This window comes from Thamnophis sirtalis, unplaced genomic scaffold (genome assembly GCF_051295495.1).
Source record: "Thamnophis sirtalis isolate CommonGarterSnake01/CBP01778 unplaced genomic scaffold, rThaSir2_p1.2 scaffold_5, whole genome shotgun sequence".
Lineage (NCBI taxonomy): Eukaryota > Metazoa > Chordata > Lepidosauria > Squamata > Natricidae > Thamnophis > Thamnophis sirtalis.
Window position 1 is genome coordinate 10416994 of NW_028261385.1, and position 216544 is coordinate 10633537.

Sequence of the window (216544 nt, forward strand, 5' to 3'; positions counted from 1 at the left end):
TTTGCGACTTTCTGACAAGCAAAAGTCAATGGGGAAGCCGGATTCACTTAACAACCGTGTTACTAACTTAGCAACTGCAGTGACTCACTTAACCGTGACAAGAAAGGTCGTAAAATGGGCCAAACTCACTTAACACAGGTCTGGCTTCCCCAGAGAAATGGTCGGCTCAATTGTGGTCACGAATCGAGGACTACCATATTTTCAAGCAAGAAAATCAGCTCGGCTTGAAGGAGATTTTGCTTTTTACCCGATTATATGATATTATATGATATGTATATGATGTCTGGGGCAAACCAAGTGAGTCTCCTGAATGCATCTGTTTAGCCAAGTTTGGCGAGGGGGGAGGGGTGCAGGGAGAGGAGATCATGGGAGGAGATCATGGGAGGAGGACCCCTGTTTCAGGGGTGTGTGAGCTGTCTTTGGACCCCTGGATTACACTGTTAAAATCTGTAAAATCACATACTATATGCAGTACAGTAATATGATTTTTCCAACTTTTTGTTTGCATTAAAAAAATAATAATAAAGGAAATAGCTCATTTAAGCGTCTATGGAGATTCTCAGTCATCCAGGTCATGGTTGTCCCGAAGCTGCTTTTTTTCAAGAGACAACTGGACTTTCTGTTTTTTCTTTGAAGACATTTCGTTTCTCATCCAGGAAGCATCTTCAGATCCATCCATCCATCCATCCACCCATCCATCCATCCATCCATCCATCCACCCACCCACCATCTATCTGTTCTATTTATCATCTGTCATGTTTATCTATCTATCCATTCATCTATCATCTATCTGTTCTATTTATCATCTCTCTATGATATATTTATCTCTATCCATCCATCCATCCATCCATCCATCCATCCATCCATCCATCCATTATCTATCTGTTCTATTTATCATCTGTCATGTTTATCTATCTATCTATCTATCTATCTATCTATCTATCTATCTATCTATCTATCTATCCATCCATCCATCCATCCATCCATCCATCCATCCATCCATCCATCCTTCCATTCCATTTATCTATCCATTCATCTATCATCTATCTGTTCTATTTATCATCTGTCATGTTTATCTATCTACCTACCTACCTATCTCTCTCTCTCTCTCTCTATCCATCCATCCATCCATCCATCCATCCATCCATCCATCCATCCATCCATCCATCCATCCATCTATCCATTCATCTATCATCTATCTGTTCTATTTATCATCTGTCATGTTTATCTATCTATCTATCTATCTATCTATCTATCTATCTATCTATCTATCTATCTATCTATCTATCTATCTATCTATCTATCTATCTATCTACCTACCTACCTACCTACCTACCTACCTACCTACCTACCTACCCACCCACCCACCCACCCACCCACCCACCCACCCACCCATCCATCCATCCATCCATCTATCTATCCATTCATCTATCATCTATCTGTTCTATTTATCATCTCTCTATGTCATGTTTATCTCCATCCATCCATCTATCCAGTCCAACCCACTGCTCAGGCAGGAAAGTCTACACAGGAAGTCCTTGACTTACGACTGCCATGGAGCCCAAAATTTCAGTTGCTAAGTGAGACATTTGTTAAGTGAGTTTTGCCCCATTTTATTACCATTCTTGCTACCGAAGTTGTGGGAACTTCATCACTGGAAGCATTCAAGAAGAGACTGCCATCTGCCAGAAATGGTGTAAGGTCTCCTGCTTGAGCAGGGGGTTGCACTAGATGACCTACAAGGCCCCATCCAACTGTTATTCTGTTATCTATCTATCTATCTATCTATCTATCTATCTATCTATCTATCTATCTATCTATCTATCTATCTATCATCTATCACCATTTCTCCACTAGTGACTTACCGCATCTCCATAAGATCATCCAGCCATCATTATGGAAGTGATAAACAGCCTCTTTTATTACCATTCTCTTAGTGGAATGATCCTTGGATGTCTCTGAATGACACCCTAAGTCCCTAATGTGGAAATGAACTGTTTTTCTATCTGCCCACGGAAACCCACCTTTATCCATCTATTCATCTATTGTGTTATATTTACTTATTGGGGAAAAATAATGCACGCGGCAACAACATTCCCATAAACCATTACAGTGAATAATTTCAGAGGCTGATTCCTTTTTGAGCCCTCCTTAAAGCCACAGGATTTAAAGGCCTTCCTTTTCCCCGTAAATCCATCCCAAAGCATTTTGGTTTGACATTAGAGTGTTAATATGACGTGACCCCAGCTGCCCCTTATTCCAGATTATAAATGAGGTGTGGAATTACAGCGGTTGTGTCTCCGATAACACACCTTTAATAAATATGTTAATCAACCGTCTGTGACATCTTCCTGGGTGTCAGAGAGTCAATGCTTTGTGTTATGTATGGGTCCCTTTGAATTCTTTTCTCTTTGAAGCAACATCTTCAAGTCAGAAGGGATTCATGAAGGGGTGGGTTCCTGACAGTTCGAACCTCTTCTATAGAAGAGGTTCCACAAATCTCCAGTGCTGTTTAGAACCGGTTCCAGCTCCCTCCCCCACCCTTCCGCACATCATCAAGATGAAGAGCGAGAGGAGGAATTCTGGGAGTTGAAGTCCACAAGTCTTAAAGCTGCCAAGTTTGAACACCTCTGGCTTTTTTTTCTAAAGGGTTAGGGGTGCAAGGGCCTTGTAACTTGACAGCTTTAAGACTTGCACATTTCAATGCCAGAGTTCCTGAGCCAACATGACTGGAGGAGGAATTCTGGGAGTTGAAGTCCACAAGTCTTAAAGCTATCAAGTTTAAACACCCCTGTTTTTTTTCTAAAGGGTTAGGGGTGCAAAGGTCTTGTAACTTGACAGCTTTAAGACTTGCGTACTTCAAATGCCAGAGTTTCTGAGCCAACATTTTGGTTGCTAAGCAAGAGCATTGTTAAGTGAGCTTCACCACATTTTACAAGTTGGCTACCCAGTCACGTGGCTGGCAAGCCACTCCCATCCAGTCACATGGCCGGCAAGCCACTCCCAAAAAGCAAGCAACACCTACTGAAGAGGTTCTAAAAAAATTTGTAACCCACCACTGGATTCATGGGAGATCAGAGAGAATCCATTAGCCATGAGTTGCTTACACAAAGAAGCAGGAACTTGGATGAAAAGCAGAAAGAAGATTCCACTGAGCTTTGGATTAAAATAACAGAATAACAGAGTTGGAAGGAATCTTGGAGGTCTTCTAGTCCAGTGTTTTTCAACCTTTTTTGTGCAAAGGCACACTTTTTTCATGAAAAAAATCACGAGGCACACCACCATTAGAAAATGTTAAAAAAATTTAACTTTGTGCCTATATTGACTATAGGCAGGTGTTTTTCCCACGGCACACCTTACACTATGTCACGGCACACTAGTGTGCCGCAGCACAGTGGTTGAAAAACACTGTTCTAGTCTACTCCCTGCTCAAGCACGAAGCCCTGTACTCATGATGGTGAACCTATGGCACATGTACCAGAGGTGGCACGCAACACCCTTTCTGGTGGCGTGTGAGCTATCAACCCAGTTCAGCTCCGCTGCACATGTGTGTGCACCTCCTGCTGGCTAGCTGGTCTCTGCCGCACCTGTGTGTGTGTGTGTGCGGGGGCTGCATGGGGAGAGTCTCGCATGCCTGACTGGAATGGTGGGCCGTGCGAAGGGGTCACACGGGGATGTGTGTGGCGGCAAGTGTAGAGGTATGCATGGATACTTGGGGGCAGGGGGGACATGTGGGGAGGTCATACAGGGGGCATGGTGAATGTGTGGGGGTGTGTATATTGGGGGTTTAGAGGTGCACGTGCACCCTTTGGGCATTCTGACCGAAAAAATTTAGCCATCACTGCCCTGCACCACTTCAGACAAATGGTTATCTAAACTCTTCTTGAAAACCTCCATAACTCTGGAGGCAAGTTGTTCCACTGATGAATTGCTCTCACTGTCAGGAAATTTCTCCTCAGTTCTAAGTTGCTTCTCTCCTTGATTAGTTTCCATCCATTGCTTCTTGTCCTGCCCTCAGGTGCTTTGGAGAATAGCTTGACTCCCTCTTCTTTGTGGCACCCCCTGAGATATTGGAAGACTGCTATCATGTCTCCCCTAGTCCTTCTTTTCATTAAACTAGACATACCCAGTTCCTGCAACCGTTCCTCATATGTTTTAGCCTCCAGTCCCCTAATCATCCTTGTTGGTCTTCTCTGAACTCTTTCTAGAGTCTCCACATCTTTTCTACATCATGGTGACCAAAACTGGATGCCGTCTTCCAAGTGTGGACTTAACAAGGCAATTATAAAGTGGTACCAATACTTTACATGATCTTGATTCTATCCCTCTGTTTATAGAACCAATGATTGTATTAGCTTTTTTGGCTGCTGCTGCTGCACACGGCTGGCTCATATTCAGGTGGTCGTCCACTAGGACTCCAAAATCCCTTTCACCGTTATTACTGTTGAGCCAAGTACCCCCTATTCTATATTTTATAATCACCCTAATTCATTACTTAATTTCTCAAGAAGTCTTGAGCATGTAGCCTTTCAAGTTGGTCTACGGGTAGTTGTTAGGGATGTAATCCTAGTCTTGGCTTGGCTATATATCTCTATCTCTATCTCTATCTCTATCTCTATCTCTATCTCTATCTCTATCTCTATCTCTATCTCTATCTCTATCTCTATCTCTATCTCTATCTCTATCTCTATCTCTATCTCTATCTCTATCTCTATCTCTATCTCTATCTCTATCTCTATCTCTATCTCTATCTCTATCTCTATCTCTATCTCTATCTCTATCTATCTATCTATCTATCTATCTATCTATCTATCTATCTATCTACCTATCTATCTATCTATCTATCTATATTTGTTTTCTCTATCTCTATCTCTATCTCTATCTCTATCTCTATCTCTATCTCTATCGCTATCGCTATCTCTATCTCTATCTCTATCTCTATCTCTATCTCTATCTCTATCTCTATCTCTATCTCTATCTCTATCTCTATCTCTATCTCTATCTCTATCTCTATCTCTATCTCTATCATCTCTATCTCTATCTATCTATCTATCTATCTATCTATCTATCTATCTATCTATCTATCTATCTATCTATCTATCATGTATCATCTATCTATCTATCTATCATCTATCTATCTATCTATCTATCTATCATCTATCTATCTATCTATCTATCATCTATCTATCTATCTATCTATCTATCTATCATCTATCTATCTATCTATCTATCTATCTATCTATCTATCTATCTATCTATCTATCTATCTAGAGATAGATAGATGATAGATAGATGATAGATAGATGATAGATAGATATAGGGCTCAATTGTGACTGTAACTCAAGGACTACCTATGGTGCATTCTCAAATATTTGAATTTAGTCTGTCGGGCCAAGTAAGTCTTGTCAACTGAACTGGACAGATTTGAGTCTCAAGAGGCAGTTTTGGAGAACGTTCATAGTTCCAGTGAAACAAAGGAGATTTAGCATTCTTTCAAAGGTTACCACCAAATTTTTTAATGTGCCAAAGGAGTGTGATTATTAAGTACCTGAGAGAAGCATCTTGTTAATTGCACTTAATTAATTTGATTTGATGTTAATTAAATCAAACTTTATCAGAGTTTGTTGCAGCAATCAAATCCAGAAAGCACATACCAGTAACTGATTCAATAGGATGATTCATTAGCTTCTCTTTAGATACATAATAACCAGAGGTGGCATTCAGCAGGTTCTGACCAGTTCTGGAGAACCGGTAGCAGAAATTTTGAGTAGTTCAGAGAACCGGTAAATACCACCTCTGGCTGGCCACGCCCCCATCTATTCTCTGCCTCCCGAGTCCCAGCTGATCGGGAGGAAATGGAGATTTTGCAGTAACTTCCCCTGGAGTGGTGATGGAATGGAGATTTTACAGTATGCTTCCACTGCCATGCCCACCAAGCCACGCCCACAGAACCGGTAGTAAAAAAAAACTGAATCCCACCACTGATAATAACGCATGAAGTAATGTATACAATACCAAGAGTGGGTCTTCCAATGTGGTAGAGAGAAGAGATTGGTTTCAGTTTCAGCAGCAGTAGACTAGTTTCAGTTTTAGTTCTCAGAGCTTAGCACAGCTAAGCCATGCCCAGGCTCCTTACCGTCTCAGCTCCCATTGGCTGATCTTGTTAGTAAGCCCTATTCATTGGTTGACTTTGTTATCATGTCTCTGCCAGTCATGAATTCTCTGACAAACTTACCACACTTGATTTTTGCAATAACTTGGCTCATTTTTTCGTCAGAGAGCCAGAGAGCAGCAATTTTGAGACTTAAGAAATATACCTGAAAACATTGTAATACCCTTGATTTCAACAGAACTGGAGGAAATGCAGATTCACCTTGAACATAGCTTGCTAAGGCTGTACCTTGAGGAAACTATTAGAATTAGATGGTTTTCCATTAAATCAGGATGCGTCCTGTATTGACTGTTACTTCACATTCCCAAATTGTGTTAAGTATTCTCTCCTTAGCTATCTCAAAGGTGCTTTTCAAAAGACAAACAGACTTCTGTGGATTTTGTTTTGCTTTGAAAATGTTTTGCTTCTCATCCAAGAAGCTTCTTCAGTTCTGAAGAAGTGAGAGAACTGAAGAAGCTTCTTGGATGAGAAGCGAAATGTCTTTAAGGGGAAAAGGAAGAAACTCCAGTTGCCTTTTGAAAAGCACCTTTGGGGCAGCCATGCCCTGGATGATTGCGTATCTTCATATACATTTCTTCTTCTTGAATGTTTAGGAAAAGAGAGACAGAGAGAGACAGAGAGAGCGACAGAGAGGCAGAAAGACAGACAGAGTGAGAGACAGAGAGAGAGAGACAGAGAGAGACAGAGAGACTGAGAGAGGTAGAGAAAGAGAGAGAGAGAAAGAGAGGGAGGGAAGGAGACACACAGAGAGAGAGAGCAACAGAGAGAGAGACAGAGAAAGAGACAGGGAGACTGAGAGAGACAGAAAGAAGAGGGACAGACTGAGAAAGAGAGGTAGAGAGGGAGAGAAAGAGAGGGAGGGAAGGAGACTGTTGAACTGTTGCAAGTCCAGAACTACCTGTAATTCCGTGGCCCGACAAAACCGCGCTCGTCAAAATAGCAGCGACAAATAAGCGCCAAGTACGCGTCATCATTAGCGCACCCACATTACCGCGTCGATATCAGCACGACGATGAAAGCGCGAAGGAAGAAAGGTTTTTGTATTTTGAATGTTTTGAAACAGTGAAATGTAAATAAAAGTTAGGGTTAGGTTTAGGGTTAGGTTTAGGGGTTAGGGTTAGGGTTAGGGGTTAGGGTTAGGGGTTAGGGTTAGGGTTAGGGTTAGGGTTAGGGGTTAGGGTTAGGGTTAGGTTTAGGGTTAGGTTTAGGGGTTAGGGTTAGGGTTAGGGTTAGGGTTAGGGTTAGGGTTAGGGGTTAGGGTTAGGTTTAGGTTTAGGTTTAGGGTTAGGGTTAGGGGTTTGTTTTAGGGTTAGGTTTAGGGTTGCATTTTGCTAATCGCTTGGGAAGGCGCAGATTAGCCCTTCGCGCTTATGTCGGCGTGGATAAGGGCTTCGCAGTATTGTCGGTGAACCATGTAATCCAGTTCAAAAGCCATCCAGTTAACTGAATTACCAAGATTGGGGCAGAATTAATTTCCCATATTTCTAACGTATTCAGTATTGTAACCAACAGAATCCCCCCCCCCCTGCCCCACCGCCGTTGTGATGCACAGGAAAATAAGAAGCTCATCGAACAAGGCAGGAACTGAAGTGCGAGAAAGGACAAGCCGCCACCTCCTTTAGTTTTCAGTTTTTATTATAGACTTTGTTTTAATCCACACGAATGTTAAAGAAACTACAACAGAGTTAAATACCTTTGTTTGGTTTTTGTTTTTGTTTTTTTAAGTCTGAGTGGTTATAATTTTTTTTTTTTAAATTACACTCAATTGTACATTGTAAAATATTTCGCGGAAGGATTATCATCTTCGTTTGTACAGCAAGCAAAGTATCAGGGGAGAACTTGGAAAAAAGAAAGAGCAACTTGTGTGATGCGGTCTCCCTTCAGAAAGAGCCGGATATGGCTAATGCAATTTCCATCAATACGTCCAGGGATGACTCTCTTCCCCCCCCCACCAACCAAGTGTCCGTTTAGACCTCATTCCGTAGACGTTCTGCCGAAGGAGAAGAGCTAACATCCCAAATGTGTTTCACAGCCTTGGGATTGGAAGCACCGTGAGATCCTATGCCCAGGGGGTCAGTCTGGATGTCCGCAGTCTTTGTTTCCACATTTTCTATGCCATTCTGGAGTCATCCTAAAAAAATCACCGAACCAACCTTTGGTACCATCAAAAAAATAATAATATCCAAGATGTGTTTCCAGGTTTTTTTTTTTAAATCCCTTTTGGTTCTTAAATCAATAAATGGCTGCTGTTTTTAATGTCTATGGTGGTCCATAAAGCTTTGAGGCCACGTCATTAGAAGAGCCGTTTTTATTTCTTCCTTATTGTTTTTTTCCTGAAATGCCCAGAGTCCTTCCGTTTTCAGGCTTTGGATACATCCAAACTCAGAGTGATGAGTAGTATCTTACACGAGGGTCTTTGTGGTCCGGCTAGAAAGACAGAGAAAAGGAAACGTCAGAAAAGTTTGAGGCCACTGAATGGATCTCTGAGCCGAGGTGGCGCAGTGGTTAGGGTGCAGCACTGCAGGCTACTTCAGCTGACTGCAGTTCTGCAGTTCGGCTGTTCAAATCTCACCGGCTCAGGGTTGACTCAGCCTTCCATCCTTCCGAGGTGGGTAAAATGAGGACCCGGATTGTTGTTGGGGGCGATATGCTGACTCTGTAAACCGCTTAGAGAGGGCTGAAAGCCCTATGAAGCGGTATATAAGTCTAACTGCTATTAGTATTGCTATTGCTATCTCACTATACAGCTAAAGTCCAGCTGGGGTAGGCAACCTTCATTGGTCTTCAAAACTGAATACAGAATAACAGAGTTGGAAGAGACCTCACGGGCCTTCTGGGTTTATCCCATGCTCAAGAAGGAGACTCTATGCCATTCTGGACAAATAGCTGCCCAACACCTGGTCGAACACCTGCAGTGTTGGATCGTCTACAACCTCTGGAGCAAGATGTTCCATTAATTACTGTATTTTTCAGAGTATAAGATGCACCTTTTTCCTTCAAGAAAGAGGCTGAAAATCTAGGTGCGTCTTATACACTGAATACAGCAATTTTTTGCCTACCGAAATCCCGCTCCCTTCACCAAAATGGCCACGCATAGCCTTTAGGACACTTATAGAGTGCTCCTAGGGGCTGGGGAGGACAGAAATGAGTGAAAAATGGTCATTTTTTTGCTGAATTTTGCCCCCCCCCAACCCCCTGGAACACTTTATAAGCCTTCTAAAGGCATTTTTGTGAAAAACAGGCCATTTTTAAACTCATTTTGCCCCCCCCCTCCCCGGAGCACTCTATCAGCCTCCTAAAGGCTATTCATGCCCCTTTTTGGAAAAAAAAATGAACTCATTTTTCCGAAAAATGGGACATTTTCGGGAGGTCTGCAGAGTGCAAATTTTTTTAAAAAAAATTATCTCTTCAAAATCTTGGTGCGTCTTATACTCCAGTGCGTCTTATACTCCAAAAAATATGGTAATGGTTCTCACTGTCAGGAAATGTATCTTTACTTCTAGCTTGATTCTCTCCTTGATTAGTTTCCATCCATGGCTTCTTGTTCTGCCTTTAGGTGCTATGAAGAACAGGATGACCCCTCTTCTTTGTGACAGCCCCTCATAGATTGGAAGACTGCTATCATGTCACCCCTAGTCAATGGAATGCGGTACTGCAGTCTGCTGACTGACTGCAGTTCGACAGTTCGATTCTCACCAGCTCAAGGTTGATTCGGCCTTCCATCCTTCCAAGGTCAGTAAAATGAAGACCCAGATTGATGGTGGTAAGAAGATGACTCTGTAAACCACTTAGAGAGGGCTGTAAAGCACTGGGAAGCGGTATATAAAGCTAGATGCTATTACTATTCTCACTGTTAGACTAGGAACACTTCCTCCAATGTTCTTCATATGTTTTAGCCTCCAGTCCCCTAATCATCTTTGTTGCTATTCTCTGCACTTTTCCTAGAGTCTCAAACAGAGGTGGGTTCCTACCGGTTCGCACCTGTTCGATAGAACCGGTTCGTCAAATCTACTGAACCAGTTAGAAGAGGTTCCACCAGTGGACCCGGAAAGCAGGCCACACCCACAGAGTAGGTTTGAATAATTTTTGAAACCCACCACTGGTCCTTGGATATGATTATTCTACACTATCATGCTCATATCTATAAAACTCAGTGCCTCTGTGAAAGGTAAGGATGACTACTGCGTTTGTGGTGCAATCAGAACGTTGCCTGTGTTGAAGTTGTTTTAACGCAAACCAAAGATGCTTTTTGAAAAACAAGTTTGCATCATATTCTTATGCATGCCAGTGCTGTGTGTGAGGTAATTTAAGGTGGTTCTGACAAGTGTCGTTGGCATCTTCATATCCGGTCACATGGGCGGCAAGCCACTCCCATCCAGTCACATGGGCGGCAAGCCACTCCCACAAAGGAGGCCACACCCACAGAGTAGGTTCGAATAATTTTTGAAACCCACCACTGGTCCTTGGATATGATTATTCTACACTATCATGCTCCTATTTATAAAACTCAGTGCCTCTGTGAAAGGTAAGGATGACTACTGCGTTTGTGGTGCAATCAGAACATTGCGTGTGTTGAAGTTGTTTTAACGCAAACCAAAGATGCCTTTTAAAAAACAAGTTTACATCCTATTCTTATGCATGCCAGTGCTGTGTGGGAGGTAATTTAAGGTGGTTCTGACAAGTGTCGTCGGCATCTTCATATCCGGTCACATGGGCGGCAAGCCACTCCCATCCGGTCACATGGGCGGCAAGCCACTCCCACAAAGGAGGCCACACCCACAGAGTAGGTTCGAATAATTTTTGAAACCCACCACTGGTCCTTGGATATGATTATTCTACACTATCATGCTCCTATTTATAAAACTCAGTGCCTCTGTGAAAGGTAAGGATGACTACTGCGTTTGTGGTGCAATCAGAACATTGCGTGCGTTGAAGTTGTTTTAACGCAAACCAAAGATGGCTTTTAAAAAACAAGTTTACATCCTATTCTTATGCATGCCAGTGCTGTGTGTGAGGTAATTTAAGGTGGCATCTTCATATCCAGTCACATGGGCGGCAAGCCACTCCCATCCGGTCACATGGGCGGCAAGCCACTCCCACAAAGGAGGCCACACCCACAGAGTAGGTTCGAACAATTTTTGAAACCCACCACTGGTCTCAAACATGTTTTTTGTATCACGGTGATAAAAACTGGATGCAGTATTCCAAGTGGGATTGTACACTAAGTGGGATTATATCAAGATAGTACTTAGGCATGAAGCCACTAGATCAGTGTTTCTCAACCTTGGCAACTTGAAGATGTCTGGACTTCAACTCCCAGAATTCCCCAGCCAGCGAATGCTGGCTGGGGAATTCTGGGAGTTGGAGTCCTGACATCTTCAAGTTGCCAAGGTTGAGAAACACTGCACTAGATGATCCTGAGGATATAGATTAGGGGGGGGAGGAGGTTGAGTAAAACTTGAGAAGGTGGCCATGGCAACCTAAATTCCATATTATAGCAATGAAAGATTCATGGATCTGTCCAAGGTACATCATCAAGAGTCAAGTCTGACTTGACCTTGTTTGGTGGAGCTAGCGAAGGGCTTCTTAAAAACAAAAATCAAGAAACCCTCCAGAGACAGGACAGTGAGTGAATGGCATCCTTTGCTATTTGTTCTCAGCATTTCTGAGTCAGCGAAAGAAAAAGTGACTGCAGGTCAAATTCAAATGTTCCCGGAGAGATTGAGGGTTGAAAATCTCAACATTGTGACAGTGCCTTTAATTTCAGCTTCCCGGGGCAGAAGAGCGATGGACTTCATCATGATGGTTCAGCAGTGCCGCTCAAAAAAGGTGAATTTATTCACCTAATTCCTCACTTGTCCTAAACTGCAGGCGGTAAGAGGGAAATACAGCCGTGTCAACGTTTGAAGCAACTTTTTTTTTCTTGACTCTGCTTAAAACGGTTCCACCACAAAACCACGGTAGACAAAAGCGTGGTCGACGAAAGCGCGTATGTGACGTCATCACAGCGCTTTCTTTTTCGTCGCGCTGTGATGATGTCACATACGCGCTTTCGTCGACCGCGCTTTTGTGGAACGCGGTTTTGACGGGTCACGCTTAAAACAAATGTTGCAGTATGGCAATGAAAGACCAGTACTTTAGCATTCAGGCCAAAAGTACTTAAGAAGGTAAAATCAAAGTTTATTAATCTGAGACTTTTCATCACTCATCCAAGTTACCTTCATCGGTCAAAATAAAATAAAAATTAGGCAGAGAGTCAAAAATAAAAAATAAAAAAATAGTTAGGCAGAGAGTCATTGGAATGCACTAACTCTTGCCACACCAACCTCAGGGACCGAGCCGAGGTGGCGCAGTGGTTAAATGCAGCACTGCAGGCTACTTCAGCTGACTGCAGTTCTGCAGTTCGGCTGTTCAAATCTCACCGGCTCAGGGTTGACTCAGCCTTCCATCCTTCCGAGGTGGGTAAAATGAGGACCCGGATTGTTGTTGGGGGCAATATGCTGACTCTGTAAACCGCTTAGAGAGGGCTGAAAGCCCTAGGAAGCGGTATATAAGTCTAACTGCTATTGCTATTGCTATTCTCCCCGAGATATATTTCAGTTTTACAGCCACAATTGAGCCCCAAAGATGCCACAAGTATGAACATTGATCATAAGTCACTTTTTTCAGTGATGTTGTAACTTAAGTCACTAAATGAACTGTTGTAAGTCGAGGATTACCTGTGCTTATGCTTCTTGACATTTTGAGTATAAGTTTTATTATGGTGTAGCAGGATTGCGAAATTCACACCCTCAGAGAGGGGCACATAGCAAAAATTTAATAGTCCCACTGGCAAAAAATATTTGGGGCCCGTCCCCTATTCGTGTGAGCTTTACCTTTTAGCTTTTGCTGAGATGTGTGCCAAGTTTTTCTTTCCTAATCAAGCTTGCTGCATAGGGAATCTGAAAGAAAACAGAGAAATGCCTCACTCAACAGCAATGGGTTAGTGAAGAAAGAAAGAAGAGATATCAAAGAAGGCACCTCAAGACCCCCAAATCTAAAATCCCTGTAGGAAGGCAATCGTATCCATTATGCAGGCCACAAGAGGGATGTAGATAAGAATAATGTGCACATATTTCATTTGAAATGTGTAAACGTATAATTGAAGGGATGCTCCTGTAGAAAATGATCCTGTATTAAAGTAAAAACTGCAGGGGACAAAACGCCGTTGAATGCCTGGGTTGCTATATGGTACTACAGGGTGGGCAGCTTTACGCCCTGTGGACTTTAACACTGAGAATTCCTGAACCAGTCATGTTGAGTACCATGGTGTCTCAGGGATTCTGGGAGTTAAAGTCCACTGGACGTAAAGGGGCCGTAAATACTCACCCCTGTAGTATAATATAATACTTCAATCTAGTTTTAATTTTTAGATGATTTTGGAGAGTATCAAGAACCTTTTCACACCAACGTGTTTTGTCTCCCCACGCCTCACAAATCAGGTTAAAGATGACTTATGCTTCTCTTCTCTTCTGCCAATCTCAAAGTTCAGATAACACACTATACCAGTTTCTCCACCTCAGCGAGTTTGAGGAGAGTGGACTTAAGCTCCCAGAATTCCCCAGCCGGCCGCTGAAGTTCATATCTGAGAGTTGAAGTCCACGTCATAAAAACTACAAATACTATCTCACTCCACACTTCTTCTTCTTCCTCTTGTGCAGTGGTGGGTTCCTACCAGTTCAGATCAGTTCAGCTGAACCGATACTAGCTTGATGGCCTGGGTTGCTGGAACCGGCAGTGACCCAGGCCTGCCACGCCCCTGAACCAGTTCTCCATTTTTTGCTTCTGCACATGTGTCAAGTTACAAGACCCTTGCACCCCTAACCCTTTAGAATAAAAACCCCAGGGGTGTTCAAACTTGACAGCTTTAAGACTTGTGGACTTCAACTCCCAGAATTCCTCCTCTCGCTCTTCATCTTGATGATGTGCGGACGGGCGGCGGGAGGAAGCTGGAACTGGTTCTAAATGGCATGGTAGATTTGTGGAACCTCTTCTATAGAAGAGGTTAGAACTGGCAGGAACCCACCCCTGCATATCCGTCATTAGATGTTGGCGATCATATTTGGCGATCCTTTTTTTATCAACAACCGCACACACAAGAAGTGCTGTTGAGTTTTGTCCAAACCCGTCCCTTAGATTCTGAAGCCACAATGTTCTTCTTCTGCCTGGACCTCATTTGCCTTCAATCTTTCCCTGGAGAATTAAGTGAAGGATGCCATGTTTTTCTGGATGACGCCTCACATGTCTGAGATATTCTAACTTTTGCTTTTTAATGGTTTTGATGATTTCCCTTGGCTTTCCCAGGCGGTTTATCACCTCCTCATTTCTAATTTTGTCAACCCATTTTATATGTAACCCAGTTTATAGGTAACCCGCTCCACACACACCACAGCAGTTAAATCTAGGCTGCAAGGCTCTGTATAGCCACTAGATGGCAGCAACGCGTCTGAGTTACAGCAATAGCAGTTAGACTTATATACCGCTTCATAGGGCTTTCAGCCCTCTCTAAGCGGTTTACAGAGTCAGCATTATTGCCCCCACAATCTGGGTCCTCATTTTACCCACCTCGGAAGGATGGAAGGCTGAGTCAACCCTGAGCCGGTGAGATTTGAACCGCTGAACTGCAGATAGCAGTCAGCTGAAGTGGCCTGCAGTGCTGCACTCTACCCACTGTGCCACCTTGGCTCTTGCCAATTATTGTTGCCCTCTCCTGTAATGTTTGGATTTCGGAGTCCCAATTGTGACACTTTCCGCTAGATCCGAGAGGAAATAAATTGCAATCACTCTTTCAGCTTTTTACCACCAATTGACTTTGTCCCCACAATCTGCCCAACTAGTTTAATGAAGGGGTTAATGTGCTGGGAGAACCCTGATAGGACCAGCTGGCTCAATCAATTAATTCTCCGGATGATGTTGCACTCAGCCCCAAACAGGATCAGTCATGCACGGGGGTTAAGTTGACTTAACCGGTGGGAATGTTACAGAGATGGCCAGGTTCTGTGCCTAGCTCTCTTCATTGAAAAAGCAAATATATATGCACAATGACTACAAAGGGTCATTGCACAAAGCATCGCTTCAACACGGCAACCCTTTGTTGGGAGGATAAAAACACGACAAGCCCCATCTGTGCTAGCTTGAACTCCTAGGGACACTGCAGCCTACGCAGGCAGGAATAACACATCATGCTCTCAGTGGAGATGGGGAAAGGATCAGGTACAGCAGTGAGCAAGAAGACTTTCTTTTGACCCGCTTTCTCACAACCTGTGCTCACTTCATTCTTTGCAGCCCCAGTGTCAGCCTCTGCTTTGCTGTTGCTTCGGCTGCCATGAAACGGGGAGGGAGGGCATGGTATTTGGGAGGGGTTACTCATTGTGCTGGAGGAAGGTTCTGGAGTTCACCGGCTGATCGGACTATGCATGCGTGGGAGATTCCCGCCAGGACTAACGGCACCGACATTCCATCTTCGTGATGCCTTTTGAAGTTATCTCGCACCTGACACTTGGGAGAATTATGATTGGACTGTAACTGTGATGCCAAGGGGAGGGGAATGGGCTATTCTATATATCAATCGCTTTCGCGCCTAAATATTCAGACTTCGCTTCGCTATGCCTTTAATCATTTATAATTAGTAAAAGTACACTTGATTTCCACGCATGGAGTCTCGTGGTCTTTCTTTCCTAATTATCTAAATGGAGAGGTGCTGACACCCAGCTCATAGATGCTGGCTCTCTGTTGCCAAGGGGAGAGCAGTCAAGGAGTATGGCCCTGTGACCAGTGGTGGGATTCAAATGATTTAACAACCGGTTCTCCAGGAGTGGTGCGAACTGGATGAATCCTACCAGTCCTGTGACCCATTCCCATTGATCTACAGAAGGTCAGTGTTTTGGGATATCAATGAGAGCCAGTTTGGTCTAGTAATTAGTGCACCAAGCTAGAAACTAGAAGACTGGGAGTTCTAGTCCCATCTTGGCAGGAAAACAGGCTGGGTGACTTTGGGCCAATCACCAGGAGACCATGAGTTCTAGTCCCGCCTTAGGCATGAAAGTTGGCAAGGTGACTTTGGGCCAATGACTGGGAGACTGTGAGTTCTAGTCCCGCCTTAGGCATAAACATCAACTGGGTGACTTTGGTCCACTCACCAGCAGATGGTGAGTTGTAGTCCTGCCTTAGGCATGAAAGTTGACAAGATGACTTTGGGCCAATCACCAGGAGACTGTGAGTTCTAGTCCCGCCTTAGGCATGAAAGTTGGAAAGGTGACGCTGGGCCAATTACCAGGAAACTGTGAGTTCTAGTCCGGCCTTAGGCATGAAAGTTGGAAAGGTGACTTTGGGCCAATCACCAGGAGACTGTGAGTTCTAGTCCGGCCTTAGGCATGAAAGTTGGAAAGGTGACTTTGGGCCAATTACCAGGAGACTGTGAATTCTAGGCCTTAGGCATGAAAGTTGGAAAGGTGATGCTGGGCCAATTACCAGGAGACCGTGAGTTCTAGTCCCACCTTAGGCATGAAAGTTGGAAAGGTGACTTTGGGCCAATCACCAGGAGACTGTGAGCTCTAGTCCTGCCTTAGGAATAAACATCAACTGGGTGACTTTGGGCCAGTCACTCTCTCAGCCCAACCCACCTAACAGGGGTGTTGTTGCTGTGGGGAAAACAGAAGGAGGAAAAAGTAGCATGCATGTTTGCTGCCTTGAGTTGTTTATAAAATAATAAAGGCGGGATAAAAATCAAACCACGGAGGTCAATCCACCAGACAACGACGACAAGGTTCTTTAGAAACCCACCAAGGGAGAAAAACTGAAAAGGACCCCTCCTGATTGAGGTGTATTGCAATTGCAGGTACTAATGGCTTTCCCCGCTGAGCTCCTGGGAAGTGCAATAACAAAAGAAAGCAGCAGAGGGCGCTGGGAGACTGGGTTGCCTTAAAAAGCCTATTCTAGCTTGAAACCTTCCCATCACCTTGGCAAGAAAAGGGACGTGTGGGTGTGCAATCCAGCTCCTCTTAAAGGCAATTATGTCTCGTTAGGTTTTTGTGGGCACTCACAGAACTTCACAGAAGCTGGAAGAAAGTGGGTGGGGCAGGAGGCATCTCCCATAATTGGCCAAACAGATCTACCGCTTATATGTCTGATGCAGTGGTGGGATTCAGTCGGTTCGCACCTATTTGGGAGAACCGGTTGTTAACTTTCTAAGCAGTTTCGGAGAACCGGTTGTTGGAAGAAATCTTATTTTGTTTTTTCCCCCCACTTTACAAAGCTAATCCTGTAAGGAAGGCAGGAAGGAAACATTCTGGTGTTGTTTCTAGCCTCATCTCTATTACAGAAACTGCCCCTCCATTAACCCTTATTACATTGTAACAGCTAAGGCAAAGCAGCGCCCATCGGTGTGAGTGACGTTGAGTTGGCCACACCCACACGGTCACATGACCACCGAGTCCCGCCTACGCAGCTGGTCATTAGGGCAGAGAACCGGTTGTTAAATTATTTGAATCCCACCACTGGTTTGATGACTAAGGGAAAGCCCAGCTGCTTTTTGGGATCTTTTGACAGTAAGTTGGCCAAACCATCAGTTGAAACTCTTGGGAGTAACATTTATTTATCTTGGATTTTTTTTTGTATCCTACCGTGATTAATTTTATAGGTAACTCACGGTGGAGAACATGCCTAAGACTCTTTCCTTCTCCTATTTTGTCCACAACAACAACCCTGTGAGGGAGAAGGACTGGCCCAAAGTCGCCCAGCCAGTTGTATTGTATTGTATTTGTATTTTATTATTTGTATGCCGCCCTTCTCCGGGAGGACTCAGGGCGGCGAACAATTCAAGGGGGAAAAAGGGGAACATAAAAAGACAAAATACAAATAATAAAAGTAAACAACAGTCGCACAACCATACATGTCGAGAGGGGAAGGAACTCATCACCCCCAGGCCTGCCGACAAAGCCAGGTTTTGACGGCTTTTCGGAAGGCTTGGAGAGAAGTGAGGGTCCGAATCCCTGCGGGGAGTTCATTCCAGAGGGCCGGAGCTGCCACCGAGAAGGCCCTCCCCCGGGTAATAGCCAGGTGGCATTGGCTGGTAGATGGCACCCGGAGGAGGCCAGCCCTGTGAGATCTAATGGGTCTGTGGGAGGTAATTGGCAGCAGGCGGTCTCTCAAGTTTTCATGACTAAGGTTGGACTACAACTCACAGTCTCCTGGTGATTGGCCCAAAGTCACTCAGGTGCTTTTCATGGGACTAGAACTCACAGTCTCCGGGTTTTTAGCCTGCTGCTTTAATCGCTAGTCCAATCTAGTTCTGCCTTGATTCACGAAAGGAAGAGTGATGGAATGTTTTACCAAGATTTGGGGGCAGTTTCTGCACACACACACAAAAATATCAATCTCCATAGGAATGAAATGGACTCGCTTTGTGACTGCCAGGTTCGCTTTACAACGGCCTCGTTTCCTTAATGACCACCACAAAAAAAAAGGGTCATACAATTGGATCGGTTAAGTGAGTCACCATGACATACGATGGAAATTGTGGACCGCATGAAGGTCATACGTTGAGGGATAAATATTGTGGTTACAGCACCAGGTTAGAAATTGGGAGACAGTGAGTTCTAGTCCCACTTTATGCATGAAGCCAGCTGGATGACCTTAGCTCAGGGATGCTAACCATTTTTGTCGTCAGGGGCCAAAACCACAAGCGCACACAGCAGCGCATGTGCCCACCCACCCCAATAATGTAATGCACATGTTCCCCTGTGTGTGCCCCGCCCCCATGCATGTGTGCCCCCCACCCATGTGTTTCCCCCCTGTGTATGTGCGCACCCCCTGTGCATTTGCGTCCCCCCCAGCATCCCATTTTGGGCGTGGAATGCCTCCTGCACGAACCTGGAAGCCAAAATGGAGCACAGGGTGCTGCGCGAGGCCCCACAATGCAATGCGCGTATCCCCCTGCATGTCCCCTGCCCCCGTGCATACACGCATGCATCCCCTGCATGCACCCTGCCGCCTGCACATGTATGGCAGAGACCCAAATACCACCTGGCCAGTGAGAGGTGCGCGCGCATGTACGGTGGGACTGGGCTGGTGCGACGGCTGGTGTGCTCGCAGAGAGGGCTCTGCGTGCCACAGGTTAGCCATCACAGCCTTAGGCCAATCCTCCTTTTTCAGCCCTAAAAGGCAGGCAATGGCAAACTACTTCTGACAAGGCGGCCAAGGAAAAATTGCAGGCAGTTGCCAAGAGTCAAGACTGTCTCAAAGGCAGAAAATAATGACAGAAGTTCTAATGCTCTGCATGAAAAGACCATCCGAATTTCCTTTGTTCCAACCAGGGCAAACACACTCATAGACATCTGTGCTAAGCTATCAGACGAGTACATTTTTAATCCAAAGCCCCTCAGCAGAGGAGAATCTTACAATTTGTAATTGTTGAACCATTTCTTCTCTGTAGGCCAATTCCCGCTTCATCTGATCTTGAAAGTTATCTGTGCAAAAAGAAAAAAGGACAAAAAAAGAGGGAAAAAGTACATGAATAATTTTCTTGTTAGACACTGCCAATTCAATCCCCCCCCTCTCTCCCCAAATATCCGCAGTTTGTTACTCTCTGGGAATTTTGTACTGAAATAAGAGCCGAGGTGGCGTAGTGGTTAGGGTGCAGTACTGCAGGCCACTTCAGCTGACTGTTATCTGCAGTTCAGCGGTTCTAATCTCACCGGCTCAAGGTTGACTCAGCCTTCCATCCTTCCGAGGTGGGTGAAATGAGGACACAGACTGTGGGGGCAATATGCTGACTCTGTAAACCGCTTAGAGAGGGCTGAAAGCCCTATGAAGCGGTATATAAGTCTAACTGCTATTGCTATTTCTAAAAAAAAAATGGTTACTGAAAAAAGAGCAGATCTGGTGTTAGATCATAGGAAGTCTGTTATCTTAAATGAAATGAAATATTGAAGCAATTATCCTCAGTCTGTATACAGGTGGTCCTCAGTTAATGACGGGTAATTGGGAGTGGAATTCCTATCACTAAGCAATATGGCCATAAAGCGTGATGTCACATGACTGCATTACTTAGCAGTGGCAATCTAAGCTCTCCCCATTGCCGTCATTAAGCGAGAATCATAGTTTCTTAAACAAAGGCCCTCCTTGCAACTTTCTGCCAGCTTTTAACAAGCAAAGTCACTGGGGAAGCCGGCAGGAAGTTGGAAGTCCCAGCTACTAAATTTAAAAATCAATGGAAAGAAAGGTTTAAACCAAAATCTGAAAATGTAAATATTACACACAAACACACACACACACACAGACACACACAGACACAGACACACCCACCCACACACCCACAGTAGGGTAAAGTAGGCAAAATATATTGAAAATGTATTTGGCAGTACCTGTACTATAAAGAGAAAGTTAAAGAACATGACGTACCAGTTTAAAGAAAAACTCCCTGTGTTAAAAAGAATGTTTATAAAAGAAAAAAAATATATTATTCTATAAGGATAGGTTGGAGGCAGGGATCTAGACATAAAGCTGAAGAAGCGTTAAGAAGTCAAAGAAAAAGATGTATTAGAACGTTTTCATTTAGAGACTTGGAGCTATATATAAAGAAATATATTTTACATCAAACAACAATAATCAGGCCAACATCAGGAGCATCATGAGGTAAATCTCGGAGCCCACAGAGGACGTAGAAGAAAAAGGCGGGAAAAAAGGGAACCTCCCCCTCCACACCCATAGCAACCAATCACAGTGTAGATTGCCTCACGCAGGAGCCAGCCCTCTCCAGTCAATCAACTATAACTGTGTCAGTGGTGGGATACGACTGGTACACTCTGGTACGGATGTACCGGTGCCTGCTGGGAGCACCAGGTACCGTTCCGGTACGGTGCTCCGGAGGGCACACCCACCTGCCCATCCTTACCGGTATTTGAGCCGATCGGGGATTCTGTGCACGTGCATGGAGCGTATGGCGCCTGCGCGACGCTCCGCCAAGCAGCTGGAGCATCGGGGCAATAAGTACGCATGTGAGCGCTACGTGCGTGCTGCACACATGCATGTGGTGGACACCCAGCCCCGTTGCACCATACCAGTTGCACCAGGATCCGGAACCCACCACTGAACTGTGTGTTCTGGATCATTGTACAACTCCACAGCTCCAACGGTGGAACTGTACAATTTTCAAATTTAGATTTAAAAATCTTAACAATTTACAATGGTTACAGCATCCCAGGGTTTTGGGATTGTCATTTGCAACCTTCCTAGGGAGCTTCTGACAAGCCAAGTCAATAGGGAGAAACCAGATTCGCTTAACGGCTGTATGATTCACTTAACAACTGCAGTGATTCACTTAACAACCCTGGCGGGGAAAAAAGAGTTGTAAAATGAGGCCCACCCCATGTAATAACCTCCGTGCTTAGCAAAGGAAGTTCTTTTTTTATATATACAGTGTAAATGTATTGTTCTACCATAGAGAATAAAATACAGAACAGTAAAACAAACAAACAAAATGAAGCAAAATAAAAAAAACCATACATTCATCCCTAACAATGACAACAAATAGTGTGCAAAAAAGGAGGAAAAAGTGGTAAATTTAACATCTAACATGTAGGATCCACCCTGGCTGAGTGCTGAAAGAAGAGAAAAAGCAATTAATTCTCTTCCTCTTTTGTGCGTGTGTGTGTGTGTGTGTCTGTGTGTGTGTGTGTGTCTGTGTGTCTCTGTGTGTGTATAAATCAGTGGTGCGTTGCGAATCGTACTGGTTGGAACAGGGCCGGCGGAGTCCTCATGGACGCGTGCAGCATGCGCGCATGCATCCTAGCACCTCTGCGATGCTCCAGCTGCTCTGCGGAGCATCGCGCAGGCGCTGTACGCACCAAGCACCTGTGCGGAAGCGCAGAAGCCTTTAAACACCGGTAAGGAGCTCGGGCGGGCAGGTGGGCGCTCCGGATCACCGTCCCGGAACGGTATCCAGTGCACCGGTCTGGCTCCGGTACGCCCGTACCAGGGAGTACCGCCTGCAACCCACCACTGGTATAAATACATATATATGTGTACACACACATATAAAAGAAAAAAGAAGAAAAAGCGATCAACAAATTGAGCAAAGAAAGTTCTGATTGAATTGTGGTTGTAACTCAAGGAATATTCTGGTCTTAAGAAGTGTGTGTGGTAATACAAGAAGAAGCAGGACCAAGGATGGATGAGTTCAGCGTGAATGTGGACTGAATATGAAAGTGAATTCCTGGGATGAAATCAACAGGCTGATGTATTTTGGTTATATAGAGTAAGGGTCTCCAACCTTGGCAACTTTAAGACTTGTGGACTACAACTCCCAGAGTTCCTCAGCCAGCTTTGCTGGCTGAGGAACTCTGGGTGTTGAAGTCCACAAGTCTTAAAGTTGCCAAGGTTGGAGACCCCTGATATAGAGAGAATGAGGATTGAATTGAAGATTAAAGGACCAAAAGCAATGCATGAAGTGATAGATCAGAGCGTCCAACTCTTAAAACCTTGTGGACTTCAACTCCCAGAATTCTCCAGCCAGCCATGTTGACTAAGGAATTCTGGGAGTTGAAGTTCACACGTCTTCAAGTTGCCAAGGCTGGACACCACTATGGTAGATGGATCTAGAACTAGGATGGTTTGCAAGAATAGAAAACTATGGAGACATGCAATGAAATCCTCTCGTCTGGCGGGTGAAAAAAAAGTTTTATTTTCTTTTTCATATCTTAGCTTTCTTTGACTTTCTCTTCTTTTCTGCACGCTGCATCCCATTCCATTCCCTAGAAGGAGACCGTATGACGGGCATGTATGTGTACACAACCCTCTCTATAAAGTTCTGATGCACTGTGGTCAAAGTGGTTAATATGCATTACTCGTCCTAACCTTTTGTGGGAAGTTATCATCCAGCCCTCTCCCAGAAAAATGAAATATCCTAGGAAATATTGAAAAGGCAGAATATTTCTCTGGATGTGAAAAGAAACATGTTTTAAAAGACAGAACAGTTGCCGATAGCTTTCTGCCCATCCCCAGCTAATGGGTCATTAAGATGGCCGGGCTAGCCCACTTTACATAATAAAGACTTCTCCACTGCAGCTGTAGGGGGATGGGATATTACTCAACTCTCCACATGGCATCTGAGAACTCATCTATACCTGGATTCAAAACACAGCCCAGAGAGTAACCCCCTGCATGGCCCCATGGGAGTCTGACAACCAGTCAGAATACATTTCTTACACAGGAACAGGAAACAGAGAGGTGGGACTAAACAGGGTATAAAAAGCCTAGCAAGCCCCTCCTTCAGCCCTTCTCTTCTTCTCCACCAACATTGAAGCATGTGATCACCTTTTCTGTACAGGGCTCAAGCCATGTGGCCCCGTCCAACAATAAACCATCTTTCCAAGCAGCCTCCATGTCTCCAGTGTCTTCTTCCCCACTTGGAGCTGAACCCAAAAGGACATTTCTTTCAACACTTTACAACAACCTTGTGTATCTTGCCTTTAAAAAAAAAAATGTCTCTTTGGGTTGACCTGTGTGGTGCACTGTCTCTTTAAGGCTCTTGACTCAGCAAATGGGAGCCTATAAATTAGTGCCTTGGCTTTTTTTCAGATGATCCATTGTCCTCTGCTTTCTTTGCGTCCTTGGGTTTCTGATAATAAATGTTTCCTCCCTCGACAACAATGAAAAAGCTTTGGGTGTGTGTGTGTGTTTTGTATCTGCTTAGCTCTTCCAGATTAACCAGTGGGAGATCTTGGTTGGATTTCTCTTACCTGGGGAGAGATTGAGTACCTTGACTTTTACGACAGTGTAGTGGGGAATAAAAGTTTCTGTTGTGCTTCACTTAAGTTAGGGGCAGAGGTGGATTCCTACCAGTTCGCACCAGTTCGGTAGAACCGGTTCGTCAAATCTACTGAACTGGTTAGAAGAGGTTCCACCAGAAAGCAGGCCACACCTACAGAAAAGGTTCCAAAAATTTTTGAAACCCACCACTGACAGACAGACAGACAGACAGACAGACACACACACACACACACACACACATACACACACACAAACACACTCACACAGGAAGAGAAAGAGAAAGAAAGGAGGAAAGAAATAAAGAAAAAAAGAAAAAAGAAAGAAAAAGTGAGAGAGAGATGAAAGAAAAAAGGAAAAAGGGACAGAGAGACAAAAGGAAGGAAAGAGAGAGAAAGAGAGAAAGAGAGAGAGAGAGAACACATGGCTGGCAAGCCACTCCCACCAGGTCACATGGCCGGCAAGCCACTCCCACAAAGGAGGCCACACCCACAGAGTAGGTTCGAAATTTTTTTGAAACCCACCACTGACACACACACACACACACACACACACACACAGACAGACAGAGAGACAGACAGACTTACACAGGAAGAAAAAGAAAAAGAAAGGAAGAAAGAAATAAAGAAAAAAAGAAAAAAGAAAGAAAAAGTGAGAGAGAGATGAAAGGAAGGAAAGAGAGAGAGAGAGAGAGAACACATGGCTGGCAAGCCACTCCCACCAGGTCACATGGCCGGCAAGCCACTCCCACAAATGAGGCCACACCCACAGAGTAGGTTCGAAACGTTTTTGAAACCCACCACTGGCTAGGGGGAAGATGCTTCTAATCAACAACAAAACAAGAATATGGAAAAGAAACTCTTCCCAAAAGAGGTTGAGACTCTGGAAAGAGCGCAGAGAAGAGCAACCAAGATGATTAGGGGACTGGAGGCTAAAACATATGAAGAACAGTGTGGCAGGAATTGAATATGTCTAGTTGAATGAAAAGAAGAATAGGGGTGACATAATAGCAGTCTTCCAATAGCTAAGAGGCTGCCCCAAAGAAGAGGGAGTCAAGCTATTCTCCAAAGCACCTGAGAGTAGGACAAGAAGCAATGGATGGAAACTATTCAAGGAGAGAAGCAACCTGGAATTAAGGAGAAATTTCCTGACGGTGAGAACAATTAATCAGTGGAATAGCTTGCCTTCAGAAGTTGTGGTCCTCACTGTAGGTTTTAAGAAGAGATTGGACAACCATTTGTCTGAAATGGTATAGGACCTCCTGTTTTAGCAGGGGGTTGGACTAGAAGCAGTGATGGGATTCAGCTGGTTCGCACCTATTTAGGAGAACCAGTTATTAACTTTCTAAGCAGATCGGAGAACCAGTTGTTGGAAGAAATCTTATTTTGTTTTTTTCCCACTTTACTGGGCTAATCGTGTAAGGGAGGCAGGAAGGAAACATTCTGGTGGTGTTTCTAGCCTAATCTTTATTGCCCTGCTTACAGAAACTGCCTCTCTGGTTAACCCTCATTACATTGTAATAGCTAAGACGAAGCACCCATCGATGTGAGTGACATTGAGTTGGCCACACCCACCCAGTCACATGGATTAATGATCATAGCTATGATCTATATGAGCTATCACTTTATTGTTTGTGTGTACATTAAGAGCTTGTGCGCCAGAGACAAATTGTGTCTCCAATTATTCTTGGCCAATAAAGAATTCTATTCTATTCTATTCTATTCTATTCTATTCTATTCTATTCTATTCTATTCTATTCTATTCTACTCTACTCTACTCTACTCTACTCTACTCTATGCTATTCTATGCCAAGCCATGCCATGCCATGCCATTCTTATTGATTTGCACCATCCACTAGGCTTCATTTGATCAAGTAAAGTGTTTATACCATAGTAATCCACCCAGTCACATGACCACTGAGCCATGCCTACCCACCTGGTCATTAGGGCAGAGAACCGGTTGTTAAATTATTTGAATCCCACCACTGACTAGAACAGTGTTTCTCAACCTTGGCAACTTGAAGATGTCCGGACTTCAACTCCCAGAATTCCCCAGCCAGCGAATGCTGGCTGGGGAATTCTGGGAGTTGAAATCCGGACATCTTCAAGTTGCCAAGGTTGAGAAACACTGGACTAGAAGACCTCTAAGGTCCCTTCCACCTCTGTTATTCTTGGCTGGAGGTTCCAGTGATCTCAAACAGGATGTTTTAATACTCTGGACAACTATGTTTTCCTAAGGGATTATGGTTTGTCACACAGTCAGCTAGATGTTTAGACTGGATTTGGCATTTTTATCTACCTATGGAGTCCTTCCCAAGGATCTGGGACAGGGAGATATGTATCTTTGATGGAATTAAAGGTATTGTTGGAGGTTCCAAGTAAAATTGCCTTTTTAAATTGACCAATGATGATTTTTCTCAATGCCAATGTTGTTCAAGTGGTGGTCCGGGTATTTTGGGATGGCACCCGGGGCACCTATCGCCATAGATACTACCTTTGCTTTCTTTTGCCACATTTGTTCTACTTCTATTTTCAGATCTTTGTATTTTGATTTTCTCCAGTTCACACTCAACTCTCATATTACCCCCATTATTATAGGGAGAGTGTGTTTGAGTAAATCCCTTTTTGAAATAAATACACACATTTTTAAAATTCAATTCATTCAGAATAGAGCTGGAAGGGACCTTGGATGTCTTCTAGTCCAACCCCTTGCTCAAGCAGGAGACCCTATATGATTTCAGACAAGTGGCTATTCAGTCTCATCTCTTTTTTCCCCCCCACATAATATTTTTATTTCCATTTCATTCTATACAATCACATGTTTACTGTGCATAACCGGAGCATGTAACATTGAGTAATAAACACAGCCTTCACTTATATAGAAAATGCCCCCTACAATACAAACCCAATATACCACCTTGGCCCACCATACACCCTCTTTCAACCCCCTCCAACTTTCATTCTTCCTTCTTACATACCCCTCTACTACCTACTTCCCCTCCCCCTCTATCACTCCCTCTCTTCATCCATTCCCTCCCTTCCTTCTCCTCCTCCTCTCTCTCACCCTCTCCACCCTCCTTCTTCTTTCGCTCAACTCCTCCCTTCGGTTTACTTCTATTACCTTCCAATATATTCAGCTTGTTCTATTTTAACACTAACATTAAAAAGCCACAGTATACAAGTGCAATCATGTACTTTAGAATTTAACATATTATATTTCCCCCCTCCACCCTCCCCCTAGAACCCCACCTCCCTTCCCTCCACCCGACTTCCCAGAGCCCATACACGGTATAACTTTTTAACAATCACAGTCTAAAATGTCTCTACATTGAGCTCAGCTTCTTACTATTCAGTCTCATCTTAAAAACCTCCTGTGATGAAGCACCTACAATTTCTGAAGACAAGGTGTTCCACTGATTAATTATTCTCATTGTTAGGAAGTTTCTCCGTACTTCCAGGCTGTTTCTCTCCTTGATTAGTTTCCATCCATTGTTTCTTGGTTTGCCCTTTGGTACTTTAGAAAACAAATTGACCCCTTCTTTTTCGTGGCAACCCCTCAAATACTGGAATACTGCTATCATGTCACCCCTAGTCCTTCTTTTCTTTGGACTAGCCAAACCCAATTCCTGCAACTGTTCTTCCTATATTTTAGCCTCCAGGCCTTTAATCCTTTCCGTTGCTCTTCTTTGCACTTTTTCCAAAGTCTCAATAAAGCAGACGTAAAGTGAGATTTGGACATTAAGTGTGAAACCTACTGGGTCAGGCTGGACAGCCTCTTAGAGCCCCTTTACTTCTATATTAAAGCCACATAGGCAGAGCTGCAGCTTGCAAAAGAACAGGAAGCCAGTGCCTAACCACAAGATGTCCCTATGTCAAAAACTACGTCAAAAGTCCAAGCTTCAATTAAAGTTCGTTAATGACACGTACTCCATAAACAAAAGGAGAAGTCAGACCCCATCTCCTTATAAGGTTTTCTCCTCAAGGTAACCACTAAGAAATGTGTTAAGTATTTCCGTGCTGCAATGCTTTTGAGAATGTATAAGAATGCGTGCTTCGGTAATGAAGGTTGTTCAGAACTTGCAATGCTAAGCCATGGGCTAGCTTTCTGAACCTGGCTGCCAAATAAACTTTTCCTGTATCTTGAGAAGTCTAAAGACTGTCATTTTCTATAACATCAGCATCTTTTTTGTAATGTGGTGACCAAAACTGAATGTAGTAGTCCAGGTGTGGCCTTACTAAGTTTTTATAAAGCAGTACTAGTGTTTCACGCGATTTCACACAATTTGTGCCAATGCTTCTAGGAATGGGACCTGCAGTGCTCAAAATAGTTAATTTAGATCTATGTAAAATGATATAATAGCAATAGCAATAGCAGTTAGACTTATATACCACTTCATAGGGCTTTCAGCCCTCTCTAAGCGGTTTACAGAGTCAGCACATCGCCCCCACAGTCTGGGTCCTCATTTCACCCACCTCGGAAGGATGGAAGGCTGAGTCAACCTTGAGCCGGTGAGATTAGAACCGCTGAACTGCAGATAACAGTCAGCTGAAGTGGCCTGCAGTACTGCACCCTAACCACTGCGCCACCTCGGCTCTTATATAAGACCTATGTCTTATCACCCCTTTATTGGTCTCATTGACTGGGGCTTTGGGGTCTTGCAGTTCAGTGCATTATCTCAAGTTAAGACTGCTAGATCAGCAGTTCAGCGGTTCAAATCTCACCGGCTCAGGGTTGACTCAGCCTTCCATCCTTCCGAGGTGGGTAAAATGAGGACCCAGATTGTTGGGGGCAATATGCTGACTCTCTGTAAACCGCTTAGAGAGGGCTGAAAGCCCTATGAAGCGGTATATAAGTCTACTGCTATTGCTATTGCTATTAAGCGAATTTAAAAAGACAAAACCTTACTGAAAACTGGGAATGAGGTGGTTCCTTTGAGCACTTGGAATTCCTGTTCAAGCCTCCTGCGCCAATCGATCTGTTCGAACAACACCTTCTGAAGCTCTTCTAGACCAAAGAGGAAAAAGAAAAAGAGGTGGGGAAAGTATTTTGTCAGCACACCAACTCTTAAGACCTAACGCCCCAGAATTACAAATGGTAAAATATTTTTGGCAGCTTAAGGGTGGCTTGCAAGCATGCCTTGAGCAGCTTCGGATAGATTTTATGCAGAAATCCATGAATACAAATCAATGCAATATATTATTTTTAAAGTATTATAGCCCAGTGTCGTGTATTGATTGATACATATGCATTAATCTCAATTATAGCCACACAAAAGGTCCATATATTATTCATATGTTGCTTGTCAAGCTTAAAATATGGTTGGGAGTAAAAAACATATATTACCCTTAATTGTCTTGATATCCCGCTAAAACAAAAAGTCAGCCTCGCTAAGAGATTTGCATCTATTTATCTTTATAAAAAAATCCCCCCTCTTTTTTTTTTACCTTTCCCCATGTTTTCCATGTCCTTTTTCAGAGAGTGGGGTACGCTGGATTCCTGGATGGGGTCACCTGAATGAAAAGAGAATTATTACTATAAAGGAAATATTGAGTTTGTAATTTGTGCTTCTATAATTGTTCGGTTTGGCACAGCAACCATACAGGACGGACGCAGATTTTAATGGAGCGTTAGAACTGCAGAAAAAAACAATTGCAACCAGCCTGCCTTCCATTGAGGATCTGTACATGGCACGAACCAGAAAAAGGGCTGAGAAAATATCTACAGACCCCTCATATCCTGGACATAAATTGTTTCAACTTCTCCCCTCAGGATGCTATTGTAGGGCATTCTATGCCATAACAACTAGACCCAAAGATAATTCCCCCCCCATGCCATCGTTCTGTTGAACACCTATGGTAATCCCCATAGCACTGTCTTAGGCCTAAAGATATTTACCCATGTAGTATTGTAGGAAGTTATCACCCAGCCCTCTCCCAGAAAAATGAAATATCCTAGGAAATATTGAAAAGGCAGAATATTTCTCTGGATGTGAAAAGAAAGAAACATGCTTTAAAAGACAGAATAGCTGCCTGTAGCTTCCTGCCCATCCCCACTTTGTCAATGGGCCATTAAGAAGGCCAAGCTAGTCCACTTTACATAATAAAGACTTCTCCACTTCAGATACAGGGGGATGGGATTAAAGCATGATAATATTGGCCCCAACTGACCACATGGCATCTGAGAACTCAAGCAAACCTGGATTCAAAACGCAGCCTAGAGAGTAGCCCCCTGCATGGTCCCATGGGAGTCTGACAACCAATCAGAATACATTTCTTACATAGGAACAGGAAACAGAGAGGTGGGACTGAACAGGTTATAAAAAGCCTAGCAAGCCCCTCCCTCAGCCCTTCTCTTCTTCTCCACCAACACTGAAGCATGTGATCACCTTTTCTGTTCAGGGCTCAAGCCATGTGGTCCTGTCCACCAATAAACCATCTTTCCAAGCAGCCTCCATGTCTCCAGTGTCTTTTTCCCCACTTGGAGCTGAACCCAAAAGGACATTTCTTTCATCAGGAGGCTCTATTGCTATTATCCTTCTCATCTTCTCATCTTTCCTGCTACCTTCTCCTACTGGTATCTTATGATTTATCACTTGTTGTACCTTATGATTAATGATCATAGCTATGATCTATATGAGCTATCACTTTATTGTTTGTGTGTACATTAAGAGCTTGTGTGCCAGAGACAAATTGTGTCTCCAATTACTCTTGGCCAATAAAGAATTCTATTCTATTCTATTCTATTCTATTCTATTCTATTCTATTCTATTCTACTCTACTCTACTCTACTCTACTCTACTCTACTCTATGCTATTCTATGCCAAGCCATGCCATGCCATGCCATGCCATGCCATGCCATGCCATTCTTATTGATTTGCACCATCCACTAGGCTTCATTTGATCAAGTAAAGTGTTTATACCATAGTAATCTCCTTGGAAAGAGTGTAAAACAATTAAGACAGTGGCTAAATTTTGATCATATAATTCTGATGATCGACTTAAATTTTCTGACATTTTTCTCCCAATATATCATATTGCATTCTTGCAAAATAGCAAAACATGCTGAGAAACGTTTCGGTTTACGCCAATTCTGTAGGACTCCAGAGGGCAACATGCCAATCATGCATTTTTTTGCGGAATCCTCCTTAAGTGGCAAAGATATCTACAGGGGGATTTCAAAATGACCACGATGGCAGCCAGGAAAGGCAAATGATTTATTTTGGTTTCCAAAGAGAAACCAAAATATTCTTAGATGAAATCTCAGGGGAAAAAAATCAACAAGAAAAATAACAGTTTAATGAAAACTATTCTTGTAGCAGCAAAAATAAACTTTGCTCAACATCAGAAGAAAGATTCTATTAATACCGTATCTGACTGGGAGCCTAAACTTAAAGATCAGACAACAATGCAAAAACTAACAGTATAACTGCACAATAAATTTTTTAACTTAAAATGTAGACAAGAATAATTACTCACCATACAATAATATCACACAGCAGGGCAAATACAATCCCAAGCCTAATCTAATAGTTGAGGCTTCAATGTTTAAAATAGGGCAAATTATTAGTTGTGCAAATTATGTTAGAAACCAAATAATTCCTTTTCTTTTTTTCCTTTGTAGCTATTTTGGATATTTTAATGTTTGCTAAATATAATTTGTTTAGCTATTCTCCCCATTTTATTAAGAGATTATAGATAGCTTGAGATAGATAGATAGATAGATAGATAGATAGATAGATAGATAGATAGATAGATAAATAGATAGACACAGACAGACAGACAGACAGATTGACAGACAGACAGACAGACAGATCAGGCAGATTATCTATCTATCTATCTATCTATCTATCTATCTATCTATCTATCTATCTATCTATCTATCTATCTATCTATCTATCATCTATCTAACTATCATATCTATCTATCTATCTATCTATCTATCTATCTATCTATCTATCTATCTATCTATCTATCTATCTATCTATCTATCTATCTATCTATCTATCTATGTCTACCTCTATTATCTATCATCTTTCTCCTATCATCCAGCCATCCGTCCAGCCATCTGTCTTTCTGTCTATTATGCAATAGAGACTTCTTTCTAAACAATCAGCTCAAGACTGAAACCTGGTTTGATATAATCTACAGCAGTTTCTTCTTTCTAATATTATAATATTGTACCCTATTGGGTATACGACAGATAGTCCTTAATTTATGACCAGAATTGCAACCCGAATTTCTGTTGCTAAGAAAAATGGTTGTAAAGTGAGATTCAGCCAATTTAACATCTTTTTGCCATGGTTCTTAAGCAAATCCCTGCAGTTATTAAGTGAATAATGTGGTCGTTAAGCGTATCTGGCTATTGACTTTGCTTATGGGATGTTGGCTGGGAAGGTCAGAAATTGCAATCATTTACCCTGGTTTGCTGTAACCATTGTAAATACTTGCCAGTTGCCAAGCAGCCAAATTTTGAGGGATGCTGGGATAGTCATAAGGATGAGGACTGGTTCTAAGCCCTCTTTTCAGTGCTGTTGTAACTTTGAATTATCACTGAATGAATGGTTGTAAGTCAAGGACCTCTGGTAAATGTAAGCAGACTGTTTAATACCATACTATGTCAAGTTTCCTAAAAATGCCCTAAGTGATTCATGAGTCTCGAGCCAAGTTTCAAAGCAAAACTAATCATTTATTAGGAGCACCATTAGGCAAGGCCTTTTTGCAGTCAGATCTGAGCTTTGTTTAAATTATAGCTGAACTTTACCCCTCTTCCTTCCCTCCACTCAGTCTGTGTCATAAATCACATTCCCCAATGAGGTGCACCCCTGCCAAGCCTGCTGCAGTAATCTGAGATCCGACTTTATCCGAAAGTATGCGTGGAATGTGCTCCTCCCCCTTTCCTCACCAAGGCAACTTTAGGAGTTGACAACCATATGCTACTATTCATGATAGAGGTTTTTTTTAATTAATTATATTAGTGGATTAATCCATTAGAGTCTGAATAACTGAGGAAAGCCAATGTTGGTTACTGTTGTTGTGAATCATATTTTGGCTCATTACGAGAAGCTATCTCTAATGTGTTACTATTATAAAGAAAAGGAAATGATCAACAATTACTCTGGATTGTTCTTTTTTCTTTAAGAAGGCATGCCTGTTTTGTTTATTAAATTCTAAAATTATCTTACACTTCCATCACTTCATGGTACGAAATGGCATTCCTCTTGAAGTTTGGTAATATATATATTTAAATATAATCGATGGAGTAATTAAAAAGGAGATGCTTAATCAACTGGAAGTTTTTAATGGGTTGGCAGCTGATATTTCAATGAATACGAAAGATATGAAATTTCCTTCCTGTCTCCCAGAGCCTCAATTAACATCTTCGTTCTTTCAGGTGGAAAAGATTCACAAGGGGTTAGAAGAGCCACACGCCAAAGGATAACGGTGGAGAAAAATACGACTATCTAATTTTTGAAGCAGCAAGGAACTGTCGATCACACCAAACAATAATTGGTCTGAGGTAACTTCTCCAAAAAATTTTTCCCTTTGGTTGAATGTAAAGTTACTTCAAGGGATGTGGTGGCTCAGTGGCTAAGATGCTGAGCTTGTCGATCAGAAAGGTCGGCAGTTCGGCGGTTCGAATCCCTAGTGCCATGTAACAGAGTAAGCTCCCGTTACTTGTCTCAGCTTCTGCCAACAAGTAGAAGAATAGGAACCACCTTTGATGGGAAGGGAACAGCGTTCCGTGTGCCTTCAGCATCTAGTTATGCTGGCCACATGACCACGGAGACGTCTTCGGACAGCGCTGGCTCTTCGGCTTTGAAATAGGGATGAGCACCATCCCCTAGAGTCGGGAACGAGTAGCACATATCCGAGTGCAAGGGGAACCTTTCCCTCAACATGCAAACATTGGTTCAGTGACCGTTAAAAGTTATAATGGCACCATAAAAAGGGTCTTATGACCATTTCTCACATGAGCGTTGCAGCATCCCCATGGTCATGTGATAAAAATGCAGGCGCTCGGCAAGTGGTTCATATACATGATGGTTGCAGGGTCCCACGGTTATGTGTTCACCTTCTGTGACCTTCTGACAAGTCAATGGGAAAGCCATTCACTTACCAACCGTGTTACTATCTTAAAACTGCAATGATTCACTTAACAATGGTGCCGAGAAAGGTCATAAAACAGGGCAAAACTAACTTATCAACTGTCTTGCTCAGCAACATAAATTTTGGGCTCAATTGTGGTTATAAGTCAAGGACATATACCTGTATTGCAGTCTAATAGAAAAACTGTGTTGTTATGGCTGCTAATAGACAAGGGTGGGTTGCTCCCAGCATTAATGCCGGTTCGCCGCACAAAATCTTTTACATGTGCGATCTTGATTCACTCGCGCTCAGGCCAAGAGGAAAAAAAATTACCTTTCTGCAGTGAAAATTGTCCTGCGCAGAACCGAAAATCAAGATGGCACCGCCGTAGGATAACTGGTTTGGGGGCATGGCAGGTCTGGGTCGCTGCCGGTTCCAGTGACCCAGGCCGCCAAGCAGTGGTGGGTTGCAGGCGGTTCGCCCCGGTACAGGCGGACTGGAGCCTGCCTGGAGCACCGGCTATCGTCCTGGTATGGTGCTCTGGAGGGCCCACCTGGCATCGCAGGCAGCAGTGGTGGGTTTCACATTTTTTTCGAACCTCTTCTGTAGGTGTGGCCTGCTTTGTGGGAGTGGCTTGCCGGCCATGTGACCAGGTGGGAGTGGCTTGCTGGCCATGTGACTGGGTGAGCGTGGCCATCTTGTAAAATGTGGTGAAACTCACTTAACAATGCTCTTGCTTAGCAACCAAAACGTTGGCTCAGAAACTCTGGCATTTGAAGCACGCAAGTCTCAAAGCTGTCAAGTTACAAGACCCTTGCACCCCTAACCCTTTAGAAAAAAAACCACAGGGGTGTTCAAACTTGACAGCTTTAAGACTTGTGGACTTCAACTCCCAGAATTCCTCCTCTCGCTCTTCATCCTGATGATGTGTGGACGGGCAGGGGGAGGGAGTTGGTTCTAAACGGCACTGTTGATTTGTGGAACCTCTTCTATAGAAGAGATTAGAACTGGCAGGAACCCACCCCTGGCAGGCAGGTACGATGCATGCACACGCCATGCGCATCCATGTGTGTGAATGGGATCCGGAATCCACCACTGCTGCCAAGTTACTACTGGTTCGGCCAAACAGGGCCGAACCGGTAGGAACCCACCTCTGTATTAGACGTTCTCAAACAGGTCCTACCAGCCCAGGGACCAGTATCTCTCAATCTTGGCAAGTTTAAGACTTATGGACTTCAACTCCCAGAATTCCTCAGCCAGCCATGGAATTCTGGGAGTTAAAGTCCACTTGTCTAAAAGTTGCCAAAGTTAAGAAGGACTGCATGGGACTGATTCCAAATTCCAATTATCTTTTGGTGATGATAGCTAGGAATTCTGGGAACTGCAGCCCCAAGAAATCCAGTGCTTGCTCCTAGGAATAGAAAAATTGTTTTCATGGTGAAAAGATGTAGGGAATGTCATAAAGAAATAAATTTCCTTAGTGTTATTTAAGTTATGTAGGAGGAGGACCACAGCTATGGTGCTTACTATAATTTTGCAAAGGGCTGAAGAATTAAGCGTCCCTTCCTAAGTCATAAAGTGCATAATATTTTTTCCACTCCATTAATGTGGAATCTATTGTTATGTGAGCTCATAATGTACTGGTATTAGATACGTAAAGCAACATTTACTAATATGTAAGAAGATGCTGATTTCTGCCAAATCAGATTTATTGGTCACACAATTCCTAATGTTGCATACTCCACATTTCTTCAATCTTATAGTCTCTGGAAATGTTGGGACTGCCAGATTTCCAAACCAACATGACTGAAAACTAGGGATAGTAATAGCAATAGCCCTTAGACTTATATACCGCTTCACAGTGCTCTACAGCCTTCTCTAAGCGGTTTCCAGAGTCAGTCTCTTGCCCCCAACAATCTGGGTCCTTCTTTTATCCAGCTTGGAACGATGGAAGGCTGAGTCAACCTTGAGCCTGGTGGGATTTGAACTTGCCAAATTGCAGGCAGTCGGCAGTCAGCAGAAGTAGCCTGCAGTACTGCGCCACCGAGACTCCAATAAAGATTTAAGATCTGAGCCGCAAAAAGATACACAACCACTAGGTGGCAGCAAATAATTACAGTAAGGGTCTTCTGTATTTGCGCTGCCATCTAGCAGCCAAAAGATACTTGCAGCCCAGATCTGATAACACCTGTAGTGATCAGGGCTCTAATGTTGAGGTGATACAGATAATTGAGTCCAATGTTTCTGTTGCTAAGCAAGATGGTTGTTAAGTGAGTTTTGCCCCATTTTACAACCTTTCTTGCCCCAATAGCTAAGTGAATAACTGTTGTTAAGTTACCAACATGGTTATTAAGTGAATCGGGCTTCCCCATCGAATTTGTTTGTCAGAAGGCCACAAAAGGGGTTCACCGAACTGCCATAAATATGAGTCAGTTGCAGGAGTGGGTTCCTGTCAGTTCTACCCTCTTCTATAGAAGAGGTTCCACAAATCTACTGTGCCATTTAGAACCAGTTCCAGCTCCCTCCCCCCCCCCGCCCATCCGCCCATCATCAAGATGAAGAGCGAGAGGAGGAATTCTGGGAGTTGAAGTCCACAAGTCTTAAAGCTGCCAAGTTTGAACACCCCTGTGGTTTTTTTTCTAAAGGGTTAGGGGTGCAAGGGTCTGGTAACTTGACAGCTTTAAGACTTGCACACTTCAATGCCAGAGTTCCTGAGCCAACATGACTGAGGAGGAATTCTGGGTTTGAAGTCCACAAGTCTTAAAGCTGCCAAGTTTGAACACCACTGGGGTTTTTTTTCTAAAGGATTAGGGGTGCAAGGGTCTGGTAACTTGACAGCTTTAAGACTTGCGTACTTCAAACGCCAGCGCTGTCCGAAGATGTCTCTGTGGTCATGTGGCTGGCATGACTAGACGCCGAAGGCGCACGGAACGCTGTTCCCTTGCCACCAAAGGTGGTTCCTATTTGTCTACTTGCATTTTTATATGCTGTTGAACTGCTAGATTGGCAGAAGCTGGGACAAGTTACGGGAGTTCACTCCGTTGCGTGGCGCTAGGGATTCGAACTGCTGACCTTTCTGATCGACAAGCTCAGCGTCTGAGCCATTGAGCCCCCACATCCCTTTTCAATCTGTGGTTGCACAAATAGGATTTGGGATGTCTGTGGAAATTCTCAGTCACCCAGGTCATCGTTATCTCAAACGTACTTTTCTTCTTCAAAAGGCAACTGGCCCAATTTTTTTTTCTTTGAAGAGGAAGAAGAAAATGTTTAGCAGATGAACTGATGAAGCTTCTTGGATGAGAAGCGAAATGTTTTCTTCTTCTTCTGCCTCAAAGGGCGGGGGGGACAGAAGAAGAAAAAAGCACCTTTGAAATAAAATGGGATGATGATTAGACAAACAGAAAAAAAGAGAGGGGGGGAATATGACCCCCTAAGCTTTTGAAAGCATCAGTTATGTCTCCTGCTGTAGTCCCTGGTCCTTAAAAGCTTACTACTATCTAAGTGGAATTAAAGATTTTGCAAACTCTCAGATATATTTCTTTATGACTCGATGTAACCAATCTCAGATCAACAGGGCAGACAGATAGTTGATAAATATCCAGAATGGTATTTCTGATTTCAATAAAGGAGAATAGCAGTGTTCCAATATCTCAGGGGTTGCCACAAAGAAGAGGGAGCCAAGCTATTCTCCAAAGCACCTGAGGGCAGGAAAAGAAGCAATGGGTGGAAACTAATCAAGGAGAGAAACAACTTAGAACTGAGGAGAAATTTCCTGACAGTGAGAACAAATAACCAGTGGAACAGAATTTGCCTCCAGAACTTGTGAATGCCCCAACACTGGAAGTCTTTAAGAAGATGTTGGATAACCGTTTGTCTGAAATGGTATGGGGTTTCCTGCCTAGGCAGGGGGTTGGACTAGAAGACCTCCAAGGTCCCACCCAACTCTGTTATTCTATTCTATTCTATTCTATTCTATTCTATTCTATTCTAGTCTAGTCTAGTCTAGTCTAGTCTAGTCTAGTCTAGTCTATTCTATTGTTCATAGCTCAGGATTGAACTATGAGGTCCTTGGTGCTCTCTGAGCTTGTTTTTTCCCCCTTGCAGACGTTTCATCACCCAAACTAGGTAACGTCATCAATGCTAGACCTAGTTTGGCCAATGAAATGTCTCCAAGAAAAAACAGCCAAGCTCAGAAATCACTAAGGACCCCTTGTTTCCGATTTTTTATTCAGTCTTTTAGCTTATCATAACATGCCACACAAGAAATTAAGCAACCCCTCCAATCACCTTATTAATCCCCTCCATAATATTTTTGATATTTGTGTATTTGTATGTAATATTTTTACACATAACATTTTTGCATCTTCTGATTTATCACTTTGTTGCTTGTATTGTACACTGAGAGCTTCTATACTGGAAACAAATTCCTTGTGGGTCCAATCACACTTGGCCACTAAAGAATTCTGTTCTGTTTTATTCTATTCTATTTCTATTCTAATTCCATTCTATTCTATTCTATTATTTCTATTCTATTTCTATTTCTATTTCTATTTCTATTTCTATTTCTATTTCTATTTCTATTTCTATTTCTATTTCTATTTCTATTTCTATTTCTATTTCTATTTCTATTTCTATTTCTATTTCTATTTCTATTTCTATTTCTATTCTAGTTCCATTCCATTCCATTCCATTCCATTCCATTCTATTCTATTCTATTCTATTCTATTCTATTCTATTCTATTCTAATTCCATTCCATTCATTTCTATTTCTATTATTTCTATTCTAATTCCATTCCATTCCATCCCATTCTATTTCTATTCTAATTCCATTCCATTCCATTCCATTCCATTCCATTCCATTCCATTCTATTCTATTCTATTCTATTCTATTTCTATTCTAATTCTATTCTATTCTATTTCTATTCTAATTCCATTCCATTCCATTCTATTCTATTCTATTTCTATTTCTATTCTAATTCTATTCTATTCTATTTCTATTCTAATTCCATTCCATTCCATTCTATTCTATTCTATTCTATTCTATTCTATTCTATTTCTATTCTAATTCTATTCTATTCTATTTCTATTCTAATTCCATTCCATTCATTTCTATTTCTATTATTTCTATTCTAGTTCCATTCCATTCCATCCCATTCTATTTCTATTCTAGTTCCATTCCATTCCATTCCATTCCATTCCATTCCATTCTATTCTATTCTATTTCTATTCTAATTCCATTCCATTCATTTCTATTTCTATTATTTCTATTCTATTCTATTCCATTCCATTCCATTCCATTCTATTCCTATTCCTATTTCTATTCCTATTCCTATTCCTATTCCTATTCCTATTCCTATTCCTATTTCTATTTCTATTTCTATTATTTCTATTTCTATTATTTCTATTTCTATTCTAATTCCATTCCATTCTATTCTATTTCTATTCTAATTCCATTCCATTCCATTCCATTCTATTCTATTCTATTCCTATTCTAATTCCATTCCATTCTCCCTCACCCCATTCTAATGTCCATTTCAATTTATTTAAAAGAAACTATTGTTTCCTCTTTCCCTTTCTTCTTTCAGACTTTTTTTTTTTAAAAAAAAATTAAAAGCATCAGAAGAAATCTTTCCTACAATGAACTCCTTGGCCAGCCAAACCCAGGTCTCTACAGGCTGGAGGAAGGTTTGTTTGGTGTTTTTAATTCGGAGTTTTGCAAATGTTTCCCTCCTGCTTTTATGCACAAGATTTGAGACCCAATTTTTGCAACTGCTTTCCATTCTATCCCATCTCTCTCTCTCCCTCTCTCATTCTCTCCCTCCCTCTCCCTCTCCCTCTCTCTCTCTCCCTGGCTTGCTTTCTCTGTCTCATTTGACAGGCAAATTTGCAGACGTAGCCCCGGGATAACAACCTCGTTTGACAGTCAATTAACCGTGAATAGTCAAAGCCGAGACAGTTTGCATTACATAAATGGAAAATTACATTCCCCCCTTCCCCCCTCCCATCTTTTCTGTCTCCCCTGAAACAAAACCTCTCTTTCCTTACAACCCTCCCTGGCAATACCCAACTTAGTATCAAAACTTCTAATCACGTTTTTTTTCCCTCTCTCTCTCCCTCCCCTCCCCAAAACCCTTGGAGACATTTAGCAATCAGTAAAAGGTGGTTCCATTTAATTTGTATAATGTAATTTTTGTCAATGTATTATACATTTTGTGTAGAGATCATTATCACGGAGATAATATAAATGTTGCCTTAGATCTCATAAAACACCTTTAATGTCTCTCTGACAGATATTAAAAGCAATAAGCTGTGATCCTTTTTAATGGAAGGTTTCAAAGAGAACATTTCAATTATTGTCATTTTATGCCGGTTTCCCCCCACCTCCCACCCCCTTCCCCAGCCTGCTCCATTGTGTAACCTGATATATTTCCGAAATTCCTTGCTAAAATATGACCCGCAATTAATATTCTTATTGCTATTAACACGGTGGCACCTCTGCTTATTTGTATTTTGCTCTTAGTTATTCCATCTATTAAGAATTGTTCTATTTTTATTTTTTGGGGGGAGGAAGGGAGGGGGAAATCCTACGAAATATTCAGTCGTTTGATTAAGAATTTTCAAGAGGAGATTCTTTGCATGCCAAGTAGGGAACAGACCCAGTGGAAATCAGTAGGCTTACTTTCAAGTAAACACGTCGAGGGGAGTTCTGGGTTTGATTCCTGCTCCTTTCAACACCCACCTGCTATGTTTCTCCAAAAGTCCCCGGGATGGTCGGCCTCTGTGATGAAAAAACTGTGTTCCTTGTTCTTATCTAAACACAAAGGAAACAAGGAACAAAACGTAAATGCGGGAAGTCCTTGATTTACAACAGTTCACTTCGTGACAGCTCAAAGTTACAACGACGCTGGGAAAAAAATGCAAACATTTTTCACACTTCTGACCATTGCAGCATCCAGTAACGTGATTTAAATTCGGATGCTTGACAACTGACTCATATTTATGACAGTTTGCAGTGTCCCGGGGTCCCGGGATCCCCTTTTGCGACTTTTTGACAAGCCGAGTCAATGGGGGGAAACCAGATTCACTTAACAACCGTGTTACTAATTTAACAACGCAGTGATTCACTTAACAACCTCGGCAAGAAAAGCCGTAACACAGGGCAAAATTCACTTAACCAATTTCTCACTTAGCATCATGAATTCTCGGCTCAATAGTGGTCATAACTTGAGGATTGCTTGCATTGCCCAAAACGGAGAAACCTCCTTAACACTTCTGTTGAAACGGAAGAGGCACTCAGAATGAGTGAGGTGTTATACAGGTAGTCCTTGACTTACAGCAGTCCATTTAGTGACCATTCAAAGTTACAGCGGCGCTGAAAAGAGTGACTTATGACTGTTTTTTACACTTACGACTGTGGCAGCCTCTCCGTGGACACGTAATCAAAATCCAGATGCTTGGCAACTGGCTGGTGCTTATGACGGTTGCAGTGTCCAAGGGGTCGCATGTTTCCCTTTGGCGATTTTCTGACAAGCAAAGTCAGAATAGGGAAGCCAAATTCATTTAAGAACAGTGTTGGTAGCGTAACCACGGCAGTGATTCGCTTAAAAATTGTGACAGCCAATGTCGTTAAATGAGGCAAAACTCGCTTGAAAACCGTCTTGCTCAGCAATGGAAATTGTTGGCCTTGATTGTGGTCGTAAATCAAAAACTACCTGTATTCCATTGCTGGTGTCTTATTCTTCACATACTAACCACGTTCATACGACACCCTTATACTCACATCAGTTAGAAATCGAGGGGTTATATTGACCCAGCAAGGATGAACAGGGTTATCCACAAGGGCAGAGTCAAGAAAGTGAAGATGGCAGCTGTGACGGTACAATCAAAGCACCGCTAGAATCATCATCTTTGGTCCGGGCGTTGAGGGCGTGCCATCCCTGAAGGAGCACCCACAACACGCCAGTGGTCAGTTACAGGCGGTACGCCCCGGTATGGGCGTACCGTGCCTACCCAGAGCACGGGATACCGTTCGGTTACGGTGCTCCGGAGGGCCCACCTGCCCGCCAGAGCTCCTTACCTGTATTTGAGCTCTTTGGCACTTCCGCGCACGGAGCGGATGGTGCCTGCGCGACGCTCCGACGAGCAGCTGGAGCGTCGTGGAGGCTTGCGGAGTCATCACAAGAGGTCAGGATGCATGCGCACGCTGCATGTAGTGGACGCCGAGCCCCATTGCAACCATAATGGCTGCAGTGGGATACGGAACCCACCACTGCAACAAGCTCTCACTGGAGGAGCACCCACAAGAAGCCAGTGGTGGGTTGTAGGCAGTACGCCCCGGTACGGGCGTACCGGTACCTGCCCGGAGCACCAGGTACCGTTCCGGTACGGTGCTCCGGAGGGTCCACCCACCTGCCCGAGTTCTTTACCTGTATTTGAGCTCTTTGGCACTTCCGCGCACGGAGCGGATGGTGCCTGCGCGATGCTCCGCCGAGCAGCAGGAGCATCGCGGAGGCGTCGCAAGAGGTAAGGACGCATGTGTGCGCTGCACGCATTTATGTAGTGGACACTGGGCCCCATTACAACCATACCAGTTGCAATGGGATCCGGAACCCGCCACGGCAACAAGCTCTCACCAACCCAGGCTCAGGAAGAAATTGGACAACCAAGATTTTGGTGTCTTAGCTCGTTCTAATGCTCCATTCTAATTTCTTATAATATGTTTAATTATTTCTGTACTTCTGTATCAGTCTTCTCTCTCTCCACTGGATTCTCCCCTCTCTCTATCGCTGTCCTCTCCAAGGTCCGTCTTTGCTGCTGACAGCCTCCGGGCACGAAAAATCAGACCGGGAGAACGGAGACTCGTTTCCCCGTAACTGCTCTAATGTGACGTCACCCCGGAGGTTGTGTTTTTCCTTCTGTTTTTAAAGATTAAAATGTTCAATAAAAACTATTAAAAAAAAGAAACTGGATAATCATTTGTTCAGAACGTTATAGGGCGGGGATGGCAAACCTTTTCGGCACCAAGTGGCCAATAAAGGGGGCACTTCGCGGGCGCTCGTCTTGGCCATGGCGAGGAAAAGGAGCTGCCCAGAGGGCACGTGCGTGCTGGAAAATGAACTTCTGGTTTCCGGCGCACGCATGCGCACTGTCCAGGAAGTCTTCTGGTTACTGCCGCGCATTCAAACGCGCCGATCAGCTGGCTGGTGCACACGCTCACGCGGGAAAACGGAAGAGCAGCTCTTCCAGTTTCCTGCACAAAGCTGATCGTCGTGTGAGTATGCGTGCCAGAAACCCGGAAGAGGAATGGGTGATGGCACAGACGCCAGGCAACGTGGCTCCACATGTCACTTCGGGCACCACAGCTATAGGGTCTATTGCTTGATGAGCAAGTTAAGACTAGAGCCGAGGTGGCGCAGTGGTTAAATGCAGCACTGCAGGCTGCTTCAGCTGATTGCAGTTCTGCAGTTCGGCTGTTCAAATCCCACCGGCTCAGGGTTGACTCAGCCTTCCATCCTTCCGAGGTGGGTAAAATGAGGACCCGGATTGTTGTTGGGGGCGATATGCTGATTCTGTAAACCGCTTAGAGAGGGCTGAAAGCCCTATGAAGCGGTATATAAGTCTAACTGCTATTGCTATTGCTATTACTAGAAGACCTCAGAGGTTCCCTTCCATCTCTGCTCTTTCCTGCATTTTGTATCTTGACTTTATTTGACCGTGCCTTGTGGATAGCCCTGCTAAGTGTGGCGAGGGTTAATCTTGCAAACATACGCTACACAGGTAGTCCTCGACTTATAGCAGTTCATTTAGTGACCGTTCCAAGTTATGGCACCCCAAAAAAGGGACTTGTGACCGTTTTCCACGCTTACGACCCTTGCAGCATCCCCATGGCCACATGATCAAAATTCAGATGCTTGGCCACTGGTTCACATTTATGACGGTCGCAGTGTCCCCGGGGTCACGTGATCCCCTTTTGCGACCTTCGGACATGCAAAGTCAGTGGGGAAGGCAGATTCACTTAACGACCATGTGACTAACTTTAAGAAATTGCAACGATTCACTTAACAGCTGTGGGAAGAAAGGGTGTAAAATGGGGCAGAAATCATTTAAGAAATATTTCACTTAGCAACATACATTTTGGGGCTCAGCTGTGGTCGTAACTCGAGGACTACTGGTATACGACAGAATGTGCCACGAATGAAGGTCGTTTGGTCAGCGAGTGGCTCATATCGCACGAAGCCAGAAAATGGGTTAATTCAGTGATCGGGTTAGGCATCTTGCGAAGGCAACTTATGCTACTGAATTTCTCTTCCTCCTCTTTCACATTTTCTCATTAAATATAAATTAGATCAAGACAGAACAGCTCTATTTATCCATAAAAGAGATAAAGAGAGAAGCTAGCTATCAATAAAAAAAAAGAGATGGAGAGAACACATTTATCTAGCTGTAAGAAATAAATGTTAAAATGGATACAAATGGAGAGATATGTCTCTCCTGTCAATATCCATCATCCCCCATCCCACACACACACACATATACACAAACACAAAGGCACACAAACACGTGTTGTTTAAGGTTCAGAATCTTGAGACTGAGGCTTTTCAGGAACTACACGGCAGGAGAGAAACAGTTTGGGGTCTGTTTTAGGGGATGCAAGTTCCCGTTTGGCTCCCTCCAGGGCGGAAACACAATAGGAATCCGTTGCGTTGCCTTGCCTGAGAAATTATCTTCCTTGGAAGAAGAGAGGCTGACAGGGAGGGCTTCCTTGTTCTTCGGAATCTGCCAGCATGGAAAGAAATAAACAACAAGCAAAAATTAGAAAAGAAAAAAAGAAGGAAGGAAGGAAACTCCCACCCCCAATTCAGTTGATCAATTAGTAACAGTGAAAGAACATTAGTGGTGGGTGAGAGAGAGAGAGAGAAAGAGAGAGGGAGGGAGGGAGGGAGGGAAGGAGAATAACACATCCAGGCTAAATCTCGGATCAAGAATTGTGGTTGCTTTCATTGGGAGATAGGCAGTGGTGGGAACTTGAGAGACCGCCTGCTGCCAATCACCTCCTCTAGACCGATTAGATCCCACAGATTAGGCCTCCTCCGAATTCCATCCGCCGGCCAGTGTCAACTGGCGACTACCCGGAGGAGAGCCTTCTCTGTGGCTGCTCCGACCCTCTGGAACGAACTCCCCGTGGAGATTCGAACCCTCACCACCCTCCAGGCCTTCCGCAAAGCCCTTAAAACCTGGCTGTTCCGACAGGCCTGGGGCTAAAGAGCTGTTGCCCGCGTCTCGAATGGTATGACTGTTGTGTGTTTTTAAATTATGCATTGTTATGTTTCGTTTTTTTATTTTTTGTCTGTACCCCCCTTCCCTGATTTGAATTGTGAGCTGCCCTGAGTCCCCTTCGGGGGAAAAGAGCGGCATATAAATATAATAAAATCAAAATCAATCAAAATCAATTCACCCAGTTCGCACCACTTCGGAAGAACCAGTTGTTAAGTTTCTGAAACGCTTGGCCTTATTTTTGGGGAGGTCTTATTATTTTTGAGGTGCAGAAGGCAGTGAGCGTGGTCACCTCATGGCTGCTGCTGTGTTGCAATATTTCTGGGGAGGGCTTATTTTTGGGGGGGAAGACTCATTTTAGCACATGCGCTCAAAAGCCCGATTGGGCTTATTATCCGGGGAGGTCTTATTCTCAGAGAAACAGGGTACCGTATTACTTAGTTACTTGTTTACTTAAGAAAATTGATAATGTTACAAGTCAACATATTGTCAGGTCTGTAATTATATTCCTTTTAGAATTTTGGCCTGCCACACTTTCTCTTATTTCATTATGCTGTTTCAATAGTATAGTTGATGGGAGGAGGGAATAGACAGGAGTAGGATTGTGGAATGTATTGTTGTCATTCTTTACTAGAAGCCAAGGTCATCTTTTGTCTCCGCACTTTTACACCTGACCGGAAGCAGCTGGGTGTGGATGCCAGCGTGGAAGAAGAAGATTGGACCATGAGATGGATTGTGGGTGTGGGGACAAGATCATGAACTTTTAACTGGGTGGGATTCTGAAGTAATTTCCAGAATTGGGATTTACACATATACTCAATTTGTAACCTAGCTTACAAATCAACGGCTATGAAGGGTGACAATGGATTGGATCCCAATTGTGGTTTTGAGCTGAATATATAAATCTCTGTGGCATGACAAAACCACGAAGCCCTTATCCGCGGAGACATAAGCGCGTCGCTAAAGCTGCGACGTCATCATCGCGTGTCATCACCGCCGCGACAACAGCGCGGCAACAGAAGGGCGCTTTAAAACGGCGCTGCGGCAGAAAGCCGATTTCCATTAAGGTAAGGGTTAGGATTAGGTTTAGGGGTTTGTTTTAGGGTTAGGTTTAGGGTTAGGTTTAGGGTTAGGTTTAGGGTTAGGTTTAGGGTTAGGTTTAGGGTTAGGTTTAGGGTTAGGTTTAGGGTTAGGTTTAGGGTTAGGTTTAGGGTTAGGTTTAGGGTACTGAGTGCTTGGGAATGCGCGGATTTGCCCTCCGCGATTATGTCATCGCGGTAGGGTCGCGTTTTTCCTTAGCGCTTTGAACGGTGCGAATTAGTCTTCGTGCTTATGTCTCCGCGGATAAGGGCTTCGCGGATTTGTGGTGGAACCATAAATCTCACTAATGTGGGGGCCTTTTCTTGAACTGAAAAAGATCCACTTCCGAGATTCACCACCACCACCAATGTACTTAGGTTTTGTGTTGTAATGGGGTGTGAGAATGACCTTGGGAAATTGTGTATGGAGATTCTCAGCCATCCAGGTTGTCCCAAAGGACCAAAGGTAACTGGACTTCCTAGTTTTTTCTTTGAAGACATTTGGCTTCTCATTCAAGAAGCTCTGAAGCTTCAAGAGCTGAAAATAAAAGTTGCCTCTTGAAAAAAGCACCTCTGGGACTTGGAAAATTGTGTAGGATGGGAAGGTACCGGGATAATCAGATAAGAGGAGACGAAGCCCACAACTGCATAACAGGCAGAGAAAGAGATTCAGAAAGAATTCTCCCTCTAACTTATCAGTCTGCAAAGGAAATGGCAGGAGATTTCTACCTTCACCCTTACAAGATTCCTTTAAGGTAGCTTTACAATACGATAGAATTATTAGTCCACCTGGTCACCGTTCTGCCTAGTCTATCTACCTGGTGATCTTTAGGGTGACCGGAATGTGGTCCACCAATCTCCAGATCACCACCAGATGGCAGCAAAGAGATGGCCGTTGTTTGCCTTTGCTGGCATCGAGAGGTTGTGTGGATGTCTGCAGAGCCAAGTCTGGTAAGCCGACATAACTATTGGCTCTGTTGAATTCAGAGACGCTGAGAACAAAAGAGGGGAAGGCAGGGGTGAAATCCTGCAGGTTCTGACAAGTTCTGGAGAAGACGGTAGCGGAAATTTTGAGTAGTGCGGAGAAGCTTCACTTAAAATATCGCTTCTGGCTGGCCCCAGCGTGGGGTGGGAATGGAGATTTTGCAGTATCCTTCCCCTCCCCTGGAGTGGGAGGGAATGGGAATTTTGCAGTATCTTTCCCCCTGGAGTGGGGAGGGAATGGAGATTTTGCAGTATCTTTCCCCTTGCAGTGGGAGGGAATGGGGATTTTGCAGTATCTTTCCCCTGAAGTGAGAGGGAATGGGGACTTTCTAGTATCCTTACCCTGGAGTGGGAGGGAATGGAAATTTTGCAGTATCCTTCTCCTGGCGTGGGATGGGAATGGAGATTTTATACTATCCTTTCCCTGGAGTGGGAGGGAATGGGGATTTTGCTGTATCCTTCCCCTGGAGTGGGAGGGAATGGAGAATTTGCAGTATCCTTCCCCTGCAGTGGGAGGGAATGCGGACTTTCTAGTATCCTTGCCCTGGAGAGGGAGGGAATGGAGATTTTGCAGCATCTTTCCCCTGGAGTGGGGAGGGAATAGGGATTTTGCAGTATCCTTTCCCCGGCATGGGGAGGGAATGGGGATTTTGCAGTATCCTTCTCCTGCAGTGGGAGGGAATGGAGATTTTGCAGTATCCTTGCCCTGGAGTGGGAGGGAATGGAGATTTTGCAGGATCCTTCCCCTGGAGTGTGGTGGGAATGGGGATTTTGCAGTATCCTTTCCCTGCCATGCCCATCAAGCCATGCCCACAGAACCGGTAGTAATTTTTTTTGCATTTCATCACTGGGGGAAGGTTATTGCATTTTAGAAGACTGACCACAATAGGGGAAATCTGAGGTTCCTTAGAAATTGCTCAAGTCCAACTTCTGCTGTGGCCAGATTTGATGGAGGGGTATCACTTCCATTTGGAGAAAGTTGCAAATTGTCTTGGATTTGAGGGTCCTGGTTAATCAACCATTGCCAAGGGATCATTTGTAGGATTTGGGTACCAGCTTTTGGGGGATGAATTGCAGTAGAGTTTATATGTCAAACCTATGTTTTCATGATATCGATCAGTGGTGGGTTCCTACCGGTTCGGACTGGTTCAGCTGAACCGGTAGTTTGGCGGCCTTGGTTGCTGGAACTGGCAGTGACCCAGGCCTGCCATGCCCCTTTACCGGTTCTCCAGTCGCCACCGTTGGTGCCGCCATTTTGTTTTTCAGTTCTGCGCATGCGCAGAACAATTTTAATTGCACTGCACTTGCAACGAAGCACGCACAGAAGCAAACCAGCAGTAGTGCAGGTTGGAACCCATCTTTGATATCAATGCACTTACGGGAATTTTTCTAACAACTGTATAGAAATAGCCTTTATTTCTTCCTTCCAAGTTACAGCTGGTCTTTGTTTAGTGACTCTAATGGTGACTGGCAACTCGGTTATTAAGCAAAGCATTCGCTAAACGAAACGGCCACTGTGCTTCTGATCTTCCTTTGGCTTTCCTTTGCTTTGCAGATGTGTGAAAACCGTAAAGGTAAGAATTGGTTGTTGAAGTTACTTTTTCATCACCACCACGACTGCAAATATTCACCAAGCGAGGACTAACTATATTTTTTTCAACTTCTCCATCTAAGTTTTCCTCCCTGAGCTGCCCTGGCGCGCTTCCATCTAAGTCCAATCCATATCTCATGCTACTTAGCTTTTTCGAAATCAGCCAATCCAGATGTGGACACCTTCTGTCGATTATAAGGTTATTTTGGGGGATCTAGAAGTAGACAGTTGGCTCCAGACATAACTAAAGGAGACCCACCAAAATCAATGGATTTAAGGCTCTACTTAAAATGATGGCTGAGATCCAGTCCGACATTGGCATGTGATGGTAATTTGATTGATTCACCAGACATTAAATGTTCTTGGAGAACATAACCTGCCCATTGGTGGGTTTCAATTTTTTTTTTACTATCAGTTCTGTGGACGTGGCTTGGTGGGCGTGGCAGGGAAAGGATACTGTAAAATCCCCATTCCCTCCCCACCCCACTAACCTGCTTTCCAGATCCGTTCTCCTGTCCAGGGCAACAAAAGAAGATCAGCTGGGAGGCTGAGGCAGCAGGGGCGCGGCCAGCCTATTTGCCGGTGAATAGGTGGTGGTGGGACCAGTCAAAGGTGGTATTTACCAGTTCTCCAAACTACTCAAAATTTCTGCTACTTGTTCTCCAGAACTGAATAAAATAGAATAGAATAAGAGAGCTGGAAGGGATCTTGGAGATCTTCTAGTCCAACCTCCTGCCTAGTCAGGAAACATTATATCGTTTCAGACAAATGGCTATCCAACATCTTCTGAAAAGCTTCCAGTGTTGGAGCATTCACGACTTCTGGAGGGAGGTTGTTGGTCAGAACCTGCTGAATACCACCTCTGATTGTGGGTATATGTTTACTTCTGTCATGTTCTCATCACACGCTAAACAAATAAACAATAACCGATTTGGCTTTTAAGGAAATAAAGACTTTTTAAAAATATATAACCTCCTCTATTTACTTTTCTGGTTTTATTTTACTGGTTAGAACCTGCTGAATACCACCTCTGACTTGTTCCCCTAAGCCAGGGATGTCCAAACTTGGGAACTTTTAAGAATTACGGACTTCAACTCCCAAAATTCCCCAGCCAGCATGGCTGGCTGAAGAATTCAGGGAATTGAAGTTCACAGATCTTAAAGTTGACAAGCGTGGACACTTCCACCCTAGGCTTATTTGAATAAAAACAATGGAATGCAAAGTATCTCCTTCTAACATCCCATTTATTTGCAGAAATGACTCTGGGTCAGTGGTGGGATCCTACCAGTTCGGACTGGTTCAGCTGAACCAGTAGTGGTTTGGCGGCCTGGGGCGCTCGAACCGGCAGCGACCCAGGCCTGCCACGCCCCTGGACCGGTTCTCTTGTTTTTTGCTTCTTTATTGCACTGTGCATGCACATGCATGCACAGCGTGCATCAAGTGCATGCATGCCCACGAAGCGCCAACGAGGGAACTGGCAATAATGACTGCTGGAACCCACTCCTGCTGTGGGTGTCTCCCAAGTGTCCAGACTTAGCACAACAGGCATATTGTGAGGAGGCATGTCTTTCGCAGCAGCCATTTTGTGAATGTGCCCACTACATCTTACACAAATTGCCAGTGTACCGATTCAAAAGGGGGGTGGGGTGGGCTTATGTCCTGTAGCTGAAGCTTATTGGGAAGATAAGTAGGATTTAACTATGGGGAATCAAGTCAGGATTAAGTCAATGTTTCTCAATCTTGGTCACTTCAGGATATGTGGACTTCATCCCCCAGAATTCCTCAGGTCCACATATCTTAAAATGACCAAGGTGGAGAAACACCTTGGTATTAAGTGAACAATCAGATCCATAACTAAAAGGCACAGATCCTAGAAAGGGGATCTAGTTTCTTTCCCTGCTTTATCTGCAGGAACGTTTATCTGGTGTCCTCTCTATGTTTCAGCCTAGGCCGGGGGTCGGCAACCTTAAACACTCAAAGAGCCACAAAGGTCCTAACCGGAAGCCCCCCATTCAACCCTGGAGCCAATCGGAACTCCAGTCCCCCCACCATAGAGTCTCCTCCTAGCACGGTATCCTTTTTTCTCTGCCAACTGGAAGTCTGGTTCCCCCACCATAGAGTCTCCTTTTTTGGAGCATCCTTTTTTGTCTACCTGTCCTAATTGAAAGCCCTATCAATTGTGGAGCTGATCGGAAAACCTGCCCCTTGAAATAGAGTCTCCTCCTGGAGTGCTGTGCTTTCCCCCCTCCCAACAGGAAGCTCCTCTCAAAATTGTGGCACCGACCGGCAACAGGGAGCCACAGCAGAGGGATGAAAGAGCCACGTGCGGCTCCAGAGCCACAGGTTGCCGACCCCTGGCCTAGGACTTTGATAGCCCTTCCCTTGGATACTGTTATTTCTTGAGGATTATGGGAGTTGTAGTCCAGAACATGAGGAAGGTACCAGTGGTACCATCTGTGTGGTACCCCTGATGGAAAATAGGCGGTGTTTTTAATAGTAAAAGATCTACTGCAGAAAACATCTTAGAAGAGCTTCATTCAAAACTTGTCCATCTCAATACACTGAACCAGAAGAGCCCAAATGAGTCTTTTTAGAACAATAGGGTTTGAAGGGGTCTTGGAGAGCTTCTAGTCCAATCCCCTTACTCTAGAAAGAGACCTGGTTCCATTCTGGACAAAGGGCTTTTTCAAAAGATGTCCCTCTTGAGTTCAGTGGGAACAGCACTGAAGATCCAATTTTGTAGCCCTCCTTTGGGAATGGCTAAGGGGGATAACTTAGGGACATCACCCTGCAATCAAAAGTGCCTATAGTCAAGGCTACGGTTTCCCCAGTTGCAATGGATGGCTGTGAAGGTTGGACCGTAAGGAAGGCTGAGCGCTAAAGAATCAAGGCCTTTGAACTCTGGTGCTGGAGAAGACTCCTGCGAGTCCCTTGGATTGCAAGGCGATCCAACTGGTCAGTCCTAGAGGAGATCAACCCTGACTGCTCTTTGGAAGGCCAGATGCTGAAGATGAAACTCAAATACTTTGGCCACCTAATGAGAAGGAAGGACTCCCTGGAGAAGAGCCTCATGCTGGGAAAGATGGAGAGCAAAAGAAGAAGGGGATGACAGCAATCAAAAGTGCCTATAGTCAAGGCTATGGTTTTCCCAGTTGCAATGGATAGCTGTGAAGGTTCGATTATAAGAAAGACTGAGCGCCAAAGAATGGAGGCCTTTGAATTTTGGTGCTGGAGAAGACTCCTGCGAGTCCCTTGGACTGCAAAGCGATCCAACCGGTCAGTCCTAGAGGAGATCAACCCTGACTGCTCTTTGGAAGGCCAGATCCTGAAGAGGAAACTCAAAGACTTTGGCCACCTAATGAGAAGGAAGGACTCACTGGAGAAGAGCCTCATGCTGGGAAAGATGGAGAGCAAAAGAAGAAGGGGATGACAGCAATCATAGTCAAGGCTATGGTTTTCCCAGTTGCAATGGATAGCTGTGAAGGTTCGATTATAAGAAAGACTGAGCGCCAAAGAATGGAGGCATTTGAATTCTGGTGCTGGAGAAGACTCCTGCATTGAGTCCCTTGGACTGCAAAGTGATCCAACCGGTCAGTCCTAGAGGACATCAACCCTGACTGCTCTTTAGAAGGCCAGATCCTGAAGAGGAAACTCAAAGACTTTGGCCACCTAATGAGAAGGAAGGACTCCCTGGAGAAGAGCCTCATGCTGGGAAAGATGGAGGGGAAAAGAAGAAGGGGACGATGGAGAATGAGGTGGCTGGATGGAGTCACCAAAGCAGTCGGCATGAGCTTAAATGGACTCCAGAGGATGGTAGAGGAGAGGAAGGCCTGGAGGAACGTTGTCCATGGGTCGGACCTGATTTCACAACTAACAACAATAACAACTAGAGAGATAAGACCCTACCTAGCAAGTAATGCCCCCTTAGAAATCCCTACAACTTCCATTGTAGTACAACAGTCACAAATTGGGTGGCCTCTGTGTCATTGCTTTCCAAAGGCAAAGTGAATGTTCTCTGGTTTAACAGAGAAAAACGTGACCCGTTAAAACCGCGGTCTACTAAAGCACGCTCGACGAAAGCGCGTACCTGACATCATCATCAGCGTGACGAAAAAAATTAAAAATAAATTAAATTGAAATTAAAATAAAATTAAAGCAAGCCGATTCACATAAAGGTACGGGTTAGGTTTAGGGTTAGGGTTAGGTTAAGGGTTAGGGTTAGGTTTAGGGTTACGTTAAGCGTTAGGGTTAGGTTTAGCGTTAGGTTAAGGGTTAGCGTTAGGTTAAGGGTTAGGTTAAGGGTTAGGTTAAGGGTTAGGTTTAGGGTTAGGTTTAGGGTTAGGTTAAGGGTTAGGTTTAGGGTTAGGGTTAGGTTTAGGGTTAGGTTAAGGGTTAGGTTTAGGGTTAGGTTTAGGGTTAGGTTTAGGGTTAGGTTTAGCGTTAAGTTAAGGGTTAGGTTTAGGGTTAGGTTTAGGGTTAGGTTTGGGGGGGTTAGGGTAAGGTTTTCGCTTTAATTTTAAATTTACCGCTCACAGCGTGATGTTTTCGTCGTGCTGTGATGACGTCACGTACGCGCTTTCGTCGAACGTGCTTTTGTCTACCGCGGTTTTGTGGTGGAACCGAGAAAAATTGGACCAATCAAAGACATTCAGAAGTGGAAAGAAAACCACTCGCATCTGAATCTTATAGACCTTTTCATTAATATTAACATTAACAATCCTCCTGCTATTACAGCCCTTCTTCCTCATACAGAATGCTACATCATGGAGCAGGCAGTCCCAAGGGCCAATTTGTCAAGGTGGCTCTCCCCCCCCCCCCCCCCCGACTTCTTAAACCTTCCATTTAGCATCCTTGGAAGACTTGAAATCTTAATGTTTATTTTTATATTTATTAATATTAAGAGGGAGGAAAAATGTATTTCTTGACAATGTACATGGATTGTAAAGATTTGTGGGGGTTCTGATCAATACCTCTCTTCAAATCAGAATTGTCATCTTTATAAGGCAGCTGTTCCAATCTTCTAAATGTGATACTTCCCTGCCCCCCCCATCTGTTCTAGCACCCCAACGCCCTTTCCTGATCCTCTGATGGGATCTTTCTGATTCTAATATGTATATCTAGTTCAATGAAAAGAAGGACTAGGGGAGACATGATAGCAGTCCTCCGATATCTCAGGAGCTGCCACAAAGAAGAGGGAGTCAAGCTATTCTCCAAAGCACCTGAGGGCAGGACAAGAAGCAATGGGTGGAAACTAATCAAGGAGAGAAGCAACCTAGAACTAAGGAGAAATTTCCTGACAGTGAGAATAGTTAATCATGGGAACAACTTGCCTCCAGAAGGTGTGAATACTCCAACACTGGAAGTTTTTAAGAAGATGTTGGATAACCATTTGTTTGAAGTGGTTTCCTGCCTAAGCAGGGAGTTGGACTAGAAGACTTCCAAGGTCCCTTCCAATTCTGTTATTCTATTCTATTCTATTCTATTCTATTCTATTCTACTCTACTCTACTCTACTCTACTCTACTCTACTCTACTCTACTCTACTCTACTCTACTCTACTCTACTCTAATGCAGGGATCTCCAAACTTGGCAACTTTAAAACTTTAAGAACATCTCCCAGAATTCCGCAGCCAGGAATTATGGGAGTTGAAGTCCACAAGTCTTAAAGTTGACGAAGTTTGGATTGCCCCGTTCTCATGCAATCAAATTCTTGTGGTTGTTAGTTCACAAAAAAGGAAGATAATTGTAGCCTCAAGGAAGTTTGCCCCGCAGATGAATTAGGACTACAACACTCACATATTTGGGGAAGTCTGGGACTTCATCCTTAACAAACCTGGAGAGGAAACCATAATTGTTTTGGTTTTTCTTCCATATTGTTGAAATTATAATCTTTGTGATTATTAACCCTGCAAGCCAGAAACGGTGCACTCTGTGTCTAAACCTTAATGGGAATGATTGCCAACTAAGCTAAAGAGAAAAGAATATATTTGCAGAACTATTTACACTCATTTTTAGATTGTGCTGGCTTTGAGTATCGTTCTGGTTTGATGCAATTTTTCAGCAATGGGATTCATACGTCTTGACTTTAGGATATCGGCAGAAAAGCTACCATAAATTCCCTCTATTACCTCCAGGGTTTATCTTACTTTCTATAGTAGTCTAGGGAGATGAAAACTCCACATTTCTAAATATGCTTATTCGCAGGATGTGACTGCCAACAACTTGAATCTTTTTATCATATTCTGCAGACATCCGCACCTGACTTGTGATCACAAGTCAGGCTTGGGAAAATAGTTACAGACCCCTCGCATCCTGGACACAAATGGTTTCAACTCCTACTAGAGTACTCTACACCAAGACAACTAGACATAAGAACAGTTTTTCCCCTGAACGACATCACTCTGCTAAACAAATAATTCCCTCACCACTGTCAAACTATTCACCAAGGCTGCATTACTGCTACTATTAGTTTACTATTAGTTCCTATCACCCATTTCCTCCCACTTATGACTGCGGGGCTGTAACTTAGTTGTTGTATCCTTAGGATTTATATTGATAAATTGTTTCCTGATTGCTTATTTGTACCCTAGGACTACCATTAAGTGCTATACTGTTGCAGCAGATCCCTGGCATTGGCTATATAAGGTTATCCAACCTCTCCCCATCTGGGATATCCATATATCACATAAATCCATATATTGGATTTGTGGCACACTGGCCTATGAAATCCTTCCTGCAGATTGGGCGGGCTCCTGTGTTCTTGGATGGATAAAACCTTCATTCTTTTTGTTGCCCATCCAATCACGACAGGTGCTAGGAGTCCCAGTGTATGACTCAGTGGGCCCCATCCGTCAGAAGAGGGAGGTGGACACAGCCTTCTCTAACTTTCCTTGTAAGGAACTGACTGAATATGAGAAATCAGACACGTGAAGCTCAGAGAGAATTGTATGCACCTATGGGAGGGCCACTTGGGCTGAGGATGGGTCTTGGGGTTACCGCACCCCAATCTACATGATCAACTGGATCATGCGCTTGCAGGCAGTATTGGAGTTGGCTGGGGAGAGGATTTGATAATCACTTCCCTATTGTAACTTGGAATTTTATGAGAATCATGTATTTGTAATTTCCCCCAAAATGTCTTTTTACTGATCTCAGCAGAGTGATGACCTTAAAATGTATCCGCCTATTGTAACGCCTCCTGATTTGTAATGTTCAATTAAAAAGTATAAAATCTCTGCCAGGGGATAGCCCCGGCAGTTCAGTCTTGGTGCCAATCCTACTGAACTCTGGATGCGTCCAAAATAAAACCTGTCTTCTCTTGGAACCTCGTGGTCTTGGCTCCTTGTCTTTCGTAAGTAGATTGCAAACCTCAAATCTGCTGCAACAATACCTTCTTGACGAATGTATCTTGTCTTTTTATGTACACTGAGAGCTTACGCACCTAAGACAAATTCCTGGTGTGTTCAGTCACGCTTGGCCAATCAAGAATTCTATTCTATCACTTTCAAGAGGGGGCACAATTGTGTAGATTCTAGCTCTGCTTGGAGCGCAGAACAGGATTGAGCCTGATTAGGAACTGGATGGGAAACTATCAAGGCATCGCTGGATGGACTAAATTGCGAAGAATGTAATTGTGAAACCACTTCTAAGTTGCTTATGAGGTCCTTGATGCTGTCTTACTTGGTGGTTTTCTTGTAGACATTTCATTACCCAATTAGGTAACATCGTCAGTGCTATTGAGTGTGGGATTTGCTCAGGATTGGCAGAGTAAACTACCTCAACGTATAACAGTTCATTTAGTGACCGTTTCAAAGTTACAACGGCACTGAAACAAGTGACCTATGACCATTTTTCGGACTTACGAGCGTTGCAGAATCCCCATAGTCATGTGATTTACATATGGATGATTGACAACTGATTCATATTCAGGCATATATATATATATATATATTTATTGCAGTATCCCGTGGTCATTATACCCTTTTAAGGTGATCTTTTTTTGCAAACAAAATCAATGGGAAAGCGAGATTCACTTAACAGCGGGTGTGGCTGACTAAACAACTGCAGTGATTCTTGCCACAAATGTGGCAAGAAAACTCACAAAACGGGGCAAAACTCCCTTAACAAATTTCTCACTTAGCAAACATCAATTTTGGACTCCGCTGTGGTCGTAAGTCGAGGACTACCTGTACTGCAAGGACAAGCTATCTGCATCAACGAGCAAACCCACACTCACTAGCACTGATGATGTTACTCAGTTAGGTAAGGAAACATCTGCAAGAAATAGCCAAACTCTGCACTATGGACTCCAGTTCAACCCTGAGCTACAAATATTCTTGTCTATTTTCCTTCCCCCCAAAAAACAACATCAATACATCCAGGGGGACTTTGGGAGTTGGACTTCATTCCTAATCAGCTTTACTACTTAAATCAGGGGTGTCCAAACTTGGGAACTTTAAGACTTGTGGACTTCAACTCCCAGAATTCCCCAGCCGACTGGCTGGGGAATTCTGGGAGTTGAAGTCCACAAGTCTTAAAGTTCCCAAGTTTGGACGCCCCTGACTTAAATGTATTTTGGACTGAAGGCTAATACTCAAATGGCTATTCGTTGTGTCAGTTTGGAAGGCCAGGGAAATTAAAACAAGAAGTTTCCACTGGTAACCCGTGTTAAGTTCCTTTTTTGTGGATTACACACTTGGCTTGGATTTTTGTCCCAAATTTAGTCTTGTAAGTTTGACGGGGATGGGGTGGGGGGTGGGGGAAACAGCTTTTCAGTGACTTTGGTGGGGGGGAATGATATGATTTGGAAAGGAAGGTAGCATTTTGCAGGCAGCAGAAATAAAATGATAGCAATAGCAGTTAGACTTATATACCGCTTCATAGGGCTTTCAGCCCTCTCTAAGCGGTTTACAGAGTCAGCATATTGCCCCCAAGAACAATCCGGGTCCTCATTTTACCCACCTCGGAAGGATGGAAGGCTGAGTCAACCTTGAGCCGGTGAGATTTGAACCACCGAACTGCAGCTTAGCAGTCAGCTGAAGTGGCTGCAGTACTGCACTCTAACCACTGCGCCACCTCGGCTCTTTTCGAGGTGATTATAGGTGGTCCTCAACTTACAATTTGTTGAGTGACTGTTCAACGTTACAAGGGAACTGGGTTAAAATGACTGTCTTTGGAGCAGCATTCCTGTGGTCGCATGATCATATTTGGGGTGCCCGGCAATGGGCATGTGTTCATAATGGCTGCAGTCAGAATTGGGTTGAAAATAGCAATAGCAGTAGACTTATATACCGCTTCATAGGGCTTTCAGCCCTCTCTAAGCGGTTTACAGAGAGTCAGCATATTGCCCCCAACAACAATCCGGGTCCTCATTTTACCCACCTCGGAAGGATGGAAGGCTGAGTCAACCCTGAGCCGGTGAGATTTGAACCGCTGAACTGCTGATCTAGCAGTAGCCTGCAGTGCTGCATTTAACCACTGCGCCACCTTGGCTCTCAGTGCTACTGGTGTAATCCCAGTGCTACTGGTTTGCTCGTGCTTGCGTGCGCGCGACGCTTTTGCGCATGTGCAGAAGCGTCCGGGGTGGGTGGGCGGAGCCTCCCACTGCTGCCACTACCAGTTCACCCGATCCAAGCCGAACTGGGAGCAACCCACCCCTGGTTGCAGTATCCCAGGGTTTTGTGATCTTCTGGCAAGCAAAGTCAACGGGGAAGCCAGGTGTGATGAACTTAACCAACTGCAGTGAGCCGAGGTGGCGCAGTGGTTAAATGCAGCACTGCAGGCTACTTCAGCTGACTGCAGTTCTGCAGTTCGGCTGTTCAAATCTCACCGGCTCAAGGTTGACTCAACCTTCCATCCTTCCGAGGTGGGTAAAATGAGGACCCGGATTGTGGGGGCAATATGCTGACTCTGTAAACCGCTTAGAGAGCGCTGAAAGCCCTATGAAGCGGTATATAAGTCTAACTGCTATTGCTATTCCCTTCACAATAGCAGCCAGAAAGGTTCATAAAAACGGGGCAAAACTCACTTAGCAACTGTTTCACTTAGCAGCAGGAATTTGGGGCTCAAGAGCGGTTGTAAGCGTAGGGCTATGTGTATTAGGAGGCAAAACAAAACCCCAATAATTTAAGAATTATCGATTTAAATGAGAAACGTTCTGCCTGATTGGGTTCATATCATGCCACAAATGAAGCGAATGCCCGCGCGAAGCGACCCTCGGCTTCTGAACCTGCATCTCCCCAAGGAATAAACTAGACTGTTTCTCCTGAAGATGTGGTTTACACCAGTGTTTTTCAACCACTGTGCCGCGGCACACTAGTGTGCCGTGACATAGTGTAAGGTGTGCCGTGGGAAAAATACTTTATATATAGTCAATATAGGCAGAGAGTTAATTTTTTTTAACATTTTCTAATGGTGGTGTGCCTCGTGATTTTTTTCATGAAAAAAAGTGTGCCTTTGCACAAAAAAGGTTGAAAAACACTGGTTTACACAACTGGCTTCCACAGCTCCTACCTCACTGGGATTAAGAGCCGAGATGGCGCAGTGGTTAAATGCAGCACTGCAGGCTACTTCAGCTGACCCTTACTGCCTGCAACCCACCACTGTCCTTCTGCAGCCTTCCGACAAGCAAAGTCAGTGGGGAATCCAGATTACCTTAACAAGCAGGTGACTAATTTATCAACTGTAGGGGGTCACTTAACAACGGTGGCAAGCAAGGTTGTAAAATGGGGCAAAACTCACGCAACGAATGTCTCATTTGGGCTCAGTTGTGGTCCTAAACCGAGGACTGACTACCTGTGCTTGGAAACCACTTCTGGACTTTGTGCTCGAGATGGGGGGGGGGGGGAAATGAAACTTTGATTTTGGGTTTTGCTGATTGCTGTTATAGAAATGGCTAGTTTATATGAGTACACAAACATAAAAAGTGGAGGTTTGATGTTATTATCTTACTCAACTTATTCTACTGCGCTAAAAGGAGTGGGAAGTCGATGCTTTTTTCCCCCTTTCTTTTTCCCTCTGGCTCTACACCAGTGTTTCCCAACCTTGGCAACTGGAAGAGGTCTGGACTTCAACTCCCAGAATTCCCCAGCCAGCATTCGCTGGCTGGGGAATTCTGGGAGTTGAAGTCCAGACCTCTTCCAGTTGCAAAAGGTTAGGAAACACGGTTCCACCACAAAACCACGGACGACAAAATCGCGCTCGACGAAAGCGCACATTTGACGTCATCACAGCGCGACGAAAACATCGCGCTGTGATCGATAAATGTAAAAATAAAGCGAAAACCTTACCCTAACCCCCCCAAACCTAACCCTAAACCTAACCCTAACCCTTAACCTAACTGCTTTAATTTTATTTTTATTTCAAAAATAATTTTTTTCGTCGCGCTGTGATGACGTCAAATGCGCGCTTTCGTCGAGTGCGATTTTGTCATCCGCGGTTTTGACGGGTCACGAGGAAACACTACTCTATACTTTTCTTTTCCTATTGTTTTCTTTTTTTTCTTTTGTTTTTATATTATACTTTGATAAACCCATAAAAATTTTGAACACACACACAAAATACTCAGCAAGGAAATCCCAGCTCACAGCAAACCTCCCCCCCAACCCCCCCCATAGGAATACTTGTAGATTTCAGAGTGTGTGAATATTTACATCTTTATAGGGTGTTGTTGGGATCTCTTGGGCTGTGTGGACGGTGGGGCTGCCGGGAGGAGCAGACGGGGGCAGCGGTGGCGGCAGCTGTTCGGCCTCCGGGATAGCTGGGCTCTCCTGGCCAGCGAAAGGCCCCGTCGGGGCACCGCTGGAAGAGTTCGATCTCTCCCGGCAGCCCCCTTTGTCCGTCAGTCCCCGGCCTTGCTGGAAGTGGCCCACGGGATCCGCCGACCGGGACTCCCTTTCTTCTCCTTCCTCCTCCTCCTCCTCCCTCCGCTCTTCCTCCTCCTCCTCTTCCTCCTCCCCGGGCTGCCGATGGCTCTCCACGTCCACCTCCGGCTCTTCCTCCTCCTCCTCCTCTTCCTCTTCTTCTTCCTCCTCGCTGCTGTCTTCGCTGGGGAAGCTGCAACTGGTCCCTCCGGGGGAGAGAAGGCGGGGCCCGGCCGGCTGCAGGACAGGTTCGCGATCGGCCGGCAGGAGCAAGAGCGGCGGCGGCGAGGAAGGCCGGCCCGACGGCTGATGGTGCTGATGGAGCTTGGCTAGACTCTCCGAATCGTCCTTGCCGCCCACCGGACGGAAAGCGCTGGAGTGGTGGTAGGCAGAACCCCCCTTGGGCCTCGCTTGGCCGTCCAGCAGGTGGGCAGCGGGCACCGCGCCCTCGGAAGCGGGGGAACCGCCGCCCTCACCGCCGCCCCCTTCGAAAGCGCGCGGCTCCCGGCTGCTGCCCCCGCCCGCAGCGCCGCCAGCCTGCGGGGCGGCGGCGGGAGGCGCCCCCAACCCGGCAGCGGTCCCTTCGCCGCTGGGTTCGGCGGCCAGGTCTAGGAAAGCTTGGCGGAGCAGGCTGGAGCTCTCCCCGCCTAGGGCCGAGCAGCCCGGCGGTTGCGGCGGGGGCGGCGGCGGGGGCTGCAGGTAGGTGGGCAGCCCCGGAAGCCCCCCGGGAGCGCGGGGCGGCCAAAACATGCAGAAAGGCGGGTAGAAAGCGGCGGCGGCGGCCGCAGCCGCGTCTTTACGAGTCCCGGGCCAAAAGAGACCGGAGAGGCCGGTTCCAGCCGACGGGGCCCCCGAAGCCGCTTTGGGAGCCCCCGATCCTCCTTGACCCGCGACGCCCAGCCCGTCGCCTTCCTCCTTCTTGTGGCAGAGACTGAAGGCGGCGGCGGCGGCGGCCGGGAAGCCGTAAGGGTGCGGGAAGAGACCCCCGCAGGCGGGGAACTTCTGCAGGACGCCCCCGAAGGAGGCTCCCTTGCTGGGCACCGGGATGACCGGGTAGTTCCGCGGGGCTTTGCCGTGCGCCATCGCCGCGGCCGCCGCCGCCGCCGCCGCCACCGCTTCTTGGAGCTCGCTCTCGTCGTCGAAGCGGGGCCGCTTCTGGCTCAGGTCCGGCGGCGGGGGTGGCGGCGGGGGTCCGGCGAGAAGGTGCGGGCTCAGCAGGCCGCCTCCGCCGCTGCCCCCGCCGCCGGCTAGCCCCACTCCGCCGGTCCTGACCGAAGCCAGAGGGTGGCAAGGCGGCGGCGGCTGCGGGGGCCGCGGGTGGTTGGACGGGGCGGCCGAGGAGGGCAAGGCTCGCTTGCGGCTGCCGCCGTTGAACATGGCTTTGACGTCCTCCCAGGCGAAGACCAGCTCGTCCTGCGGGGTTTTGTCGGTCAGCTTGAGGTGGCGGCGCCAGGAGTTGAAGTTGGCGGCGTCGGGCTGCAGGTACTTGGCGTCGGGGGTGCGGTGCGAGTGGAAGATGAACTTGTTGGGCGAGAAGTAGAGGCTGCAGTAACTGCACTTGATGCATTTGGCCCGGGAGCTGTTGTAACGGGCCGGGATGAAGCTGCCCCGGCAGCCCCAGGCGCACTCGTGCGACACGTCGAAGGCGAAGTTATCGGGGAGCTTCGGCGGCCGGTTCTCGCCCAGGAAGGACTTGCAAAGGCGCTCGGCCTCCCGCTTGGTGATCATGCCGCAGCGGCGCGAGGAGATGGGCATAGCCCCGGCCCGGCGCAGGATCTCCAGCTGGACGGGCGTGCACTGCACGCAGGTGATGCCCAGCGCCACGCGACGGTTGTGGATCTCGTTGTAGCTGAAGTTCTTGAGCAGCGTGTTGGAGATCTGAGCCAGGCACAGGCGCTCCTGCCCGTCGATCACCAGCGAGACGATGGGGATGCCGTACAGGATGACTTGGCCCACCTGGTTCGGCTTCATGGCGCCAGCCGAGGAGACCGAGGAGCCCCGGGAGGCCGGAGGGGGCTGGGTCAGCGGTTCTGGCGGGAATGCGTTGGGCGGGGCGGTCAGGAGCAGTTCGGTGGGGGCCGGCAAAGGACTGCTGGCCATGGTCGTGGCCCCTTTGGGGTTCCTGGCTGAGTCCTGGGGAGAGAGAAAGAGAGTGCTGCATGAGGACTAGCGCCATTGAAAGGCTGAGTTCCTTCATTAGCGGCTCCCTAAATCTGCCTTTGCTGAGCAATTTGTATCCTATGACTATCATTAAGTGCTGTATCTTATGATTCTTGACGAATGTATCTTGTCTTTTTATGTACACTGAGAGCATCTGCACCAAAGGCAGTCACACTTGGCTAATAAAGAATTCTATTCTATTCTATTCTTATTCCTATTCCTATTCTATTTCTATTCCTATTCCTATTCCATTCTATTCCCATTCCATTTCTATTTCTATTTCTATTTCTATTTCTATTTCTATTCCTATTCCTATTCTATTCTTATTCCTATTCCTATTCCTATTCCTATTCTATTCCTATTCCTATTCCTATTCCTATTCCTATTCCTATTCCTATTCCTATTCTATTCCTATTCCTATTCCTATTCCTATTCCTATTCTATTCCTATTCCTATTCCTATTCCTATTCCTATTCCTATTCCTATTCCTATTCCTATTCCTATTCTATTCTTATTCCTATTCCTATTCCTATTCCTATTCCTATTCCTATTCTATTCCTATTCCTATTCCTATTCCTATTCCTATTCCTATTCCTATTCCTATTCCTATTCTATTCTATTCTTATTCCTATTCCTATTCTATTCCTATTCCTATTCCTATTCCTATTCCTATTCCTATTCCTATTCCTATTCCTATTCCTATTCCTATTCCTATTCCTATTCCTATTCTATTCTATTCTTATTCCTATTCCTATTCCTATCCTATTCCTATTCCTATTCCTATTCCTATTCCTATTCCTATTCCTATTCCTATTCCTATTCCTATTCCTATTCCTATTCCCATTCCCATTCCCATTCCCATTCCCATTCCCATTCCCATTCTATTCTCATTCCCATTTCCATTCCCATTCCCATTTCCATTCCTTATTCTATTCTATTCTATTCTATTCTTTCCTATTCCTATTCTATTCTACTCTAACAGCCCAGTCATGTGTATCAGTTAACTTAACTTGCTGGACCCTGGATTAAGACCAAAGATCCCGGATCCTTTTATCGATTACCATGGATCCCTTTTGGTCTCTCTGTCACAGCCTCTGCAACTTTGTCATTACAAAGACAAAATTGGAGACTGAATGCCTTCCTTGGAGTTCTGGAAGAGAGGCTGGAGAGACAACTAAAAGAAACTATTTTGCAAAAAACAACAAACTCAACAAACATCGATAGACTGTTCTATTAACTAGGAGACAAAATTTTTATTCACGGGTGGCTACCAGCCTCAAACACCTTCCAACCTGCTCTTTTCTATTTAAAAACGGATCTTACTGCATTAAAACTGGACTGTTTATTTAGAAGTGACTACTTGGGTAAAATCTAAGTGGAGTTATTCGCTTGGATATGTTGTACATCTGTAGAGACACACATTTGTTCATATTATTGCTTTTTACAGGTGGTCCTCAATTTACGACCACAATTTGGGACCAGAATTTCCATTGCGATTCCCGAGTGAGTTACACCTGATTTTACCACCTCCCCCTCCCCATTTGCAAAGAGACTCATTGCAAATTCATTAGATGAATTCGTGGTTGTTTAGAGAATCCAGGGTCCCCCATTGTCAGAAACTGTCTGGGAGGGTCACCAAAGACAATTATGAGCCCCTGGGATGCTGCAATGAAGAGCTGAGGTGGCTGAATGGTTAGAGCGCAGTACTGCAGGCTACTTCTGCAGACTGCCGGCTGCCTGCAATTTGCCAGTTCAAATCTCACCGGCGGAAGGTTGACTCAGCCTTCCATCCTTCCGAGGTGGATAAAATGAGGACCCAGATTGTTAGGGGTGAGAGGCTGACTCTGTAAACTGCTTAGAGAGGGCTGTAAAGCACTGTGAAGCCGTCTATAAGTATTATTGGGAAGGGAGGGAGGGGAGGGGAGGAAGGAAGGAAGGAGCCAGAGTGACACAATGGTCAGAATGCAGTACTGCAAAGCTAACTCACTGTTCACTACCAGCAGTTCGATTCTGACCGTCTCAAGGTTAACTCAGCCTTCCATCCTTCCGAGGTGGGTCAAATGAGGACCCAGATTGTTGGGGGCAATAAACCGCTTAGAGAGGGCTGTAAAAGCACTATGAAGCAGTATATAAGTCTAAGTCAGTGTTTCTCAACCTTGGCCACTTGAAGATGTCTGGACTTCAACTCCCAGAATTCCCCAGCCAATCAAATGCTGGCTGGGGAATTCTGGGAATTGAAGTCCAAATATCTTCAAGTGGCCAAGGTTGAGAAACATTGGTCTAAGTGCTACTGCTATAAGTGCGTGCAGCTTTGCTAAGGGCTTGAATTTTGATCCCATGACCACAGCTTGCTGCGATGGGTTGTTAAGTGGAGGACCAAACTTATAAGTCACTCTCTTCAGGGCCATTGTAAGTTTGAATGGTCTCTAAATGAAGGATGGAAGAGCAGATGTAATCAAGACTGGACTGGAAATGGAGTTCTGGCAAGTCGAGTTACTTTCTTGTTGGTTTGAGATGTTTCACTGCCCAGATATGCAACTTCTTCAGTCTTTCTGCAGGCAGCAGAAAATCTCAAACCAAGCCCCTTTCCCCAAATAAGCCCAGTTGGCAGGACTTGAATTCCAGACATATCCCCTCCTTAAGAGAAAAATGAATGTCATCCACCAAATGTGTTAACCCTCCTACACCAAACTGGCGCTCTCACATTATTTTAGACTTTAAAAAAAAAATCCCTTCTCTATTCTAAACTCACCAATTTGCTTAGAGAAGGGTGGGGGCAGCGGTGAAATCTAATTTTGTTTGCAACTGGTTCTGTGGGTGTGGCTTGGTAGTGGTGGGTCATGTGACTGGGTGGGCGTGGCCAACTTTTTTTTCACTTTTTAAAGCATTTTTTCCCTGCCGGTTCTGGCAAATAGGTAGGAAAAAATGCTTTAAAAAGTGGGGGAAAAAGAGGTTTCGATAATCACATGGATCATCTGTGAGCCACACAATCGTCAACTGTGAGAAGGATCTTGGAGTCCTAGTGGACAACCATTTAAATATGAGCCAGCCGTGTGCAGCAGCTGCCAAAAAAGCCAACACAGTTCTAGGCTGCATAAACAGAGGGATAGAATCAAGATCACGTGAAGTGTTAATACCACTTTATAAGGCCTTGGTAAGGCCACACTTGGAATGCTGCATCCAGTTTTGGTCACCATGATGTAGAAAAGATGTGGAGAATCTAGAAAGAGTGCAGAGAAGAGCAACAAAGAGGATTAGGAGACTAGAGACTAAAACATATGCAGAATGGTTGCAGGAACTGGACAGGGCTAGTTTAATGAAAAGAAGGACTAGGGGAGACATGATAGCAGTCTTCCAATATCTCAGGGGTTGTCATAAAGAAGAGGGAGTCAAGCTGTTCTCCAAGGCACCTGAGGTTAGAAAAAGAAGCAATGGGTGGAAACTAATCAAGGAGAGAAGCAACCTAAAACTGAGGAGAAATTTCCTGACAGTTAGAACAATTAATCAGTGGAACAGCTTGCCTCCAGAAGTTGTGAATGCTCCAACACTGGAAATTACCTCCCTTAGACCGATCAGATCTCACAGGTTAGGTCTCTTCCGGATTCCATCCGCCAGCCAATGTCGGCTGGCAACCCCCCGGGGGAGAGCCTTCTCTGTTGCAGCTCCAGCCCTCTGGAATGATCTCCCTGTCGAGATCCGGACTCTTACTACTCTCCCGGCCTTCTGCAAAGCCACCAAGTCCTGGCTGCTCCAGCAGGCCGGGGGCCTGTGAAACATCCAGCCCCGCGGAAATTGTGAATGTTGCGGTTTTGTTTTGTTTTTGTGAGGTGACCACACTCGCCGCCTCCTGCACCTCAAAAATAATTGTGGCATGACAAAACCGCGCTCGTCAAAATAGTGGTGATAAAATCGTGTCGTTAAAGCTGCGACGTCATCACCGTGCATCATCACCGCCGCGACAACAGCGCGGCAACAGAAGGGCGCTTTAGGGTTAGGTTTAGGTTTAGGGTTAGGGTTAGGGTTAGGGTTAGGTTTAGGTTTAGGTTTAGGTTTAGGGTTAGGGTTAGGGTTAGGGTTAGGGTTAGGGTTAGGGTTAGGGTTAGGGTTAGGGTTAGGGTTAGGGTTAGGGTTAGGGTTAGGGTACTGAGTGCTTCGGAAGGCGCGGATTTGCCCTCCGCGATTATGTAATCGCGGTAGGGTCGCGTTTTTCCTTAGCGCTTCGAACGGCGCGGATTAGCCCTTCGCGTTTATGTCTCCGCGGATAAGGGCTTCACGGTATCGTGGTGGAACCAAAAATAATAACACCTCCCTGAAAACATGGGACATGCATAAAAATATCTCTCTTTTTGAAAATTAGCAACAGGAATTTAACTGAAAATGAATTGGCAACAGGACTCACCCCCATGCCACCCCGTCCCAAAATCAGTGGGCATTCTACCACTATCTCAGTTCTCCGTGAACTTGTGAAGGACTTTCTTAGCAGCTTAGTGATTAAGATTCAGTGCAGCCACGAGTCTAGAGAATGTCAGTTTGATGGGAAGGGCAGATTGAAATCCAAGCTAGTCATTCTTGATTGGAAGCTGGGAAAGTGTCTTCTACTTTAATTAAGTACTGTCAAATGTGACAGCTGCTGGTTCCCCAATTCTTTGAAGTTTTCTAATCAAGTATCTTTTTTTTTTCTTCGCTGAAGACCGCGGAATTAAAGTTAGCCTAGCAGGCTGTTCCCAGTTGGGGAAATATTCCCCTTGCTTTGAATGCTGCCAATAAGGAAATCTCCCATAATCATTGCTGACCAATGCAGATAATCCTCGACTTACGACCACAGTTGAGCCCAAAATTTATATTGCTAAGCGAGACAGTCGTTAAAAGAGTTTTTGCCCCCTGTTTTCAACCTTTCTTGACACTGTTGTTAAGTGAATCACTATAGTTATTAAGTTAGTAACACAGAAGTTTAGGATTTTAGGATTTTAGGATTTTATTTATGATTTATAGGCCGCCCTTTTCCCTGAGGGGACTCAGGGCGGCTTACAATACATGGGAAGGGGGGTGCAACACAAAAAACATAAGACAGTGCATAAATAAAAATAAAACAATAAAACGCAACTTTCATTCAACATTTGGGTGGGGCGAATCAGAACCTTATCCCCAGGCCTGACGGGATAGCCAGATCCTAAGGGCTGTGCGGAAGGTCTGGACGGTGGTGAGGGTGCGAATCTCCACGGGGAGGTCGTTAAGTTAAGTGAATCTGCCTTCCTTCATCCACTTGTCTTCTCAGAAGGCGGCAAAAGGTGATCACGTGATCACGGGACACTGCAGCCGTCATAAATATGAGCCAGTTCCGATGAGCCAAATTTGGATCACGTGACCATGGAGATGCTGCACTGGCTGTAAGTGTGTAAAACTGGTCATAAGACCCCACAATTCAACTCTGACCTACAAATATTCTCTTTCATCCGATTTCAATTTTGAGCAACCAGGAAATCTTTGAGGCTCAAGGAAGTTGCTTTGCTGACTCTTTACGCTTGGAAACCTCCCCCCCCCAAAAAAAATTCTGTACCTTAACAAGGGATGGAAGGGAAGCGTGCAACAGTTCTTTGGGGATATAAAAGAAGAAGGATGTAGAAGAGGACCAAAGTTAACTTAGAGAAAGTCTCTACATTTTGGTGCAATAGAGATTCTCTCTTCTGGTGTGCTCTGTCCAAGGTCCTGAATACAGCATCCATCTACCACCTTTGCTAGTTGGTTATTAAAGATGGTGACTAGTTCAAATTCAACTCAAATTCGTGGTCAAATAAGGATTTATACATTGGACTCACCATATTTTTTGGAGTATAAGAAGCACCTTTTTCCCTCAAAAAAGAGAGCGAAAATCTGGGTGTGTCTTATACACTGAATACAGCATTTTTTCCTCCCGAAACCTCACCCCCCCTTCACCAAAATAGCCGTTCATAGCCTTAGGAGGCTTCCAGAGTGCTCCTGGGGGGCTGGGGAGGGCAAAAATGATTGAAAAACGGGCCATTTTTTTTGCTTGTTTTTGGTCCCCCCATCCCTCAGGAGCACTCGATAAGCCTCCTAAAGGCTATGCATGCCCTTTTTTTTTGACAAAAAACAGGGCCATTTTCACAAAAAAACAGGCCATTTTTGGGAGGTTTGCAGAGTGCAAAAACTTTTTTTTAATTTGCCTCTTCAAAATCTTGATGCATCTTATACTCCAGTGCATCTTATACTCCTAAAAATACGGTAAGCTTAATGCACTTATTGCTACCCGTGTTTTCCCGAAATAAGCACTTGGTCTTATTTTGGGGGAGGTCTTATTATTTCTGAGGTGCAGGAGGCGGTGAGCATGGTCACCTCATGGCTGCCGCTGTGTTGCAATATTTTCAGGGAGGACCTATTTTTTTGGGGGGGAGGGCTTATTTTAGTGCATGCGTTCAAAAATTGGGGAAGTCTTATTTTCAGGGAAACCGGGTACACCTGACTGGCTTGATATGTCTGATAGGAGATATTAGATATTCAATCAAACTTGTTCATAAATGTATTTATTTTATTCAGATTAGATTTTTGTCCTGCCTTTATTACTTTATAAATAATGTTGAACCTACCCAAATGCATCTTCCTCCTCCTATTTTCCCAAGAACAGCAAACCTGTGAGGTGGCTTGGATTGAGGGATAGAAGGGGACTGGCCCAAAGTCACCCAGCTGGTTTTTGTATCTACGGCGGGACTACAACTCATCATTTCCTGGTGATTGGCCCAAAGTCACTTAGCCAACTTTTGTGCCTAAGGTAGGACTAGAACTCACAGTCTCCTAGTGATTGGCCCAAAGCCACCAGTCTGGATTTATGCCTAAGGTAGGACTAGAACTCACAATCTCCTAGTAATTGGCCCAAAGCCACCAGTCTGGAATTATGCCTAAGGTGGGACTAGAACTCACAGACTCCTAGTGATTGACCCAAAGCCACCAGTCTGGCTTTATGCCTAAAGTGGGACTAGAACTCACAGTCTCCTAGTGATTGGCCCAAAGCCACCAGTCTGGATTTATGCTTAAAGTGGGATTAGAACTCACAGTCTCCTAGTGATTGGCCCAAAGCCACCAATCTGGCTTTATGCCTAAACTGGGACTAGAACTCACAGTCTCCTAGTGATTGGCCCAAAGCCACCAGTCTGGCTTTATGCCTAAGGTAGGACTAGAACTCACAGTCTCCTAGTGATTGGCCCAAAGCCACCAGTCTGGCTTTATGCCTAAACTGGGACTAGAACTCACAGTCTCCTAGTGATTGGCCCAAAGCCACCAGTCTGGCTTTATGCCTAAGGTGGGAGTAGAACTCACAGTCTCCTAGTGATAGGCCCAAAGCCACCAGTCTGGCTTTATGCCTAAAGTGGGACTAGAACTCACAGTCTCCTGGGTTTTAGGCTAGAACCTTAACCACTATACCAAACTGGCTGTTAATTTTCAGGAAACTGAGCGTTGATATTTTGAATGTCACCAGCCAATCTCCCTCATCAAAATTCATATCTGTGCAGATATAACACCATCCACATCCTAAAGAGCTTCTGATTCTGTTCTATAGAGGGATTGTTGAGTCTGTCTTCTGCACCTCTATAACTGTCTGGTTTGACTCTGCAACCAAACAAGAAAGACACAGACTTCAACGCATAGTTAGGACTGCAGAAAAAGCAGTTGCTACCAGCCTGCCTTCCATCGAAGACCTGTATACCCCACGAGTGAAAAAGAGGGCTGTGAAAATAACTACAGAGCCCTCACATCCTGTACATAAATTGTTTTAACTTCTACCCTCAAAATGACGCTGTAGGGCACTGCACACCAGAGCAACTAGACACAAGGACAGTCCCCCCCCCCAAAATGCTAAACGTTAATGCTAAATCACTCTGCTAAACAACTAATTTCTACCACCTTGTCATATTACCTACTAAGACCGTATTACTACTATTATTCTTTTCCTTCCTAGTAACGATCTCTTCCCACTTAGGTCTATAATATGTTGCTTGTATCTTTACAATTTATATGGTTTCATTTGTTCCCTAGTATAATTTGATTGCTTATTAGTAACTTATGACTATCAATAAGTGTTGTATCTTATGATTCTTGATGAATGTATTCTATTTTATTTTTCTTTATGTACATTGAGAGTATATGCACCAAAGACAAATTCCTTGGATGTCCAATCACACTTGGCGAATAAAGAATTCTGTTCTGTTCCATTCTGTTCTGTTCCGTTCCATTCCATTCCATTACATTCTATTCCATTCCATTCCACTCCACTCCTCTCCACTCCACTCCACTCCACTCCACTCTATCCTACTCTACTCTACTCTACTCTATCCTACTCTACTCTACTCTACTTTATCCTACTCCACTCTACTCCACTCTACTCTACTCTATCCTACTCCACTCTATTCTATCCTACTCTACTCTATCCTACTCTACTCTACTCTACTTTATCCTACTCCACTCTACTCCACTCTACTCTACTCTATCCTACTCCACTCTATTCTATCCTACTCTACTCTACTCTACTCTACCCTACCCTACTCTACTCTACCCTATTCTACTCTACTCTACTCTATCCTACTCTACTCTACTCTACTCTATCCTACTATACTATACTCTATCGTACTCCCAAATTCAGCAGTTCCAAGGCATAAATTGTTAAGTCAACAGCATTAAGAAATATACTTGATGCTGATTCAATAGTGAACTCCCCGCTCAGTACTGGAACCAAAGTCATGATTACACATGACATGTCAAGTGCTGGGATTTACTAGCATTTATGTTAACTGGGAACTCAGCTGTCTGGGTTCTTATGTAGCCAAAAAACTCTGTTCAGTCAGAGAAAACTATACACCAAAACATGGGAAAAAATTAAGGAAAGGTTCTTGAAGCAACCATGAGGATTCATGTGCTTCTGCCTGCCACTGGTTAAAAAGAAGAAGAAAAAGAATGAAATGGGATACCGATAATTATTGACTTACAACAGTTCATCCAGTAAGTCAGGGTTTCTCAACCTTGGCAACTTGAAGATGTCCGGACTTCAACTCCCAGAATTCCCCAGCCAGCGAATGCTGGCTGGGGAATTCTGGGAGTTGAAGTCCGGACATCTTCAAGTTGCCAAGGTTGAGAAACACTGCAGTAAGTGCTTGAAGTTACAGTGGCAAAAAAGAAGAAGAAGACTTATGGCCGTTTTTCATACTTATGACCGTGACAGCATTCCCATGGTCATGTGATCCAAATTTAGTTTGGATCACAACTATTTAGTTTGTTAGCCGCCCTGAGTCCCCTCGGGGAATAGGGCGGCATACAAGTTTAATAAAACTAAACTAAACTAAATTCAGACTCATGGCAACTGACTCACATTTATGACAGTTGCAGTGTCCTGGGTTCATGCGATCCCTTTTTGTGACCTCCTGATAAGCAAAATCAATGTGGAAACCAGATTCACTGAACGACTGCATTACTAACTTAACAACTGCAGTGATTCACTTATCAACTGCGGCAAGAAGGAAAGAAACGGAGCAAAATTCACTTAATAACTGTCTTGCTTAGCAACAGAAATTTTGGGCTCAATTGTGGTCGTAACTCAAGGGCTACCTGCATACATAAAAGAACATAGCTTCTCTAGCTTACACTGTATTAGCTTTCATCCAACGCCAGCTATTCGTAGCCAGTATCCTCCATCAGAGCACCAATTCAACATTTATGTCTCAAAATGTTAAGTCAAACACCTTTTCACCCAAAGAAACCCCCTATTTCCCCCTGTGATCCTTTCACTTAAAAAGCACAAGTGTTTCTTAACAAATACAAGGCTAGGAATCATGTGAAGTGTTAATACCACTTTATAACGCCTTGGTAAGGCCACACGTGGAATACAGCATCCGGTTTTGGTCGCCACGATGTAAAAAAGATGTGGAGACTCTAGAAAGAGGGCAGAGAAGAGCAATGAAGATGATTAGGGGACTGGAGACTAAAACATATGAAGAATGGTTGCAGGAATTGGGTATGTCTAATTTAATGAAAAGAAGGACTAGGGGAGACATGATAGCAGTCTTCCAATATCTCCGGAGCTGCCACAAAGAAGAGGGAGTCAAGCTATTCTCCAAGGCACCTGAGGGTAGAACAAGAAGTAATAGGTAGAAACTAATCAAGGTGAGAAGCAACCTAGAACTAAGGAGAAACTTCCTGACAGTTAGAACAATTAATCAGTGGGACAACTTGTCTCCAGAAGTTGTGAATGTTCCAACACTGGAAGTTTTTAAGAAGATGTTGGATAGCCATTTGTCTGAAACGGTATAGGGTTTCCTGCCTAAACAGGGAGGACTAGAAGACCTCCAAGGTCCCTTCCAACTCTGTTCTATTCTATTTGGGGTATAACCGGAACATTTCTATTTCCCCAAATATTCATGGTGAAATCACACCAGAAAAAAAAATTCTTTCTGTTCTTCTGTCTTTGCAATTCTTCTGAGAATCCTTCATTCCTCCTTTATGTGAAAGTAAGAAAAGCATGTATTTCTCCAGAAATATATCCCCCAATTAGAGTCCTGTATGTCCACAGTTGCAATCAACAAACAAACAAGTCACATTTATTGTCATGTTCCTGAATTCTACACAGCAGGAATACCTGCTTCCAATGTCACACACACACCCACCCAAATATTTAATCCCTAAGATGCAGTAGGATGTTAGAAAGTGAAATAAAGGGGAAAGCCACTCTGGTGTAGTGGTTAAGGTGCCCACCTAGAAACCAGGGGACAGTGAGTTCTAGTCCCACTTTAGGCCATGAAACCCAGCTGGGTGATTTTGGGCCCATCACCTGAGGATGGTGAGTTCTAGTTCCACCTTAGGTATGAAAGTTGACTGGGTGACTTTGGACCAGTCCTTCTCTCTCAGTTGGATCCACCTCATACAGAGGTGGGTTCCTACCAGTTCGCACCTATTCGGTAGAACCGGTTCGTCAAATCTACCGAACTGGTTTGAAGAGGTTCCACCAGTGGACCCAGAAAGCAGGCCACACCTACAGAAGAGGTTCCAAAACTTTTTGAAACCCACCACTGGTCCTTGGATATGATTATTCTACACTATCATGCTCATATTTATAAAACTCAGTGCCTCTGTGAAAGGGAAGGATGACTACTGCGTTTGTGGTGCAATCAGAACATTGCCTGTGTTGAAGTTGTTTTAATGCAAACCAAAGATGCCTTTTAAAAAACAAGTTTACATCATATTCTTATGCATGCCAGTGCTGTGTGTGAGGTAATTTAAGGGGGTTCTGACAAGTGTCATCGGCATCTTCATATCCGGTCACATGGGTGGCAAGCCACTCCCATCTGGTCACATGGGTGACAAGCCACTCCCACAAAGGAGGCCACACCCACAGAGTAGGTTCGAACAATTTTTGAAACCCACCACTGACCTCATAGGACTGTTGTTGTGGGGGATATAGGAGGAGGAAGGAGTTATTAGGTATGTTTGCCACCTTGAGATAAAATCATAAACAAATGAATTGTCAAAGTCATGTTAAATTGTGTTAAAAGAGCCAGTTTTTGTTATGGGGGATATACAATGCTTGGGTCGAGGACCACCATTTAAAATCTTAGGTATTTGTGGAAACAAAAGCACTTCGCTTGTTGAAATCTCAGGAGATAAGGAAAATCAAAGAAACTGTATGGCCTAGTAGTTAAAAGCACTGGGCTAAAAACCAGGAGGACATGGGTTCTAATTCTGCCTTAGGCACAACGTCAGTTGGGTAGCCAGTCTCCCTCTCTCAGGCCTTCAAAGAAGGCTAGGATCAGTGGTGAAATTCAAATTTGTTTACTACCGGTTCTGTGGGCGTGGCTTGGGGTGTGTGTGATGTGGCTTGTGGGGTGTGGCAGGGAAAGGATACTGCAAAATCCCCATTCCCTCTCCACTCCAGGGGAAGGATACTGTAAAATCCCCATTCTCTCCCCACTCCAGGGGAAGGATACTGTAACATCTCCATTCTCTCCCCACTCCAGGAGAAGGATACTGTAAAATCTCCATTCTCAACCCACTCCAGGGCAAGGATACTGCAAAATCTCCATTCCCTCCCCACTCCAGGGCAAGGATACTGCAAAATCTCCATTCCCTCCCCACTCCAGGGGAAGGATACTGCAAAATCTCCATTCCCTCCCCACTCCAGGGGAAGGATACTGCAAAATTCCCATTCCCTCTCCACTCCAGGGGAAGGATATTGCAAAATCTCCATTCCCTCCCCACTCCAGGGGAAGGATACTGGAAAATCTCCATTCCCTCCCCACTCCAGGGGAAGGATACTGCAAAATCCCCATTCCCTCTCCACTCCAGGGGAAGGATATTGCAAAACCTCCATTCCCTCCCCACTCCAGGGGAAGGATACTGGAAAATCTCCATTCTCTCCCCACTCCAGGGGAAGGATACTGCAAAATCTCCATTCCCTCCCCACTCCAGGGGAAGGATACTGCAAAATTCCCATTCCCTCCCCACTCCAGGGGAAGGATACTGCAAAATCTCCATTCCCTCCCCACTCCAGGGGAAGGATACTGCAAAATCCCCATTCCCTCTCCACTCCAGGGGAAGGATATTGCAAAACCTCCATTCCCTCCCCACTCCAGGGGAAGGATACTGCAAAATCTCCATTCCCTCCCCACTCCAGGGGAAGGATACTGCAAAATTCCCATTCCCTCTCCACTCCAGGGGAAGGATATTGCAAAATCTCCATTCCCTCCCCACTCCAGGGGAAGGATACTGGAAAATCTCCATTCCCTCCCCACTCCAGGGGAAGGATACTGCAAAATCCCCATTCCCTCTCCACTCCAGGGGAAGGATATTGCAAAACCTCCATTCCCTCCCCACTCCAGGGGAAGGATACTGGAAAATCTCCATTCCCTCCCCACTCCAGGGGAAGGATACTGCAAAATTCCCATTCCCTCCCCACTCCAGGGGAAGGATACTGCAAAATCTCCATTCCCTCCCCACTCCAGGGGAAGGATACTGCAAAATCCCCATTCCCTCTCCACTCCAGGGGAAGGATATTGCAAAACCTCCATTCCCTCCCCACTCCAGGGGAAGGATACTGGAAAATCTCCATTCTCTCCCCACTCCAGGGGAAGGATACTGTAACATCTCCATTCTGTCCCCACTCCAGGAGAAGGATACTGTAAAATCTCCATTCTCAACCCACTCCAGGGCAAGGATACTGTAAAATCCCCATTCTCTCCCCACTCCAGGAGAAGGATACTGCAAAATCTACCCCTTTCTGGGGCCAGCCAGAAGTGGCATTTGCCAGTTCTTTGAAACTACTTAAAATTTCTGCTACCGGTTCTCCAAAACCTGTCAGAATCTGCTGGATTTCACCCCTGGCTAGGATGAACCTCTTCCAAAAAGGTTGCCAAGAAAAATGCATGGATCTAATCCAGGCAGTCAGCAGGAGTTAAAACTAGCTCAAAGGAAAATAAAATAAAAGGAAAATAAGGGGAAACCAAAGGACAGAGAGATGGAACTCTGTTCTACCCTCCCTTTCCCCCCCTCCCACGGCAAACTGAAACAACCAATCACAGCCCATTATGCTCATTAGTGCAGTTAATATGGCCCACTGACGCTACCTCCCAGCCCAACAGTCAGCCTTAAAGAATATACTTTTCCACGGCTTCCTGCATGTGAAATGATAGCATGGATCATAATATTTTAATTTAGTGTTTCTTAAAATTGGCAACTTGAAGATAAGAAGAAAGAAGGAAGGAAGGAAGGAAGGAAGGAAGGAGAGGAAGGAGAAAGGAAAGGAAAGGAAAAAGAGAGAGAGAGGGAAAGAAAGATAGAAAGAAAGAAGAAGGAGGGAGTAAATTCAGAAAGAGAGAGAAGAAAAAGAAGAGAGAAAGAAAGAAAAAGAAAGGAAGGAAGGAGTGAGTAAAGGAAGGAAGGCAGAAAGAGGAAAGGAAGAGAAGAAAGAGAAAAAGGAAAGAAAGAGAAAGAAAGAAGAAGGAGTAAAGAAGGAAGGGAGAAAGAAAGAAGAGAAAAAAGAGGAAAGGAAAAAAGATAGAGAAAAAAAGAAAGAAAGAAAGAAGAAAGAGGAAAGAAAGAAAGATCCTTAATTCAAGCATATTAGACAGAAAGATTAACATTGTGGGAATTTCAATAGAATTGCAAAGAGAGAACATTTTCAGAATTAAATCAAACCACAGTTCAGTATCTCGCAAAATCTGATATATCAGCTTGAAGCAAAAAAAACTATTTTCTCTCTCTAATAAATCAGTGAACAAATACAGCCGGACCAAAGAAGCATTTCAAGGCCTACTGCATTTTCTTATGCTGTTGTTGTTTTGTCAAGATCCCAGTCCAGAAATGAACAGAACTAGAACGATGGAGATAAGAAGAAGTTGGGGGGGGGGGGGAACCCTCTGCAAATTCAATTAAACATCTCGACTCACTGCTCCGGTGGCTGAGAAAATTGAAATAGGGAAGTTAACCTGTCATTCATTGGGAATAGAAATTATGTAAGATCAATTGAACGGCTACATTTTTAATATATCAAAAAAAGGAAGGGACACAGGTTGGAAGGAAGGAAGGAAGGAGGAAGGAAGGAAGGAAGGAGCAAGCAAAGGAGGAAAAGAAAAGGCAAAGAAAAAAACATTTTTCAAATAGAATGCATTGTATCAGGATATCTATTCACAGCTGGCCAAATAAAGTATTCAATTCAATTCAAAAAGTTGTCTTTGTGGAAGAAAAGAAAACCCCTTCGTTTCTTGGCCTAGATTAGACTGTGCCTATTCAAATACTTTATATTTATATTTTATATTTCCTGCAATACTCCTCCTGACACCAGCTCCCTTTATCCACAAACATTCAGCTCCTGTTAGCTTACCTGCAAAAATTCTCGGAGAAATTCTATTTTATCTTAGATTCTCACAGAAAAAAAGGAGAATAAGCTATCTCTGTCTTCTAGGCCCCTATTTAAGCAGGATTTCATAGATTTCATAGAATAGATTCAGGAGCCAGTTTTAGCTCCTGAATCTATTCTTCCACAAAGCACAAATATCTCTCTCTCTCTCCTCTCCCTCTCCCTCTCCCTCTCCCTCCCTCTCTCTCTCTCCTCTCCCTCTCCCCCCTCTCCTCTTCCTCTCTCTCCCTTTCTCTCCTCTTCCTCTCTCTCCCTTTCTCTCCTCTCCTCCCTCCCTATTCTTTCACAAGGCACACATATCTCCCTTCCCCTCTCTCCTTCTCTCCTTCTCTCTCCTCTCTCTGTGTTTCTGTTTTTCTGGGTGTGAATCTTTCAAAGTCCGAGGCACAGCCATTTCCTTCCCACCCCAGCTAAAGGCCCCCAGGACTCAGGTGAGGAATGGACTCTTAGGTCTGAACATATAAGGTGGTTTCAGTGCTTTGGAACAGCCGATCAGGGTCCCAGGTAGCTATAATTGTCTGGATGGCATTGCAATCTTATCAAGGGATGCAGGATGGAGACACCACATCATTACTGCCCATTCGGGTTCTGCAGTCCGTACTTCTTCTACCGCTTGATTCCAAGTTCATTCCAGCTCGCCAGGAGTCAGAACTGCATTCACACAACCTTCCCACTTCAGCTACCTAAAACCCACAGTTCTCTTGGACCCTTCAGAGTTCAAACCAATTTCTCTTATATTGCAGATCCAGGACTGGAAAGCTGCAAAAAAAATCCCCTACCAAACCCCCAAAACCCGGAGCCATTCCACAAGATCTTTCTCCAGCTGCCTAATTTCTGGATCTCAAAATCTCTGATAAACTGAAGACCACAACGTAGCATAAAGGTGTGTCTGTGTGTGTGTGTGTTTGTGTGTTGTGAGGATAAACGATTCCTCTGCAAAAAGAATGCCCAAGAAAATAAGCTTATCTTGCTTGCGCTCTTGAATTTTCCTTTCTTTTTCGTGTGAAATACCTATTTTTCCCCTCCTTCAGCCATCCCATTAAAGAAAGCAACTAAAACGGGAAGGTTTTCCAGTTTACTCAGTAAGCATTACGTTAACCGAACCCTCCCCTCCGCCACACATTATATATTAAAATACCTTTTAAAGGGGTGCCTTTTTATCTCAGTGAGCCAAAACTCCAAAGGAAATGTGAAGAAAGCATTTGGACAACAAGAACCCCAAAAGAGCCAGGGTTTAATTCTAGAGAATTCTGGGACATCGACGACAGATTATCTATTACTTTATAACTGAACTATTAAGTATTATTTACTAAACAATCATTCTTGCAACTAATCCAATCCCCAGCAACAGAGTGGCTTGAGATTTCCACCTTGACTTTTTTCTCCAGAAAAGAACACCAATACACAAACACACACAGCTAAGCACCAACATTGAAGGAGAAGGCAGAATAATGTGGCAGGGCAGGAAACTGGGAGAAATATCACAAGAATAAGACAAACTAGTGTGTCTGTAATTCTACAGAATCTAACACACACACACACACTCGAACACACACACACAAAAGGCAGACTGCACCATTGTATCACCTTTGCGTCTAAAATAATAATAATCTTTCAAGATCCAGACAAATAAAAGAAACCGCAGCTCACTCCACAAATATTTAAGCCTATATCCGGCTGGGTTGCATCAGCTAGCCAAGATAAGATTCTTACTTATTTAATGAATGCTATTTGTCAATAAATACCCTCCGGTTATTGGGGGCGGGCGGACCAGGTTGCCTTTTCGTCACACCAGATTACAATCTATTTGACTGAGGATGCTTTAAACTGGGCGACGGGGAGCGGGGGCGCGTTTCGCTCCAAGTGCCAAAGACGCAGCTCAGGGGTTGTTTTTTTTGGGGGGGGGGTGTATTTTGGCTTTGGCACTGCCTTCTTCTTTTTAAATTTTTTGTTTCCTTTTGTTTGCTTTTAATTTAGACGTCCTGCAACCCGACCCGTCTGGGCATAATGAAAACCTTGGAAAATGTTGCATTCTGTTGAGTTTTAGCCCGCTCAGCGGTGGCGGATCCCTGACTCCAGCTAGCCTGCGCCTAGATTTTGAACTCTGGTGTTGGAGAAGACTCCTGCCAGTCCCTTGGACTGCAAGGCGATCTAACCAGTCAGTCCTAGAGGAGATCAAGCCTGACTGCTCTTTAGAAGGCCAGATCCTGAAGAGGAAACCCACCTAATGAGATGGAAGGACTCCCTGGAGAAGAGCCTCGTGCTGGGAACGATTGAAGGTAAAAAGAAGAAGGGGACGGCGGGGAATGAGGTGGCTGGATGGAGTCACCGAAGCAGAAAGCCTGAGGTGAAATGGATTCCAGCGGCTGGTAGAGGACAGGAAGGCCTGGAGGAACGTTGTCCATGGGGTTGCAACAAAAGGATCCCAAAAGAGAAATTAGAAGAAGGGAACGCAAAGCCGTTGAGGGATGCTAGATCGGCGGACCGATGGCAAGAAGGAACTCCGCAGGTGGGGATAATGGGACCGACCTTTTCTCATCCTGACGTTTCATGACCCAAACTAGGTAACGTCATCACCGCTAGTGACTTGCACTGACCGAGTTTGGGTCAGGAAACTTTTGCAAGAAAACAAGCGAGGATTCTTCATCTCAATCCTGAGCTACAAATATTCTCCTTTCTTGGTACTTTTCTCTTCCTTCCAGCCCCGTCGTGTTGGGGCAAAGGGTGTGGGTGGGTGGGATGGAGAATACCCCCCACCCCACCCCCGCCAAGTCTCAGTCGGAGGGGTGCTGGGTCGGAAAGGCGCTGGGCTCATCCCTTTCCTCTCCTCTTCATCGCTCCGGAACACAATTTATTTCCCTGAAACTCATCTGACTTCGAAGGCTCGACACCCAAACAGGGGGCAACATTTAGATTTCCCCCCAAAGAAACACACACACACACACACACACACACCTGCGCCTCCACCTTCCTGAGGTGTGGCGGATTTGCTCACCGCCCCATCCCAGGTCTCAGAAGCGACCCCCGCCCCGCGAGGGAACTCTCCGGTGGCTCTTTTCAGCGGAATGGAAGAATTCTGCCGGGTGGCTGGTTGGGAAGGGAGGCCCTTTGGACTCCATGGGACGTGCGGCTCCCGAGAGAGCGAAGTAGGGGAAAGGCTTGCGCTTCTCCGCTCGTTTCTCGAAGACGCGGAACCCGAAGCCCGGCGCTGCTTTTGGAGCGTTTGCGACGCGGAGGGAAATTCATGGAGGAAGGAAGGAAGGAAGGAAGGAAGGAAGGAAGGAAGGAAGGAAGGAAGGAAGGAAGGAAGGAAGGAAGGAAGGAAGGAAGGAAGGAAGGAAGGAAGGAAGGAAGGAAGGAAGGAAGGAAGGAAGGAAGGAAGGAAGGAAGGAAGGAAGGAAGGAAGGAAGGAAGGAAGGAAGGAAGGAAGGAAAAAGAGAAGTTAAAAGATTGCGAGGGAGGAGAGGAAGGAGAGCGGGTTAGAAAAGCGGTGGTTGTGCCAGACAAATCGAAAAGCCCCGTTTGTCCCCTTCCAGGATTCACTCCCTTCCCGTCCCAGTTTTCCCAGCTCTTTTCCTCTCCCTTCTGGGGTAAACACGGCTTCACAAGAACCAAGAAGCACCGAATCCAGGTTTGTCGTCAATCCAGGTAGAAAGCGAGTCCGGATCCCTAAGGAGGAGAGCTGCCAAACCGGCTTGAAAGATCGCGTCTTTGTCAATGGATCCTCCTTTCACGCCGTCCAGCTTCGACGATAAACTGCCTTTAGGCGTGGAAGCTCCACTCAACTCCAGGTCAAAGACCCCTGAGCAGTTCTTTGGCCTGGGCTGAGAAACGTCTCTCTCTCCCTCACTCCCCCCCCCCAAGGACGGGCGGAACCCGCTTTACCTGCTATGTCCGGCTGCTGCTCGCCGGGGCGTCCGCCAGTCTCCGAGGAGGACGCATCCGGACCGCTTTGGAGCGCCAGCCCGCTCGCTTGGATCTTTGGGCGCACCTGGCGGCGCAGGCTTGGATCCGGAGCCCAGGCAGCAGAAACAGAAGCGGCCTTCTCCGTTTGGCAGCCGGTAGAAGCGAGCTACCGCCGCGCCCGCCCGCCGCCTCGCTTGCGCCGGGAGGAGTCGGAATCTCCACGCTCTGCGTTCCCCTCTCTCTCTCTCACTCTCTCTCTCCCCCCTCCCTCTGAGGCGGACCGAAAGGACGCCTCGGTGACGTCACCGGCCCCCGTTCACCCTTCCTGCGCGAAGGAAGAGAAACCTCCCCGAACCCAAAAGAAGGGATCCAGGGTGAGGGCTGGGGGCGGGGGGAGTTGCGTCTCCCAGAGGGCTAACACTTGGGGGCTAGTCGAAATACGACTCGGCTGCTTTGTTTCTTGGCACTGCATTCACACAACGCGCTGAACTCGGGGTTGACCCAATTAAGCCATTGTTGGACGGGGAACTAACCCTAAAGTCCCGCCAAGCCAAGGGAGCCCAAAACTCACCAAGGTTAACTTTTAACCCCAGCGTGGCGTATCGTGCGAAACGAAACCGCTTAAGCTTTCTGTGACCGGGAGATGCGTGTTGGACGGAGGTCTAAACTGACGTTCTCTCTCGCTCTCCGAGTCCCTCGCTGACGCCCCCACCCTTCCAGTCCGGCAAGATAGTCATGGGTTGTACATTAAAAGGAAAATAAATAAATCTAGTGGCGAATATAATTGGTATATTTATCACATAGCCATATATGCACACAGAGTACAACGCACACACCTAGCAAGTCGCCGTTTTCCCGAGATCTATTTTATTTTGAAACTCTGGTGCTGGAGAAGATTCCTGCGAGTCCCCTGGACTGCAAGGCGATCAAACCGGTCAGTCCTAGAGGAGATCAACCCTGACTGCTCTTTGGAAGGCCAGATCCTGAAGAGGAAACTCAAATACTTTGGCCACCTAATGAGAAGGAAGGACTCGCTGGAGAAGAGCCTCGTGCTGGGAACGATTGAGGGCAAAAGAAGAAGGGGACGGCAGAGAATGAGGTGGCTGGATGGAGTCACCGAAGCAGTGAGCTTAAATGGACCCCAGAGGATGGTAAAGGACAGGAAGGCCTGGAGGAACCTTGTCCATGGGGTGGATGGGTCAGATACGACTTCGCAACTAACAATAAACAGCAACAATTTTATTTTAGTATATAGAATGTTTGTAAGGACTTCGTTCCTGCCTTCATTTTTATCCCTATTTCAATTGATCACTTAGTATTGCAATTATTCAGGTTCACAAATTTGGCTGGGTTACAATCCCATCCGCTTTAACCCCTGGCTCGGCCGGGTTGGAAGGCAGATTTCCATCTCAGTTGCTTAGAAGGGTACAAGCCTGATTCTTTCTCGATCTAGTAAAAGACGCCTTGTTGGTGGTTTTTTTGGTGGTCTCCCATCCGAGAATACACCCCGGTGCCCTTCTCAATGGTGAACTTTAAGACATGATAGCAGTTTTCCAATATTTGAGGGGTTGCCACAGAGAGGAGGGGGTCAAGCTATTTTTCAAAGCACCTAAAGCCCAGACAAGGAATAATGGATGGTTACTGAATAAGGAGAGATTCAACCTAGAAAGAAGGAGGAACTTTCTGATAGTGAGAACAATCAATCCATGGAACAGAAGTTGCCTTCTGAAGTTGTGGGAGCTTCATCGCTGGAAGCTTTCAAGAAGAGACTGGACTGCCATTTGTCAGAAATGGTGTAGGGTCTCCTGCTTGAGGGATATGTGTACGTGTGTGTGTCTGTTGGACTAGATGACCTATAAGGTCCCTTGCAACTCTATTAATCTGTTAATCTGTTAAAATAGGTGGACTTCAACTCCCAGAATTCCCCAGCCAGCATAGAATTCCGGGTGTTGAAGCCCACCTATCTTATATTTGCAAAGGTTGAGAAACACTGTAATTAACCCATTTCTCCTTAGGTTTCTTTTTTTTAATTACTTAAACCAGAGCAGCCTGTGCTGTTCGCTTGAACAGTATCTGAATATTCGGAGAAATGGAGTCCTTTCCCCAAGAATCGGTCACTAAGAGCCCGGTGCCTTTTAAACCCAGAAATAGTGACTTACCCATACAATGTTACTTCCCCCCCCGAAACTCACCACTTTGCCTTCCAAGAAGACCAGCGGCTCACGAGTTTCTTTCAAAGAAATGTCCAGAAAACGGAGCCCAAAGCTTGTTTTCTGAGATAAATCGCAGAGATTTGGATCCAGAAGAAGGTTTACTTAGGACGAAATAGATCAAGGAGCAGTTTACTTCCAGCCTCCAGTAAAATACCCATAACAGCAAGATTCACAAGTAAACACGGGGATACGGGTGAGCCCGCGACTCCGATTCCCGAAGGTCTGGCATGGAAATATTATGAATGGGTCTTGATTTCTGCTTCCGCGAAAATAAATCTGGGATTAAGAACATGGAGATGGGGAACATGTGCATTGGTGTCCTCCAGTACGGTTGGACCAGCCCTGGTAGCTGAGGCTGATGGGTGCCCGGGATATATAAAGTACGCAAAATCCTTAATTGCAATGGATGGGGACATGAGTGGAATCATTTACAGACTGATCGGATAGTATTGGGAAGTAAGTGTGCAGGACGTCCCATAGGCGCTTTTCCAGAAGGCAACTGGACTGTCTTGTTTTCCCCTGAAGACGTTTCTCTTCTCACCCGGAGACGCTTCTTCAGTTCGGACTGAATTTGAAGTCAGAACTGAAGAAGCTTCTGGGATGAGAAGTGAACCGACTTCAAAGAAAATTTTAAACCTTTTAAAATCTGACTAGGCGGCACAGTGGCTAAGACACTGAGGTTGTCGATCAGAAAGGTTGGCAGTTTGGCGGTTCGAGTCCCTAGTACAGGTCTCTTGTGTGAGCAGCGGGTTGGACTAGATAACCTCCAAGATCCCTTCCAACTCTGTTACTGTTAAACCACGACTCTGGATGACTGAGAATCTCCATAGGCAAAGTGTGCAGAGAAATTCAATCCTTGTTCAAAACTTGGAATCCTTGGGCAGGATGGGCTCGCTTTCAGATTCTCCACGAAACCCCAAAACTGGTGGTGGTTACACACGACATAAAGAACCCTAAAGTCAAATTCACAAAACACGTGGATGTATTCTGGCAAGAAGCCACAACAATAGGTTCGCAAGGCACCCCGGGATGATCCAACCTGGGTTTTATCCTGGTTTAGCACGTCGTGTGAATGCTCCGACCCTTGTAAGCGATTTCTTGGCGCACCTGAGCATCGGCAAGCCCTCCGACCTATCCTGTGAGGGAGGCATCTTGAGCCTGCTGGAATTAAACTGAAAAGTATCCCTGCGCTGAAAAAATATATATATTTTTTAATCGACAAGATCACACCGACCACAGCCAAGGACGGAGCGGGTCTGGTTCCCGACTTCATCGCCCCCTCCTCCCCTTTTAAGTAATCTACTCTTTATTAACGCAGAAGGCGATCTCCGGGCGCGCGGGGGAAACGTTGCGGATCGGGCGCAACTTTATCAGACGTCTGAAAACGGACACTGCAGGTTTTTAGAGGCACCGAGCGTTGCCAATCCCGCGGAGCAGAAGGAAGGGGAAAACTTGGCGGTATTTTCAGCCGAGAAATAAACCCACCTCGCCAAAGGAAGAGGACCCGGTAAGTTTCTCCCCGCGGCCTCCCTGACTTTTGCACCCAACCACCCAGGCCAAGGGGGACCCAGCTGCCCTGCTTCAAAGCTGCCAATCCGAAGGGTGAGAAGGGGGGAGGGGGAGGTCGATTTCCCTGCCAATAAGGGCGGATGCCTTTCTGAAGAAATTCCTGATTTCCTCTTCTCCGCTTTGAAACCGCCTCCGGTTTCCTTGGTGTTGGTGATGGAGCATGGGAGATGTAGTACTCCGTCTCTGGAGGAATCCGGCTGGGCGAGGGCTGCTGCGGCTGCTTTAAACAAATGAGTAGTTTGGCCGCCGCGAAAGTCCCGCGGAAATCGGCGCTCTCTTCTTCACGAGGGGAAGGGGTGCGTGGGGAAATGAGGTCCCGACCCAGGAGAAAGCAGCTGGCTTCCTTCTGAGTAAACGTAGCTAAACTCGAGTTGGGACAAGTGAGCCGTCCTCTGTTCCCTGAACACAATCCGCTTAATTCGGTCTTCTCATTCGCTTGGAACCAAACGGACAAGCAGGTGAGTTCACGCTGCAGAAGCAAAATAGCCCACCCACCCACCCACCCACCCCTGCTCACTTGTAATCTGGTAGATCTTTAACTGATCTCAGCCCTACTTACTGCGTGAACACCACGGCCGGTTAGCGCTCGCTTTCTTCCAGCGGAGTGTAGGTGAAGGAGTTGTTACACAAACTAACTTCCGGGGGGGGACATCGCCTTTCGCCCAAATGTGTAAAGCAAACCCTTTTGTTTGTTAGTTGCGGAGTTGCGTGCGACCCATCGGGACCCCATGGACAACGTTCCTCCAGGCCTTCCTCTCCTCTATCATCCTCTGGAGCCCATTTACTCTTCGGTGGCTCCATCCAGTCATCGCATTCTCTCCGCCCTCCATCTTTCCCAGCATGAGGCTCTTCTCCAGGGAGTCCTTCCTTCTCCTTAGGTGGCCAAAGGATTTGAGTTTCCTCTTCAGGATCTGGCCTTCTAAAGAGCAGTCAGGGTTGATCTCCTCTAGGACTGACCGATTGGATCGCCTTGCAGTCCAAGGGACCGAATCCTAGTTTATTCCATCAAGCCAGAGGGTTAAAGCTTGAGGTCTTATGCTCTCCATCAACAATTAACCGCAGAAGCTAAAGCGCGGTCGCGACTGGGCAGGTCCTCACAATCAGTTACAATAGCAGTAGCAATAGCAGTTAGACTTATATACCGCTTCATAGGGCTTTCAGCCCTCTCTAAGCGGTTTACAGAGTCAGCATATTGCCCCCAACAACAATCCGGGTCCTCATTTTACCCACCTCGGAAGGATGGAAGGCTGAGTCAACCCTGAGCCGGTGGGATTTGAACAGCCGAACTGCAGAACTGCAGTCAGCTGAAGTAGCCTGCAGTGCTGCATTTAACCACTGCGCCACCTCGGCTCAAGCCGGGATAGTTCGTCTGAAGCCGAGGAGCTGCGCGAAGGTCACTCCCTTTCGTTGGGCAACAGGGAACCCTTTCCGTCAAGGGGACGTGGGGAAGGGCCGGGCGCGAACAAGCGAGTCACAGCCCGCAGTCCTTGAGGTTCACGGGACGCTGCCCCGGGACTGCGGCACAAAAGTCTCTGCCCTCACAGATTCAGACCACACTTATAACCCGCGGGATTTTTAGTCCCTCCGACAGCACGCCTGTTTCCACTTTATTGAAAGTAGTCGTGTCTTCTCAAGAGGAGTGATTTTATCAGGAATAATATTAAAGAGATGGAATGCCGGATTCTTAAAAAGAGCTGCAGGTTTTCGGATTTCGATGGGAACAAAAAACCTTCAACGACTCGAGAAACGCCCCTAAATGTGTACTCCGCTTTTAAAAAATAGTTTCGAAAGAATGGGTTTGGCCTGTTTTGTCTTAGAGCAGTGTTTCTCAACCTTGGCAACTTGAAGATGTCCGGACTTCAACTCCTAGAATTCCCCAGCCAGCATTCGCTGGCTGGGGAATTCTGGGAGTTGAAGTCCGGACATCTTCAAGTTGCCAAGGTTGAGAAACACTGTCTCAGAGGTTGCGGCCACCAAACCTCGGAGCTCCATTCGCAAGACACGTGTACAATTGCCGATGTTTAACCGGGTTCGGGTGTTACACGGCTAACCCCACGTTCTGAATTAACCAAAGGGGCCAAACCATACTTTGGGGGGGGCAGGGTCTTGATTCCCAAACCACAATAAGCTAAAGCGTTGTTGGTTGGACTGCGGGGTGAATTTAACCAGTATTAAGAAAAAAAAATGGACCGGGTGGCTCAATGGCTAAGATGCTGAACTTGTCGATCAGAAAGGTCGCCGGTTCGCTGGTTCGAATCCCTAGCGCCGCCTAAAGGAGTGAGTTCCTATTACTTGTCCCAGCTTCTGCCAACCTAGCAGTTCGAAAGCATGTAAAAATGCAAGTAGAAAAATAGGGACCACCTTTCGTGGGAAGGTAACAGGTTAAGTGTGCCTTCTGTGTTTAGTCATGCCCGCCACATGATCACAATGGAGACATCTTCGGACAGCGCTGGCTCTTCGGCTTTGAAAGGGAGATGAGCACCGCCCCCTAGAGTCGGGAACCAATAGCACATATGTGTGAGGGGAACCTTTACCTTAAGAAAAAAATGTCTGACGCTACTGAAATTCTAACCCAGTCTGTTGGGACTTTCTCCGGGAGAATCAGGTCTACATCTTCACTTTTAACTCTTCTGGAGGGCGGGGAAAATATTATTTTTAAGCTATTTATCCCGCAAGGCGTCGGGTGAAGGGACCCAGCCAGGAAGCATCCAGACAACAAGCTTGGCCCAGTCAGCAGTGGGACACGTGTGCTCAATGACTGCATTCTCACACAGGCTAAGTGCGGTTCATGTTGAGTATTTTTGAGTATTTGAGTATTTTGAGTATTTGAAAATTTATTTATAGGCCGCCCTTTTCCCTGGGGGGACTCAGGGCGGCTTACAACGCAAAGGGAGGGGGATACAGACAATAACACATAAGGACAATACATAATTAAATGTATTGTGTTGACTTGGAATACTGTTTAAAATAGTATTGTACGGAAATCCAGCCTGTTGGTTAGTCGGCGATTTCACCCCTTGTCCCAAAAGAGAGAATAAGGCTGTCGTGGGAAAGCGACCCTTTTCCTTGCCGCGACTTCTCGGATTGTCACAGCCCAGATCTGGTGGTGACCCTAAAACTGGGACCTTCTCCAACGCCGCCGGGTAAAATGAGTGCAAATTCAGCCAAGTAGGAAGCACCGCGGTGGCCGACGGCCGAGGCATCTTTGCGCACGGTGGAAGCGGATCGCGCGAAGCCGAAAGGCGCACCAAGCGATGCAGGCCAGGCCTCCTTCTGCCAAGCTCCCGAAGAAGCCGCGTTTGAGGAAAAACGAGGCTGCTTGGGCGCTTGGCACAGCTCCCGGCTTAACCGGGACTTGGATCTCCGTCCCTGCGACCAACTTTTTAAAAGCCTTATCAGCCAGTTTGGAGCAATTAATGGGTGACAGGCGTGAACCCCCTTCTTAAATTCTCCTTAAAGCAGCCTCCAGTCCCAGGGATCCGATAGATCGATGGCTAACGGATCTCGCCTCCCGCCCGTAAACCGAGGAACCGCTGGTTGCTGTGAACGAGAAAGGCGCGCTTTCATTCCCTTTCGGTTGCCGTGGCGTTTTTCACTGGTGCTTCCACAGCCAGGCGAACACGGTTTTCGCAGAGCGGATCTCCTTCTTTCTCCCCGCCGTTAATTGATTTAAATTGCTTTATCTACCCGCGGAGGGGGTTGGGGTGGGGTGGAGAATCCACCTCAGTTCGGCGTTTGCTTGAGTTGTAAAAAGGCAGGCGGGGAGAGAAGCGCGTTCAAGAGGCAACCGGCTTTTTTTGTGGTTCGAGAAGGGAGCCCAGCCGACTGCGAGGGCTCATCGGAGAAATCGAGCCGATGCTGGAATAGGGCCAAGAAAGGCCCAGAACCGAGTTCCCACTTGACCCGTAGCTATTTCGGGTTTTTTTCAGGCCTACTTCAGAAGATTGGGGTGATGATTAAAAAAAAAAAAGAGCAAGAGGGAAGGATCACCTCGTGGTCCCCTCTCTGTGTTGTCAGGAAATGCTTGCAAGAGAAGATATAAGTAAAGGTAAAGGTTCCCTTAGTACATACATGCTAATTGTTCCCGACTCTAGGGGGCGGTGCCCATCTCCGTTTCAAAGCCGAAGGGCCACCGCTGTGCGAAGACGTCTCTGTGGTCATGTGGCCGGCATGACTAAACACCGAAGGCGCACAGAACGCTGTTACCTTCCCATCAAAGGTGGTTCCTATTTTTCTACTTGCGTTTTTTACATGCTTTCGAACTGCTGGGTTGGCAGAAGCTGGGAAAAGTAGCGGGAGCTCATTCCGTTAGGCGGCGCTAGGGATTCGAACCACCAAACTGCCGACCTTTCTCATTGACAAGCTCAGCGTCTTAGCCACTGGCCACCACGTTCCTATAGATATAAGATATAAATATGTAAATAAACCGCAATAAAGGGAAACCACCTAAAGTCACTTTGGCGGTATAGTTGTCTTGGGAGCAGTATGGAAATGGCCTTTGCCATTTTCTGGGGTGTGGCTTACTTCCCCTGGGGCTCTTGGTGGTCTCCCATCCAAGTAATATAAGCAGCCTGGTTCCACCACAAAACCGCGGATGACAAAATCACATACGTGACGTCATCACAGCGCGACGAAAACATCGCGCTGTGATCGATAAATGTAAAAATAAAGCGAAAACCTTACCCTAACCCCCCCAAACCTAACCCTAAACCTAACCCTAAACCTAACCCTAAATCTAACCCTAAACCTAACCCTTAACCTAACCCTAAATCTAACCCTAAACCTAACCCTTAACCTAACACTAAACCTAACGCTAACCCTTAACCTAACGCTAAACGTAACCCTAACGCTCTAACCCTAACCCTAACCCTAACCCTTACCTTTATGTGAATCGGCTTGCTTTAATTTTATTTTTATTTCAATTTTTAATTTTTTTCGTCGCGCTGTGATGATGTCAAATGCGCGCTTTTGTCGAGCGCGCTTTTGTGGACCGCGGTTTTGACAGGTCACGAAGCAGCCTGACTCTGCTCAGCATCTGAGCCCAGGAAAGATACTTGGTGTCTAAGGTGTGTGTGTGTGTGGGGGGGGGAATAGATCTACAAATACAAATGAAAGGGAGCATCTTTTCCCTCCTGTCTTTTGGAGGTGGGCAGTTTCAGCCCAGTTTGCCCAACCCCTTAAGACCCAAATTAGTCCTCTTTGACCCAGACCAAAATTTGTTGCAATCCAATTTAAGGTAAATAGTAAGCCCGATCACCTGCTCACAATACAGCTCAAGGGCCGCCCTAAGGAGAGAAATTGCAGCATGGTAACAAGGTGAGAAACACCAACATTCCATCCTCAATGAAAGACACGCCCCCCATTGTCTCAACATTCCTTCTCCTTTACCAATGGGCTTTCACATTCTCTGTTCCCCTTCAGAAAGGGGCATTTTTGCCTAAGAACACAGAACTAAGACCAGATCCATTGACAAGGACCTGCTTAGCTTCCCCAAACTGGCCCCGGCTAATCAGATACCTAGGATTTCCCACTTTGGAGCCCTTAGCATCCTATAAGAATATTTGCTTTCCTATTGTTCGAGATCGGTTTTTCTTGTAAAAAAGCAGGGCACCCAACGATCTTTCAGTAAACATATTTCCTTCTGCTTGGTATGTCTGAATTTTCCACGCAGGGAAGTGCAAAGAGCATCCACCTGTGGCACAAATGCATCAGAGGTGGTACTCAGCCAGTTCTGACAGGTTCCAGAGAACCTGTAACGGAAATTTTGAGTAGTTTGGAGAACTGGCAAACAGGCTGGCCGCGCCCCTCCTGCCTCCCAGCTGATCTTCTTTTGTTGCCCTGAACAGGAGAACAGAGCTGGAAAGCAGGTTAGTGGGGTGGGGAGGGAATGGGGATTTTGCAATAACCTTCCCGCAGGAGTGGGGAGGGAATAAGGATTTTGCAGTATCCTTCCCCTGCCACACCCACCAAGCCACGCCCACAGAATCAGTAGTAAAAAAAATTGAATCTCACCACTGGAATGCATGCTGGTAAGGGAGTCCACATGGTATGATAAAATACAATAAAATGATACGATGTGATAAAATGATGATGGGCTCCAAGAATAGACCAGAAGAAGAACAAAGCGTTGGTCCCAGTGACTGTCTCAAATTGGATCTTGCAATATTATCCTTGGAGATATATTTATTTACCTTCGTTCATATGATAAAATAAGTCAAAGTGGCAGCTATGTCAGTATGATCAAACCCTAGTTTGTTTTTACATCTTTCACACAAGTGTTCTATATAAATATTGGGTGGAGCACATTCTAGGAAAGGGGAGTGGGACAAGGGGCAGCCTAGCCCAGAGCTGGATAGGAGACACAAAAAGAAACATCGGATAGCCGCTTCCTACAATCTCCCAGCTTTATAACTCTTAGAACGAGAGTCCTCAATTTATGACCACAATTGAGCCCAGCATTTCTGTTGCTAAGTGAGATGGTTAAGTTACTTTTCTCCAATATTATGATCTCTCTTGCCACAGTTGTTAAGTGAATCAATGCGGCTGTTTAAGTCACACGGTTGTTAAACACGCTTGTCAGCATTGACTTCATTTAGTAATCAGGAAAGATTACTGGACTCCATTTGGACGGAAATCAAGTGTACTTTTACTAATTATAAATGAACAGTTGCAAAGCAAAGCTGAGTCTGGTTAATTAGGTGCGAAAGCAGATAATATCAAGTACAATTCAATCCCCTGCCCTTGGCACCCCTGTAGAGCCAAGGTGGCGCAGTGGTTAAATGCAGCACTGCAGGCTACTGCTAGATCAGCAGGTCAGCGGTTCAAATCTCACCGGCTCAGGGTTGACTCAGCCTTCCATCCTTCCGAGGTGGGTAAAATGAGGACCCAGATTGTTGGGGGCAATATGCTGACTCTCTGTAAACCGCTTAGAGAGGCCTGAAAGGCCTATGAAGCGGTATATAAGTCTACTGCTATTGCTGTACACAGTCCAATTATAATGCACCCAGATGTCAGGTGGGAGATAACTTCAAAAAGTCTCGTCAGGTTGGAATGCTGGACAGTTGGCCTTGGCGGGAAACTCCCTTCTTCCACACGCGCAGTAAGGTGGTCAGATCAGCGACTAGAAACTTCCTCCAGCACATAACGATTCCCCTCCCAGATACCATGCCCCCCCCCACTCCCCGTTTCAATGACAGCCGAAGCAGCAACAAAGCAGAGGCTGACTATCTGGCTTCCCCATTGACTTTGTTTGTCAGAAGGTCGCAAAAAGGGATCACATGACCCCAGGGCACTGCAAGCCGTCATAAACATGAATCAGTTTGCCAAAGTGTCTGGATTTGGATCACGTGACCATGGGGATGCGGCAATGGTCGTAAGTATGAAAAACAATCATACGTCACTTTTTTTTTTAGTGCCGTTGTAACTTCAGTCACTTAATGAACTATTGTAAGATGGGGACTACTTGCAACAATTGTTTAGTCTGGCAAGATTCTGTCTGCTGTATGTAAGTAAATAAAGAACTGAACTCCAATTGATTTGTTCCAATCATTCTTGGGCTGACACGGTTCCACCACAAAACCGCGGTAGACTAAAGCGCGTGTGACTAAAGCGCGGTGACAAAACCACACCGTCAAAACCACGTGACAACAGCGGGCCGACAACAGCGCGCTGACAGAAGCGCGCTGTAACATAACCCTAAAAATAACCCTAAACCTAACCCTAAACCTAACGCTAAACCTACCCTAAACCTACCCTAAACGTAACCCTAAACCTACCCTAAACCTACCCTAAACCTAACTCTAAACCTAACCCAAAACCTAACCTTAAACCTTACCTTAAGTTAAATCGCGCTTCTGTCGGCGCGCTGTTGTGGGCGCGCTGTTGTGGGCGCGCTTTTGACATCGCGGTTTTAGCGCCGCGGTGTTGTCGGCACGCTTTAGTCTACCGCGGTTATGTCGTGCCACGGGCTGACACAATGCCACCGAGTTCATTTCGTCAACAGGGTTGTCTCTACAAAACACTCTGGCTTGGATCTGTAAGAAACCGCCCAGCCACCATCCTGTGGCTGCCATCTTGATTTTTTTAAAGTGTATCCTCTAGACATCCCTGAATTCCACCCTATGATATACAAAGCTAGGAGAAGGTTGAGCTTGCCCCTTTTTATGTGTATGTGTGCACAGGTTAGCCTGTTGTATGGATGGTGGATCCATCTTTGGTTAGTAGATGGCTTAGAGCAGGGGTCTCCAACCTGGACAACTTTAAGACTTGTGGACTTCAATTCCCAGAATTGAAGTCCACAAGTCTTAAAATTGCCCAGGTTGGAGACCCCTGGCTGGTTCACTGACAAAAGGGCGAATGACAAAACCGTGTCCGACTAAACCACGGTGACAAAACACGAGTTCTAAAGCGCTCGAATGAATGAGCGCTGAATCACGCCGATAACAGCGCAGTGACAGAAGCGCACTGTAAAACTAACCCTAACCCTAAACCTAACCCTAAACGTAACGCTAACCCTAACCCTAACGCTAACGCTAACGCTAACCCTAACCCTAACCCTAACCCTAACCCTAACCCTAACCCTAACCCTAACCCTAACCCTAACCCTAACCCTAACCCTAACCCTAACCCTAACCCTTAACCTAACCCTAACCCTAACCCTAACCCTAACCCTAACCCTAACCCTAACCCTAACCCTAACCCTAAACCTAACCCTAACCCTAACCATAAACCTAACCCTAACCCTAACCCTAACCCTAACCATAAACCTAATCCTAACCCTAACCATAAACCTAAACCTAACACTAAACCTAACCCTTACCTTAAGTTAAATCGGCTTTCTGTCGACGCACTGTTGTAAAGCGCCCATCTGTCTCTGCGCTGTTGTCGCCGCGCTGTTGTCGCTGCGATGATGATGTTGCAGTTTTAGTGACACGGTTTTGTCGGCGCGCTTTTGTTGTGCACGCTTTTGTCGGGTCACGCCCCCGGCTTAGCGGGTTGTGTAAATGCAGGACACAGGTTCATTTTAGAAAAGAGTCACCTTATCAGTGAGATGGGTGGCAAATACATTTAATAAATAAAATAAAAAATGTGTACATCTTCCTTAGCAAGGGATGGACAATCTAGCTAGATTGAGACATGTTTCCTTGAAGTTCGGCTCCACTGATTCATTCTGAAACCTGAGTAATATTTAGATCTATGGACTTCACTCAGAAAACTGCCTGGGGAATTCTAGGAGTTGAAACCCACACAACTGGACAAGTCCACACAAGTCCACAACTCTACCATTTTAAAGTTGCTCAGGTGGAGAAAAGACCGCAGGAGACTGAAGATAGTATTACAACTGCTATCAACTCCAAGTAAAGTAATGCATTTCACCATCAGCTCGGAACGTGTCACAACCAGCTCACAATATTCTCCCCGGCTATGGATCTTGGGAGCTAAAGAAAGGCTCGCCGCCCCACCAAAGCGATTCCCTGATTTCTTATGCTGTTGCCGGCATGTTGCTGCGCATGTGCAGAACAATATTTAGTCAAGTGTGCATGCGTCAGCAATGTGCGGATGGCGTGTGCAGCCAACAGGTACCGACCGGTATAGGAATCCAACCCTGGGCATCTCATCTGTCATACATGCCAGTCGCCAAGCATCTGAATTTTCATCACATGACCAGGAGTGTCAAAATTGGCCAGAAGTCCCCTTTTCAGTGCTGCTGTATTTATTTATTTATTTATTTATTTATTTATTTATTTATTTATTTATTTATTTATTTATTTATTTATTTATTTATTTATTTATTTATTTGTCTTGTATGCCGCCCACTCCCGGAGGACTCCGGGCGGCTCACAAAAGACAAGGGAAAGGGGGGAACAAGACAAAGACAACATATTAAAAACAAAACCAACATTCACAATTTCCGTGGAGGTAGATGCTTCTCAGCTCCCCCCCAGCCTGCTGGAACAGCCAGGACTTGGTGGCTTTGTGGAAGGCCGGGAGGGTAGTAAGGGTCCGGATCTCAACAGGGAGATCGTTCCAGAGGGCCGGAGCTGCAACAGAGAAGGCCCTCCCCCGGGGAGTCGCCAGCCGACATTGGCTGGCAGATGGAATCCGGAGGAGACCCAACCTGTGCGATCTAATTGGTCTGAGAGAGGTAATTGGCAGGAGGCGGTCTCTCAGGTACCCAGGTCCGATGCCATGTAGGGCTTTATAGGTAGCGACCAGCACCTTGAAGCGGATTCGGAGACTAATAGGTAGCCAGTGCAGCTCGCAGAGGATAGGTGTAACGTGGGTGTACCTTGGTGCACCCACAATCGCTCACACGGCTGCATTCTGGACTAATTGGAGTCTTCGAACACTCTTCAAGGGCAGCCCCATGTAGAGCGCATTACAATAATTGTAATTGTATATACAACAAATAATTGTTGTAAATTCAAGTGGTCCCTCAGTGGATGGTTGTACATAGAGGACTACTCATGTTCAACTGGGACTGCTTGCGAAGGAATTATTTAAGGGATTGCCACATATTTAAGGTGCTCCAAAGTACTTGAAGGCAGGACAAGAAGCAATGGAAACTAGTCAAGGGGAGAAGCAACTTAGAACTGAGGAGAAATTTACAGATAGTTAGAACAATTAATCAGTGGAAGGACTTGCCTCCAGAATTTGTGAATGCTCCAACACTGGAAGTGTTTTTAAGATGAGATTGGACAGCCACTTGTCTGAACTGGTATAGGCTTTCCCACCTGAGCAGGGGGTTGGACTAGAAGATCTCTATGGTCCCCTCCAATTCTGTTATACTGTTGTTATTCTGCCACTAAGACCACTCTAGCAAAAATGTCACACAAAAGCCATAATTTGTGTTAAGGCCTATGTTTGCATACCATTGAATGATTGCCATTTAATCCCTAGCATTTCCAGGCCAGGCCAGGCCAAGCAAAGACGTTGATTTGGCTTGAACCTCTACAAGACTGAGTTACACCTTTCTCATTAAAAACCAGCTTCCTGTGAAAGTCCTTCGAAATAGATCACATTGGATTTAGAGGCCTTTCCAAATTCTCTTGCCTGTAATTGTGGACCTCCAAGTGCCACATTTTTCCAACGGTGTTCTATACGCACATTTATTCTTCTCTTTTTGATTTGCATCCATTAATCTGCAGAAGCTGCCTTTGCTAACTGACAAGTCAACAAATGTTCCACTGGATCTGCGGGGGGAAATAATATTCCTGGGAACCCCATACGAAAATGAGGACTGTCACTCAACTGGGGAAAAAAAAAGGCTAGGTTGATAAATGCAGGTTATCAGAATTGATCGAGCAGTCAATTAACCAATTATAGCAGCACATGTTTGCACTGGAAAACGAACAAATCTATGTCTTGTTTTCAGAAAAGGCAGCTAAGCGCAAAAACAGACTCGGGGAAAAAAACACACTTTTTTTCTCCCATTAGGATGGGAAAAGCTCTCTCAGAGGAACCTTTACCATTCCTTCTTTGGTAAGTACTTCAGGACCCAATTTTGAAAGCCAATTAAGATGTTAAATTGATTAAAATAATACCCACTTAATCAGCCCAAACCATGTAACCTTAATTAAACAGGATTGGAGAAGGAGAAGGTCATTTGAGGACTGCGTGATTGAACTGCAGAACTTTAGATGACCACTAGGGAGCAGCAAAGACCTGGAGTTTTCTAGGCCTCTGTGCTGCCATCTGGAGGTCATTCAGGCAGTCCTCGCTTGATGGGTACAAAGGGGAAGCAGAATTTCTGATGCCAAGGAAGGTGGTTGTTAAATGAATCCATTGCCCGATTTTACTATCTTTTGCTACAGTTCTTAAGTGAATCACTGAAGCTCTTAAGAGAATCGCATGGTGGTTTATTGAATCCAGCTTCCCCCATTAATTTCACTTGTCAGAAGCTGTCTGGGAAGGTCACAAATAGCGACCACACCACCGTGGGATGCTGCAACCGCCATAAATACATGCCGGTTGCCTAGCACCCAAATTTTGATCATGTGACTGTGATGGTTGTGGTGCGAGGACCATTTGTAAGTCACTTTTTCCCCCAGTGTCATTGTATCTTCAACAAATGGTTGTAAATTGAGGACTATCTGTCATGAATGTGCAATTGAGGTTATCCCGCTATTTGAAGCTGCCCTCGGTTGAGATGGAAGAAGGGAGAGGCACTATTTTCATACCAGAACTGAAAATATCTGCCTTTTCTTTTTGAGCTGGGGACCATATAAAAGCAATATCATGGAGACATGGCAGAAAGATGTTTGATAGAATGATAGAATAGCAGAGTTGGAAGGGACCTTGGAGGTCTTCTAGTCCAACCCCCTGCCTAGGCAGGAAACCTGATACCATTTCAAAGGGTTATCCAACATCTTCTTAAGGACTTCCAGTGTTGGGGCATTCAGAACTTCTGGAGGCAAGTTGTTCCACTGATTAATTGTTCTAAATGTCAGCAAATTTCTGCTCAGTTCTAAATTGCTTCTCTCCTTGATTAGTTTCCACCCATTGCTTCTTGTTCTACCCTCAGGTGCTTTGGAGAATAATTTGAGTCCCTCTTCTTTGTGGCAATCCCTGAGATATTGGAACACTGCTATCATGTCTCCCTTGGTCCTTCTTTTCATTAAATAATCCCTGCAACAGTTCTTCATATGTTTTAGCATCCAGTCCAGTGGTGGGTTCCAGATCCCATCACAACTGGTACGCTGCAACAGGGCCGGCCATCCACCTCGGGCACACCCACTGCGCATGCATGCACACCCACTGCCCTGGGACACTCCAGCTCCTCGGTGGAGGTTGTGCAGGCACCGTACGCTGCGCGCACATTCGCAAATGGCCCGGTTAGCTTAAATACAGGTAAGGAATGCGGGCGGGGTGGGGGTGGGGGCTCCAAAGCACCATTCCGGTATGATGGCCACTGCTCCCAGTTGCCACCAGTACTCCTGATCCAGTCCCCTAATCATCTTTGTTGCTCTTCTCTGCACTCTTTCTAGAGTCTCAAAATCTTTGTGACATGTTTTTTTTTTAAAAACCTCTTTTTTACAGGGCATATTGTGCCATGGTGCAAGACCAGAAAGAACTTAAGAAGATTTGATGCAATGAGGCAACATTGAAATAGTGGGAGAAAAGAAAGGGAAAATAAGGTGGTGCTACAACAGGCGCTAGGGATGGTAAACAAAGCAACTCAAACTGTATATTATAACCTTTTAAATGGAATAACAAAGGTATAAGAATGGCAAAGGAAAAGAATAACTATGTGAATGTATACCTATAATTGTATGTAAGAGAATAAATAACAGTAAGAATATAAAACGCAATATAGGTAAACAATATTTTGGTATAAATAGCTAAGTATAAATAAATATAGAATTGTAAATAAAAATGGATAACGAATAAGGAGACCATGAATGCAAGATAGAAATGTATAGAAGGGAAAACACTAAATATAAAGAAACCGATACGAAACTGCTGTATGATATATGATGGAATTTCTTGTTCCTATGTTGTATTAAGTCATGTGTTTGTTTTTGTTGATGTGTTTATGTGTTTAAAATAAAATAAAAAATGAAATAGTGGATAATCTGGACAAAGAGACCTTGGGGATTTTATTCTGTGACTCACTGCTCATCTCTCTTTCAAGGCCATTCAGCCAGTGCTGTCCAAAGACATTTCTGTGGTCATGTGGCTAGCGTGACATCATGGACAGCTGCTACTTTCCCATGAAAGTGGTACCTATTTATCTACTCATATTTGCATGCTTTCGAACTGCTAAGTTGCCAGGAGCTGCAGCAAGGACAAGAGTTCACCCCGTTGCATGGCGCTTGGGTCTTGAACCTGAGTTGCTGGCTTTCCAGCTGACAAGCCCAGCACCTTTACTCCTGAGTGACCATGCCACCTTATTTATTTATTTATTAGACTTATATACCGCTTCATAGGGCTTTTCACCCTCTCTAAGCGGTTTACAAATTTTTTAGCAAATTGAGTCAGCAACTTGCCCCCACAGTCCGGGTCCTCATTTCACCCACCTCGGAAGGATGGAAGGCTGAGTCGACCTTGAGCCGGTGAGATTTGAACCGCCGAACTGCAGATCACAGTCAGCTAAAGTGGCCTGCAGTACTGCACTCTACCCACTGTGCCACCTTGCATAGCCTCGCACCGCATCACATAGGGGTGATGGATCTGGACTGCGAAACACCGGATGACCACTAGGTGACAGCAAGGAGAGGCTTCTGAACATCTTTGATGCTGTGAGGATGTTTGTAACCCAGTCCTACTGCAAGCATCTGTTCTCGTTTGGCTCAGAATGAGGGCGTCAGCAAACAACAGGCTGCTCATTAACAATCCTTCAAATTGAATTTCTCCCCCCAAAAGCCAAGCCCTCAGAAATAGCTCATTAAAATGCCATGGCAATTGTCACTTAATTGCCACTTAGGTGACAATTGTAAATTACTTTCTACGGGGCTTCCTTTGGAGCTTAAAAAAAATTCCGATTGTTTGTTTGGAAACCTCACTAGGGTAGAGTCAAAATCATCCTAAGGTGACTGCATTAGTTGCCAATAAATTATGGTTTCAGTTCAAAATGCTGGTCATCTGCATACTACTGAAATCAGAGGTGGGTTCCTACCAGTTCGCACCAGTTCGGTAGAACCGGTTCGTCAAATCTACCGAACCGGTTAGAAGAGGTTCCACCAGTGGACCCAGAAAGCAGGCCACACCTACAGAAGAGGTTCCAAAAAATTTTGAAACCCACCCCCCACACATACACACAGACACACACAGAGAGAGAGACAGAGAGAGACAGAGAGAGACAGAGAGAGACAGAGAGAGACAGAGAGACAGAGAGAGAAAGAGAAAGAAAGGAAGAAAGAAAAAAGAAAAAAAGAAAAAAGTGAGAAAGAGATGAAAGAAAAAAGGAAAAAGGGACAGAGAGACAAAAGGAAAGAGAGAGAGAGAGAGAGAGACAGAGACAGAGACAGAGAGAGAAAGAGAAAGAAAGGAAGAAAGAAAAAAGAAAAAAGTGAGAAAGAGATGAAAGAAAAAAAGGAAAAAGGGACAGAGAGACAAAAGGAAAGAGAGAGAGACAGAGAGAGACAGAGACAGAGACAGAGAGAGAAAGAGAAAGAAAGGAAGAAAGAAAAAGAAAAAAGTGAGAAAGAGATGAAAGAAAAAAAGGAAAAAGGGACAGAGACAAAAGGAAAGAGAGAGAGACAGAGAGAGACAGAGACAGAGACAGAGAGAGACAGAGACAGAGACAGAGAGAGAAAGAGAAAGAAAGGAAGAAAGGAAGAAAGAAAAAAGTGAGAAAGAGATGAAAGAAAAAAAGGAAAAAGGGACAGAGAGACAACAGGAAAGAGAGAGAGAGAGAGAGAAAGAGAAAGAAAGAAAACACTCTCAACAGGTCACATGGCCGGCAAGCCACTCCCACAAAGGAGGCCACACCCACAGAGTAGGTTTGAAAAAAAAATTGAAACCCACCACTGACTGAAATCCTTCTCTCTGTTTGTAGCCTTCAATTAGCTCATCATAGTACCCAGGTTTTTGAATCGAGGGTACCTCAAATACGTACCAAATTTGGGAGCCCTTATTCCTAAATGACTTAAATTTCAAGGATCTTCACATCAGTTGAATCGCAAACTTGTGGTCCCTGCAGGATTGTCACAGTCAGGTGAGCATGACTTCCGATCCTCCCCCTGCCAGTTTCTCAAAGCAAAGTCAATAGGGAAGCTGGCAAGAAGCCAGAAGTCGCCCCTGCACTTATCTAGGGTCATCCTGTTCATCTGTTTAAGTAAGGAAATATAAACTGCACGGATGACCCAATGAGTCATGGGTTGCCTAGCTATTTTTAAGGCTCTCTATAGCCCTTATACAGATAATGCTCAATTTACAATCATTTGTTCAGTGCCTGTTCATAGTTACAAGGGCACCAGGGGGGAAAAAAAGGCAAGAAATGTCCCAGAAACCTCACAACTGTCTCGCTTAGGAATTGGGTTCAATTGTGGTCATAAGTCAAGGACTACCCCGTCTGGTAGAATACATCTAACAACATCTTGCCAGAATAGAATCTGTCTAACTGGTCAGAACATCTAGTCAGCCACAGTTGACAATCCTTCCTCCTTCAGATAACAATGAAAGTAATGTCACACAATTGTCCTCTGGTTCATGCGTCGTGTCATATCTCTCTCTCTCTCTCCCTCCCTCCCTCCCTCCGTCCCTCCCGGTTCACCGACAAATATGCGTTCGACAAAAGCGCGCCGACAAAACCGCTGGGAAAAAATTGGGAGTTCAAAATCGCTACGATGAATGAGCGCAGAAGCGCACCGACAACAGTGCGCCGACAGAAGCGCACCCTAACCCTAACCCTAACCCTAACCCTAACCCTAACCCTAACCCTAACCCTAACCCTAACCCTAACCCTAACCCTAACCTTAAACCTAACCCTAACCCTAACCCTAACCCTAACCCTAACCCTAACCCTAACCCTAACCCTAACCCTAACCCTAACCCTAACCTTAAACCTAACCCTAACCCTAACCCTAACCTTAAACCTAACCCTAACCCTAACCCTAACCCTAACCCTAACCCTAACCCTAACCCTAACCCTAACCCTAACCCTAACCCTAACCCTAACCCTAACCCCTTACCCTAACCCTAACCCTAACCCTAACCCTAAACCCTAACCCTAACCCTAACCCTAACCCTAACCCTAACCCTAACCCTAACCCTAACCCTAACCCTAACCCTAACCCTAAACCCTAACCCTAACCATAAACCCTAACCCTTACCCTTACCCTTACCCTTACCCTAACCTTAACTGTACTCACGCTTCTGTCAGTGCCCTTTTGTCAACGCGTCTTTGTGGGCACACTGTTGACGTCACAGTTTTATTGCCGCAGTTTTGTCGGGCGCGCTGTTGTGGGGCGTGCATTTGTCAGGTCACCCTCCCTCCCTCCCTCCCTCCCTCCCTCCCGCTCTCTCTCATACACACACCCACACCAGTGGTGGGTTTCAATTTATTTTACTACCAGTTCACTCAAGCTCACACATGCGCTCACGCATGCACAGAATTGTCCGGGCGTGTGGGCGGAGCCTCCTGCCACTTCCAGTACTGATTCGCCCGATTTGGGGCGAATCTGCAGAAACCCATCTCTGACATACATGGCTGGAGCATTCTGGGAATTGAAGTCCAGACATCTTCAAGATGCCACCGTTGGGAAATACTGTCGTAAAACCAATCCTGGAAAGTGGAAACCACCATTCTGGTGATCACCAAAAATGTTCCAGGGCATCTACAAATTAAAATATGTAATCCTTTAAAAATTTCCCAGTTCTAGTTTATAGAATCATATGTATTGATATAACCCACATAAACCAAAGCTCTTGGGTGGTGTTTGTTCTTTTTTTTAGAATATAACAAGTTCCTGAGACCCAAATGTTGGGGGACGATGGCTCCTCAATCCAAACCAGGGCCTTCCATCAAAAGCAGATATGTGGCTTTCAAACTCTCCCAATTGCAGATAGTCCTCACCTTACAACTAAACCTCTGTTTGGTGACCTTTCTAAGTTACGACAACACTGAAAAAGTGATTTATGGCCATTTTTCAGACTTACGACCTTCGCAGCATCTCCTTAGCCACAGGATCAAAATTTGGATGCTTGGCAACTGGCTGATATTTACAACAGTTGCCGTGTTCTGGGATCATGTGATTTACCTTTTGTGATCTTCTGACAATAGCAATAGCAATAGCAGTTAGACTTATATACCGCTTCATAGGGCTTTCAGCCCTCTCTAAGTGGTTTACAGAGTCAGCATATTACCCCCAACAATCCGGGTCCTCATTTTACCCACCTCGGAAGGATGGAAGGCTGAGTCAACCCTGAGCCGGTGAGATTTGAACAGCCGAACTGCCGAACTAGCAGTCAGCTGAAGTAGCCTGCAGTACAGCACTCTAACCACTGCGCCACCTCGCCAAGCCAGATTCACTTAACAACCGTGTCTACTAACTCAACGGCTACAGTGATTCACTTAGCAATTGCGACAGGAATGCTCATAAAATGGGGCAAAAGTCCCTTAGCAACTTTCTCACTTTGCAACAGAAACTTTGGGCTCAATTGAGGTTGTAATTTGAGAACTACATTGCAACGCAGTGGTCAAATCCGAATTCAAGATAATGTGGTTTTCCACATTTTTTTTAAAATAAAAAAGCCTCCACTGAGTGAATCCATCTGATGTAACAAAGCAAAAATGGAGACAGACCTCCTCAAAGTTGAAAACAGGACAACAGTTCAAATCACACAATTTTGGTTGCCTATTTGGCACCACTCCCCTTCCCATAACAGCTGAAAAAGTGTCAAGTGGTAAGCTAGACAAGTTGTGTTCTTTTGTGTAGCTTTTTTTTCCTTCCATTGAAGTGAGCCGTGCTGAAGGCTGGATATAAAATTCTGGGACTGAAGCCTAAAATTCATGCATGCAGGGGATCCACCCATCCCATTTATTTAAGAAAATATATATGGCTGTCCAACTCACTCAGAGTGACTCTGGGTGACCTACAAAAATAACCGTGGCATGACAAAACCGCGAAGCCCTTATCCGCGGAGACATAAGCGCGTCGCTAAAGCCGCGACGTCATCACTGCGCGTCATCACCGCCGCGACAACAGAAGGGCGTTTTAAAACGGCGCCGCGGCAGAAAGCCGATTTCAATTAAGGTAAGGGTTAGGATTAGGTTTAGGGGTTTGTTTTAGGATTTGTTTTAGGGTTTGTTTTAGGGTTTGTTTTAGGGTTAGGTTTAGGGTTAGGTTTAGAGTTAGGTTTAGGGTTAGGTTTAGGGTTAGGTTTAGGGTTAGGTTTAGGGTTAGGTTTAGGGTTAGGTTTAGGGTTAGGTTTAGGGTTAGGTTTAGGGTTAGGTTTAGGGTTAGGTTTAGGTTACTGAGTGCTTGGAAATGCGCGGATTTGCCCTCCGCGATTATGTCATCGCGGTAGGGTCGCGTTTTTCCTTAGCGCTTTGAACGGCGCAAATTAGTCTTCGCGCTTATGTCTCCGCGGATAAGGGCTTCGCGGATTTGTGGTGGAACCAAAAATAACATCCCAATACAAACCCCAATAAACCTCTATTCCCCTCCACTCAGTGACAACAATCAAACCAACCATTGGATAGGCTCCGTTTATCACTCAGAGGTTCCCCGGCAAAGCCGTGCCTTTGAGGCCTTTCAAAAGGTGGTCAAGGTTGTTTGGTGCATCTGGTTTCTGCATTGCTTGCCAGAAGATCACAAAAGCCATCATATGTCCTCAGGACACCGCAAACTATCTCAAATATGAGTGAGTTGCCAAGCATCTGAATTTGGATCATGTGACCACGTGTGAAAGATGATCAAAAGTCCCTTTTTTTCCAGGGCTGCTATAAGCTCAAAGGATCATGAAATGCGTGGCACGACATAACTGCGAACGTCAAAAGCGTGCCGACAACACCGCGGCGCTAAAACCGCGATGTCAAAAGCGCGCCCACAACAGTGCACCGACAACAGCGCACCGACAACAGCGCGCCGACAGAAGCACGATTTAACTTAAGGTAAGGTTTAGGGTTAGGTTTAGGGTTAGGTTTAGGGTTAGGTTTAGGGTTAGGTTTAGGGTAGGTTTAGCGTTAGGTTTAGCGTTAGGTTTAGGGTTATGTTACAGCGCGCTTCTGTTGGCGCGCTGTTGTCGGCGCGCTGTTGGCGCGCAGTTTTGACGGTGCGGTTTTGTCACCGCGCTTTAGTCACACACGCTTTTTTGGTGGAACCCATGAAATGAACTGTTGCAAGTGGACTGCCAGTACTGAATAGTGAGACATGCTGGAATCATAAAGATGCTTGAATTTCTCAGTAGATTGAAGTCAAAGGCGAGACTTGTGTGCGTGACTTGGAATGTCAGCCCCGAACCTAGAAATCCAAGGACTGTCATTTAACAAGAAGCAACAGCGCTGAATTGGGCACGTTTAAGACACAGCCACAAGAGGAAATGGCAGAGAAATGAGAATTATTGGGTCATTGGGAAAGGAACAAGGCTGAAAGCAAAGATCCTGTAATGAATGCAGTGTTTCCCAAACTTTTGACATATGTGTACCCCTTCTATAATTCTCGTAACGCTGAGTACCCCTCGTAACTACATAAAACAAATGTAGTTAATGATTTTCACGCTTTCATCCAGAACTTTCTGTAGATCAGCGGGCATCTTACGTGTTGCCAAAGCCTCTCTGTGTATGCAACAATGTGTGGATACGACATTTGGAGCAACATTTTGAATTCTTGCAACGAGTCCTTTATTAATTCCGACCATACTTTTTGCTCCATCTGTGCTTATTCCAACACATCTACTCCAATCAATTTTGTTCTCTTGCATAAATGTATTCATAACATTAAAGATATCTTCTCCTGTTGTGATATTCCCACGTGATCCCCACCAAACTCCGGTGCAATGCGTACCCCCACCAAACTCTTCCCCTTACCCCTGGGGGTACACGTACCACACTTTGGGAAACACTGCTGTAATGTATTAAAAACAGGAGAGAGAACAGCTGGATTTATATAGAGGCCCACTTTGGTCTTACTCCAAATAACACACCTGTAATGATTGTAGATTGTAGATTGTAGATAAATTTATTTATAGGCTGCCCTTTTCCCTGAGGGGACTCAGGGCGGCTTACAACGTATAGGGAAGGGAGTACACACAATGACATATAAAAACAGTACGTAATTAAAAATAGAAGCAACATTCATTCATCATTCGGGAGGGGACAGATTATAATCTTTAACCCCAGGCCTGACGGGATAGCCAGATCTTGAGGGCTGTGCGGAAGGACTGGAGGGTGGTGAGGGTACGAATCTCCACGGGGAGATCGTTCCAAAGGGTCGGAGCTACTACTGAAAAGGCTCTCCTCCGTGTAGTTGCCAGTCGACACTGACTGGCAGATGGAACTCGGAGGAGGCCTAATCTGTGTGATCTAATAGGTCGTAAGGAGGTAATTGGCAGGAGGCGGTCTCTCAAGTACCCAGATCCACTACCATGGAGGGCTTTATGGATGGTAAGTAGCACCTTGAAGCGCACCCGGAGATCAACCAATGATTTTGGACAGTGGTTCTTTTTTTCCTAAGCTGGAAAAGGGCCTTTTAAAAATGTATGCAAGTTTTTGAACAGTAGTCTGCCATGGAATCAGCCAGCCTTGGTCTTCCTATCCTAGTATTATATACACTGCATATATAAAATATACAATATATAAAAAGATGTTGAGGCTCTGGAAAGAGTGCAGAGAAGAGCAACAAAGATGATTAAGGGATTGGAGGATAAAACATACGAAGAACGGTTGCAGGAATCAGGTATGTCTAGTTTAATGAAAGGAAGGAGGATAGCAGTGTTCCAATATTTGAGGTGTTGCCACAAAGAAGAGGAGGTCAATCTATTTTCCAAAGCACCTGAAGGCAGGACAAGAAGCAATGAATGGAAACTAATAAAGGAGAGAAGCAACTTAGAACTGAAGAGAAATTTCCTGAAAGTTAGAACAATTAATCAGTGGAACAACTTGCCCCCGAAAGTTGTGAATCCTCCAACACTGGAGGTTTTGAAGAAGAGATTGGACAACCATTTGTCTGAAATGGTACAGGGTCTCCTGCTTGAGCAAGGGGTTGGACTAAACAACCTCCAAGGTCCCTTCCAACTCTGTTATTCTGTCATATTCTGTTATTTTTAATCTTGGCAATTTTAAGAGGTGTGGACTTCAACTCCCAAAATTCCCCAGGCAGCCATGAGTTTAATACATGTTGAGGTTGGGAAAACGCACTGAATCAGGGGGGGGGGCTGGATATCCTTTAATCGACAGCCACCAAAACAAACAACCGAATCATAACAAGGTTAGTCCTAAACTAGCATGTAACACGAGCCCAGACGCTTTACCTGACACGGTTAAACAACCTGCCTTTTAAGAGTATTAAATCAGGAAAGAAAGAAAAAACGTAAGGGGTGGGGGGAGAATGAAATTCAGCAAGATGCAGGCGAAGTCACTGGAAATCCCTTGGCTTCATGGACAGAGAGAAGCCGTCGCTTCAAAAGTGTTTCTTTTAGCTCGGGTGTCCATTTAACTTTAAAAAAAACAACCCACACAGATTCGGGATATGGGATGGATTTTTTTGGGGGGGCTCTATTCCTTCCTTTGCAACCGCGCCTGCTCCTTTCCAGCTCGCCTAGCGAGAGACCCGTCTCCCAATTCGAGGGGTGATTATTTGAATGTGAAAAGGAGCGCGCGGGGTCCCATCTGGAAGAGGAGGCCACTCAATTAGAGGGCGCAGCACTTCAGGGGGTCTCTCCTTTCTCCTGCTCTCCCCCCGCCCGAACCCCTCCCCGCCCCCCATCTCCCAGGCTCTCCCCCCCAATCCCCTTCTAGGCAAAACGAAATAAAATAGAGAGCGAGACAGAGAGAGAGTGAAAGAAAGAAAGAAAGAAAGAAAGAAAGAAAGAAAGAAAGAAAGAAAGAAAGAAAGAAAGAAAGAGAGAATGAGTGTGTGTGTGTGAGAGAGAGAGGGGGGGGAGAGAGAGAGGGAGAGAGAGAGAGAGAGAGTTGAAAAGGAGCATCGAAAGAGGCGGAGAGCAGAGAGCTAGGCGGAAAAATCCGCGCCCGTCCGCCTTTAGGGCGAGCGAACGAAAAGGGCTCTTTTTTTTCTCGAACTCTCTGGGCGCAACGCAACTCCTCGATTGGCGCCAAGGAATGGCAGGACTGGAAGGGACCTGGGAGGTCTTCTAGTCCAGCCCCCCTCCTGCTCAGGCAGGAAACCCTACACACACTGTTTCAGAGGACAAAGGAGGACAGAGCCAATTTCCAAGGCGGTTTCTGTGCACCCCGGAGATCTGAAGCTGGGTAGCTTTGGACTGAGACAGAGGTGTGTTTCTGTGTTTGTGTGTGTGTGTGTGTGCGCGCGCGCGTTCCATCCCCCCCTCCCTCCCGTCGCCAAATGACCCAAGGCATCTTGTACCTAAGGGCCCAGCTCTTTTCTGCAAGACTAGGCACTCCAGCAAGGAGAGACATAAAGGCAATCACGGCAGCGCCAAAGACCCAGCTGGGGCTCTCCCTGGGAATTGAGGCGGGCCCCGTCCCGCGGAGGGGGTGTGGGGGGAGATGAACGGCCGACGAAGCTTCTCTTGGTCGCTTTCGTTCCCGCAACAACATTCGGGTTTCATTTCCCTGTTTGAGTCTATATATATAAGACAGAGAACCGAAGGGGAAAGCATCCGACAGGGAAGGAGGGGAGATGCTGGGGAAGGACGACTGGGCCACCACTACTCCGCCTATCCTTCCCGCCCCCCCAAAAAAAAACCTAATGGGGGAGGAGAAGATAATTGCGGGTGTCGGGAACGGATTCCCAACGTTTTCAAATCCAGATTCTTTAAAAAAAAAATAGCCAGAGCCGTTTTGAATGGGAAGATGGAGATAAAGAGAGAAATGTTAGTTAGATAGATGATAGATATAGATGATAGACAGATAGATGATTATATATATAATAGACGAGATAGATAGATATAAATAGATAAATAAATAGATGATAGGTAAACAGCTAGATTGATGAAGAGAGAAAGACAGATATGTATAGTAGATATGGATGGATGGATGGATGGATGGATGGATGGATGGATGGATGGATGGATGGATAGATAGATAGATAGATAGATAGATAGATAGATGATAGATAGATATAGATGACAGATATAGATGATATTGATAGAAATATATAATAGACTAAATAGATAGAAAAATAGATGGATGGATAGATAGATAGATGATAGATAGATAGATAGATAGATAGATAGATAGATAGATAGATAGATAGATGGTAGATAAATAGCTAGATAGATGAAGAGAGAAAAACAGATATGTATGGTAGATAGGTATAGCTGGATAGATAGATAGATAGATAGATAGATAGATAGATAGATGATAGATAGATGATAGACAGATAGGTAACAGATATAGATGATAGATGACAGATATAGATGATATGATTGAAAGATATTGATAAAAATATATAATAGACTATAGTAGATAGATTCTATAATAGATAGAAAAATAGATGGATGGATAGGTGATAGATAGATAGATAGATAGATAGATAGATAGATAGATAGATAGATAGATGGTAGATAAATAGATAGATAGATCAAGAGAGAAAAACAGATATGTATGGTAGATAGATATAGCTGGATAGATAGATAGATAGATAGATAGATAGATAGATAGATAGATAGATAGATAGATAGAGACAGAGATATTAGATAGAGACGGAGATGACAGATAGAAATATAGATAAGTAGAGATATATACGTGATAGGTGATGATATAGATAAATAGACAGATAGGTGATAACTATTGAGAGTGGGAGTTCAAGGACACTTTGGCTTCCATGAATGCCACGGGTTCCAGGAAGGGTTTTTTCAAGATTTTGAGTGGGGCAGAATATTCTTTAGAGCCCCCTGTTCTTCCTCACTTCGTGCTACAGCCTATTTTCCCCTCAAAAATAAAAATTAATTAAAAAACAATGGTTGGGGGGGGGAAGAGACATGAAATTTGTGTAACGACTTCCGGAAATTATATTTCTAATGGATTTGGTTTCCTGCCTTAGCTCAGAGTCGTCTCCACGCTAAAATTTCAGAAAGAAACTTCGTCTGCGTCGGGGTTGGGGGAATTTCCCGTTCAGTAGGTTGTGGGAATCCAACGTTTGCTTTACCTTTTTCGCGGGAACTTCATAACTGAGCGAAATAGGCTAGTGTCTGTGAACGCCTAAGGGATCAGGTATAATTTGATAAACCCGGTTTAGAGCTGCGATGGTTGTGTGGATCCAGCCATTAAGGAGGGACCTTGGATTGTGAGCCGCCCTGAGTCCCCCCAGGGAAAAGGGCGGCATATAAATAAACTTCTATCTATCTATCTATCTATCTATCTATCTATCTATCTATCTATCTATCTATCTATCTATCTATCTATCTATCTAACTTTAAACTTGAAAAGTTGAGGGGGGAAACGAGAGAGAGGGGGGAGAGAGAGAGGGAGTGAGTGAGGAGAGAGAGAGAGGGAGGGAGGGGAGAGAGGGAAGGAGAGGGAGGGAGGAAAGAGAGGGAGGGAGGGAGGAACGTGGATTGGATTTTAATTTTTCTCACTGCTGTTTAAAGGCTGTTGCTTTAAGCTCCTTGCCAAAAGGGAGTCTAGTCACCCATCTTGGATCCTACTTTAAGAATATACAGCTGTCTGATTCATTCAAAAATGATTCCAAATTGGGTTCAGATGAAACGGGTCCCGAGTTCCGCTGCGCTTCAACCAAGCAGAAGCGTCGGAAGAGGTTTCCTTCAATTCCCACGTTCTGGATGGCGTTAGTAAGTCCTTAGTAAGGCTGCAACCAAGCGCGCAACGGGACTCACTGATCCCCTAATGGATTGCGGCTGCAATAGGTTTGCGTTCTGCGGAGAAAGGAAGATCAAAAGCCGAAAACTCGGTCTCCTTATCTTATCACGTTATCAACGGGGAAGCCAGCTGCCTTGATGCGAGCTGACTTTGGTGCCGAACCTATTTAAATCCGAAAAGGCCTGCAGAAAATATTGGCCCAATTAATAGCGACCAAAAAAGCTTCCGTTTCTTTTAAGTCCTAGAACGAACGAAAGGAGGCAGTTTGGTCTAGTGGTTAAGGCGCCAGGCTGGAAAGCGAGAGACTGTGGTGAGTTTAAGTCCCGCCTTAGCCATGAAAGCCAGATAGGTGGCTTTGGGTCAATCACCAGGAGACTGTGAGGTCTAGTCCCACTTTAGGCATGAAAGCCAGATGGGTGCTCTCGGGCCAGTCCACACACACGCTCTCTCTTTCAGCCCAAGCCACCTCGCAGGGTTGTTGTTGCAGGGAAAGTAAAAAGGAAGAAGGTATCTTGGATATGTTCACCAACTTGAGTTATTTGTAAAAATACTAAAGATGAGATATAAATAAACAAACGAACAAAGAGTAAAGAGGCAAAGGTCCCTTCAGATTGAGCTCAAAACACACACACACACACACACACACACACACACACACGGCTGTGTGTGTGTATGTGTGTGTATGTTCCAGCATAAGAGCCGAGGTGGCGCAGTGGTTAGGGTGGTTAGGGTGCAGTACTGCAGGCCACTTCAGCTGACTGTTATCTGCAGTTCAGCGGTTCTAATCTCACCGGCTCAAGGTTGACTCAGCCTTCCATCCTTCCGAAGTGGGTGAAATGAGGACCCAGACTGTGGGGGCGATATGCTGACTCTGTAAACCGCTTAGAGAGGGCTGAAAGCTTTATGAAGCGGTATATAAGTCTAACTGCTATTGCTATTGCTATAACTCTGGAATGGCTCGATCAATTTCAACCAAACTTGGTACACAGATGACTTATTCTTAAGAAACAAATATTGTGGGGGTAAGACACCCCTAACAGCCCGCCCTCCCTCCCTCTGTGTGTGTGTGTGTGTGTTTGTGTGTGTCTGCCTGCGTGTTCCAGTATAACTCTGGAACGATTGAAATGAAAATGAATGAATTATATCGATAGTGTGAAGCCACAACACCTTTGACAGTGATAATGTGCATTTTGGATTCTAGTTCGTGTGTGTGTGTGTGTGTGTGTGTGTGTGTTTTCCAGCAATACTTTGACTTGACACTATAGATATAATTCATTCCTTTTCCTGTCTAATACAGCATTAGCATTAATAAATACCTGGCCAACGCAGGGTTATCAGCTAGGTCTTAATCACTGCCTGGTGGCACAGTGGTCAGAGTGCAGCACTGTAGGCTACTTCAGCTGACTGCAGTTCTGCAGTTCGGCTGTTCAAATCTCACCGGCTCAAGGTTGACTCAGCCTTCCATCCTTCCGAGGTGGGTAAAATGAGGACCCGGATTGTTGTTTGGGGGCAATATGCTGACTCTGTAAACCGCTTAGAGAGGGCTGAAAGCCCTATGAAGCGGTATATAAGTCTAACTGCTATTGTCACTGCCATTTTCCTGCTGGGCTGTTTCGTTGGCTTCTCCCTTTAGTTTGCAACTTTAGAATTTCCTGGTGGTCCCCAGTCCAACGATCAAACAGGTCTGGTTACCTTTTTTTTCAAGATTGACCAAGGGCCCTTTCTTTTTGCTGGGCACCGGCTGGCATCGGTTTAAGGGAGGGAGGAGCGTTATGGGGCGGCGGCGGCATCATCAGGCTTCCTTCTGAGTAGAGAAACGGGGGCCAGGCAGGGGTCGTTGTAAAATTAACCAGCCGAACCCTGCAGTCTCTCTCTCTCTCCATCTCCCCCTCCCCTTCCCCTTCCAGCTCCCTCCCTGCCTCAGCCACACCGAGATAACAAGACAATCTGACCACCTACCGCTTTATGGTTCCTTCGCTCCTACTATTACAATCAAGAGAATACTTTATTTACTGTTAACATTCACTTAAAGCGTTAATGTTAATGACACTTCGGAATCCGCCGAAGAGGGTTTCCCGGTGGCGGTTCCTCTTCCTAACCTTCCCCCACGCCCGCCCGCCCGCCCCCACCATCCTCTTTGCTCGGTTTCACGAGGATTTTCACGGAGAGAGACTTCGAAATGGAATAGCGAGGGAGGGGGGGAAACGAGGGGGGCGAGGGGGCGGACTCCCCGGAGGGTAAGGACGGAGGCTTCGTTGGTTATCGTATGGTGTATCAGTTTTATATCGCGTTTTATATAGACGCTAGAGAAGACTCCTGCGAGTCCCTTGGGCTGCCAGGCGATCCAACCGGTCGGTCCTGGAGGAGATCAACCCTGGCTGCTCTTTTAGAAGGCCAGATCCCGAAGAGGAAACTCAAATGCTTTGCAGACCTAATGAGAAGGAAGGACTCCCTGGAGAAGAGCCTCATGCTGGGAACGGTGGAGGGCAAAAGAAGAAGGGGACGGCAGAGAATGAAGTGGCTGGATGGAGTCACCGAAGCAGTCGGCCTGAGCTTAAATGGGCTCCAGAGGATGGTAGAGGACAGGAAGGCCTGGAGGAACGTTGTCCATGGGGTCGCGATGGGTCGGACACGACTTCGTAACTAACAACGACGACGTAGTGTTTATCCTTTTCATATTGTAAGCCGCCTAGAGTTACCCTGTGGTACGGCGGAGCTGCCAATAAATTATTATTATTTTTTTATAAAAAAACAAGCCAATAGGGCCCTGGTCCCCCCCCCCCCCATTCTCTTTAACTCCCCGGCGCTTGGATTCCCACAGCAGTCAAGACTGTTTGGTGAATCCAGATGTCCTCGGAATACGTCCCCCGCTCCCGAGAAGAGTTTTAGATGTTGAGTGGGCTCAAACAAAGGAGGAGAAAAAAGGAGAAAGACCTTTTTGAGGAAAACGTGAAGAAACACAGACAGACAGACAGACAGACAGACAGACAGACAGACACAGACAGACAGACAGACAGACAGACACACGTTCTTATTTCTTCTTTTTTTTAAAAAAAAATCTCCCCTATTAATATTTAGGCAAACGGAATATGAAAACGTGTTTTACACGGTTGGGTTGTTATTGGTTCTTTTGCACAAGAACTGATAGGTGACCGGACGGACTGCAACCTGCTCGCGGTAGGCAGCTACCGATATATATATATAGACCACATCCTGCTGGCTCTTTTCCGCTGTAGTTTATTTAAGGAGGATTTATTCTTATTTAATTTTTTTAAAGGGGGGGGGGCTTCCGGTCTATTTTCTGCAGACCCCGAAGGAGGAAAGGGAGAAGAGACTCCTTTCTTAATTAGGAGCTTTGCTATTGCGTTGTTATTTACTATTATTATCTTCAATTCAATTCCCGGAGGGGGAGAGAATATGTATGCATGTATGCGTGTACACACACACACACACACGCGTCGCTCGAGTTGAACTGTTGGGTTTAGGAGAATATCCATGCTCCAGAGACCACCCAACGCCCTCGTCTTTCTACTAACCTTTTTAAAAAACGCAATTTTATCCCCTTTTGTTAACCGAGCCCAGGCACACACCCAAGACGGCAAGGTCCGCGGTCTTCGCAGTTGCCTCGGGGCGGAGTCTTCTCTAGGGGGAAATAATAAAATAAAATAAAATAAACTGCACCCCGAGTCTGGTTCCGTCACGAACCTTCGGGGAAAATTCCCCGAAACCTTCAGCATCAACTCTAACGGGCGAACGGACTCCGGTCTCGGATCTCGAAGGCTGAGCGAGAAAGGCGGTCGGCCTGGGGGGGAATTAGACGGTAATTCTGCCTAATAGCTCCGACGCCTCCGTAATGAGATTTCTGCGGCTTTCCTAGGTCCCCCCCGCCTCGTTTGGGAACAAGGGTTCGAATCCCTCCCCCCCTTCCCGTCACCTTTCTGTTTCTCTTGATCGTTTTCAAAAAAAATTGGGGTGGGGGGAGAGGAAGGCTTTTTGTAAACGGGCGGCAGGCGTTCAAGCCTAGGTCGAACTTTACAGGAGCCAATGAAGGATCGATTTTTGTCGCGGGAGATTGCTTCGGGACGGATTCAATGCCTGCGGGGACGGCCTCCGTCGAAGGAGGGTTTCCTTCGGGAGTGATCGACCCAGCGGGTCCCTTCGAACCGAGACCCTCCCGCGCTTAACGCAAGCCGCGGTTTGACCCCTTTCGCGATCCAACCGTCAACCGACCAACGAGCCCGGCGGCGGTGCAGTCTCGTCCACACACACACACACACACCCGCCCCCAAGTCACGGAAAGGGTCTTGATTCCTCTCCACCCACCCACCCCGTTTGGCCTCTTCTCTGTTCTCGGCCTGAAGGAAGACCTAACTTCAAAAACTTGGAGGAAACCCTTCGACTTGCAAAGCGTTTTCCTTCCGTTGAATACCAGGATTTTTACTCCTTAAGCTTAACTCCGGAGGGAGAGAGAGCGAGCTTGGGTAGTGAGATTTACTCGAGGTACGCGGCGTGCGTCGCAGCCTTCCCCGGATGGTGGATCGGACCCTCCCTCGTCTTTTTCCTTCAAACAACAACAACGATTTGGAACGGGTTGTCAACCAGACGTCTGCAGATACCAACCGGGGTGTGTGTTAGTTACGAATCGGTTCCTGTCGCTTAAGCGGACTCTGCCTCAGTCCTTAGCTGTAGGCGTTTAAAATATTGAGGACAGTTAATTACCACCACTCCCGCCCACTTCGCTGGAGAAATCAGATTAGGTTCACCCTAGGAGGTTAGGAAAGAGAAGAGAGAAGAGGAGAAGAGGAGAGAATAGGAGATAGAGAATAAGAGAAGAGAGTAAGATAAGATAAGAGAGAGACTAGGAGAAGAGAATAAGAGAAGGTAATAAGATAAGACAAGAAAGAGAATAGGAGAAGGGAATAGAAGAGAATAAGAGAAGAGAATAAGAAGAGAATAAGAGAAGAGAGAGAATAGGAGAAGAGAATAAGAGAATAAGAGAAAATAAGAGAAGAGAATAAGAGAAGAGAATAAGATAAGATAAGACAGAGAATAGGAGAAGAGAATAGAAGAGAATAAGAGAAGATAATAAGAGACGAGAATAAGAGAAGAGAGAGAATAGGAGAAGAGAATAGAAGAGAATAAGAGAAGATAATAAGAGACGAGAATAAGAGAAGAGAGAGAATAGGAGAAGAGAATAAGAGAATAAGAGAAAATAAGAGAAGAGAATAAGATAAGACAGAGAATAGGAGAAGGAATAGAAGAGAATAAGAGAAGAGAATAAGAAGAGAATAAGAGAAGAGAGAGAATAGGAGAATAAGAGAAAATAAGAGAAGAGAATAAGAGAAGAGGGCAAGACAACCTCGAGAATAGGAGAATAGGAGAAGAGAATAAGAGAATAAGAGAAAATAAGAGAAGAGAATAAGAGAAGAGAATAAGATAAGACAGAGAATAGGAGAAGAGAATAGAAGAGAATAAGAGAAGATAATAAGAGACGAGAATAAGAGAAGAGAGAGAATAGGAGAAGAGAATAGAAGAGAATAAGAGAAGATAATAAGAGACGAGAATAAGAGAAGAGAGAGAATAGGAGAAGAGAATAAGAGAATAAGAGAAAATAAGAGAAGAGAATAAGATAAGACAGAGAATAGGAGAAGGAATAGAAGAGAATAAGAGAAGAGAGAGAATAGGAGAAGAGAATAAGAGAAAATAAGAGAAGAGAAGAAGATAAGACAGAGAATAGGAGAAGGAATAGAAGAGAATAAGAGAAGAGAATAAGAAGAGAATAAGAGAAGAGAGAGAATAGGAGAATAAGAGAAAATAAGAGAAGAGAATAAGAGAAGAGGGCAAGACAACCTCGTCTGTTCAACAGGATGGATCATGAAGTAGATAAAGCAAAGGGCCGGAATACGATTGAAGTCAGTCAATACGAGGAGACGTGCTCAGGGATGGAATTTTAATTAGATTTTTTTTTATAACAATAACTTATGGCAAAGGAAGGATGTCATATTTTAAGCAAAGGGGAAAAAAACCCCATTCAGAGAAACGTATCAACTAAATAGAATACAGGCAGGATGGCTGAACGCACATAAATTGAGATAGAAAGGGATTTAGAACCCAAGCTCGACGCCCAAAACAGAAACGCCTGTTGCCCCGTTCTGCTTCTTCTTTGACCGCGTTTTCATCCGCAGCTTCCTTGGGAAGTTATCCTGGAAGCCGTTTCAGGATGCGACTTGGAAGGATGGAGGAAAAGTGTGTGTGTGTGTTGGGGGGGGGGCGGTGGAGTAAAAAGAAGAAGAAGAGAGGAAATGGCCTCTTGATTTCTGCCCCCCCCCCAAAGAGAGAGCTAGACTGCTGAGATCCCAAGCATAAGTAGAATTAATTCTAAGGCCCTCATTACAATTAATTCTAAGGCTTATTACAATTGATCAGATGGTTCCGATTTTTCAAGAACTTGAATATATATAGCCGGGTTCACACAACACATGAAACCTGGGTTAACAAAGCAACAACTGCTGAGTTCCCATAATGGTTAACGCTTAAATACATAAACTCCCCAGGGTGGCTTGGTTCACATGACCTGCTAAGAGAAAGCGAGAGTTGAATTCCTATGGACCCCCTGGACCATAAATTACCCCAACCCCCTTTTCAGCTGGATTCGTGCCATTATTGCTACAGGTTAAATTCCAGCAGTCCCTCCCTCCATCTTAAGCAGGTCACTTGCATAAAACTTCATAACCCCTTTTTATGTTTGTTCAAAAACAAACGCTCTGTTCAAATTAAATTTGTATATCAGTGGTTTCATGACCTCTGTAGATGCCATAACCGGATGAGAGCCTGGCCTTTTCCTAGACTTTTATGGGAAAAGATAGTGGTGTCTCTGTTTGTACAGAGTGGAGATGGGCACCATTCTTCCTTTATGCCCTTGTCCCTTGCCCGCCTTGTCTTCCTGGCAATATTTTTTTTGCCCTACTACGACGTGATATCCAGGAAACGGACAGAAAAAGTCCTTTATTCAAGGGAGCGTAATTAAGACAACATGCAAAGGTGGAATGTGAAGGTTTGAACGAGGGGGAAAGTCCTCTGTGCCCAGATTTTCAATTGCCTGCACTCTTAATGATTCTTCATGATTAATGCCCAGTAATCAAGTGATGTAAACTTGCACGAAACTGTTATTTTTGTTTATTCATTCCTCTCTTTGGGCAAAAGATATATTAAAAACAAAACAAAACAAATAAAGAGAAAAAATAACTTAGCCAGACAGAACAGCACAACTATGAAGAAAAAGGCATTCAAGCAATTCCATCATTTCGGATTTTTAAAAATGTCCTATATTTTATTGTCCACATGCACTCTCTAGAGAGACAGACAGACAGACAGACAGACAGACAGACAGACAGACAGACAGACAGACAGACAGACAGACAGACGATAGGTACATGATAGCTAATGATAGATACTAGATTGATAGAGAGATGATATATAGATAAATAGATAGATATAGACACATGATAGATACATGTTAGAAAGTAGATTGATTGATAGATGATAGATGATAGATGATAGATAGATCTGATGCTTTATTCAAACTAAATCTGCATATCAATGATTGCATGACCTCTGTAGTTGCCATAACCTAAATAAAAAACAAATTTCGACTTTAACTTGTTTAAATAAAAGCACTTCCCTCCGTCTATCCTAAGGATGTAAGAGTTATATATGAAAACCTATTTTGCTCAGGGGTCCTTAACTGCTGGGAGTGGTCCTTGCACAGGGGAGTTTTGCGGATTTCAAGCTATACAAATTAGAGATCTCTCTTCAGCTGAAACAAGACGTTTAGGATTTCGGGTATTGTGAAGAAGAGGGTTATTGGACAGCTAAGAAAGACGATCTGCGGAGAAAGGATGCTGAAAAGAGGCGACGCGATTCCACTAAGCTTCGCGAGGCAACTTTGGTGGTGCTGAACGGACAGCGCCTTCCCACCCACTTCTCCCTTCTGGAAGCCTTTAGGAATTGAACTCTTTTATTGCATTCAATTCAGTTGTTTTTTTTTTAAATAAAAGAAAACAAAATTTATAAATAAAATCTCACGACTTCGGGAACCTTCTGTAGAACGGGAGAAGGGAAGAGAGGGCAAACGAAAAGCCAACGTATGAATTCCTGGGAAAGGGAGAGACGATTCTCGTTCGATTTTCCCTCCAGGGTTTTAAATCCACACCGGGGCTCAGATTATGCATAAGGGCTTATTTCTTCCCCACGGAGCAGATCGGTCCAGCCTTTGGGTGGTTATGATGCTGAACCGCCCTTTGCTTTCCCCAAGGAGAAGTCAAAGGAGCTGCGTCCGTTCTTAAACTTCAACATTGATACTTTGCTCCCAGAAGCCCCCCACCCTTCTCCCCCAGGAATACTTGGACTATTTCCACTGGCTGTTCACAGACATTAATTGTTTGGGAAATGATTTCTTTAAATTAAATCAAAACTCAGATTTTTTTTTTAAAAAAAATGCCCGGTCACAACACCTGCAGTTTTGAGCTAACCCAACTTTTTCCAAAATGCACTTGGAAATCAAAAGCTAAATGCAGATCACTGGACTTCGTACTACGTGGCCTTCCTCACTAGTCTCTCGGTATTATCCAGTTGCAACATTAAAAAGGGAGAATAAAACCTTCTATTTGAGGGAAGAGAGCTAATTTGAAAACAAAAAGGAAACGCAGGGAAGAATCAGTCACACCGAATAAACATCGCGGATGCAGTTTTATTGTCGAGTGACATCGGAGTCCTGTAATCAAAGATTAATTGTCTTAATCAAATAGATCCACCCTCAGCAAATTAAGATGGTGCCAGCAACAAATTATAGGACGATTGGTTGGTGCGATGAGTTGGGGGAGGTGGTGGGAGAGGAAGGCAAGATGGAAAGAAAAAGAAAGCAACAGAAGATCAAGATGGAAGGAAGGAAAAGAAGGAAAGGAATGAAGGAAAGAAGAAAGGGAAAGGAAGGAAGGTGGGAAGGGAAGAAAGAAAAGGAAGGAGGGAAGGGAGGGAGGGAGGGAGAGAGACGGAAGGAAGGAAAGGGAGGAAACAGAAGGCAGAAGAAGGAAGGATGGAAGGAAGGGAAAGAAAGGAAGGAGGGGAAAGGAAGGAGGGGAGGGAGGGAGGAAGAAAGAAAGAAGGAAGGAAAGGGAAGGCAAGGGAAGGAAGGGAGGGAACGGAAGGCAGAAGAAGGAAGGATGGAAAAATGGAAGGAAGGAAAAGAAAGGAAGGAATGAAGGAGGGAAGGAAGGAAAGGAAAGACGGAAGGAAGGGAAAAAGAAATAAAGATAGAAAAAAGAAATGAAGGAAGGAAGGAAAGAAGGAAGGAAAAGGAAGGAAGGAGGGTAGAGAAGAAGGAAAATGAAGGAGGAATGAAGGACGAAAGAAAGGAAAGAAAAGAATAGAAAGAAAGAAAGAAAGAAAGAAAGAAAGTAAGTCCCAAAGAAGAGTACTTCTCCAAAGAGGGAAAGAGGACCCGAACAAGAAACCAGCAAACGGCAGCCCCCCACCACCGCTAAGTGCCCCCCCTTCCGGCTCCTGTTGGCGGCTGGGCGGCTGGAAAGCGTCAGGAAAGCGGAGTCGGTGGCAACGGGCACCTGGCCCGGGGGAGAAGAGCGCCCGCCCCACCTTTGTCCGCCCGATCGCGGCGAGACTTACCTGCTTCAACGCCGCGCGCTCAGTTTCCCGCAAGCGGCCCGGGCGCTCATCGGCAGGCGGGCCATCCGAGCGGAGCGGCGGCGGCGGCTCGACGGCACTTCCCGCCCTGCCAAGCGGGGAGGTGGCCCCCGTCTCCGGCAACTTTGGAGGCCGGCGGTGGCTCTCGCCCTCCCTCTTGTGGGCCGGGCGAAGGGCATTCGCCGTCTCCTAGGCAGGCAGGCAGGCAAGCGGGGGTCCCCGCCGCCACCGCCTCCTCCTCCTCCTCCTCCAGGGCTCGGCACGACTGGAACCAATCAACCGCCTCCCTTCTCTTTCCCCTCTCCCCTCCTAAGAGGAAGCGGAACGCCCTCGGAGCTTCTGCGGGGCCTAGGAGCCAGCTGGCTGGGTTGGGGAATGAAGAGGCCCCGCGCACTCCTCCGGCGATCACCACGGGTCTATGACAATTCGCAATGGCCAGTGGTGTATTAACCATTAGGCAGACTAAGCACATGCTTAGGGCACCAGACCCAAGGGGGCACAACAAAGTTGAGAAAGAAAGAAAAACCCCAATGAAGATGTGTATAGTATGTCCAAAGAAGGTGGGGGGGGGGACCAAGAGTTGTCCCTGTTCAGGGCACCAGTGAGCCTTAATCCACCACTGGCCATGGCCAACTCACCACGGCCAACTGGTTGCAGGACAAGAGTTAGACTACTATCAAAGAAATGGTGGAATAGAAGAGATAATAAGAAAAAAAACAATATTAGACTGTGCAGAGATGAACAGGTTGGCTTTGAAAATAAAGGATAAAGAGGAATTGGTGTACTTCAAGACATGGGGAAGATTTTATGACTGGGTAGAGAAAGGAATCTAGAAAAGAAAGCAAGGGGAAGATACAGAATCCAGATGATACACTATTAAATGTGAAAGGGGGGAAGAGGGTAAAACAGAAAAGAAAATAATAAATATACAAATATATATATATATATATATATATATATATATATATATATATATGTATGTATGTATGTATGTATGTATGTATGTATGTATGTATGTATATATATATATGTGTGTGTGTGTGTGTGTGTGTGTGTGTGTGTGTTTTATTTGTGCTGATAAATAAATAAAGGGAGACTAGTATAGATCTATTTCAAGCTATTTAGCTCTCATCAGCTAGCCATACCCCCGCTGGGATTCGAACCTGGGCTATATTACATATTAGGCAGACGTCTTAGCCATTAGGCCACAGGCTCTGATCCGTTATCAGCTGAGCCAGGAAGAAAGGCATATATTTAAAGTCACAACCCCTGGTATGCCCCAATTATGGGAGGAATATATATATATATATATATATATATATATATATATATATATATATATATATATATATATATATATATATATATATATATATATATATATATATATATATATATATATATATATATATATATATATATATATATATTCAAGAGTGAGATATAAAGGGGAAAAACATAGGATAGATTAGCGAAGGGAAGGGAATAAGAAATGATACTAAACTATATTTGGGTTTGCAGAAATACTACCCCAAGAAAACATAAACTGAGAAAGAAAAGGGGAGAAGGAGGAGAGGAAGAGGAGGTAAGGAAGAAAGAGGTAATGAGAGGAGGGTGAAAGGGAGAGAAAGAGAAGGAGAGAGGGTAGGAAAAGGAAGAGTAGGAGAAGGGAAGAGACAAGGGAAGAAGGAAGGGGAAGGAGAGGAGGAAGGAAGGAAGAAGAGAAGGGAGGGAGGGAGAAAAGAAAGGGAAAATAAGGTGGTGTTACAACAGGCGCTAGGGATGGTAAATAAAGCAACCCAAATTGTATATTATACCCTCTTAAATGGAATAACAAATTTATAAGAATGACAAATGTAATAACTATGTGAATGTATACCTATACTTGTATGTAAGAGAATAAAAAATAATACACTTAAAAAAAAGAAATGGTGGAATAGAATCATTCAAGGAAGGATGCCAAAGGAGGGACAGAATAAAATCCCAATGGCAAAAATTAGTGGCAAGCCTTCGCCATAGTGTGTTGGCTGCAGCAAGATCGTTGTGGCAAGTTGTTTCATTCTCCACACAACAACCGGAACCGCGCTCCTGTGCTGGCTCGTAGTGCCGCCCGAGTCGAAAAGTCACCGGGAGTTTAGAGGACTCCGGAGAAGCGACTGGTCTTGAGTTGACAGTGGTGATAATACATAGAGTAGGAATCTACCCAGTAACTCAACCAAGCCAGTAACCATTCTCAGTCATCCAGGTCCTTGTTGTCCCCAAAGGTGCTTTAAATTTTTTTATTTTATTTTATCAATTTCATATATACATTCACAATTATATGATCTCATAACTGTTATTAATAATATGTATTTATAACAATTTTTCCCTACTGTTGACAATATACTTGAAGATTGCTTTTTTATCATCCCATAGATGCATCTTATCTTACAACGGTCCTACTTCTTCTTCCCCTCTCTCCCTCTTTCCTTCCCTCCTTTCTTCTCTCCTACTCTCCTTCCTTCCCTCCCTCCTTCCCCCTTCCCTCCTTCTCTCCTTCCTTCACTCCTTCCTTCCTTCCCTCCTTTCTTTTCTCCTTCTCTCCTTCCTTTCCCCCTTCCTTTCCTCCTTCCTTTCCCCCTTCCTTCTCTCCTACGTTCCCTCCTTCCTTCCCTCCTTCCTTCCCTCCTTTCTTCTCTCCTTCCTTCCCTCCTTCCTTCCCTCCTTTCTTCTCTCCTTCCCTCCTTCCTTCCCTCCTTGCTTCCCTCCCTCCTTCCCTCCCTCCTTCCTACCCCCCTTTCTTCTCTTTCTTCTCTCCTTCCTTCCTTCCTCCTCTCCTTTCCCTTCTCTCCAAAGGTGCTTTTTCAAGAGGCAACTGGTTTTTCTTTTGAAGAGGTTTCGCTTCTCCTCCAAGAAGCTTCTTCAGTTCTGGCTGGATGATGGGATTCTTGGAAGAAGCTTCTTGGATGAGAAGTGAAACTTCTTCAAAGAAAAACCAGAAAGTCCAGTTGCCTCTTGAAAAAGCACCTTTGGGGGCAACCAGGGCCTGGATGACTTGAGATTGAGACAACCATGATTAGATAGGTATGTTGTGACAATTCGGGTTTTGTAAACCAAGTCTTGTTGATCAAATAGGGTTTGTTGAATTAATAGAAGAGGCCAAAACAGACTCAAACGAAGCCTTGGGCTCTGAAAGGTTTCTTAAGGGTGTGGGCCATTTAGTGAACTTTCTTGCCACGGTTCTTCAGTGAATCATCACATTTGTTAAGTTACCCACGCGGTCGTTATGTGAATCTGGTTTCCCCACTGACTTTGCTTGTCCAAAGGTGGCAAAAGGGGATCACAGGACCCCAGGACTCAGCAAACCGTCGTAAGTAGGAGTCAGTTGTCAAGCCTTGAAATTTGATCATGGGACTCTGGGGATGCTGCAACGGTCGTAAGTGTGAAAAACGGTCATAAGTCATTTTCCCCACTGCTGTTGTAACTTGGAATGGTCACTGAATGAACTGTTGTAAGTTGAGGACTACCTGTATATTTGTCTGATCTATTTGATAGGATCAATCCATGTAGCATTTCCCTCCTCTCACCTCCCTTCCCCTCCTCTCTCTCCCTCTTTCTCTCCCCTCCCCTCCCTCTCCATTTCCCTCTCCCTCTCTCCCCCACTCATCCCCTTTCCCCCTTTCCCCCTTTTCTTCACTCCCCCTCCTCTTTCTCTCCCTTTCTCTCCCTTCTCTTTCCCCTCCCCCTCTCCTTCTCACTTTCCTTCACTCTTTCTCCCACTCCTCTCCTTTCCCTCTTTCCTCTCCCCCTCCCCTCCCTCTTCCTTCTCCTCCCTCTCCCTTCCACTCCCCTGCTCTCCCTCTCCCTTTCCTTCATTCTCTCCCTTTCCCACTCCCCCATCCCCTTTTCCTCCTCTCCCTCCTTCTTTCTCTCCCCTGCCTCTCCATTTCCCTCCCTCTCACTCCTCCCCTTTCTCTTTTCCCCCTCTCCCTTCCCCTCCCTCTCCCTCCCTCCATCCCTTCCCCTCCCCCCTTTCCTTTACTTCAACAATATGGAAGCATTTGTTAATCTGAGCTGCAGTCTTAGAATTTACTTCTCCTCCGAAATACTTCCTTGTGATCATTTGGGATCTGCTAGGTGCTGCCATCTGCTGTGGACTAGTGGCTTGAAATTCTTGCTCCCAGCCTCACCCCAATCTTGGCCAATCCCGAGAGCAATTGTTCATGCAATGTAAAGGACGAATTGTTACACGCAGCATTCAACTATACAGAAAGATTTGCTATTTTTCAATCCTGGGGATGAATTTAATACATCGAATTCACATTTGAATGTACATTTTAAACAAATCAAATGCAAATCTGGCCTAACTTCACCCACCTGATGTTGACTGCAGGTGTCCTGGGGATTATAGCCAAACCTATAGAATATATACAGCTCTTAGTTAAAAAAAAAACCTGTGCACCATCAACTTACTGTAAGTGGTGCGTAGAGAGAGTGTTACCAAATTTCTGGGTCCAGATCATCCTTGATTTACAAGTGTCCATTCAAAGTCACAGCAGCTCTGAAAAAAAGTGGCGTTTGGCCGTTTTTAACACTTAACGAGTGTTTGCAGCATTCCCACATTCACACGAGGGTTCCTATTTATGGCGTCTGGTTCCTATTTATGGCTGTTCCAGCGTCCCAGGCTCATGTAATTCCCTTTGGCCACAAAGATGGGGGAAAACAGATTCATTCATCAACCACATGACCAACTTAACAACGGCAGTGATTCACTTAACAACTGGCAAGAAAAGTTGGTAAAATGGGGCCAAACTCACTTTGCCCCCGTCTCGCTTAGAAACAAATGGTCTCAATTATGGTCGTAAGTCGAGGACTGCCTGTAGACCAATGTTGCAGTTTAATCTTGTGTGCTCCAGTGTAAAACTGGACTCTTTTTGAAATATGTTTTTTTTTTATTTTAAACACATAAGTAAAACAAAAATATAGATTAAAACAACAAAGGAGTAAAAAGTTCCATCATACAGCGGTTCCATATTGGATGTCTTTACACTTGATTTTTTCCCTCCTATACATTCATATCTTACGTTTGTGGTCCCCTTATTCTTTATTCTTTAGCCGCCCGGAGTCCTCCGGGATTGGGCGGCCTATAAATCGATTTAATAAATAAATAAATACATAAATAAAATACTTATTTATATATACTATTCCACACTTATTTGTGCTTAACTGTTTGTATCAGAATATCATTTTACCTATATTATACTTTCTGTTCTTACAATCATTTAGCTACTATTTCTTAACTTATCTTAACTATAACTCATCACGGTTCTACCACAAAACCGCGGACGACAAAATCGCGGTCGACGAAAGCGCGTATGTGACGTCATCACAGCGCGACGAAAAAGATCGAAAAAGATCAAAAAATGTAAAAATAAAGCTAAAACCTTCCCCTAACCCCCCCAAACCTAACCCTAAACCTAACCCTAAACCTAACCCTTAACCTAACCCTAAACCTAACCCTAAACCTAACCCTTAACGTAATGAAAAACCTAACGCTAACCCTTAACCTAACGCTAAACGTAACGCTAACGCTCTAACCCTAACCCTAACCCTTAACCTAACCCTAACCCTAACCCTTAACCTAACCCTTACCTTTATGTGAATCGGCTTGCTGTAATTTAATTTTTATTTCAATTTTTCGATCTTTTTCGTCGCGTTGTGATGACGTCACATACGCGATTTCGTCGACCGCGCTTTTGTGGGACGCGCTTTTGACGGGTCACGCTTATCACTGTATCCTAACACTTCTACTGCATCACTGTTTATGCTTCCCTATTTCTTATTTCTGTCCTCTAACCATTTAAACCATTTGTTCCCATTTAAATAGTATTCCGATTCTTCCTTTCCTCATATTTCTTTCGTCAGGAGTGTAACTGAACTCTTAACTAACCTCTTTGACTTCACACCACATACTGGACACTCCTGTGGCTGGCTACTTTATAATGCAATCACTCCATTGGGGGCATCTGTGGTCCAGGCACAATCCTGTTCTTTGCCTTGGGCTACAGAATCTGATTGCTTCCCCCTCCACCCGCCCTTCACTCAGCCTGCCAGAAATAAGGCTCACCTCAAGTTCCCTGCTCACTCTAATCTTCTGTTCAGGTTTGACTTGGGTTCACACAACCTTCCAAGTTGTCTTTAGCTTTAAAACAGACCTGGTTTGGTCAACATAAAGCATGCTAGTCGTTCCCAACTCTAGGGGGTGGTGCTCATCCCCGTTTCAAAGACGCAGAGCCAGCGCTGTCCGAAGACGTCTCCGTGGTCATGTGGCCGGCATGACTCAACGCCGAAGGTGCACGGAACGCTGTTTCCTTCCCACCAAAGGTGGTTCCTATTTTTTCTACTTGCATTTTTTTACGTGCTTTCGAACTGCTAGGTTGGCAGAAGCTGGAACAAGTCACGGGAGCTCACTCTGTTATGCGGCACTGGGGATTTGAACCGCTGAACTGCCAACCTTCTGATCGACAAGCTCAACGTCTTAGCCACTGAGCCACCGCGTCCTTCTAATTAAAACCAAAAAAATCCTTCCAGTCAAACCTCATGTAGTTTTCTTGTTCTTGTTTTCCGGGTTTACACTTTGCCTCCTTCTGGGATATATATATATTTAAAGTCACAACCCCTGGTATGCCCAAATATGGGAGGAAGGTCACACTTCCACTCTCTGTCATTAGGCTCGTCACAAGAGACCATCCAGACAGAAACCCAATATTTTTTACTGTTGCCTTTTTGTTACATTTGTTATATTTGTGCTGATAAATAAATAAAGGGAGACTAGTATAGATCTATTTCAAGCTATTTAGCTCTCATCAGCTAGCCATACCCTTACTGGGATTGGAACCTGTGCTCTATTGCCTCTTAGGCAGATGTGTTAACCATTGAGCTACAGAGCTCGACTCCTTATCAGCCAGGCCAGGGTGAAAGGTATATATTTAAAGTCACAACCCCTGGTATGCCCAAATATGGGAGGAAGATCACACTTCCATTCTCTGTCCTTCGGCTCGTGACAAGCCGAACATATGCCCTTGTGTCTCGTTGTCGGTGTGCAGTGCCCTATAGCATCATTTTGAGGGCAGGGGTTGAAACAATTTATGTCCAGGATGTGAGGGGTCAGTAGATATTTTCACAGCCCTCTTTTTGACTTGTGCAGTAAACACAAGGTTATATTATTTTATTAGCTGATTACTCAATAAACCAGGGTTAAGCAAAGCACGCCTTGATCCCTTTGATGTACAGAGTGACCACAGAGTAGCTAGCAGCTGCACTGTCTTGATTTGAAACTTCCTGGAGAGCCTATGAGTGGTTTACTACCGATGTATCACTTCCGAAGAGAGGAGAGAAAAGCTCTCCGCTGCCATCACCAGCAATCAAACACATCCCCTCTCCTCTCTCTCTTTTAAAAAAAAACAAACCACCAACCGAAGGGGAGGGGGCACAGAAGAGCAAACATAAACATAGCTGCCCCCCCATCGCCCTAATGAGTTCAATTACAATGTGGTAAACACATTGCCTCTACGCTTTAATTAAGCCTGCTGTCCAATTTTAACTCATTAGTAATTCATTAAGAGAACAGCCCTGAGCAAAGCGGCGAGAAGGGTGGGGGAAGATGGCAGAAGGGTGGGGAGGGGGTGGATGGCAGGCACCGAGACAAGCATCTTTTGGCCTGGGGGGAGTGGGAGGGAGGAGAAGGGCAGTAGGGGGGAGAGGGGGGCTGCAACTCAGACTGCCCTCTGGCTACACAGGAATGTTAACCTCCCCCTCCCTTGAAAGTTTGGGTGGGTGGGTGGGTCAGAGCAGCCTTGCCTAGGCTGGGACCCTCCCGAGTATGTTGGATTAGCAATAGCAATAGCAGTTAGACTTATATACCGCTTCATAGGGCTTTCAGCCCTCTCTAAGCGGTTTACAGAGTCAGCATATTGCCCCCAACAACAATCCGGGTCCTCATTTTACCCACCTCGGAAGGATGGAAGGCTGAGTCAACCCTGAGCCGGTGAGATTTGAACAGCCGAACTGCAGAACTGCAGTCAGCTGAAGTAGCCTGCAGTGCTGCATTTAACCACTGCGCCACCTCGGCTCTGATTCAAGGCCCATCATCCGCCTCTGGGCTAGGACAAAGAAAAAGGCCAACGCCAACCTTGAGGAGTCTCTGTTGCTAAATTGCTTCATCAAGGTAACCAACCAAGATTACCTTTAGGTTATGTGAAGGCCAGCAGGTCGTGCAAATGTCTTTCAAGGCCCTTGGTGTTTATCCTGGGTGAGGAATGTCAGTGACTCAGAAATAAGCTCCATAGAAAATTTGTATTAACTGTCTCCCTTCTCTCCGTTCATGAAAATACGAGATCTACTGTGGAGTAGGGTATTATTATTATTATTATTATTATTTGGTGAGATTCACAGCCTTTGGGGCTGGTTGGTAGCTCAGCAGCTCGAGTCCTAACCAAGGACCTAGGAACTGTTAAGGTAACGTCGGAGGATATAAGCTGTTCCAAGTAGGGTGGTTTTTTGTAGAATCAGAATGTTCAAGTCTGATAAATTTAAAATTTCCAAATAGCTAGGTAGCCCTTTAGGTATTGCTCCAAGGGCTCCAATTACAATCAGAACAACACACGATTTCTTTTTGCACAGTCGCTCAACTTCAATTTGCAAGTCCCGGTACTTTGTGATTTTTTTCTTGCTGTTTGTCTTCAATTCGTGCATCTCCAGGTATTGCAATGTCAATGAACCATACTTTTTTCTTTTCAACTCTTGTTATGTCAGGTGTGTCGTAGGCCAAGTGCCTGTCAGTCTGAATTCCCACAAATCTTGACTTTCTCATTCTCTAAAACCTTCTCAACCTGATGGTCCCAGTGGTTTTTGCTGTACTCAAATCCAAACTTTTGGCACAATTTCCAGTGAATGATTTTAGATTTTAGATTTTATTTATTATTGATCATAGCAACGCGGTCATGGCGTTGTAGGTAGTCAGTTTGTGAAATTTTGCTGCACCCGCTGATCAAGTGGTCGACTGTCTGATCTTTGTCATTACAGAGGCGACATTTGCTGTTGGTGGTAACATGTTGAATTTTTGCCTTCATGCAGTTTGTGGCTAAGGCTTGTTCTTGAGCTGCCAAAATAAAGCCTTCTGTTTCTTTTTTCAGTGCTCCTGATCTTAACCAGTTCCAAATTAGTTTTTGGTCAGCTTTGCCTTCAATACTTTTCAAGAATTGGCTATGCATAGCTTTGCTTTTCCAATTTTCAGCTCACTTCTCAATTACTTCTTTCTTATATTCAGCTTTTGGCTTAGTTGTCTTCAAAAGGCCTCCTTTATTTACTTCTTTAATCATTGGTTCTTCACTTTTCTGGATGTAATCATTCAAGCTGTGTCTTTCTTCTTCCACAGTCTGCTTTACTTGTAGGAGTCCTCGACCACCCTCTGCTCTTGGTAGATATAATCGGTCAACATCACTTTTAGGGTGCAAAGCATGATTCATTGTCATAAGCTTCCTTGTTTTTCTGTCCAAATTGTCCAACTCCATCTGGGTCCAGTCAATTATTCCTGCAGAGTATCAAATTACAGGTATAGCCCAGGTATTTATGGCTTTTATGATGTTTCCTCCACTCAGTTTGGACTTTAATATCTTGTGAATTCGTCAAATGTACTTGGCTGAGGTTAATTCCTTCACTTTATTATGCATTAAGTCAGAGGCCTCTAAAATCCCCAAGTACTTGTAGCCTTCTTCTGGTTTTACTGCCATCATTTCTTCATTCTCAAGTTCTATTCCATCATCTTCTATGACCTTGCCTACTTTGGTTGCCATTGTTGCACATTTGTCAATTCCAAACTGCATACCAATAAAAGTATATCACAACATTATTTCCATCACAGGATTGTTCACTTGGAAATTCAAGCAGTCCGGGTAGTATTAACAACTTTATCTCATTGGAAAGCACATATTAGCCTAATTACATATAAATCTTGAAGAGTTTTTCTGAACTGATGCCAATCTAATATTAAAAATTGGTGTTGTGACTAGATATTTTAGCGTTCACTTCACTATGCTATTTTAGAGCTCATTAAAATTTCAGTTAAACATGCCATGTAAAAATGTACTATGTGTCAACAATTCTATGTACCATCTATGATATTTGGTTGCAGAGGTTGTTTTTTTTTTCATTCACCTTTAAGTCAAGTTGGCTCAGGGTGACTAGCAGGAACGAATAGAATAGAATAGCGGAATAAAGAATAGAATGGAATATCAGAATAAGGAATAGAATGGAATGGAATGGAATAGCAATAGCACTTATATACTGCTTCATAGTGCTTTCACAGCCCTTTCTAAATAGTTTACAGAGTCAGCCTTTTGCCCCTAACAATCTGGGTCCTCCTTTTACCCGGTTCCACCACAAAACCGCGGTAGACTAAAGCGCGCTCGACGAAAGCGCGTACGTGACGTCATCACAGCGCGACGAAAACAGCACGCTGTGAGTGGGAAACTTAAAAATAATGCGAAAACCTTACCCTAACCCCCCCAAACCTAACCCTAAACCTAACCCTAAGCCTAACCCTTAACCTAACCCTAAACCTAACCCTATACCTAACCCTTAACCTAACGCTAAACCTAACGCTAACCCTTAACCTAACCCTAAACCTAACCCTAACGCTTAACGTAACCCTAAATCTAACCCTAACCCTTAACCTAACCCTTACCCTAACCATAACCCTAACCCTTACCTTTACGTGAATCGGCTTGCTGTAAAAGCGCTTTTTAAAGCGCCCTTTTTTCCCCGTGGTTGTATTTGTCGCGCTGCTGATGACGTCAGGTATGCGCTTTAATCGGGCGCGCTTTAGTGGACCGCGGTTTTGATGGGTCACGCTTTTACCCACCTCGGAAGGATGGAAGGCTGAGTCAACCTTGACCCTGGTGAGATTTGAACTGCTGAACTGCAGCTAGCAGTCAGCTGAAGTAGCTAGCAGTTCTGCACTCTAACCACTGCGCCACCTCAGCTCAATAGAATAGAATAGAATAGAATAGAATTCTTTATTGGTTGTGTGATTGGATACCCAAGGAATTTGTCTTTAGCACATATGCTCTCAGTGTACATAAAGAAAAATAAAAAAACATTAATCAAGAATCATAAGATACAACACTTAGTGACAGCCATAGGTTACTAATAAGCAGTCAAATCATACTAGGAAACAAATAAAAACAATATAAATTGCAAAGGCACAAGCCACATTGTTATAGTCATAAGTGGGAAGAGATAGGTACGAGGAAGAACGAGAAGAATAGTAATACAATCTTAGTAAATAATTTGACAGCGTTGTGGGAATTAATTGTTTAGCAGAGGGATGGCATATCAGTTTTCCCACTGACAAAAGAAAAGAAAAAAGAATGCCCTTAGGCACTATTATGTGACCTTACAATAGGCCTAACGATGAGCAATTAAACCTAGATCCTTATAACCATGGTTGACCTACCGTATTTTTCGGAGTATAAGAAGCACCGGAGTATAAGACGCACCAAGGATTTGAAAGGGCAAATTTTAAAAAAGTTTTTGCACTTTACAGACCTCCTAAAAACGGCCTGTTTTTCCTGAAAACGGGCCAGTTTGTTTTCCAAAAAAGAGCATGAATAGCCTTTAGGAGGCTTGTAGAGTGCTCCTGGGGGGGGGGGGTGCCCCCCAAAACATGAAAAAAGGTCCATTTTTTGTGAAAATGGCCCCATTTTTTGTCAAAAAAAGAGGAGCCTTGCAGAGTAATCCTGGGCGCTGTGGGGGGAGGAAATTGAGTAAGAAATGGTCCATTTTTCGCTCATTTCTGCCCTCCCCAGACCCCAGGAGCATCCCGCAAGGCTCCTAAAGGCTATGCACAGCCATTTTGGTGAAGGGACCGGGGTTTCGGGAGGCCAAAAATGCTGTATTCAGTGTATAAGACGCCCCCAGATTTTCAGCCTCTTTTTTGAGGGAAAAAGGTGCGTCTTATACTCTGAAAAATACGGTATTTAAACCCAGTGAGTGTGGATAGAGCTTCTCTGCTTCATTCTGCCAGGCATTTGCCCCAAAGGATCGGCCTGACGACACCCCACATTCTCCTCCTCACATGTTAATGTCTCCAGCTGCAGCCTCTCTCTTTCCTTCCATCCCGCCACGCTGGAGATTCTCATCCCCATCTCCCTGATTGTCAGGAACTACAACACCCATCCTTGCGGGGCTGGTTTCTATCTTCTAGAGCAGGGGTCTCCAAAGTTGGCAGCTTTAAGACTTGTGGACTTCAACTCCCAGAATTCCCCGGCGTCGCTGCAGCCTGGTGGCCTCGCCATTTCAGTTCTTCAAAGGATTGGAGACCTCCGCAAAAGATCTGAATTGCCTAATTATGCCGTGGAAAGACGAGGATGGTTTGAAGGGGAACACTCAGGGTGGCGCAGAAAAAAAACGATTTAAAAGCCGGTGATTGAGCTGGTAGAACTTCCTGCCATAAAAAACCGTAAGCGCTGCTGACAAAAGGTGTTGGAGGAAAAGGGGATTTCTCCTAAGGTCCCGGAGACCAACTTCTCCCAGCATCAGGAGGCCTGGCTGGCAGCTAAAAAAAGCGATTCCAGAAGGCTCTCCAAACTTGGGCACTTTAAGACTTGTGGACTTCAACTCCCAGAATTCCCCAGCAACAAGAGTGACGGGACTCTGATGCCGACAGAGGAATTCTGGGAGTTGAAGTCCACAAGTCTCAAAATTACCAAGTTTGGGACACCCCCGCCTCCTCTAAACCCAGGAATTGATGATAGGGATACCAATTCAAATTCTGTCCTGCTTGCCAAACTGGTCGGAGGCAGGAAAGAGATCTGGCTGCGTTTGCAATGGGGCATTTAGCTGTGGAGTTGTCTGATTTTTGACCACCCCAGCAGGTGCAAAGGTGAAAAAGAGATTGGAGGGCCTGTTTATCCTCATCGATAGAGGGTCTCCTGCTGGAACCGGAGTTTGGACTTAGAAGAGAGAATAACAGAGTTGGAAGGGACCTTAGAGATCTTCTAGTCCAACCCCCTGCTCAGGCAGGAAACCCTGTTCCATTTTAGACAAACGGTTGTCCAATCTCTTCTTAAAACTCCACTGATAGCGCACCAAGAATTTCTGGAGGCAAGTTGTTCCACTGGATTAATTGCTTCTAACTGTTAGGAAATTCTTCGTCAGTTCTCCTTGGTTCTCTCCTTTATAAGTTTTCATACATTGAGGGAAAAGCAGAGGAAGAATTGGAGGGAATGTAAGAGTAGGAGAGAGGGGAGGTAAGGGAGGATGAGGGGAAGGGTAAAGGGGAGGAAGGGGAAGGAGAGAAGGGAAAGGAGAGGAGGAAGGAAGGAAGTAGAGAAGAAAGAGAAGAAAGGGGGGAAGGAAGGAGGGAAGCAAGGAGGGAAGCAAGGAGGGAAGGAAGGAGGGAAGGAAAGCGAGGAGAGAAGAAAGGAAGGAGGGAAGGAAGGAGAGAAGGAGAGAAGAAATGAGGGAAGGAAGGAGGGAAGGAAGGAGAGAAGGAAGGGGGGAAGATAGGAGGAAAGGAAGGGGGAAAGGAAGGAGAGGAGGAGAGAAGGAAGGAGGGAAGGAAGCAGGGAAGGAGGAGGGAAGGAGAGAAGGAGAGAAGAAAGGGGGGAGGGAAGGAGGGAAGGGGGAAGGAGGGAGGGAAGGAAGGAGGGAAGAAAGGAGAGTAGGAGAGAAGAAAGGAGGGAAGGAAGGAGGGAAGGAAGGAAGAAGAAGTAGGAATGTTGTAAGATAAGATGGAGTTATGGGATGGTAAGAAAGTAATCTCAAGTATATTGTCAACTGTAGGGGGAAAAATGTTATAAATACATATTATTAATAACAGTTATGAGATCATATAATTGTGAATGTATATATGAAATTTATAAAATTTTCAAAAAAAAAAAAAAGTTTCCATACATCGCTTCTTGTCCTGCTTTGGAGAATTGGCTTGTCCCTCTTCTTTGTGGCAGCCCCTTAGATATTGGAAGACTGCTATCATGTCACCCCCCAATCCTTCTTTTCATTAGATCCTACATAGAAATATCCAATTCCAGCAACTGCTCTTTGTACTGTACATTTAGCCTCCGGTCCCCTAATCAACTTTATTGCTCTGCTCTGCACTCATTCTAAAGTCTCAACATCTTTTTTTTTTTTTTAACATCGTGGATGGCCAAAACTGGATGTAGTATTCCAAGTCTTACCAAGACATTATAAAGCGGTGTTAACTTTTTCTCATCATTCCTATCACCCATCTCCTCCCACTTATGACTGTATGGCTATAACTTTGTTGCTTGTATCCATGTGATTTATATTGATTGTTTCCTTGTATGATTTGATTGCTTATTTGTACCCTGTGACTATCATTAAGTGTTGTACTTTATGATTTGTGACGAATGTATCTTTTCTTTTATCTTTTCTTTACTGAGAGCATCTGCACCAAAGACAAATTCCTTGGGTGTCCAATCACACTTGGCCAATAAAGGATTCTATTCTGTTCTATTCTGTTCTGCTCTATTCTATTCTATTCTATTCTATTCTATTCTATTCTATTCCATTCCATTCCATTCCATTCCATTCCATTCCATTCCACTCTCCACTCTATTCTATTCACCCATCTCCTCCCACTTATGACTGCATGACTATAACTTTGTTGCTTGTATCTGTACAATTTATATTGTTTCCTAGTATAATTTGATTGCCTATTAGTAACCTATGACTATCACTAAACGTTGCATCTTATGATTCTTGATGAATCATAATCTATTTTATTTTTCTTTATGTACCCTGAGAGCATCTGCACCAAAGACAAATTCCTTGTGTGTCCAATCACACTTGGCCAATAAAGAATTCTATTCTATTCTATTCTATTCTATTCTATTCTATTCTATTCTATTCTATTCTATTCTATTCTATTCTATTCTATTCTATTCTATTCTATTCTATTCTTATTCCATTCCATTCCATTCTATTCCATTCCATGTTTTCCTATTCTGTTATGTTATGTTCTGATTCTATTTCTGTTTCTGTTTCTGTTTCTGTTTCTTTCTATTTCTATTTCTATTTTTTTTTTTTTTTTAGGAATTTTTTTCTATTTCTATTTCTATTTCTGTTTCTGTTTCTGTTTCTGTTTCTGTTTCTATTTCTATTTCTATTTCTATTTCTATTTCTATTTCTATTTCTATTTCTATTTCTATTTCTATTTCTATTATTTCTTCTATTCTATTCTATTCTATTCTATTCTATTCTATTCTATTCTATTCTATTCTATTCTATTCTATTCTATTCTATTCCATTCCATTCCATTCCATTCCATTCCATTCCATTCCGCCCACCCCACCCTACTCTACTCTATTCACCCATCTCCTACCACTTATGACTGCATGACTATAACTTTGTTGCTTGTATCTGTACAATTTATATTGTTTCCTAGTATAATTTGATGGCCTATTAGTAATCTATGATTATCACTAAATGTTGTATCTTATGACTCTTGATGAATCATAATCTATTTTATTTTTCTTTATGTACCTTGAGAGCATCTGCACCAAAGACAAATTCCTTGTGTGTCCAATCACACTTGGACCAATAAAGAATTCTGTTCTGTTCTGTTCTGTTCTATTCTATTCTATTCTATTCTATTCTATTCTATTCTATTCTATTCTATTCTATACTACTCTACTCTACTCTACTCTACTCTACTCTACTCTACTCTATTCTATTCTATTCTATTCTATTCTATTCTATTCTATTCTATTCTATTCTGCCTGGGTAAGGTCATGTTTGTTCCTTCCGACTCTGTCATTCTGTATTGTATACGGTTGCAAAAGGAGCTTTACTGCTTAGGATACTAAATGCGCCGGTCGGCCAATTCTGCCTTATTCCTCTCCGGTGAGGAAATGCAACTGAGGACTTATGGTGGGAGCGCAGCTGCCATGCCTAGCCTGCCCGGCCGGCCGAGGTTCCCTTCCCGCTTTCAGCTCTGTCGGGTCGCCGGTACAGCCTTTTCAACGGTGCGGTGGTTGCTGACAGTTAGAACAATTAATCAGTGAAACGACTTGCCACCAGAAGTTGTGAATGCTCCAACACTGGAGGATTTTAAGAAGAGATTGGGCAGCCACTTGTCTGAAGTGGTTTAGGGTTTCCTGCTCTAACTTTTAATAAAAGTTGCTGGTTTCCTGCCTCAGCAGGGGGTCAGACTAGAAGACCTCTAAGGACCCTTCCCACTCTGTTGTTTTGTTGTTCTGCGGCGAGGCTCAGAAACCGACGGACTGCAAGCGAGGAGCCCCGTGGCTTTCGGGGAGTCAAACACTTTGAAGGGAACTAGTAACCCCTTTTTTTGATTTAACACATTTTATAATGCGGGAACTGGGAAAGTCTAGTATAAAGAAGAGAAGGATTAGAGGTGACAAGATAGCCATTATTTGGAGAGAAGCAACCTAGAACTAAGGAGAAATTTCCTGACAGTTAGAACAATTAATCAGTGGAACAACTTGCCTCCAGAAGCTGTGAATGCCCCAACACTGGAAGTCTTTAAGAAGATGTTGGATAACCATTTGACTGAAGTGTTGTAGGGTTTTCTGCCTCGTGGCACGACAAAACCGCGGTCCACTAAAGCACGCCTGATTAAAGCGTGTCACTGACGTCATCAGCAGCGCAACAACAACGACCGCGGAGAAAAAAGGGCGCTTTAAAAAGCGTTTTTAAAGCAAGCCGATTCACGTAAAGGTAAGGGTTAGGTTTAGGTTTAGGTTTAGGTTTAGGTTTAGGTTTAGGTTTAGGTTTAGGGTTAGGGTTAGGTTTAGGGTTAGGGTTAGGGTTAGGGTTAGGTTTAGGGTTACGTTAAGCGTTAGGGTTAGGTTTAGGGTTAGGTTAAGGGTTAGCGTTAGGTTTAGGGTTAGGTTTAGGGTTAGGTTTAGGGTTAGGTTAAGGGTTAGGTTAAGGGTTAGGATTAGGTTTAGGGTTAGGTTAAAGGTTAGGTTTAGGGTTAGGTTTAGGGTTAGGTTAAGGGTTAGGGTTAGGTTTAGGGTTAGGTTAAAGGTTAGGTTTAGGGTTAGGTTTAGGGTTAGGTTAAGGGTTAGGGTTAGGGTTAGGGTTAGGGTTAGGGTTAGGGTTAGGGTTAGGGTTAGGGTTAGGGTTAGGGTTAGGGTTAGGGTTAGGGTTAGGGTTAGGGTTAGGGTTAGGGTTAGGGTTAGGGTTAGGGTTAGGGTTAGGGTTAGGGTTAGGGTTAGGGTTAGGGTTAGGGTTACGTTAAGCGTTAGGGTTAGGTTTAGGGTTAGGTTAAGGTTTAGCATTAGGTTTAGGGTTAGGTTTAGGGTTAGGTTAAGGGTTAGGTTAAGGGTTAGGATTAGGTTTAGGGTTAGGTTAAAGGTTAGGTTTAGGGTTAGGTTTAGGGTTAGGTTTAGGGTTAGGTTAAGGGTTAGGTTTAGCGTTACGTTTAGGGTTAGGTTTGGGGGGGGTTAGGTTTAGGTTTACGCGTTAATTTTAGCTTTACCGCTCACAGCGTGCTTTTTTCGTCACGCTGTGATGACGTCAGGTACACGGTTTCGTCAAGCGCGCTTTAGTCGACCGCGGTTTTGTGGTGGAACCCAAAATCCCCATTCCCATCCCACTCCTGTGGCCAGCCAGAGGTGGCATTTGCCAGTCCTCCGAACTACTCAAAATTTCTACTATCAGTTCTCCAGAATCTGTCAGAACCTGCTGAATTTCACCCCTGGTTGGAAGGGACCTTGGAGGTCTTCTAGTCCAACCCCCTGCTTAGGCAGAAAGGTTCCACCACAAAAACTTTTGTGGGGGTTGGACTAGAAGACCTCCAAGGTCCCTTCCAACCAGGGGTGAAATCCAGCAGGTTCTGACAGATTCTGGAGAACTGATAGAAATTTTGAGTAGTTCGGAGGACTGGCAAATGCCACCTCTGGCTGGCCACAGGAGTGGGATGGGAATGGGGATTTTGCTGTATCCTTCCCCCAGGAGTGGGGAGGGAATGGAGATTTTGCTGTATCCTTCCCCTGCCATGCCCACCAAGCCACACCCACAAGCCACACCACGCCCACCAAGCCACACTCACAGAACCGGTAGTAAAAAAAAATTGAATATCACCACTGCTTCCAACTCTGTAATCCTGTTATTTGAGGGGCTGCCACAGAGAAGAGGCGGGGGTTTCAACCTATTCTCCAAAGCACCTGAAGGCAGGACAAGAAGCAATGGGTGGAAACTAATCAAAGAGAGAACCAATCTAGAAATAAGGAGAAATTTCCTGACAGTGAGAACAATTAATCAGTGGAATGACTTGTCCCTAGAAGCTGTGGGTGCTCCACCACTGGAGTTTCTTAAGAAGAGATTGGACAGTCATTTCTCCAGAATGGTATAGAGTTTCTTCCTCGAGCTGGGGGTTGGACTAGAAGACCTCCAAGGTCCCTTCCAACTCTGTTACTCTGTCATTTAAAAGATGGGAGCTTTGGTGGCTCCTTCATGCATCTGATGAAGGGAGCTGGACCTCATGAGAGATTTTGACTCTTAATAATAAGTTGCTACTAGTCTGCAAGGGAGCTGTCAGATTTCTGGTTTTTAATCCTGTAGGGTGAAAAATGAGTTTGCATGTAGTGTCCTCATGCTGTCCTCGCTTAATGGCTTACAGTGATTTGCTTCACGATTGTAACCAGAACTCACATTGTAAATTGGGCATTTCACTTATCAAACCACATGGCTTAATCACAAAATTTCTAATCCCAATTGTGGATAAGTGAAATCTATCTGTACAGTGGTAGGTTGCTGACATTTTCTTGAGGGATTTTCTGCCACTTTGACATCTAGCTGAGATTTCCTGGTGGTCTCCTTTCTTTGTGCTTTTGGGACAGGTGGTACTCTTGGAGACATACATATTATTTATTGAATTTTTTTTTAAAAAAACTATCCAAATCAACCAAGGCGACTCTGCATGCCTTACCAATGGAGAAAGAAACAACACAACCGAACGAAAGGAATGCAAAAGGAGAACACATAAGCTGACAAACTGGCCAGACTAGCTTTTTCCCCGTGGTTGTAACATGGACTGTGAAATAGTCTATGAATGGATTAAACTAAAGGATTAGGTAAGTAGCTACCTTTTGAAATGAAATGAATAGAATAGACTAGAACAGAACAGAATAGAATATTGGAATGAAGAATAGAATAGAATAGAATATCGGAATAAGGAATAAGGAATAAGGAATACAATAGAATAGAATATAATAGAAAGAACAGAACAGAACATCGGAATAAAGAATAGAATAGAATATCGGAATAAGGAATAAGGAATAGAATAGAACAGAACAGAACAGAACATCGGAATAAAGAATAGAATAGAATATCGGAATAAGGAATAAGGAATAAGGAATAAGGAATAAGGAATAGAATATAATAGAATAGAAAGAACAAAACAGAATATCGGAATAAAGAATAGAATAGAAAAGAACAGAACAGAATAGAATAGAACAGGAACGGAAAATATGGAATGGGATGGAATGGAACAGAACAGAATAGAACAGAATATCTGAATAAAGAATAAAATAGAATATCGGAATAAGGAATAGAATAGAATAGAAAGAACAGAACAGAATATCGGAATAAAGAATAGAATAGAATAGAACAGGAATGGAAAATATGGAATGGAATAGAATGGAACAGAACAGAATATTGGAATAAAGAATAGAATAGAATATCGGAATAAGGAATAAGGAATAGAATAGAATAGAATATTGTCATAAATGTGAGTCAGTGGTCAAGCATCTGAATGTAAATCACATGACCATGGGGATGCTGCAATGGCCATAAGTGTGAATAATACAGGTAGTCATCAAGTTACAACAGTTCATTTACTGACCATTCAAAGTTACAATGGCACTGAAAAATGTAACTTATGACAATTTTTCACAGTTATGATCTTTGTGGCATCCCCATGCTTGTGTGATCAAAATTCAGATGCTTTGCAGCTGACTCACATTTATGACAGTCGCAATGTCCCGGGGTCATGTGATCTCCTTTTGAGACCTTCTGATAAGCAATGGGGAAGCCAGATTCACTTAACAACTAGGTTACTAACTTTTTAACTGCAGTAACACGCTTAACAACAGTGGCAAGAAAGGGTACAAAATGGGGCAAAACCCACTGAACAAATGTTTCACTTAACCTCAGAAACTTTGGACTCAACTGTGGCCATAAGTCAAGGACTACATGTAGTCTTAAGCAGGGGTGAAATCCAGCAGGTTCTCAGAGATTCTGGAGAACCAGTAGCAGAAATTTTGAGTAGCTCGGAGAACCGGTAGCAGAAATTTTGAGTAGTTTGGAGAACCGGCAGCAGAATTTTTTTTTAGTAGTTTGGAGAACCGGTAGCAGAAATTTTGAGTAGTTTGGAGAACCGGTAGCAGAAATTTTGAGTAGTTCGGAGAACCGGTAGTGGAAATTTTGAGTAGTTCAGAGAACCGGCAAATGCCACCTCTGGCTGGCCCCAGAGTGGGGGTGGGAATGGAGATTTTGCAGTATCCTTCCCCTGCCCCGCCCACTAATCCTCACCCACCAAGCCACACCACGCCCACCAAGCCACACCCACAGAACCAGTAGTGAAAAAATTGAATTTCACCACTGGTCATAAGTCACTTTTTTCAGTGCTGTTGTAACATTGAGTGATTGCTAAACAAACAGTTGCAGGTTGAGGACTGTCTGCACTAAAGAATTGATTTTGTATTTCCAATAGAATTTCCTGGCAGAATTTTCCAAAAATGTTGAGGAAACCTTTGTATTCTTCTTCATTCGATTCTGGTTTTTCCCCCCTCTCCTTATCATCTCTGTAAAGAATCTCTCAGCTCATTGGATCCATAACGTGTGATAGCTGTGAATTGTTGCTTCAAAGCTCCAGTAAGTTTTTAATACTGCTCAGAATTCTGTTTATTGATATAACGCAGTTTCGCCAAAGAGCATTATCATAAACTGATGAAGACAGCATGAATTTTAAGGGGATCAATATTCATTTAAAAACCACTCTGAACTATACTTTTCTTTTATTTAATCCCATTCATCCCTTTGCCAATCCATTTATAGTTGTGTTTAAATTTGGCGTTCCGATATTCTGGCCAACTTCCTTCGTAGAAGACAAGATAAAACTTTGATGGAAGAGGTACTTTCTCCAGTTAAATTAAGACAATTAAAAATGTGATTTAGACCCAGGTCACAAAATTGTAATGGCTGTAATGAAATTTGAAACTGCCGTGTTAGAAATGCAGATTGAAGACTCAAGAATCCACCGAAATGTTTGTTCCTTTTACAGATTTGCACTAACAGTTTTTTGCATTTTTTGCAGGACAGAGAGGGGGGGGGGATCTTTAAATTCTAAAAAACAGTTTACAATTAGAGACTTGAGAAATTGAAGCCATCCGTGGAATTTGGTACCCCCAGTTTTTATTTTGTTCAATCTCAAATTCAGGATGGAAGCTGATAGAGGAGAGATTCAACCTGGAAATAAGGATAAATTTTCTGACTGTGAGAACAATCAACCCATGGAACAGAAGTTGCCTTCGGAAGTTGTGGGATCTTCATCCCTGGAAGCTTTCAAGAAGAGACTGGACTGCCATCTACAATACAATAGCAGAGTTGGAAGGGACCTTGGAGATCTTCTAGTCCAACCCCCTGCCTAGGCAGGAAACCCTATACTGTTTCAGACAAATGGCTATCCAACATCTTCTTAAAGACTTCCAGTGTTGGGGCATTCACAAGTTCTGGAGGTAAGCTGTTCCACTGATTAATTATTCTAACTGTCAGGAAATTTCTTCTTAGTTCTAAGTTGCTTCTCTCCTTGATTAGTTTCCACCCATTGCTTCTTGTCCTACCATCAGGTGCCTTGGAGAATATCTTGACTCTCTCTTCTTTGTGGCAACCCCTGAGATATTGGAACACTGCTATTATGTCTCCCCTAGTCCTTCTTTCTATTAAACTAGACACAACCAGTTCCTGCAACCGTTCTTCATATTTTTTAGCCTCCAGTCCCCTAATCATCTTTGTTGCTCTTCTCTGCACTCTTTCTAGAGTCTCCACATCCTTTCCACATCATGGCGACCAAAACTGAATGCAGTATTCCAAGTGTGGCCTTACCAAGGCATTATAAAATGGTATTAACACTTCATGTGATCTTGATTCTCTCCCTCTGTTTATGCAGCCTAGGACTGTGTTGGCTTTTTTGGCAGCTGCTGCACACAGCTGGCTCCTATTTAAATGGTTGTCCACTAGGACTCCAAGATCCCTTTCACAGTTACTACGATTGAGGAAGGTACCACCTATACTGTACCTGTGCATTTAGTTTTTCTTGCCTAAATGTAGAACCTTCCCAATAGAAATGGTGTAGAGCCATGGTGACGAACCTATGGTATGCGTGCCACAGGTGGCACACAGAGCGCTCTATGCGGGCATGCCAGTTGTTGCCCCAGCCCAGCTCCACTGCGCATGCACTTGTGGCTGCCGCTGGCTAGCTGGTTTTCGGGTCTCTGTGGCGCTTGTGTGGGGCGCATGTGGGGGATACACATGCGCATGCACAGGGGGGGAACATGCACAGGGGAGTCACTTGCAATGCATTTTGGGGCCTCATGTGGCACCCCTGCATTCCATTTTGGCTTCCAGGTTGGTGCAGGAGTATTTCCAGGCCCAAAATGGGGCACAGGGGGTGTGTGGCACCCCCCATACCCCATTTTGGCTTCTAGTTTGATGCAGGAGGCTTTCCAGAACTAAAAGGGAGTACTAGGGGTCTCTGTGTGTGTGTGTGTGTGTGTGTGTGTGTGTGTGTGTGTGGGTGTCTTCCTTGGGGCCCTGTTTCAGCTTCCAGGTTGTTGCAAGAGTCTTCCAAGCCCAAAATGTGGTGCAGGGGTACCACAAGAGGCCCTCTGTGCCCCATTTTAGACCTGGAAAGCCTCCTGCACCAACCTGGAAGCAAAAAATGGGCAAGGGGTGGAGTGGGGATATGCACGTGGGAGTGAGTGTGTGTGTGTGTGTCGCGAATGCATGCATGGGGGTGGTGGTCATGTGCAGTGGTGGGTTCCGGTACGGTTGGAACGGGACCGGTGTCGTCCATATGGATGTGCGCAGCCAAGGTGGCGCAGTGGTTAAATGCAGCACTGCAGGCTACTGCTAGATCAGCAGGTCAGCGGTTCAAATCTCACCGGCTCAGGGTTGACTCAGCCTTCCATCCTTCCGAGGTGGGTAAAATGAGGACCCGGATTGTTGGGGGCAATATGCTGACTCTCTGTAAACCGCTTAGAGAGGCCTGAAAGGCCTATGAAGCGGTATATAAGTCTACTGCTATTGCTATTGCTATTGCTATTGCTATTGCTATATTGCTATTGCTATCTTACTGCTTCCACAAGCCCCCGCAATGCTCCAGCTGCTCAGCGGAGTGTTGCGCAGGTGCTGTATGCACCGTGTGAATGCGCGGAAGCGCCAAAGACTTAAAAGACCAGTAAGGATATTGGGTGGGCCCTCTGGAGCACTGTACCAGAATGGTATCCGGTGCTCTGGGCAGGCTCCGGTACACCCGTACTGGGGCATACCGCCTGCAACCCACCACTGGTCGTGTGTCCATGTGCAGGGCACATGTGGGGGCAGGGCGCACACAGGGGTGTGCACGCACGCACATTGCATTATGGGTGCGTGCATGCAGGCCTGCTGTTGCACATCTGCACCTGCTTTCGGCACACGATTACAAAAAGATTAGCCCTCGCTGGTGTAGGATCTCCTGCTTAGGTGCGGGGGGTTGGACTAGATGACCTACCAAGTCCCTTCCAACTCTGTTAATCTGTTAAGTCCTCCTGAAAAAAATTGCATACTTTTTCTATGCTTTTTCCCCGCCCATTTTATTTAAAAAAATCTATCCTTTTGGTATGTGTACCTTTTTATAAAAGAGTGCATTTATGAATCAGTTTCCCTTCTCATTTTTGTCCATTTTTTTTTATTATTATTGGAAAGTAGCGTTACGCAATTCAAAGAAATCCGTTTCAGGTAATTGAGTTTCATTTTATGTACAGATTTGAAAGTTGATTCCCATTCAAGTGCAAATTCAGTGAAATTGATTATTTTAATGTAAATGCCATTTGGACAGCAGGAAACAGCAACCGAGGAAAACACAAAAAGGAGAAATCAATGCCATTCTGTTTGTTGGTTTAGTGTGAGGTTTTTGCTTTTTGTTTTACTAAGACTGGTGATTCCCTGATGCTCCCTGCCCAACGATGAAAGAGCTGGGTTGGGTTTCTTCCCCACCTACCAAATACCCAGTGATGATGCTCTTTTTTCATGCCTTATAAATAGAATAGAATAGAATAGGGGGGAGGGGAAGGAATGGAATGGAATGGAAATAGGAGTGGAGTGTAATGGAATGGAATAGAATAGAAAAAAGGAATGGAATGGAAATAGGAGTGGAGTGGAATGGAATAGAATAGAATAGAAAAAAGAAATGGAATGGAAATAGGAGTAGAGTGGAATGGAATGGAATAGAAAAGAATAGGAATAGGAATAGAAAAAAGGAATGGAATGGAAATAGGAGTGGAGTGGAATGGAATGGAATAGAAAAGAATAGGAATAGAAAAAAGGAATGGAATGGAAATAGGAGTGGAGTGGAATGGAATAGAAAAGAAAAAAGGAATGGAATGGAAATAGGAGTAGAGTGGAATGGAATGGAATAGAAAAGAATAGGAATAGGAATAGAAAAAAGGAATGGAATGGAAATAGGAGTGGAGTGGAATGGAATGGAATAGAAAAGAATAGGAATAGAAAAAAGGAATGGAATGGAAATAGGAGTGGAGTGGAATGGAATAGAATAGAAAAAAGGAATGGAATGGAAATAGGAGTGGAGTGGAATGGAATAGAATAGAATAGAAAAAAGAAATAGAATGGAAATAGGAGTAGAGTGGAATTGAATGGAATAGAAAAGAATAGGAATAGAAAAAAGGAATGGAATGGAAATAGGAGTGGAGTGGAATGGAATGGAATAGAAAAGAAAAAAGGAATGGAATGGAAATAGGAGTAATAGCAGTAATAGCAATAGCAGTAGACTTATATACCGCTTCATAGGCCTTTCAGGCCTCTCTAAGCGGTTTACAGAGAGTCAGCATATTGCCCCCAACAATCTGGGTCCTCATTTTACCCACCTCGGAAGGATGGAAGGCTGAGTCAACCCTGAGCCGGTGAGATTTGAACCGCTGACCTGCTGATCTAGCAGTAGCCTGCAGTGCTGCATTTAACCACTGCGCCACCTTGGCTCTAGAGTGGAGTAGAGTGGAATGGAATGGAATAGAAAAGAATAGGAATAGAAAAAAGGAATGGAATGGAAATAGGAGTGGAGTGGAATGGAATAGAATAGAATAGAAAAAAGAAATAGAATGGAAATAGGAGTAGAGTGGAATTGAATGGAATAGAAAAGAATAGGAATAGAAAAAAGGAATGGAATGGAAATAGGAGTGGAGTGGAATGGAATGGAATAGAAAAGAAAAAAGGAATGGAATGGAAATAGGAGTAGAGTGGAATGGAATGGAATAGAAAAGAATAGGAATAGAAAAAAGGAATGGAATGGAAATAGGAGTGGAGTGGAATGGAATGGAATAGAATAGAAAAAAGGAATGGAATGGAAATAGGAGTAGAGTGGAATGGAATGGAATAGAAAAGAATAGGAATAGAAAAAAGGAATGGAATGGAAATAGGAGTGGAGTGGAATGCAATGGAATAGAATAGAAAAAAGGAATGGAATGGAAATAGGAGTGGAGTGGAATGGAATGGAAGAGAATAGAAAAAAGAAATGGAATGGAAATAGGAGTAGAGTGGAATGGAATGGAATAGAATAGAAAAAAGGAATGGAATGGAAATTGAAAGCTTTCAGACATGAAAGCTGACTAAGTAACTTTGGGCCAATCACTGAGAGGCTGAGAGTTGTAGCCCCACCTCAGACATGGAAGCTAACTAGGTGACTTTCACCAGGAGACTGTGAGTTCTAGTCCCTTCTTAGGCACGAAAGGCTGCTGGGTGATTCTGGAACCTGTCATTCTCTCTCAGGCCAACCCACCTCGCAGGATTGTTGCTATGAGGAAAATAGGCAGAGGGGGAGGTCTATTAGGTACGCGGGCTGCCTTGAATTATTTACAGAAGCAATAAGAGTGGACTATATCCACATACATACGGTATCCAGACTGTGCGGTTGGAGTCCCAATCCGCTGGATGTGTGTCGTGAGGGAGGGGAGGGGGAAGGCTTAGATTACACAGCGGCGGCCATCATATTTACTTTTTTTGGACTCTCCCTGTGGGCGCCCACGTCTATAAGCCAATTTTAAGTCCAAGTCTACTGGTTTAAGTAGTTTTATAGTCCACTCCCCGGCCGGTCTCTACTAGCTCTTAACATGGATACTAATTTCGCTTGGCTAATTAACCAGCTGAGCACTGGCCAATCTCTCTCCTTTTCTCCCAGGGATCTTTGTTTTCCATCGGATTCGTCCAGACTCTGCTCCTTTACGAAGCTATTGATCAGAGCCAGGGCTCTTCTCCACACAGCTGGCTGGAGTGCTCTCCTCCCGAAATCTCGGGGGTCTTAAGTGCACACAGTTACTCTCACGAGCGCCTTGTAAACAGGTTTTAATGGGGCTATTAGTGTAAAAGGACAGGAAACTTTCAAAAAAAGAAAACAACCAGGCCTTTAACTATTCATGAGGATGTTTAATCTGGTGCTTAATCACCACGGTTTGTTTGCACACAGCCGAGAGGGAATGGGAGCTGACAGCCAAGATTTCTCTATTAGCTCAGGAGGGGGACATTAATAAATGCTTTTAGACATCTGACCAACGGAGAGCATGATGAGACTGGGAGGAAGAAGGAGAAGGAGGAGGAAGAAGAAGAGGAAGAGAGAAGACGAAGAAGAGAGAAGATGAAGAGAGAAGAAGAAAGAGGAGAAAGAGAAGAAGAGGAGGAGGAAGAAGAGAGAAGACGAAGAAGAGAGAAGATGAAGAGAGAAGATGAAGAGAGAAGAAGAGAGATGAAGAGAGAAGAAGAAAGAGGAGAAAGAGAAGAGGAGGAGAAAAAGAAGGAGGAGGAGGAAGAAGAGAGAAGATGAAGAAGAAAAGAGAAGAAGAGAGAAGATGAAGAGAGAAGAAGAAAGAGGAGAAAGAGAAGAGGAGAAGGAGGAAGAAGAAGAAGAGAGAAGATAAAAAGAAGAAGAAAGAGGAGAAGGAGAAGAGGAGGAAAAAGAAAAGAGGAAGTAGAAGTGAAGGAAGAGAAAGGAAGATGAGGAGAAAGTGAAGAAGAAGGAGGAAGAGGAATAGAAGGAGGAGAAGGAAGAGGAGAAGGAGGAAGAGGAGGAGGAGGAAGAGAAGAAGGAGGAGGGAGAGAAGAAGGAGGGGGAAGAGGAATAGAAGGAGGAGAAGGAAGAGGAGAAGGAGGAAGAGGAGGAGGAGGAAGAGAAGAAGGAGGAGGAAGAGGAAGAGAAGGAGGAGAAGGAAGAGGAGAAGGAGGAAGAGGAGGAGGAGGAAGAGAAGAAAGAGGAAGAAGAAGATGAGGAAGGGTTCCTCTGGAATGAATTCATAAAATCGTGACTAACCAGGCAATGTTCCAAAGAGGAAAGTTGCATGTAAAGCACAGGCAGTCCTCAATTCACGACCACATTCACACCATTCCTTTTGCTAAGTGAGACAGTTGTTAACTGAGTTTTGTCCCATTTTATGACCTTTCTCGCCTCAGCTGTTAAACGAATCACTGCAGTTGTTCAATTGGTAAGACGGTGGTGAAGGGAATCTGGCTCTCTCATTCTTCTTTGCTTGTCAGAAAATTCAAAAAATTCAGACACTGGGCAAGTGACTCATGTTTATGACCGTCATACTGTCCCGGGGATCATGTGATCCCCTTTTGCGACCTTCTGCCAAGCAAATTCAATGGGGGGAAGCCAGATTTACTTCAAAAGCGTGTTCCTCACTGAACAACTGCAGCCGTGCAATTAAGAACGACGATGTGAACATTCGTAAAATGGGACAAAACTCAGTTCACAAAGATCTCATTGAGCGACAGATTTTCCATAGTCAGTTGTGGTCATAACTCAAGGACTACTTGTGCGTTTCCACTATTGCCATGATGACGAACCAATGGTACATGGAAGTGGCACGCAGAGCCATCTCTCCGGGCACCCAAGCCGTTGCCCGTTGCTATTCTGGGTTCTGGGTTCTGGCACACTGGCCAGCTGGTTTACACACGCACGGGAGCGCACCTGGTCGTCAGGTTTTCTGCCATGAATGCTCGCGTGAAGGCTAGCTGGAAACTAGAAGATTATCTTCCAGGCACAGGCATGCGCACCGGGCGACTGCTCTTCCGGTTTGCAGCTCACTTGTGCATGTTCCCGTTGTTGTGGTCCACCAGCCGCCAGGGGAGCTGTCGGCAGAGTCGGACAATGAGGAGGTTGGGGAGGAACATGGGCCAGTCCTGGAGGCTGGGGAAGGCTCGGACGAGGACTGTGCATCGGAGACAGAGATAAAGCCAACGTCATCTGGCAGTGATCAGCTGCCTTTGGAGCTAGACAGCAGTGAGGCAGAAGAACAGCTGGAGCCTGTTCCCAGTGTGCGCATGCGCAGAGCTGCCAGAAGAAAAGAACAGCTCGAGAAATCTGGGTCGACTTGGGAGTAAAGCTACAGGTGGAAGGTGATTGCCCCTCCCATAGGACATAAAAGAGGAGCGAAAGGGGAGGGGGCTTTTGCAGGAAACAATTTGTTTGTTCGGTCGTTAGATTAGTTTCAGGAGTGTGGAGATCTGTCCGTGAATCTCAGAGACTCTGTGCCCAGTCTTTCCTTGCACAGCACCTCCTTTGGAAAATATTTACATGGCAGCTTTCCAAGGTAGATAAGGTCTGTAGTCATAAATATTCCTTTGAAAGACTGTTTGCCAAGCCTTTGCTGAGTGTGAATGAGAGGAATTCACATTCATTTAATAAAAGGGGTTTTGTCGGGACCAGAAATCTGCTTCGTGCTTTTTGGGGAAGGCTAGGTCAGAACACCCGTTTCGGCACTCTGGATCCTAATATTGCCCTATCCTAAACAGCATTTTATTTTATTTTTAGCCTTGCCACCCCGTTTGAACGAGGTCATTATTCCTCCTGCAGGAGCTGAAAGCTAATGTGCTCCCAGAGAGGCGGCCACACATTAACCAACTGCCTTAGCCTTGGGCATTAAGCGTTATATCCCATCTTTAAAGTCAGATTAACCGAGATTAGCGGCACCACTTAAGAGTTTAAAACATAAACACTGACCCAAATCAGGCACCCAAGGCCTGGAGTGCAGAGCCTGCCAAAGGAAGCAGCAATGAGCAAGAAGGCTTCCCGATGTTGGGAAAGTGATTTTATTTATCTGTCCGACATAAGAAAGCTTGATTTACTGTCCCTCTTTAATCCCTCTTCAGGCACTCCCCAGTCTTAGCTGATTATCCGGCTGCATAAAGGATCCATTTGATAATCAAAGTCGTTTCCCAAGTCTTTCTCCACTTGACCTAAAAAAAGAAGAAGTCCTAAAGTAAAACAGGGATGGAGATCAAAGTAGATCTCAGCCTCCTGCGAGATCTCACGTGTAACACACCAGCAACAACTTCCGATTTCTCATGGCTAAGCAATAATCAAACGGTCGGACAGACATGCATTCTGAATTACAGGTAGTTCTCCACTTTTGTTCACTCTTGCTGTTCATCTTGAAGACCCACGACTGGCAAATCTACTATGAATCCTATTGTGATTCCTGCCTAAGCAGGGGTTGGACTAGAAGACCTCCAAGGTCTCTTCCAATGCTCTATTCTATTCTATTCTATTCTATTCTATTCTATTCCATTCCATTCCATTCCATTCCATTCCATTCCATTCCGTATTCTATTCTATTCCATTCCATTCCGTATTCTATTCTATTCTATTCCATTCCATATTCTATTCCATTCTATTCCATTCTGTATTCTATTCTATTCTATTCTATTCTATTCTATTCTATTCCATTCCATTCTATTCCATATTCCATTCCATATTCCATTCCATTCCATTCCATTCCGTATTCTATTCTATTCTATTCCATATTCCATTATATTCCATTCCATTCCCTATTCTATTCTATTCTATTCTATTCTATTCCATTCCATTCCATTCCATTCCATTCCATATTCCGTTCCGTTCAGTTCCATATTCTATTCTGTCCTGTCCTGTCCTGTCCTGTCCTGTCCTGTCCTGTCCTGTCCTGTCCTGTCCTATCCTATCCTATCCTATCCTATCCTATCCTATCCTATCCTATCCTATCCTATCCTATCCTATCCTATCCTATCCTATCCTATCCTATTTCTATTTCTATTCTTGTACATTCAAAGTACAATAAAGTTATTCCAAGTCTAAGGCAGCGGGTAAGCGAGTTCCACCCCTTTTTGTGACTTTTTCACCACTCTTGTCGAGCACATCACTTCAGTTGTTAAGTGAATTATGTGGTTGTTAAATGAATCTGACAACCCCCCCCCAGCCCCCAATTGATTTTTCTGGTCAGCTGGGAAGGTTGCAAGTGGCAATCACATGACTGCAACCTTCATAAATACATGCCAGTTGCCAAGTGTCTGATCATGGGGCTGCTGCAATGGTCATAAGTGTGAGGACCGGTCATAAGTCATTTTTTTCAGTGATGTTCTAACTACAGACAGAGACGAAATGAATGTTTGTACATTAAGGACTACCTGTATGCTGCCAAGGGAAAGAAAACCTATTTTCTTATTTCCTATTTCCAAAAAATAATTTGAGAGTATAACATTTAATCCCAAGGATCTATAGTTTGCAGCAGGATCTACTTGTGGGATCCCAGGGACCTGGTGAAAGCAAAAGGGACAAGCTTTATGATTGTGCAGAAATGGATAAGTTGACATTAAAGATAAAGGAAAAAGAAGAAATGGGATATTTTCTAACCTGGAATTTGTTTTATCAATGGCTTGATAATAAAGGTAGATATTAGAAATTGTATACATCTATATATATACCACTCACTCCTCATCACGAAATCCCAGACCTGTAAAACCTACAAACTTGAAATTTGGCACATATGTTCCTCTTGGTTTCTAGGTACTCTCTAAGAAAGGATTCATCGAAATGACCATCAGGTCATTAGTATTTCTTATACAGTATTATATTAACATGCTCTGATGCTAAGGAGTAAGACTTTCTACTCCCCCTCCGCATCTGAAAGAAACTCTGTTCCAACTGCCAGTTGCATTATATTAACACGCTCTGATGCTGCCCCTTCACTAGACCAGGCGTGGGTGTGGCTAGCGCGTAACTCATCTGGCCTGTGGGCTGGGAGTTTAGACATTCTACTCCCCCTCCCCACCTGAAAAGAACTCTGTTCCAACTGCCAGGTGCATTACATTAACATGCTCTGATGCTAGACTAGGCATGGGTGTGGATTTAAGTATCAAGCCCAATCACATAGTTTCGTAGCAAAGCACGGGTATCCAGCTAGTATTATTATATGTAAGCAAACTGACCCAGACAATAGACTGTTCACAAAGCACTTACGCATGCAAAAGAAACATGTATAAATAAACGAGACAGACAGAGAGAGAGAGAGAGGGAGGGAGGGAGGGAGGGAGGGAGGGAGAGCCTGTATTTTCCTGATTTTTGCTTTGCAGAATACTTTTTCATCAGATTGTTGTAATCAGGCAAAACTGCTTTTTTGATCATATAATTAATATGTTATGGCTAAGTTTTAAAGTTCTTTTGAGTACAATTCTAAAGTGACTCAATCTTTTGAACTAACTTGCCTTGTTGAATCGAACTGGATAATATGATTCAGAGGATGTTTTGTAGATGTACAAAAATGTAAGGACACACTTGGAATACTGCATTCAGTTTTGATCGCCACAATGTAGAAAAGATGTGGAGACTCTAGCAAGAGAAGAGCAACAGAGATGATGAGGGGACTGGAGGCTAAAACATAGGAAGAACGGTTGCAGGAACTGGGCATGTCTAGTTTAATGAAAAGAAGGACCAGGGGAGACACGATAGCAGTGTTCCAATATCTCAGGGGCTGCCACAAAGAAGAGGGAGTCAAGCTATTCTCCAAAGCACCTGAGGGCAAGACAAGAAGCAATGGGTGGAAACTAATCAAGGAGAGAAGCAACTTAGAACTAAGGAGGAATTTCCTGAGAGTTAGAACAATTAATCAGTGGAACAATTTGCCTCCAGAAGTTGTGAATGCCCCAACACTGGAAGTCTTTAAGAAGTTGGATAGCCATTTGTCTGAAACGGTATAGGGTTCCTGCCTAGGCAGGGGGTTGGACTAGAAGACCTCTAAGGTCCCTTCCAACTCTGCTATTGTATTTATTGTATTTAAATAATACAGGTGGGTCTTGATTTACAACAGTTTGTTTGGTGACTGTTCAGAGTTGCAATGGCACTGAAAGAAGTGACTTTTGACCATTTTTCACACTTAAGACCATTGCAGCATTTCCAATATTGATTGATTTACATTCAGATGCTTGACCGTTGACTCCCATTTACGACAGTTGCAGCGTTAACAAGCTTATATAGTTCTACTAATTGCACATATTTATGTTAAGTTATAATCTTTGATCGTTTGATTTATTCCATATTTCAATATGTTGTTTTTATAATCATTGCCGTGTTTATTCAAACCTATTCAAAAATACCATCATTAAGTCCTTGATTTATGACCATTCCTTTCAGGATGGTTCAAATTTACGACGGCCTTGGGAAAAAGTGCATAAGACCTCTCTCATTCAAATCATAATGGCCAACATCAACAATTCAACCATCGCTAAATGAAGGTTAAAGGTGAAGGTTCCCCTCCCACATACGTGCTAGTCGTTCCCAAACTCTAGGGGGCGGTATTCATCTCTGTTTCAAAGCCGAAGAGCCAGTGCTGTCCGAAGACGTCTCCGTGGTTATGTGGCCGGCATGACTAAATGCCAAAGGCACATAGAACGCTGTTACCTTCCCACCAAAGGTGGTTCCTATTTTTCTACTTGCAATATTTTACGTGCTTTCGAACTGCTAGGTTGGCAGAGGCTGGGACAAGTAACAGGAGCTCACTCCGTTACGCGGCGCTAGGGATTCGAACCGCCAAACTGCCGACCTTCTGATCAACAAGCTCAATGTCTTAGCACTGAGCCATAGTGTCCCTTTTAAAGGAAGAATATGGTGTGCTATTTAATGGAAACGTGATCACTTCAATCTATGTGGTTAAATCCTTCCCTTTTAATGTGTCGCATGGCTGGTACAGGTAAAAAGGCGTGACCACGGCTGCCATCTTGACATTTTGAAACCTTTCTCTGAAAGGATATTCAGGGATAGAACTGAGAGAGTAAGAATGGAGTTGCTAGCAACACAGATAGAGGAACTGGCTTTAAGTTCATCTAGGATTTGTTAACCAAGTTAGTAAAGATGATTCAGGAGTTGTACTGGAGTATTGTTGGAAGAAATATCCATCTGGTTCAGTTCCAAGCTGGGAAAAAGACACTGGAAACATAGAAGCTGATTGGAAAGAGGGTTTAATGGTGAAACAGAAGCACATGGATGGTCCTGGACAGCTGACCACAGGGGGTTGAGAGAGAGTGGTGTTTATACCTTCTCTTGGGCTTTGCCCTTGAGCTTCCTGTTCCTGTACAATGACATGTATTCTATTGGATGTTGTCAGACTTCTATAGGGCCCTGTACAAATTCTAGAAGTTTGTCTGAACTAAGGTTGGTTGAAAAGTTTGGCTGATGCAATGCAATGGAGATTGTGCCATGTGGTGAAGTCTTGTTCTCGAGCCACAACCGAGTTGTCCTTTTGTCTCCATCTTGCCTTTGTGTCAGAGGTGATATTTGGCAGGTCCTGACCAGTTCTGGAGAACCGGTAGCCAAAATTTTGAGTAGTTCGGAGAACTGGTAAATACCACCTCTGACTGGCCCCGCCTACATCTATTCTCTACCTCCTGAGTCCCAGCTGGTCGGGAGGGAATTTTACAATTTCCTTCCCCTAGAGTCGGGAGGGAATGGCGATTTTGCAGTATCCTTCCCCTGGAGTGGGGAGGGAATGGGGATTTTACAGTTTCCTTCCCCTGGAGTGGGGCGGGAATGGAGATTTTACAGTGTCCTTCCCCTGGAATGAGGAAGGAATGGAGATTTTGCAGTATCCTTCCCCTGGAGTGGGGAGGGAATGGAGATTTTGCAGTATCCTTCCCCTGGAATGGGGAGGGAATGGAGATTTTGCAGTATCCTTCCCCTGGAGTGGGGAGGGAATAGAGATTTTACAGTATCCTTCCCCTGGAGTGGGGAGGGAATGGAGATTTTGCAGTATCCTTCCCCTGGAGTGGGGAGGGAATGGAGATTTTGCAGTATCCTTCCCCTGGAGTGGGGAGGGAATGGAGATTTTGCAGTATCCTTCCCCTGGAGTGGGGAGGGAATGGAGATTTTGCAGTATCCTTCCCCTGGAGTGGGGAGGGAATGGAGATTTTGCAGTATCCTTCCCCTGGAGTGGGGAGGGAATGGAGATTTTACAGTATCCTTCCCCTGGAGTGGGGAGGGAATGGAGATTTTGCAGTATCCTTCCCCTGGAGTGGGGAGGGAATGGAGATTTTGCAGTATCCTTCCCCTGGAGTGGGGAGGGAATGGAGATTTTACAGTATCCTTCCCCTGGAGTGGGGAGGGAATGGAGATTTTGCAGTATCCTTCCCCTGGAGTGGGGAGGGAATGGAGATTTTGCAGTATCCTTCCCCTGCCATGCCTACCAAGCCAGGCCCAGGAAGACATGCCACGCCCACCAAGACACGCCCATAGAACTGGTAGTAAAAAAAAATTGAATCCCACCACCGCTTTGCGTCAGTGGTGGGATCCTCTCGACTGGATACATGCAGGCCAAACCTTTCTTCCAGTGGCTGTTCCCCGGTGGAGTAGGAAAAGACAAGGGCTGCCTAAGCTGTGAGGATATTACTTATCAAGTAGTGTTTAATTCATTAATTAACACTGTAAAACGCCCGGAGGAGGAAACGTGTTGATGAAGTGTTCACAAATGTTAGGATAATTTGTGCCGTTTTGTAAATGCAAACAAATGGCCGGAAGGGAAAAAGAAAATGAGATTAGAAGGGAAAAGACTGTTCAGTAGTGTGTGTGTGTGTGTGTGTTTGTGTGTGTGTTGTATGCTTAATAAACCGATTATAGTAATAGATGGATATTTTCTCCAACATCTTTTAGAACAATGGCCTGGCATACAAAAACCCTGGTGTGAACTGGGATACAAAAACTCACAAGCCATAGACACACTTGAGCTCCCATTTTAATTCAGAATAGTGCTGGGGGGGGACACCTTGGAGGTCTCCTAGTCCAGCCCCCTGCTCAAGCAGGAGACTCTATAAGATTTCAGACAAGTGGCTATTCAGTCTCTTCTTAAAATACTCCAGTGATGAAGCACCCACAACTTCTGGTGGCCAGCTGTTCCACTGGTTAATTGTCCTCACTGTTAGCATGTTTCTCCTTAGTTCCAGGTGGCTTCTCTCTTTGATTAGTTTCCATCCCTTGTTTCTTTTCTTGCCTTCTGGTGGTTTGGAGAATAAATTGACCCCCCCTCTTCTTTGTGGCAGCCCCTCAAATACTGGAATACTGTCATCTCACATTTAGTCCTATGGAAGAAAGGAGGAAGGGAGGGAGGGAGGGAGGAAAGAAGGAAGGGGAGGGGGGAGGAAGGAAGGATGAGGAGGGAGGGAGGGAGGAAAGAAGGAAGGGGAGGGGGGAGGAAGGAAGGATGAGGAGGGAGGGAGGAAAGAAGGGAAGGGAGGAAGGGAAGGAAGGAAGGAAAGAAGGAAGGGGAGGGAGCAATAGCAATAGCAATAGCAATAGCAGTAGACTTATATACCGCTTCATAGGCCTTTCAGGCCTCTCTAAGCGGTTTACAGAGAGTCAGCATATTGCCCCCAACAATCTGGGTCCTCATTTTACCCACCTCGGAAGGATGGAAGGCTGAGTCAACCCTGAGCCGGTGAGATTTGAACCGCTGACCTGCTGATCTAGCAGTAGCCTGCAGTGCTGCATTTAACCACTGCGCCACCTTGGCTCTTTTAAGAGAGGAAGGGAGGAAGGATGAGGAGGGAGGGGGAGGGAAGGAAGGAGGGAGGGAAGGAAGGAAAGAAAGAAGGGGAAGGAGGAAAGGAGGAAGGAAGGAAAGAAGAAAGGGGAGGGAGGAAGGGAAGAAGGAAGGAAAGAAAGAAGAAGAGGAGGATGGGAAGGATGCAAGCAGTGGTAGATACATGATTAACAATATGTTACGTCAAGAAAATTTGCTTCTGAAACCAGGATATATTCAAATTTGCTTGTATAGGTAGATATCAATTTACTACCAATTCTGCTTCCCCAAAAACTACTTACGATGCATACAAAGTCCTGATGGCTGCTCCCCCCACCCCAGTCACATAACTGCATTTTGGGTGCTTGTCAATGCCCCCACATTTCCAGCCAATTGTACCATCTCGCAGTCACGTGACTGCAATTTACAATATTTTGGCCAGAAACTGGTGTTTATTTCCAGTTTCTGGGGAGGTGGCGGAATCCATCCATAACAAACAATGGGTTTGCTTGACAACTGTGGCATTCACTTTATGACTGTTGTATTCCCTTAACCATCACTGCAAAAAAAAAAAAAGATGGAAAAAATTGGGTTTGGTCAAGTGGTGACCTGCTTCACAGTCGTCCCAACTGATGCCTGTAATTGCCAGGCCCAGTTATGGTCCTACGTCAAGGACTTATCTGTACGTTTTTGTAATTTAGGATCCTTACGATACAAGGCATTGCAAATAGAAAAAGAATGTTTGAAAATCTACTGGAAAAATATTTCAAAATAGATAGATAGATAGATAGATAGATAGATAGATAGATAGATAGATAGATAGATAGATAGATAGATAGATAGATGATAGATAGATAGATAGATAGATAGATAGATAGATAGATAATTCCCTCAAGCCAATCTTAGTTTCTCATGACTTCACAGATTTGTCCTTACTAGTTGGATAGCCGTGCTCCGCTAGGAAACTATGTGATCGGGCTTGATAAATTGACATTTACAGCTTGAAAATTAATCAATAGTTACCCGATCAGCCTCTCCTCTCCCCTTCTCTCCCTCAGGCTTGCCCCACAAAAGCCTCTCCTATCCTATCCCCCTTCTCTCCCTCAGGCTGGTCCCACTGATCCTCTCCTATCTCCTTCTCTCCCTCAGATTTGCCCCACAGAGGCCTCTCCTATCTTATTCCCCTTCTCTCCCTCAGTCTGGTCCCACTGATCCTCTCCTATCTCCTTCTCTCCCTCAGGTTTACCTCACAGAGGCCTCTCCTATCTTATTCCCCTTCTCTCCCTCAGGCTGGTCCCATTAATTCCCTCCTATCCCCTTCTCTCCCTCAGGCTTGCCCCCCAGAGGCCTCTCCTATTTTATCCCCCTTCTCTCCCTCAGGCTGGTCCCATTGATTCCCTCCTATCCCCTTCTCTCCCTCAGGCTTGCCCCCCAGAGGCCTCTCCTATCTTATTCCTCTTTTCTCCCTCAGGCTGGTCCCACTGATCCACTCCTATCCCCTTCTCTCCCTCAGGCTTGCCCCACAGAGGCCTCTTCTATCTTATTCCTCTTCTCTCCCTCAGGCTTGCCCCACAGAGGCCTCTCCTATCTTATTCCTCTTTTCTCCCTCAGGCTGGTCCCATTGATTCCCTCCTATCCCCTTCTCTCCCTCAGGCTTGCCCCACAGAGGCCTCTCCTATCTTATTCCTCTTTTCCCCCTCAGGCTGGTCCCACTGATCCACTCCTATCCCCTTCTCTCCCTCAGGCTTGCCCCACAGAGGCCTCTCCTATCTTATTCCTCTTCTCTCCCTCAGGCTGGTCCCATTGATCCTCTCCTATCCCCTTCTCTCCCTCAGGCTTGCCCCACAGAGGCCTCTCCTATCATTCCCCTTCTCTCCCTCAGGCTGGTCCCATTGATTCTCTCCTATCCCCTTCTCTCCCTCAGGCTTGTCCCACAGAGGCCTCTCTTACGTTATCCCCTTCTCTCCCTCAATTTAACTCTTTAGCATCAGAGCCTTTTTGAGCTTATGAGGGGGAGTAGAATGTCTAAACTCCCAGTCTGTAGGCCAGATGAGTCATGTGTTGGCCACACCCAAGGTGCAGTTGGAACAGAATTCTTTTGAGGTGGGGTGGGGGAGTAGAATGTCTAAACTCCCAGTCCACAGGCCAGATGAGTCATGTGCTGGCCACACCCAAGGTGCAGTTGGAACAGAATTCTTTTGAGGTGGGGTGGGGGAGTAGAATGTCTAAACTCCCAGTCCGCAGGCCAGATGAGTCATGTGCTGGCCACACCCAAGGTGCAGTTGGAACAGAATTCTTTTGAGGTGGGGAGGGGGAGTAAAACGTCTAACTCTTTAGCATCAGAGCGTATTAATAATAATATAAAAAAATACTAATGATCTGATGGTCATTTCAAAAAACCCATTTCTTAGCAAGCACCTAGAAGCCAAGAGGAACATACAAGAAGTCCATAAATGGTTTCCAGTCCAAGTAGTAGCTTAGTCTAATCAAATCAGTTTAGCCATTTCTGCAAATTTAATCAGCTTTGTTATCAGTTCCTCCCTTACAGATATTCAATTTTTGTTTATATAATACCCTTTTTAAAATACATTGTTTATTGTATATTGTTTCTGGATTGCATTATATTATAAACTGCCAAAAAAACCCAGGGATTTGACAGTATATAAAGGGAAATCAACCAACCAACCAACCAACTAATTCGAATGTTTATACCTTTGATTTTTCCTGCCAGTAACAAGAGTCCTTGGATTAATACTCTCCCTTCTCACTTTTCCTCTGTGCTGTTCCTCAAGACATAAACAAAAAGGGGCGAGGCTTTGATTTCATGGCCACCAATTTGACTTTCTTGGATGGATACCTCTGCTATTACAGGTATCTTGAAAGCAGTTCAATTGAAATGATAAGAACAAGCTGAAATTCCAAAGTGGGATTCCTACTTAGAAATCTTATGCTAGGTGTCATCAAACAGTCATCCTTGCTTTGCGGAGAGTCAACGCTCTTGAAGCATAACAGAGTAGCAGAGTTGGAAGGGACCTTGTAGATCATCTAGTCCACAGATGTCAAACTCCCCGCATCACATTGCCATCATGTGACGTTTCGTGACATTTTTCTCATTCATGGACCCAGGGTGGGCGTGGCTTGTGCATTACGCATCTGATCTGCGAGCTGCCAGTTTGATACCCCTGATTGAGTACAACCAACCCCCCTACCCAATCAGGAGACCCTACACCATTTCTGACCAATGGCAGTCCAATCTCTTCTTGAAAGTTTCCAGTGATGAAGCTCCCACAACTTCTGAAGGCAACTTCTGTTCCATGGGTTGATTGTTCTCCCTGTCAGAAAATGTCTCCTTATTTCCAGGTTGAATCTCTCCTTGATCGGTTTCCATCCATTATTCCTTGTCTGCCATTCAGGTGCTTTGGAAAATAGCTTGACCCCCTCCTCTCTGTGGCAGCCCCTCAAATATTGGAACACTGCTATCCTGTCTCCCCTGATCCTTCTCTTCACTAGACTAGTCATGTCCAGTTCCTGGGATGTTGTGGCTCAGTGGCTAAGACGCTGTCGATCAGAAAGGTCAGCAGTTCAGTGGTTTGAATCCCTAGCACCACGTAATGGAGTGAGCTCCCGTTATTTGTCCCAGTTTCGGCCAACCTAGCAGTTCGAAAGCACGTAAAAACGCAAGTAGAAAAATAGGGACCACTTTGGTTGAAGGGAACAGCGTTCTGTGCACCTTTGGCTTTTAGTCACGTCAGCCACATGACCACGGAGACGTCTTCGGACAGCGCTGGCTCTTCGGCTTTGAAATGGAGATGAGCACCGCCCCCTAGAGTCGGGATTGACTAGCACATATGTGCGAAGGGAACCTTTACCTTTACCCCTCATCATCCTGGTTGCTTAAGAGCCAAGGTGGCGCAGTGGTTAAATGCAGCACTGCAGGCTACTGCTAGATCAGCAGTTCAGCGGTTCAAATCTCACCGGCTCAGGGTTGACTCAGCCTTCCATCCTTCCGAGGTGGGTAAAATGAGGACCCAGATTGTTGGGGGCAATATGCTGACTCTCTGTAAACCGCTTAGAGAGGCCTGAAAGGCCTATGAAGCGGTATATAAGTCTACTGCTATTGCTATTGCTATCTTCTCTGCACTCTTTCTAGAGTCTCAACATCTTTTTTATAGTGTCGTGACCAAATCTGTATGCGGTACTCTAGGTGTGGTCTTACCAAGGCTGGAGAGCTTTACCCTGAGAGGAGCTTGCATCATCATCATCATCATCATCATCATCATCATCTGTTTAAATCACCCTGATTGTTTTTGCAAGAGAATCAGGGAGGGCAAAAAGCAAAGACAAAATGAATTGTTTCCCACCACCACCACCACCCCCCCAGCAGATAAAGTAGGCTTTATAAAAATGCTTTTTAAAAATGCAGGAGATACATAGCTGATGCTTCCCTCTTTGTTAATTCTCATAAATGGTCATTAATGATGTGCAGGTGGGACTGACCGGGAGGGGGGGTTAGATTAGAAGGGAGGGAGCCTCGGAGCGAATGATGTCTAATGCTCAAGGGTCAGTGCATTACAAAATGATGCTCCTGCATTATTTAAGGATCTTGGTTCCATGCCTGGGAAGTCCTCAACCTGCAGCAAGGGCTTCCTAAGGCTGCTTTGTGACTGCTGTGGGTTTGACTCGGCGTCCCAAAAGGAAATCCACAGGAATTCTCAATGCGCATATAGAGTTTAGAGTGTTTAGAGTTTTATTTCATTTGTATGCCGCCCTTTTCCCTAAGGGGACTCAGGGTGGCTCACAACTCAAACAAGGGAAGGGGGATACAGACAGTTTGACAACAACACAAAACAATACATAGTTAAAAAGCGCAACAATCATACCATTCGAGATAGGGGCAACGATTCTTTAGCCCCAGGCCTGTCGGAACAGCCAGGTTTTGAGGGCTTTGCGGAAGGCCTGGAGGGTGGTGAGGGTACGAATCTCCACGGGGAGTTCGTTCCAGAGGGTCGGAGCAGCCACAGAGAAGGCTCTCCTCCGGGTAGTCGCCAGTCGACACTGGCCGGCGGATGGAATTCGGAGGAGGCCTAGTCTGTGGGATCTAATTGGTCTAGTGGAGGTAATTGGCAGCAGGCGGTCTCTCAAGTACCCAGGTCCAATACCATGAAGGGCTTTATAAGTGACGACTAGCGCCTTGAAGTGTATCCGGAGACCAATAGGCAGCCAGTGCAGCTCACAGAGGATAGGTGTTACGTGGGTGAACCGAGGTGCACCCACAATCGCTCGCGCAGCTGCATTCTGGACAAGCTGACGTCGCCGAATACTCTTCAAGGGCTGCCCCATGTAGAGCACGTTGCAGTAGTCCAGTCTGGAGGTCACAAGGGCGCGAGTGACTGTTGTGAGGGCCTCCCGGTTCAGGTAGGGGCACAACTGGTGCACCAGGCGAACCTGGGCAAATGCCCCCCTGGTCACAGCTGATATAGGAGCAGGAGGGAGGTGAAATCTACTTACCTTCGCTACTGGTTCGCAAATGTGAGCGCATGCGCCACCTCCATGCATTTTCAAGACCTTCTGCACATGTACATGTTGTAGGAAATGACAGGACACACAAGCCAGCTCTTCAGAGAAGGAATAGTTTATTTGCGCAGGTTCATAGCAAAGAATAAATGGCCTGAACATTGAGTGAAATTCAGGAACTTCCTTATATAGTTTATCACTTCCAGCCAAAGCCATCTGTTAGTTTTGGAAACACCCCTCAAGATTTGCCCTTGAGTTACAGAAAGTATGTCTACAGGATGTCATAATACATGGGTTAGCTAACGGACACACAAAGCTGGTATTTTGAGGAACTAACAATATGTGTTTACCAAACAGATTAACAGCCAAGCCAGCAGATGGGCTAAAATAGATGCTTTACTTCAGCATATTTCATGCGCAGACTTCCTTTCTCGCTGACTAATAACCCGTGTCTAACCGCACTATGTCCTAAAAGCAAACCTTGCAATTTCTATATGAACAGTTAAAGCTTAATATCATGAAACCCTAGTTTGGTTCAGGCTTGAGGCCTACTTCGGTTCAGCCTGCCACCTTACGCAGAGCGTCAAAAATGGCCGTGATGATATCTGGGTAGGTGGCGGAGCCTGCTACTGAGTACCTGCAAAGGTAAGTAGAACAGTGGGTGAGGGGAGTCCGCTGTGCCACACGATTTAGATCAGCTAGAAAGCAGGAAATCCTGCTTTCTCGCTAATATAAATTGTGCATCACAGCTGATCATTGGAAATACAGCTTCGCCTGAACAGGTAGCATTTTTTTCCAACCGGTTCGGTTGAACCAGTCCAAACTGGTAGCATTTCAGCCCTGGAGCAGGAGCAGTGTTTTTCTCTGAACCGAGGGCTTGCTGTTTGATGGGGATCATGTGCTCTAGTTTCACCCCTGGAAAATTCAATCAACGTTTTGAGATGATCTGATGGACTGCAGAAGTTATTTCTTCCATGTGCTCCGATGGACGGGACTATCGATGGAAAAACAAGGGAGGAAAAAAAATACTTCGGCCCAGAATGCATGAGAGAAAGAAGATGTGGTTAGGGTTCCAGAGTACATTCTTTCCCCCAAAATCTTTTGAAATTATTCAAAGGTTGAATGAAGAAAAATCTGGCTTAGACACTTGGAATGTAAGGCGTCTATCAAATCAGTAAATAAACTTCTCCCTTCCTTCCCCTCCTCTTGTTTCTACCTCCCTCCTTCCTTCCTTCCTTCCCTCCCTCCCTTCCCTTCTCTTGTTTCTTCTTCCTCCTCCCTCCCTCCCTCCCTCCCTTCTTTCCTTCCTTCCTTGGCTGTTTGGCCACATCACACTGTATGGGAGCACAGCAATTGTACTTGTTGATTAGAGTTTAGGGTTAAGAATGTTGTATAAACTCAGTCAAAAGGTATTAAAATGATGCCTACTAACCTCTTTATTTCTATTTATTTATCTCACAATAGTATTGCTTTATATTGCTTTGGTAAAAACCACATTTGGAATACAGTATACAGTTTTGGTCATACCCATACAAAATATAGCAATAGCACTTACAGTATATATTGCTTCATAATACTTTACAGTCCCCTCTAAGCACATCACATTGCCCCCCAAAATCTGAGTCCTCATTTTACGATCCTTGGAAGATGGAATGCTAAGTCAGCCTTGAGCCGCCCAGGTTCAAACTCCAGACTGTGGGCAGAGTTAGCCTGCAATTCTAACCTCTGTGCCACCAGGAAGTTGAGATTCTAAATAGAGTGCAGAGAAGAGCAACAAAGATGATTTAGGGATTGGGGACTAAATCATATGAAGAATGGGTGCAGGCAGAGGTAGTGGAAAGTGAGGGTGGGCCCAGCCACCGGCCCTGGCTCTATGCTGTCTTATTTAGGCAGGTTCTTGAGACCGGGCCAGGGGTGGGTTCCTGCCAGTTCTAACCTCTTCTATAGAAGAGATTCCACAAATCTACAGTGCCGTTTAGAACCGGTTCCAGCTCCCTCTCACAACCCGTCCGCACATCATCAAGATGAAGAGCGAGAGGAGGAATTCTGGGAGTTGAAGTCCACAAGTCTTAAAGCTGTCAAGTTTGAATACCCATGTTTTTTTTTTCTAAAGTGTTAGGGGTGCAAGGGTCTTGTAACTTGACAGCTTTAAGACTTGCACACTTCAATGCCAGAGTTCCTGAGCCAACATGACTGGAGGAGGAATTCTGGGAGTTGAAGTCTATAAATCTTAAAGCCGTCAAGTTTGAACACCCCTGGGTTTTTTTTTCTAAAGGGTTAGGTGTGCAAGGGTCTTGTAACTTGACAGCTTTAAGACTTGCACACTTCAATGCCAGAGTTCCTGAGCCAACATGACTGGAGGAGGAATTCTGGGAGTTGAAGTCTATAAGTCTTAAAGCCGTCAAGTTTGAACACCCCTAGGGTTTTTTTCTAAAGGGTTAGGGGTGCAAGGGTCTTGTAACTTGACAGATTTAAGACTTGCGTGCTTCAAATGCCAGAGTTTCTGAGCCAACATTTTGGTCGCTAAACAAGAGCGTTGTTAAGTGTGTTTCACCACATTTTACAAGTCGGCCAGGTCCACCCAGTCACATGGCTAGCAAGCCACTCCCACCTGGACACATGCCCTGCAAGCCACTCCCACAAAGCAGGCCACACCTACAGAAGAGGTTCTAAAAAAATTTGAAAAGCACCACTGGACCGGGCACATGCGTGGAAGGTGCATGTGTGAGCAAGACACATGTACAGAAGTCTGGGTGTATGCATGGAAGTGGCGTGTACGGGCGGACATGAGCGGTGTAAACCGGTGGTAACAAAATGTGAAACCCACTGCTGGGTGCAGGAACAGGGTATATTTAGTCTAATGAAAGGAAGGACTAGGGGAGACACGATAGCAGTGTTCCAATATCTCAGAGGTTGCCACAAAGAAGAGGGAGTCAAACTATTCTCCAAGGCACCTGAGGGTAGAACAAGAAGCAATGGGTGGAAACTAATCAAGGAGAGAAGCAACTTAGAACTAAGAAGAAATTTCCTGGCAGTTAGAACAATTAATCAGTGGAACAACTTGCCTTCAGAAGCTGTGTGGGCTCCATCATTGGACATTTTCAAAAAGAGCAGGACAGCCATTAGTCCAGAATGTTATAGGAGCAGGAGATTGGATTAGACCAGTGTTTTTCAACCACTGTGCCGTGGCACACTAGTGTGCCGTGACATAGTGCAAGGTGTGCCGTGGGAAAAACACCTTATATATAGTCAATATAGGCACAGAGTTAAATTTTTTTAACATTTTCTAATGGTGGTGTGCCTCGTGATTTTTTTCATGAAAAAAGTGTGCCTTTGCACAAAAAAGGTTGAAAAACACTGGATTAGACCACCCCCCCAAGGTCTCTTCCAACCTTGTAATAAGTTTTATGTTCTAAGAAAATCCATTTGACAAATTTCTTTGTTGCCTGTGGGAAGGATACTGCAAAATCCCCATTCCCTCCCCACTCCAAGGGAAGGATACTGCAAAATCCCCATTCCCAGCCCACTCTAGAGGAAGGATACTGTAAAATCCCCATTCCCTCCCCACTCCAGGGGAAGGATACTGCAAAATCCCCATTCCCTCCCCACTCCAGGGGAAGGATACTGGAAAATCCCCATTCCCTCCCCACTCCAGGGGAAGGATACTGCAAAATCCCCATTCCCACTCAACTCCTGAGGGAAGGATACTGCAAAATCTGCATTCCCACCCCACTCCAGGGGAAGGATACTGCAAAATCCCCATTCCCGCTCCACCCCTGAGGGAAGGATGCTGCAAAATCTCCATTCCCTCCGCACTCTGGGGCCAGTCAGAGGTGGTATTTGCTGGTTCTCCGAACAACTCAAAATTCCCACTACACAGGTTCCCCAGAACCTGTCAGAACCTGCTGAATTTCACCCCTGCTGGTTATTTTACTTAGCAGCCTGTCCTAAACACCTAGCAATAGTCACTGCCTAATATGACAGAGATCAAGTTGATTCTTGACAACAGCCCATAAAGGCTTGGATTTGCACCGAAATGGAACCGAGGTGGCCACAATAAATTCCGAGTTATTTAAGGAGTGACTCAGGTTAGAGTAAAAAACATAGAGGTTACTGGAGTGTGTATATATATATATCCCTACAACATTTAGGAACCAAATAAACCAAGACAAATCTCATTCAAAAACACTGAACGAGGCCAATAAACGTATTTTATCCTCACCGGGGCTGCAAATCCATGGGCTTCTCACCCAAGATACACAGAGAGATGTATAAATTGAATTTACGGCGGCAGCCCCATCTCCTTCTGTTTCTTCCTTCGGCTTGTTCTGGAGGTTAAATTGTGAGTGCCATTTCTATTCCTCTCTTTTATATTTAGGGCCGCACCACACTGCTTCTTCTTCTTCTTTTCCCTATTGCCTTTCCGGTGTGTGTCCCTTTCCGCGTCCAACTCAAAGCTTTTCAAACCGATTTTTAAAGCGTTCCCATGTAGCCTAAGGCCCCGTTCTGACATTTAACATCTTGAGCAAAAAAAAAAGGGGGGGGGCATCGGACGATGTGTTTCTCCTGGGGGAAATGGGATTCACCCCAGAGAGGAATCAGGGCAATTGAACTGCTGCTTGAAACTGCATTTCCTTTGTGTTTCCCCATCTTAAAATAATGGTTCATAATTTGTCCGTACGGGGCACCTAATGCATCACCCAGGATCCCCTCGGAAATGTGTTTTTTGTTGTTCGGTTGCTAAGTCTTCATGACCCCCATGGACAACAGCAGGCCAAAATAACAGCTGGGGGGGCAGGGGGGAAGTGAAAGGCTCAGAATGTCTTTTTTTAATTTTTAAACCAACAAATATTGTATTTTTCGGAGCATAAGACGCACCTTTTTTCCCTCAAAAAAGAGGGTGAAAATCTGGGTATGTCTTATACACTGAATACAGCATTTTGGGCCTCCCGAAACTCCACCCTCTTTGCAAAAATGGCTGTGCATAGCCTTTAGGAGGCTTCCAGAGTGCTCCTGGGGGCTGGGGAGGGCAGAAATAAGTGAAAAATGGACCGTTTCTTTTTCATTTTTGCCCCCCCCCAGCCCCCAGGAGGCCTCCATAACCTTCCTAAAGGCTATGCATGCTGTTTTGTTTTGACAAAACGGGTTCTTTTTGCAAAAACGGGCCATTTTTGGGAGGTCTGCAGAGTGCAAACACTTTTTTTATTTGCCTCTTCAAAATCTTGGTGCGTCTTATACTCCGGTGCGTCTTATGCTCTGAAAAATAAGGTGAACGTTTTCAGGCAAGTTGTTCCCAGTGTGTGCATGCGCAGAGCTGCCAGAAGAAAAGAACAACTCAGAAATCAGGGTAGACTTGGGAGTAAAGCCACAGGTGGAAAGTGATGGCCCCCTCCCATAGGAAATAAAAGAGGAACGAAAGGGGAGGGGGCTTTTGGAGGAAACAATTCATTCGTTCGGTCGTTAGATTCATTTCAGGAGTGTGAAGATCTGTCCGTGAATCTCAGAGACTCTGTGCCCAGTTTTTCCTTGCACAGCACCTCCTTTGGAAAATATTTACATGGCAGCTTTCCAAGACAGATAAGGTCTGTAGTCATAAATATTCCTTTGAAAGACTGTTTGCCAGGCCTTTGCTGAGTGTGAATGAAAGGAATTCACATCCGTTTAATAAAAGGGGTTTTGTTGGGACCAGGATTCTGTCTCGTGCTTTTTGGGGAAGCCTATGTGAGAACAATGTCTTTTTAAATTTTTGAGCCAGTAAATAAATATTTTCATTGCCTCTTTCCTTCCCCTGTTCTCCCAGTCAAAGGTTTGTAAAACAAACTGGTTGCCCGAGTTTACATTTTCTCTTCTCTGTTTCTGTTATGCAGTCCACCCCTTGGGGGCCGCTATCATTACAAAATGAGATTGCTTTAGAAAAGGACAGTAAAGTAAAATCAAGAAATGTCTTTCGGTCTTTGGCAGCCTACTAAACCCTTACATGCCTGCCCGCCTCCCTCCCCCGGAAAAAGAACGGATGGGCACTCGGCTTCTCTGTGGGTGTGTTTAATGTACTAATTTCTTTTCCATAAGATTATTTTGTAGGCGACAAGGGATCGCAAGAAGATGGTGGTTACTGCTGCTTTATTGAATGAGGCCTGGAAAATGTTTATCCTGGGAAAAGATGATCTGGGCCCAGACTTCCTTCTCATTAACATCTGCTCGGAGTTTTGTTGGGGAGGAGGGAGGAGAGGGGGGGGGACACACAGGCTGGGTGGAATATCCTTGCATTAGAAATAGTAAGACCCAGAAAGGAGTAGAATTATTTGAGATGAGTTTGCTCGTCAGGAATATGCCGAATCCCACGGATTGGAGAGGGGTTTGTTGTACCCATTTAATGAGGCCTGTTTTTCTCTTTTTGATCTCTCTAGCACACAGAGAATTTGGTCCATGGACCATGGTGCAAATATTCTTACAGATTGCAATGAATCTATGAGCAATATTTTATTCCTCATAAATTCAATATCTATATCATATATATATATATATCTACATCTAAATCTAGATCTCTTTCTTTCTTTCTCTCTTTCTCTCTCTGTATCCATCTATCCATCTATCCATCTATCCATCTATCCATCTATCCATCTATCCATCTATCCATCTATCCATCTATCCATCTATCCATCTATCCATCTATCCATCTATCCATCTATCCATCTATCCATCTATCCATCTATCCATCTATCCATCTATCCATCTATCCATCTATCCATCTATCCATCTATCCATCTATCCATCCATCCATCCATCCATCCATCCCTATCTCTCTCTCTCTCTCTGCCTGCCTGCCTGCCTGCCTGCCTGCCTGCCTGCCTGCCTGCCTGCCTGCCTGCCTGCCTATCTATCTATCTATCTATCTATCTATCTATCTATCTATCTATCTATCTATCTATCTATCTATCTATCTATCATCATCTACCTACCTACCTACCTACCTACCTACCTACCTACCTACCTACCTACCTACCTATCTATCTATCTATCTATCTATCTATCTATCTATCTATCTATCTATCTATCTATTTTCCCTTTTCTATTTTAGGGGGATGCTGGGGTATCTGCACAACAGAAGTAAAAAAACTTTGATCTCACCAACCCAACAACTGTCTTGGCCATTTTTTGCTCTTTTTTGCCCCCCCCCCGCCCCCCGCAGCCCACAGGAGCACTCTGGAAGCCTGCTAAAGGCTATGCATGGCCATTTTGGTAAAGGGGGCGGGATTTCGGGAGGCCAAAACGCTATATTCAATGTATAAGATGCACCCAGATTTTCACCCTCTTTTTTGAGGGGAAAGGGTGAGTCTTATACTCTGAAAAATACGGTAATCTAAATCGCGTTGCACAGCAAATCCCCCCCCCCAACCTCGCTGTTTGCTTATCTTTGCAGATGCATTCTGCGCAGGAGCATACGCTCACATTGCTCTCGAACCTCTAGCAAAGGTAAGTGGATTTCACCCATCCTTGGAGGTCCTCTAGTCCATAGCAGGAGACCTTATACCATTTTGAATGAATGATTGTCCAATATTTTCTTTAAAATCTCCCGTGCTGGAGCACCAACAACCTCTGAAGGTAAACCGTTCCACTGATTGTAACCAGAGTTTGTAACATTTCTGCTTGTTCTCACTGTCAAGAAATTTCTCAGTTCTAGGATAGATTTCTCTTTGATAAGCTTCTATCCGTGACTTCTTGTCTGGTGTTTTGGAGAATACGTTGACTCCCTCTTCTCTACGACAGCCTTTCAAATATTAAATGATTGCTATCATGTCATCTGTAGTCCTTCTCTTTGTTAGACTAGAGATACCCAGTTCCTGCAACCTTCCATTGTATGTTTTAGCCGCCGTCCCCCTGATCGTGTTTGTTGCTCTTCTCTGCATTTGTTCTAGACTCCCAACATCCTTTTCGTATCATGGTGGCCAAAACTGGGTGCAATATTCCAAGTGTGGTCTTATCAAGGCATTGCAAAGTGGTACTAACTGTTGTGGCCCACCAGCACAGCTGGCGGCTGGGGCTGAGGTCACCTGACAGCTATCAGTGGCCTACAGAGCTAGACAGCAATGAGGCAGAGGAACAGCTAGAGCCCATTCCCATTGTGCGCATGCGCAGAGCTGCCAGAAGAAAAGAACAACTCAGAAATCAGGGTAGATTTGGGAGTAAAGTCACAGGTGGAAGATGATGGGCCCCTCCCATAGGACATAAAAGAGGAGCGAAAGGGGAGGGGGCTTTTGCAGGAAACAATTCATTCGTTCACTCATTACATTTGTTTCAGGAGTGTGAAGATCTGTCCGTGCATCTCAGAGACTCTGTGCCAGAGGTGGGTTCCTACCAGTTCGCACCTATTCGGTAGAACCGGTTCGTCAAATCTACCGAACCGGTTAGAAGAGGTTCCACCAGTGGACCCGGAAAGCAGGCCACACCTACAGAAGAGGTTCCAATTTTTTTTGAAACCCACCACTGGTCCTTGGATATGATTATTCTACACTATCATGCTCCTATTTATAAAACTCAGTGCCTCTGTGAAAGGTAAGGATGACTACTGCGTTTGTGGTGCAATCAGAACATTGCGTGTGTTGAAGTTGTTTTAACGCAAACCAAAGATGCCTTTTAAAAAACAAGTTTACATCATATTCTTATGCATGCCAGTGCTGTGTGTGAGGTAATTTAAGGTGGTTCTGACAAGTGTCGTCGGCCTCTTCATATCCGGTCACATGGGCGGCAAGCCACTCCCATGCAGTCACATGGGCAGCAAGCCACTCCCACAAAGGAGGCCACACCCACAGAGTAGGTTCAAACAATTTTTGAAACCCACCACTGCTCTGTGCCCAGTCTTTCCTTGCACAGCAATATTTACATGGAAGCTTTCCAAGATAGATAAGGTCTGTAGTCATTAATACTCCTTTGAAAGACTGTTTGCCAGGCCTTTGCTGAATGTGAATGAGAGGAATTCACATTCGTTTAATAAAAGGGGTTTTGTCGGACCAGGACTCTGCCTCGGGCTTTTTGGGGAAGCCCAGGTCAGAACACTAACACTTCACTCTGTTGATGCTCCCTAAGACTCCATTGGCCTTTTTGACAGCTGCACCACATGGCTGGCTCATCTAAGTATGATATGGTTAAAGCTGGCTTGTGAGCCCAAGATCGGTGACGTTATTCCTCCCTGGGGTTGCCCACAGCCAAGACGGTTGTTAGGTTGGTGAGATCAAAGTTTTTGATTTGTGTTGTGTGAGACCCCAGCATCTCACTAAGAGGTTTTGGACCTTGTAAGTCCACCCACCCCTGTTAAATGATTTTTAACAAAGGAAAAAGAAAATAAAACATTTACAAGGAGTCCTTGACTTACGCCCCACAATTGGGACCAGGGCTTTTGTTGCTAAGCAAGGACCAGTGAGATAAGTGAATCCCGGGAAGGGCAAAAATGAGCAAAAAACGGGCCGTTTCTTGCTCTTTTTGGCCCCCTCCCCAGGCCTCAGGAGCACTCCTAAAGGCTCTGCATACCCCCTTTTTTGAACAAAAAATGGCCCCGTTTTTGCAAAATAACAGGCCATTTTGGGGAGGTCTGCAGAGTGAAAAAACTTTTTTTTACAATTTGCCTCTTCAAAATCTTGCTGCGTCTTATACTCCAGTGCGTCTTATACTCCAAAAAATATGGTAGGTAGAAAGCAAAGGATCCTGCTTTCTACTTAATATAAATCGCGCATCACACCCTATCATCAGAAAAACTCCTTCGCCTGAACTGGTAGTATTTTTTTTTTTTTTACTACTAGTTTGGGCGAACGGGTAGCATTTTTTTTTACTATCGGTTCTGGTGAACTGGTCCGAACTGGTAGCATTTCACCCCTGCCTCCAAGGTGCCTTCCAACTCTGTTATTCTGTCATTTTCCTCCGCAACTCCTTGTTTGATTCAAATCATGCAGGTTGTTTGTTTAACCCAGGCTGTTTCTGCAGGTTAACTAGCATTAAAGGATGTCAGACCTATAGAAGTTAATTCCTCTACACACACACACACACACACACACACACACACACACACACACACAGAGCGCTGCCTCTGACTTTTGTTAAAGCCAAATGAAACAATGTAATTAGCTGGTTACAATTAAAGTGACTCGACTGGATAAATTGTAATCACCCAGATTGAAAGAAGGCTTCCCTGCAGGTCTCGGACAGCGCAGCTGAGCTGCCTCATTTACATAATTAAAATATACAAATGATAATGGATTTTGTACTCAATTTCCAGCGGCTGTAAATTTGAGAAACTATGAAATTAGAAGGAGGGACCTGGGAACTTGCCTCGAGGTTACGGAGAGATGATGACGAGTTTTGACCGTCGGATTTTATATACGGTGGAAGAGCGGCCCGCTGGAAAATAAATAAATATGGGTCAGCAAGTAAAACAAACAAACAAACAAAGGTTAGTAGCAATACTAGTTAATGGTGCCATGGGCAGGAAGGGGGGGGGCAAAATTAAGATAGACTCGTCATTACGTCTGCAAATTTATGCAGCCTATTCTCTCCCCGCCCTCACTTTTTTTTTTACAAGCTCCGTTCCTAACCTTAGGGGACGTTGTCTTGATGATAAGAAATTGAGAATGAATTAAACACATCAGAAAGGATGTCACCAATAGACAAACTAAAGGGAAGGGAAGGAAATTAGCCATGCCATTTTAGCTTCCAGCAGGAGGGAGAAGTAGCAAAGGAAGAATAAAAAAAAGGACACGGAGGGAGCTTGGAGAATCAGTCCAGAAGGCAGAGAAGGTTTCTAGTGACCAACGAATTAACAGGGGACGAATGCCAATTATTTGTGCTGGTTTTACATTGAACAGAGGCAATTCGTCCCCGTTCACAGATCAAGTCTATTCTGTTCATAAAGAGGGTCTCCAGTGCAATCTTTAGGAGAATGTAATCTAGGAGCGTGACCCATCAAAACTGTGGTAGACAAAACCGCGCTCGACGAAAGCGCGTACCTGACGTCATCAGCAGCGCGACGAAAAAAATTAAAAATAAATTAAATTGAAATTAAAATAAAATTAAAGCAAGCCGATTCACATAAAGGTAAGGGTTAGGTTTAGGGTTAGGGTTAGGGTTAGGTTAAGGGTTAGGGTTAGGTTTAGGGTTATGTTAAGCGTTAGGGTTAGGTTTAGCGTTAGGTTAAGGGTTAGCGTTAGGTTTAGCGTTAGGGTAAGGGTTAGGTTTAGGGTTAGGTTTAGGGTTAGGTTAAGGGTTAGGGTTAGGGTTAGGGTTAGGTTTGGGGGGGTTAGGGTAAGGTTTTCGCTTTAATTTTAAATTTACCGCTCACAGCGCGATGTTTAGTGATGGAGAATATGTAGGACAGGGCAGGGGTGGGATTCAAAATATTTTACTACTGTTTTTTGGGGGCGAGACTTGGTAGGCGTGGCATGACTTGGTGGGCGTGGCAGGGGAAGGATTTTACAAAATCCCCATTCCCTCCCGATCAGCTGGGACTCAGGAGGCAGAGAATAGATGGGGGCGGGGCCAGCCAGAGGTGGTATTTACCGGTTCTCCAGAACTACTCAAAATTTCTGCTCTCTGTTTTCCAGAACTGGCCAGAACCTGGTGAATACCACTTCTGGGCCACGGATGTCCAGCTTTGGCAACATTAAGACTTTGTAGCTTTAAAAGATTCCCCATGGGGAATTCTGGGAATTGAAGTCCTCAAGTCTTAAAGTAACCAAGGTTGGACACTCCAGATCTAGGCCAAAGGCCTCACACCCCTTGATCCCTGAAGCCATTAGCATGTCCTTGAAACCCCAGATTTATTTTATTTATTTGTTCATCAAACAAAAATTACAAATTCAGATGAACAGAATGAAAACACTAAAATGGGACAGAGACGATAGATACATTAGTCACTTACACACCCACACAAACACACCCACACAAAGACACACACACACACACACATCTTAAGTAAAGGTAAAGGTTCCCCTCCACGTAAGTGCCAGTTATTCCAGACTCTAGGGGGTGATGCTCATCTCCATTTCAAAGCCAAAGAGCCAGCGCTGTCTGAAGACGTCTCCATGGTCATGTGGCCGGCATGACTAAACGCCGAAGGTGCACAGAATGCTGTTCCCTTCCCACCAAAGGTGGTTCCTATTTTTCTACTTGCATTTTTACATGCTTTCGAACTGCTAGGTTGGCAGAAGCTGGGACAAGTCACAGGAGCTCACTCCATTACGTGGCACTAGGGATTCGAACCGCCGAACTGCCGACCTTCTGATCGACAAGCTCAGCGTCTTAGCCACTGAGCCACCCTATAGGGACCTGTTAAATTTGGGGGTGAGGTCCACGGAATTTAAGTTGGAAATAAAACTATGCAAGTCAGTAGCTGAGACAACTGAATTGGGGAAGATATTTCAGACTTCGACAATTCTGCTACACAAATTGATTTTTATTTTACAAACAAGTTTAAAGAGCCTTGGTGGCACAGTGGTTGGAATGCAGTATTGCAGGCTAACTCACTGCTTATTCTAGGAGTTCGATCCTGACTGGCTGAAGGTTGACTCAGCCTTCCACCCTTCCAAGATGGGTAATAGGAGGACTCAGATTGTTGGTGGCAATAGGATGACTCTGTAAACCACTTAGAGAGGGCTGTAAAGCACTGTGAAGCGGTATTGAGTCTAAGTGCTATTGTTATCTAGGTATTTCTATCATCTATGGATCTCTGCCTGCCTGTCTATCTGTCTGTCCATCTGTCTTTATTCTTTCTTTCTTTCTTTCTTTCTTTCTTTCTTTCTTTCTTTCTTTCTTTCTTTCTTTCAATCTATCTATCTATCTATCTATCTATCTATCTATCTATCTATCTATCTATCTATCTATCTATCTATCTATCTATCTACCTACCTACCTACCTACCTACCTACCTACCTACCTACTTACCTATCTATCTCTCTATCTGCCTACCTCTATCCTGTCCTGTCCTGTCTGTCCTGTCCTGTCCTGTCCTGTCCTGTCCTGTCCTGTCCTATCCTATCCTATCCTATCCTATCCTATCCTATCCTATCCTATCCTATCCTATCCTATCCTATCCTATCCTATCCTATCCATCTCTCTCGCCTCCCTATCTGACTGTCTGTCCACCCACCCACCCACCCAATCATGTTTTAATTACTTTAAATTACTTAAATTGAATTGTTGAATTGCCCTGCAGTGAGTTGGCCATAGACTATTGTGTCGTGATGTGGCAAGTTGGTAGATGAAAGCAACCTTTTGGCTTAACAACATTTATTGTTGGGAAGCCTTTCCTAAATCTAATGTCCGATGGAATTGGATGGAAGGGACTCAAGTGTCCCTAAAATGGTGAGTCTAAGTTTTGTTTGTTGATTTGTTTCAATGCATAAAGGCTTAACGCAAATATATCCTTTTTTTTTAATGTACGTGCAAGGCCTTTATGTATGAGTGTAACTGCTCAATTCTCTGCACATTTATGTAGAACTCCAACTGTACTCAATGAGGCTTATTCCCAAGTTAAATATGATTGGGATTTCAGCTTGAGGCGAGGAGCCTAACACCAGCTGTTTGGCAGTGAGATTTAGGAAGAACTCATTAAGAATAATCTGAACTGTAAAAGGCCATCGACACAGTTGAGCCATTGCTTCCCACCCACGAACTATGAACACGGGAATTGTTAGTTCCATTTTACAATGTGTTAGTAAGATCCTCCTTGGAAAATTGCATCGAGCTTTGGTTGCCACAATAAAAAACAAGATGTTGAGACCAGTGGTGAAATCTAAAAATGTTCTCTATCGGTTCTGCGGGCGTGGCTTGGTGCTCATGTGACTGGATGGGCGTGGCTTGGTGGCCATAGTCATGTGACCGGGTCAACTCAAAAACCAATGTTCACACTTCACAGACAAACGACACAAAAGCCACACGATTGACTCACACACAATGCAAAAGCACACAAAATGGCCTCTGTAACAACAAGCAGGAACCTGACAGAGCCACAAAACCAACTTTCACACTTTAGACAAAAATAACACAGAAGCCTTCCCACAGCCCTGCTGAAGCCTGCAGAGTGCTTCTCGAAGATGGGGAGGAAAAAAAACCTTTTTTTTTTCTTACTTACCTCTTCGGAATCTTGGTGGGTCTTATACACTGGTGCGTCTTATAGTCCGAGAAATATGGTAAGTCTTAGTGCTATTGCTCTACAACATGGAATCATAGGGCTGGAAGGGAGCCTGTAGGTCTTCTAGTCAACCCCCTGCTCAAGGCAACAGGCCTTATGCCATCCTGGTCAAATGGATGTCCATTCTTTTCTTTAAAACCTCCAGTGATGGCGCACCCACAACAAGCTACTCCATTGATTAATTGTTCTCAGAGTCAGAAAATGAAGAGCCGAGGTGGCACAGTGGTTAGGATGTAGTACTGCAGACCACTTCAGCTGACTGTTATCTGCAGTTCAGCGGTTCTAATCTCACCGGCTCAAGGTTGACTCATCCTTCCATCCTTCCGAGGTGGATGAAATGAGGACCCAGACTGTGGGGGCGATATGCTGACTCTGTAAACCGCTTAGAGAGGGCTGAAAACCCTATGAAGCGGTATATAAGTCTAACTGCTATTGCTATTGCTAAAATTTCTCCTTAGATGTAGATTGGTTCTCTCCTTAACAAGTTTCCCCCCATGGTTTCTTCTCCTATCCATTGGTGATTGGAAAAACAAGTCAATCACTTATTTATGCCCAGGAACTGGAGATATTTCTTAGAGAACTTTTGAAAAAGAACGTATAAAATTTAGCTTAGGACACAAGTTTATTCAATCCAGTTTTACCACTGCACCACAGGGAAAGGAGAAGGAAGAATTAGATTGTGCCAATGCAGTTTTTAAAACGTTAAGTCATAATACAGCTGATTTCTATATCTCTTTCTCTGTTGTAGCCCACCAGCGGCAATGGAGTTGGTAGCAGATTCAGACAGTGAGGATGTTAGGGAGGAACATAGGCCAATCCTGGGAGTTTGGGAAAGGCTCTGATGAGGGCTCTGCATCAGAGGCAGAGATGGGCCAGGACCATCTGACAGTTATCATCTACCTTCGGAGTCAGGTATCAGCGGGGCAGAAGAACAGCTGGAGCCTGTTCCCAATGTGCCCTTGCGCAGAGCTGCCAGGAGAAGGGAACAATTAAAGAACAAGGGCTGATTTGGGAGTAAAGCCACAGGTGGATGGTGAATGGCCCCTCCCATAGGGAATAAAGAGGAGCGAAAGGGGAGGGGAGTTTGCAGGAGACCATTAGTTCAATTCCTTAGAGTGAAGATCTGTTCCTGACTTCGTGCCAAGGATTGTCTGCTACAGAGTGGCGTTTGGAAGATATCAGCCTGGCAGCTCTCCAAGCCTGATCAAGGTCTGTGGTTGTGAAATCTCTTGAAAGACTGTTGGCCGGGACTTTGCTGGAGAGGAATTCACTTTAAAACTAAATAAAAGGGGTTTTATCGGGACAAGGAGTCAGCTTCGTGCTTTTGGGAAGCCTAAGTCAGAACAGATTCTTCATTTTTCCTTCCGTTTCTTCATGTAAACAGGAAACTATCTTCTCATATTGGCTTCTCCAAAAAGTATGTTATTTTCACACTACTTTCACAACATTGACTTTAAAAGTGATGTTTTCCACAAACAGATGTTTATATTAAAAGAAGCAGTGGCAGCAAACCCAGCTCTTAAAAATTAAAAATGCAGAAATTTGTGAGGGTATTATTTATATCTGAACATTTCTTAAATGGAAAATTTTGGAACACATTTTAACCACTCGTTGGCTAAACACAGATGTTGCCTTCATGTTAATTTTGGTGCTCGTCAATATTTAAGTGCACAGAAGCATTTTTAGCGGCTAATTTTTTTTTTTAATAAAACATGATAATAAAATGTTTGTGAAAGCAGCACATTTAATGGGCATTAAATGTGCTTAATTAAGTGGCAATTGGAAAATTGCAGAAGGAAACATTTTATGAATTCTAAAAGCATTACCAACCCAACTCCATATAATTTTTATATGTGACTTTGCCAATATCCTGCTAATATTAAATATATATCTATCTATCCAGGAGTAGTTCCATGCAAAGTTTCCATCTATAGTCTTAAAAATCTTAGAAATCAAAAAATGTGGGCATTGGAGAGTTTTAAATCTCTTCTCTTTCTTGGCTATGCCAAAAATGACTGGCTCAATTTATAGTCTCAGAATCTTTTCCAAAGAACATACCATTTTAAAATTCGCTTTAAATTTTAATAGTCAGAAAAGATGCTACTGATCAGATTTTATGTCATTTTCTTTGCAAAGGTCATTAAGTGAATCACTTTGGTTGCTAAGCAAGCCCAATGTCCTCAATGGGCGTTTTTTGTTGGAAACCAGACATAAATGAGAGTTTCTGACCAAAAATGTCATAAATCATAGTCGTGTGATTTCAAGACTCTGGAAACAGACATAATTGTGGGCCTGTTCTGGAGCACTCAAAATGTGGTCATGTGACCCGAAGCCGCCATTAGAACTTTGAATATGTATTGTAAGTACATTTTTGGTGGTCCATCGTAGTTTTAAACCATAGGTATCAAACCTGATTGTGTTTGTCATGATGTCAAATGATGTATCACAATGTTTTTGGCCTTTAAGGAACTGGAGTGGGTGTGGCCGGTGAGTTATGCATCCGGCGGTGGGCTGCCAGTTTGACACTCCTTTTTAAATAGTTGCTAAGCAATAGCAATAGCAATAGCAGTTAGACTTATATACCGCTTCATAGGGCTTTCAGCCCTCTCTAAGCGGTTTACAGAGTCAGCATGTCGCCCCCACAGTCTGGGTCCTCATCTCACCCACCTCGGAAGGATGGAAGGCTGAGTCAACCTTGAGCCGGTGAGATTAGAACCGCTGAACTGCAGATAACAGTCAGCTGAAGTGGCCTGCAGTACTGCACCCTAACCACTGCGCCACCTCAGCTCAACCAGTCATGTGGAGGACTACCTGTACAAAAAGGAAAAAAATAAAGGAAAAAATACTTTACTGGTTAGAATATGACTCACTCTTTGGTTCAAAACATGCCATGGCACCTTAATACAATATATATGCTCTAACACTTTCCTTTTCCTTTTCCTTTTCCTTTTCCTTTTCCTTTTCCTTTTCCTTTCCATTTCCCCTTCCCCTTCCCCTCCCCTTCCCTTTCCCCTTCTCTCCTCTCATGATGAACGGTTGCAAGTACTTGCCATGCTTAGTCAAGTGAAGAAAAGAACCAGGGGAAACATGATAGCAGTCTTCCAATATTTGAGGGGCTGCCAGAGAGAGGAGAGGAGGGTCAACCTATTCTCCAAAGCACCTGAAGGCCAGACGAGGAATCATGGATGGAAACATACCTATTTTTCAACAACCGTTCTTCATATCTTTTAGCCTCCAGTCCCCTAATCCTCTTTGTTGCTCTTCTCTGCACTCTTTCTAGAGTCTCAATATATTTTTTACATCATGGCAACCAAAACTGGATGCTGTATTCCAAGTGTGGCCTTACCAAAATGGCAATGCCATCATGGCACCATGTATGTTATGAGGTCATCATGCATCACAAGATTTGGGATTCATACGATGAACATACGATGAACGGTTGCAAGTACTCAGCATGGCTAGTCTAGTGAAGAGAAGGACCAGGGGAGACAGGATAGCAGTCTTCCAATATTTGAGGGGCTGCAACAGAGAGGAGGGGAATCAAGCTATTCTCCAAGTCACCTGAAGGCCAGGCAAGGAATAATGGCTGGAAACTGACCAAGGAGAGATTCAACCAGGAAACAAGGAGGAATTTTCTGACAGTGAGAACAATCAACCCATGGAACAGGAGTTGCCTTCCGAAGTTGTGGGAGCTTCATCACTGGAAGCTTTCAAGAAGAGACTGGACTGCCATCTGTCAGAAATGGTGTAAGGTCCCCTGCTTGGGCAGGGGCGGGGTTGGACTAGATGACCTACAAGGTCCCTTCCTACTCTGTTAATCTGTAAATCTTTCCTTTCCCTTTTCCACTTCCCCTTCCTGCTTCCCACTTCCCCCTCAGCTCTCCTCTTCCCCCCTCTCCTCTTTTTTCCTTTCCTTTTCTTTTCCTTTTTTCTCTTTTCCTTTCCTTTCCTCTCCTCTCTTCTCTTTTCCTCTCCTTTACTTTCCCTTTCCTCACTTTTCCTTTCCTTTTCCTCTCTTTTCCTTTCTTTTCCTTTCTCCTCTCCTTTCCTTTCCTTTTCCTTTCCTTTTCCTTTCCTTTTCCTTTCCTTTTCCTTTCCTTTTCCTTTCCCTTTCCTTTCCTCTCTTTTCCTTTCCTCTCCTCTCCTTTTCTTTCCTTGTGGTCAGCATCTTCAGCTTTTGTTAATATCTTTTACAGTGGTTTGTTAAGGCATTATCTGTTAAAGGATGCATTTTTAATGTATTTCATAAACGCACTTTATAAATAATTTATTAAAGAATGTACCTGAAGCTGGCGCTCACTTAATAAATATTAATAAAGCAATTACAAATAGGGAGCCTTCATTTCAACATGTTGCAGAACACCCAGACTGGTAAAGGCAGAAGAAAAAGCAAGATTCACAGTGTTAAGATGATTAAGAAAGTCCCAGAGTTTAGGGACAGATGTTAGCAAAATTGCTTATTACTTTTATTTCTGACAGATGCTGTTTTTTTTTAAATTATCGTTTTGGGTTAACTTTTACAGACTTTATAGGAGCCTTATATCAGCATTTCTTAAAAGTGTGGCTCTAAGACCCTGGGGGCTCCCCCAAGAGTCTCTCAGCCACCCACAAAATCAAAACGATTTTCCAGCCTATTATGAAAAAAAAAAGGACAACATTAAAATCTCATCAAGCCATCACAAAAAGCACCAGTGAACATATCAATTTAAAAATTGGTAAAGGTCAATATAATTCAGTACTTCTCAAACTCAGGAACTTTAAGGCAAGACTAGAACTCCCAGTCTCCTGATGATTGGCCCAAAGTCACCCAGCCAGTTTTCATGGCTAAGACGGGACTAGAACTCCCAGTCTCCTGGCGATTAGCCCAAGTCACCCAGCCAGTTTTCATGGCTAAGACGGGGCTAGAACTCCCAGTCTCCTGGCGATTCGCCCAAAGTCACCCAGCCAGTTTTCATGGCTAAGACAGGACTAGAACGCCCAGTCTCCTGGTGATTGGCCCAAAGTCACCCAGCCAGTTTTCATGGCTAAGACAGGACTAGAACGTCCAGTCTCCTGGCGATTAGCCCAAAGTCACCCAGCCAGCTTTCATGGCTAAGGTGACTAGAACTCCCAGTCTCCTGGCAATGAGCCCAAAGTCACCCAGCCAGCTTTCATGGCTAAGGCGGGACTAGAACTCCCCATCTCCTGGATGATTGGCCCAAAGTCTCACACAGCTGGCTTTCTTGCCTAAGGCGGGACTAGAACTCACCGTCTCCTGGTGATTGTCTCAATGTCACACAGCCAGCTTTCATGCCTAAGGTGGAACTAGAACCCACCGTCTTCTGGTAACTGGCCCAAAGTCACCCAGTTGGTTTTCCTGCCTAAGGCCGAACTAGAACTCACCGCCTCCTGATTTTGAGCCAGCTGTCTTAACCACTGGACCAAACTGAATACAACTTGCCATAACTTGATGTTAGTCTTAATTTGCCGTGGATATTTTATTTGATTTTGTGATTAAGATTCCCCCCCCACTCCGAGAATCTCTTCCTGCAATGTGCCACTCCAAAATACCAAATGCACCCCAGGTAATATTTCTTTAAGGGAAAGCTATTGATTGCGACTGGTGACATATGCAGAAGATTTATCTTAATTGCAAAGCGAGACTAGGATGGAGGTTGGTGGAGGGGGGGGGGAAGGAAGCCCGCTCTCTATGATGGCCAGTAATGTTGTTGAATGATAGGTGGGCCCATCCATTATTTTCAGGAAAGGTCAGTTTTAGAGAAGATGAGTTACATCTTCAGGTCAAGTGATGGCTATTCTGTCATGGTATTTTCTTGGCACTGCCCCCTCGGTTTCATAACAGCTTTACGCCTTTTTAGTTTTTCTCCTTCCCAGATCTGGTTTGGGGGAAGAATAGGTACCGTATTTTTCAGAGTATAAGACGCACTGGACTATAAAACGTATTAAGGTTTTGAAGAGACCGCCTGCTGCCAATTACCTCCCACAGACCCATTAGATCTCACAGGGTTGGCCTCCTCCGGGTGCCATCTACCAGCCAATGCCACCTGGCTATTACCCAGGGGAGGGCCTTCTCTGTGGCAGCTCCGGCCCTCTGGAATGAACTCCCCGCAGGGATTCAGACCCTCACCTCTCTCCAGGCCTTCTGAAAAGCCGTCAAAACCTGGCTTTGCCGGCAGGCCTGGGGGTGATGAGTTCCCTCCCCTCTCGACATGTATGGTTGTGCGACTGTTGCCTACTTTTATTATTTGTATTTTGTCTTTTTATGTTCCCCCTTTTTCCCCCTTGAATTGTTCGCCGCCCTGAGTCCTCGCAGAGAAGGGCGGCATACAAATAATAAAATACAAATACAAATACAAAGAGGCAAATAAAAAAAAGGTTTTTGCACTCTGCAGACCACCCAAAAATGCCTCCCCTCTTTTTCAAAAAAAGGGCATGAATAGCCTTTAGGAGACTTATAGAGAGCTCCTGGGGGCTTGGGGGGGGGCAGAATGAACCAAAACCGACCCGTTTCATTCATTTCTGCCCTCCCCAGCCCCCGGGAGCACTCTGCAAGGCTCCTAAAGGCTCTACACAGCCATTTTTGTGAAGGGGGGGGTTTCTGGAGGCAAAAAATGCTGTATTCAGTGTATGATGCACCCAGGTTTTCACCCTCTTTTTTGAGGGGAAAAGGTGCATCTTATACTCTGAAAAATACGGTAGTTCTCGACTTACAACCATTCACCCTTCAAAATTATAATGGAACTGGGGGAAAAAAATAGCATTACCAGTTCTCACACTTATGACGGCTGCAGCATGCATGTGGCGCAGTGGTTAGAGTGCAGTACTGTGGGCTAATTCTGCTGACTGCCAGCTGACTGCAATTTGGCAGTTCGAATCTCAGCAGGCTGACGGTTGATTCAGCCTTCCATCCTTCCGAGGTCGGTAAAATGAGGACCCAGATGGTTGGGGGCAACAAACTGACTCTGTAAACTGCTTAGGGAGGGATATAAAGCACCATGGAGCGGTATGTAAATCTAAGTGTGATTGCTAAGTGCTGTGATTCACTTAACAACTGTGAGTGCTGGATGCTGAAAATGGCTGCAAATGTGGGCTGGTTGCTAAGCATCCGAAATACAGTCACATGACTGCAGAGAGGTGCAGCCATTGAAAGTATGGAACTAAGTCATAAATATCCTGGGCAATCTGTCATAATTTCTAACTGTCACCTGTCATAAATCAAGGATTGGTTGTAAATCAAAGTCTTCACGGGACTGAAATGCAAAGTTCTCTTTGTTTTGAAAATATGGACAAATCAATTTGAGATTATGAGACCCATATTCTCTCTCTCTCTCTCCTTCTCTCTCTCTCTCTCCTTCTCTCTCCTCCCTCCCTCTTCCTCTTTTCTGTCTCTCTCTTCTCTCTCTCTCTCTGTCTCTCTCTCTCCTTCTCTCTCTCTCCTCCCTCCCTCCCTCTTCCTCTTTTCTCTCTCTCTCTCCCCTCTCTCTTTCTCTCTCCACTCTCTCTGTCTTTCTATCTGTCTCTGTCTCTCTCTTCTCCCTCCTCCTCCCTCTCTTTCTCTCTTCTTTTCTCTCTCTTTCCCCTCTCTCCCCCTCTCTGTCTCTGTTTCTGTCTCCCTGTCTCTCTGTCTCCCTCCCTCCCCCTCCCTCCTCTTTTCTCTCTTTCTCCCCTTTCCCCCTTCTCTGTCTCCGTCTCTCTGTCTCTGTCCCCCTGTGTGTGTGTGTGTGTGTGTGTGTGTCCCTCCCTCCCTCCCCCCACTTTCTCCTCTTCTCTCTTTTTCTCCCCCCTCTGTGTCTCTATCTCTCTGTGTCTCTACCCCCCTCTACCTCTCTCTCTCTGCCCCTCTGCCCCTCTGCCCCTCTGCCCCCTTTCTCTCCTTCCCTCCCCCCCTCTCTCTTGCTATCTCTCTCCCTCCACCCTTCCACCTTCTCTCTCGGATTAAAATAATTTCCAAAATCAGACTAAAAAAGCCGTGATGGAAATGCAGTGGGATAAGATGATTAAACGTTATTTACAGAAAAAAAGGGAGGAGGCCACGCATATCACCCAGAGACACCCCCCCCTTTTTCATTTTGTAATATCTGAAGAAAGGAGCGAGAGGGAGTCTGACACTTGGAAAAAGAGGTTTGCCTCTTTTCAATAATTAGAGACCAAAACAAGTTGGACAGTCTGTCAGTTTCAATATGGCAGAGCAGGCCAGTCGATCATGTAAATAAAATCTATTATATTAGATGGAAAATTAAATTGCTATTAGGCTCGTTCCGGCTTTCCTTTTGATACACGCTATGAAAATCCATGATCGAAGTCTGTCTCAGTTTGTTCAGGGGCCTCTGGTTGTCAAAATATATATTCACAACTGCATTTCTGCTTCCTGCCTTCATTTCCCAGCTTTGCATCATAGGTGGTGGTGGGTAAAATAGAATAGAATAGAATAGAATAGAATAGAATAGAATAGAATAGAATGGAATGGAATGGAATAGGGAATGGAATAGGGAATGGAATAGGGAATGGAATAGGGAATGGAATAGGGAATGGAATAGGGAATGGAATAGGGAATGGAATAAAATAGAATAGAATAGAATAAAAGAGTTTGGAAGGGACCTTGGAGGTCTTCTAGTCCAACCCCCTGCCTAGTCAGGAAACCCTACAACACTTCACACAAATGGATATCCAACATCTTTAAAAGTAAAATAGCTCTTCCTGCTCATGAGAACCAACCAACCAACAAACCAGGATCTTAGCAGGGGAACAAATTTTCAGAGAAAATCTTTAAAAGTGTGGAATGAGGAAATAAAAAGCTTTAATCGCTTAGAATCCGTTGGAATTTTTCTCCAGACAAGGCAAGTCCAAATGAATTTTTGAAGTTCTCAACCTGTAAAATTCCAGGGAACACAATTCATTTCATTACTCACAGGACTCACCTGTGTGATCACTGTATATTCGCCCCTTTAAGGACTAGAAACATCTTTCTTTTAAAAAAAAACCAACCTTCTCATTTGAATGTTACTAGGATGCAGTTATAGGTGCAAGGGCTGGCCCTGTCTTATTTTGGGGGAAACAGGGTAGATTTGGGATACTTGAAAAATGGATTCCTCTCTCCACCTGGACCATTTTAAAGCCTTCATGGACGCTATTTAAACTTGACATGTCATCAATCCACCAGCTACAAGCAGGGGAACATTTGTGCTCTGTCCGGTCTCATTTTAAAAAGACAATGTTCTCATTTGAATGTTACTAGGATGCAGATATAGATACAAGGGCTGTTACCAGTGGTGAATTTTTTTTTACTACCAGTTCTGTGGGTGTGGCTTGGTGGGCATGACAGGTGAAGGATACTGCAAAATCCCCATTCCCACCCCCACTCTGGGGCCAGCCAGAGGTGGCATTTGCCGGTTCCCCAAACTACTCAAAATTTCCACTACCGGTTCTCCAGAACAGTTCCATCACAAAACCGCGTTCGACTAAAGGGCGCTCGACGAAACCGCGTAGCTGACGTCATCAACAGGGCGAAAACAGCGCAGAGACAGAAGCACGCTAAACCTAAAATTAACCCCTAAACCTAAACCTAACCTCCCTAAACCTAATCCTAAACCTAACCCTAAACCTAACCCTAAACCTAACCCTTAACCTAACCCTTAACCTAACCCTAAACCTAATCCTAACCCTTAACCTAACCCTAACCCTAACCCTAACCCTAACCCTAACCCTAACCCTAACCCTAACCCTAACCCTAACCCTAACCCTAACCCTAACCCTAACCCTAACCCTAACCCTAACCCTTACCCTTACCCTAACCCTAACCCTAACCCTAACCCTTAACCTAACCCTAAACCTAACCCTAAAGCTAACCCTAAAACTAACCCTTACCTTAAGTTGAATCGGCTTGCTTTCAAAGCGCTATTTAAAGCGCCCTTCTTTCTCTGCGCTCGCTGTTGTCGCCCTGTTGATGACGTCAGCGACGCGGTTTAATCGGGCGCAGCTTAGTCGAGTGCGGTTTTGTCGTGCCACGCTCCAGAACCTGTCAGAACCTGATGGATTTCACCCCTGGCTGTTACTATCTTTGCATGGAAGAGTTACAACCTAGAGTTGTTTTTACCAAGCATATGTAGAAGCCATTTTCTTCCCCCAACTACTTCTGCCTGTTTCATTCAGCGGCATCTTTCAAATGACGGCTACCACCATTACAATATGGTATCAGTGGTGGTATTCAGCCAGTTCGGACCGGCTTGGGCGAACCAGTAGTGGCGACCAGCAGGATTTATGCTGTCCTATTTAGCCACGTTTTCTAAGACGCACGCATGATGAGCAAAGCTGATGCGTGGAAGGCACACACGTTCACAGTTTCGGTGCATGGCGAACCGGTGGTAAAATTATGTGCAACCTATCTCTGTTTGGTGTTTGAGTGCCAAATTCACCGGTAATAATGTTAGTGCATTGCCTTCTCATTATAATCAGAGCTACTCCAGAATCTACTGTTACCTCCACAGAGTGACAAATGCAGTTTTAATGACACCTTCTCTCTCTGTAAACTATAATTAAAAAAGAACGGAAAGTCTCTAGCAGGGCAATTACCTGCTTTCCGTGGATTTATGGGCGAGAAGATATGTGCAAATTAGGGACGAGCTCCTTAGGGGGATCCTTAGGGATGAGAGGACCAGTTATTAGAATAAACTGGGTGTGACCCCTCTACGGGTAGAATAAAAGAGTTGGATGTGATTAACCATGGCTACGAAGTCACTAGATATGGTTAGGCCTTTTTCTCGTCCTCAGTTGCCTGTCTGTAATATGGGAATAATAATGCTGTCCAACATCGCAAGATTGTGGTAAAGACAGGTGTGTGGATTGTACACACCTTTCCCTGCATCTGCGTGGCCAGCCAAACAGGTTGCAGGATTCTTGTACTGTTAGATGATGGTTATGGCATCAGGCTACCAACCAGGAGATTGTGAGTTCTAGTTCTCCCTTGGGCACCAGAGGTGGGTTCCTACCAGTTCGCACCAGTTCGGTAGAACCGGTTTGTCAAATCTACCGAACCGGTTAGAAGAGGTTCCACCAGAAAGCAGGCCACACCTACAGAAGAGGTTCCAAAAATTTTTGAAACCCGCCACTGACACACACACACAAACACACGCACACAGACTCACACAGAGAGAGAAAGAGAAAGAAAGAAAGAAAGAAAGAAAGCAAAAGTGAGAGAGATGAAAGAAAAAAGGAAAAAAGGACAGAGAGACAAAAGGAAGGAGAGAGAGAGAGAGAGAGAGAGAGAGAGAGAACACATGGCCGGCAAGCCACTCCCACCAGGTCACATGGCCAGCAAGCCACTCCCACAAAGGAGGCCACACCCACAGAGTAGGTTCGAAAGTTTTTGAAACCCACCACTGTGGGGCACATAAGCTGTCTAGTCTAGTGAAGAGAAGGACCAGGGGAGACATGACATCAGTCTTCCAATATTTGAAGGGCTGCCACAGAGAGGCGGGGGTCAACCTATTGGTTCTACCACAAAACCGCGGATGACAAAATCGCGGTCGACGAAAGCGCGTATGTGACGTCATCACAGCGCGACGAAAAAGATCGAAAAAGATCGAAAAATGTAAAAATAAAGCTAAAACCTTCCCCTAACCCCCCAAACCTAACCCTAAACCTAACCCTTAACCTAACCCTAAACCTAACCCTAAACCTAACCCTAAACCTAACCCTTAACGTAACGAAAACCCTAACCCTAACCCTTAACCTAACCCTAACCCTAACCCTTAACCTAACCCTTACCTTTATGTGAATCGGCTTGCTGTAATTTAATTTTTATTTCAATTTTTCGATCTTTTTCGTCGCGTTGTGATGACGTCACACACGCGATTTCGTCGACCGCGCTTTTGTGGAACGCGCTTTTGACGGGTCACGAACCTATTTTCCAAGCAGTGGTGGGTTCTGGATCCCATTGCAACCGGTACGGTTGCAACAGAGCCCGGCGTCCTCCACATGAACGTGTTCAGAGTACGCACACACGAGCGCAACACGTACATGCATCTTACCATCCAGCGACGCCTCCATGAGCCTCTGCAATGCTCCAGCTGCTCAGCGGAGGGTCGTGCAGGCGCTGTATGCGCCATGAGCATGTGTTGAAGCACCAAAGAGTTTAAAGACAGATAAGGAACGGGGGCAGGCGGGTGTGCCCCTCCGGAGCACCATACCGGAATGGTACCCAGTGCTCCGGGCAGGTTCTGGTATGCCCGTACCGGGACGTACCACCTGCAACCCACCATTGTTTCCAAGGCACCTGAAGGCCAGATAAGGAGAAATGGATGGAAACTGGACAAGGAGAGATTCAACCTAGAAATAAGGAGGAACTTTCTGATAGTGAGAACAATCAACTCATGGAACAGAAGTTGCCTTCAAAAGTTGTGGGAGCTTCATCACTGGAGACTTTCAAGGCGAGAATGGACTGCCATTTGTCAGAAATGATGTAGAGTCTTCTGCTTGGGTGGGGGTGGGGGGTGGACTAGATGACCTAAAAGTTCTCTTCCAACTGTTAATTTGTTAGTAGGGTAACTTTGGCCCAATCACCAAGATACTGTGAGTTCAAGTCTCACCTTAGGGATATAAACTGGCTGGGGAATTTGGGCCAGATAGTAGAGAAGAATGAAGTTCTAAATATTAACCCGCAGCCTTCAATCTCACTAGGGGTAGTAGTCCTTGTTTTAGTAAGTGTTCAAAGGTTGATGAAAAAAAATCTCTTACGACTGGCCAATACACTTTAGGACTGTTGCAGAATCCTGATGGTCATGTCAATACAATTTGGGTATTTGGCAATCAGCATGCATTTATAATATAAGATCAAAACAGAACGGTTGTTAAATGAACGGTCATAAGTTGAGGAGTATCTGTATATTCACTTTTCTATGCATTCTTCCAAAGCTGACCTCAGTGATTTTCTGAGCAACCTTCTTTTGCTACAAAGTGTTTTTTAAAAAAGTGAACTTAAAAGAGAAGCTGACAATTTCGGTCTGTTATAAATACTCCATTTTGCTCACTTTTGTGGATGGGAGCCTTCTATCACATTTGAAGCCTATATCCAGGATATAAATAGGATTGTCCCTAATAATAAGTGGACTTCTACCCAATCAATATATGCTAGCATGCAGCATAGAAGTCAATTAATCATGATATTCATTTCAACATCATTCAGTGTCCGGTTACTGATTCCAAGGGTAATGAAAAGTAAATATGTGAGACCTGATCTTGCCTTAGGTATGAATGTGACAAGAGCAGCAGATATTCAACATTGAAATGATCCAACCACACTTTCTTCAACCTGATGCCTTCCAGATGTTCTACAAACTCGGCACATCTGCTGGTTGCCAAGCTGGGAAAGCTGAACTGAATACAGCCAAAATGTATAACTAAATGAGGATAATTAAAAGATCTGAAGTCTTGTTTGTTTCTTTTTCCTTTTTGGGGGAAAAAAAACATTTACCTTCATCTTGTTAGACAATGTTTTCTAGCAGGAGTTTGTTCCAAACCAGCAGAAGTAAGCCAAAGTATTTGGGGTGGGGGTGACCTCAACCCTCTCCCCCATCATCTTTATTCAGCATGGCAACTTGAGAAGGCAGAAGAAATACCACAATAAATTTGAAAAAGACCAGGACAATGAAAGTGTCTTAAATTTTGCCTAGCCCTCTCTGCTAGGCAAAATCTCTGGAATGGAGATTTTGCAGTATCCTTTCCCTGGAGTGGGGAGGGAATGGAGATTTTGCAGTATCCTTCCCCTGGAGTGGGGAGGGAATGGAGATTTTGCAGTATCCTTCCCCTGGAGTGAGGAGGGAATGGAGATTTTTCAGTACCCTTCCCCTGGAGTGAGGAGGGAATGGAGATTTTGCAGTACCCTTCCCCTGGAGTGGGGAGGGAATGGAGATTTTGCAGTACCCTTCCCCTGGAGTGGGGAGGGAATGGAGATTTTGCAGTATCCTTCCCCTGGAGTGGGGAGGGAATGGAGATTTTGCAGTATCCTTCCCCTGGAGTGGGGAGGGAATGGAGATTTTGCAGTACCCTTCCCCTGGAGTGGGGAGGGAATGGAGATTTTGCAGTACCCTTCCCCTGGAGTGGGGAGGGAATGGAGATTTTGCAGTATCCTTCCCCTGGAGTGGGGAGAGAATGGAGATTTTGCAGTATCCTTCCCCTGGAGTGGGGAGGGAATGGAGATTTTGCAGTATCCTTCCCCTGGAGTGGGGAGGGAATGGAGATTTTGCAGTATCCTTCCCCTGGAGTGGGGAGGGAATGGAGATTTTGCAGTATCCTTCCCCTGGAGTGGGGAGGGAATGGAGATTTTGCAGTATCCTTCCCTTGGAGTGGGGAGGGAATGGAGATTTTGCAGTATCCTTCCCCTGGAGTGGGGAGGGAATGGAGATTTTGCAGTATCCTTCCCCTGGAGTGGGGAGGGAATGGAGATTTTGCAGTATCCTTCCCCTGGAGTGGGGAGGGAATGGAGATTTTGCAGTATCCTTCCCCTGGAGTGAGGAGGGAATGGAGATTTTGCAGTATCCTTCCCCTGGAGTGGGGAGGGAATGGAGATTTTGCAGTATCCTTCCCCTGGAGTGGGGAGGGAATGGAGATTTTGCAGTATCCTTCCCCTGGAGTGGGGTGGGAATGGGGATTTTGCAGTATCCTTCCCCTGGAGTGAGGAGGGAATGGAGATTTTGCAGTATCCTTCCCCTGGAGTAGAAAATTTGAAAAAGACCAGGACAATGAAAGTGTCTTAAATTTTGCCTAGTCCTCTCTGCTAAAAAGAAAGCAATGTGTATTCTTCTTCTCTTCTCTTCTCTTCTCTTCTCTTCTCTTCTCTTCTCTTCTCTTCTCTTCTCTTCTCTTCTCTCCCCTCCTCTCCTCTCCTCTCCCCCCGTCCCTTCCTTCCTCTTGTCTCCTCTCTGCTAAAAAAGAAAGCAATGTGTATTTTTCTCTTCTCTCCTCTCCCCTCCCCTCTGCTTTTCTTTTCTTCCCTTCCCTCCTCTCGTCTCCTCTCCCGCCTCCTTCTCTCCCTTCCCTTCTCAGCTCCCCTTTCCCCTTTTTCATTTTCCCTTTCTCATTTCCTTTTCCTTTCCCCCTCTCCTTCACTACTTCCTTCCCCGGTTTAGACGCTTCATGCATATATTCCTCTAGGAAAACAAACGAAAGAATGACTCTGGAACAGAACAAAGACACGATGATGATGATCGGCAAAACTTAGTAGTGGGCAGTGTGTAAACTTATCTGAAAAAGGAAGAAACAATAGGTCTCATTAGTGCGAAGGATTAATTATTCAGAGAATCTGCAAGGATGGCTGGAAGATACGGTTTGGCTGAAACTGGCACCACGGTTAATTGGTATCCAAACCTTGCCTCCGTCATTTGATATTTTAAATGGAATGGAAGCTATTTTGGGTACATGTGAAGCCTTTTTTTTTTTAAAAGGACAAAAACAAATGAAAATCGGAATAAAAATGGGAAGTTTGTGACCTCCACATCTCTAGAATATGATAGAACTGATCCTGTACCACTGGGATGTTCTTATTACCCCTGTTTGGGTTTCAAAAATTGTTTGAACCTACTCTGTGGGTGTGGCTTCCTTTGTGGGAGTGGCTTGCTGCCCATGTGACCGGATGGGAGTGGCTTGCCACCCATGTGACCGGATATGAAGATGCTGACGACACTTGTCAGAACCACCTTAAATTACCTCCCACACAGCACTGGCATGCATAAGAATAGGATGTAAACTTGCTTTTTTAAAGGCATCTTTGGTTTGCGTTAAAACAACTTCAACACACGCAATGTTCTGATTGCACCACAAACGCAGTAGTCATCCTTACCTTTCACAGAGGCACTGAGTTTTATAAATATGAGCATGATAGTGTAGAATAATCATATCCAAGGACCAGTGGTGGGTTTCAAACAATTTTGGAACCTCTTCTGTAGGTGTGGCCTGCTTTCCGGTTCCACTGGTGGAACCTCTTCTGACCGGTTCGGTAGATTTGACGAACCGGTTCTACCGAATAGGTGCGAACTGGTAGGAACCCACCTCTGACTGTTTCCCTGAAAATAAGCCCAATTGAGCTTTTGAGCGCACATGCTAAAATAAGCCGTCCCTGAAAATATTGTAACACAGTAGCAGCAGCCATGAGGTGACCACGCTCGCCGCCTCCTGCACCTCAAAAATAATAAGACCTCCCCAAAAATAAGGCCAAGTGCTTATTTTGGGGGGGGGTGTCAATAAGATCCTGTCTTATTTTAGGGGAAACACGGTATTCACAACTGCATTTCTGCTTCCTGCCTTCATTTCCCAGCTTTGCATCATAGGTGGTGTTGGGTGTAAAATAGAATAGAATAGAATGGAATAGAAAAGAATGGAATGGAATAGAAGAGAAGAGAAGAGAAGAGAAGAGAAGAGAAGAGAAGAGAAGAGAAGAGAAGAGAAGAGAAGAGAATGGAATAGGGAATGAAATAGGGAATGGAATAGCGAATGGAATAGGGAAGGGAATAGAATAGAATAGAATAACAGAGTATGGAAGGGACCTTGGAGATCTTCTAGTCCAACCCCCTGCCTAGGCAGGAAACCCTACACCACTTCAGACAAATGGCTATCCAACATCTTTAAAAGTAAAATAGCTCTTCCTGCTCATGAGAACCAACCAACCAACAAACCAGGATCTTAGCAGGGGAACAAATTTTCAGAGAAAATCTTTAAAAGTGTGGAATGAGGGGAAAAAAAATACTCTAATCGCTTAGAATCCCTTGGAATTTTTCTCCAGACAAGGCATGTCCAAATGAATTTCTGAAGTTCTCAACCTGTAAAATTCCAGGGAACACAATTCACTTTATAATTCACACGACTCACCTGTGTGATCACTGTATACTCGCCCCTTTAAGGACTAGAAACGTCTTTCTTTTTTTAAAAAAACCAACCTTCTTATTTGAATGTTACTAGGATGCAGTTATAGGTGGCCATTTGTCTGAGGTGGTGTAGGGTTTCCTGCCTAGGCAGGGGGTTGGACTAGAAGACCTCCAAGGTCCCTTCCTGGCCCTGTCTTATTTTGGGGGAAACACGGTAGATTTGGGAGAGACTTGAAAAATGGATTCCTCTTTCCATCCGGACCATTTTAAAGCCTTCATGGATGCTATTTAAACTTGACATGTCATCAATCCACCAGCTACAAGCAGGGGAACATTTGTGCTCTGTCCGGTCTCATTTGACTTCTGGGAGAGAAAGTTGCCGTGAGCAAAAAACAGTTGCAACTAAAGCTCCCTGCTAAGTTTTTATTAAGTCCATATCCTGCCTGGTGATTCAGACAGACGATGTTCCTTTGCAAACCTCACCTCTAACACAGGATTTACCCCACTGAAAGCCCATCCGAGCTGTGGAAGTGACTGCACACCTCAAAATGCAATTGGCGTGCATTGGTTATCCATTGCTCTGTACAGGAAGGCACAGTTTTTCAAATGTCCTTCCCTTGGTCCAGAAATTTGAAGCAACAAACCTGATGGAGCAATTAATCAGTGGAACAACTTGTCTCCAGAAGTCGTGAATGCTTTAAGAAGATGTTGAACGACCATTTTTTTTAAAGAATTAGAATAGCAATAGCAATAGCAGTTAGACTTATATACCGCTTCATAGGGCTTTCAGCCCTCTCTAAGCGGTTTACAGAGCCAGCATATCGCCCCCACAGTCTGGGTCCTCATTTCACCCACCTCGGAAGGATGGAGGGCTGAGTCAACCTTGAGCCGGTGAGATTTGAACCGCTGAAATGCAGATAACAGTCAGCTGAAGTGGCCTGCAGTACTGCACCCTAACCACTGCGCCACCTCGGCGCAGAGTTGGAAGGGACCTTGGAGGTCTTCTAGTCCAACCCCCTGCCTAGGCAGGAAACCCTACACCACCTCAGACAAATGGCTATCCAACTTCTTCTTAAAAAGTTCCAGTGTTGGCGCATTCACAACTTCTGGAGGCAACTTCTGTTCCACTGATTAATTGTTCTAACTGTCAGGAAATTTCTCCTCAGTTCTAAGTTGCTTCTCTCCTTGATTAGTGTCCACCCATTGCTTCTTGTTCTACCCTCGGGTGCTTTGGAGAATAGCTTGACTCCCTCTTCTTTGTGGCAACCCCTGAGATATTGGAACACTGCTATCACGTCTCCCCTAGTCCTTATTTTCATCAAACTAGACATACCCAGTTCCTGCAACTGTTATTCATATGTTTTAGCCTCCAGTACCCTAATCATCTTTGTTGCTCTTCTCTGCACTCTTTCCAGAGTCCCCACATCTTTTCTACATCGTGGCGACCAAAACTGAATGGTGTATTCCAAGTGTGGCTTTACCAAGGCATTATAAAGTGCTATTAACACTTCACGTGATCTTGATTCAATCCCTCTGTTTATGCAGCCTAGAACTGTGTTGGCTTTTTTGGCAGCTGCTGAACATGGTTGGCTCAAAATTAAGTGACTGTCCACTAGGACTCCAAGATCCCTCTCACAGTTACTACTATTGAACAAGGTACCACCTATACTGTACCTGTGCATTTGTCTGAAGTGTTTCCTGCCTAAGCAGGGGGCTGGAGTAGAACTAGGAGACCTCCAAACTCCCTTCCAACTCTGTTATTCTGTAAGAAAATTATCAAACTGATTTGCCATACCTGTATTCTTTAACATCAAAATAGTCAAAGATGGAAGGGTGAAACACAACAGAAGGAAAAGTGAAACCTTGCAAAACTGAAATATGCAAAAGAAACAGCTTGATTCAAATCTCCTCCATCACTAGAGGTTTTTAAAACGAGCTTGGACAGCCATCTGTCAGAAATGGTGTAGGGTCTCCTGCTTGAACAGGGGGTTATAGCAATAGCAATAGCAGTTAGACTTATATACCGCTTCATAGGGCTTTCAGCCCTCTCTAAGCGGTTTACAGAGTCAGCACATCGCCCCCACAGTCTGGGTCCTCATTTCACCCACCTCGGAAGGATGGAAGGCTGAGTCAACCTTGAGCCGGTGAGATTTGAACCGCTGAACTGCAGATAACAGTCAGCTGAAGTGGCCTGCAGTACTGCACCCTAACCACTGCGCCACCTTGGCTCTTAGAAGAAAAAGACCTCCAAGGTCCCTTCCAACTCTGTTATTCTGTTATTCTCCAGCCTGATGGGTCAGAACTGAGTTTCCGCAATCGGCATTGCCTTATTTCTCCACATTTCTTACACAGTAGGAATGTCCACAGGAGAGGTTCGAAACAAGGCAAAGTGGCAGTTGTGAAGGTGCGATCCAAGCACCTCCTGTTTTCTATGTCAACTTTGCAGCTACTATGTTGATTTTTTTTTTTACCATGTGGTCACCACTTACACATTTGTTATCACAGTGGAAATAATAAGCAAAAGATCACACAACGAATGGGATCCAGTCAGCACAGACTACAGAGACAAATGAGGTTTAGGTTCTTCCTGAGCAATGTTTCCAGACCATACAACTTTCAGATAGTAGGACTTCAACTCCCAGAATCCCCTGAGTGGTGTTGCAGGGTTCACCGACAAAAGGGCGAATGACAAAAACGCGCCCGACTAAACCCCGGTGACAAAACCGCTTGTTCTAAAGCGCTCTGACAAATGAGCGCTGAATCACGCCGATAACAGCACGGCGACAGAAGCGTGCTGTAAACCTAACCCTAACCCTAACCCTAACCCTAACCCTAACCCTAACCCTAACCCTAACCCTAACCCTAACCCTAACCCTAACCCTAACCCTAACCCTAAACCTAAACCTAAACCTAAACCTAAACCTAAACCTAAACCTTACCTTAAGTTAAATCAGCTTTCTGTTGACGCTCTGTTGTAAAACGCCCTTCTGTCTCTGCGCTGTTGTCGCTGCGCTGTTGTCGGCGCATTGATGACGCTGCAGTTTTAGCGATGCGGTATAATCGGGCACGGTTTTGTCATTCGCCCTTTTGTCGGGTCACGGTGTTGCAGAACATTCTGAGGATTGACCTACACCCAGAGGTGGTTTCCTACCAGTTTGGACCGGTTTGGCCAAGTAGGTAGTAACTCGGCCTGCCACGCCCCCAAACTGGTTCTCTCGGCGGCGCCTACAGAGGCGCCATCTTGTTTTTTTGCTTCTGCACATGCTCAGAAGCATTTTTGTTAGGGCTACCCATCAAGCGTGCATGCATGCACAGCCCGCCCCTGAGCGAACAGGCAGCAGCAGCCGGAACTCACCCCTGTCTACACCTGTTTGGAAGTTGTCGTAGTTGGGAGATATTGCTCAAGAAGCTTAAAGTATAACTTAAGCTTCATCCTGTTGGAGATGTGATATTTATTTTTATTTATTTATTTCCTGCATTTACTACTGTATATACTCGAGTATAAGCCTAGTTTTTCAGCCCACTTTTTGGGCTGAAAAAAGCCGCCTCGGCTTATACTCGAGTCAGTGAAAAATTTGCCTGAAATGGAGGAGAAAAAGGGGCGGGGCCATGCCGCTGGGTGACACTCGTGAATGGCCCAGTGCCCCTGTGAGTTTCCCCTCCCTCTGTGTCAGTTTGCCGCGCAGCGCGCACCGCACCATCCCCCCTCCTCACGTTCTAATGTAATGCAGGGCTGTCTTACGATTCCCCTTCCTCCCCCTCCAGCCGCTCTGCAACGATGTCCCACCTCCTCCTTGTTATGGCAAGCAGCCACATAGCGATGTCCCACCTCCTCTGGTACAGTGATCCAATGATAGGAATCACTGTGCCGTGTGTCATAGGAGGCGGGACATCGCTCCCGCGGCTGCACGGGACATCATCATCACAGCGGGACATCAGCATCATGAGGTGAGTGAAGTATTTCATTGAATACACCGCTAGTTTACTGTTTTTCTTTGAAATAAATATTCAAAAACATTATTGGTATCTATTTTTATTTTTGAAATTTACCGGTAGCTGCTGCATTTCCCACCCTAGGCTTATACTCGAGTCAATAACTTTTCCAGTTTTTTGTGGTAAAATTAGGTGCCTCGGCTTATATTCGGGTCGGCCTATACTCGAGTATATACGGTATTTGTATAATATGACTAGCTGATAACCCGATGTTGCCCGGGTATTTATTTATGCTAATCCTGTATTGGACGGGAAAAGGAATGAATTATATCTATAGTATCAAGTCACTGTAATGCTGGAACACAGACAGACAGACATGACACATACATGCAGACACACACCTGAACTTGAATCCAAAATGCACACTAACACTATCAAAAGCACTGTGATTTGACACTATAGATATAATTTGTTCCTTTTCATTTCAACGGCCCAGGCTGAAACCAGAGTTCTGCTGGAACACACCCACACCCACACACCCACACACGCACAAACCCACACACCGAGGTGTGTTAGGGGAGTCTTAACCCCACAGTATTTGTTTTCAGAGAGTAAGTCATCTGTGTACCAAGTCATTTTAGCAGTCCAGGCATTCCAGAGTTATGTTGAAACACACAGACACAGACAGACAGAGACAGACAGACAGATAGACACACACACACACACACACACACACACACACACACAGAGGGGTTTTAGGGGTGTCTTACCCCCACAGTATATGTTTCCAGAGAGTAAGTTATCTGTGTCCAAATTTGATTGAACATTTTCAGCGGCCCAGGCATTCCAGAGTTATGCTGAAACACACACACACACACACACACACACACACACACACACACACACACACAAACACACACGTTAAGGGTGTTGTAACTCCCCCCCCAAGTATTTGTTTCCAGAGAGTAAGTAATCTGTGTACCAACGTGTGTGTCTGTGTGTGTGTGTGTGTGTGTGTGTGTGTGTGTGTGTGTATACTCAAGGTGGCAAACATACAGCATACTCCTTTCTCCTTGTATTTTCCTCACAACAACAACCCTGTGAGGTAGATTGGGCTGGGAGTGACTGGCCCAAAGTCAGCCAGCTTTCATACCTAAGGCAGGACTAGAACTCACCACCTCCTGGTGATTGGCCCAAAGTCACCCAGTCATCTTTCATAACAAAGGTGGAACTAGAACTCGCTGCCTCCTCCTGGTGATTGGTTCAAAGTCACCCAGTCAGCTTTCATGGCGAAGGTGGGACTAGAACTCATATTCTCCCAGCTTCTAGCTTGGTACCTTAACTACAAGATCAGTCTATCTCTTTGGACCAAACTGGCAGGGTTTTTTTTATCCCAATAAATGCTTCTTTTTGAAAGACATATCCTGTTTGATGTATTCCAGGATTCCATGTGCTGTATAAAGCTTCCCCATTAGTCACTTATGAATGGATGTCTCTGTAAGAAATTGAACGTGGCTAGTAGGAACTGTGGTTTCCATACAAACCGACATTTTTAGACCGCAGGCAGACTGAATTTCACTCCGTTTTCTGCCTTCACAAAGAGTGCAGAATCCAGGTCATGTGCCGCCCTCTCGAAAAACACCCAGAGTCCATAAACACAATAAATGAAATAACAGCATTTTAAGTACTAAGGATAAAGCTGTGGTTATTATCGTAATTGCTCTTTTGATTCAGGGTTCCCTGGGCTTGGAATGGGATAAACCTTGAGTGAATTGAGGATCAAGGATGGAGTGAGAATGTCGTGTGGGTTTACATGCCCCTCTTCTCCTGATTGTGTATCGCAGGACTGTGCAAATGTTCAGTTCAGAGATTTATTTCTGAAGCTGTTGTCAAGCCGTGAATTGGGTTGCTAGCATTGCTCGTGAGTTCCATCAAGCCCCCACCTCACCTATTAATTAAAACAAAATCATATGGAAAAGGGATGTGTTGTAAGACAAAGTTGTTGTGGCCCACCAGCGGACAGTGGATCTGACAGCAGATTCGGACAGTGAGGAGGTTGGGGAGGAACCTGGGCCAATCCTGGAGTCTGGGGAAGGCTCTGATGAGGGCTCTGAGTCGGAGGCAAAGAGGGGGCCAGGGCCGTCCGACAGTTATCAGCTGCCTTCAGAGGCAGACATCAGTGGGGCAGAAGAACAGCTGGAACCTGTTCCTGATGTGTGCATGCGCAGAGCTGCCAGGAGAAGAGAACAGCTAAGGAACAAGGGTCGACTCGGGAGTAAAGCCACAGGTGGACGGTGAATGGCCCCTCCCATAGGGAATAAAGAGGAGCGAAAGGGGAGGGGAGTTTGCAGGAGACAATTCATTCAATTCAATTAGAGTGAAGATCTGTTCCTGACTTCTTGCCAAGTATTGTCTGCTACAGAGTGGCGTTTGGAAGATATCGGCCTGGCAGCTCTCCAAGCCTGATAAAGGTCTGTAGTTGTGAAATCTCTTGAAAGACTGTTGACTATTTGCACAACATTGCAAAAGTGTAGCGATTCCTATTGATGAGAAGGTGATAAGGAAAATATTAGAATGTGCAGAAATGAACAGATTAACATTAGCAACTAAGGAGAAAGAGCAAACTGAACATTATACGATTTGGGAAGTAGTTTACCAATGGTTGGAGGGAAAAAAAGGAGTTTGGAAATGAAGAAAGCTAAAAAAATAACTAGATAATACACTGAGAAAGAGATATAAAAAAGATGAAAACTGTTAGTATGTGTATGATGAGAATAATGATGTTTAAAGTTGATATGATATTATTGCTAGAAGATATTAAAAATGCAGAGTTCCATAACATTTAAATGCTCAATATATTATAATACTAAACCTAAGGAAATAAGGTTAATATGGACCGGGGGTGGGTTCCTGCCAGTTCTAACCTCTTCTATAGAAGAGGTTCCACAAATCTACAGTGCCGTTTAGAACTGGTTCCAGCTCCCTCCCCCCGCCTGTCCGCACATCATCAAGATGAAGAGCGAGAGGAGGAATTCTGGGAGTTGAAGTCCACAAGTCTTAAAGCTGTCAAGTTTGAACACCCCTGGGTTTTTTTCCCTAAAGGGTTAGGGGTGCGAGGGTCTTGTAACTTGACAGCTTAAGACTTGCGTGCTTCAAATGCCAGAGTTCCTGAGCCAACATTTTGGTTGCTAAGCAAGAGGGTTGTTAAGTGAGTTTCACCACATTTTACAAGTTGGCCACTCCCACTCAGGCACATGGCTGGCAAGCCACTCCCACCTGGTCACATGGCCAGCAAGCCACTCCCACAAAGCAGGCCACACCTACAGAAGAGGTTCTAAAAATTTTTGAAACCACCACTGATATGGATGTGAAAAATGTGGCAAAAGAGGAACGATGTTGCAGAGAGATGTTTGTACGACCCACTGCATAAGGAAAGATGGACTGTTTATTTTTGTAACTAAAAAAATAATAAATCTCGTTTAAAAAAAAACCACAAAGACTGTTTGCCGGGACTTTGCTGGAGAGGAATTCCCTTTAACCTAAATGAAAGAGGTTTTATCGGGATGAGGAGTTGACTTCACGCTTTGGGGAACATTAGGTCAGAACAAAAGCATCAATTCGAGCCGAGGTGGCGCAGTGGGTAGAGTGCAGTACTGCAAGCCACTTCAGCTGACTGCTAGATCAGCAGTTCAGCGGTTCAAATCTCACCGGCTCAGGGTTGACTCAGCCTTCCATCCTTCCGAGGTGGGTAAAATGAGGACCCGGATTGTTGTTGGGGGCGATATGCTGACTCTGTAAACCGCTTAGAGAGGGCTGAAAGCCCTATGAAGCGGTATATAAAAATCTGCTATTGCTATTAAAAATCTGCTATTGCTAATTCGGAGTATCATTTTTATTTTAAAAAAACCACATCAAAGGTGATGCCACCTGTGAATAATAAAAAGCGTTCATTGATGTCGACTTCACTACAGGAAGTCCTCGACTTACAACAGACTTACAACGCACTGTTATAATGGCATTGAAAAAAAGTGACCGATGACCATTTTTCACACTTCCGACCATTGCAGCATCCCCATACTCACGTGATCAAAATTCAGATGCTTGGGGGAAAGCAAATTCAGATGCAGAGGGGGTGGAAGGTTGGGGGGGTTTGGGGGGGAGGGTGGGAGGGAGCTGAGTTTACTAAGTTGGAGGAGGGGTGTTGGACTTTAAGGTATTATGATTGTACATGTATACTGCTATTTTTTTCTTTTTTATGTATATTGAAATGGAATTATAAATACCATCAACACAAAAGGGAGTTCGCTCAGAAGCTGAAATACACCAAGTGAATTGGAGGAAGAGTGGGAAGCAGAGGAGAGAAGAAAGATAGGAAGAGAGGGACAGGAGAGAGGGTGAGGGGGGAAGATGAGGTGTACAAGGAGGAGTGGTAAGGGGAGAGAGGAGAAGGAGAAAGGAAGGGGAAGTAGAGTAGAAAATGATGGAGGGAAGACAGGATGTAGAAGAGTCGGAATAGAGGAGAGAAGAAGATAGGAAGAGAGGGATAGGAGAGAGGGTGAGGGGGGAAGATGGGGTGTATAAGGAGGAGTGGTAAGGGGAGAGGGAAGAAGGAGAAAGGAAGGGGAAGTAGAGTAGAAAATGATGGAGGGAAGAAAGGATGTAGAAAGGGGGAGGAGAGAGAGGGAAGAAAGTGTCGTATAAGGTATAAATATGGTATATGGAAAGCAGAAGAGCCAATAACTGGTTTTTGGTTTTTTTTTCTTTGGTAGTTGATGGTAAGATGAATTGATGTAATTACTTAATAATACAACATGATATTGACTATGGAATAGTATACATGTGATTATATGCTATGAAAATGGAAAATAAAAAAAATTTCTACCAGAAAATTAAATTTAGATGCTTGGCAACTGACTCATATTTATGACAGTTGCAGTGTCCCGGGGTCAAGTGTCCCCCTTTTGCGACCTTCTGACAAGCAAAATCAATGGGGAAACCAGATTCACTTACTAACCGCACTACTAATTTAAAAACTGCCGTGATTCCTTTAACAACTGAGCCGTGGTGGCGCAGTGGTTAGAGTGCAGTACTGCAGGCTACTTCTGCTGATCACCGGCTGCCAGCAGTTTGGCAGATCGAATCTCACCAGGCTGTAGGTTGAGTCAGCCTTCCATCCTTCCCAAGTCGGTAAAATGAGGACCCAGATTGCTGGGGGCAAGAGGCTGACTCTGTAAACTGCTTAGAGAGGGCTTTAAAAGCACTATGAAGCGGCATATAAGTCTAAGAGCTATGGCTATTGCTAACTGCGGCAAGAAAATTCATAAAATAGGACAAAACTCACTCAACTAATTTCTCACTTAGCAACATAAATTCTGGGCTCAATTGTGGTCATAGGTTGAGTATATATTAGGGTTAAACTAAGAGTTGAATGTAGGTATGTCTTACATCTTGGATGAAGAAGTCAGGAATTCAATCCTGACCAGCTCAAGATTGACTAAGCCTTTCATCCTTCCCAGATCGGTAGAATGAGGACCCAAATCACATGAAGTGTTGTTATCACGTTATAATGCCTTGGTAAGGCCACACTTCTGAATTCTGAATCCAGTTTTGGTCGCCACGATGTAGAAAAAATGTGGAGACTCTAGAAAGAGTGCAGAGAAGAGCAATGAAGAGGATTAGGGGACTGGAGGCTAAAACATATGAAGAACGCTTGCAGGAACTGGGTATGTCTAGTTTAATGAAAAGAAGGACCAGGGGAGACATGATAGCAGTTTTCAAATATCTCAGGGGCTGCCACAAAGAAGAGGGAGTCAAGATATTCTCCAAGCACCTGATCGTAGGACAAGAAGCAATGGGTGGAAACTAATCAAGGAGAGAAGCAGCCTAGAACTGATGAGAAATTTCCTGACAGTTAGAACAATTAATCAATGGAACAACTTGGCCTCCAGAAGTTGTGAATGCTCCAACACTGGAAAGTTGTTAAGATGTTGGATAACCATTTGTCTGAAACGATATAGGGTTTCCTGCCTAAGCAGGGGGTTGGACTAGAAGACCTCCAAGGTCCCTTCCAACTCTGTTATTCCATATTCTAGATTATTGGAGGCAGAGGTGGGTTCCTACCAGTTCGCACCTATTCGGTAGAACCGGTTCGTCAAATCTACCGAACCGGTTAGAAGAGGTTCCACCAGTGGACCCGGAAAGCAGGCCACACCTACAGAAGAGGTTCCAAATTTTTTTGAAACCCACCATTGACTGGAGGCAATGTGCTGACTCTGTAAACCACTTAGAGAGGGCTGGAAAGCACTGTGAAGTGGTATATAAGTGTAAGTGTTATTGCTATCACTATCACAAATAGCATAGGAGCAACTCTGAGAAAGAAGGAGCACATAAGACCAGAGAGTGGGGGGGGGGGGGAAGGACCTGTGAATCAAGACAAATAAATATCCCGGCAAAAAACATTAGAAAACCGTGATATGAGATGCATTTCCAGACTTCTTTCGGAGCAGAGGGATGTCATAGATAAAAGAGTTAAGAAATAAAAATTAGAGGTGATTTGTCTTCCACCCTGCTTTCTCCCCAACCCCCACCGTTGTTTTCCAAGTACATTTCAGCAACTGGGGGCTGACAGGAATGATAAGTTATCTACCAGACAAGTACAGATTTCTCCTATTTGTCTCTACCATCGCCCTGAGCTCTGAGGAGGTTCAAGCAAGATAACCTGATTAAATGGTTGCCAACTCTCTTCTTGGCGGGGCGCGTGGTGGGGATGAGGCGGCATGCTTTTTGCACAAGTTAAAGCCTTTTAATGCTTTTCATATTTAAGAGGTCTGTTACTTGGATGGATCGGAGCCGGGGAGTCGGTTTTAGGGTTGGGTTTCAGGCCCAAAATGGGTCGGTCGGTCGGTCGGTCGGTCGGTCGGTCGGTCGGTCGGTCTGTCTGTCTGTCTGTCTGTCTGTCTGTCTGTCTGTCTGTCTGTCTGTCTGTCTGTCTGTCTATCTATCTATCTATCTATCTATCTATCTATCTATCTATCTATCTATCTATCTATCATCTACCTACATACCTACCTACCTACCTACCTACCCATTCAATCTCTACATATATCCACTGTATCTGTTTGTCTATCATATTTACCCATCCACTCTACCACTGTCCGTCCGTCCGTCCATCCATCCATCCATCCATCCATCCATCCATCCATCCATCCAACCAACCACTCTATCCATTCATCCACTCTATCCATTCATCCACTCCCTCCCTCCCTCCCTCCCTCCCTCCATCCATCTGTCTATCTATCCCATTTTGGGCCTGAAACCCAATTATAAAACTGACTCCCTAGCTCTCTGTCTCCTTATATATATTATATATATTATTTATAAAAAATAAAATTATATATAAATAAAATTGGCATACACACACAGAGATAGATAGATAGATAGATAGATAGATAGATAGATAGACAGACAGACAGACAGACAGACAGACAGACAGACAGAGAGAGACAGACAGACAGACAGACACACAAACACCTTTTTAAAACCATGAGCATAGAAATGATTTGTGGCAAAGCAGCAATGAATTAACCGGAGTGCTTTTCTCTTTGCAAAAGGCAACTTCTAATCAATTATTTTATGAGGAATAGGAGATAGTCTGGTCTAGTGATTAAAGCACCAGGTTAGAAAATGGGACACTGTGATTTCTAGTTCTATCCTGTTTAGAAAACCACTTGGGTGAGCAGTCATTTTCCCTCAGCGCAACTCACACCACAAGATCATTGCTGTGTGGAAATGAAGAGGAGGAAGGTGTATTAGAATAGCAGAGTTGGAAGGGACCTTGTAGGTCATCCAACCCCTTGCTCAAGCAGGAGACACTACATCATTTCTGACAGATAGCAGTCCAGTCTCTTCTTGAAAGCTTCCAGTGATGAAGTTCCCACAACTTCTGAAGGCAACTTCTGTTCCATGGGTTGATTGTTCTCACTTTAAGAAAATTTCTTCTTATTTTTTGGTTGAATCTCTCCTTGACCAGTTTCCATCCTTGTCTGGCCTTTAGGTGCTTTGGAAAACAAGTTGACCACCCCCCCTTTCTGTGGCAGCCCCTCAAATATTGGAAGATTGCTATCATGTCTCCCCTCTTCAGTAGACTAGCCATGCCAGGTTCCTGCAACCGTTCATCGTATGTTTTAACCTCCAGTCCCCTAATTATCTTGGTTGCTCTTCTCTGCACTTTTTCTAGAGTCTCAATATCTGTTTTATAGTGTGGTGACCAAAACTGGATGCATTATCTAAGTGTGGTCTTACTAAGGCTTTATAGAGTGGCATTAGTGCCTGTAAAATCAAAAATAAAATAATATAAAATAATAATTACTTCTGAGAAGAAGCTTATGGCCGTCTGTCAATATTCCTGTAATACTAGTAGTTTATTTATTTATTTATTTATTTTATTTATTTGTTTGTCTTGTATGCCGCCCACTCCCGGAGGACTCCGGGCGGCTCACAAAAGACAAGGGAAAGCGGGGAACGAGACAAAGACAACATATTAAAAACAAACCCAGCATTCACAATTTCCGTGGAGGTAGATGCTTCTCAGCTCCCCCCAGCCTGCTGGAACAGCCAGGACTTGGTGGCTTTGCGGAAGGCCGGGAGGGTAGTAAGGGTCCAGATCTCAACAGGGAGCTCGTTCCAGAGGGCCGGAGCTGCAACAGAGAAGGCCCTCCCCTAGGGAGTCGCCAGCCGACATTGGCTGGCAGATGGAATCCGGAGGAGACCCAACCTGTACGATCTAATTGGTCTGAGAGAGGTAATCGGCAGGAGGCGGTCTCTCAGATACCCAGGTCCGATGCCATGTAGGGCTTTATAGGTAGCGACCAGCACCTTGAAGCAGATTCGGAGACTGATAGGTAGCCAGTGCAGCTCGCGGAGGATAGGTGTAACGTGGGTGTACCTTGGTGCACCCACAATCGCTCGTGCGGCTGCGTTCTGGACTAATTGGAGTCTTCGAACACTCTTCAAGGGCAGCCCCATGTAGAGCGCATTACAATAATCCAGTCTTGCTTTCTAAAAGGGCAGAGGGTTGGACCAAAGAGCTGTTATGACCCATAGACTTATTTATAAACAATAATAAAGGTAGGATATTAATAAATATGCAAATAGTAGCCTTCTCAACCCCATTTGACAGTGTAGGTAAGTTAATAGCCTGGATACCAATACATTGTGGGCAGTCATGGGTTTCAACATTTTTTAGAACCTCTTCTGTAAGTGTGGCCTGCTTTGTGGGAAGTGGCTTGCCAACCATGTGACTGGATGGGCGTGGCCAACTTGTAAAATGTGGTGAAACTCACTTAACAACGCTCTTGCTTAGCAACCAACATGTTGGCTCAGAAACACTGGCATTTGAAGCACGCAAATCTTAAAGCTGTCAAGTTACAAGACCCTTATATCCCTAGCCATCCCATTTTGCATTGCGATCCTATTTATCGAAGCCTTATTGGTAGCAACCGAATGGGTCTCCCAAAGGCTGTGTGTGTTCCTTGCTAAGAGGCAGCCTGGCCTAAATTTGAAACTCTAGAAAGAGTCCAGAAAAGAGCAAGAAAGATGATTAAGGGACTGGATGCTAAAACATATGAAGAATGGTTGCTGGAACTGGGTGTGTCTAGTTTAATGGAAAGAAGGACTAGGGGAGACATGATAGCAGTCTTCCAATATCTCAGGGGCTGCCACAAAGAGGAGGGAATCAAGCTATTCTCCAAAGCACCTGAGGCCAGGACAAGAAGCAATGGGTGGAAACTAATCAAGGAGAGAAGCAACTTAGAACTAAGGAGAAATTTCCTGACAGTGAGAACAATTAATCAGTGGAACGACTTGCCTCCAGAAGTTGTGAATGCTCCAACACTGGAACTTTTTAAAGAAGATGTCTAAGGTCCTTTCCAAACCCATTATTCAATTCTATTCTAAATTCCCCTTTATGGCAAGCCTGGTTGTGGGTTCCAGTGCCCACTTCCTTCTTCAACCTTCTTAACCAGGTTTCTGAAAAGCTGCAGCAGACGAGACAAAACCAAGGGAACAACAAAGTCCTTGTTGAACGAAGTCCTCTGTGCAAACCAAGTGAGATCAAAATGACGGGTGCGTTAATGATGTGTTTTATGGGCCGCCATCTGTCTCGGGGAAAGGTCAAAGCAAAATGGCCAAGAGCCACTTGGGTGATTGCTGTGTGTCTGTGTGTGTGTGTGTGTGTGTGTGTGTGGTGTGTTTGTGCGAGTATGGATAAATGCTGGCGGGAGGCGCGTCCGAATGGTGGCGGAGGAGCAGGGAAACAGCCCTCCTCTCGTCCCAACACAGCCCAACACAGCTCCGGTGACATCATAAAAATACCATAATTGGGATGTGGTAAATTGCACTGGGCCTGCCTTTGGAATTTGATGTGTCAATAAACAAGTTCAAGGTGACACGTCGGATCAATACCGGGCGACAAGAATCATCCGACGAATTTACTGCAAAGTAATTGGGTGCAAAATGAGTCGAGTCAACCTTCAGACGGCAGGAAAAGCAGAGCGACGGGGCAGGCTACAGGCAAGGGTTTGTAACCTGTCAGACGGTGCTTAAAGGGCCTCACTCGGCTCTAATAGAGTTGTTTTAAGAGAAAGAGAGAGGGGGGAGGGAGGGAGAGAGAGAGAGAGAGGGGGAGGGAGAGCGAGGGAAGGAGGGAGGGAGGGAGAAAGGGAGAGAGAGATGTGCACACACCAATATGCCCCACGCAAGAAAATAATAAATAGAACCATCCTTCTGTCCACCCTCATTTTATTACGAAACTTATACAAAGCATTGATATACTGTATAACACTGCGCACCCTGGAGGGGATTTGCGTAGAGGAACAGGACTACCAACGCTCCCGGTGATCTTCCATATTTATATTTTTCTTCCTGTCTGCATTTAGATGACAAATAAAACAAGCCTAAGAAATCGTTCTAACCCCCAACCCTCCCGCACACACACACATACTCCTCTCTCGATCCAAATAAGGAGATTTTTTTTCAAGGGGCTGGAATTCCTTTTATTTCTCTTTAATTTCTCTCTTGCCTCTGCGTTTTCGATCCAGCAGGAGAACGAATTGTAGATGCATGCGCATGTAAAAGCCATCGTTTATCATTGTGCAACGTAGAACCGGGGGGGGGGGCAAATGACACACGAGGTACTAATGCCACTTTATAAAGCCGTAGTAAAACCACACCTAGAGTTCTCCATCCAGTTTTGGTCACCACACTATAAAAAAAAGATGTTGAGACTCTAGAAAAGAGTGCAGAGAAGAGCAACCAGGATGATGAGGGGACTGGAGGCTAAAACATATTTATTTATTTATTTGTCTATTTATTTATTTATTTATTTGTCTATTTATTTATTTATTTGTCTATTTATTTATTTATTTGTCTTGTATGCCGCCTACTCCCGGAGGATTCCGGGCGGCTCACAAAAGACAAGGGAAAGGGGGAAAATGAGACAAAGACAACATATTAAAAACAAAACCAACATTCACAATTTCTGTGGAGGTAGATGCTTCTCAGCTCCCCCCAATAGCAGTTAGACTTATATACCGCTTCATAGGGCTTTCAGCCCTCTCTAAGCGGTTTACAGAGTCAGCATATTGCCCCCAACAACAATCTGGGTCCTCATTTTACCCACCTCGGAAGGATGGAAGGCTGAGTCAACCTTGAGCCTGGTGAGATTTGAACAGCCGAACTGTAGAACTACAGTCAACTGAAGTAGCCTGCAGTGCTGCATTTAACCACTGCGCCACCTTGGTAGCCTGCTGGAACAGCCAGGACTTGGTGGCTTTGTGGAAGGCCAGGAGGGTAGTAAGGGTCCGGATCTCAACAGGGAGCTCGTTCCAGAGGGCCGGAGCTGCAACAGAGAAGGCTCTCCCCCGGGGAGTCGCCAGCCGACATTGGCTGGCAGATGGAATCCGGAGGAGACCTAACCTGTGTGATCTAATTGGTCTGAGAGAGGTAATCGGCAGGAGGCGGTCTCTCAGGTACATATGAGGAACAATTGCAGGAACTGGGCATGGCTGGTCTAGGGAAGAGAAGGACCAGGGAAGACATGATAGCAGTCTTCCAATATTTGAGGGGCTGCCACAGAGAGGAGAGGGGTCAACTTGTTTTCCAAAGCACCTGGAGGCCAGACAAGGAAGAATGGATGGAAACTGACCAAGGAGAGATTCAACCTAGAAACAAGGAGGAACTTTCTGACAGTGACAACAATCAACCCATGGAACAGAAGTTGCCTTCAGAAGTTGTGGGAGCTTCATCACTGGAGGCTTTCAAGAAGAGACTGGGCTGCCATCTGTCAAAAATGGTGCAGGGTCTCCTGCTTGAGTGGGGATGGGGTTGGAGGTGGACCAGATGACCTAAAAGTTCTCTTCCAACTCGGTTGATTTGTTAGTCATTAATAAAAATAATTAATGGATTTATGTTTTGGGTTTGGAGAAATGTTAGGAAAGTCACCAGGGCTTCTGCTCCCCTTGAAGGTTGCTAATTAATCTAGCTAATCCAGTTGGAATCACTTCGTAATAAAGCATCATTTCCTTAGGACCAAGGAAGAGGAGGGGAGAGATAAGGCACAGGTAGGAGAAAAGGTTCATCCTCAACTGATGATCACAACTGGGACCAAAATTTGCTAAGCGAGATGGTGGTGAAATGAATTCTGCCCCCTTTTTACGACTTTCCTTGCCACGGTTGCTAAATGAGTGAACTGCAGTTGTTCCGTTAGTCACACGGTTGTTAAGTGAACCTGGCTTCCCCATTGACTCTGCTTGTCAGAAGGTTGCAAAAAGGGACCCCGGGACACTGCAACCCGTCATAAATATGAGTCAATTGCCAAGCATCTGAATTTGGACCACCTGACCATGGGGATGCTGCAATGGTCGTTAAGTGTGAAAAAACAGCCCTAAGTCACTTCTTCCACTGCTGTCGTAACTTTGAACGGCCACTCAACAAACTGTTTCAAGTTGAGGATTATCTAGATTCACAAGTTTATAATTTATTTCAACATAGGAACTGACTTTTATTTTCAACAGAGGAAATTAAGGGAAGAAAAAAGGGACAGAGAACGGCCACAGTGCCAAACTTGGTCTATTTGCAGGTTAGTCCTCAACTTACAACCAGTCTTTTAGTGACTCTTTGATTATTTTGCAATAGCATTGTTTTTCCTCTCCTTTCCCCTCTTCCTTTTCCTCCTTCTCCTCCTCTTCCTCCTTCTCCTCCTCCTTCTCCTTTCCCCTCTTCCTTCTCCTTCTCCTCCTCCTCCTCCTCCTCCTCCTCCTCCTCCTCCTCCTCTTCCTTTCCTCTCTTCTTTCTGTTCCTCCTCCTTCTCCTCTGCTTCCTTCTCCTTCTCCTACTCCTTCTCTTCCTTCTCCTTCTCCTCCTCTTCCTTTTCCCCTTCTCCTTCTCCTTCTCTTCCTTCTCCTCCTCCTCTTCCTTCTTCTCCTCCACCTCTTTCTTTTCTCTCTTCTTTCTTCTCGTCCTCCTTCTCCTCTGCTTCCTTCTCCTTTCCCCTCTTCCTTCTCCTTCTCCTCTTCCTTCTTCTTATCCAATTTCGCCTCCTCCTCCTTCTCCTCTTCCTTCTCCTCCTCCTCCACCTCTTTCTTTTCTCTCTTCTTTCTTCTCCTCCTCCTTCTCCTCTGCTTCCTTCTCCTTCTCCTTTCCCCTTCCTTCTCCTTCTCCTCTTCCTTCTTCTTCTCATCCTCTTTCGCCTCCTCCTCCTCCTCTTCCTTCTTCTCCTCCTCCTCCACCTCTTTCTTTTCTCTCTTCTTTCTTCTCCTCCTCCGCTTCCTTCTCCTTCTCCTTTCCCCTCTTCCTTCTCCTTCTTCTCTTCCTTCTTCTTCTCATCCTCTTTCGCCTTCTCCTCTTCCTTCTCCTCCTCCTCCTTCCCCCCGCCTTCTCATTCTCCTCCTCTTCCTCCTCCTTTCTCCTCCTCCTCCTCCTTTCCCCTCTTCTCCTACTCCTTCTCTTCCTTCTCCTCCTCTTCCTTCTCCTCCTCCTCTTCCTTTCCTCTTTTCTTTCTTCTCCTCCTTCTCCTCCGCTTCCTCCTCCTCCTTTCCCCTCTTTCTTCTCCTTCTCATCCTCTTTCGCTTCCTCCTCCTTCTCCTCCGCTTCCTCCTCCTCCTCCTCCTTTCCCTCTTCCTTCTCCTTCTCCTCCTCTTGAAGGACGCTGAAGAAATGTGTCATCCCTCTCATCATCTTACAACACAGACTTTTGAAGGCAAAGCTTCCATTCGCTTCTGCTTATAGATTTTGCAGATCCTGGGAAATGACCGTTCCTGCCTTCCCCGGGCTAAAAACGGAGAGCTTCTGGCAGCCAGAACAACTCCATAACTTACCATAATCCCTCCACAAGAGTGGGAGGGAAAAAAAAACCAGGCAAACTTGATATTCCACTTTATTGATGGACTGCCCAGACTGGATGAAGCAACGTGAAGCATTTGTAAGCTTTGGACAAACCGAGGTTCTGGCTAAAAGGCTGAAAATTTAATGGATGTCAAGAAGTCGGAATGGGGAGAGGATTTCAGCTTAAAGGGATTTAAGTGGGAGACAGATGCCAAGAATCAGATCTCTGCAAAGATTTATGGATGTACATAGCTTGAACCCCACACCTGACAAGGCTTCCTTGATAGCCAGTAGGTAGTTACTGTGTATTGGAAAAACTCAATGACCTCAAACTGATCCCAGAGAAATTCACTAACTGTGAATTGAGTAGGAACTGGGATGGTAGAATGGATACTTTATTAAACCAGAACAGCCTCTATTAAATACAATCACTACCATTTTAAATGGAGGGACGCGGCGGCTCAGTGGCTAAGACGCTGAGCTTGTCGATCAGAAAGGTTGGCAGTTCGGCAGTTCGAATCCCTAGCGCCGCGTAACCAAGTGAGCTCCTGTGACTTGTCCCAGCTTCTGCCAACCTGGCAGTTCGAAAGCATGTAAAAATGCAAGGAGAAAAATAGGAATCACCTTTGGTGGGAAGGTAACAGCGTTCCGTGCGCCTTCGGCGTTATAAATAGTCCTCGACTTGCAACCGTCATTAGTGACCTTCATTCTAAGTTACAACGGCACTGAAAAAGGTGACTTATGACAGTTTGTCACATTTATGACCCTTGCAGTATCCTCATGATTACCTAATCAAAATCAGGTTGCTTGGCAGTGGGCATGCATGTAAGATTGTTGCCCTGTCCTCGGGTTATGTGATTGCTATTTGCAACCTCCCCAGCCGGCCTCTGACCACAAAGTCAATGGAGGAAGCCAGATTTGCTTAACAGCCACGTGATTCACTTAACGACTGTAGCGATTTGCTTAACAATTGTGACCAACAAATGGCATAAAACAGGAATCAGGTCACCCAACAACTATCTTGCTTAGTGATGGAAATTGTGAGCTCCCTTGCGGTCATAAGTTGAGGACTGCCTACAGAGCACTTTGCTGAATGAATCCGATCACCAATGGCTGTCAAGTGGCACGTGGCTCAAAGCCAATCCTTCCCATTAAAAACATTTTGCCTGGGCCCCAAACTCCACCATATTAACCGGACACGGAGAGATAATGGAAGCGAGCCAAGGTGGCGCAGTGGTTAAATGCAGCACTGCAGGCTACTGCTAGATCAGCAGTTCAGCGGTTCAAATCCCACCGGCTCAGGGTTGACTCAGCCTTCCATCCTTCTGAGGTGGGTAAAATGAGGACCCAGATTGTTGGGGGCAATATGCTGACTCTCTGTAAACCGCTTAGAGAGGGCTGAAAGCCCTATGAAGCGGTATATAAGTCTACTGCTATTGCTATTGCGGCGAAAGCCTGGCTGGAAATTGAAGCCATCCCATACCTGGATCTTGCTTAGCAAGATGCAATGCGGAAGACAAACCGGTTATTTTGAGCCTAGAACTTTTGCTCCTGACCTAGATGGATTTCTCTTTCCCAAATTACAATTCCGTGGATTAATGAGCAGCACAAATGCAAATGTTCTCGGCTTCCTTCCAGGTGCATTAAACTCCTTCTCCAACGTACGAATTTGGTTTCTGACCCTACGTTGCCTCTTAAGTAATTGTGTTTTTTTTTAAAATATAGAATAGAATGGAATAGATTTAGAGTAGAGTAGAGTAGAGTAAAAATTACTAGAATAGATTAGAGTAGCACGGTAGAGTAGAGTAAATTAGAATAGAGTAGAATTAGAGTAGAGTAGAGTAGAGTAGAACAGAACAGACTAGAATAGAATTAGAGTAGAGTAGAATTAGCTAGAGTAGAACAGAACAGAACCGAACAGACTAGAATAGAATTAGATTAGAATAAAGTAAAAATTAATAGAATAGAGTAGTACAGTAGTACAGTAGTACTGTAGTAGAGTAGAGTAAATTAGAATAGAGTAGAATTAGAGTAGAGTAGAACAGAACAAAACACAACAGAACAGACTAGAATAGAATTAGAGTAGAATAGAGTAAAGTAAAAATTAATAGAATAGAGTAGTGCAGTAGAATAGAGTAAATATTAGAATAGAGTAGAATTAGAGTGGAGTAGAGTAGAACAGAACAGACTAGAATAGAATTAGAGTAGAGTAGAATTAGATATAGTAGAACCGAACCGAACAGACTAGAATAGAATTAGATTAGAATAAAGTAAAAATTAATAGAATAGAGTAGTACAGTAGTACAGTAGTACTGCAGTAGAGTAGAGTAAATTAGAATAGAGTAGAATTAGAGTGGAGTAGAGTAGAACAGAACCGAACAGACTAGAATAGAATTAGATTAGAATGGAATAAAAATTAATAGAATAGAGTAGAGTAGTGCAGTAGAATAGAGTAAATTAGAATAGAGTAGAATTAGAGTAGAGTAGAGTAGAACAGAACAGAACAGAACAGAACAGAACAGACTAGAATAGAATTAGAGTAGAGTAGAATAAAAAATTAATAGAGTAGAGTAGCGCAGTAGAGTAAATTAGAATAGAGTAGAATTAGAACAGAACAGAATAAGAGAGTTGGAAAGGATCTTGGAGGTCTTCTAGGCCAGCCCCCTGCTCAGGCAGGAAACCCTAACCCCCTGATGGTCAACCTGTGGCACTCATACCACAGGTGGTACGTGGAGTCCTCTCTGCGGGTACGTGATCCATCGCCCCAGCTCAGCTCCACCGTGCATGTGCATGCGCCTTCTTCCAGCCAGCTGATTTTTGGATCTCTGCTGCGCATGCCCAGGGTGCGAGCAGGAGATGCACACACATGCACAGGGGGGCAAGGGCATGCATATGCGTTGGGGGGGGGGGGAGTGGGTGCTCAGGGTGCGGGAGGGTGGGCCCCCTCACCCCATTTTTGGTCCCAGGCAGCGTCAGAGAAGCCTGCTAGCCCCAAAATGGGCTGTGTGTGTATGTGTGTGGTGCAAAATGGCCACAAAACACTTTTTAACACTCATGTAACTTTGAGCAGTCACTAAATGAACGGTTGTAAGTTGTGAACTACCTGTATTTGAATATCCCCACTAATTTCCAGCCAATTTTCCTTTTCGTACATCAATTTCCTATTTTTCGTGAACTACTGTATTTTTCGGAGTATAAGACGCACCTTCCCCCCCACCTAAAAGAGGGTGAAAATTTGGGTGCGTCTTATACACTGAATGTACCTCTTTGCAATTTACCTCTTTTCAGCAAAGGTGTGTGTGCACGTGTGTGCGTGTTGCTGAGGCTTCAATAAACTATAGCAATCTCTGCAGCCTGTAACAGCTGATGATTGGGAGAAATTGAAAGTGAAACTTGCTGTTTGCTGGAAGACAGAAGCAGAATCTTTTTTTCTTGTGCTAATCAGGCTGTTTGCTACAAGGAGGTAAGTCAACAACTATAAAGGCCTATAGAATGTTCAAATTATTAGTCTTATTTTTTAAAGACTGCTTTATTATTATTCTAGACAACTTAACAAAATGAAGAAGCTTTTTAAAATAAATGCTTGATCTGAAGAGGCCCAGTGCTATTGTTTTAAAAAGTGCTATTCTGTTAAATTGCAGAGAATAACTATACTTCCAGAAAGCACATCACTTTTAACAGCATCTGTACAAGTATAGTCTGAAATATAACACTACAAACAGTGTATATTGTCTGGGTTCCACCACAAATCCGCGAAGCCCTTATCCGCGGAGACATAAGCGTGAAGACTAATTCGCGCCGTTCGAAGCACTAAGGAAAAACGCGACCCTACTGCGATGACATAATTGCGGAGGGCAAATCCGCGCATTCCCAAGCACTCAGTACCCTAAACCTAACCCTAAACCTAACCCTAAACCTAACCCTAAACCTAACCCTAAACCTAACCCTAAACCTAACCCTAAACTAACCCTAACCCTAACCCTAACCCTAAACCTAACCCTAACCCTTAACCTAACCCTAACCCTAACCCTAACCCTAACCCTAACCCTAACCCTAAACCTAACCCTAAACCTAACCCTAACCCTAAACCTAACCCTAAACCTAACCCTAAACCTAACCCTAAACCTAACCCTAAACCTAACCCTAAACCTAACCCCTAAACCTAATCCTAACCCTTACCTTAATTGAAATCGGCTTTCTGCTGCGGCGCCGTTTTAAAGCGCCCTTCTGTCGCAGCTTTAGCGACGCGATTTTATCACCGCTATTTTGACGAGCACGGTTTTATCGTGCCACGTATTGTCTGTACCTTTTGTTGCAAGGAGGCAAATTGCTGGGAGGCAGATATTTTTCCCTTGTTTCTTCCCCAAAATCTAGGTGCGTCTTATACTTTGGAGCGTCTTATACTCCGAAAAATACAGTATATATTTCTGAAACACACACGCACACACACTCACACACACACATACACACAGACAGACAGACACACACATCTGTAAATCTGGCTTCGTTTTTTAGTTGCTTACCATGTTACATTAATTCATATATTCATAGGTCTATGTCTATGTATACAGTATATAGACATCCAATAATAATCCAATAGCAGTAGACTTATATACCGCTTCATAGGCCTTTCAGGCCTCTCTAAGCGGTTTACAGAGAGTCAGCATATTGCCCCCAACAATCTGGGTCCTCATTTTACCCACCTCGGAAGGATGGAAGGCTGAGTCAACCCTGAGCCGGTGAGATTTGAACCGCTGACCTGCTGATCTAGCAGTAGCCTGCAGTGCTGCTTTTAACCACTGCGCCACCTTGGCTCATCGACAAAGATATGTATATATGGGCTATTGTAATATGGTAAGATACTGC

At 44.7% G+C, this 216544-nt stretch overlaps 1 protein-coding gene across 1 annotated transcript; it reads right to left on the reverse strand.

The window, feature by feature from the left end:
- Positions 1–8008: 8008 nt before the first annotated feature.
- SKOR2 (SKI family transcriptional corepressor 2) lies at positions 8009–120821 on the reverse strand. Its single transcript, XM_087717065.1, has 9 exons — positions 120693–120821; positions 60641–62983; positions 44775–44838; positions 40802–40873; positions 29422–29487; positions 28883–28981; positions 19610–19677; positions 13048–13113; positions 8009–8599 (listed from the first exon to the last, which is right to left on the reverse strand). The coding sequence occupies exons 2-8, from the start codon at positions 62948–62950 to the stop codon at positions 13051–13053; spliced, it is 2742 nt and encodes a 913-aa protein (XP_087573191.1). The 5' UTR covers positions 62951–62983; positions 120693–120821; the 3' UTR covers positions 8009–8599; positions 13048–13050.
- Positions 120822–216544: the final 95723 nt, after the last annotated feature.

Bases quoted from the DNA above. Each gene is read 5' to 3' on its own strand.
- SKOR2 (XM_087717065.1), bottom strand. From the start codon at position 62,950: ATGGCCAGCAGTCCTTTGCCGGCCCCCACCGAACTGCTCCTGACCGCC. The intron at 40,874-44,774 runs GCAAGGCAACGC...CTTTGTGTTTAG, and splicing joins CAAGGAAGATAATTTCTCAG to ATAAGAACAAGGAACACAGT. The intron at 28,982-29,421 runs GTAAAAAAAAAA...TCTTTGGTCTAG, and splicing joins CATGGAAAACATGGGGAAAG to AAGAGCTTCAGAAGGTGTTG.